At 42.2% G+C, this 227,350-nt stretch overlaps 3 protein-coding genes and 1 long non-coding RNA gene across 5 annotated transcripts; 2 read left to right on the top strand and 2 right to left on the bottom strand.

Moving 5' to 3' along the window:
• Nucleotides 1–6,239: 6,239 nt before the first annotated feature.
• On the bottom strand, nt 6,240–91,937 carry MSRB3 (methionine sulfoxide reductase B3). 2 transcript variants are annotated; one of them, XM_084302047.1, is made up of 7 exons: nt 91,795–91,937; nt 72,964–73,090; nt 60,110–60,218; nt 58,232–58,309; nt 45,609–45,637; nt 13,256–13,353; nt 6,240–8,851 (listed from the first exon to the last, which is right to left on the bottom strand). In XM_084302047.1, exons 2-7 carry the CDS (start codon nt 73,037–73,039, stop codon nt 8,687–8,689), a joined length of 555 nt encoding a protein of 184 aa, XP_084158173.1. In that variant the 5' UTR covers nt 73,040–73,090; nt 91,795–91,937; the 3' UTR covers nt 6,240–8,686. The 2 variants fall into 2 exon arrangements, with proteins under 2 accessions (XP_084158173.1, XP_084158172.1); XM_084302046.1 differs by lacking the exon at nt 91,795–91,937 and adding an exon at nt 80,735–80,784.
• Nucleotides 91,938–92,405: 468 nt separating this feature from the next.
• On the bottom strand, nt 92,406–140,463 carry LEMD3 (LEM domain containing 3). The gene is made up of 13 exons (XM_084301693.1): nt 138,974–140,463; nt 120,326–120,363; nt 118,227–118,293; nt 111,405–111,472; nt 109,407–109,486; nt 109,181–109,329; nt 107,352–107,453; nt 106,368–106,470; nt 105,972–106,150; nt 99,485–99,566; nt 94,998–95,103; nt 94,838–94,916; nt 92,406–94,535 (listed from the first exon to the last, which is right to left on the bottom strand). Exons 1-13 carry the CDS (start codon nt 140,430–140,432, stop codon nt 94,372–94,374), a joined length of 2,676 nt encoding a protein of 891 aa, XP_084157819.1. The 5' UTR covers nt 140,433–140,463; the 3' UTR covers nt 92,406–94,371.
• On the top strand, nt 140,072–154,148 carry LOC311218831. The gene is made up of 4 exons (XR_014619131.1): nt 140,072–140,204; nt 143,161–143,304; nt 150,576–150,739; nt 154,049–154,148. It is a non-coding gene; the product is annotated as an uncharacterized lncRNA (long non-coding RNA).
• A 3,915-nt stretch (nt 154,149–158,063) lies between these two features.
• WIF1 (WNT inhibitory factor 1) lies at nt 158,064–197,195 on the top strand (the record flags this gene model as incomplete). Its single annotated transcript, XM_084283315.1, has 10 exons — nt 158,064–158,196; nt 158,287–158,426; nt 179,533–179,641; nt 182,745–182,885; nt 186,990–187,085; nt 188,393–188,488; nt 189,884–189,979; nt 194,052–194,147; nt 194,707–194,802; nt 197,074–197,195. 10 exons carry the CDS (start codon nt 158,064–158,066, stop codon nt 197,193–197,195), a joined length of 1,125 nt encoding a protein of 374 aa, XP_084139441.1.
• Between the last annotated feature and the right edge of the window lie 30,155 nt (nt 197,196–227,350).

Below are 227,350 nucleotides of genomic sequence, written 5' to 3' on the forward strand. Positions count from 1 at the left end.
TTGCTGTGAATTTTCTGAACTGTAACACAATCTTGGGTATGAAAACGCTTTGTGAGCTGGAGGTGAGCATTTTGTCCCAAGTTATCCCGTTACTCTCAAAACATAAATATTCTTAGCTAACGTCTGGCTTTTAAAAGCAGCATTTCCCTCAGCTGATTTGAAGGCATCTCTAAGTATCATCTTGTAAACAACCCCAGCCTTACTCTTCTGCAGCCCTTACTCTGTTGTCTGCTTGGCCCACGAATCGCAGTGAGGACAAGCTCTTTGGTTCCTGAATCAAGTGGAACAGAGGCCAGATTCTTCCTTGCATAATGGCAAACACATTAAGATGATGTATCGCCCAGCATAGCACATACATTTGGAAAGCAAATGCCAACGGGACAATCTCTGGGACTCCCAACCTTTGGGATCTGCCTGTAGGCACCTCCCAGTCTGTCCTCATGGCTGCTGACCTGGTGTGGCTCAAGGACGGCCACCTGGACCAGTGGCTTAGTGCTGCCATTTTGTCCTTTCTTCCTCCCTTTCAGGAAGTGGCAGAGTTTGAATTCCATTTCCTCTAATATCTGTGGCTTAAAATGTAGTTAACTTGGAGATGTATCCACTAGGTAAGGCTCAAAGTCAGGGAGCATGTGTTTGGCAGTTTATATGTTCTCTGCCAGGGCCGGTGGACTTGCTCCTCTGTCCTCTCTTGCTGCCTTTAAGAGAACATGGGTTATCGGGCTGTGTTGATGCTGGTTTTTTGCCTCTCATTCACACTGGTGGTGTCGGAAGTAACCCTACAGAAAACACTTACATTGTGCCAGCACAAGGCACTGAAAGGCTTTCCCTCAACCATTAGCAAGTTTGATGGCTCTCATTAGTTCAGTCATTGGAGAAAAGAGATGTGTGTTTCCTACACTGGTGGTATAAATGCTCCCCTCACTTTTATACTACTGGAAGAAATGTGTATTTTCAGGGGTAAAACAGTAATCCATTCACGGCATGCTTCTGAAACCAACCCTATTTTATTCACCTCCCTGAAATGGTCAGAGCTGTGTAACTGGATGCCACAGCCCCTATACTCCTAACACCTAATAGAGATTCTTTGAAGGGATGTTTTGAAGACATTTGAAATAGGAAGCTATGTGCCCTATCCTCACTGCTGTTGTGAAACTCTAGGTGAGCCCACATAGATGTGGATTTTTATTACAGTTTAACATTGCTGAACACCAGCTTGCTGGTTAAGAATGGGCTGAATCATCTAAAACTGGCTTTTATTTTTGCCCTCTAACTTGACCCGCAGAATGCACCTACTAATTAAATATCAACAGGAAACAAATGTCTTCACCGAGTGAAAGCAGTTATCTATGGCAATTTTGGTTTGTGGTGAAAAAGCAAGGATAAAAACAGCCCACAGACAGAAAGTCGCATACACTTCTAACAAAATAATGTTATAAGCTTTTACGTGGCCACCCAGATAGGGATATAATGGCTGGAGATGCATGGTTTCTCCAGAGCAGATTTGATAACCTCTAGGAGACCATGCTGTTTCAGCTGAGCTGTCCTCAGGTAGGACAATTCCCATCCCCTTAAAACGACCAGGCTTGGTCTGTCAGCAAGCAGAAGCAAAGCTCTGCATCCCCCTCAGTCAGTCTCGGCCCTGCAATGCAATGCAAAAGGAAAGGAAAACTGTATAATAAAGTGCCTCCGTTTGCACTGATAGTAGGAACCTTTCTCACTTTTTGTCTTGCTACTCTGTATCAACTTCTCAAGGATCCATTTCTTCCATTTCTGTGGTTTTGTGGGTTTTTGTTTGCTTGTTTGTTTGCTTGATTTTCCCACTAATGACTTAGAAGGAAACCTGGCTTGGAGAAATCCCCACAGCCTGAACAGCTGAGCCAAATGAAAGATGAAATAACATACCTGAAGGGCAGAGGGAAACTGACCATCCCACGTGGCTCCTGGGTGTAGGAAAAGTGCTGCTCCTCTACGGCCAACATCCTTTCAGACGTAACCCACTACTGGGCACTGTCTCAACCTTTGAAGAAATCACTTTCCACTGTAAACATTGACTGCAGTCAATGCAAAATATTTATTCCTCTCATTTGAGGATCCCCCACATGCTTTGAGGTATTTGAGTTCGTAAGTGAGAATACCAAATATTATTCCTGCTGCATGTACGTCAGTCAGCTCTTGGATGCCCTCCCTCTATGTCATGGTGTCAGTAAGGATGAGTTAAGCTGCCCTTTGGCCAGGCTGCTGTTTGGTTTAAAACATTAGATTTGGGTGTTGCTAAAAGCACCTCCCACCACCGCTGTCCTTGTTTTCCAAAGTAAACAGCCTCTGGCGTCTTGTGACCTGAACAGCCCCAAGTGTCTGACGTTGGAAAACAAAAAATATTTGATTTGCAAAGAAAATCTGCAGCCTAAATGATTTGGGGCACTGCTTTCCTTCCTCAGCAGGATGCTGGAATGTCCAGGCTTGGGTAGGATCTGCTTACATGCCACAGAAGTACACAGGAACGTATTTGCCCTTTAATGATATATTAGGCAATGGTTTTGAGCTGGCAGGCTACTAAAAGCCCTAGCCAAACAAAGATAAAATTGCAATTTATCAACAGAGAATACTGAATTCATGGTCACTTGTGACTGCTGGACTGGTGCTAGCCCACAAAGCTGGAGTTGGCAGTATGGAGACAACAAATTCTGAGGTTGTTTGGATTATTTTTCAGTTTAGGAAAAAGCTTTTCACATCTTTTTCCTAGAAACTGTTCAAATTAGGAGCTAGGTAAAGAGATCGCCTTTCTCAAGATCCACATCCATTCCAGCACCACCGATGTTCTCAGGGATACTGCCACAGTGATCTCTGGGAAGTGGCACCAGCAACAACTAATTTCACAAAAAAACAGTGAGCAGCAAAGAAATGGGAAGGGATGCTGGCTGTTACAGACCCAGCCAAATGTGAAGTGGTGCTCTGGAGGTGAAAGGCTCTCGACGCCATTACAGACCTTCTAAGTTTCTCAGTCCCAGGAGTGTGCTTTCAAGGGAAGAAAAACCTGTTTCAGATCATGCCAGATATTTTCTGCACTGCCCAGCAGTTATACCTGAGGATGTTCTCCAGATGTTCGCATTTGTATGAAACATACAATAATAAAGCTGTAAACTGGAGGAGACAATAGCCAGACTGCAAGAAGAAGGAGCGGCCTGGAAAAACATGAAAACTAACTAGCCCACACACAAAATCAACTTGTTCATTTTAATGGGATGATAAAGACACATTTTATTTGCTTTTCTAAAGAACTACTTTTCCCTGCAAAGTGGGCAAACAAAAATTGCTAAGGTTCTTCTATTGCCTGTAAGGGATTGTTTGGTTTTTAGGGAAGAGCGAGTCCTTGCACCAGGGCAGACAAGAAGGGAGACGTATGGAGTCTGAAACCATATGAAATCCCAGTTCTGAGAGTTTTTAGACTACAGTGAGAAGAAAAAAAAACACAAACTACACCATTGTCTGTAGTGCCAGCTACTGAAAAATAAAAGAGAATAAAACCCCTGCAGCAAGTGAAAAGGAAGGTGATGGAAACAGATCTGCTATATGAAAACAGTAAAATTTTCTGGCTAGAAGAATTTAGACCTCTGATATCATCTGTACCAAAGCTATAAAGAGCACTAAATGAGATTGCCCTGGCTAAGACATCTGCAGAGTGAAATGTCTTCAGTGTTCAAAAGCTGTCTAACAAGAGGTGAATAAAACAGGAGTTTGAAACTGGGAGCTTTTTCTTTTTTTATTTCTGGAACCGGTTCTCCTTTTCTACTGGCCTACGTTGGCCAAGCGAAAGGTCTAAGGCTGGCTATAAGTCCTAGGAGGTCTCTGGGGAAGGTCTCTGAGTGTACTATTTCTGCTTAATTTGGGCTGCTCGAGCATGTCCTGATCCCAAAAACATGTGGACATAACTGAGACCTTTTTGCTTAGTGCATTTAATATTACACTGGTGGCCTGTATAAGGTTTTCAGGATGTCACATGCCTCCTCTGCATGGAGTTTGGCCATTCCAGTGATTTGGCTGATTGTAGTGCATTTAGAAGTACTATCTTGCTTTTTTAAAAAAAAAAGAAAAACATGGCTTTGATCTGAAGAGCAGTGTCAAGCCCTGTAGAGTATCAGTTCTTCTTATAAGAAGGAAGGAGCAAGCCAGGATGGAAGGCAACTATTCAAATACGCCGGCTTAAACATTTTTGCAGGTTTATTTTGGTACCTGTAGGTGGCCTCATTTTAATAGTCAATAAACCAAGAGCTATCAGTTCAATGAGTTAAGCAATGTTTTTTCTTGTTCTACAGAATTTGGAAGCTGATAAATTTGCTTCCAGTGCCACTTAATGCTCGCGCTTTCTTTCTGTGTACAAGTGGGTACTGGATGCACTGATTTTAATGCCAAAAGTGCAGGCATCTGTTTTGTTTTCATCCTTACAGTCCTTCAAGGATGAGAAGGATGAGATGTTGAAAGTCTGAGTTAGGCCCAGTAAAGTAGCCTGCATCATCTACTTCCATCCCCTCACAGACCATGTTGGAAGGAGCAGAGGACTCCTGGCTGTGCACTGACATTAACCACAGGCACTTTGTAACATACTTAGCAATAAGAAAAATGAATATAAATCACATATTCTATGAGAGAAGGTTTAACCTCATGTTTTACCCAATTTGGTTGGCTAAATGGATTTCAAAACAAGGCTAAGTGACCGAGATGTTTCTGTACCATCAGTAGACTACCAACAGCTGCACTGCGCATGGTGCTTGGGAGGATGTGTCCTTCAGCATCGCTCCAACAGAAGACTCGACTTAGCATGTGGTCTTATTGAACTGAGGGAAGAAGCCATTCTTTGGGGTGAGGAAGAGAGGAAACGAAATGGGGCATAACTAGTGGCTCAGAGAGCTCCACTTTGGGCACTGTAAAGGAGCACTAATGTCTTGTGCATCATGCTAGCATGTTGGGCAGGCCCAAGGGTCATTGCTACCTCTGGCGCTGGGCTGAAGTTGGGTGCTTCAGCTTTACCTTGCCTTTTAATGAGAGAGGACAAAGCGTTTGGACACCACTTACCTGCAAGTACAAATGAGAGGCTGACACAGTTCTTCACAAGCTCGCACTCCCTTCTTGGAGCAATGCCCTTGCTGTATAAACCCAGATGGCAGTCTATGACTGCCCACACAGGGTATGCATGCTGTAGCTGCTGTGGTAAGGCCCCACTTTTAACCACATACACATAGGGAATATTTTTAGCATAGCAAAGCGACCCAGGGTACCCAGATGTGTGTCCCATTTCAGCAGGTACCAGTTGGGCCATCAGTCCAGGAGCATTAAACCATCACCGGTCTGAAAAGGAAATGCAGGCCAGAGGCAGAGGCTAAAAGGGATTAATTTTTGGACAAATGAAGATTATATTAAACTGTTAAAATAAATCTGCAGTATGTCCTATGACACCTTGCAATGTTTAAGACCAATTAATATGTGAATCGATCTTGCATTAACACCCAGGTCCCCGCAAATATAACCATGAAGCAGGTTTGAAAAGAGCCTGCAAGCTCTCCCCTGCCCTTGCACCCATCTTTCAAAGCCTGCTGCTGACTCAATTTACTGAGCGGCATTACCCTGCTGCCCACAGGGCATTCCCAACCTGCATCCTTAGAGATGGAGCCTTGTCAAAACCCAGATTTCCAGACAAATTTCTCGGCTGCAGACCAAGACCGGGCACCGCAGGGCTCCTACAGCTTGTCTGCCACTCGCCAGCCCCCACACCGAGTCATTTGGAAGCGGCCAAATCTTTTGCTAAAGGTGAAAGCTGAGCCCTTCTCTAAACATTTCCCCTTCTCTGCTGGGCCTGGATGCTTGTGATATTTTCCCAGAGGCTGGTAAATGCGAGGCAACCTGGTACCCTGTGGTTCTGTGCCCCTACCAGAAAGCTGCCTGAGATAAAGGGCTGCTATCCAATATTTGCAGTTAAGGGAAAGCAAGAGAAAGCAGCTCCTATGCTGCAGCTATGGGCACATAAACCTGATGGAAAAAAAAAAAAAAAAAAAGCAGCCCACAAACAAGCAAACAAACAAAAACAAATAAATGAGAAAGGAGAATGGAATTATTTATAAAGAAATTTATTTTCTATTTGTGTACAACAAATATATGAAACAAATTTGATTTGAAAAATGTATATTTGATTTCTTAAAAGTATTGAACTCTTTTAAGGAAAGGTTTCAGTTATTAAAAAGGTACTGAAGGCTAAAATTATACTTGGATAGATATATATGCGTGTACGTATATATATATAAAAAACATGTGCAATTTTTTATATATATAGTATATATAAATAACATGTGACATGATGTTTTAAGGTATCCTATTTAAACATCTGAGTAACAATAGAGATATTATAAAATATAGTTTCCTATTTCTACAGAATTTGCATTCAGTTTTCATAAGCATCTAGACAGTGCAAAATGTAAAGATACAGAAAAAGCTCCCAAGTTTCCTCTGTCATGATCATAACCAGACTGAACGAAATTTGGAGGGTTCAATACCAGCCCTTACTAGCGTCTTCGAAAAGCAATAAAAGGAAATCTGTCTTACCTTGACCTGTGCTATGCTATAGTTTGCGCACAAGAGAGAACAATGCATTTCCTATGTTAAATGGTCTAACTCCCAGAGATCACATACACCTCACCATATTGACTCATTTCATTGCACTCCATATCCTGCAAAAATAAATCTCCTGTAGGACAGCACACATTACTGCATACTGAAGTTTAAGTAATATATTTCTTTAACATAAGGCAGAAATATACTGAAATTTGATAACACTTAAATCCAACAGCAATCTGGAATTAAACCACATTTATGTACCACATTTTTATAGATGCTGCCTTTTTTACGTTTATGTCAGAAAATGTGGTAGAGAAAATCTACTTTACTTTACTTTAAATAAAAGCGAGGGATAAGAGCAGTCCCTCTACAAGAAATTGCTAAAAAGCAATGGGACCAGGAGAAATGCAACTGCCTTGAAACAGCCAAGGTCAGTCGGCATCAGCCTCTCCTCCTGCTGATGAGCAATTCCTTGCGTGACACCCGGGGGAATACTCACGTGAGTAGGTGCTCACCACCACAGAGCCCAAGTGCTTCAGCCCTGAATATTTATCATCTTTAATTATTTGCATCTATTCTATGTTAAGGTACTGTATGCTTTTTTTTCATGCAGTTCTTATGTCATCAAAAAAAAAGGCGATTCTGGCCATTCTGCATGCTTTTACAGTTGCTATATTTTAATCGAAGGATGTTTGTACTTTAGGTAATGTGTTTATTATTACCGACATAAAAACCTCAATCCTGCTTCCATAAAACTCTGTGGTTGTTTTGCACCTCCTGGAAATAAAATTAGATTCGAACATGTTAGTTATGCAGTTTGCTAATAAAAGTAACTACTATATTCATTAAGTCTTGCAATACTTAAAGGCAAAGCGGTGTCAGCAAATACTGTGTCTTAACAGCTTAAAGAACAGCATTATGCACAATTCAAGGCAAACTTATCGAACAAAATCTAAAAGCAGCTGTGAAAAGCATCTTATGGGACAGCAAATTTCACTACATGATAATTGTTGCAGGCTTTTTTCAAATTTTTTTTCCTTAAACCAACCCCCTCACTCATGTCCTACGTCGCAGTTGCCCAAAATGAAGGCTGTGCCCTTGTAGACAGCACACATCCAGGCCAACTACACCTTAAAACTCTGTGTTTCCAGAGGGTCTCCCTCTTCCTGCTGCACTCTTAAACTCCCTTTTAGCAGAAACTATCCTGTTTCTGAAACCTTGACGGGATAAAGAGCCCAGTGTCATTCTGCATCTTCTTCAGTTCTCCAGTTTATCTCTGCACTTGCCAATATAATGGCCCCCTGCAGATTTCAGCTTTCATTCAGATTTCAGGCCTCAGAAGAAGACAAAGTCTCATTAGTAGCCTGCATAAGCGAGCCTTACTAGTTAAAACCTTGATTTAAATACCAAACAAAGGGGAAAAAATAGATGCTGAGACAATGTTTACACCCTTTCAACCACACCCTTGAAATGTTGGCAGGGAATTAGCCAAAGGATGGGCTTTACATCTGATCCATCTCTTCTAGTTGGGAAAGAACAGCCATAAATACACGTTTTTGCAGGGTGCGGCTGATACTGGGAGATGGTTGAATACATATGACCAAAGGCTGCATGCCTCACAAGTCAGAACAAAGCGTAGATGTGCTGGGAATTCAGGATTTCTTATGCCCAGAAGTTTCCTATAAGCTGGAGATAAACACAATTCCCGTCTCCCACACAAGGATTACTGTTCAAACCTAGAGCAATGCAGCACTAAGGAGAAACTAGTAACTCATAGTGCCAAAGCCTCTTGAGTTAAGGGTACCTTAAAGCAATCTATTAAAAAAAATAAAATAAAAAAGAAAGAAAAGAAAGAAAAAAGAAAACCTGTGGAGTCAGTCAACATGTTTTTCAACCCAATAAAATAGTAAAATGCACTGGCAGGCAAGGCCTCAGTTCCAGAAAGGAGGAAGAAAAAGGATGGTGCAAAATTCTTCCTTCATACGTTTACACATTCTTAGGATATAAGGTAGCAGGCAACTTAGCAAACATTCCTTGTAAGTTGTGTGGGATCAGAGCAGCTTTTCGTGGGGCTTGCGCTGTCCTACAGCTCAGCTTTGCCTGTTGGGGCAGGACTGGTGCTACTGCTGCCTTCCCCGGCGTTGCTCTTCTCTGCTGGTTTGAAGGATAAGGAAGCGGAGTTTGTGCAGTACCGTTTGCCAGTTGGACGAGGTCCATCATCAAAAATGTGCCCCAGGTGAGCCCCGCACTGGAACAAAACACAATAGAGGATCACTGGGTTTCTGCACAGCTCAGTGGCGTCACAGCAGCGTTAAGCAATGCCGAGCAGCTGCTTCCAGGAAAGCACATTTCGATGCCTACATCACCCTTTTGGGTGGGATGCACAACCCACATTTAGTGACGAGACTGATCTGGGAAGATGATCTTCTGAGATATCACCGGCGCCTAAGACTTAGAGCCCAAATTTCCTGCATGTTTCACATCGTGTCATTGCACGTGTTCAGCTGGGTGAGCCCAACGCTCACCCCACACTACTTTCTGCAGCGTGTAGGGGACAGGGACATGTAGCTGAGCAAACACTGCTGCTCCTGCCTGAGAGAAAGGCACAGTCCTCTGCTTTGCAGAAGAGTACAACACTTTGAAGAACCTGGTCCAGTTGGTCCTTATGCAGAAATGAGGATTACTCTCACTGCACATTATGGCTGACAACACATCAGGATAATAAGAGCTTCTTATAATTAGTCACTTGAATTCCTCAAGTTCATTTTTACAGCCTGCCGTGAGAAATAAAAAAATAAAACCTTGCGCTGGAGAAATATTTATCTTGAACAGGAAAGTCATGCTGCTTTCCTAAAGAGCCTCAGCCTTTCAAGTCAATAGCTGATCTCAGTGAGAGCTGGCATGGTGTAACCAAGATCACAGCACTGTTAGTGGGCTCACAGTCAGACAGCAAAAATTAAGGACTGCGAATTATTCTTAACGTTTAATTAATTCATAGCATCCCAAATACATAGAGGCAATACTGATTGCTCTGAACGGTGAATGAGTTAGTGACGGCAACTCTCTACCCTGCAGTTAATGTGCAGCTAATGTTCTCCTGCTGTTCCTGCTTTTAATTCATCAAGGCAGCAAGAGGGATGTCTGCAGATGCAGGTAAGGTCTTGGCTTCGGACTATGCTCTCTCAACAGATTCAAAGTCTATGGGAGGCTCTCATGCCAGCAGGGAGGGACAGGAGCTCTTTGGGCTTAATGGCAGCTAAAGCTGCCAGAGCCATGTCCCAGGGCAGGCTCCCAGCTCCCGGAGACGAGCTGCTGGCACAGCATGGGCAGCCAGCCAGGACCCCAGAAGCACACTGGGGAACACTTCTAGACCATGGCATCAGCAGGACGAGCTCCCCAGGGCAATGGGAAAGGGCACAGATGACTCTGGGTTAAGAAGCAGCTGCTCGGCTTTGCAAGGAAGGAAGACAAAACAAGGCAAATGGGAAAAGGCAAAGGAAAGTTGCATGGGAAGTGCAGAAGACAAAGCCTGTTGTTCTTGAAAGATCACTGTTTTACAACCCTTTCCTCCATACGCCACCTCTTATTTCATTTTCCTTTATACTGGAGGCCCTTTTTTGGGCAGTTTTGGCAGAAAACCTGAGGCATTTCCCAGAGTGGAGTTTCTCACAATGGGGCACTTCACCTGATTAAAGCTTTTCCATACCTTGAAAAAAAAATCTGAAGAAACTTAGTGTCCCAGAGAGAACATTTTTCTAAATGCTCAGCATCCTAATTAAATCATCTCAACTAAGAATGCTTCAAAACCTCCTGGCCAGAAGTGTTAAACAGATCTTTTCCAGATTAACATTTACCCAAAGATAAATCATTCCCTCTCCATTGGACAGAAACAGAACAAGAGAAACCGTAGAGAGAAACAGTCTGCAGGAGTAATATGCTCACAAACATATAGACTACGAAGACAATCTATCAAAAAGGCTTTCCTCACAAAACTTGAAAAGCTGTGCTAGAACTTGAGGTAGTCTCATTACACCTTCTTGTGATGGCAGGATCACACCAGGATTGGATTACTGCAAAATTTGTTACCTTTTGAGATTACCCCTCACCAAAAATTTATGTGGCGATTCTCCCTGTAGAGGACTCTATAACTCATCTGCCCTGAAAAGGAACGTAATTCAGCCCTCTGTATCACACCATAAGAACACTGGTTCTCGGCTGAGAGTACAAAGGATGAATTGATTTTTACCGTCCTTCCCACACAGAGTAGGTGCTGACCATTTTTCTAGGACGTACATACATGTCTGTAAAGCCTCCCCAAAAGAAACAATCATGCGTCACAGCCTTATATATGAATATCTTGGGCAGAATGCACTGGGATGGTTAAATGGTTAGAGTAAAGCATCTGAAATATGTGTTTAGGAGCAGGAAAAGGGGGGTCACTGCTAACTGTCAGTATGCTTGGATCTCAAGCCTCCTTGTTCTAATAGGCTGCAGGGAGCTGCAGAAATTAGCTTGCAGACAGTTGCTGCAACCTATTCAGAGCTATCGGTGTGCAAGCAATACTTCTCCAACTACAGAGTTTTATTGGCTTTTACAGGTATAAGTAATACTTAGGGAGACCTCAGGGGAAGAAATTCTTGAGCAGGAAAGAGAAAAAAAGGGAGAGAGATGCAACCATTTTTACATTATTCCTCAAATGCATTAGCAATTAACTTCCACCTGCCACTAACCATTTTACCTTTTAAATACATCCCGGGTAATGTGTTTCCAAAAACATGTAAAAGCAATTTCTAGGATAAGCCCATAGATGTCTTTTCTTTATATTATGGCAGTTTTCCCCCATTGTTTATTTTCTATAATGCAGAAGATTAAAAGAGAGTTTTTTTACTCTCCCAGACAGGTGGGAGAACTTTTAAAGAAAAGGCAGCTACTTTTTCATCTGCAAAAGATTAATAAGGCTTTGGGTGCGGGAGAGGGTACTTCCCTCCAGTTTTACTAAGGCCTGCCATATCAATCCCCATGCATCTCCAAGCTGCAGTAAAATTGCGAGTTTTGATTGTGCAATTCACATTCCTAGGGCTCCGAGGAAAGGAGGAAATGGTTTTGTTATGGATACACAATGTGGTGGTATTAACCATGCTGAGCGGTGGCTGCAAAGATGTTCACCACTCCTCGAGCTATTTTCCAGTGTGACTCGATCATCTGTGGGGTTATTGCACCAGGAAGCCAGCATAACTGCTCGGAAGTTGCCAATGGATTATATAGCAACTTTGGTTGTATTCTTTTCTTAATGCTGTAAATTCAGTTTTTGGTTTTGCTCCAAGTTTATGGTGTCTGTATGTGCCTGCTGCTAATACTACGGGTCTCAGGTCTGCTAGTGCTATTTTGTTTGGCAACAGGTAAATGGCACTCCCAAATTCCTTGTCCTGACCACAGGCTGCCTTGGGTTCGCTCTGGTGAGCCGAGGAGCTGTGACCGTCTCTTGGAGGGCATCAGCAGATACAGGCTCAGCAGGTTGGTAGCACACTTGTTTCAGCACTGTTCAGCCCTGCTAAGCAAGGGTGAAGGAAGTGGGTTACATGTTGTGTTATTCCAGTAATTACTGGTGAAGCAAGAGGTTCCCAGCCCGTGGGAATTTAGGGAAATTGATGTTCCAAAAAATTGTTAAATGGATCTTCAGTCTCTTCAAGAATATCATAAATGTAAAAACTACAGAATGATGTAGTACACAAGACATTAGCAGATATGCTGTACTGGCCAGACCCTCTACCTAGACAGCAGTTAGTGGATTCTCCATAAAGATGCTGCTGCTTCTTTTCAGGAAGCTTCTTGACTCACTCTAAGCATTTATATACGAGAACTGATTGGCAAGTAAGATGCGTAGCATCAGTGCCAAAATCAGTTATCCCACCACTGTCTGGGAAGAGAAGAGCAGATTCTCACGGCCCAGATGAAGCTACTGCTTCTCTCAGAGGAATGTGAGCATGTGGAGCTAGAGGGCTGCAAGCCGCTGGGTACATCTGCCGAATGCCAGAGCAGCAGCTTCTCCCTCTGCCAGGTAATGACCACGCCATACCCTTTGTGGAGAGGAAGGCAGCACAAAGTGTGGGAGCAAGTAGAATGAGACAGATAACGGAAAATTTGGGCGTGATTTGAATGACTACTGACTTCATTAGTACGGCAGACAGGATTGTTTGAGGCAGCTGTGAAGACTGAGCTGGGAATGAGCGCTGGGAATGAGTTAGCACCGCTGCGTGGTAATGCACAGTGATGGAATCGGCACACAGGCAGGCGCTCTGCTGCTTCCAGCTCCCATCTCAGCTGCTCACATGTGCAGCCGGTCAGCCAGGCGCAGGAGTTCCTTTGAAGGGACCCTCTTCAGGAAGACAATTTCTGTAGACTCAGCGCCGAGCCCGGCCATTTACATCTGCTCTGTTAAATCTCACCCGAGACAAGGACGCGCATTCCAACGAGCCCTTTGTGCCTTTGGCTCGTTCCACCCAGCTGTTATACCTAGGACCCATTGTGCTCTCTTACAATGATTGCTATTTAATGGAACTGAAAGGTTTGCAAATCTGAGGGAAGTACAGCGCTCTGTAATGATTTTTGCAGCCTTTGCCATCAGAACAGTCTTTGTGTGCTATAAACTAACCTGACTGCAGGATATTTCAATCCGATGCATCCCATAGGAGAAATCATCAGTGAGAGTAATTGCATCGGGGCTGATCACATCATAGAAGGAAGGCCAACCTGGAAAAGAGGAACAAGATAAGTAAGAAAAGAGGGTGTCTTTGTGGCAGATGGCACTGTAAAAAGCAGAGACAGAAACACACTTTGAAAAATGTTTATTTCGCTCCAGAGCTCCAGAGTCAGAAATAACTGAAATGGACATTTTGGATCATAAATCATGTAGGTATGTTGGAACATTTTCCCCCAAATACAAAGTCCTTTACTGAGCTGCCAGCAGCTGCCCATCTTCCATCTCAACAGAGACTCCTGCACACCTCTGCCACCTCTCAGCCAGCAATGGCCACCTATCACCTTCTGCTCTTCAACTCTTCCTTGCCACGTATCCCCCTCACCACAACACCAGCACAAAGCAGCTACCCCAGTAGATACCCATTACACAGCTGGAACTTTTCAGCCACCCCTCAAAAAAACTCTCATCATAGGCTCTGTTTCCTGAAGCTGGGTTCCCACATGAGAACCTGATAGGCCTTAAGGTCGTGTCAACATCTACCAGTGCCCATCCAAAATCCCACCAGATATCTGTCCCTCTCGGCCAGTCTCCTGCCAAATATTGCAACATGCATAGATAACTCTTGCTCTCTGTGTATTACACACATGCCCACGCAGAGAGAACTTCCTTGTTTGTTCCCCTAATATCCGCTAAGCATTTGCTACAGATGATTTCATAAAATGACTTGCAATAAGCTATAACAAACACAGCAGCAGCTGTGAATCACTGCATGCAGATGAGTAAAGGATGTACACAGCTTTCCATAAGTAACAGGAGTAAAAGTTCCTATTCAGTAAAAGGAGGTGTGGAAGCCATCAAGTTTTCTGAATGCGGGTAAGGAAAGTGTGTAAACTGGAATAAAAAATAGCATATGTCTTCATTTGTATCGTAAGCCATTAAATGGCAAAGAACACTTACTAGGATGCAAGCATAGCAGACATAAACGTTTAAGAGGTGCTCAGAAGTGCATTTTTCTCCATTTTGGAAACCTCTGCACACAAATAGCAGCATTCCTAAGCCTGCAACCTGAAGGCATGGCAGGTCCCAAGTCCTATGCTTCCAAGGAACCTGCTGGCATCACAAGTGTTTCCCCCTCCAAAACTCACTTCAGAAGCAGAGTCATTTCCTTCCCCCAGAATACTGCAAATGTAAGAGACAGCAGATGGATTGAAGTGGAAGAGGTCTGAATGGGGAAAATATCCCACAAGACAGGAACTCAAAACAGTGCAGAAATGACAACCAAAAAAAATAATAAGTTCTTCCCCTCGTGCAAAATATCGCTGCCAAACAAATACCTTCACAAACAGAAAAGGAATAAACATATGACAAGTTTTGCAGAAGAGGTTATCCCGTTGACAGAAAAATTGATGTCTCCTAATTGGTGGCACATCTCCAACATCATTCATCATCTCAGCTGGGCCTCGGTCTAATGAAAATCGAGGCCTTACAAAGAGCTGGTCGGACATTTTTGATGAAGCACTTTAGTTAGTGCAATTTAAATATCTTGCTAACCAGGCATATCTACTTCTCAGTTTGTGTGACGGCAGAGGATTTCCAAAGAGGGACCTGCTTGGAGCTACCAGCTATCTCACCGTGTGAAAGCGTTTGGAGGAGGAACACTGCAGTGCTGCAGCAATTCTTGGAAGCAACCCTCCTTCCTTCATAACAGCAATAAGGGGGAAGCTTCAAAGGCTGCTGCACAGAGATTGAAGCAATCTGTGTCTTGCTGAGAAAATTATCTTGTGAGAAGGGTTTGGAGGAGATGTGTTTATGTCAGCTTTGACATTAAAGAAAGACCATCTATCCTCCTTTCTCCAGACTTTTCCTTTTGGTCTTCCCATTCAACACAGAAAAAAAAAAAAATATTATTTGCTTTGGATGCATTCCATGCGCTTTTAAAAAGTGAAGTCATCTGAAACCTATATAAACAGTCAAGCTCCTCCTAAAGTAGCCTTTGTACCCAACCGGAGTGACTTCAGCTTCCTTCTACACATGCACATGTTTCAGAGGCTCCTCCATTGCCACATGTTCCCCAAGACAGCGGCTAGGAAACAGCCTGTGCCTCCACAGGGCAAACTTCTAGCTCTCAGCTATGCCATCTCCTCTGGAGTACCATCACGGACCAGGCCCCAGCATTGCTGTGCCCAAACAACAACTCCATGAGGGTTGAGTGAAACCCGATCAAACATGAAACAGAGAAGCTCCTGAAGGGCACTGTGAAGGACACCATCAGTCAGCCCTGAGGGGGTGACAAGTGAACTGCTCCTTGTGCTGATGAGCCAGAATCATCAGGAAAACCAATCCCCCTCTGCTGTCTCATTTCCCCTCTTCAGAGCTAAAGTGGAAAACCCATTTGATAGTTTGCTAAGCCTTCTCTGGCCCTTTTCTCTGCTTTAAGAGCTGCCAGGAACAAGCTGTAGAAGCAGCCTGCTTGTCTGCACATTAGGCAACTCCCAGTGATGTTGGAAAACCAACTAGACCCCTGTGGGTTCTTCATACAATCTTTCTTTCTTCCTAAGTGGTGGATGACCCAGCAGTGTCCCCACTTTACAAGCCCCTGGCTACTTTTCTCGCCTCTCACTGCTGCTGCTCAGCCACTCCTTTCCTTCTGAGCGCCTGTTCCTTCTTGCCCTAAGGCTGCAAAATGGCTGATCCATTCTGCATTTTAGATTGCTGTTGGCTGTGCTCTAATGCTTTGGCCTGCCTTTGAAGCTATCTGGCAGGGCATATTTCCACGGTGAACTAGGACCGGGAGGAAGAAGACCATTTAGGAGCTCTTCTGCTCCTACTGGAAGGAAGAGTGACCCCTGGTGCTGTACAGACTGAGCTCTGGAGAAGGCCCTTAAAAATGCTAGTGCTTAGACCCAATCCTCCACAGGTTGGAGCAATACAAAATAAGAGCCTGTTGTGTTTGTGCTCACTCTAGTGACCCTTTATATGGGAATCAGACCACTATGTCCTAAGGGCCAATATCTGCTTTGTTAATAAGACAGACATGCAGGTGAAGAGTTATTCAGATCAAAAGCAGGTATCCTGTCTTAGATCTAAAACAAAGGAATGACATTTTCTTCTGTCAAGCACCAAAGTGAAAGCCATGGTGGAAACTGAACATCACTGACAGATCTCTTCCACTCCATCCTGCAGGAATAACAGAAGGGATCTCGTGCTGCGGGGCATTATACATACCACGTGCATCTCCTTCTGCAACCGAAATGCTGAAAGTGGGGCAGTGCCTGAGTAAGAAAGATACAGCAAGCGGTATGCCTACCATCTAGCCTCTTTTGTGCACTCCTGGTAGAGAAATGAAGCCCCAGCAGGAGAAGGTCATCTCACCCATGTTAACACAGGAAATTCTAAAGCACCTTTATCCTATGGGCTACTCCAGGACTGTTTCCTGGGACAATGCTGACCTCATGCAAAGAAGAAAGATGTTTTGTTCCTGTAAACATTTGGAACAGTCCAGCTGTTGAATGATTGATCAATTTTAGAAGTATCTCAATCATCTTTCCAATTTCACACACATTTTGTTGTACTTAGACCTCCAACTTCCTAATAAATGGATGCAAGCAGTTAGACATCTAACTGTTAAAATATGAGCCTATAATTATTTGCAGAAGCAAAACGGCAGGCTGCTTTTGAAAATCAGCCCTGCTAGGCCATTTTTCCCCCTCTTGTGAACTAATATTCCTTTTGACATTTTTTTTTTTTGAACAGCACAATTGCAATCCCCAAACATCTAATGCTCTGACATTATTCCCATTTCATACACCTGCCGACTGGAGACCTCCAGAGTCTTTTAATAACTGTGATGTCCGTAGTTATGTTTTTCATTTTGGAACCCAAAGAGACTAAGTTCAACCTGCATTTTATCATTCTTTGCCGTAATTATTCCAAGCATTTACTTCAGTGAGTTATTTACAGATGGAGAAGTAGGGGGAGATGGAAGATGTTAGAACTACCAAATGACACCAGATGGAAAAGAGGACCTTGACCTGAAAAATACCTTGTTTCTCTGATGTGCTGTATTTTTAGAATTCTGATTCCCTTTTAACCTAATGTGGATTAATGAAAACCCAAAGGCTTTTTAAGGTAGAGGTTCATCATTTATCTTCACTGAGAAAGCTATGTCTGTGTAAAAACATGAAGCATATAGGATTAAAAAAGGTAATAAAGCTTCTGCTTTGAAACTGCTGTAAAGCTGAAGGGCCTTCACTTTCTTCTTTCTCACAGGTTTATTGAAACCGAATCTGAAAGACACAGGCATCCACAGCTGTAACTTCTCACATACAAGTTTAATGTGGAAGTCCAAAGTGACATATTCCTGTTATGTACAATGTCTGTGCAAATGCAGGGCAGTTTTTGCCTAACCTGTTGGGTTATTTTTCGTAATATCTCCACGATGATGAATGCATAACAAATATTCTTACTTACAAATATTTTACCATCAGGTAGCACTACTTTCAGTGGAGGTCCAACTGTAGCTAGAAACAGAGTCGGGCATGGAAACATTCATGTTCACCAGCAAATGGCTGGACATGAGATATGTAATTCACTGGAAAGAAAACAACTGGTCCTTTCCAGCACCATCTAGGCTTAAGACAGATGACATGGTACTGGTTTTCAGCAGAACATGTGGAGCACTGCAGTGGTAGCTAGGTAGGAAAGCAGCCAAAGACAAAAAGCAGCTTAATTTTGGAAACAAAAATAAGGATATGGGGCCTCTCTAACCCACCGTCTCTAATAGAAAAGTTGGGCTACCACAACAGGTAAACAGAACACTGTGCAAAGGGAATTTTATAAAACAGTTGAATTCCTAGCAACAGCTTTTATCAGATAATCATAATCTGTTTGTTTTGTGTGTCTGTGTTTCTTTATGTTTCTCACTTGGGAAAGAAAAAAGTGGAAACCATAAATAAAGGTGGTGTTTGTTTTCATCCACAACGGCACTCCGAGCATCAAAACAACATTCTGTGAAACAGCATATGCAATCCAGATTTATTTCTTCGTTAGTGGGAGAAGGTTATATTTGTTTAAAGTGATTGTTAAGAGAGATCTGACACTTACCATTGAGAATTTCCTTTGACATCTGATTTTTTCAGAACGAGAGTGACCCTGAAGTCTCTTGAGCAATGAAAGCATGGGGCCTGTTCACTTCAGCAATTAATAACTGTATCACGATACAGCTATTGCCATAACTGCTTCCTTAGTCCTTTCACTGTGCTTTACAATACTGCTAAATACAAACTGGCTGTTTTAGAGACTTCCTCTAAAACACTTTTGACATCTCCAGCATCTGGGCTGCTGTTAAAATCAACAGGTAGGCAGGAGCTGGGATCTTCCTCAAGTCTTCTTACAAAGATTGAGTTACTAATGGTTTCTTTCTTGGTTCAGGTTCAACAAAACTACTGAACCTAACTCACTTCCTCCCAAAGGATGGTTTTCTCCCCTCATCTGAACAGTGTCTCTTGTTACTTTAAATCACGGCTAATGTTTTTAAAAATATATCTTACACATAAGTCAGTTGTAGATCTTCAGCATCAAAGGAACCAAACAGAATCATGTGAAGCGGTGTAACCTTAAGCTATAATTTTAAAATGCCAGTAAGAAATGTCTCAAATACTTTTCAGAATTTACTGTTGACCTAGTAACCTCAGTCCAAAACATTCAACTTCCAATAAATGTTTTTATTTTCCTTGCAAAACCAGTATTGGTAAAACAAATGTATGTATTGAGGAGTATCTTGCAATCTGTATACTTATGAGTTATCTTCAGAATTCACTGAAATAACAGAAGTTTTCATGCAGGATGAGTAAACTATAATAATAGTGGAGATGGCAAAACTTCCAGTGGAAGTGATTTGACAAAAATCTGAATACTAATGCAGTATATTCACAAAGAAAGGGGAAAAAAAGCCCCAGTAAATGCAGCTCTGTAATAACCAGCATCCGGCACTGAAACAAGCAGCAGTTGCAGATGAAGTACATATTTGAAAAATTTGTCATGGGGTGTTTCTAGTGATGAACATCCACAATTTGTTTTAGACCTGTCGAAATATTTTCCTATCACATTATTATGCATGTCTGGGAAACAAAGTTTGTAAAGAACAGCCAGGACTCAGTTATATATTAAAACTACAACTACAGAGATGGAATTCTGACAGAAAATTGCTTTTAACTCAAACAAACAAACAAACAAACAAAAAAAAGCAGCTTGTGTTTTCTTTTTGGAGTTCTATTCCTTCTGCTGAGCAATATGCCCATGTCAGTGAGTGCTATAGCAGACAAACGCCCTTCTCATTACAGCTGGACAAACAGACTCTCACTGCAGTTGTAAAGTTCCGAAACAAGGGGAAGTGTTACTGCACTGATTAAAAACAAACAAACAAACAAAAAAGACAAAGGCTCCCTTTTTTCTGCTTACTTTAGATATTGAATGAGATGTCTTGGTAAGGGAACTTGGTCACAAATAACTAAGGAAGGACAGCATATTCTTGGCCATAAAGGAAATCTTTTGTCAGGATTTGGGCCGAGATGGGGGCAGCTAGCAGATGGCAAGGTCTGCTCAAGACGCACAAAGCTGAGTAACAACCGCGGGGTGGAAGTGCAGCCACAAACCGCTGCATCTCCTGCAAGGGAATTTAGTCATGGGACAAAAAAAGTGGGGTAGGGCTCCTTCTGATGCCACCATGATGCAGTGGAGAACAAAACCCTCCTCTTTGTCCAATATTACAACTTATCAACGTAGTCCTTAAAACAGATGTATTTCCAGGACAGGGGTTTTGTCCCAGTGCAGGAACATCTCCTCATGAGCTGCAGGCACACCAAACGCCGCGAGGAACCTGACCACAAAGCCTTCCTTCACCTCAGGAGCACAGGAGCTGCTCCCTGCAGAGACTCCTCAGCTACAAGTGCCACCTTGCACCCAGTACCCGGGGTACTTTTACCATGCCCTCTGCCTAGGGCTTGGTCTGTTCAACACACGCTTGAATGCTGCACGGTCTTGTGCAAAAGGATGCAACAGCAACAAGCAGCAGAGAAAATCCCAAAAGAAGGAAAAAGGAATGATTTGTGGGGTTAGATTGTTTGGAGTTAGTGTTGGTTTGGAGGGAGGTTTAAATCTTTTTAACAACCTCTTCTGCAAACAAAAGGAGGTAGGCAATAATGTTGACTAGAAAATAAAGACCTTTCTTCACAGAAAAGCCTGACAAAAACAATATACATGTGCATGCACACCCCCACACACCCTTTTTCTTTTAAGTTCTCTGTGGAAAACTTCAGCTGTACTTTGAAAACTTCTGAAAACCGAAACTATTGAAATGGAAAAGTTCATATTTCAGATTATAATGTTCACCTTCTGTTTTGCTTTCTGTTATGGTTTCTAAAGCAAAGCATGCCCTTTCTGGTAAACCCTGTATTTTCTTTCAAAAAAGATTTCAAAGGAAAACATTTCACAGCCATTCTATGTGGCCGGTGACACAGTCTGAGGAAAGAAACAGCCTGGCAAACTGCTTTAAAAAAGATGTCATGAGGAGCTGCTCTCTTTAACACTCTGCTGTGGGAAACCCAGTGTTCCTGCACTGAGGAACCACCTGAGGACTGACCAGCACTCTCACGCTGCTCCAGCTCCGCACAGGTCTCTCCATGCTATTCCTTACGTGACTGCATCCTTGATCTTCTTCTTTTTTCTTCCAGATTAACCTTCTACGATGTTTTTGGCTCAAATAAAGAAATGAAGTAAAACAAATGCGCTGCACACAAACCGCTCAAGATATGGAAGTCATTTCCAACCTAAGCTAAGAGCACTTGTAATTAGGTACAGCACAAACCATCACAGTGGAAGTCAATTATACTCACTACATGTTTTTACAAACAAATAATATCAGTTTATAAACATCCAGCTCACTTCAGGGTCTTGTTTTCTCTTACACTATTCTAAGTAAAGATATACCTAAAAAGGAACAATTGGCTTGGAAAAGAAATCTGGTGCAACAAGCAAAAGAAGAAATAGGAGAAGATTTAGAGAGAATCAGCAAAAAGGAAATGGGCCAGTGTGCAGGAGGAGATTGGGGAGAGGCAAGAAGCGAGGAGTGGGAAGGCAGTCTTTGAGTAGATGCATTCAAATATCTCAAGGAAAACACTCAGGAAAATTTCTCCTGGGCATCGCCATTTTGTAGCTAGCCTCCCACAGCAGTAGGCTAGCTGTCCTGTAACATACATCGTCAGCCATTGGACACTTTTGGGATGCTCTCTTCTGTAATAATGAGAGGCACTCCGAATTTCTGCCTCCTTGGGCTCATCTTTCTCTCTCCCACAACTCAGGTGGAGCAGAAGCACCAGCTCAGACCCACCCACGGCTCACACACAGACCAGCACAGGGTACCCGTGCTTGGGGTGCCCAGTACAGCTCCAGGTTATATGGGGCCAGATCTTATGGCATGTGTTAGGACCACTGGCCTGACACAGCACATCTGATAACACAGCTCAGCTGTCAGACATATCTGATGCTTGGACCCTTTAAACAGCACAAGTGGCTATCTCCCAGGTGAAAACACTGGAGCTAAGAGTTATCGTCTACAGGCTATTGAGCCTCTGCTGATCCAAATCTGTTCCACAGTCTCCCTGTTACCATTTGTCAGGCTTTAAAATGACACAGGCTTGCCCATAAGCATTTGTTCCTTTCAGGTCAAATGGTATGCTTGCAATTAAGTTTTGCCCAGAAAAACCTTGCATGAGAGAAATCTCAAAGTATCCGTGTTAAATCAGCATCAGCTGATTTGTGGTGTCAGTGGCTGCCTTATTTCACTACACACATTTGTGCCCCGTGTGCCGACTCAACAAGCTCTTGATATGAGGGAAATAAGGAGCTCCTGTTCCTAGAGGGCACGCGAAAAAATAACCTCAGCCACACCTGGATCAGCTCTAAGGAAGACCAGCCTCATGTGTCCAAAAGTAAAGAGGACAAAAGCTTTGTTTCAGCTGCAATGAGATATACGCTGTTATCCCGGAAAGGGAGAGGGGAAGGAGCGGAAAGGAAACGCGCACAGCCCATCATTTTATTTTTTTTTGAGGAAAAAGATGATGTGCAACAGCCGGCGAAGACGTCCCTGCCGCTCCCCCTATTTCCATCTGTCTCAGCAAGGCTTGTGCCAAAGGTCAGACAGGACCACGCAAAAATATCCCACCAACTCCGGACCCCGGGCGCGGAGCAGAGGAACTGCTCTTGGCATCTCCTACGCAGAGGGTCTCGGGCCGGGACAAGGGGCCTCGGGCCGGGAAGAGGCCTCGACCCGCTGGGAAGGCTCCGGGGAGGCTGGATGGAGGCTGGATGGAGGCTGGATGGAGCCCGTCGGGGCCCGTCGGGGTCCGCCTGGCGGTGAGACGGGGCCCGCGGCGGCTGGGGCCGGCTCATTGCCGTGTTCTTGTCTCCACCTGCTGATGCTCCCTGTAAGCGGAGCGCCGAAACTCGGCCCGCAGGCACGGCAGCCTGGTTGGAAACCTGCCCGGCAGCTCAGCTTACAGGCACTCGCCACAGCTTGGGAGAGGAGTGGGGAGGGAAAGACTGCAAAAATAGAACAATAGAACTTGACCTTTTCCTTTTTTTTTTTTTTTTTTTTTTTTTTTTTCTTTCTGCTTTTTAAACCAAACTTTCAGGAACAGTGTCATTTGCCGTCTGGCGCCCCTCCTTGTTACTCGTATTTGGGTACGCTCCTATACAGCGTATAGCTGATGACTGCACGACGCTGGGTTTGTCCCTTTCCTGTTCTTCAAATCTTTATAATCTTACACAGAGTCATTAACTGCTTATTTGGGATCTCAGACCGAAGAATACAATAACCTGTCATAACAGATTTTTCCCTCTGAAGCACAGACCCTGCATTTACTAAGAAATGCCAGAATAATTATTTGGAGGTACTGACTGTTCAAAATTTGGGGCCAGGCCCCTCACCGCCTTGTTGCACAATGACTGTCCTGTTACGAGTCTCTGCCAACCAGCAGATGAACAATGGGACTGCACTGCTCACCAGGCACCTGGACCTCTGTGGTCTGCATTATACGAAGAATTACCATGGCAGGAGAGGCTCCAACAGGAGCAAGAGCTCCTTTTTTTCCATTTCCAGTCCTGTGCTGCTATACCCACAGCCCAAGGTGGCGAGGATTCCTTGCATCTTTCACCTTGCCAAACAAATCTAAACTCACAGTCAAACCTCATGTGGGTTCCCACCTCAGCCCCTCTTGTTTGAAGTGCCACCGAGCTCTGATAACAAACGGCAGCTAAACACCATCATTTTACTCACAGAGGAAAACAAACACGGACGAAGCTCTTGTGTAAGCAAGCTAGTGTGCGCTCCAATCACTCTATAAATTTCTGGAACTCACTTGTCAAAAAGCATCATCTTCAACTCACTGAACCTTTCAAAAAAAGAACACACCAGGGCTCTGGAATTCCAGCCTAACCTGGCTTTCACCCTCTTTAGAAAGGACTAAAAAAAGACAGGGAAGGGATATACAAAGGCATTTCTCATCAACTGCTAAATGGTCCAATATACTCGTAACCTTAGCTCTCTGCTTTATAGCAAGTGAGTGATGAAAACCTGATGGGACAGGCTTGCAAGCTACACTCTAACACTGAGCCACTGGGGTGCATTTTCAGAATTGGGCAAAAATATCCTTAAGTGGACACCTGGAAAGGGCATGGGCAGCCAGGGGAAATACTGTCAGGAGAGGAAGAGTTTAAAAAGGCTAAGAAAATCTCTGATTAAAATTTTATGAGGTAAAGTGCTGGCATGGATCAGTTTTCTTGAAAAGCAGGAATCAGTCTCTGAGCTGGCTCCTCAGACACTATTTGGAGACCTCAAAAGCAGAGTCGTTTAGAAAGCAACTTCTTCAAGGAGTCCAACTAAAACTACAAAGACATAAAATTCCAGTCAGACACAGGAAATTCTTAGGGGAATACAAGAATTTTATGAGTCAGAAGATAAAAATCCCTCTGAATACCTAACAAAACTAATCTAATGAAGTAGTCACCGGGAAGGCAGTTTGATGAATCTGCATGTCGTGACGGACAAATTTAAACAAACAGGAAATTGAACAACCTGAATCTGTTTTCGTTTTCACTCCCTGTGTCCTGCTCCTTTTTTTCTTTAAAGGTGCAAAGCAAGCTGACAGCTGCAGAAGCTGCCGAGTGGGTCTGAGGGGACTATTTCGTTTTAGATGAAGTCTCAATTTAAAATAAACAAATTGCCTGTCTTCCTTTTGCAAAGCTGGGAAGTCATTTATTTCTGATTCATTATTTGCCCTATTGTAGACCCTACCGGCCCCAGTGCAATCAAGCCCACTAATCATTGCAAAGGAATATAGGGAAAAAAGAAGCCCTTGATGTTAAGGTTATAACCCAAAATGCAGCTTCTTCCATGGCAAGCAGAAATGAGGCTAAATGCTTCCAAGCAGGTATTTCACCCATGCTGGTGGCTAGAGGGTTCAGTCCTAAATGATACCGCTAGATCAAGTCTGGTTTTGTATCAGGGCATATACTTAGCTGTTTACATGGAAAAATTCTCACTAGTTTCCAGAAAGATCCTCACATCCATGAGAGCTTTGCCTTTAGGTGCAGATAATTTCAGGACCAGCTGTGTAAAGTAATATTAAACTGAACACTACCTCCTCTCCGTCAGGGAACCAGGCAGAGTCTAGACTCAAAACCAAAGTTTTACCTATGCATCTTCTGGCATCCTGGAAGCTGTTTTTAAGCAGAGAACAGCTTTTTCAATTTATAACCTTTCTGTTACAAATACACTCATTTTGGAAATAAATATTAGCAATTTGCAGTTTGCACTGAGCATATCAGAATCCTTAAAACCATGCTGATGGTTACTATTCTCACAATGGTGCTTCTAAATCAAAATTATTGTTGCATTAAAGCCCTTCTGTTACTTCAGATTTACATCAGCTTGAAGGAAATAAACCTGTAGAGAAGTCAGAAATTTTTGTTTATTTCAATGTTTTTTGTTTGTTTGTTTGTTTTTGAGTGTCTTAATTCCAGAATGGAAAAAAAAAAAAAAAAGTCTTTAAACAAGTTTTCCTCCAAAACTCATCTTGAGTTAATTAAAATGTTTCATTATACAAACTAATTCATTATACTGGAACTGAAATACTTTAATTTTGATTTTTTTCCTTCATTTTATATTTCATACTAACAATTTCAGACACAATATTGTGCAAAAAATAATTTTCAGGTGAAAAATGAAATCTTCTTTCCAACAAGACAAACCACTGGTCTGTCAGCTTTCATGGCCTAATGTGCTGCAGTAGACAGTATGTTAGACACAGGCTGAACTGCCTGCAAACTACTTTTACATAAATTTAGGACACTGCTTAGTTTCCTATCTGAACTGCCTGTCTAGATCCTCCTATTTGGGGTTGATTCTGGACTCCACTTAAAATACTAATTGTTTATATTAAACAGACAAGAGAATGTGTGATGTATTTTAACTGTCAAAAGTGTTGTGAACAGCAGCAGCTGGAAGAAGAATGTTTAATTCCCTCTGCTACCCTCAAGCCTTTTACAAGCCTGTATCAGCAGCTACATCTTCCTCTTGCAGGCAAGAAAAACAGGGTATAAAGGGGTAGCGCAGCAAATCTGCCTCTACAGAAAAAACAAGAGGGGTATACAAAAGCACTGCCATTATTAGGTGAAAATAGGGCATCACTAGAACTCCACCAGCATTGATGCTGATGTGAAAGCTGTGCACATTTGTGCAGAGCACAGCTCACACTTGATGGCTCCTCTCTTGTGCTGGTTTGCTCACGCTTAGCTTATGCCAGAGATGTAATACAGGCAGTGATGGGAGATATCAGTTGAACCACTCGCTGTATGGTACCCCTAAAAAAGGAATCTTGATACTATCGGTTATGGCAATACTCTTAAATCTTCTGGACACGGGGTCAGCAGCATGTGTGGGGCCATCAGTAAGGAGAGGTTTCCTCCCCTTGACACTTCATTCCCGCAGGGCATCTCAGACCCATGCTCAGGACGCCTTCCCCAGGATTATGATTGTTGCATAAGCTTGTGCTAGGGCCAGTGGGGCCCAAAACAAAGCAGAAGTGCTGTTACTGACAGGATATTAATAAAAGCTTTGCTAAGTAACAGGATCAAGTTATTTTCAATATTTATAAAGACGTCAATTTTTCAAAAGCAGAAAAAAATCCAACTACAATGATGCTATTTTGCATATTTCTAGAGGAAATCAGAGTATAGCAGCACATAGACACATGATAATATCCAGGAGCAGGAGGGCCTGACACATAAAATAAAGAGATGTACAGGCTTGTGCAAACTGCTGCAGTGCAGGTTTTCCTGCTATGTGGTTTGGTGTCTTTTTTTTTTTTTTTTAATGCCACATTTACAGAATGGATTTGGCATGCTCAGGGAAGGAACACCTCTTTTGTTCATCCCATCAGTCTTCTACTTGTCCAACTGTGTATAAGTAGAAAAAAATAGCCCTAACAAGGTGTAAAATAACACTCTGCATTCAGAGACAGCACGGTACGTCATTTCGCTTGAATATTCACTTCAAAAGTAAACTCGTCTGAAACGTGGCATAAATAGTGCTGAACAAGTTTGCAGGTTATTCTGAGCTTACTGAAGCAAAGTTGCTTCACAGCTCATAGATGCAATTGCTTATTTGGTTGCTTACCACCAAGACTTTTGCTGAGAGAGCCCTCGGATGGTGAGAGCGGGGAAGCAAAGGCCTGGCTGGAAGAGGGATGGGTAACACACAGAGCTTAGCCAGCAGAAACACAGCCCATGCCAGCTGATGGTGAGCAAGACTAGCTAAGCTGAAAAGTAGCAGCAGGTCAGGATTTTGATTCGATTTTAATTCAATTTAATGTTTTTCACACCCTGTGTGTCCAACTTTTCGTTTTCCACCTTTACACTTTCTCCTTTTTGTTAGTTTTTCCTTATACTACAGGAAATTTTTCTCTTCCTTTTCACTCAAAAAGGTAGCAAGGTGGGTTTCTGGGCTTTCTCTTGGAGCCATCTTTGCTTGGGAGCGTGAAGTCACAGGACTATAGCATTGATTAGATTAGATTTTGGATGGAGCTGTTTAGAGATTTAGTTCAGGTTTGAAAAGCATTTGTGATTCAATCTAAAAGCAAAGTCTTTCAGAGACTTTTGCCACAGAAAGCAAAACAAAAAACTTGACAAAGGGCTCAGTAGAAAATTTTCCATTAAAAGATTTTTAAAGAAAAGAAACGTGAAATGATTACTCTCTGAAAGCAAATGTTTTCATGGGAATGTCTCGATTTGACCGAGAGCACACTCAGCCCACAGCAGCCAGTGACCTGATGGCTGTGAGTCCCAGGAGATGCAGCTCAGGGACATGCAGGATTCTGCTCTGATCAGCTTCTGCTGTTATGTATGCAAAGTGGAGAAGCTTTAGCAAGAAAGACTTGGAGAAAGGTTTAAGACAGCCAAAACAATCCAAGGGCTTCCTGCCCTTCTCCTGCCCCCACCTGCAGATGCATCAGTCCCACTGCTGCCTGACCACTCACTGGCTCTTTGCTTATATATATATATATATATATATATATATATATATATATATATATTTTATTATTTATTTATTTTTTTTTTTCTGGGCTAGAGGGCTGAATCAGTTAACTGAGAGACCAAACAACCACTGGAGGCAATGCAAGGTAAAAGTGTACAGGGCAAGGAGAGGAAGGGAAACAGAAATGCAGTGCCTGTGTCAGCAAGGTGTTGAATTGACTCAGCAGCCTCATTAAACCTTGCCTTAGGGGTGATGCTAAAGCACTACAGTGCCAAGCTCAGTGCTCTGTTCTGCCCAAGTTTCAGGACTCACACATGAACCAAGATGTTTCTCCTACCAGTGAGAGCTCTAGCTATGACACCGCCTTGCCACTTTTGAAAGCTTTCTCTTCACCTGAGAAGTAAGCTCCCAGAGATTGTGAGAGGGGAATGGTCTAGAAATTACCCCAATGTAGCTATAAAATCACTTGGTGCCATTTTTGGCCCCTCAGGTTGCTCTTTGGTGACCTCGACTGTGAGGCAGGGACTTGGCCATATGCTCTGTGAATGATGTGACCCCCCCAGACTGGTTTGCTTCTCAGCCTGTGGCATATGACAAGGCACACTCCCACTGTCTAAGCTTTCTTTGCCTTTCAGGTTTACATGCAGGAAGGAGAACAGTCATAGGTCTGCGTGCTGACTGCGTGCTGACTTACTGTGATGTCCCTGACTGACAGAAACACTGCAATCTGAATAAGGCAAACCTCCGTGTTCAGCACCAAAGGTCTCCTCTACTGCAGCATTACAAAAAGCAAAGTATGCAAATCCAGAATTTATTTATTTATTATCTGGGATAATTCTTTCTTCAGAGAGCTGGGAGCAGAGAAAGCACTTTCCACAAAAGGGACTCAACTGCTTAAAAAAAAAAAAAGTATTGCTCAAGAAAAGCTACAGTATGCCAGTTCCCAACCTTGTCTTGATACAACAAAATCTGATCTTTGATGCCAAGCTACCCCAATATCGATCCCACTCCATTCAACCAACGTGGACCTTATTCAAATGCCACGTAACCCTACACAAGTACAATGTCTCTTTGCTTAAGTTCTGAGCAGGCAAAGCAGATTTAGCAGCATGGCAACCATGGAGGTTGCAGGGATGGGGAAAGAATGGAAAGCACGAGTTGCTGGGCTTTCCCTCCTCTATCCTTCACATGTTATATCTGTTTTCAACCCAAACAGCGCACATTCTCAGTGTGGAGCGCTCTTAGGCTCAACAGAAAAGTTCTGCCTTCAGCTGGCTAAAAGGGACTGTTCTAGGCTCAAACCTCCACTGGAATTTAAGCAGCACCTAGTACCCCAAAAGGTTTGCAATCACACAACATACTTGGTGCCCTCACCCCCTTCTCAGCTCCCCAGAAAGCTGAGGCATACCAAATGTTTTAAATGCTCGTGCTGTAATTGTATCACTCCAGGTGTTCTCAATAGGATTCCTCCCTATAAAACAACTAAAGAGGTGAAATACAGTCCAAGTCTCCGCAGGAAAAGAACGGAGCCAAGAGCACAATCAGTTTCTGAAAAATGACTTGGTTCCCATGCCACAAGCAACAGTCCATAAAGCATCTCACGGAAAGCCCAAACACGCCCTGCAGCTTCTGGCTTTGGAGCAAGAACCGGAGGACCTGGGGACCTCAGACCCGCATTCCAAAATGGACCTTACGATGTACTTCCCTCCCTTGCAACAGCTTAATGACCTGCAAATTTTCAGCCCTGGCCATATCTGACATCAGTTTCAGAGCCCCACCTTCAACCAGATTAAAACATTTGTATGTTTTGACATGAACCATGAGGGTGTTTCATTTGCACAGAACCCACCCTATTGATTTGGTCTGTTTTTGGTGGGGGGAGAACAGGATGGGGAAGGAAGGATTCCTACCCTGTTGTATTCAAAGCAGCTTCGGTAGCAAAATTTTCAATGTTCAACCTCTGTACTTGTGTCCAGTACTGCCATCATGAGCTGTAACATTTCATGCTGTTACTCTTAAGTAAAATAGTTTTGAGTCTGCACCCTAAGAAATGTTGTCTAAAAGCCTTGCAAAATTAGGAATAATTTTCTAGGAAGATCTGAACCACAGGGATCACCTTGTAGTGAGCTCGGTGTGCAGTGACTGATTGTCCCCATTGCTGGCGTTCCCAGGGGTCACAAATGGGTTCAGCCACATTGTACCAGGGCATCCCAAAAAAAGAAAGGCCATCACAGCCAGCTGATAGCATGATCTAGGAAACCAACCTGTGGATCACATTAATTAAGTATCCAATTAAATGGGCCTGATTTTTGAGTGGATGGCAGATTTGGGAATTTGTTTTTAGTTTCTTTCTAAAACATAACATTTCCTTGAACCATACCCTCTAGTGCTCTAGAAAACTTTCTATAAATTTTTTCTAATTTTGTAAAAAAAAAAAAAAAAAAAAAAAAAAAAAAAAAAAAATTGGCTGGAAAAACTGGAGTATTTGGAAAAAAATCAAATAGCTCAACTGTTTTCCACTTTTCATTTTTAAAGCATAGAATTCAAGCCTTTGTCTGAAATGTTCCCTTTCCAATATCAATTTATGTTTAAAAAAATCTGAGGGATATACTACCTGTCCCAGTTCAATACACGGAAAAAAAAAAAAAAAAAAAAAAGACAAAACCAAACTTTTTATTTCTCCTTGCCAACTAAAAGCAAACTATCCTGCACACACAAGTCCCTCACCTTGTTTCCAAGTACAGGTTTGATCCTCAAATAAAAAATTCAACTGTACAGCCTCTAACAGTGGCTACCACAGCCTCTGAGACTAATTTTATCCACCTGTATTTGAACATTTCACCTCTCAATACAGTAAAAATATAGAGCAAAAGCTATACATACATTCAAATACATGTCTTGGGTGAGCAGTGCAAACAATTATTTTATTTGCAGCTTTATACTAGCATATCCCTCTGCTATCTCTGTGCTTAACAATCTACTTTCCTATGCCCATCATACAACATAATTTTTCTTTTTTTTTTTTTTCTTCATTGATCTTTATTAGATAATTTAAATATTTGCACGGGCTTCAGCAAGTATCAGTTGACCTCCTGAGAGTGGAGCGTTTTACTGTCTTCACTCTTGCTTTGAATGTTTTTAAGATACCTGCTATCATTGCTGTTAACTCTAATTCCCCATCATTCATTAGTTTTAAAACAGACTTGCACAAATAAACCACAATGTTGAATTAATGAGATATGGATAGGAAGTTTCTGTAAATATAGTCAGAATTAAAGATAGAATGTCTGCATAACTTAGATAATTTTTCCTTTACATTGCACTGAAGATGACACTGAATGCCCTTAGTTTATTAACCTTTATGCATTTGGAGAACACTCTACCTCGTTCTTTCAGGTTCTTTAACAGACCACCTTTTTTTTTTAAAAAAAAAAAAAAAAAAAAAGTATGAAGAACAGACTCATATCCAAAAGGTAAAGCAGAACTGCAGGCTGTAATATGTTTGATTACTTAGGTATTTTAATGTTATTGACTACATCCATCTGTGCAAGGTTTAAGCCTGGCACTGGCCAATACGGTTTATGAAAATTTCTAAAAAGTATGCAAGAACCACTGGCAAAGGAAGGAAAGAAATATACTGTTACTGCTTGTACAAATTATGAGAAACTCATTAAAGCTCAATCACTTGCGGATGAGTAAAAACATTCTCAGAGGCAAAGTGCCAGTGGAAATCTCATGAGTTTCAGCTTCTGAAGTTTCCCAATATCCCTCTTTGCTGTGGGAAGGAGGACGGGGGGAGGGATGGACAAAGGCTCTGTACGGTTCACCCCTTTGGTGAGCAGATCAACTTGGGGCCGAGGGTGTTTAGATGAAGGTCCATGTCCTCGCTCCCACCCAGACACAGGCAAGCTGCCCTACCACTCCAAGTGCCATGCTAGCAGGTACCCTAATTGTGTGAAGACACGGGTCCCAGACATATATTGTGCATCGTCTTCACAGGAGGTGGGGAGGTGGTCACATACCCTCTCCATCCTCCCCAGAAAGAGGAACCCAGGAGGGGCACGTCCCACAGGGAGCCTCCCCAGTGCATCCCACTTCCCAGCCAGAAGTAGGTCCTTTGGGCACTGACCTTTCTTGTGTGAGAAAGCAAAAGGGAACATAAAAACTTATGTTAATGTATCATTAAAGAAATTACTTTTACAGAGACTAGAAGAAGGGAGTTAAGATTACACTTCTGCTATGTCCATTTCTCTGGGTTTTTAGGAGTAGAACTTAATTTTTATACTGTCTATGCTGTGATGTCTGGAACCAAGAAAGTAAAAGTAGCGGCTGGTATAGGTTTCAACAGCATGCTGCTCCTCTGCAGTAAAATGCAGCCCTGCTTAGCCAAAACACTACAACGACAACGGGTCCAGGTATGCCTGACGTATGCCATTGTAAGAGAAGAGCCTCGGATGTGCAGAAAGTAAAGAAACCAGAACAAATTACTAAGAGACCTCCTGTGATTCTCATCTCCAGCTACGGCAGTTCACTGGAGAGCAATGGCCAACACGACTTCAGTTTGCCTCAGCCTAACACTGACAGTAATGCATGACCTGCTCTGTCAGTACTCCTTCAGTCAGGGATTTCCTCCTATCCTTTAATGCAAGAAGGAGTGAGATTTCAGAGAAAAACTACTATCTTCCACTCTTGGCTTTTGAACTTTTTTTTCCAAAGCCCTCAACATAGTATTTTATGCATTTTAAAATTATTTTTTTTAATGTACTAGCATATTTTTTCCACCACTCTTCAGCTTAAATGTGTCTTTGTCAGTCTGGAGATAGTCTATCAGTGCTGAGAGTCGATATTCCAAATCCCACCCTACTGCAAATCCATATTGCTGGGACTCCATTTAAATCCCTTAAATATGGAGCGTATGGCACTCCATAGGGGGGAAGAAAAAAATCACTGAGTCAAGGCAAGATAATAGTATGGAAGTGAGTGTATGGGTACTTTCAAAAACCAGAAATCTTACGGATAAACATTTCTTCAAGGAGAGTATAAACAGGGGAATTCTGTTCCCCTGACCACTGCTTTGAAATGCAACAGGCAGAAACAGAATACTTCTGTTTCTAAATTTTAATGTTTTAAAAAGACACTTTTCAGTTTTCACATCTGCATTTATTGTGTCACATGCCCTCGGCTTGGTTAAAATGTTTAGCATCGACTACAAGACTTTGACTTACTAAATGTTCACAAGTAGCAGCATAAAATCAGCAAAATCTCTGCCAACTAAGCTCTTGGAAAATTTTACCTGCTTTCTACAGCATGCCAAAGACCAACTTAATATTTGGGTCCTGACTGAAAGTAAACATAATGTATTTACAACATTTTTGATTCATTCTCATTACCCTTAAGCAGTCTCTCTTTCAATTACATATTTATCATCCTGCCCAAGAATGCACGAGCAGTGGTGAATAATGTATTTACAAAATACATTTTGTCAGCTTTTACACATCTGACCATTCTTACTCCTACTTCAAGGGAAGCAGAAGAAAATCACCGCAGTTCTCTGGGGTAATGATAACTGCAGACACATAAACATATTTTTTTTTTTTGGAAGATGAAAAGTAAAGGGAAATGAAAAGGAACACAAAGAGAAACAGAACTAAAATAATCACAAGTAAACTCATTTTACCCATAAACACACTGTTCCCAAGCTGTGTGTACAGGTGGTTTGCTGACACACAGAAGAACTTAAAACTAATTGGATCGTTCTCCTCTTAAGCTTATGAATTTTTTCTGCTCCTCCTCCACAGCAGCAGCTGTGTGAAGTGACTTGGGGATCTCACCAGCTCAGCCCCAGCTCTCTGCACATTCCTTGGTGATAATCTCTCCTAACCTTAACCATCAAAGTTAATGAGCAAGGATGGGCACTCACTCAGTGATTCAGTGCACTGCCAGCCAGACTTCTCCAGCAGAAGGGCTGAACCCCTCTGAGGTTCCTTATCTCTTCCTGCTAACTCTGGAGGAAGCTCAGATGTCTATGTGAAGGTAGATGGTTACAGTTTGATAAGATGATCCCACTCTTCTTGATCTGATAATAGCCTGTATAAAATATGCTTCCAAATGAAATGCTGCTGTTTCTCCACAGACACACAAAGATTGTGTGAAAGCTAGACAGAAAGATACCCTGAAAAGGATATTGTGTAAATAATCTAAGCACTTCAGCTACTACAGCTAGTAAAGAAGATCAGATACCGGTGTTCAGGCAGATGCCCAGTGATTTATGCAGAACAACCAAACACCGAGAATATGGATTTTATGACACTGATATGCATGGTGTTTGGGGAAGGGCATACAGTTCTAGGATCATTCAGACACCTAGACCATGGCTGAGGAAATGTCTGGGACCCCTTGCTCTGTGAAGAGCAGCAGGAAGGGATGACAATGGTATATCAGAGAATGGCAACTCAGCCTCCTTCCCCAGATGGAAAACAAGGTTGCCAATACCCTTAATCAGATCATGCAATGATCTATTAATGCTTTCCTTGCAGAAATACTTTCAGTCCCTGTAACTCGATTCACTGTCATCTGGCTTAAGACCTGATGGTGCTGTCCTTTCTCGCATAAAACTCAGTGCAAACTGTGGCTGACTTAAACTGGCAGCTTTAGGCTCCATCGGTGTTTTGACTTAGCACTTAATCCTAAGCAGATGGGTGTTCACATGTACAGTGGCAGTTGCAGTGGTATGACACAAACTTGTCTACCATTACATCTTAAATGCTGTGGTTGCCATTAAATTAAGTCAACAAAAGACAAATTAATGTTCTTTGCTTCATACTCAGATCAACACTGTAAAGATTTTAATGGTGATCGCTGAACATTCCAGTTTGATTAAAAGCAGCTTGCATTTGTCTTCTTACTTTTAGTACTATAAAACTTGAAATCAGTTTTGATAAGAGACCAAAATGTGAAATAGTAAAAGCTGACAGATCTTTTGTATGGTTTCTTACTGGTCATAAATTTACAACACTCTATCACTGAAAGAAAAACAAAACATTTTGATCCTCATTGAATCTTTTGCCATTAATCATTATTATTTGGCTAGTCTGTACAATCTAATGACACGAAACAATTTTATTTTTTTCAAATAACATTTTCTTCCTCTTTCAACTAATACTGTATATCATTCTCATCATCTCGTATAGAAAAGATTTTAAGTTTTTGGTTTTTTTTTCCTCTCTGACAAACCCAGGGAGAAGAAACAAAACCAACTTTTGCCTCTTATTCAAATTCACGACCCCATAAACCATGCTAATCAAAACAGAAGATGTGCAATTTTGGACCACATGTCCTCAGGCACAAAAGATAAGGTGCTCAATGAGACACTGCCTAAAATCCAGAAAGGAAAAGGCAATTCGTGGTAGTGAGAAAAAAAAAAAAAAAAAAAAAAAAAAGAAAAATAGTGCACACGTTGACCATAGTCATCCTGCCCTGTTAAATTCATCAAAAGCACTTCAGTGGTCCTCTCTGCCTGGTGCTGGGTTGTGGGCTGGCCCATCCCATAAGGTAAGCTAGTGAAATCAAAGGAGACATCCAATATGCAGCATACAGGGCTTGAGGAGGGGCACGCAGGGCATACCTTGATCTTGCCCTCTCCTCTGTCCTCAAGGCTGATGAGGCTGGTAGTGCAGTGCTCATCCCAGTGGTTTTACACAGCCCCAGCTTTCCTCTGGGCTGAACACAGGCCAAGCACCCCTAGATGATCACAGCTCGAATGACCCCATTGCTTTCTGCTCTCCTTATCGAAGCTGTGGGTTCCTCCCAAAGAGGGCAGGGAGAGCCAGGGCAGCTGAGGGAGTTGGGCTAGGTTTGGTTTGGTTTCACTTGGAACTGGAAACCCAACAAGCAGCAGCTGATAGGCTCTGTAGATGAAAAAGTAGGAACACTCCTCAGCTGAAAAGCCATATTTTTCATCTTTTTCCTTTGATTTCAGCAAGGCATCAGATGAGCAGGACTTCCTTTCTCCACCAGAAACCAAGCAGGGTGGAATTTAGTATCTCACAGAGGCCATCTTGCCGCGTTGCACTCTGCTCTTTCCTCCTTTGGCCTTGTGCATTTTCAAAGAGACGTGACAGGAAGCACTATGAGGAACAAGGGATGCCTTTTCACAGGATGACGGATGCAGCAGTCCACCCAAAGGAGGGGTGAGGAACTACTGAGTCAGCATTTGATTCCCAGCTCAGCCTCAGTCACTCCTTAAATCAAGGAAGGGCCCCAACCCAACCTTCTCAGCTGCTTGGCCTCCAGCCAAACGAGAGATGAAATTTTCTGTTAGTCACCAGGAAAGAGAGCAGGAGGAATTCTCAGGTGAGCGGGAATGAATGAAACAGGAATGGAAGTACTTAAGATATCTTTTTTTTCTGCCTTTTCTGAAGGGTGGAGTGGGGACTGACGAATTTACTAATTCAGTGTAAATTCAAACGTACTGGGAGGGAGATACAGCTTAAAAAGTCACTTCTTAAGGAGGAAGAAACAATGTCTTGAGAATGCATCAGATTGTACCAAATACAATATTAACAAACACGTTATTAGGATCTCTTGGATATTCATGAAGCACCACTTCTATGATTTCCCCTCCTTTTCTCTTCAAAATTTGTATTATTTCCACAGTAATAGAAAACAGGCAGACTGATCCATAAGCAGTGTGGAACATCTTCAACTCTTGTGGCCTGTGGGAGAGCTGCTCAGCATCTTTCAAGATTCAAACTGATTTCATGAACTGGCCACTGACAAAGACATTTAACTTCCTCCAGGCCCCATTGTGTTAAGTATCATTCATGTTCACAAATGCCGAATTTGTTTGGTTATTGGTTTGTTGTTTTGTTTTGTTTTCAGAAATGAATGAATGATCCTAAGATAATCATGTAAAAACCTGCCTTCTTAGACCCATATCAATGACAGAAATATTTGTTTTCAAGAACTGTTGAAAACTTTGTATTCTGTCTGCATTGTTTCTTCTACATGCCTTAGCCCTCACCATATTTATTGTCATTCCGCTATTACTACATTTGGACTTTAATAAAGAAATTTGGGCCTTTATCTAAAGCCACAGTCATGCGTTCTTCTGCAGAGAGCATGCAGTTCAGTAAGGGGAAGGATTCTGGGTCTGGGAAGACCATTTGTAAAAATTGTATTTCTTCTGCACATAACAGGTCCCCTGGACACAAATTTTGTCGTACTGGTGACTGTGTAGGCAGAGTGAAAAACTGTAATGCAGTTGAATACATTTACCATGCTGCTTTTTATATTATCTTCTAAAGACTCTTTCTAACCTAACTTCATTTGCTCGTGCTAAAAGGAGATATTTCGTAAAGGCCACCCATGATTTATGGTGGACCTAGGAGGTTGATCTGAATGAATAAAGTGCACTAGGTCTTGAACATGCTTGATAGCAATAGACATCTCTCTCCCTTGAAAGTCTTGTAATGAAAACAAACTATGTTTTGTTTTGACAGACAATGGACAGGAGGAAAAAGTAATAGGGAAAAGGGACTTTGTCCAAGGTGGATGCCCATACAACATTAAAAACAGGGAGAAGCCATCCAAATTACATTCAAACCTGCACATCTCAGCCACCTATATATACCCAGATACCAGTAGCTTCTGCATCAGAAGGTAGTGGAGACATGAAGAAATCTTGTATCCTACAGAATTCTCGTTTCCTGAGACCATGCAGTGAGCTAAATAGTATCCCACGTTGCCATTCTTCAAAATCTCTGCATAAGTATATACATATATGATGCACAGTGCCGCAATACTCCACTTACAAATGAATTATAGTTCATCTTTCAAATTACAAAGCAGACAAGCAATTTCCTTCCGCACTTCATGGTTAAATGAATAGAGTACTAATAATGCAATGAAACAATACAACTGACTTGAACTGTACATGGTGTGAGTAAATTGCATTTGAGCTATATAATGATCTCAATGAGCCACAGCTGTGACCAGAAACCACCCTGCTTGTCCATTCTTGTGGCTTCTTTTGCACATATTCCATTTTTGGCTAATTAAATGGGACTATGGCAAAGTTAATTATCACAGTTAGTCTGTAACAGGGTTAATTTGACTGAATGAATTTTCTTTTAAAGAGAACTGAAAACGTCTTTATACTCTTTATGAAGTTTGAAAGCATAGGATAATTCAAGAGTATCACCAGAAATCTCCTTTGCCCACTGAACAAGACTGCAATGAGGGTAGCTCTTGAAAAGTCATTAGGTAGCCTTGTTTAGTAAGAAACTGCACAATGATTAACAGGTCTAAGCAAACATCACAACATTTCTGTGTTTAAGAAATCCAGCTCTCCAGGACAGTAAAGATGTTATGCCGCTGAATGTTGCTAACTTGAAAGAGAAATTTTGCTGACTACCAAAATGAATTCCCTTATAGACCAAATCTATGTGAAGCGACTACATTTATGACAAATAAAAAATCCTCATCCAATCTACTTTATAGCTTATATAATAATTTAACAGAGCACTGAAGTTTCCAATTCCATGTAATAAAACCATGATTTATACATCACTCATGTCTTATAAGACTTTTTCCAAATTGTTTCTTAAGGACAGACTTTTTTTTATATTTACAATGAAATAAAAAGTAGAAAAGATGATCTTTAGTACTTAGAAAAAAGTGTAAAAAAAATCCTCCAAAATAAATCTGATGAATTTGCTTACATGAATGATATTAAAATGGAAAACCTAAATGTAAATGTTTTCATTACAGAACCAGTTTAAACACATTGCAAGCTTTACAGAAAGATTCCCAGAGCAAGACAAGAAAGAAGCAGCAACGATTATTAAAGTATATGTAAGACAAAAATATAGAACTGTATTTGTCTTTGTTGATATTATATTCCTGGCTCAGTGAGTGAAGCCCTTTAACACACATTTCTTGCTACATGCCAAAAAAGTGCTTCGTGCAAGAGTGGCACAGTGAACAAGGCTTACAAGGGCAGAACATTCGTAAGTAGCTGCCTTATTAATGAGAACACAAACAGGATTTATTGGAGGGAGGAATATATCATTCAGAAAAATGCAAAATATACATCACACAGGAAGATTGAAGTCTGTTGTAAGACCGATTGAGGCTGTTGGCCTTCAGTTACTAGATTCACAGATGCAGCTTATGGAAATGGACAGGCTTTCTATTAAAAATAATTTGACAGTTGAGAAGAATCATGCTTGTCATAGCAAGGAATAGTCAAGCTTGGATACAAGTAAGATGAACAGAAACTGGGAGAAAAAATATCTGCAACTGGAAAACCATGAATAGAATTTGGAAATGTCCCGTTTTGGAGTCCTCTGGCAACCTTCTTCAAAAATCATAGATATGTATTTTTTTCTGCATGCTTACAACATTTTTCATCAGCCCTTCATGAATTAAAACATTGTTCTATATGTTGAAATAATTTGTCCGTCTTTTGCCATTCTTTAGAAGAGAAATATGAGGGTGGTGATCAGTTACCACAGGTCAGCGCTGTTACTAGCACATAACTCACTGGGATGTATCAGTTACATGTCCCAGCCATGTATATTCCAGATCACGTTGTAGCGTGGCCCTGAAAACATTCAACAGATGGTTTAGCTTGCATCTGGATCTAAGGACGTGTCCCAGTGCTGAACAAATATAACAGACCGTGCTCTCTAGCCATTGCATCCCTAACGATCTGCTTGTAGAGTTGTTAATGCCAAGAGCAAAATAGCACTAACAAGTAATGACAAGTAAGATAATCTGAGCTGCTGTTCTCTTTATGTAGTTGCTCTCTCCCACTGTCTCACTGTGCCAGCTCATGCACCCTTTCAGGAACCCACACAGTTGTGGTGGCAAGGAAGAAAGAAATAATTCATTGAGAAAGGGACTCCGGAGAGGTCATTTGCCTCATCCAGAAAGCTGTGGAGCACCCTTCAGAGATACCCTACAGTATCTCTGCTGATTTTGCCACTTTCCCTGTTACAGACTCTGAAATTTATGCTTTTAAATCTAATTCCCTGGTTGTAAGGTGACCAACGAGATTGTTGATACGATTTTGTTATGAACACCAAATGTCTCTTCTGCCTCAGTTCCTGGAAGTACTCGGCCTTGCAAAGATGAAATTAAGAACAGCTCTAACACAGCTTGGACGCAGTTCCTGGATGAAGAAGCTGACATCAATAAACCCTAGGAACTGATTTGGTAACCTGTAATCAGACCTACCAATCCATTGATAGACAGACGATATTACTAAGTTCCCTGCTGCTACAGAGACTTAAGGTTTCAGGCCAGTTAAGAGTCTTTTAGGCTTCCCTAGCAGCAAGGCTCAATAAGAGATGCTCACTTTCAAGGTATCTTTTGTTTTTCATTTCTTTCTTACTCAGCAGAAATGCTCCTTGTGCTCTTGCTAATTGTACCGATGGCTTTTGTACAATGGGACTGATGACAGGCTAGGGGAAATCAGAGCTGATAGTGAGAGTTTGGAAAGTCTACTGCTGAACATCTGGAAGCGTAGCTGAGAGGAATTTATGAGAGGAAAACATCTGACCACCCCAACCTTATAATTTTCTTCAACTGTTCTCTAACACCTGTGCTGAATCATGTAGCCCAGTGAGTTAGTACATTACAGAGGCCTTATTAAGGGAAATAAAGCAGTAAATACAAGAGGTGAGAGAGGTGAGGATGGCAACTTTTATGGGGACACAGGGGTGGCAGCGCTATGCAGCGCTGAAGACAGGGGGATACAGTCATTCTGGTGGAAAAAGCAACATGCAGAGAGGAGAGCAAACTGCAGAGTCACCAGTAGACACTGTGATTCCAGACACGGCAGGCGAAGGAAATTCCAGAAACTGTCGGGGTCTCATTGACCTGCTTTGTGCCTGACTGCTGGGGTGGCAGGGATCCAACAAAAGCTGGTGTGTAGCTGTCCCTCCGGACAGCCTCTCGCTGCACAGGCAGCTATTATACCTTAATTCCTGATGCTAATTGGAAAGTTTTTCCGAAGTATTTACACAAACGGTGGTACAAAATCACACAGATGATCTGTGCATTTCGCTAAATTTTGCAGATGTGTGTGGTTCAATTGAGTGAAGAAAGAGAAAAGCTGGATTTGGAGCTGCATCTCTTTTTTTGGGAGGAGGGGAAGGCTGGCACAGGGGTGATGCAGATAGAGCCAAAGGCATCGTGTGCCCTTGGACGTGCCTCTCTCTTCTGCCACTGCGCACTTTGACTTCCTCTGCTCAACCCTCTGAGTGACACGTACACAAAAGAGACTCCGCTGGAGTCCGAGTGTATTGTCCGGGGATTTGTGGCTCCCCTTTAACACAAAACAAACCTCGGATTTCTTCCCGTTCACAATTTCACTGCCAAAACTATCACTTGACTATCACATGGCTCACCTCCGCAGCGACAGACAGGATACACCAAATATCACAGGAGACTTCCCAAGAAAGCTCCAGCCCTCCCTGCAGGCAGGAGGAAACTCACCACTACCATTCACTGGTGAGCAGAGGACATGCTGAGATGGTTGTTTGAATTTTCCATGCTTATTTTTCTAAAGTGGGATTACACAGTTCAGTGGCAACTTCTGAGATCTATGAGTTCTCCCTGCTATTGAACAGCATAAACAAGTATAATTTTTTCTTTAAAGAAAAAAAAATCTTTCCTTAGCTTAACATTCCAATATAATTCTTACATTCTTAAATTCACTCTTATACGCCTGGTATTGCTCTGCACCAAAAGCAAATACGAGCCTTTAAAATTTGCTAACCAAGCACATAGCACACCACGTATTTTAGACACTCCCAAAATTCTAATAATTAGAACAAATTTGATTCAGCTGCCTTTTTTTGTGGTTTACTTTGTTCCTTAACAAATTTTGAGAAAAACTATTTTTTTTGAATCTTTTTCGCTTTCAAGTTTTTTTAGAAAAATCTATTTCCAGTTCCAGCAAAATTCATCATATTGTGACAGGAAAGCAAAATTGTTTCATTTCATGGGATCTTCTAACAGCGTGAAGCTAACCCCCTGGTCTCTGAGACAGAAATTCTGCCAGCTAGACTTATAAAGAGTCAGCAGAGTAAAAAAGTTCCTCAGATGGAACTGTTAGTCATGGGATGAGGAATGTGCGTCCCCTACAGATGTTATAGCTATTTATATGATAAATCCCGATCATCACTATAGGAATTTTACAGCCTTCTTTTAAGTTAATTCTCAAGTTCAAATTAATCTTCTTTTGACAATGTTTGCCTAATATTTCAGTGTTGAACACTATTTCCAGGGTTTCATTTATGGTGAGCCTACTGGGCACTTGTAAAGCTGTATTCCAGACTTCGTACTTGCTTCAGAAAGACTTCTTTTAATTCCTCAGTACTTCACACATATTTCTGGGCAAAAGAAATACAATAAGCATTGATAAATGCTTAACATGGACACATCAAGGCTCACAAGTTAACTCGAATTAACATTAGGGTTAATTTAGGGCACGCAGCAGGTTGTAGAACAGCTCCCTGTAGGAAAATATTCATTCTAGAATAAAATTATCTCATTCTCAGGTTCAACACTTGAGCTGTTTTGAGTAACATGAGATAAACTCAAACAAAGCATGTTTGTTCCAGTTTGCAGGATCATTGGTTTACTCAGGAATCACAGTCTAGGGAATTCAAAACGAAACGAGGGACATGAAAGTACCTTAAGGTGTCTCCGAGGAACTCAAGGTCACATAAATACAGAGTCATTGATTTCAAATGGGAGCAGCCCTTTTAAAAGCAATGCCACATTTACACATTTCAAAGGCACGTGGTATGTAGAACATGGTGCTACATTGAGCATCTTATTCCCTCATACTAGAAAAAGATTTTTTTTTACCAAGATGCCTCTCTGCCATCACCAATGCATCCCTCCCGTCCCTCCTGGTCACTCTGAGCCACCAGGAGGTCTGGGTGTATTGTTTGGTTTGGGGAGTGGGACAGCAAGTTGTTTGGTGGAGAAATAAAAACAACGATGTTTTATTTGGGTGAAACATGCTGACTTGATCTCAGTGCCTCTATTTCTCCTCTGCTCTCACATACTGGGAACAAAAGATAAACTCTAAGTGCTTACGCTATCTGATCACTAAGAAGAGTTTCTTGGTGAAAGATCTGAGCACCATCCCTGTAAAGGGAAGGCTGCTCTACTTTTCACAAAGATAAAGATTTTTGCAGCCTTGGTGTTTCTGGACATGAAATGCACTTTAAGGTTATGAACTTTCTGTAATTTCCTTTTTCTTAAAATGCCATCTTAATTGTGTGCTTAATCTTCTTTTTCTATTATCATTTAACAACTGTCCTGGGATGTGACACTGAAAGAGGCAGCACTGATAAGACCAAGCCATTAAATGTCTGTAATTCCCTGTTCCAAAGACAACATTTGGGGCAAAGAATAAACTGAGCCGGAGCCCAGCCTGGGCTGAGCAGCCACCCACACTGGTGATTCACCTTGGATCACCAGGTGAGAAGTCTTCAAACCTTGGGCAGATGGCCAGGGTCCCATGACAGGAGAGCCTGAAACATTTCAAACCGAAGGTTTCCTCAGGGATTTAGGGGAATGGTGTCAAGCAGAAGATGAAAGTGAGGCTCTGCAGAAAAAGGGGGAATAAATCTAAAAAGTTCCTAAACCCTGGACATTCCCAAATTGTATCCCCGATGGCATACAAAGCACTCTGAAGTGGAAAGCAGCATGGCACAAGGCATAAAATTCCCTATGACATCCACGGTACCTGTTGATGTTGATACTCAGTAAACAAAGCTGGCTGACCACCTGCTGCAGAGAATTCTGGTACAAGTCCAGAGAATATTTAGGAGCAGCAAAAAACGTGGAGACAGAGAAGATTTGGGGGCTTTTACTGCTCATTTACATTTATATATTTTTTGTGTGGTCTATGATAAAAGGTCTTTACTTACAAATCCTTTTCTAACATCTGGTCCTATTCTGTAGGAATAATGCCTAAGGAGTGCCTGCAGAAGAGCCTGCCAGCGCTCCTGTCTTTGGATAACCAGGCTTGTGTGAGATATGGCAGAAGTCTGCACCCAGAATAGGGGTCCACACTGAAGGACAGAAAGCCTGTGGAGCCCACACAGATGAAGAACAGACATTTAAGAGCTCATGTTCAACATACAGAGCCGATCATGAAGGCCTGATGGCATCTACTGAGCAGGCGTTTGCCATAGCTGTGATGGTGCCAAAGTTGTGCTCTGCTACCAAGGAGATCCCTCACCCCTGCCTTCGTGGCCAAGGAGCAGGGCACAGAGCAGGAATGCTGCTTCAAAATAAAAAGTCAGAAAAGTGTGTGTAGCTTAACCAAAAGTCCTGCAGGCAGCATTTCCCCCTCCACAGAAAAGTGAGATATTTAACACCATATTCCACAACATTATTTTTTGGGGGGTGGCACAAAATGTGTGAAGCTATCCCCCCATGTGAACCTGTTTGGTCAGGATCTAAGAAACAATCTTAGCATACAGTACATTCAAGCAACATTTAAAACAAGTAACCTCAAAATCATAGACTAAAATCATAATAGAAGCAAGATGACTCAAGCACAAAAGATGCTGGAATTAGCTATATAAATGCTTCCTGCTGTAGGTTTCACTCCCATACAGTTCCAAAGATAAAATCTAGTGTGGAAAGAAAAAGCAAAGTAATACCTCGCATTGCAAACCCAAATCAAGCTGTAGCTGGGATAAAAGAAACCAAGCTATTTTATAAATAATCTGATTAATGTGTATTGTAAAATGCATATCATTATAAACAATTACAATCACTGCATTAAGCAAATTGATTAGAAGACAACATAGGCCTAAACATAAGATGGCCATGATAATATCAGGCTTTCTCTTTTCCACCTTAACAAAAAAATTATTTTGAGTGACCTTGCCAGGCAATGGACATTTCAGCTCGTTTCAGGACTTCAGCCTATTCTTAACCTACTATTGTTTAACGTTTAGGAACAGCCAAGAATAGTTAACCAAATAAATAACAGTCTGGTATTAGGAGCTCTGCTTTTTTCCCAACTGTGCCCCTGTTTGCTGTCCTGTGTTTTTCGTCTTGTTAGATACACATTAACCTGTTAGAATGACCTTCACTTCCCTCCCAATCCCTACAACACATTAAAATTCTTTAAAAAGCCAACTGGAGAGAGACTGCCTTTTGGTAAACCTCCTAGAGAGAGCTCTACAGACTGGTCTGGCATGCATTGTGTACATGCATCTGTCACGAAAATTTGATGACAAATCATCTGTTTCCTGACAGATAGGCTGCACTGACTTCAAATTCCCATGAAATGTCTTTGTCCACCAGGAAGAAAAACATTCTCCTTTAAAGCTGTGATCATTCTCAAACTTCACTTCAACCCTCCATTTGCTTTAACCTGTATTATCATTTATTTGCACTCTAATTTCTCTGGATCAATTAAAGCCTGTTGCAAGATACATCTTCCTGATCATCTTCTGGGAAAAAGTAAAAAGACAGGAACTAATGAAAGGAATGAAAGCAAATGTTTCACTGTAATGATGCTGTTTTTAGAGGGTGAGAAATGAAGATCCTTTTTAAGGCTGACCTACCCCAGTTTGTTTAAAACTAAACTGAACTTGAACTGATAAACTACTCTTTTGAGATTAACCTGAGTAGTGTACATTCAGCAAAACACCGTAAATCTAAACATACCTGAATTGGAGTCAAACTTCGTCTCTGACCTGCAAAAGAAAATAAAAAGATCATAAGTTACAAGATCCGCTTCATGCCATAAAAGCCATTTGCCTCCCCCCCCAGAAAATATTGCATTTAACAAGGCTGCCCATCTGCGTGTGTTAATATTTTATGCATTCGATGGCATTTGAACACAAATGATAGCTGTGATTTTTAATATTTTGGGTTTTTATAATGAACAGTTACAAAGAAGATATTTTAAAAGACAAATCACAAAATGAACACAGAAAATAGAATATAAATTTAAAACAGGATTAAATTATATTCTGTGAATCACAACACACAGTTGTTCCTATGAAATAAATATTGTTTTAATTCATTTTCATTTTTAAAAAGTCATTAACAGGATTTAATTTATTCACGAATGTTTCCAATCTATTTTTGAAGCAGATACCGTTTCATTAATGTCATATGTATTGTATCCAATGATCTGCACTTAATTGAACAACATCCTAGGAGGGTTTTGTTTGTGTATGTCTTCAATTTACTCACTCTGCACATAGGAATAAGTGGTTTGATTTTCTTAAAAGTGGAAAGCGGGGGGTGGAAGAGAGGGAGAGAGGAAGGGAGCCAGACCTAAATTTTAACTTGTTTTAAAGTCTTTGCAAAAAGACAATGATGTGTGCATTATGCACCATTAGCTTTGGTCGTGCACTACAGATTTTTCTCTCTCTAACAAGTAGTGTTTTCTTCTAAGGGCTTAGCACTTAGCAAATGAACCCTATAACCTGTATATTTAATAAAAGAAAGAAAAAATTAGCCCTTGTGGGAACATCATGTTTCAGATATAGGTTAATAATACTTGTAAATGTAGAAGCCTTTGAAGATCTCAATTCAACTGTGGGAAAACTTAAGTTGGGTAATTACTCTCAAGATGCTGCTGATGTGCTGTCAAGCAGAATTAACCCTATGACTAGGCCTATCTACACAATCTGCTATAAAACAGCATTGTCTATATCTAGCTCTCAAACCAATTAGCGGGCATGTTCCAATCAGGTTTATATTGCCCACTAACAATCAGTGGCACACATGGTCATGGCTGTCACAGCAGGACACAAGGTCCTAGCAGCAGGAGTCCTGTTAAAGGACGATATGTCGGCAGGAAAGTGCATTTCCCCAGACGTTCTAGGGGGGAAGTACAATGTTGGATCTTTGTACGTTACATCAGGGAGAGGATGTATTTTCAGAAGTTACAGTCCTTTTTTTTTTTTTTTTTTTAAAAAAAAAAGAGTTGATAAGCTTGCCCATGCAGGTGCTTGGAGATGCATTTTACACATACTCTACATATGTTGCATAACTGGCATCATAACCAAGGATCTACACTACAGCAAAAAAAGCACCATCAAAATCAATCCTGGTCAAAAAATGCACAAGTTTGCACTATTAGTGTAAACAGTTATAGCCATCAGAAAGGAAGCAATTCACTTCTCCCTTCTTGCTCATTCTTCACCTTCCCCCAGTGTTCAGTCTTTCATGTTTTAAATATAGCTCAGGTGGTGAAAAGACGGAAGGGAAAAATCCTAGCTTATCTTTCTAATTGATAGTGTACCACCAAAACAGTGAAGAAAGCAAACATGTTGCTGACATGCTTTCGAAAATACCACCACCAATAACTGCCCAGGCCACCAGACCATGCTCTCATTTGGCACTGCATTTCTGCTTGTATTTATGCACAGGATAAAGTCCTACCCTGCAAAAGGTGCATGTCCATAACTGGGGGAATTCCACCAAGCTGAAGTCAAAGATACTGTTCCACATAAAGCCACTTACTCAGTATTTTCTTCACAATACTCCCCTCAAGCTGCAGTATATCTATCTGGACCGTATATTCTGGCTCCTCACCACACAAGCAACATCTCAGCTACCTACATGTCTTTCAGTACAGTTGGCGTCATGATGAAAATAACAAATAAAGCTGGAGGCAGTTGGCTGGGACAGGTATCTTCTTTGTCTTTACTAGTAAATTAAATGGCTCTAGGACACGGGCAGCTACAAGCAATTGATGGATAGCGAGAAGTCAGCTCTGACCCAGGCTGCAGGGAAGTCAGAGACAACATATGGGTTTTACCCTCAACATCTGCGTATCTGCACAATCACCTTCTCACTGTCTAAATTCCAGGTATTTGGTATTAAGTGGTCAAACAAGAACTCCAGTTCTCAGCTTGCAAGGGTGAAAAACTAGACAAGTAGAACCCTGCACCTGAATACCTTGTTCATTGATTTGTTAGAAACTCTTCACACCTCCTGCTCACCCCTCTGACAGGCCTCTGGCATTGCACAAAAACCTTCAAAGGATGTTGATGCAGAATAAAAGAAGTACTGACGTTCCAATCTTCTTCAGGCAGGGAGAGTTTCCATCCCAGCTCTGTTTCCGTGTCAACCACCACATTGTCAAACCATTTCCAGTTTTATACAGTAAGCTATTAAACAGGCCCTTATAAGCTATCCCTCTTTGTTTTTTAACTGACCCAAAATTTACTCCCATGGTAAACCAATTCAGGGTGGATTATTTATTTATTTCTGTTTATTCATTTATTTTTTTTTTAATTTGGCAACAGACATGAAATCAAAAGGTTGATTAGCCTTTACTAGCATGTGACTTTTGCTGTGGACTTTTGCTGAGATATCTCTTATGATATGGTACTGCACAGCCACCATGTTGCTCCACGATGCCATATGCTAAAAGCTGTGTGAGATGAGGCTGGTGACCTTTTATCCACCTTGGCATGAGCATACCGGGCCCTCCATCTTGCAGCATTAACAACTGGCCCAGGGGCCAAAAAGGCTGAGAATAGGTGGGGAGATGGGGTCGCAAGGGTCACTGGGCAGTGTAATGAGCACCTAAGATCCATGCAGTCATAAATTACTGGACGGCAAATCAGGAAACCAATATGGGGAGATAAATGAATCAAACTTTGTCTGGCAACAGCCAAATGGCCATGAAAGAAAACGCAACATGGGAGGCAGCACTAGGAGCCACTCACGGTCATAACCTATGTCATGGTCATCATGTCACCTTGGGAAAACAGGGCAAAATTCAGAGCACAGAATTACAGAAATAGAGATGTTAGAAAGGCACAGATAAAGGGGAGGAAGATAGTAAGTGTCCATTGGAATCAGCACTTTTCCCCTAGATCTTTCCAGCACTTACAACTTTATAGCACAACTTTATATACACTAAACAAAGGCATTAGAAACTAGTTCCACATAGGTGCTAAAAATTTGCAACTAAAAAAGACAATAAATTGAAAGAAATTAAGTGCTGAAAGTAAGCCCCGAAGGGAGCTTACAAACAAAAATAGTCATTCTGACTCTTTTGTACTTTCACATTAGCTAGAAGAAAAAACTTCCCTGTACATTGCTTGTTATCACTGTACACATTCTGATAACCTACAACCTACCAGAGAAGATGCACTCTACAGAGCCAGGCAATGACTTTGCAAACTCTCTTTTATCATTTATTACACTGAGAGGAGAAGAAAACAAAAAAAAAGAACAGCTTTATGCATCTTTTCTCTGTTTGTGCCCCATAGGAGTACTCTAAAAGTCAGGGCATCATTCAGAAATATCGCTCGGAAGGAGTCTATACGAATAAAGAGAGCAAGGGGACATTTATAAAGTGCTTTCCATTCCCAACTGTGATATGACTCAAATACACACAACATATGGAAATACAGATGCTAAGTAGCTCAACTACCAAAACACAATCCGCAAGGAAATAGGGAGCTACTGGAAAGGTTTAGCTAAGGACAAGGTGCCACAATATTTTTAAAGTTCCAGATATAATTAAATCAAACACAAATAATAAAATATAACAGTTATTTTTTTTCTGTACTGTAAAGAGGTAGAGGATTTGAACCCGCATGTTTTTTAAAACGCACCATAAACCTGATGTTCAGAATGACAAGTAGTGAGAGAAAACAATCCTTCTCTGTTTGTCTTCACAAACAGAGAAGGATTGGTGGAGGACGTGATCGTCGGGAGCTGTCTCGGGCAGAGTGACCACGCAATGGTGGAGTTCACTATTCTTGGCGAGGCCAGGAAGGGGACCAGTAAAACCGCTGTATTGGACTTTCGGAGGGCTGACTTTGAGCTGCTCAGGACACTAGTTGGTGGAGTCCCTTGGGAGGTGGTTCTGAAGGGCAGAGGGGTCCAGGAAGGCTGGGCGCTCTTCAAGAGGGAAGTCTTAATGGCGCAGGAACGGTCTGTCCCCACGTGCCCAAAGACGAGCTGGCGGGGAAGAAGACCGGCCTGGCTCAACAGAGAATTGTGGCTTGATCTTAGGAGGAAAAAGAGGGTTTATAAGCTTTGGAAAAGTGGGCAGGCCACTAAGGAGGACTTTAAAGAAGTAGCGAGGCTGTGCAGGGACAAAATTAGGAAGGCCAAAGCTCATCTGGAGCTCAATCTGGCTACTGCCGTTAAAGATAACAAAAAACGTTTCTATAAATACATCAACACAAAAAGGAGGACTAAGGAGAATCTCCATCCTTTACTGGATGCGGGGGGAAACTTAGTTACAAGAGATGAGGAAAAGGCGGAGGTGCTCAATGCCTTCTTTGCCTCAGTCTTTAGCGGCAATACCAGATGTTCTCTGGATACTCAGTACCCTGAGCTGGTGGAAGGGGATAGGGAGCAGGATGTGGCCCTCATTATCCATGAAGAACTGGTTGGTGACCTGCTACGGCACTTAGATGTGCACAAGTCGATGGGGCCGGATGGGATCCACCCAAGGGTACTGAGGGAACTGGCAGAGGAGCTGGCCAAGCCACTATCCATCATTTATCAACAGTCCTGGCTATCAGGGGAGGTCCCAATCGACTGGCGGCTAGCAAACGTGACGCCCATCTACAAGAAGGGCCGGAGGGCAGACCCGGGAAACTACAGGCCTGTCAGTTTGACCTCAGTGCCAGGAAAGCTCATGGAGCAGATCCTCCTGAGAGTCATCACGCAGCACTTGCAGGGGAAGCAGGCGATCAGGCCCAGTCAGCATGGCTTTATGAAAGGCAGGTCGTGCCTGACGAACCTGATCTCCTTCTATGACAGAGTGACACGCTGGGTGGATGAGGGAAAGGCTGTGGATGTGGTCTACCTTGACTTCAGCAAGGCTTTTGACACCGTTTCCCACAGCATTCTCCTCAAGAAACTGGCTGCTCTTGGCTTGGACTGGCGCACGCTTCGTTGGGTTAGAAACTGGCTGGATAGCCGGGCCCAAAGAGTCGTGGTGAATGGAGCCAAGTCCAGTTGGAGGCCAGTCACTAGTGGCGTCCCCCAGGGCTCGGTGCTGGGGCCGGTCCTCTTTAATATCTTCATCGATGATCTGGACGAGGGCATCGAGTGCACCCTCAGTAAGTTCGCAGATGACACCAAGTTAGGTGCGTGTGTCAATCTGCTTGAGGGTAGGAAAGCTCTGCAGGAGGATCTGGATAGGCTGCACTGATGGGCTGAGGTCAACTGCATGAAGTTCAACAAGGCCAAGTGCTGGGTCCTCCACCTGGGGTGCAATAACCCCAAGCAGAGCTACAGCTGTGGGAGAGGAATGGTTGGAAAGCTGCCAGGCGGAGAAGGACCTGGGAGTATTGGTTGACAGTCGGCTGAATATGAGCCAGCAGTGTGCTCAGGTGGCCAAGAAGGCCAACGGCATCCTGGCTTGTATCAGGAACAGCGTGACCAGCAGGGCTAGGGAAGTGATCGTCCCCCTGTACTCAGCTCTGGTGAGGCCGCACCTCGAGTACTGTGTTCAGTTTTGGGCCCCTCGCTACAAGAAGGACATGGAGGTGCTTGAGCGGGTGCAGAGAAGGGCGACAAAGCTGGTGAGGGGCCTGGAGAACAAGTCCTACGAGCAGCGGCTGAGGGAGCTGGGCTTGTTCAGCCTGGAGAAGAGGAGGCTCAGGGGTGACCTTATCGCTCTCTATAGGTACCTCAAGGGAGGCTGTAGCGAGGTGGGGGTTGGCCTGTTCTCCCACGTGCCTGGTGACAGGACGAGGGGGAATGGGCTTAAGCTGAGCCAGGGGAGTTTTAGGTTAGATGTTAGGAAGAACTTCTTCACTGAAAGGGTTGTGAGGCACTGGAACAGGCTGCCCAGGGAAGTGGTGGAGTCACCATCCCTGGAAGTCTTCAAAAGACGTTTAGATGTAGAGCTTAGGGATATGGTTTAGTGGAGGGCTGTTAGCGTTAGGTCGGAGGTTGGACTCGATGACCTTGAGGTCTCTTCCAACCTAGAAAATTCTGTGTGATTCTGTGTGAAAGAGAGCGAACTGGGCTTTTGGCAAAGAGAGGGGAAAGAGGACTTACTGCTGCATCAAAACTGGCACTTTCTTTCACCCTTCCAGATGAAGTTTTTATCAGGTTTATTCAGGTTTGGTTGAAGCCCAATGAGAACAGCCTTTGGAAGCATCACAGCTCACTCAGAGAGCACCTGATGAAACCTCTCTGATCCTTGTGACAATTCTTTTCTTTGTAATAGCCAGTCTTGTCACCTGCCTTTAGGACCAGGAAGGACGCTTTTGTCCCTTTTGTTCACAGGTATGGACATAGACCTTCCCCCTGAAAGCACAACCCATTTATTGGGAATGCTCATTGACCTTACTCAAGAGCCCAAGCTCCAAACAGCAAGGCAAGCTTCCAGAAAGAAAAAGGCAGAAGTATTCCAATATAAAAACGAATGCCTGATGTAACTATCTAGGAATTTACAAGACCCCCACCATCAGGGAACCTGAGAAGCCCCCAAGCGTTAAGAACCAAGGCTCTCCTTGGGCAGCAGAAGGAGCCGCGTTGTGGCCAGGGGACAGATCCTGACAGTGTGAAACTCCTCATCGGCACTTCCCAGAGCTGGAATGCCTCCCTCTCTTCCCCCCTCATGTGGATTCTCTGGTATAATACAATAATATATATATTATTTATAATAATATTATCTGGTATAATCTAATAATATAGTTGAACTCTTGCTCAGGTCTCTCCTCAGAGAGGGCATGAATGCGATCTCTCTCCTGATTTCATGAACGTTTTAAGAACTTAATATCTTTGAGGTTTAATATCTACTCCCTTGTCAAATTTGGCTGAAATTGGCAAGTAGATTAAATAATAAGGTTTTGTTATTAGGAAAGGATTGACACACAGACAGTATGATCCTGTGAGCCTTACTTCCTTAGAAAACCTGACTAATGATCTATTTTTAACCTTGCTTTCCTAGACTACAGAAAAAAAAAAAGTTTGATTCATGGTTGATGGAAGCTGTGGGGATTTCTGTTCTGTGTACTGATGAAAAGCCAGATTCAAAAGGAACATTTTAACATCACATTAGTCAGTGCATAGCCTGGGTGAGTTCTGTCGAGTGTTTGTTTTAACACAAGGGTTAAAAATGTGTAAATATAGAAAAAAGCGAGAATAATTTTCCTGTTTGTTTTTCAGACTTGCTTTCCTTCTCCTAATCCCAACCCAAAAAACTTTCCAGAGCTCATTGCTTATATGAGAGTAGCTAAATGAACGCTCAGCATCAGCCAAGAAGCTGCGAGTTAGAAGATACGAAAAGCTCCCTGTGAGCTGATTAGGGGTGTATTTGTTATAATGATGTCTATAGGACGTCTATTTGTTATAATGACGTCTAAAGGACGTCTATTTATTACAATGCCTGTGGCTCCCCTATGTCCCACACACCAAAGGAGTGCCCAGGGAGCACGGCTTTTTCCTGCCGCAGCCCCCACGGGGCAGCCTGGAAATGACGCCAACATGAGACGCGGTCAGAGCTTTTGGAGAGGGGAAGCAGTTTTCAGTAGGGACTCACTGCAGCATTTCTTGGTTGGCATGACCTGAGGACTGCCTAAACTAATTCAATTTACATCCCTGATCATGGCAGAGGCAGCACTCAGGTGTGTTTAGCTGTGTAAGACGCCATGGGCTTTGTTCAACAGCAACATCACTGCAGGAACAAAATACGTGCCTATTGATGGTCCAACCTTGAAGGCGGATTGAGCCTTCAGATTCCAGATGGCTCCAAGGAAGACAAGCAATGTGCTATCTCAATTTCTGCCTAGAGGATTAGGAGGACTTAGGACAATTTGTCATCCAGCAGTTACACAGCAGACTCAAAACAAAGGCTGGTTTCAATGCTAAACAGGTGAAGCAAGAGGAAACCAATGCTCAATGATAACAACTCTACATTTTTTTTAGCTCCATCAGCCTTTCTAGGGGAGAGTCACAAAAAGCTGCAGAAGCTTTTTCAAGTTTTAAGATTCTGAACTTCTGAGCTACACAAGACCCAAGATGTGGATTTGGGGTGAGAACAGTTTGATAACACTGCCTGCTGGCTGCTTCCTATACCAGCAAGATCTTACTTAACCCAAATGAATTTTACTAAACAGAAGTTCCTGGTTTTGACACACAAAACCACAAGGTCACCAAGAACCAATCATGGTGGATGAAGTTGCTCCAGTAGTTTCATTGTTAGAGATGCTGTAGCAATTATTTCATGTAGGTTCTCCCAGCTAGATGGCTAGAGATCTAGCCTGATGACTGAAATCCTCCCTTATGCTATGGGGAAAAGAGTGGCACCATTGTAATGGCATTGCAGTATCACCCAACCATGCTTTGCTTTTGGATGGCTGAGAGATGTTGAGAGGACCAGATACAGGTCACTGAGAACTGAACGAAAACACGACATGACTACGGGTGTTGCTGTTTCTCCCAGCGCATGTACAGAATAGCCAACACCATTACCGAGAATTCCTTCCAGGAAGCAATAAAGGCAGCAGTGGGTGATTTATTGAGACTTGGCAATTCTTCCCTTGGCCCTAAAAACTGGAAACTAACACAACAATAATATTTCTTTTTTAAAGGGAAGTCATTCTTCTTGGCTTCCCAGTTCAACCCATCTATACCACACCTTTCTCACACAGCCTTGGATACGGCAGAGAACATGACTGTCATTTATTAAATACGGAATAGTGCTCCCTTACGGCAATAGCACAAGCTGCAGGTTTCACTCGGGTCCTTTCTAACCTCTGCTTGTGGACGGAATTCCATTTCTGCAGAGAATACAAGACGGTCCCTTGAAAAAATAAGGTAGATGCAAACCTTCAAATATTCTTGGCCCTTGGAAAACACTGAGGATCCCAGTGCCATCGGTGCATCAGCTCTCTGCGATCTGATGTGGAAGCACACAACATTGCTGCAGAGGCTGCCCAGCCACCATAAACCTGGCACACAGAGAGTGAGCACCAGCAGGCACAGTTCTCAGGCACCGAGGTTCTTCCTTTGGTAGATGGGTTTTCTGTCAGATCAGTGTCCTGCATGGTGACCCACTCCGGACACACCAGGAGAGGTTTGGTGAAGGGGAAGCCATGAAAAAAAAAACCACAAGAGGCAGGAGGGGAAGCAGGGCTGCTGCTTTTAGCACAAGCCTGCAGCTAGAGCAGAGTGTAACGTGAAGTGCAGCACAAGGGCTGGCTTGCAGAAAGGGAGATACTTGAGATTAGTTTATTGTGTCTCTCATTTATTGCTTTCTTTAGGCAGCTGTATGGGGATGTAGGAGACTGTCTGGCGTGAAAGTTCAGAGATAGATTAATTAGATTCAATGGCAAGATTATGGATTTTATGCATGAGCCACCTTTGATTGTGGAAAAAGTTAAAGCATGTTCTCCATAAAGCTTGGGAGGTTTCTCATAACACTAGTACAAGTAGGTAGATGAAGAGATGTTAAATTCCTAATTGTTTCTTTTATCTTTCCTGTGATAGAGACAGAGTTCTGTTTTAAAGACGTACCAAAAACCAGGTCTTTCATCTGGAGTGTAAAATTCATGTGTTCCCTGACCTCGTGTGTCACATGGTAATGAAACAACGTAAATCAGAAATGTTAAAAGTTGAAGTTTGTTAATATTACTGCTGAAGCTCCAGTCTCTTTCCTGGTTAAGCTGACAGGTCCATAGTCCAAATATATATATTTACAGATTACAACGACATGAAGAAAAAAATTAATGGACACCCAATGAGAACCAAATGGAAATGCAAGTTTCAGATGACTATCTGGAAATTAAAAAGAAAAAGAAAGAAAGAAAAAAAAAGTTCAAAAAACACATGCATGTATTTTAATTGGGGTGATGGACTTTCTTTGTATTGTACTACCACCTTACTCCTAAGGAAATATTTTAGTGATTTATACTCTGTGGGGAAAATTTAGCAAACAACATACATTTTGCATTCTCTTATCTATATTTCCTTCTCTGTTCTTTAGCTGCCTGGCCTGAAGCAGTCACCAAGGTACAAAATGTACCTTCCCTAGTTGAAGAAGTCATTATGCACTGGTATTTTCGGGTGGGTGAACCAAAGGTTCTGGCCTGCCTCTTCCTGAGACTGCTGCAAAACATTTCTATTCTTCTGCATGATGACACTGAGATCTGTGGTTCTGCATGTTGTTAATTGCTATTAATTCCTATGTTGGAGTATTTTTGAAGTGTGTAACTATTGCACTGTGTATCTTACATTCAGACCTCTGCACCACAGATCATTGAGGGCAATGACCAACACCACCCAAGGTTTGGATGCAGAAGACAGAATTGTGGTTGCAGCCCCAGTGCTAATGCCAGTTTTGTTGGGGCAGAGCAAATTATGCCTTCCACAGATCTTGCAGGTGGAAGGGCAGACCTATCAGTGTTCCTGCTTACACTGCAGTGACTGCATATATACTGAAAGAGCCCCAACACCCAACCCCAAGGCTGTACCTGGCCTCACAGACAGAGTAGATGGGCCCCTACAGCCCTCTCCATTTGTTCCCAGCCCTTGACAGCTGCTTCAGCAGAATTGGCTGAATTTGATGTGGACCAGAGGTGGCGAGAGCTCAAGGTCATAAAGCAACACAAAGATATTGGGGAGACTGGGCTAGGGCCAGCCTTGGGACACAATGAGGAAGGCTTTTTCAGGTGCCCACTGGCCTGGGAGTTATTAAAAATAAAAAGCAGCTTCCATCTTTCCTCCTCTCTCCTCCCATAAAATCCATGGGGAGTCTCAAAGAGAATCTGAAAACAGGGACATTTCCATAAAGCTCATTTCACACAGGGAAATCCAACTCATTACCTTTAACTCAAAAAAGTCAAGGCTATGCCAAAGCATACTGTGCATTTGAGATAATCACAGGTAAGTCTCCTATTGCAGGTTTTTTCCCATATTAAATGGATTGTGAAAGCAACTGGAAAGTAGTTCACATTCAGTTATGTGAACTACTGCTGTCCAAATCTCACCTTACAAAAAAAAATTACTCCTTCTGCAGCAGACGATAGAAAGGAAGCCAGTCTTCAAGGTACAAGGTGAAATCCTGGCTCCATTGTATTCATTTGCCAAATTTGACTTGACTTCAACAGAGCCAGGATTTCCCCCCTAATGATTTAGCTATAGTAAGCTGGGGAACATCTAAATGGCAGAGTAGAAAAACAGGTTATGGAGCCCTTAGATCTCCATTTGTCCCCACAAGTCAAGCACCACAGTAACACATGACGTGAGAATATTGCCTTGGCTGAGTTCATAACGATCAGTTTTCCAACTCAAAAGATTCACATTATTACTGAAGTTTCTGCAGGTAATCCTAGCAGAGAAATCAAATGTAACAGAGACGAAGTGCTTCTTTCATCTTTACAGACAGTCTTTGGAGAACAACTATCGCTGCCACATCTGGTGATTCCGAAGCTACATCAATTTTATTTTCCTTTGTAAACTACTACTGACCCAATTTTCTCTACTGTTAGTGTTATCCTGACCATCCTGCTTCATGCTGCTGTCAAGGAGTCTCTTCAAGTGGAAGGGACTGAGACAAGGTGAACTGAGGGAAAAACAACCAAGAAATGAAATTCTTCATCAGAATGAAGACAAGTGACCACGAGTATGAAAAAATGCATAACAACTGAAACAGTGCAGAACACTGCAATGGCTGAGCAAATTCATTCAGCACTGCTACTAGCACCAAATCTAGGGCAGCAATTCCCACAGTCAAAATCTAAAGATTTTCACGGAAGACACAAATTTTATTATGTCTTTCTTAATCCTTGTTTCAGTTTCCAACTCAGCTTTCCATGTGCATTAATTGGGATGGGTGAAAATCTGTTAAGTAACGTAATTTACCTGGGTTTTGTTTTCTTAACATCCTGAATTCTGAAAAATCAGCTACTTACTTCTCCATTATTGGATCCAATGCTGTAGCATGGATGCAGCATTGCCACCCAGGATCCAAATCCTAAAGCTGTTTGCTAGTAATGCTGACGGCCAGCACTCAGTATCTACGACTGCAGCAAAAGGCTGTACAATAACTTGGCATGGATGAATACAAAAATAAAATAAAAAATAAAAAAATCATTTTTTCTCAGTCAAACTCATTCTAATAATGTTATCTCACTATGAAATTTGCTTATTTATTTACTATTTTTTATTTATTGAATAATTTTACTATAGCATTATTGACTATATTGCTTCTCTTGCATTCCTTATCAGTTTGAATTACTTAAATTATCTTATACTACTACATAAATACTGGAATATATGCAAGATTATACAGCATATAAACTAAGAGACAGTAATCTCAAAACTACAATTAGTATACTCACTTGAATAAAGGAGTTCCACAAACAACACATTTGTATATTCCTTGAGCTTTGTGATGTGTGTACTCCCCCTCAAAGGCACTGGGAAAACAATAACACTACATTTTAAAAATAAATAAAGGATTTGTGTTTTTTTAATTATTAAATGTTTTAATTATTTAGAAAAATATTAAAGAAAAAAATAATAGTTTGCAGTTGTTTTTTATTAAATGAAGCAAATAAAGCAGGCATGGGAAAAGGGGAATGTCCTCATTAGTTTGCCTCAGGTGTTACGCATCATGCAAGAGGAAGCAAATTGTCACACGGTTTAAAGGACAGAACAACAACAACAACAACAAGAGGAGAAAAACTGGAATCTTCCTCTATTTGGTAACTGAAACATAAGTTTTCATAAGCATGGATTGTTTGAAATTTAGCAATTTAGCTTCATCCTATGCACTTCTCTGGGTTTGCCTTTAGAAAATGTTTTAGCAATGCATTCAGATGCTGAGCTGGAGGTGTAAAGCTCTTGGGTGTCTGCCATTGAGCAGATAATGAAGAGTCGGTGTTTGGTGAGTCCAGGATGGGCTGGCAGGGTGACAGAAGTATTGTAGCTGAAAATGAAATAATTGGTCCATGATTTCAAGCTGTGTGCGCCTTATATTTTTAGTTGAAAAGCAATATTACAGCTTTAAGGGAATATTTTTCTAAGTTAACAATCTAAGAGGCTAGGAGGTCATTCATCTAATACGAATCAGCTGTGCTAGTCCAACAAAAAGCCTATGTGCTCGGCAGCTTGTTTTTATTATCCTTTCACCCTTTTTATGAGGTCCAATTTTTTTTTATAAACAGGATTTTTAAGAATGACCTAATCTCCGATTGTTTGTGCGCATTAAATCACGTCGCTGGTCCCGTACACAAATGGGAGGGATGCGGGGCAGGAAAGCCTCGCGGCGGAGGCTGCCATCCGTCCCCGTGCCCGGCCACGGTGGTGGGGGGATGGAGGGATGGGGAGGAGAGGGGATTATCCCGCTCCTTCCCATCCGGCACATCCCATAAACATGCTCTGTCAGGAGGAGCGCTGCCTGTTAAACAGGACCCCATGTGTGGTAAAGAGCCCTTTCAGGTCATGAATGAAAACAAGCAGTTACATCATTAGGGCGTTTGGATCAGAGGTAAAGCCGGGGCCTTATGCCAAGCTCAGTGGTATAAATTAGACAACAAAAATGGTTAGGCCTTGGCAAGTTACCTTCGTGTTGGAATCAGCTGAGAGAGACTTTATTCACTAAAAACAGTCCTGGAAGCAAGTCCTTTTTTTCCTCCAGGATTCAGGGCTGGCTTCCAACGACTAAAGCCATGTGAGGGCAGTTATTGAAAATTTTTGACATTCCAACCACAAATGAGCCAATAAATACCTTCTCCACATGTGCTTCAAAAAGAAATTGGAGTGGGGTGGAAAAGAACTAAATTATGCTACCTTCTTTCTGCAGCCAAAATGTCTATACTTACAATGACCACCTTCAAAACTTCAGCGTCCTGGCACGGGGCCATTTCCCTCGTGGTTCTGCTTACTGTGATGTCTTCCAAAAAGTGTACCTAAACCGCTATTACTTCCACACATTTTGTAGTAAACTAAAAACAGACTCTAAACATAAGCCCCGAGACTTTATAAGACATACAGTGTTCATTAAAAGTCACACAAGACCCCTGGCCGTGGCCTCCACGCTGCAGATGCTTGTCTTTTCGGTGGTGTTAATTTGTAGGGGTTAGTAAACAAGTGCAGAATTCCTGGAGAAAAAAAAAACACGTTGCTGGGGAGGATGAGGAAGCACCAGCGAGAGGAAAGGGAGAGAAGAAGGATGCCTGTGTTTCGAGGACCTCGCTCCCTTCGCCCTGCCTTACCTTTCGGTCCCCTTCTCCTGAGTGACATGGTACTGCAAGGGTGTCAGCCGCTTCCTCAGCTCCTCCTGGGAAAAGACCACCTTACAGTCTTTTTTATCCCTACATGACCCTGCAAAGGGAGAGGATATGGGAGAAGGAGCCTTTTTAGCTTAAATCCTGAATAATTGCTTTGGCAGACGGCCACAGCATAGCTTCTGCATTCACTTGTCAATGACCAGACCAGTCCCTAATGCACGAAGAATGGCTCAGCTGAACTGCAGCTGATTATTTCTTCAAATCCAAGTTTAAAAAGAATTTTGCTCGAGAGCCAGGTGATTCCACTGGAGCAGTGACAATGTGCTACAGCCAAAGCCCTTCCGTGTGTTGCGCACACAATCATTCACAAGAAAGTTACATTTCCCAACCATTAAAAAATAAAATAAAAAAAAAGCTGCAAAAAATAACTACAACCGAAATGTTCTTTACAAGACATCTATATTGGAGACTTATGGTAATGGGCATATGATGTTCAGCCACAACATCCAACGATTTTGTTACCCTTTAAAGTAGCTCAAAATGAATCTTTAGAATTCAAATACGGTTGATTTAACTTTTAGTAGCATCCTAGTCCTTTTACTTTATAACAGTAACAGTTGGATCTTTTCCCTGCTGAAGCACTGGAATAGGAGCCCCAAGGAGCAGGTCATTTCTTTGCAACAAGAGGCACCAGGTTCAATAGTAAAGTTGCCTTAATATTTAGAGTTGCTATTGAAATTACCTGTCTTTGAAAATCTCATCTTATATTTTGCTTAATTCACACACAAAAAAATCCAAGGAGCACATAGGGATTACTGTAAAAAACATTTGTATAGTGCAAAAAAATCACATTATGGAAAAAAATTAATAATAGGGTTGCTTTTGAGAATGAAAACTCCCAAAGTAATAACAGAAATTACCAAATATTAAAATAACTTTGATATTCTCTTGCAAAAAATGAGCTGCCACAGTACGGCAGGTAAAAAGCGCTCTAATTATGACAGTAATTAAAATATGTTACAATTAGAGAAAAACAGTCCCAACAAAAATATTTTTTGCTAGTAATGCATATACACTCATAAAAAGACCAATTGTGTTCCCAAAGTAGAGGGAACAGAGCTACCCATCTGTATGTCATTTAGTACAGGAGAGGCAATGGCAGGTTTAAATTACATGGTATTGGATTGCAATTTCCTAACATTGGATGCTTTTCTGCTTTTTTACCTTGAGTCATTACTAAGGAGTGTTCATAAAAAGTAGCTTAAAGCACAGATGCTTGCAAATCATTTAAGAAAAGATGTTTCTTTCTTCCTCCCCCTCTTCTTTTCCTCATTTTTTTTAATGTGTGGGGGTGGGTGAGTAGGGGAGAGAGAAAAAGAATAATGCTGTTGGTCACTACTGACTAACCCTAGGAAGTATTTTCAGGAAGAAAAAAAAAAAAGTAAAATTGAAAACATCTGATTGAAGTAAATAGTGCAAACATAAAAAGCTTTACTAGTGAAAGAAAGGTATTGAAAAGCGACTTTATTTCATAGATTAGAAATTACTTTTGATCTAAACATTCTTAAAAACAGATTGTTTTCCACTCCGAGCCATCTCATTAGCTGTGCTGCAGAGCCTGCGTTTTAATGGCAAGCTTTGAAAGAGCGCTGCTGTATGCCTTTGTTAGCTTCAATCTTATTTGGGAGAGGGATAAAGATTTCATTCCAGTTCTCTTTGTTTGTCTTTCAAGAACCACTAAGGCAGTATTCACACAAATTTTGCAGGAATGTGCCCTGTGCCATAGCTTACAAATTATTTGGTTTTGGTGCACTTAAAGGTCACCTTCCAAATTAGCAAAATTTTCCTACATCCTGGCTTTTCAACCTTAAATGTAAATATTGTTTCCTAACTGTAAGTGAGGTTTGTTCTTTATAACATTTGGTTGCTTATTTAAAGATGTCAAACTTTGGAGGTTTTTATTCTCACAACGTGCTGGGCTCTAGGACTAATAAGTCTTTCAAAGGATAGCTAGCAGGGAAAGGAAGCATATGCATTATATAAATAACTATTGTTATGTTGCACTATGCAGTTCAGAAAGAAACTGTTTGAGAGCTGGTCTTCCATCTAATATTTCAGTACCAAAAAATGAATCAGGAGAGCAGCAAGGAAGCCTACAAACCAACACCTCTTCACTTTTAAAAATATCTTAATATCTTCCTTTTTTTTTTTTTTTTTTTTTTTTTTCCCAGAAGATCATTTGCTCTTTAGCTATTCCAAAAAAGCAAACTAAGCATAACCCCGTATTGAAAAAAGTCATGCAAAACATTAAATGTTTTACGGAAGAGCCAGCATTCCCTCTTGGCTCTCCTTGAATTAATTCTCATCTCTTTCAGAAATGTTCTTCAACCAGTGGGCTCTTCTATGCACAAGGAAATTTCTATATGCCACTTGAATCCGTGACATAGATCAGAAGTAGGGAGCATGTTATAAAAGATTTTTCCCCGTCACTTTTAATAATTAACTGCATGTTTTACGATACAGACATGTATTTATGTCTGCAGGGGAATCTTGCTAATCTGCCTGGGAGTAAACTGCAACCTGCCCCAGCAAAGGTCTCTGCAGGTTTCTGATTTAATGCAGTATACAGCAGCAAAAAGCTATGGTTGCACTACAAATCAGAAAGGAAATCTCTTGGTCCAGCCCTCGGCATTAAGGAACAGCCCTCTTCAGTCAGTTGAGCGTACTCTTTAACTGCTAGCAACAAAAAAGAAAGGGTCAGCAAACTGAGTGCACTGTTTCCATACTGCCAAGGAGACAGGGAGGTAATGCAAGACTGAGCCACAACCGGAGGGTGGAAGGATCCATCATCTGCATCATGGCTACCCTACAAGCATCAAGAAAATGCAATATATCTTAAAAACATCAGGATGGGATTCTGGGAATGGAGTTGGGAAGAAACTACCATGCAAGGGGGGACAAAAACGCTCAACCTGCAGTACACGATCAGCCACCTCTGTCTGGGAACCTCCTTTACGGGGTATATGGGAGGTCTGCTCCAGTCAGATCTGCCTCTACCTGGTGCGGGGACAATGTAAAGCTACTGACATCTGTGTGCAGCTACGAGGGAAGCTTTGACGGATAGAGCTGCTAGCAAACCCAGTGGGTTGTTAAAGAAGGGAATAAAGGTGGCCCTGAGTGCCTTCCCCAAAGGAGGGACCCAATGTGGCCTTCTTGGAAGGGGTCCCATGGGCAACAAAACCCTCCTGGGCGACTTTGGCCTGAAGCAAGGCTCTCCACTCACTTGTAAATGCTACTGCTCGAGGCCAGAACCATCAGTTTTCCATCAGCGTGATTACATTACAAAGGTAAGGCTAAATTAAATAAGCCTAACTAATTTATTGAAGATCAGAGACTTTGGATTCATTTGGTCTACCTCTGGACTCCGAATGGGACCCAACTTGTTCTCCAGCGGTGAAGTACTCCTAGCAGTGCCTTTCGAGGAGCTGGGGACTTCCTCCGAGAGACATCTTTTCCTACAATGCACGCACAGGTTCTGCTCCAAGATCCGAGTCCAGATGAAATCTTTCCCATCAGTTCACTGTGGTGTGCCCATTCTCCTTGGTGCTCATGGGGGAAGCAGTGCACACAGCCCTTCCAAACCAGGCACTGACGTTTCCACTTCAGGCCACCTGCCTTCAGCCTTTTTCCATGTGTTCCAGCAGTGCTAAAAGCTTCTGGGATCTTGGAGCAGGATGGAAAGCCTCTCAAAGACAAGGCCAGGCTCACAGATCTTAATGCATAAATATTTTTTAAAAAGTTCAGGAGGGTGAGACAAACAAAACCAGAAACACTTCTGGAGCCTTTGTGGCGTTCCTGTACTTAGGAATGGCTTTTCTGAAAAGAAATGCGATGTGTGCTGCAATTTACTATTCACCCACAGACCGCGGGCATTTTAGAGTTCAGCTCTGGAGTCTGGAGGCCTTCCCGATAAAAATGAAGTGAAGAGAAAGTATTTGCTGGGTGTTGACCTGATAATGAAGACATTAAGCATCTCACCTCACATATAAATTCCAATTTCCATCGACCTTTTCAGACCTGTGGTTCGTAGCGCCGGTGAGCAAGTGCCATTTCCTTCAATACCACCGATCGCAAGGAAACGAGCAACAAGATACGTCCAGGCAGACTGACACGAGTTAGCAGACCATTACTCCTCACCACTCAGCCCTTCACCTGCTCCGGCGTGCCGCAGGGTGTCGAGCAGTGTCTGACGTGCCCTGAAATGCCCTGGTGCTTTGCCTGATGGCTTTCCTTCCTGACATCGTCTTTTGAACCCTCCTAATGATTTTCTCTTCTGTCTTGTTGCTTCCCATCACCACCAAATGAACTCAGCTTTTCAGCTTCGTGGAGGACATGGTATACATTTTCCTCTTCCTACGAATGCTTATGTTCCACCAGCATTAATGGACATTACAGTCATGCACCGAGCACACGCCATTAAGACTTCCTGAATTAAATACAGCAAGATCAAATGTTCCAGCAGAGCACAGCCATATAATAAATTGGGCTTCCAGTTTTCAGTACTACTCCTTTTAATATACCTGAGCGTTTTTTTAGGGGCCTTGCAGCACGTTTTATTATTCATACACCACCACAGCCTCAGTCTACAGAAGGGTCTGTGAATGCAAGTAAACCTGGCTCCAAGCACACATCTCCCTGCTTCCCAAAGCCCATCCCTCTGCAAGTGGGTTGGACCTTACTCATCCCTGGTAAATTATCTCACACTGATGCTAAGAGGAATCCTGCAAGGTTAAAAAATATTCGTGTACATTACTTTACACAAATACCCTTACAGACGATATCCCTAACACTCAGGTTTATTAAAATGGGAATCTCTCATTTTTACTCTTTTAAATTTTGTTTACACAGTTTATGCTGCTTGTTTAGAGTTTTGCCCCTCTCTCTCTGCTTGGGAAAAGGAGGATGGACGGCTCTGTTTCACTTCTGTTTAGTCTGTCCTCTGCAGCCTTTAGTCTGTAGCCTACTGCAAACAAACCGGGAACTGCTGGTCTAGTTAACAAAAATTAAAAAGGGAAACAACTCTTGAAAATGCAAATCAATGCAAACATTTTTGGTCGGCCTGTAAATTTGAATGCTATGTTTTACAAAACCCTGCATTTGATGTCATAGATCTTTATGTACTCCCATCACAAGCCATTTTAAACCACCTAAGCACGCGGCTACCTAGGAGAGATCCTACAAAAGAACTCAAAAAAGTGGGAGGTCAAGTTTAAGTAAAATCCAGACTTGGTAATTAAAGAAACCCTGTAAATGTTCTACACATTGAAAGACAGATCTGTGGTTCTTCTCTGAGGGATGGCTCCTTTGCTTTCTTGCTGTAGGTAGCTAACTCCCACCCGCTGCTGAAATACCATTTGCAGTTTCATGCAAGCATTAGGAGTAATGGGGCGAAGACCATTTCCACTACATTGTGCGTTGAAAATCCAAAAGCTGGGTACCAGGACAACAGCTAAAATTTTGGGTCAAATGCCAGGTTCTTGTCTTACAAGAACAACACCAAAAAAATTTATCCGTCTTTAAAAAAAATGGTTTGCTTAACACCCAGGAGGGTCACAGGGCCACGAGGGAAGGGCAAGCCAGCTCTGGGCGAACTCGCAACCTTCCCATGCAATCGAGCAGCAGTCACCACGTTTCTTTTTTTTTTTTTTTTTCACCTGGTCATCAGCATGGCTGCTGGCTTGTACAGATGTAAGTATTCCGAGTCACCATAGGAGATCTACCACGTAAGAAAACAACCTCGACTCTACCTCCTTATCTTGCATTAATGCAATCCACGACATTGCCAGTCCTGGCCCCACAACCTCTCAAGCTGCAAGCACCGAGCACTCCAGCGTCAGCTTGTGCTGGTGCAGGGGGGCAGAGCTGCCCTGGGGCTTTCCAAGCCCCCAGCTCGGTCAGGATGGCAGCAGTAGCAGTGATGGCAGCATGCAGCGGCTGCTCAGCAGTGGCTGGAGAATAGAAGCACCTTCAATATCGTGGAGAAAATCCTCGTGGCATTAGAAGCTGCCTGTTTGCTGTGATGGCCAAAGACGGGGCACAGGGCAGCAGAGCTCTTTGCCTTGCTCTCGGATGCAAACCAGGCGAGACAAGATCAAGATCTACGGGTACAGCAGCGGGGGCAGGAGCGTTTATAATGATGGATTTCTCTTCCTCTCTCCCCTATAGATAAAGAGACTTTTGTTTTGCTGATACGATCCTAGCACCTTTCACAGGCACTACATTTGTTTAAATTAAAAACAAGAAAGGCAGAGACACTGAGCACTCTGTATCTGGTCAGTAGATTTCTGTCAGAATCAATAAGAGGGGGCACGACATATGGAAAGGCATTTTATTAACGGCAGAATTAAGCTGAATTTAATAAGAGTGCTCTATGCTACCTTTTGCATTTAAAATATTTCAGTGAGCCATCAAAATAAGTTTATTCACACGGCTTTAATAAAGGTTTAACCCTGCAGCGGAAACAATTAAAAAGTCAGCATTTGCCAGCGGTTACCGCAGTGGTGTGTAGCTTATTGTAGCGTTCGGGCTGTTGCTAAATCCTCCTGCTGCTTCCTCTACAATAGTGATGTGTGGCCTGTGAAATGAGCACTGCGTTTCAAGACCCGAGGTGCCGCCGCCTGTGCTTGGGCTGGGGGTGGAGGAAAGGAGCGGGGTGGGGGAGGTCCCTGCCCTCCTCCAATTCCAAACAGCAGCCCCGACCTCACCCCGTGAAGGAGTCGGCTGACTCTGGACGTGCTCCTGGAAGGGCCCTGTTAGCAAAGAGGCAGCCAAGGGACAGCAACGGGCACAGAGAGCAGCGGGCGCTGCCGTGTCCTGGCCTCTGGTCCCCGTTCACCCCCTGAGCTGTAGCCACCCGTGTGCACCTAACAGCTGACTTCTGGCAGCTTCTGTGCCTCGCTGCCTGACTCCTGCTCCGTACCCTCGATGCCCTCTCCACGTGCCATCCAGTTCCCTGCAGGCACATCCCCTGGGTGACCCACTGGATCACCTCCTCCATCGCTTCCAGGCTTGGTCTGGCCAACTTGAGGGTTAACACCATAAGCATCTCCTGAAATTGCACCTTTTCTTGCTTGCCCTCCTCCAGCTTTTCACCAGATAAGATCTCCTTCCTCTTTGTGTGCTGTCATCTCTCCTTTACATCACATTCTTCTGTTCGTTATGCACTCCTCGGAGGAAGGACAAAGCTGGGAGTTGCTTTTAATCCAAGGGAAAAGAGTGGAGGCAGCCCTGAAAGGGCGTCTCAGACCTCCTGTTAGACACTCATAACTAAAAGAGCAGCTTTTCACTGGAGCCTTTAAAACACAGAAACCCAGTTAGTGCTGGAACGTCACCTTTCACATCCATCTTTTACATTACATTTCAGCAGAAAAAGCAGAGAGCCCGAGTTGCACAGGGCACAGCAGTGGAACAGAGGAAATTTATGAGCTCCCAGAATTAAAACATTCTTGCAAGAAAGGCAAAAATGGCTTGTGGTGGGTCCTTTACGGGAGCGGGGAGGGAAAGCAAATGACCTTAAGAGATCCTTCAGGGAATATGTCAAGGAACTGGCTCTGTGCACAGAGCTGGGAGCACATGAAACTTCTCCTCATCCCGTGGTACTCAGCACCACAGACCCCCTGCGAAGCCCCTGCCCAGGCGAGGCACAGGCAGAGCAGAGCCTCTGGGTAAGGGAGAGAATGAGGAGGAGAGCAAAAGTCAGCATGACTGAGGAGTTAAAAAGGAGACAAAAAAGGGTACCCAACCTGGTGTTAAAAAAAAAAAAAAAAAGTACATTAGCAACGGATTTCTGGTCTTCTGTATCATCCCAATTTTTGCAAGCATCAGGCATCATAAGAGTATCACTCCCAATGAGATATCCACAAATAAATTTTGTTTCAAACTGCAATAAATAAGATATTTTAGACTGAATATTATTATACAAAATAAACATTTGTAAATAAAACATACACATAAACATATATATTTAAGCAATACCAACATTGAATATAGTTCCATTCAAACAGCTAAACAAAGGTAATTTTTTAAACCATTCTCAAGCCATTCAAAAACAATAACTTTATGCTCTGTTACGATAAAGCAGCGTTCTATGGTCATCATTATCACTATGAAGCAAAAGAGGCATACGAACACGATTATGTATTAATGGCAGATGAACAGCTTTACATGCTATTTGCTATTGTGCTCACATAGTGCATGCTCAAGCATTTACCAAACTGATAATTCTCATAATCCCTGGGAGGGAGCGAACCAGGTAATTTGCAAGACTGTATTTTAAGTTTAAAAGAAATTTCAAATTGATATTTGCTATTCTTAAAATCATTATTATATAATTAGCTTCATTGAAATGAGTTTTGATTTTTGCCCCCCAACCAGTTCTGAGGAACAGGAACACCCATCCGAGACCTTGCATGACACATGTAAGCCCAGAGCAAATTTCTACATTCGAGTTATAAACCCCAGAAAATAGGGATTTATAACAAAAACATTGACAGGCATTTAACCATAGCCATACTAGAGGGTATTGTTATACAACATATCAGTCTCACTTTTATTTTCTTTCAGATCATGTGAAGAGCCATCTGTAATAGTACGTCTCTGGTGATACAAATTACGGAAAGCTATAGGAAAGTTAAAACATTCATTATGGAAATTACATCTCCGAACATACAAACATACAATATGAAACGTTTTCAGATATAACTTGAAACGCACAAAATTTAAAAGCAGCTAACGCTCTTTGAACATACTAGACTAAGATCTTTTCTTGGCTTTTCTTTGCTGAGGCCAGATCTGGCAAACACTACGTGCACAGATAATTTCACTGACATGAGCAGTTTGAGAGTTCAGAGGGACAAACGCATAGGAATAAGTCATGTACGTAGCTGTTTGCAAGATCTGCTCCTAAAAGTAATCCTTTATGTTAACAAGATTACTACTAAAAGTCCAGTTCTGAGAGTCAGGAATTTTCTGTTCACAAGCTCTTCATTTCAATTTTATGGAAAGACATTATACTGAAACTTGGAATTAACAACGGTTTAATAAAACAAATTATGAGAAACTATACCATAGATATTTATTTAATAAAGACTTACACCATATGCCCAGCACCATCTTCATACAGATGTGTTGTATCTTAATCTAATCCTAGAAAAGCATGTTTTCCTACTAGCAATTAAACACTTCACAACAATTTAATATTATCTAGGACTTTATTGTTTCATACAGGTCCTGGAAAAATATAGCAAGTCTACTCATGTAATGTTTTCATCATTACTTTTGCTTAATTTTACAAATACCATAAATCTCTTTGATCTACAGGAGAAGCAAAGCCAAATTATCTCATGCAAAAACGTGATTTAAGCAGCACAACATTCAAAGTGTTAAAGAAATAAAGGAGATTTTTTTAAGAAATGAGAACCAATAATAATTAAAAGACACAGCAAAGCAAAATAAGGTATCTCTTTATATTTTGGTGGTCTGCTACAGAAAACATATGTACATGGAATCTGCATAATCATTATTTGTATCAGTTACTTGATGGTATGCACTGAAGCAGCTGAAGTATTTTTTACATTAAAAATTTTGCATTTGTTTTTGTGTTTTCAAAAAGAAAAAAGAAAAAAAAATGAAAAAAAAAAAAAAAAAGGCAAGGGTTAATTTCTTTTAATTTCTGTGAACTAAATCCTGGCAGGTGCTGAATGCATCCTACATTTCCAAAGACATTATAACATTCAGCTCTAATACAGCATGCTCAAGAAGTGACACTTCTAAGTCACACAAAGAATAACAGAGCTGCAATCACTGCTGGAAATGAGATCTCAAAGCAACGTGAACAGAGTTTGTGTACAAGCACAGCTTTACATGATTTTTCCCCATGCTCATTCTTTTCCTAAAATACTCCTAAATGTTCATGAGGTCTCAGGGCGTACTTTAGGTATGAATGACTCCTAAATGGGAAGCTTTTCATATAGTTCAGGGTGTGCAAAACCACATATGCTTGGTGCCATCTGCTGGGCCTGCAGGGCTACGGCCAGGCTTTGCAATGCCTGCTACGAAAAAAGCGCTGCGCTTAGGGCAAAGCATGCGCTGGCTGTGCACATATTGAAACGTTTAGTCCTAACTTCGGAAAAGAAATATTTTTAAAATACAATTTGGAAGAATGCGTCCACACCGCAGGTGCTAATATACCAATGGAGAAAGAGCAAGTATAAACACTTCTCTGTCCCAGTTATTAATTCGGTTTATGAGTAGCCCAGCATAACTCACACGTGCTTGCAAAAGTGTCTCAAGGAAGAGAAAGGTCACCCTATTCTAAGATACTTCTTAACACAATTTCATTCATTTAACTCGCTTCTGATCTACCAATATGACTGTTTGTTAAATACAAACATCACGTGGCACCATTTTGCTCCCTGCAGGATGGTCAGAGGTACCATTACAAGCACAGAAACTGAAAGGACAGCTTCTCATTGAAGTCCTTGTCCTGCAAATATTTAACTGCATGCAATTTGAAAGTGCACTATGAAGCCCAATTCACAGCTAGGCAGTGTTTGTCTCGGCCAGAGCCTTTGGCTTGATATTTAAGCTTGAGGATGAAGCCCCTGCCAGCACCTTGCTCCTTTATACTAAAGGGACAGGGGTTCCAGAGGATGAGCAAGTCTCCTTTCATATCAGATTTTCCATACAGGCAGAAGCAGACAAAACTGCACCATTTCAGACTGAGAGGATACACGGCCTGAAATGATATGGTTGCAGAGCCGCAGTTCACACAGAAATGGGTGGTGGGAAAAAGCACTAATAGAGTGTAATGGTAGAAAAAAAGTCATGAGAACTTGGGCCGTTTTCTGTATATTCAAAAGTTGAAGTCACAGTGGATTGTGGCATTTAAACAGATGTTGTCTCTCGATCTCATTCCCATGTTTAATCTGATACATGCTATACCATTTACTTGCAACCCCCTCAGTACACCACACACAAAAAACAAACCAAAGGCAAAGCAAGCCTACACTCATTTATAAGCAGCTGGGGAATTTAGATTACTCTTAAAATATGTGAGATATGTGATTGTATATTATTCCACTGTTAGCAGATGAATTTTGGTTTGGAAAATACATATATACATATACATATATATATATATATATATATAAAAGTAGTTAGCCAGTGGAACTCAATCTATTAATGTTTGCACAGTTATGGATCAAATGGACAGGAATAAGCAGCAGCGCTACTAGCTTTTTATTCCAAAATGTGACTACTGGATTATGCCAGAAAAATGATTTGACAAAGTAAAACAGGTACACAATAGAAAAACCTCCTACAGGCTGCGTTCCTAGCTCACCAACTTTGAGATCCCCTTTCCGGAGCAGGGACAAAATGGCCAGCAGCCCGGCTGCCCCCTTTTTAAGGTAGACACCAGCAATGTGAGCACACATCAAACGGTGCATAACAAGGGCTAAGGAAATTTGCTTATCCTATATTTTTAGGATTTTAAATCTGGCTCAGCAGCAAATAGAACAGGAAACAAAGGTCAGGCTGACACAATGTGGGCTATTCTCTCTCTTCCTCAATATGTGTTTGCAGCTCCTATCTAGGTTAATGGGAGTTTTGTGCACATGTGGGGGAAAACAGAACACAAATGCTGCAAAAATTGGACTCAGATTTAGTTCAAATAAAGTGTAATCAGCTTTAGAAAATCCATCAGCTTGAAAACTGATGTCTTATCACTGAAAAAATCTTTAGAACATCACCTCCATATGCTTGTTAAGTAGAGCTCTGGAAAAAAGTGCTTAGAACATTTTGCACCCTTATGAAACTGTTGTGAGTGCAGTACACGCACCCAAGCTGGTTCTTATTTGATGTTTCAAATACTGATCAGACAGAATTGTATCTTTTTTTATTCGGTTGTCAAGAAAATTCCTAGTAACATTCAAAATTCACTCACCGTAGCTTTTATTTTCTCTCACATGCCCACATATACTGACATTACTAGGCAGATATTACAGATACTGTTTTTGTCCAAGGGAAACACAAAATACTTAGGTTTAAGGTATTAATCGTAACGGTAGTTCACAGAGATGGGGTCTTAAGGCAGCTTTCACAGACCTAACAGCAGACCTTGGACATTACAGGAGAAGTGCAGCTGCATCTGGGCATTAGGTTGCATGTTACCATTTAGTTAGTTATTTATTTGGAGAAGTGTCATGTAACTAAAGAATATGCTGTCAGAGGAAAGAAAGAATTACATTTTAAATTCTGTTCACTTGTACATAATTTTCAGTGCATACATATTTAATTCATACTAATAATTTAAAAAGGGACACATCAAGTGCAACTATAGCACACTTTCAAAGATTTTGGAAAACTTCTTAAATCACCTGGTTTAACAGTAATCCATATTCTAAATTCTGTTAAGTATTCTTTTTAAATATATAAAAATGGCATTGAACAGAATTGATCTTTAGTTAATTCCACTGTTTTTGCCAAGAATGAGGAAAATAATTAAAAAAATAAATAATAATAATAAAAAAAAAAGAGGTAATTAATTGGACAAGGAAGACAGACAGCATTGCCAAGCGTTCTATTATCTAGGATATGGAAGCCCTCATCCAAGCCAATGACTTTTACCAGAAACAAACAAACAAGTAAACAAACTTCTGATTCCAAGGCAGATTTAAAGACAGCAGAGCAACCCATAGCACACTGTTTCCTGCAGCAGAGACACCGGTTCCTAAAAGGGCCTTCATTACGCATGACACAACAAGCAGCACCCATTCAACCTGAGGGAAGCCCACAGGCTCGCAGGGCCACTGGCTGGCTCTTTGTCACCAAATGCAGCAGGTTGAATGCAGACATCACTGTGATATCCTCACCAACAAAACCAGAGGCAAAGAACAGGGGCAAGAGCTGAGTAGGGAAGAAAAAAAAAAGAAAAAAAAAAAAAAAAAGAAAAAAAAAGATGAGAACAAATTAAAACATCAAAAATGTTAAGATACATCCACAGAAAAAAAAATAAAACAAACAATGCTTACAGTTTTATCCAAGAGCATCACAAAGGAGTACCATTCTAAATGAACCTTTCTTAGCAGGTTTCTTCTGATCCCCCCTTTAAAGTTTGGATGTGTATTACATGGTATTCTGTGGAGCATATTGCTGGGCCACCAAGTGAGGGAGGGGACATTTTTGTGGGGGGCATTCACAACAGATGCCTAAGATACCTACCACAGAGCAACCTGTATGGTCAGAAGTGAGGAGGCACTGAGGGATGCCACTCAGGGCCTGAGGTAGGTGGCAGGAGTCCTGCTTCAACATCCAGTAATGCAGGACAGAGCAAAGGGGCAGGCTTTTCTATTTGTTTTTGAAAATACGATCAAGCTCCACATTTGTGAATGGTGAGTGCTAGGAACCAGTCCTTGCTAAAAATTGTTCTTTTGATGACTTGTCTGAGGAACGTGACATCACACTGTAATAAACTTCCCAGTTATCTTAAACCCCCGACTTCTTGTTTTAAAGGCAGGAAATAATTCGCATTGTAAACTGTCCATGAGATATATTTAAACAACCTTCCGGCCAGTTTAAATATAGAAAACGGAGAGATGGCAGTCGCAAGATTTTATTTGAGAAGGATTTAATGCACGAATACCAATTGTTCCATTTACCCCACGATGGGAAAGAGGAAACGCAGCTGCCTCACAGCGCTGGCTTCAGAGGGTTACGGGACATCGGGGCCGCGAGCCAGCCTCCACCAAAGGTGATCCCGAGGCTCTCGGTGACACGGCTGGAAGCAGGATTAGGCCCTAGGGGGCTAATGAGCAATGTGGCACCACCACCAGCCTCCTCCGAGCTGCCTCCCTCTGTTTCTGAATATCACAGCGAAGGAGCCGCGGGACGCGAGCACCCAGAAATGAACTGAGGAATGGTTTTGTCTTGGGCATTTCCTGGATAAGATTAAGAAGCCGATCGCGGCTTCTTCCGACCCCCTAACGAACAAACGCGTAATACACGGTCTTATATATTACCACATCACTCTGGAGTATATCTGATGGAAAACTGCTTGTATTAACATGCCTGAACTCTGACTTCTCCAAACTAAATTCGCTGCAAAACCAAAACATTTTTGTGTTACTAAATGGAGACAAAAAGGAGGGGGAAGGTAAGTACTGCACAATGAACAGCCTGAGAGGGCCATTAAACATAAATAAACATGTCATTTTCACGAGTGACTGCAGGACCGGTTTAAAAAAAAAAAAAAAAAAAGGAGGGGGGGAAAATTCCTCCAGAGCAGACTACCGACTAATAAAAGATCAAAGGTCTGTCCGTAACGAACACTACAAATAAAAACGTGATTTTTTTTTTATTATTATTTTTTTTTTCCCTCCCAGCGACCTTCACCGCCAGGAATAAAGGGCACAGTGAAGGCGTAATTACTGGGCCAGGCTGCAGCCTCGCCGCGCTCCCGCAGCTGATCATAAAACCCCTTCTTCCCACCCTGCCCCGGCGAGCGCGGGGCCGGCCGGCCGCGGCCATCTGGCTTGTGTCAGCGCCGGCGAGGCCGGGGGAAGCGCGGCGCTGATGTCACTGCGCGGGTCAGCCGGGGAACAAAGGCGTATTTTTGCCCTTAAAAAGCTGGGGTGCCCCAGCAGCGGGGGCCTCCGGCCCGCCGGCGGGGGTGATTTATGGCTCGTGCCGTTCCCGCTCCTACTGAGATAGCCCGGCCCCATCTAGCGGTCGGCGCCGCGAGAAGGCCTCGTGAAGGACGGGGCCGGCATGGCGGCCGTGAGGCCGGCCACAGAAGCACAGAATCACAGAATTATCTAGGTTGGAAGAGACCTCCAAGATCACTGAGTCCAACCTCTGACCTAACACTAAAAAGTCCTCCACTAAACCATATCCCTAAGCTCTACATCTAAACGTCTTTTAAAAACTTCCAGGGATGGTGACTCCACCACTTCCCTGGGCAGCCTGTTCCAATGTCTAAAACCCTTTCGGTAAAGAAGTTCTTCCTAACATCCAACCTAAATCTCCCCTGGCACAACTTTAGCCCATTCCTCCTCATCCTGTCACCAGGCACGTGGGAGAACAGACCAACCCCCACCTCGCTACAGCCTCCTTTAATATATAGCGAGGTGGGGGGTGGTCAAGGCCAGCCCCAGAGGGCTGCCACCATCCAGCCATCCCCAGGCTGCTAACACGGCCTCGTGGGGCTCCTTGTCCCCATGTGGCTACACCAAAGCCCAAGCCACCGGCCTGCAAACTTGGTGGCACTTCAGCCACCTGGCCTTGTCTCAAAATCCCCCTTGCTCTGGAAGCCAAGCTGGGTGGCAAGGGACGGCCCCAAGGTTTAGCAAACCCTGCTCTGCCTCTGTGTGGGGACTGAAGGCAGCACACCATGGGCACGACCAGAGTCATGGTCTGGTCTGCGATGCTGACGTCTGCCTCATGTCATGGCCCTGCACTCGTGCCCAGCTTGCAGGCTGCCAGCAGCTTCAACAGGAGCTTTGTTTTCTGCAGAGCTCACCAGACAGCTTTGTGATAGCTTGGCTTTGCCACAGCTGGCAGCGCAGAAAGTTTTTTGTGGATGTTGTTTCCAGTCAGGAGCATTCTCTGCTATTTTGGAGGCCAGATACCAAAGCACAGCCAGACCTTTCCCCGGATGGCTGGGCTCTCACAGAGCTGCCTATAGGAAGCCCTACACGTGCCTATGAAACATCTCCTCATGCCACTGGGCACAGGCATCTGATGAAGCACGGGGCAGACACGAAGGCATCATCCCTGCTCTGTGCTTCGTGCTCCATCGGGCCTGCCAAACCTGCTGCTTCGTCCCGCTGGATCTACCTCTCCAGACCAAACCCGCTCCACCCCTCCCGATTTGTGAGAAGTAAACAGGATCATAACTCCCTCGAGTGTAAACAGTTTAAAGGAAATGATTTGAATTTGCCAAGGATTATAAAATAGATCTTGACCTCTTGAAAATGTCAAATATTTCAGTGTTCACCAAAATGTTGTTATTTAGTCTCAAGTATTCGTAAAGACTTGGAGGATATATAAGTCCTGAAAGCCCAATAAAATATAACTAAGCATTCATGAAAGTATTTTATTGCAGTTAACATATTTTATTCTTTTATTGCTGACGTTTTGATCGCTATTTTTATTTACTCTGTACATTACAGCAGTGCCCAGTAGTTTCAAGTAGGACTGGGACCTCCCGGCGTTAGGTACTGCGTATACACAAACAAAATCCCTGCTGCAGGGTGCTTACAGGCCAAGATTAAAAACTGCTTGTAAAGAATCAGCAAAGGGAAGAACAAAGTCAAAATCATTACGATTGATGCATTTGGTTTGAAGGTTAGATGGCTTTGATGGAGAACAACAGTGACGTAGCTCTGCTAGGTAAGGAAGCCCTGCTTTTCCTGCAGTCAACGCAAGCTTGGCTGTGTACTTCAACAGCTTTAGGAACTGGGTTTGCACCACAGATCTCTTAGACAGGAACAGCCAGAGCATGACAAACATAAGAAGGAAACACCATCCTGTACGTATCTGTGCTGGTGGCTTAAACTTCTGTCCTGCGCCCACCTGGACCTCGGTGGGGCCAAGCAAAGGCCCCACACCACAGTTCAAAGCACTTGCCACAGCCCTGTATGATGGCACCGTAACGTGAGGCTTTCCCAGTGGGACAAATGCTCCGAGAAGAGCCCAGTGCCAAACTGACAAGCCTGGGTGTTAAGACCCCTGTCAGGTCTGTCCCAGCCCTGAACACAAGCCCCGAGCAGCCAGGACACCACTGGCTCTTCCACCGCTGTCCCCGCTACGTCATTAGGGGGGATTTGGGAGCCTTCTGTTAGAATTATAAACATCATAACTGCGGGAAAGCCTTCCTTGTAGGATGCTGACATCCCACAGTTGACAGATGGTGAAGTGCTGCCCGCTTTCAAGACCTAGATCGGCAACCACAAATGTTGGGAAATCACAAGTTAGGCCCCAAAATAAACAAGATTTGTTAAAAAATAACGTAGGGGGGGGTCTTTCAAATTTGTCCTTCGGAAATGAAACATTTTGTATGTACTCAGGTTGTGTTTTCTCAACCTCTGTCTGCAGCTAGACAAATTTCTCTGGGGGAAGGCCAACTTGAGAGATAAAATTCTGATATTATCACGTGTTGCTTTTAAGAGCTGTAAGAGAAACATCAAGGGTTCTCAGGAGCTGATAACACTATTGTTTTAAGGTTTTCTGCATTTAGTTTAGTTTAGTGTTTCTCCTGAAAACCCCGGTCCAGATTCCTAAAATTACAAGAGAATCCCAGCTCTCACAAGAAAAACGTGAAGTTTCAGCCCTTTCGCAGTAAATTAAATAATAACAGTAAAGCAACTGGACACCAATTCTTAAGGGAACAATCTTTTTTTCTTGCACCAATAATGAGACCTCAATAGTGTGAGACTTCTACTTTTTTTTTTTTCCCCATTTCCCTCCCCCCCAACCCTCAGTCTCTGGCCCCATTTTGAGGACAGGAAACAATTACAGATCCCTACATGCTCGCCAGAGAGCCAGGCTCCTATGTCAGGAATTTCAGTGTCACTGGACAAAGCAAAGGAGCAAAAATACTGCCATCCTGGAGAAATCCTAACAACTACAAGTCAGAAGACAGTAAAGGCCTGGGAAGTTTCTATGGTCAAGTGTTACAGTAACAAGTTAATTTTAATTAGTATTTGTTTTGTTAAGTTTCTCCTGTCGAGCAGAAAGTTCAAACAGTTGCTTTGCAAAAGTTTCGGTTTGTTTTGTTGTTGATTTAAGTCAAAACCAAACAAACTATAACCAAATGTTTCACTGATAAAACTTAGTGAAATATTTAATATATGCATTTATTCCAGTCTTAGCATTTGGATTTATTTTCTGTTTTCCAATTTGGCTTTTGCTTACTTAAATCTGCTGCCAGACAGAACAGCGCAACCACCGGGCTCTGCAGGAACAAGAAATGCTGCTGAGAAAGCACCATATGAGCAAAATTTTTGGTGTTTCATGGACTTCTGAGTCTAAACAACTGTTTAGTCCCTAGCTACTTTTCCTTAACACAGTCACTGCAAATGCCAAAGGCCCTTGGTCTCTCCTGCTCCCTCGATTGCATCTGAGAGTTTTTAGGGTCTTTACCATTTGGGCTAGACATCTCAGGTTGTCACGGTATGTGCCAAGGGTGAGGGCAGAAACAATGTTTAGCAGCTTACAGAGAGATATTTAATGGGGTCTGATCCAATGTCCAATACAGAACTGCCAGCCACGCAGGAGGATGGTACACAGCAAAGCGTCTGAGGAGGGCGATGAGGACAGACAGTCATTTACTGGAGGAAGAAGGGAAACATTCGCATTCCCCCCGCTGATCCCAGAGGGTCTCTGGTCTTTCACCAGCCATGCAGTTCCAAATCCTTCAACTTTGGAGGGATTATGCTAACCTTTCTCCATGCCAAAGGTACTTTCCCCACATACATATGCCTTCCTGCCTGGGTGAAGATCCCTTCTTGTCCTGTCCAAAATTGTAAAGTCAATTGACAAAAGAAATTCATCTTTAAAGAGGGTTCTTGGGCTCTGCATTTTCACATGCTTTTATATCAACTGATAATGCAAACTGAGGGCGTCTCCATAAGTTCCTGATTTGCCATTAACACATGTTGCAAAAGCTCTCTGATTAGAGCAACATACTTTAATAATTAGCAGCTAACAACATGCAGCAAAACATCATAAAGAGAATTATAAACATAACCTTCTCAAAGGCTTACTAAAGAGGCATAAAATATTTTTAGAAGAAACTAATTGTGTTAGCCTTACAAGTATGCGAAGGAACTGTGGCATTTAACTTGCACACTTGTCTGTATATAGCTTTATTTCCACCTCCCCTCATAAAATACCAGCTCCTCAATTAAAGCCACAGCAGTCAGAAGTGCTCAGCCTGAATTCCCACGTCACTTTTAACGCTCGCAATTAAAGCACGTTCTCCATAGCTGTTCGCTCTGGAATGTGCAAACCGAACGTCAATCCAGTCTACTTTTAGGAAGTTTACGTTGTGCCCTGATAAAAGAGGTCATTACTGCCATATCCCATAATATCTGAGTGGAAAACCAGGAAATGTCAAGCCTTAAACTTGACGTTACTCCCCGTGCTGCAGAGCAAGCAGAGGGACAGGCGGGATGGGGCACAGGGGGTCCTGCTGCCCCAGGGCTCCCAACACCCTCTCTTTCTGACCTAAAATGGGGAAAAATGGCCTGATCTGGTAATTTTTATATCCTAGCTGGGATGTTTCAGCAGCAATATTGCCAATATTCATTATTTTAACAGCGCCACCTAACAGAGATGAGATTTCCTGCAGTCACTTTTTGATCCTCCTGCAGGCTACAGTCATCTTTTCAACCCAGCAATCCATTAAAACCTTGGAAAACGAGCCAGATTCTGAAACCGATGCTCACAACTCAGGATGATTTCACCGACTTCAACAGCTGAGAAGAAAATGTGCTAAGTAAGGAGGCAGCACTTTGTGTGCCTGTGAGTTTACGTTCATATTAGAACGGGTATCCGGGAACAGAGAAGTGATGTGTAAGAGAAAAACCCTACCTCTGGGCAGAGAACAAAGAGCTATATTTAATTTTCATTTAATGCTTGGATTGAGCTAACATTCTGCCTGGTACGGGCTGCCAAAGACGGGAAGCTCGCAGTCCCTTACAGGAATATCCCTCGCTGTTGGCTCAGCTGGCTCTCACGCTGCTCCCATCTCCAGCTCACGAAAACCAGACCGGCAGCAAACAGGCTCGTGAAACAAAAGCCCTGGGAGGTGTGCCCAGGGACCGAGTCGAGAAGGTAGGAGACAAGAAAGAACAATCAAAGCAAAGGCTTTTTTCAACATCTGTACCCTTATGGGGAAAAAAATGAGAGGGGAAAAGCACATCTCCCTGTTCTATAACTGCTCCCACTGAAGAAAAGAGCTGTGACACTGAATTCTCCTTGTTTTAATAAGTGCCACTTGCACACATCATCACAGTGGTACTGGTCCCCCTGAACTGAGAGCGTGGGCCAGGGCCAGGAGCCATGGGGGGAAGAGGACTAAGTGGCCATTAGCTAATTTATCACAGCGAGAAAGCATCGGGAGAGAAAGAAAGGATTACCAAAAGTAAGGCATGGGACTCTAATAAGGATATTAAGACCCGTGTGATAATGAATCACAGCAGTTCAATACTTGGAGTGCACAGGGCAGGAAGGTTAATTAATTCTCCTGTAAGTAACACAAAAGCTAAGAGGGTCCTTGCTCGAGGGGCTGGTTTTGGTCTTGAAGGAGGGGTGTGAAATGAAAGGAGGGAGACAAGACATTGCAAGCCTTGTGGGAAATAGAACAAATGGGAAGAGAAAAGTGAGGTTGCAAGGAGACAGGAACAAACGGTGTCACCCCAAGGAGAGGAAGAGAGGGAGCAACTGAGCCACGCGCCCCAGAGCCTGGGACAACCGAGGAGCTGTTCTGTTAAGCTGGGAGCCTCCGAGCCTCGCAAGCGCTCCCACATCCCATTGCCAGACTCTTACCCGACGGTTAGGGCTGGCAACACTTCCCACAGGAGCGTAAATATAGGTCAGCTGGGATTTTCCCCCATCTCTTCCTGCTCCTCCCAGATCCGACGCACCAAAATAGCACGCGGCTGCCGCGCTGTCGGTTCCCCTGCCCTGGGAGCCTGCCAGCACGCAGCTCATTCCTTGTACGGAGCGAGTTTATAAGCACGGCACTCATAAACCACTCGTAAATGGGTCTGCTGCGAGACGCAGGATCCTTTCAACATCTTGAAAATTATCTAATCTCTTCCAGTCCATCAGTCCTCTCCGGTGCGGCGGTAAAGGATTAATTGCTTCTGGTGCTGGCGTGATGAGATACAAGTGTTCTGGAAACAACCTTTTAATTTAACAATTCCTACTGGCAAGCCTGAAAGCTTTTTGCTTTGCTCACCAATGAAGAATTTGTTTTCAGTACTGAAGGAAAAAAAAAAACACACCACGGTTTTAAACCCCCTAGACTTGTGGGTTACTGCCGCGCAGGAGCTTTAACCCAAAGGTAGGCCAGCGCTGAAGACATGGAAGCTATTTATACTCGCAGCTAGATTTGGGGAGGCGTGCTCTCCCTCTCCACCAATATTTGCTTTGTCAAGCTTGCCAGCACAGCAGAACTCGTAAGCTTTCTCTTCTAGTTTTAATTCAGGAAAAATCCCGTTCATCATTTACCACTCTCCTTTTTTTTGCAGTGAACAGAAGCCCTTCAAAGGGAATTTCTGTTCTGCTTTCCCGAAACAACTTCAAAAAGAAAAAAAAGGGATAAATTTTCAAGGTTAAAGCAAGAAATCACTTGGAATTGAGTCCTTTTAAGCTGTGTTATGCAGTGCACCTGAGCTCAGGGCTCCCTCCTCAGCTTACAGCGCTGGCCTGCCCAGGTAAGGGCGCACAATGGATATGTGATAGGAGCCACGCCACTGGGGAATAACAGCTCATGAAATGAGGCAAAGAGAAAGCTCCAGTGAGAACTGATACGACTTCAACAGGACCTCCTACCTGAAACATCAGCAGAGAGCACTCTTTCCAAAAGGTACTCTGGAGCATCATCTTACTTGTTCCTCAGCTGAGACAAGTGAAAAAGCCCCGTGACACCTCGGCAAACGCGCTCCTGTCCCTGCCAGCATCACAGGTGAGCTTAAATTGAGAAATGGCACTCATCTTCGGAAGAAAACAAGGCCCCTAGGCACATCAGAGCTACAAGCAGTTAGCATTTCAGCCATGTTTTGGCTTCTGCTTTAAAGAGCTCTCAGAGAAAAAAAACTTTATCCAGGATAAGAGACCCCACAGAACCAGTGCTCCCTGCCACTCGGTGCAGGATCAAATGCCATGGGGTTACAACATGTACAGGAAATTACCAACAAATACTCACTAAGTATACGGCCAGAGGAATTTTTAGGTATTTAAAATGCTTTCAGGCAAAAAAGTGGATGGTGCTAATATCTATCTACACGGATATGCATGTAATATGCCCATAAGCGCCAGGAACCCTGCTACAAAAATAAACTTTCCTGGTGTAACAGACACATGGAGCCACATCCTACCTACACACATCAGCATGTGCCATTGCACTCAGCATTCAGTTCCTCAGCACAGGTCAGCTGGAAGATGTTATCTCTCCGTATTTTTATGATTTACCACATCAGAAAATATGATTTTTAAAACAAAACGTGAAGCAGACCCGAGTATCATCTCATATTTTGTAAAAATAAATAAAATTAAATTTGAAAAATTGGGAAAAAAAAAAAGCTTAGAAGCAGAGCTTTGTAAAATTTCCTCCTGATCCCTTGGCTAGCTGGCATACGGGCACTCCAGGCCAGCTGAGGCTGGTTGTTTGGTTTTTAGCCTCGCAGGCAGCAGCAGAGCATTTCGAGCTAAGGCCATGCGAGCTGCCTCTCCCAGCAGCCTCCCTTACATGGACATTTTCTCCATGGCCGTGCCTAAACCCAGTACCACTCCTCCCCACAGAGAGGAGCCATCTCCCTGCCATAAAACCGCACAGCACCATGAGCTGTCCCGCAAATTACAGCCCCGGCGCACACACGTCAGAGGAATAAAAGCACTCTGCAAAAACGTACCTTTGATCACAGAAATTGTGTCACGCTCGTATTTAGAACATCCTTGGGAATATACGAGAAAACCTCAGCCTTTTATCCAAAAATAGTTTTAAAAACATGGCATGAAGAAATTCTAATCCTGCACAAAGAATAGAAAAGAATTGCACACAAACGGTAATAGTTACATTAACCATCCCCAAAACAAAGAACCTTTATGCAGTTAAAAAGAAAAATAAAATTAAAACCACATCTAATCCATACCCCAAAAAGTCTCCCCTCATCAGAGATGTACTGATGTTTTTAAAGATTGCTAATGCACCAAGAAGACCCTACAACAAATAAGGAAAGAGGAGAATTTATTTTATATTTTAAATGTTCCTTGAATACACAGTACTACAATCCAACTGAGTTAATACTGAATGCCAGTGACTGAAAAGGGAGAGAGCAAAGACTATTTCTGCCCTAAGAGCAATGAATTTGATCCAGGTATGAAGCCTGCTTGCTTTTAAATATCTGCTCAAGCTGAACTCAACAAATACTTTATTTAAATCTCTGTAACACCATTTTCTTAAAACAAATCTTCACTTCCTTAGGCTATCTTTAAGCATGTTGATCAACAAAAAAATTACACTAAATTTTCTGCTACTATTTAATAACCAGGATTCTACGTATATCTACATGTATTTAGGGAATTACAGGGATAAATGCATTTATTCAGGGCTTCGTTTTCTTCATACAAGAAAAAATGTCCAAGGACAAACTTCCTTTAATGCAAAATTTTTCTTGGAAACTGTGAGCTGAATTCCAGTTCTCATTCCAGTTTAAAAAAAGGCACAAGCGTAACATTTTATTTTTTTTTAATTAGCTAAATATATTTACCCTGGATGTGCTGCACAGAATTCTGCACCACTGGGCATCCTGACGCTGGTTTTCAATTCATGAGCAAAAGAAATGTTAATTCTAGCTGAATGTATCGAGACAAGCTGTAAAGCCATGATTTCAGCTGCAGCTGCCAGGCTTGCTCCCTGCTCCTCTCAGCCTTAGTTTCACGGCTCTGGAGCTCCCACATGGCTCAGCACCCCAAGGTAAACGCAGGAGGTTTCTTTGCCTGAGCTGTTCTTACAAAGCACCAAGTTTCACAAAGCCTTGCCCCAAAATGCAGCGTGCTGCCACCCTGCTTGGGGTCCCGCTCCAGAGGAGGAAACACCACAATTAATGCCCCGCAAGTCCTCATTTCTCCTCTCAGTCCTGATGTCTCACACCACTCCCACAGACACGTTAGGAAGCCCTTACCAGCTGGGTGTTCGCTTCGAGGCTTTAAAAAACACAACACAACAATTCTTGGTTACCAGCCTGATGTGCTCGTTAGGTATGCTATTTCCATAGCACTTGGATAAATACGCAGAAAGTTTCTCATCCTCTTGTATTTATGTGTGTTTAATTAGGTGCTCACGGGTATAACTTCTCTAGATGCTTGGATTTATTACGTAGTTTCATAGGCAGATGATAAGAAAATAAACTATAAGCTATGCCATGCCCAGAAGCTGTGGGTGCCCCATCCCTGGAGGTGCTCAAGGCCAGGCTGGATGGGGCTTTGGGCAACCTGGGCTGGTGGGAGGTGTCCCTGCCATGGCAGGGGGTTGGAGCTGGGTGGGCTTTAAGGTCCCTTTCCACCCAAACCATTCTGTGACTCTATGATCAGGTAAGTCCGCCTGCAAATTTCAGTATTTGTAACCAAACACAAAGAAAGCAACAGGCACAACACATGATCAGGTTGGAAATAGGTCTGAAATATCTAGATGGCCTTCCATGCCACTGTATTTGAGGGACTTTTTTAAGGAACAGAGGCAATCAGGTAAAGCAGCTGCTATGACTGATTAGGGACTGCCCTGGCTCTGTTGCACTGATCCGTCTCTGTGCACGGCTGCCTGTGGAGCACGGCTGTCCCCTATGTCACTGATGGACACCATCCACCTTCAGAAAGGTTTGTCAGCCGGTGGACACCAGCACACAAACACCGACCTTCTGTTTCTGGCCCACGAACCCAAATATTTGATGAAATAGGGGATATACCAGAATCACAACTGGATACTGTGCAGTACCAATTGCTACCAAATTACATGTATGCACAGCCAGTATTGGTCTTCTGCTAGAGTCTGCATGGCCTGATCCTGCTCTAGAGCCCCCGAGCTTCCTGCAAACATCCTGCATCACTTGTTCACTTAGGAAGTAAATACTGCAGGAGCAAGTCCCAGCCCCAGCCAATAAATCATATGAACAGAGAAGATGAAAGATGAACAGATCGAGATGGTAATTCCCATCCCACAGACTCCTGAAAACTGAAGGACTCAGTGCTCAGGGCTTTGTAGTACTTGTTTTGGGGGTGTTTCTCCTATGACCCCTGTAAAAGTTTCCAATACTGCACCCATGTTCCCTGGTCCAAGGCTGACTTCTGCTGAGGCAGCCTCAGGACATCGCAGCCCACGGCACAAACAAGCCCTTATTTGGGCTGAGCCAGACAGGGTGGGCAGAAGTTTGGATGACAAAAATCAAGGGTAGTAGTCATTACTCCAAACCCCAAGTAACTCTGCCATTGCAATGCCACAGATTAGAAAACTCGCTCAGCTCCGGATTGAACTCGTACTGATTTCGTGTCTTGACCAAAGCCTAAAGACTCGGCCTGATTAAATCTTGCATTCCCTACAGTCAAAATTTCAGAGGACATTAACAATGCTGGAAGCAACCCTTCTCCAAAAGCTGAGGAGTAACATCCAATTTCTCCTCAAAGACCACCCGAAATACTCTGCAGAACTCCCATTCCTGATCTCCTGCTCAGGAAGGGCCCATTACGCCAATCCCATGTAAAACTTGAGGTGAACATTTTTCTCCCATCATTATTTTTCTGTCAACATAAGGAGTGTTGATGACTGTCCATTAAACCCCTGGGCTTGCGTTTCTTCTCCTACTTTGTCACAGCTTTGGAGACCTTTATCGAAACTTAACCAACTTTCATTCTCACTCAGAAATCCATTTCAGGTGCTTTAGCAAGATAAATACGAGACTGTGTATCTGAAATTAGGCACACTGATGTCGGATCACTGTACTCCTGGATTATGAGGCTATTTTGTGTCTGCAACCTTTGTCTGAGGTTGCACTTCTTTTCAGGGTTACAAAACTTACCCTAAAGTGTTTGGGAAACTACCTGAGACAATCCTTCATGAAAGGTAAAGCATCTCTGAGGATGTCTGAAAGGCTTTTGCCTTTACAAAGCTCACAGGTAAGCTGACAATGTCAAATTTTAAAAAGGGAGAAAGAGTGAGCAGTGAGCTGCATGTCTATAAGCATACCCTCAACATCCAGAAAGCTTTTAAAACACATTACAAAAAAAAATCCGCAATGGGCACCTAAAAGGTAATAAAGCAGCCAAGACAGACTTGCAAAAGCTAACCCCGTGAAACCAGTAACATTTCCTTCTGTTCTACAGGCAGGAGGAACGCAGCAAATGCACCAGAGCTCAAGCATGACAGACTTTTTGACAGAGCCCCCAGTGGTATTTTCAGAAGCAAGCTAGAAAAGCATCTCCCCTCTGGATCGAGGTCCTGCCAGTCGGGAGCACAGCTGACTGCCGGGCTGGAAGAACACCCCAGGGAGTCGACAAGGGCCCAGCACTTCTCTGCAGGGAAGTGGGTCTGCAGAGACATCAACTGACAGCAGCAGGAAGCGCTCCGAAGAGCTGGGCAGAACTCAAGACGATCCCAATAAATTAGAGAAATGGTCAAAAATAGTAGGATGGAATTCCATGCAGCCATGTACAAAGAACCATATTTGGACTTTATCAAAAAAAAAAAAACAGAAACACTCAAAAAATCCAAAAAATGGAAAACAAAAACAAAATGAAGAGCGCAAGACCCGCAGCAGTACTGCAGAAAAGGATGACAGGGTTACAGTGCCTACAGACTGAGCTAACGGTGTGATAGTACTGCAAAAAAAGGCAAGTGACAGCCTGGAGACTATTACAAAGAGAAGCATCATAGATAATAGCAGGGGCTGGGAGGAAATCTGCTCTCCTCAACAGCGAGGTACCAGCTGGAATATGGGGCTGGTTTGGGGCGTAAGACAGAAGTAACGTGGGAGAGTCCAAAAGAGGGGGAAAAAAAAAAAAAAAAAAAAAAAAAAAAAGAAAACTTCAGAAAGTCTGACATCTGCAAAAATTTTTGAAAAACTTTGTTTATCTGCAGGAGTGACTGTGGAGATGCAACAACGCTCTGAAAACCTGCATCTTATCTTAAATAGTGTTGCACCAAGAAGCTGTTACAGTGTGTGTATCCCTGCCAGCGTTATTACTTGCCTGGCATATTTTAAATAAAAAGCCATTACTCTATAATTCATATGTAGCAAAGCAATAAAACCTCTCCCCAGCCTTTAGCAGCTACTGCATTTCATATTTTAAAGGACCTCAAGGGCAGAGTCTGAGGGTCTTGCAGAGCATTGGCAGTCATCTGACCTGGCGTGGCTTGACCCCTGCTAAAATAGCTCGGCACGGCTCAGCACCTCTCTGAAGTTCAGAGGCAGGCAGCAGAGCTGCCGTGTGTTTTTGGGCGCAGGGTGCCAAGCTCTGTGGAAGACCAGAAATGAGGAAGAGCACACAGAGCAAGGTGTGCTATCAGCACTTCCCTCTGTCAATATGGAGTTAACAAAACTGATTTTAATGCTGGAAAAAAACAGGAGAAACTGAGGGTACCGCCCAAAGTACATTTTACCTCCTCCTCTCCCACAGACCCACACTGCAGCTGCTGCTGGTGGCACGATGCTGAGCCTCTCTGACCTGCTCTGCAAGCCTGGGCTTCAGGATCACAACTGGGTCAGTGCACGGCCAGACCGGAGCAGGCACAGCAACCTCACACCAAACCAGAGCATGTCTTAGGCTGGCCCAGCACTCCCGGACCTGTCACAGGGGTCCAAAGGCCAGACCACTGAGAGCAACGCCCTTGTGAACCTGACCCCGGGCAACCAGCCACGCAGATACTTGAAAATACCAGTGGCTAAAAGCTCTGGCACCTTCCCTGCATGCTTTTTGAGCCCCAGAACCAGGTGCTGGGGAATAAAGTTCAACGAGATCAGGGCAATCTCTTAGCCGGGCTGCACATTTTCGGGACTGTTTTCTCTTGGCATGGACTGGCACAGATCGCTTCCTCAGGAAGCCGCTAAGATGCCTTGGGTTGATTTCTTTTTTCCACTCTCATTGTGCAGTGGGAGTGAAACCGATGGCATTTGGCAGTAACTTTCCACCAGCACTATTGTTATTTCCTGGCAGCAGGGAGTTGTTTTCCATCAGGTGCAATGCAAAGGCGTTGTCCCTCTCTGGAAGAACAGGGAGTTAAAAAGCTCCAGGGGGAAATACACCCAAACGCCACGCTTGGAGTTCTTGGACCTGGTATCCTTTCCCACCAAACTATGCACACTATGTATGTTTTGCTAAATTGCTACCTACATTTCAAAGAAATCCTTAATCCCAGCATTTGGATGCTACTGAAAGGAAAGCGTGAGCGGGGGAGCTCGGCAGCAGTCCTGTCTTCACGTTTTGTCCGTGCAACACTCAAATGCTGAATGATGTTTAAACACAAAACTTACTGGAAAGATCATTTCCACCGCTCCCTGTAAATAAAGAAGCACTTGTGCTATTAATCATGTTACAAAACAATGCTGAGCTCAAATTTAAGTGCGTGAAGACAGCAAAACTGTGTTAGCACCTTATAAGTTTAAGCGCTGCTCTTGCCTGTTTTGGGCTGGTATTGTTTCAACTCCTCAGGTCTTAAAGTCCTTACTGAGAAAAGCCTCTTTATTCCCCGGAACAGTTGCTGGATTGTGTGGCTTTCAGATAATGCTATTGGAACTGAGGCTGTTAAATGAGAACCAGAAGGCTGGAGCTAAGGAGATAAATTATAATTTCCAATCGCCTCCTGATGAATGGAGCTCCCAAAGAGCTCCCGTGGCCTGCTTTCAGACAAAACAGAAGGATCACCATCCTCACAGGTAAAGGACACAAAAATCCCCTTTAAAGCCCAAACGCCATTCTTCATCTTCTGGTAGAAGCTGATGATATAACACACGCTCCCATCCCTTTCTTAAGTGCCAAATTGGAAATTACTTCTAGAACACTGCTAGTTAGTTATATACCCACACATTTCCACAGAGGAGGACTTAAATGCTTAGTTTTGTGCTGCTGTAATAGCTTACAGAGAACCCAACATCCTTCTGAGGTGAATGAAGTATCTGGAAAGATAACAACGCAGCCTCACAGAAGCGACAGGAGCGAGGGAGGTTAACCAGTAGCCGCTTCATGCTCTATGAGACAAAAATGAAGGCCCCAAAGGCTGTAAGTTTTTCTGGTTTTGTCCTTAGGTTTTCAAGATCTCTGCTTACACGCGGAAAGTTGCCTCTGAATAAGTCCATGTATGGACACGAGTACTCCAGAGCAAGAAACCACCGATTTCCCCGTAGTCCTGGGGTCTGTTCCAAAACAAGCATACCAGCTCCAGAGTGACTCGGGGGCAGCTAAAATCCCTACCCTGCTTTATCCTACATTCATTCTATACACACTGCTCTCAATGCACCAGGAATGTGAGGTTCCATTTTCCTGGGGGTCTTTTGGCTGAAGGAACCCGCAACCAATTCAGGGCTAGACCGAGCTACAGTAAGGCGGACAGTTTACCCCAAGTTGCCATCAGCTAAACCCTGCACGGTGCAAGGAAGTTTGTGCCTTGGGGGCTGCCAAAACTAGAGCTGTTAATGAAACTAGAAAAAGAATACAAAGGGAAAAACAAAAACAAAAAAAAGGTCATATTCCCTATGTAGGGCTGACACAAATGTTGCACGTTGCCTGAGTGTTGATCTGTAATGAGGACGCACTTGAATTATGCAACTCACCGGAGCTATCTGAAAATTGGATGGCTTTACTGCATCGCTGCCTTGTAGCAGTGCCAGCCAGATGCAGACAGGCAGACTTCTTGACCTTCTGGCTGAGAAGATTAAATCCTTAACAGCAAGATCTCTTCTCTCCCTCCTATTCCCCCATCCTTTCAAATACACCCAAGAACATAACAAAGAAACCTTTAACCATTTATTTAAAGGGAATTTTAACTTTCTAGCATGTCTCAGGTTGGGCTTTAAATAAATAGGCTGGGCTTTAAATGATACAGAAGAAAGTATCATCTTTAAAGCTGACTAAATGCAAGCAGGCAAACAAAATCCTCTTCATACCTTCCTAAATATCAGGGCAACGTACCAAGTATCTTCCTCGTGCGCAAGTTTCCCTTATCACACAGCTGTGAGGAAATCTTATGGTACTTGCAAGAGCAAAATCCATATTAACCAAATCCCTGAGGGAGCATATAAACAGCACCCCTTGGAAAAATAAACAAGGTCATTGAGTCAAAAGATTTTATTTTCGTCAAGGATCAACTGCTTTATATGGCTTTGATACCAAATATAGAAACATTACAACGGCACTATTTTTAAAGATTGTGTTTTTTCGGGGGGAAAAATAGAATTCTTTTTTTTCTCCTAATAGGTCTTCTGTAATGTGTATTGTAAAGATCCAAGCAACGTCAGACAGGAAAATGACCAACCAACCGCAGTCTGGGACTGAGCTATAGATGGCTGAGCTCCACCAGCCCCGGTGGTTTTGAGAAATCACTGCAGAACTTCGTCCAAAAAGTAAAATCTCCTTACAGGAATTATAGGATTATCTAGCAACGCTGGTTAAACTATTCGCTTTACTTAATTCCCTACGTATATTTAAAAAGGTGGCTAAGGGATGCTGCTCTGAATTAAGCCGTGCCTACAGCAACGCGGGCGATTCTTTTCGCAACTATGAGCAAACGTCTGACGAGGATGACGAGCCACATGGAAACTGCTTCCAGACCCAGGCTTTAAAGGGCACCGTTACCAACCAAATTTGGCAGCCCAGGGGCCGTGACGAACGGCGGAGGCATGCAGTTGGGAATCGTCAGCAAGCAGAACCGCGAGCGCTCGTGGCAGCTCGGCGAGGGCACGGGCAGGACGAGAGGCGAAGCATCAGCCCCTGGGCTGGAAATACCCGGCGCTGTGCCCTGGTGGGAGCAGAGCCGGGTTTTCCTTGTAGGGTCTGCTCGCCCCAAGCAGGCCGTGCCAGGCGGGCGAGGTGTCTGCCCGCTGCACGTCGCGGCTTTGGGACCGAGCTGGTGGCCACAGCGGGAAGCTTGGGAGGGAAAGAGCTCCAAGCCTGACGCGTACACAAAGCTCTGCGCTCCCCTAGATATATATAAGCTCAAATCTCTTATGAATAGCCGGTATTTATCGCTGGGGAGCAGCAAACACCTGGCACTGCCCATGAACACCCCTCGTTAGGCTGTGTTTTCGGCAGCCCTTTGGGGTCAGGGTGCCTTGGGGCAGCCCTTACGGGGACCCCAGAGGAGCCGGCGTTTGCCGCAGGTCTGTCACAGCCACACGGAGCTGAACTCAGCCTGGCGGCTGCCCTGGGGCAGAAAGGAGACCCAAAACCCGCTGGATTAACCCGAAAAGGGGCCGGCGGGGAAAGAAAGGGGCCGGCGGGACCCCAGCCGCAGCTCGGACGCGCGCAGCGAGCCCTTTGGGGTGGAAATAATGCATCCAGAAACCGCTGAGCGGGCTCTGGAGGCGCACACGACGCCTCAACTCCCCTTCAGGCCGCCAAAACCCAACTCCCCGAGCCGGGCACCGCGGGGAAGGGACCCGCCGCCCGCCCCCCCCTCACCCCGGCACCGGAGGGGGGGGGGGGGACCCTGCGGGGACCCGGCCTGCTCGGGGCGGCCTCGGAGGCCCCGCGAGGCGGTGCCGGGGCCGTGCCGAGGTCCCCCCCCACCCCACCCCCCGCAGGTGCGGCCCCGGCTCCCCCCTTTTCCTCTCCTCTTTCTCCTCTCCTCTCCCCCCCGGCTCGCCCTCCCCTCGCCGCAGGGGCCGGCTCCTTCCTACCTGCGGCTCCTGCGGCGGCCGCCAGCGCCAGGAGGAGCGCGGGGAGCAGCGGCGGCGGCGCAGCGCGCATGAGGGGAGGCGAGGAGAGGAGAGGAGGAGAGGAGAGGAGAGGCCGGGCCCGAGGGAGCGACGGCCCCGGTTCCCCCCCGGTGTCGTCCCCCCCCTTCCCGGGATGGCGGGGACGGGCCCGGCGCCCAGGCAGGCCTGACGGGAAATTCCTGGGCACCGGCGGCCAACGCCAAATATGAGCAGAGCGCCCCGAGCCCCCCCCCCCAGCGGGCTCGGCAGAAAGCGAAGGGCTTCACCGATTCTGTGACATTTTCCCATTTCTACGCCAGCCCCACAACTCCCTCAGCCTCAGCTGCCAGCCTTCAGCAAAGCTCCCCCACCACCACCACCACCACCCCCCTCCCAGCCCCGACCCCCCTCAGAAGTTGAGGCAACTCCCTGCAGGCTGCAACCGAGTATCCACAGAGAAAAGGCACCCGAGGAGCTAGGAGGAGAGACACGTGTAAAAACCCCTAATAAACCTTTAATTTGAGTTTGGTTTGCTTTTCCGTTTTTTTTTTTTTTTTTTTTTTTTTTTTTACAGGACAGGGTGACAAATTACAACAAACATCTGATTTTTTTCCTCAAATGTTCGGGTATTATACACATTCCCATCTGTCTTGCAGGAAGGGATATTGGTCAACTTAACAGTTTACGGTAAAATAAGCTGCATAATAGTACATATTACAATAATAATGTACAGTGTTTACAAGAAATATATTTTAGAAGCAAGATGGATGCATTTGTATCAAGATGCGACCTTTTAAAATGCCACAACTATTTTTACATTCACTCTTGCAACAGGTCACAAGATGGGGTCACTAAGGTCAGGTTAACAAATCACTATGATGCACATCAAATACAACAAAATTAGTTTATATACATATATATAATACATATACATGTATATTATACATATACATATATGTATATAGTAAAACTCATCAAAATCTACCAGACCTGGCACAATCCACTTACCCATCAAAAATATGTACTTGTCCTCGGTAAGTAGAATTCTGCATGGCTGATTATATATTATATATACTCATTCATTAGCATCTGAGACATAAAACTGAGGATTTAAAATTTTTCGGTTAACAAACTCCAATAATAAACATGGTGCCCACAAAAGCACAAAGGTAAGGCACAATAGGATTTTCTGTTGCAGAATAGTGTGCATCATGTTTACTTAACCATAAGAAAAACGTGCATTATTTGTGCAAGTCCATGCTGCAAATCCATCATATCTACAAAGTAAAGTGAGTTAACGATAACATTTTCTGGACTGGTGTGCTTCCAGTCTCAACCCCTACGGGATATTCAGCTGGATACTTCGATAAAAATCACTGTGGAAGTTGGGATCAGTAAAGCCAATAATCTTAGATTTGCAACTAAACTTCTCAGCAACAATTTTGGAGTTCGGGGTAAACATTAGTAAATTTAGAGTTTGGTATCACAAAATTTACTGTCAGCTGTACTTCGAAGTTTGTATCAACCAAAATTGTTGCAAGGAAGTATGTACCTTTTAACAGTTTGTCAGGTAACTGGTTCAGTACAACAAGTTACAGCATATTGGGAAAGTCACTTAATCCCAAATGGTATTTTGTCACAGCCCTGGCAATTGTCATAATAAATACAGCTTTTCACAAAATATTTTTCCAGTATCTGCCAATTGCTTCTTTATTGCTCACAAATTTGAATTCAATACAATTGGTATCAGACCTCTCACACAAAATCATAAGATATTTTAATATAAAACCTATAAAAGATATTTAACTTGTATCTAACACTTTAAGGTATTTGGCCTCTTGTCATGGTATAGCCAAAACCATATAAAACATTAGGTTTTGAATAAAATAGGAAGCTTATTCACTGCTTCAATGCAGACATCCTCACAGAACACAACCAGTTTTGCCACCACCAGCATTTACATTTATATACAAAACCTAGTACATCCTCATTCAGTATGTTTTCCCTCACACTTACAATGCAACCACTAATGCCAAATTAACTTTCCCCATACCCTAGCTGCAGATAATTATTATTTTACGGCAAGAAAAAAAAAAAAAACTAATATTGACTGAGAAAAAAAAAAAATTAAACTTATTCACCATCAGGAACTGTAGGTTGTTTGTTACAAAATACCCACAAGATTATTTCACAGGAAACTATGGAAATACAGGAAGTCTTTTCTCCATGCTTTTGTATTATCAAAAACACGTCTTGGTGCAAAAATACAGTCACCACATCTGAAAATGTTTAATGAATTCGGTATTCCTCATGCAAAACTTAAATGCACTGGTTTACTATAGCCCCAGAAAACTTCCTGAAGCAATTTTTTTTTTTCCTGTCAGCTCAGTATTACTGCCTCATTGCTAAGTCCCTTTGGAAACAAGATTTCTGGAACGTTCAAACTTTTATTTAATTCATTAAAGTATTACATACAAAAAGCACTAAAAAAGGAAGACGGCAGCCAAACAGGAAAATTCCTGTTGCAAGTAACAGTCCTAGCAGTTGTAGAAAGTCTTCTCAGGAGCTTCCCTGAGAATTAGTTGTGCCTGTCCGAAGACGGAGATGTGACATAGAGTTCATGTGTTTGTTTGATGGCTTTAGTGGAGTGTTGCAGGTAAGAGCCTGGGGAAAACGATGATGATATCGATCTAGCCGCAGGTATTTTACTGTTACCAGCTTTCCTATAAGGCAAATAGAAAAAACATCTTCTAGTTTAGGATTATTAATTTTGCTTCAGGATATAGCAAATAAACCCAAACATTTTCATTACACGGAAATTAGCTTACCAGGTGATAATGACTACTAAAAAGACTTTTTTTTTTGTTACAGCTCAATACTTCAGATATAAAACACTTAAGTGTTTTCAGTGTGTTCTTACACTTTAAAAATACTTCACATATAAAACACATTTAAAAGGACATATAAAACACACACCCATCCTCTGCCATTTCTATAAGTTTTGTCATAAACCCCGATTTCTTACCATCAAACCAAGAGCCATGTAATGCCTTAAAAGCCTTTCCAGCATACTCTGGAGATAGACACTTGACATATACACAACCCTGCATTAAGAAAGAGAGTTTTTGTTAAAGTCCAGCTGACAAGGAGAAACAGTATTAAGGTGTCTCTGGAAAGACACTCACCTCACGTGAATTTTTGTCCACAGCAATATGAACAATTCCATCGTTATCACTGCATTTCTCCAAGATTGCTTCTTGAATTGCTAGATGCCAGTGATCACCTATTTCCCTAAGCAAACAATGAAAGGTTTAATCAAGCACAACATCTATTAAAAACTTGCAAAACATGACATAGAAATAGATGTGCTAGTAACTCTAGCAACATGAAAGAACGCTAGTCTGAAGTATACAGATTATGATCCAATAGTTTTCATAAAAAATATTTTCTCACATATACTTTATTTTGTGCTTCCCATGAAACCCGACAAAACCACACCTAAAAGCTGCAATACAACAGTTAATTTGAAGTACATTTCCATATGCTAACAAAACAAATGATCAATGTTGTAGTATTAAAATGGTTCAAAGAAGTGCCAAATTTGGGTGAGTTTATGTTAGAATTCCAAGCCTGACCAGGTGAGCTCCTGAAGCAAATCTCTTCCTCATCCTCATGCCCCATGCTTTGGTTTGCATTACTGAATCACCTCAGAGTAGGCCAACTAAAATTATTTTTGGTTTTAACTCTGTGATGTCATCAAAAGGGAATTTAATGTACCACAGCTGCTAACAAGCATTCAGTCCACAGGACTAGAGTAGAGTGGTCCAAAGTCTAACTCTTCAAAGTGCATACAGCATCATGCCAGGTCCTTAGCATCCATTATTGTGCTCTACAGATCTTTTCCTCTAACACTAGGCTACTCTGTACATGTTTGATCTATAACATAGAGCTGAGATCAAGAACTTGGATAAAGTGCAAAGCTACATTTTAAGAGGTACCTCCTTACAACAAATTTAGAATAAAAACTGAGGTTTTGAGCATTCTCCATTCAGTGCCTAAAATTACTCAATCACATGACATAGGAATTCAATCTGACATTGGAAAAACCAGAAAGTTTCCTTCGGGTGTGAAGCATATGATACTAAAGTTCAAAACCCTTAAGGATAAAATTGTGCATACAAGTACTTGCATGCAAGTACAACTCCTTACACACGAATATCAAATTTATGGGCAGCTACAGAGCATATACTCTGTCAACAGCCACACAAGTTTTAGTTACGTGACTTGTTTTCATTTTTCTCCTCTAAAAGAAAACATTTTATACTGCTCTTGATTAAAGAAACTACTTAGAGCTACACACAGCCAGTAAGTATGCTTGGATTTTTCAGGCTTCATTCCACTGCAGCTTGCTACAGAATCAAAGTTTTTTTCTTGAAAGGTAACTTCTGTCACTTTCAATGATTTTTTTTTTTCCCCCGTGGACCAAATTGTTTAGCTGAAGACCAACGTAAAGTCTACTCATGTTTAGTCCACAGAGAGTAAACATCCTCCTTCCCCACATTCCCAACAATCTCATCCTTGCCAGCTGAGTGGTTTCTTTAAAAGTTGACATCAGCTTCTTGCCTTTGGGGCCTACTTAGTACTTCAGCTATTGAATATTTGGTAAATTGGGTCTCATAGTGTGCTTTAAAAAATTCAGTCCTAAGAATCAAACAAGCAATCCATATTTTAGGGGTTTGTCCTCCCCTTCTACCTGCCTGCCATCACCTTCTTGTCTGAAACTACAAGCAGCCATAAACTTATTTATCTGCATCTACTTGTGTCAAGACAGTCTAAGAACACTTGATGGACTTTGGTAACACCGAATGTCAGATTTGCTTCTGGTATTTGATGTTGACTGGTTAGAGAATCAATGCCACTTACTCAGGAAGATTGCATATAAACAAAGTGGGACATGGACACAAGTGTGTAAAAGATGCAAATGAAGGTTCCAGTGGCAGGGAGACTTACCAGTGGAAAACACCTACAGCTTAAAACCCTGTAAAAATTAGAAGATATATTTGGTCTTTCAGTCTAAGTAGGATATTTTCTTTGTGCTAGACAGCTCAAAATGAATGGCTCATGTCAGGAATAGTGTGGCTAGCAGGACTAGGTAAGCGATTGTCCCCCTGTACTTAGTTCTGGTGAGGCTGCACCTCAAATGCTGTGTTCAGGTTTGGGCCCCTCACCTGAAACAAAGCACTGGAGTGTGTCCAAAGAAGGACCACAGAGCTGGCAAAGGGTCTAGAGAATAAATCCTATGAAAAGCAGTTGAGGGAACTGGGTTTATTCAGCCTAGAGAAAAGGAGGCTCAGGGGAGACCTTATTGCTCTCTACAATTACCCACAGGAGGGGGTAGTGAGATGGGGATCGGTCTCTTCTCCCAAACAACAAGCGACAGGACAAGAGGAGATGGCCTCAAGTTGTGCCAGGGGATGTTTCAGTTGGATATTAAGGAAGATTTCTTCACTGAAAGGGTTGTGATGTATTCAAGCAGGCTGTCTAGGGAAGTGGTTGACTCACTATCCCTGGAGGTATTTAAAAAACACGTAGATGCGGTGCTTAAGGACATGGTACAGCTGTAGATTTGGAAGTGCTAGGTTAACAGTTGGACTTGATCATCTCAGAGGCCTTTTCCAACCTAAACTGGGAACTTGTGGACTTGATGATCCTCGTGGGTCCCTTCCAACTTGGGATATTCTGTGATTCTGTATTCTGAATTGATTCTGTGAAGGGAATATACCAATTCCTTCCAGTTCCATAACAGTTTGAGCAGCGGTATTTTCTAAATTTTCATGCTGTGCTCAGGATGTTAGGGAACTAAAGTCAAAGTTGAAAAAGCCTAGAAATTTTGCCCTGGGTGCATTCCCTCCCTCCCAGCTCAGGACTCATGTCCAAGGGGTCAGATTTTCTTGAGAAGCATGTTGTTATCAGCAGAAAGCCAGCTAACACAAGAAGAGTAGGGTAGGCAATCAGCTCTTCTGCTGGTTTGGTATAAACCAGACATTTTTTTCCCCCAAATACTGCAAGTCACTGAATTACTCCCAAGTGCTCATTTCCTGTTTGGAAATTAAACAGAAGTGTATTCTTAGTCTAGTCTGTTTTTTGTGTGTGTGTTTTACAGAACTTGCAGACGAAACATTAACAGTTGAAACCAACTTGGAATTTCCCGTAATGAAACAAGCCCCCCAAAAGGCAGGACTTGCCCTTCCTTGGTCCTGCACACGTATGTTCCATCAGCTGGCAATGCGGTTCTCGCAGGAACGCTAACCACGTTTTGTGACCAACTCTTGTCACCGATTTGGTGGACAGATGCAGAAAAACAAAAATGGTTTATCCAAATGATGCCTAGACTGTTTTAGAACACAGGTTTGTGCCTGGCATAGTAAATGCCTAGAACATACACCAAAACTACTCAACATTTTAAGTCAGATGCTGCGGCCTGAGGGCCACAACTGGATTACAGAACTAGAACAACTAGTTTATAAAATTTAGCTTAGATGTACTTTCTAATACTGACCCAATCTATGTCAAGCAACACTGAAGTCTACAGCAAAGGCATAGCCTATAAGGAGGTGCTATTTTGAAGAAAGAAACATCCTAGTTACCAGTTCCATTAACGGGATACATTTTGAACAGCTAACATTTGGAAACAATAAAACCAATGCACTATTCCCATAAATATTACAGTGAAGCTTCAGGACTGGATTTCAGCACTACTCAGACCAATCAATATAGCTCACAGTCTCCTTTGTAGCAAGGACAATTGATGTCACCCAAAACTCTCATTAAATCTTTTTTTTTTTTCCTCCCTTTTTTCTACTGAAGGAGCTATCAATTTGCCTCAAAACACCTAAAAGTTCAGTCTTATTCACCCTACTGCAAGCTGGAAGCTATGAAAGAAGCAACAGTTGGGGTTTCTGCCCATAATAGTCATAAGGTCTTAAAGCCACTGAAAACAGTTTTTAGAGTAGGGATAACAAGGTCCTCAACTAAATTAACTAGCAGCTTTTCAATTAATATGGCAAGAAACTAAAATAATTAAGCATATCTAGAAACAGAAGAGAAACAGACCAGAAGATATATATCTGAAGTTAGCAATCACTTGTGTCTCTGCTGCTTTTTTTCCCTACTTCCTATTATTCCCTATTCTTATCAACAGCTTTTGCTTTGCATTCAGCTTCTCATATTCCTCAGTCTCAATTAGCACGTTATTTTTTACTCTGTAAGGCAGCATCCTCTTTTCTCCATTATGTAATCATATCAGGGAATAAATTACTTCAGAGGTTTCTGGAGTCCCTGCCCTGGACAAACCAGATTTCAAAGACCACAGAGGTGTAGCTGGCATAACCAATGTGTCAGTGCCCTAAATGTCAGACCTCAACTCCTAACATGATCTAGTCCACAGCCCATGAGAATATAACACGACAGAAGGTGAAGTTTTAAAAGGCTACAATTATTTATTCTACCTTAACTCTTGGCACCTGAAGCAGTTTGTTACTCATTCAAATACACTACATACTTACACTTCTTTCAAGGTATGCATGTTTACTCTTCTTCCAAACCCCTCTCAGAGAACAAAAGTAGACACTTGCAATTGAATACAAAAATAGAGAGTTTTTTTTAAACTTACACAATTGGGTCGAACATATTGCGAATCTTTAGGCATGGTGTCAAGCTGTTTGGCGGCGAATTTCTTCTATCTAGATGAAATGCTATAAGATAAACAAATTTAATAGGTATTATGGAAGTCAATAAATACATCTAGCTAACCATTTGATACATTAAAAACAGAAAGGTATTACTCTAAATAATACTTTCATCCACATATGAAAAACCTTCAAGCAAATAAGTCTCCCTAGTATTCTACCACACTGACAGAAGTGGATCATACCCACTATTTTATTTTTAATATTTATAACTTCTAGATTTAAAGAGAGAATGCATTCACTTATGTTTGGGCCATAGTAAATGGAAGGAATGGAAGGTATTTTAAATACTATGCAGTTGAAAAGAAAGTGTTGGCATTGTGTCTCTGTGAAAAGACAGATATCCTTAACATCCGGAGCAAATTTTTGGAGCTGCAGGTTACCCAGTTTTAAATACCTAATAAATTTTCATTTCTTCCACTTCTGGGGCAGTCTACTGTCCACTTGTCTAAGAGAAAGGGAGATGCTTAGATGGATGTGTCATTGCATTTGTTTCAGTAACAACTGTCAAGTAGCCCTCTACGAGGATAGAGCTTGCGTAACCCTAGATACTCTACACACATGTTGAGAAACTTGAGAAAAACACAAAATGCAGCAGAAGACATAAAAGATGCAAGAAAAATGGAAATTAAAAATAACAGCTGAGTAACTCCTTCAAAGCTAAACAGTCCCATCAAATATTCATTTTAGAAGCTCAGATAATATTATCTTCTTTCTAAAGTTCCCAAGTTCTCCCTTTGGGAGTCACAACAGAAGATTGCATCGTAAGAAAAGGAATACAGTACCCTTCAGATTCAAATAAGGTAGTTCCGTGCCATGAGAAGGCCCAACAAAGTGCATAACCTAGTGAAAAAACTTTCAAGGCTTGAAGGAAGTTTTACTTTGAAGATCTGGAGATGAGTCAATGGAAGAGTTTAAATGTAAGATTATAAATCTCAAGATGTAATGATGCACCAAGCTGAGGCTAATGCCTCTCCATTTTCAGTCCCTACTTTGCTGAAGTCTGACAGATTCAAGACATTACATTTCAAGTCTAAGTTTTAGGCAGCAGTGCTTCTTATTGCTGACCTTTAAAAACAGAATCTTGGAAGTATACCCAACATATATGAACACCACTGTTCTTCCATAATCCACCAAAAAACACCTATTGTCACCCAGAAGATACTGCATGTGAAAGGCAAGCACTAACCACGAGAAAGTTCACTGCCTGAAGATATAGCATAGACGACTTACGTAAGAACTAAGTTCAAAGCAAAAAAATAATAAAAAAAAACAAACATACGGTTATCAACTAGAAGTTAGAAAATGTGGGCTCTGAATCTAACCTTAACCTCCACAAGTAACTAGAAATGCTCTAATAAGAAGACATACACACATTATCCAAGTCACCAACACCTACAATTGTCCAGTTTTTCTTGGGAATGTTTTTCTAAATATGCTGGTGACACTGCATCTATCTCTGAGCTGCCTATAGCTTAAGGACAAGTCCTTTTTTCAATAGCACATGGTTTTGTAAAGTTTTTTGCCCTTGATTAAAAATTATATGTAGGGTATACAATAAAAACTTTACAGAACTAAGCAACATTGAAAAATAGATGGACTTACCTTACTCAGGTAGGTTGGCTCCAGCAGATCAAGGGAGGGTGAAATGTCACCAGCATATTGTACACTGGGGCACCACACCACACTGGAGAAGGTGATCTGGGGTGGCCTAGTCATGGACCTGGACCTGAAAAGGTGCGGGGTTGAGGAAATTATGTGCTGATTGTTAATAGCTAGGTTTATTCAGCACATCCTTTTAATCCAATGATCAAGAATGGTGAGATTATTTGCAGAAACCCTAGGTGCACAGGACCAACATTTCCGCAAGGTTGTTTTTGACCTCCAAAAAAGATACTGTAATTTAAGAAGTCAGCTAAGTGATGCAAGAGTAACCAAAAAAGAAATTTGTATTTTAGCGTAAACACTAATAAAACCAAGCTCTACCAGCTCCAATTTCTAGTAACCTTCAAAACAAAAGCCCACAAGGATTTCAGGTGCTTGCAAAGATTACTTCAGCCAGAGCAGAACACCAGCTTTTGTGCAAAACTAACCTGCTACCTATTAAGTGTAACCTCTTACTAGTACAAATGTGCCCAGAGCAGTGCAGTACATGAAAATAAAGAGGAATTGTGCTTTTTCTCAAAAACGTTTCTAAGTCATCATAAGCTAAAAAAGTTTTTACAGATAAAAAGCTCCATCTATGTTGAACGGAAAAAATAACTATAGAAATCCGTGAAGTACAAAATAATTGCTATCACAGTAACATACATTAAAATGTATACCGGAAATCAGACTGGAGGCTAAACGAAGAAACAGGCAAAGTACTGTACCTATGTAGCAAAATTCAACATAGTGTAGTAAACAGATATGCAGTGAAGTTCAAAGAGATGTCTATAACAATTCTGGAATATGTCTATGATGGAAGAAGGGGCAAATGCACCGACTTCAAAATGAACACCTAAGGAAACACCTAGGGTACAGCTTGCTCTATCTCTTGATTCACTAGTGTATTATTGCAAAAAAAAAGTTTCCCTGTCATCTCTACCATGATTTATAAAACAGCCCAACAGATCTTTAGACGTGGATTTGAGGCACATGGTAAGATTGAAGACTTTCACAAGGTGAAGATAAATACATTTCTGAGGAACAGATTTATTCACATTAAGTCCCAGATCACTTATGAAATACTAACGCTTCTTATTAAAGTCAAGAGAAAAAAGATAAAATGCTTAGCTGAATGTGCTGAACTTATGTACTTTCAAACACACAAGGTTCTTCAGTAGAAAGAAAAGATATTGAAGTATTACTACTAAATGTTGTTAAGAAAGGACAATGTGGTTGATGAGGTTTAATTCAGCTAAGTTTACCTACAGAAAACCAACATGGGATGGGTACAGCATTCTCCCTCAAGCATAAATATTTTCCACAATCTTCTTGCACTAAAGAGAGCCTTTTCAACAAGGAGGAAGGACTGTATTCTCACGAGTGGTGGAGGAGGGCTATCGTTCACTCAAGGTAACAGATTATCTTGCATTCTGCAGGATGAAATATCACCCTAGATGTGGTAACCCAGGGTGAATCCAAAGGTTCAGAAAACCTTTTTATCTCGTCTCCTGAACTGTAAAGCAACTTCAGCTATCACTGTTAGTTTAGCTTGCAGCTCACCCTACGTATTTTTTCCTTAGAGCTCCTGTTACTGAAGACGTGCTTCTTTCAAAAGTAAATTCAACACTAAAATATATTTCTTTCACTGCTCTAATTAAATTATACTTCAGCATGAACAAGATTTTTGAATTGACAATTACCCTGTATGTTGTTTTCAGAATACTGCTCATATTTGCCCATCTTACAGTGAGTTTACCTACCCATTCTTCTTTTGACAAACATGCCAACCATACCAGTAGATGGTATCTCACAGTAAGATCCCCATCACCAGACAGACTGGAAAAAGCAAAACACAAGCTACCACTTGTAAACGTGCAGGCTGCACCTGAAGGACTGAACAAAATGCCACAACATTGAACTCTGGATGCTAACACAGATACAGCAGAGGCTAGATCCTCACACATGCTACAGGTCCCATATTTAAAATGCATGGTATCATACATCAATAACCTAGTACACGTGGACAGGTCAAGAGGCTTTCTTCTTCAATTGCACATACTCGTCAGTATTGTGTTCTGCTACAGACCTACACCAGATCTCAAGTTTTGTTTTTTTAAACTGTGATGCTAACTGGGTACTAAGATGCACAGAAACCAAAAAACTTTGCTCCTTCAGCAACTCCCAGGCTCTTCTGTTATAGCCAAAGTATAAAATTTCAACTCTTCAAAGGCTGAACTACAAATGTAACGAGAACTAGGAAAATAGCTGTTGAAAGAATTGAAACAGGATAGCACTTAACATATCCTATGCAACAGTAAAAGCATAGAAGGAACCTATCAAATACACATTCAAGCTAAAAACTGCAGCTGACAGGTAAAACTATTTTGTCTACTACATGTACAGTATGTGGCAGTAGATATTCAATGCTCAAATTCATATGATACCTAACAGTAGCTACCATAGTAGCTTTCTAAGAAGTTTTGGAAGCTACAATTCTGTTGGAGTCTTGAATGAATATTTCACGCAGCACCTGGGCTATCACAACTGAGAAGTCTTCCATATGAAGGAAAATCCAGACTGATTTCTGATACAGGACAGAATTTTATGAAGTGATTTATATCGCAATCACACATGACAAGAAAAAGTTGAAAGCGCAAATGAGTAGTAAATGAGAAATTCCAGAACTGGAGCATCATGTTTCATAGCCTGTATTGACGAATACACAACATAAAAGATTCAGCACTGCGATATACATAGCTTGCAGACACTACTCATTTTAAATGTCTGAAAATTAATCGTGACAGTATTATAGAGATGAAACAGAGACAGCTGTAAACATCCACCACTTCTGCACTGTACCTAAAACACTCACATATCCCTGATAGACAATGCCCTGGAAAAAAAGCTCTGCAACTCTCATAAAAAGTTACTACTCACTTCTTACTAAAATTTTGAAGAACTGAAATCAGTGATATAGTTGTCACAGCACATTGCTATGCTATTATTTTTTCAAGACAGTGACTGCAAAACCTTGAGCCTGTAGTATTATTTACAAGGTTAAAAAAAAAATCTCGTTTCCAACGAATGATTAAAAATGAGAAGTATAAAGCTAAGAAACAATGGCATAACTTTGATATTTAATCATATCCCAACATAATGTTTTGCAGAGAAGCAAGAAACTCAGACCCTCATCAAATAACACTTCAAGTATTTGCAAATGTCTCGAAAATATTTGGTTTTGATGGGAAAGAATTGCTTGGTTTTGCTTTGAACATACAAAAAGCAAAAACTTAAGACCCAGGGGATGAAAGCATACACGTAACATATGGACATGTACAAATGCCCTGGGACAAAACTGAAATGTTAGCAGTCCTATTCAGGCAATCAGGTCTGCTTCAGTATAACTGTTCCAGGCCACAAAGAAGCTCTTTCTGTCTGGAAAGGCAATAATTACATTTGAAGAGGTCACTTTAGACTATACCCTCTTTTGTAGGGAACAATAAAAATATTGTTTCTTACAAATAAAGATGTGTACCAATAAAAGCAAAGAGACTTCAGCTGGTTACTATATGCATTAGTTAAACCAAGGTCAAAATTAGCATGCTCCAGAAGAGCATAAAACTATAGTGTAATTGCTTGTCAGGAATTTTGCTTAAGTGCCCAAAAAGGGCAAAAAGTCTGTTGTTTTTAAACAAAGCTTCTTTCAACATCTAGTTCAATGTCATAGAAGTAACACACGATTCAACCTTGGTAACATCCAATTAGCAAATAAGTCGAACTAAAAATTGTACAAGCAGCAGCTCCTTCTTCCCTTGCCATCAAAATAAGCCACCAAGTTTATAAACGAGGATTCTGTACAGAGCTTTCAACAGTCACACTGATGAAAGAAGGCAGAGTTCAAGAACATAATATGCAAGACAAATTCTTTTAGACTCTCAAGATTTAAACAATTGGTAAAGATTTAACTTTAAATGTTTACCTTCCCTACTCAGATTTGGATATAAATTATTCTTTTATGTTGCAACCCAGAACTCGAGACTTCTGGCTTATATTTTCCATCGACTAAAGCTTTACATGAAAAAGAGCACTATGAAAAGATGACCACAGCAGGCAAATGCAGCCCACTGGATTCTTGCCACTTGGCTCCATGATAAAGTTTAAGTGACAGACCATCGCAAAATTCACATGACAGCCTCCCCTAATAAAGCAAGTGCTTTTTTGTGCCAAAGAGCTTGAAATATGAATGCAGAATATGCAGAACCAGAACACTGCTAGGAAATGCTCAAAATGTACATTCTGCTGATTGAGAAGTCTTATATTTTGAAAGGGAATCTACTGGGATAAGTATACTGCTCTTCCTCCCAACTCTGCCTTAGGGTACTCAACTGATAACTAAATGGTAGGAAATTCTGATCTAAAAGCTCTGATCTACCTGCATTCAGATAAAAATGATTACATAATTTCCAATGAGTCTAAAGGATATTAGAATTCAACCAATTAAAGGAAAAGGCTTGGGTGGGTTTTCATTTGTTTTTTAATTTATGGAAAGGAACAAGGAACTCATTTTGGCTGTATACCCTTAGTTACACTAGAAAAGCTTATCTTGCTTGAAAACAAGGCAGACGCTGAATGCATGTGACAAATCTACTGAACAAGATGACAGAAAAATGGCACAGTTCATAATTATGACAGAAAATGTCTTCCATTCTCAAGTGACCTCTTAGAAGTTAGAAGCAGAAATTAAAACAATTATATTTGCAATACCTTGGCCTTGCCACACTTTCGATGGTATTACTAAAATTTTGTCACATGGTACAGAAGGTTGCATCCATTTCCATACCAGGAACTCAGCATCACCTATTCTTTGTGTCTCCGTGTGAATTCTAGATTCATTTGCTGCAAGGAAGTCAACTGCTCTATTCCAGACTTTCTTCATTTTCCTCCTTAAAAAATGAAGAAAGAATTACAACGTTAGCATTATAACAACCTGCACAATTGACATGCATAACTTTATAGAAAACCAGTGTACACACCTGGGGAAAAAACAAGGACATTACACTATGTAACCTACTAACATTAAATTAATTGACCAATTTGGTTTTACTAAGCTATATGCTTTATTCCATGCACCGAAATTCAGTATGTATAGCGGGTACGTACCTTTCCTGAGATGGTATTAGAGAATCACGCACGTGTAAAATAGGCATATAAGGCTGCAAGTCTTTATTTTCAGAACATGCCTCACTGTGACTTCTTAGGACATCTGAGAACACCGTAAGAAAAACATAATTACACAGTTTATACAGAGAAAAATATCAATTCTGACTATGAACAGCTACTCCAAGGCCCCCTTCCAATTTCAGTAATTTATAGTTTTGAAGCGTTTTTGCTCCTAACCACACTGAAAGCAAATCAAGAAAACTAACCATACATCCAATGCCTCCAAGTACCCCAAAGAACTTTGAAACACAGGAAAAGAGTTTTTACAGTTATTCAATTGCTACATTTAATTGCTAACAAAGACAGCCACCTTTGGAAATCAAGTGCTTTCCCCCTACCCCAACAAAACTTGACTGACAAAAGAAGTATGAAAACGTTAAAGTAAAAAACAGCTCTACTACCTCTGTATTTATGACTGTCATAGCTGAAAGCAGTATGACAATTTAAGTAAAACTGCATCCCCCAAAACAGCACTAAAAGCTATGAACACAAACTACTAAAACCACTGTTTGAAGTGGAAAGGCAGAATATCAGAATTCAACCACGCATTCTGTTTTAGCAACATTTTCGGTGTTGGTGTTTTGCATACAGATTGCTTCCTGTATCTGTTTAGTCTTGCATCATTGTTGCCACATGTCTAGTCAACAAACATCACATTCGTAGTTTTTTCAATACAGATAAAATACTGCCATGCCAATGTGGATTTATTACAGCTATTACTTAGATTTAAATCTCCATAAGAAAAACTTTGATTAGGTTTAATGTACAATGTATAAAAAAACCACAAAGCAGGCATTTTTCCAAGAGCTGTCACAGCATGATGACAACTGAACAGGCAGAAAACCCAATTGATTGAATGAAGTCAAGTACTTTGAAAGCTTATACAGTGCTGATACATCACATATAAGAATAAAGAAGCCATACCTATGATTTTTACCACCATATCATACATCTGCCTTGTTTCCTCTTCTTCTTTTGCCCAGCGATATTTCATGTAGTGCAAGACTCCCCAAACCATTGCTACTCCTGCATTAAGATGTAAAACACTCTTTAAACAGAATTAGAACATCAGTTGTTTAACAAATTTTACACCACATACTTCAGAACTTGGTTGAACTAGCTAGCATTTTAAAATCAAAATTCAAAGCTAGCGATGCATACTGTACTTGCTGTCAGTATTTTTATATTTTACTAGCATAGCAACACCAACTCAACCTTCGAAGAGTAGCTACCTTTATGAAAATGTTTAATTATTTTAACAATAGCATTGTTAATTGGCATTATTGGGGTTTGAAATTTTACTCATTTGTGATGAAAAGCATTAAAACTATTACCTTGGAAAAATTCAAAATCATATTAAAAGTTGTATAAATTCATAATTTAGAATATGTTAAGATTTAAAAATGCATAATATTCACTAATTTAAGGACAAGTCACGTGCTTTATTTATACAGGTCAAAACTAATTAGTTTGGACTGCTTTAGTTCAGCTACAAATTTGTATTTCTTACCATGATAAATGTTTCTTTTCTATTAGCTTAAAGATGATTGTCCTTTTTGGGGGAATATAGTTAAGAAGGCCAACAGCATAAGCTGAGAATAAAAATCTTATTTCTTTCATCTCAAACTGAGGGCACCATTCACCCACGGTTTCAAACAAAAAAAAAATACACAGTGTGAATGATCACACAGCAATGTTAACTGATAGATAGAGTCTGAGGGACATCACTTTAGGCCAAAATGGCTATTAATTAATGAAAATAGATCCAGTTTCTACACAATGCTTCATTTCTGGAAAGGTACTGCATATGAATCTGAAATACAGATGAGAAAGTTGGAACACTAAGCAATTTGCTCAGCATGACTGATGAGACTGGTGACTGACTCAGATACTAAGTTCTGTCTCCATATTCCAGTACAGCTCATACCCACTATTATCAAGAAGACAGCCATCTGGGTCAACTTGCCTTCAATTATTTTGGTTTGTCAGAAGGCTAATGAAGGCGGTCTTCTATTTTTAACTATGAGGTTGTTAAAATACTGGAATAAATGATCATGTATAATGATCATTTATAATATATATTAATATATAATAAATGAATATTCATCATGTGCATGAGATCGATTCTGCATCTTCAATATTTCTAACTGGCCACACAAAAATGACTGTGCTTGCACTCAGCTGGACCACATCATTATTCTGCATCACTTTCAAATTTACTTAATTCTTGGCCATAATGAAATTATTTGAAACTTAGAGAACTATCACAGATTAAATGAGTAAGTCTTACTGAAGGATAAATACCTGTACATCTGTTTCAGAAAAGGTTAAGAATTTTTGGAGACAAACAAGTAATTCAACTTCTCCTGGAACTTTAACTACAGAGAAGATGATTTTTCCTAAAGTTCCCAGAACAACAGTGAAACATCCTCAAAAAATGAAGGCCACCACATCTTTTTCCCCCAAAAAAGAACCACTGGATTTGGAATTTTTTAAAACTCAAAAGGTAGTGCTTTGGCAGGAAAAGGCCAGAGTTCCTAGAGAAGGAATTGGTTCAGCTGACTACAACAGATGATAGCAAGTAATATAAAAATACAGTGGCAAAAAAGTGCAAAACAGACCATGTTAGAGCTTCTGTCACTATCCTGGCTACAAGTTGTATGGCTGAATAAGAACTTCCAGTGAACACACTGCTCTTTCCACCATGAATTTACACAAGTTATAACAAAAAAGTGATTGTTTAAATAACTTACCCAAAAGCAATATTGATAATCTGTGAGTTACATTAATAAACGCACGGCGAAAACGACACCTGAAAGACATCTTTGGACTAGTGGATTCCAGGTACTTTACATCTGTCACATTGACGACATCCATCTCATTAGGGTCACTGCCAATACACCTGTTAAAAATATATGGCATTTACAAAAAAGGATATGGTCTATCAGAACACACTGTTATACAATAAAGACCACTTACTTTATGCCAACATCTTCCCCACTATTCAAGATCCATTGTAGTGCTGTGTTAAGTACACTTTCGTATTCTGGATCTAAATTCTGTCAAAAGACAAACATTAGTGAGCAATTCTCTAAATAAGCAGAAAGTTACCATGCCACAATAAAATACAGATACTGCACATGTTAGTAGTCAAACCTGTGTGACTTTGATCTTGAAGCTTCACTTTTTGCATAACTGTTCAATAGGCAAAGCAAATCCACCCATGCTAGGAGCAGCTATGGGACTTACTAATATTCTTCAAATTAAGGACTATATGAAAACTCTAGTCATGATCACACTTCAAGAATTCTAACCTACAGAGAAAACTAACCTACAAAGGAAAAAAAATCAGCCACTAGGCGGTGCTCATTGAAAGTCTCTTTCAGGAATAAAACTCAAACTAGATATAAACTTAGCTGAAAATAGCTCCTAAAAAATCAGCTGAGGTAAATTTTTAAATGATTTTCCTCAAGCTTCTTAAGATTATTTGAAAATACCAGTTATGTTTGTAGTTCAAGAACTTTTATCACTACATAGGAATTTACAAATTTAAGTTATCTGCTATCAGTAATCACAGGAGAGCATTCACTGCAGCCTGAGCAGCGCCTCCAGAGTTCACCTTATATCCTTTTGTAGAAACAGAAAAAAAAAAAAAAAAATACTGTATTTGAACTGAAACTGTCCAAAAAGGTTTTCTCTCCTTGATTTTTAATGAGGCTCTACGGCAAGTACTTCAGAAAAAAAATAGGAGCAGCTAACTTATTTTCACTTTAAGGAAAAAGTTCTATCATCAAACACTGAAATTCCACCAAAAAAAGAAAAAAAAAAAAACACGCATTTATACTCCAAAAATTAGGAACTGCAGGGTTAAACATGGTTTTACATGAAGTGACAAATTTGCATATGAAACTTGGATTTATAATTTTTTTTTCAGCTTTGATAACTGGCATTCTTTTAACCAACGGTCTTGTCTATTATGTTACCTGGCATCAACCTATTTTTTTCCATGTATTCTCACAATGCACTGTTTTTAACAGATACAGAACATCATTGCCAATCCAGAATTATAATCTGAGATAAAACAGTTTTTAACAGCTTCTTCAGCAAGCTCTTAACATCGCCTCCTTTTTGTTTACTATGTAAACGTTTGCCAAAATGCAGTATTTTTGTACATTTGTATATTAAAAGTCACATGGGCTTAATTTCCTCCACCCAAAAAAAGCCATACAAGATCTTATACCATTTTAAAATGTGAAAGTAGCTTCCTACTGAAGGGAAGACCGATGTGGGCTAAAATAAACACTACAGCTGCTAAGAAAAGACAAGAAATCATTTTTTATTTAGGGAGGGAGGCAGGGCAAATGACAGGGCAGAGAGAGATCCTAATATTGCAAGCCTACCAAGTTACCATAAAGGTAACACAGCTGCTGCCTGTCAGGCTCACTGCAGAGCCATGCTTCAGCCTCTTAGCCTCTTCTCCCAAAGAAGGGAAGACAGTATCTTTTCCAAGATAAGAGCTAAAACTAAGAGACTAAGAGCTGAAAAATGTCTCAAACATTGCATACTGATTTCTGGAAAAGCTTCTAGAGATTTGAGTTTCATACTTTTTTTTTTTTTTTTTATGTTGGTCAACAGCTCCATCAAATGACATTATACCCTGGTGTTTTAACTAAAGGGGAAAAAAACCTTTATGACACTGAAGCACTGCTATCTACACTTGCATTGCAATTAACCCCACTTTTTCTTTTCCCTTCCTTTTTCCACAAAATCTCCATATCTCATGAAATAAAATGGTAAGTAGCATGTATTGAAGAAGTCAATTATAAACATCTCTGAATAATACTTGACTTAGTTTTATTAGTATAGAATGTCAGTTACTACATTAAATTGAAATGACACTAATACCAAACCAGACAGTAAAATTTTAAGTTATACAACTTTTAGATATAACCAATGAAAAATACTGCAATTGCTTACTTTTAAATATGCAGCTGCCTCCTGGACGGTAAGGTTCCTTTGAATAGAGCTTCCACATTCATGTTCCCCTGGTAAAAATAAAATTGTTTATTTTGATCACCTTATTTCTGCACTATATAGAATAAAATCACCTAACAGAAGCTAAAGGTTAACGTAATCTACACAAGCAGCAATAGCCAAATAATTCTTTAAAAATATATGGAAAAAAATCAGAAGTGCACTCCGCCAATGAAAAAAAGATTGTCACAGCTAACAATAAATACAAATAACATCAATACAAATTCATGTGATCAGAAAATATACTTCAATATTTACACTGAAATTAGAACAAAAGATCATATGAAGAGCAATCAAAAGTATTAAAAAGTTGCTGCCATACCCTGCCTCAACTTCTTCCAAATAATTTCTATTTACTTTGAAACATGTATTAGCTATTAAACAGACCAACTTATAGTTCTAGCATATCCACAGCAGTATTTCCAGCACTATGAATTTCCCACATTTCAGTTTGCTCCAAGTCACCACAGTAATTCATCACCTTCCTGAACATACACAACATACCAATATGCCCTCAAACTGCTGGTTTTACCATCTCCCTAAGTATTTCAGAAAGTTTGCAGAGGCAGTCAAGAAATAAGGTACAGTCAATCTTCATAGCCACATGCCATCTTCTTCCTGATTTACTTCTACTTAACTGAAGGCATCCAACTTACGCAAAAAAAAAAATAATCTGGTATCAGTCATACAGAAAAGGCGAAGTCTAACTCCAGTTTTATCTAACACTTGGCTGGTAGCTCTGAAGAACTGTTAGAGAATAGCAAATCCTTTTTTTCCTTGATCTCTGAAAAATAATCTTAGTACCCATCCCTGCAATTTTACTGTGCCAAAACATTAAAAATGAAAACTAGCCTGTCACTGAGTCAGGGTTAGGCCTACCTTACCTTCCTCAATCCATGCCAAATGATCATTCCCAGTGCTATAGCAATGCTAAGAAAGTTTGTATTTTGTATATGCATGAGTACCTTGAACTTTTGCTTACACTCTCAAAAAAGTATTTAAAGTTGAAACTATTCCAGACAGGATTACCCTTTAAATGGAGCAACTGCAGATATTTACTACCAACACATCCAAGGCAACCTGACAAAATCAGCAAACACTAGCAAGTTATGGGAAAGCATCTTCACATCTCATTCACAGTAGAGTTCCATAAAAATACATGTTTTTATGAAGCAAAAGTCTTTCACAGACTGCTAAAGTGATGTTCTGTTTAATACACTTCAACAGACAACTGAATTTTGCTTTGCAAGCGCATCACCATAGTAGGGATGGGCTTCTACTGCTGCGTTACAGTTTTTAGGAGCACTCATATTTCTCTGGCCTAGAACTAAGCCTCCCTGCTTGCATGCATGTGTGCATTTTCAATCAAATACTGAGCAGAAGAGACACTATTTTGAAAGTTGTTTCACTCGATAATTAGCACACAACATCTGAGACTTAGTCAAAGCTCCTCAGGTCTACTGTGACAGGAAAACTGCAGAGGTCACTGGTGAATACTGACAGCACCTTTGAAAAAACACTAAATTTAGAAGTCAGCACAGGAATTGGAGTTACAGGTTATTCTCTTAAGGAATTTAGGTAGACATTCACAGAATGACTTGGTTTTGTGCTGCATTAACACTACAACCTGTACATTTACATGTGCTGTCATTTCACGTTTCAAGATCAGCACATTTGGGAGAACCATATCATATTCCTACAATCCTACATAGTTTTAGATCTAGAACAGATGGAATGAATGCAGCAAAACCAAAACAGATCTCTGTAGAAGCCTTACATGTGATCACACCCAGGTACTAGGTTGTATGACATTGACATGTCTGATAAGTACTTGTTCTTTTACACTTTTTTGTGTTTGGTAAGGCCTGAAGTCTTGAAGCACATCAGTCGTATTTTGACTTAACATAACAGCTTGGGGGAGCAGGAGGAAGAAACTCTGCTGCTAAGGAGTTTGGGGTTTTCAGGGGTTGCTTAGTAAGAATCTAGATAACTAGGAAAGCTCAAGTATGAATCAAAACAAAAAACAGCAAGAAGGATGACATTAATACACAAAGAAAAAAAAGCAATCAGAAGGCAAGACTGTGAAAAAGGCATTTTTAAAACAAGCTGCAGGGTTCATCTTAGATTTTCACTCCTCTGAGAACACAGCACTACACCTTACAAGTGGACAAAAGCTCCCTTAGATGCAGACTAGACTACTTTAATAGTTTTAAATTCTAATCTTCTTTGCCTCCTTCCAGGAATTACATTTATGCAGCATGCAGCCAACACACTGACTTCACAGCTTCTCGTCTCATTTTTAAGAAGCCAGCAGACAGTTTCTTCACAGTACTGCTTTTGAATATTTTTTTTCCTGACTACACTCCCTCTGAGCAAATTTACCCCTTAGAAAATGGTTTTGCTGCTCGAGATCTGACAAAGCTTAAGGCCCATCAGTTCCAATTACTCACATACAATCACAGGGGAAAAAAATTAAAACGTCACTTTCATCTCACTCCTGATACCAGAAAGCAACTCAGAGTCATGTAGATTGAGTCCTGTACAAAAAGCTGCTGGAGATGCAGTTCTCATTCTAACTTACCTATTGCTGGGAACCATTTAAAGCTTTCTTCTGAGAAACTCATGAATTTGAAAGCCTGCAGAAAGTTAGGCAGGTCACAAGTCAGACAACCTTTACTGCAAACAGCTGGATATTCCTCTATGCCATTTCTGTCGCTCCTTTAGCTAGTAGTTCTGTAAGTGAAGGCTTATTTTGAATTACTTTGGTGCAATCATTAACCACTTGGCTTGGAAACCCACTTTCCATGGCCTGAGCCAAAAATGTCAAAAATGAGCCATTTGAGGCCCTATATCCAGGAATAAAATTGAAGCAGGGCAAAAATCTTCACACAGGTCTCCTGCAAGACATATTTGAGCACTTTTCTAAAAGAGCTCCTCTGTTGCCATTCTGCTAAAATGCTTACTGCAAGCTTAGGGAGCACGGACCTTCCTGCTCAGCCTTTTCTTGGACATGCCACTTCAGTTTCAAGTGCCATCAGAGAACGGTTCCAGCTGCATTTGTACGGAGGTGATGCAGGTAGCACACACCCCAGCAGTGATCACAGAATTACCTTTTAGCTTATGTTAATGCACTTGTGCAAGCCGCTTAAGAAGCTAGGTTCTTCTCCCAGAAATATTAACAAGAAGCAAGTAAGACTTTAAGGAACCCATGGATTTAACACAGATCTCTAGCAGATATCTTGCTGCAACGCAGTCAACCAGTACAAAAGCAAACAGCTTCGAAAACAGTCGTGTAGCAGATCTCCTGCTTAGAGGTTAAGCAGCAGGCCGCTAAAGTGGGTAGCCAAAAAAAATAAGAAGAATAAACGTTGTGAGAGCAAATACGAACACCTGATCTCCCAAAGGCAAGTTCAACAGTCTAACACTGAGGAGAATCAGAACTCACTAAATGGTCTTGAAATCACTCAATAAGCAGCAAAATACCAATAACCTGAAGAACTAAAGATTAAGGAGAGTGACAGAACAAAGCCTGAGACAGCAATCAGGTACAGTAGCTAACACTTGAAATTAGTGTTAAGAAACAGTTGGTGTTTTTTCAAGATTTCCCTCCAGCCACAGGTTTATCAGTAAGCCTTATTACCTACTGAAGTCTAGTTCAGCCCACATCTCAAGGACCTGTGCTGTCCTTTAGCACAGAAGAAAGCCATCTGAATCTGCCAAAGCACTCTGTGCAGAATGCCAAACAGAAGCAGCATCTTACTAGGTAAAAATTCTTTATGTACAAAAAAATAGGGTCATATCTGTAGGTAGCTGCTGCTTGTGGGCATGGGGATTAGCATTGTTCATTTTGTGAGCCTGTCTGAAAGTGGATGTGATTTATTGAAGTCTCTCCATAAAAGACAAAAACATCCAGTAATTAATACATGCCTAAAGGAAGTCTGATTTAAATAAAGCATGGATTTTGTTTTAGGACAAAGTGTTAGGTACAGAACTATACAGTACCAACAAAAAGTTGCTTTTAAGAGAACCGTTGGACGAGAACATAAACCTCAACCCAAAACTGAGTGAGTAGATTCTGCTTCTCCCTGCAGTTTCTTTTGAGGTAGGCATTACTCACCATAGGCTTGGCAGACTAATAATTCTGAAAACAGCGATGCATTAAGGGCAATCTATTTTTACACAGGATAATTAAATCGTTTTACATAATATCAGAGCACCACAGTACAAAAATGGCAGCTACAGTTGGAACATAGTATATGAAGTTACATAAAAAATAATTGTTACCCTGACTTTTTCTTCCTTCAAACAACTTTTGTGTTTCATCTTCTATATGAAAAGCCCCATCATTTGATCTTCAACTGAAGTTGACAAAGCAAGAAACTAGCTCAATAAAAATGTAAGAAGCCTAATTAAACAAACAGGGCTACAAACCAAATTCTGAACTGGCCTTCCTCAAGGTAATCCAGGACATTGAATAAAGCCTAACAGAAGACACTAGTGCAAGTTTCCATCCCTCTTTTTTAATACTAATAGTTAAAACATGAACAAGTGACTCATAGCCAAGTACAAAATGAGGGAAACTTTTCCAAATATGTGACAGGGAGACTGAAGAGAAGCACTTTAGTAAAACTGCATTCCCCTACTCCTCTATTCTGAAGTGCTGCACTATGTACAAGATCAACACTCTTAAACCCTGCATCTTTCTGGCAGCCTTCTGTGTTTTATGACTTTTAAGCAGCTTCCACCCATTGTGCCAGGTCTACATCAATGCAGGACTGAAAGATGGATGGCAGGCTCCTTTCTCTGATACCTTAATGAGACCTGGCACAGAGGATAATTTACTGATACTCAGACAGAAGTTAAGTCATTTTTCAGACTGTGTGAAAGCTACTCTGCTGAGCAACCAGGTAATCTTACAATGTGGTTTCAATCTGGGGGATCATCCTGTCACAAGGCATGATTATACTTTTTGAAGCTAAGTGTTAAAGATTCTTCTGGCCAGGAATAGACTAGACTAACAGGGACTAACACATCTTTTGTGTTAGAGGAAGAAAGTAGTCTGTCATCCTGAAGCATATAAACTTTTTTTGTAAGACAGACAGGTGTGTTTATGTATATATTTAAATATATACTTATTTAAATAGATGTACAGCCCCATAGATATATTCCAGCTAATGAAGAAAATTCACTGTCCTTCACAGACGCAAGAAATGAGTGCCAAACCTTTTTATCCAGGCAAATACATCATTTACTGTACAGCCACTGGAGGGCCAGATAACACTGAGGAAACTGAAAGCTGTTATATTCTCTCTCCAAGAGGGAAAAGAAGCAGCATAACTCAGTACTTCCGCTTCACGCAACTAGGTGCTTTACAGCACACAGCTGTGGGTCTCAGGTGATGTTCCTGGACACCACAGATTAGCTATGATAAAGGATTAGCAGCACAGATTAGCTAAGAAAAAATCTTTTGGCCCCAATGACTTATAGCACAGAATTAACTACCACCATCCATTAAGTATGAAATGGTTTGAAACAAAAAGATACCAAGACATAAGTGAACAGGGAAAGAACAGCATTGCAAGGCACACACAGTCAGAAAGCAACAAATTTAAAACTAAAGAAAAACGTTTTGCACACATCCAGGAATAACATTCTAACACTACTTTGGGTTAAAGCAAAATGTAAACAAGGAGAAATCCGTGGAGTTTGTCTAAATATCTATTTTATTCACCACAGATATTGTAAATACTCTAGAAACAAATACTTCTGCAGGAAGATTACTCATGCAATTTAAAAGTATTACAGAGCTGCTCAAAGTTACAGATTTACTATAAAGTCCTGGGCATATAAAATCATCAGCCTTGTATCTGGGACCGCTGATTCCACACTTTCACCCTTTGAGAAGTGTCTGTAGCACCTGACAATAGTGGATACGTGGAAAAGGCTTCTCAATGACACTTGCTGTTGCAAAACAAATAGGTGGCACAAAGAACAGTAAGACTTAAAACCACACTGAACCACTGCCTCTTAAACACTATACGGATTAAATAAGCAGGGATGAGAAATAAATGGCCTAATAAGCATGAAACAGACCCTGCTGTAACCCCATATTCACCAGATGTCAAAGCTATAAATCCAGTCTTAACTTCACCATTTCTCTACTGTGCTGTGTAAATTTCTGTGCAATTTAAAGCCATGTTAATTATGACACTAGGCAAAAGCACAATAGCTTGGAATAGTCAGTAATTAATATTAAGTCTAAACACGATCTCTAACACATTACTATACAGAGAACTTTGCATTAGTATATAATTAGTTTGGTTAAGTTGCACTAATCTGTCTAACAAGGCAACCTTGTTTAACCACTACTGTTCATTGTATTCACCTTTTTTATTGTTGTAAAATATTATTTCAAGCATTTTTCCACTAGAGTGAAATAGCTACCTTTAAAAGACATACATATTCCTCGTGACATACAGCAAATTTAAATCTTTACTAACATCAGTTTAATAAAGCATTAAGGTAAATCAAAAACCTCGAGATCAAAACACGCAGCCTATACCATTAACCCAAAAATGCTGCAGTGAAAGATGCTACAGTGATGAAAAAGGGCACTGTAAGTGAAATAAGATTTCTGGTTTCCTCAAATGGAACTCTTAAAAGTTATCAGGGCCTCAGAATATATCAATTGTTACAAATCACTATCTGAGCATGGACTTCTTTGTACCTGTTACAATAACACTTAGTCACAATAATTTTTGTTACCTGCTACTTGTGCCAACTTATCATGAAGTGCATATAAGCTGTTCATCATGAGACTTATTTCATCTGCCTAGAATTAGAAAAACACATTAACATTAAAATAAGCATTACTAAAGATGCATTTTCTTCTAGTTCAGACTTTATAAACCATCAGATTTTTTTTGTAAAAATATATATACACACACAAGTGGAAGGCTATAATGTTTTACACATCAACAATGATGTAAAAAATAGACTCTGAATCAAAACATTTATTTACAATACAAGTATTTCAGATCCTGACAAGCTGAACTAGACTGCAGCCTGGACTCCATTGGATCTCCAAGTTGAAACTGACAGCTCAGAAGGTTATTTACTATTTTTGTTTTTTTGAAAGCTACTATGTAAAAATAAAAATAAGTAGCTTTTCTGAAAGCTACTATGTACATTTTTAAGTTTTACTCTTAAAAACATGAAGTGACACTTCATGCAAGCCACACTGGTGTGTGTTATGGCCATATTCCCCACGTGAGATTCATAGAAACGTTAGATTTTTTGCCATCTACAAAAAAGTGGTCTACACACTCTTGTTAATGCTTCCTGCATATACTGCTAGTATAAAAAGGCCTGTTTCCCAGAACAAGGATGAAAATGAGATGTCCCAACTGTTACTTACAAGAGTTAAACTCCTTTACCAAGACATTGAGCAGTTTCATTGAAATACAGGCAGAAACCTTTTGCATTAGAATGAATTATTCAAAACACGAAGGTAAGAAGCACTTCTATGCACTAAGTAATAAATTTCTAAAAGGCTGCGGATTTTTATTTGTTTTTAAGTTCTTCCTGGGGCAGACTCAAATGGATGAGATATGAATAAAGACTTTACTTTGTTCAAAGATATGCTGAAATTTTTACATCTGATTTTCCAGTTTTGACAGTTTTTATATCTGATTTTACTCACATTGAAAAAAATACATATTTTTAGTGTAACTCCCTGTTGCACTAGTGCTACATGACAACATTTTAAAATGTGAATGGTCCCATTATTTTCCGCAAGAAAACTGCTACCAAAAGGAAGAAAGCTTCATTTCTTTGATCAGACATTTGACACATTATTTCCCATAGCCAATACCAAAAATTGCCAGCATTGCCTCCCATATTCTGGTCCTACAAATTCATCACTAAGATTAAATTGGTATTACAGTGGTACTCCCCAGGAAGTTAACCAACCTTGTTAACCCATCCCCTGCCTGGTCAAGCATGGCAGAAGAGGGAAGTCAGTCCTCTACCACATGCGTACCCAAAGAGCAGCGCTCTAAGGTCAGTTTGTTTGCCTGGGGGTACCACATAATTTACCCCTCAAAATTTCATTTGTTCAGAAAGATTCTTTCTTCTAAGAAAGATTTCAGTGAAATCTGAAAATATGCAACAATTTACTTTCGGAGAGCTCAACCTTAGACAAAAAAAAAAACATACACAATTATCTCGTGATGTTTGCATGGACATGCTTAGGAGAAGACCGCTGTTTACAGCCCAGGCAGAAAGGCCAGAAGAGAGAAGCACCAAAATCCATGCTTCAGAACTCAATAACCCAGATACCTTCAGTGGTGACATCTCAAAACAGGCTATTCTCATATTCCAGTTCAAAGAGTGAATATAGGAACAAATAATAGAATTGACTCCAAGTGAAAAAGAAATTTTCTAATCCATTTTCTGTAGATGACCTAGCTCTTGCTCTTCCATGGCACTAAATAAGATCCTGGAGTTTCAAGACAATTATCTCTTACCAGCTTGTGTTTCCGTGGCTGAAAAGCCAAATAGAAAAATTAAGGGAAAATTGATTAAATTTAGCCTCAAAAATCTTACTACAACACATTTTTTCCTCATAGCTCTACAAGAAAAGTTGTGTGACATTTTGTCAGTATATAAAGCAATCAACCAAATATTGTAATACTGGTTATGTTGCCCAAAATGAAAAAGCAAAAAATTAAAACATTAAAGTAGCAAGAAACACCTTATACAAAACATTCTGGAACCCGCACCCTTCTGAACAGATCTAGTATGTTTTTATACAATCATTCAAGACTAATATCTCAATTTTTTATTTTTTATTTTTTACTTACTTCTATATCTCGTAGTTCATCACTGAAGGGATTCTTGACTATCAAAACAAAGAGAAAAAATTAATTCATTCTATAGTCTGAAAACAGTAAAAAAAAAATATACAATCATTGTAAGTTTATAACAATTCTTTAGATAAAAACAAACAAGTCCATAACATGAAAAATGACAATTAGACAGCTATTAACATTTGACTTAAACTCTGCATTTTATATCACATTGTGGTAGCATTTAAGTTAAACCAGAACCTCATTTATCTACGTATTTCACAGCTATTGGCATGCAAACATAAAAAATGTGTTTGCTGTTTGCTAAATTCTTGCTTTAATGTCTCAACTGTATTGAAATAATAATCTGAGGAGTTTACATTCTTAAGGTGTCTAGTTCAAAAAGAGTATAACTGCTTTTTTTTTTTTAACAATAATAACCTACATAACACAAAGCTGTACAACTCAGCAGCATTTTCTGTTTTGATGGGAGTAGGAGATGATGCACAGAGCATCAGTGAAGAGTGCAATGTGCCTAAATGACCATTCCATCCTAAATACGAGTTTCCACAGCTCCTGAAAACAGAAGCTGGTTTATTACATTCCTCTTAGCTACAAGAATAAAATTTTCAAGCAAGAGAAGCTGAAGCTAGTCAAGTTATTTGTCCTACACTTATACTTGAGAATGATCTCCTAATGGCTGAAAAATTACCAGGGTAGGAAGCAATCCCCATTAAAACACATCACCTCGCCTTGCTGAGCTGCAAAATCTGCCACCCCCAGTCTGAGTTGACACAGAAGTGAGCAGCTCTGCGTCCTGTTCAAACAGGAAACAAAGTTCCTACTGACCTCGGTTCACCAAGCTCAAACACAAAAGAGAAAAAGGAAACGTCCTGGGAAACCTGACACAGACTTGAGGGTCTAGGCTGCAAGTGCCGTCAGGCTGATGGTGAAAGCACACCAAAACCAGGTAGCTTTTGAAGGGACGCACTGCTCCGTGCTGATTTGCAGCCATGAATATTTGATTTGGATAGCAGATCAATAAACATGATCCAAGCAGAGGATGCTCAAGCACTTGTGTAAAGCCAAGCCCTACACAACTTCATTCTATACGTGCAAATTCTCAGCCATTGCCTACCAGGCTATCGAGCTACCGACTTCACAAAGCTCCTATGAACTTCATTCATTAACTCAGCAGAACATTTCCAGCACACTGAACTTTTAATCTGAATAGCCTAAAACGGGATTAGAGAAATCCAGCCAAGGCTGTAGCTGACTGCCAGCCTCCCAGTCTGATCATTACTTACCCAGACAGGAGAGCTGTGGACTTTTCCCAAAGTCAGCCTCACTGAGCAGACCTGAAATCTTGACTGTATGGTTTTACGTGGGGAGAGGCCACAGAAGCCCAAACAATGTGCAGATTTCCATGTATCTGACAAAGGTATTTCAGCAGTGTTTGTTTCAGGAACAAACAGAGCATATGCCCAGCTCTAAATACTCAAATTGAAAACTACCTGCTGCAGTTCCACGTACCCCAGTACAGGACAGCACGTAAGTGAAGCAATGGTGATGTAAGATCACAACTTCCCCACTCTCATTGTAAAGTCTGTCCTGTGAGCAGCTTCATATTTAAATAAATTAAAACATTGACTTTATGAAGCAATCCAGATGAGGTATGTCAATGTTTGATCGCCATTTGTGTTTGTTAAAGAGAGGCAAAAAAAAATCACTTTCCGCCAAAATGATCTGACAAAATTGAGTTAGTCCCTGTAATTGATTATTATAACTCATATAGTAGGATTTCCGAAGTTTGTGATTTTATAGGCAATTAACCAGTGAGATAGATACATGTCACGTAAGATGTTAACATTAGGTTGGATGCCCAATGCCTTAAGAGGTAAGTATGCAAAATGCAACCATAGCAATTTATCACCTGCACATGCAATTAACAACTGATAATGAACCCAGAACCTTGATTAACTTCAGTCAATAAGGTAATTCCTCAACTACTTCAATAACTCCTCTGGTTCTGAATTCCCCACCACCACCACGTCTTTTTCTATTATTTAAAATTTCATACAATGGCTTAGGTTGGAAGGGACCTTAAAAACCACCCAGTACCCCCCTGCCATGGCAGGGACACCTCCCACCAGACCAGGTTGCCCAAAGCCCCATCCAGCCTGGCCTTGAGCACCTCCAGGGATGGGGCAGCCACAGCTGCTCTGGGCACCCTCACAGTAAAGAATTTCCTCCTAACATCTAATTAAAATCCACCCTCTTTAAATTTAAAACCATTCCTCCTTGTCCTATCAATATCTGCCCGAGTAAAAAGTTGTTCTCCATCTTTTTTATAAGCTCCCTTTCAGTACTGAAAGGCTGCAATGAGGTCTCTCTCCCTGGAGCCTTCTCTTCTCTGGGCTGAACATCCATCCCCAGCCCTCTCCTCACAAGAGGTGCTCCAACCCTCTGAGTATTTTGTCCAGGATTTAAAATTTTCATCACCTCCTCCAACACGTCTCAGTTATTTCATATGACATCTATCTACGTATTATTGGTTCTATTGGTTCAGAAAGTTTTTTCAGAATTCTTAAAATACACAAGTTTACTTCCAACACTAACAAGTTCTTATTCTACCAAAGTAAGTATTTAATAGATAATTACTAATGGAAAAGTTTATGTGGCAATACACTTTTGAGGCTTCTCCTCAAAAAGGGTTCAAGACCTCGACTATACAGCAACAACTTCACAGTGGCTTATCTATCAAGTGCAAATGTTTACGAGCTTCAAAGAACAAATTGTCACCTATTTATATGACAAAACTAAAAGCTATTGAGATCATTCTCCAAATGATCTCCAGGCTGTTGTTCTGGGGATCTTCTCCCAGGTTAGCCAACCAAGATCTGCTGCCCTCAGGAAGAAAGGATGCGACAAACAGTTCCTGAACACAGCATCTCAGACACCCAGAGAGAAGCCAAACTGAGAAGCATGTTAATTTTTCTTCGCTACACAGGAATACAAGTTGCAGGATGAAAAAGCTTGAGTATCTTCCTGGAAGGAAAAATGACAAAAACCTGACAAAGGGAACAGTATCTACTCCCCAATAATACTGTAACAGCTGAACATCCTGCAGGGAAGTTGGATTCCTTGGAAGAAGAGCATTATTCCTAGCAAGGCAACAGCCTGCCTGATAACAGGATCATTGTGCCTGACTCAGGACGAAACAAAAAGTAAAAACATTAAGGGATTATCATCTTCAAATGAACTTGCTATCTGAACAGGAAGAGAGATGCTATTTAAACTCCATTTTTTAGAAGTGGCCTGATTTAAATGCTAGTTAATCAAGAACAAGACAACAACATCACCGAAAAGCCTGTGAAAGAAATAAAAACAGCACACAAATACTATTCTGGTTAACTAAAAAGACTACCAATGACCCTAAAAATATCTAATTTACAGGTACCACTCTGGGGACAACCTGTAAATGATGACTTACAGGCTAAACTCTCTGGGAGTGGCGAAACTGCTCAGCCTCCAGTAACAAGAAGTCACCAGCACAACACGAAGGGTCACAGCAAAGCCCCACAGCACTCCAGCCAAAGCTGTCAACACAAATGCTCAGACTGAGCCATCTCACAGAGATACTGGATTTTAGGAAAACAAAGAGTCAGCATCAACATACAAGGTTAGTTTCTGCATACCCATGAAAATTATCTTAAAAGCAACAATAAAACCACTCACCACCCCCGTTTTCCTGCCTAATACATCAGTAACAATTGCAGACAGACGCGGTGTTTACAGGGGTTCCTTTAGTTTTTCCAGTAGGACAAACAGCTCAAAGCAGCACTCCTCCTCTTTTCTAAAGCAAGATTTATTTTCCAAACACTAAACTTAGATGCCAAGAAGCAGCCAGTCCTTCTACTACAGGCAGCTCTTGGAGGCTGTGGTACCTCACCCTGAGCAGTGTTACCATCTTGCAGCCACAGCACTCACCACGCTTCAGTGGGTAACATCAAAACTGACATAGGAAGGAAAGCAACATGGGCACAAACCAAAGATTCACGAGCAGTGTCAGGGTGTTGTGCTCATTTGAGAGCCACCTGCTCCTCAATGGACAGGGAAATCAAAAGAACACTGGCAAATATGAACGTCCAAGCATAAAACCATAGCATCTATGTTGATATGGCAAGAGAGCATTCTCCCAGCCACAAGAAGATCCACACTGCAAGTTTCCTGAGGCAGACAGAAGCGTGGCTTTCCTTCCCTAGATGGATCAATACCGGTGTTCCCAGCCCCTCGTTAGCCCAGTCCCACACTAACCCCAAACTTTTAGCTTCAGCAACACACAGTGACAGAGGTCCACAAGTTAAATGGGCACACATGGAGAGGAAAAAAATGCAAAAAAAAATAATAAAATAATACATTTTCTTTGCTTCTTCTGAACTTACCACTTGCTAACATGAGAAATTCCTCCTCATGTTACGGGAAGCAGTGAGTAATCAGGCTGTGTTCACCTTCTCCATGCTACTCATCCCTTTACTTCATCGCCCAGCCCATCCCTCAGTTCTCACCCTTCCACACTGAAGGGTCCCAGTCCTCCTTGCTAAGGAAGCCATATGGTGCTTTTCATCATGTTACTGTTCCCTGAACCTTTTTTGAGCTCTACTACATTTTTTCTGAGGTTGGGCACCCTTCAAAACACAGGAACACCACGGATTGATTACTAATGTTACACTGATGTTCTCCAATGTGTATTATTTAAATATACTTTATTCTTAATTCCCTTCCTAAAAGCTAGAAATTTGTATTAAACTTGTTTCTTGCTCACTACTGCTCAAGCTAGCATTTTTAACAGACCCATTGTAGTCCCACCATCTACTTCTAAAAGAACAGATGATTCGATATAAGCCAAAAATTGGCTTTCCAAAGCAGCTTTAGCAAGCTATAAAGCTACAGAAGCAGAAACAAGAACGATCCCAATTAACCTGTAGGCAGTTATCTCAGTGTGATGGCAGAGAGGTGCCAGACAGCACCTCCAAAAGAAGTCAGGGAGCACACACACCGCAACACGCTTCCAAGCCAGCAGGCTCTGCAGAAGCAAGCACGTTCCTCCCTGCAAGCAGAAAGCTCCTTTTCTCCCCTCAGTCTACCAAGACACAAGCAGACTAATCTCAAAACACAAGCTGTATTTTTTCCAGATTTTGCCTTGGAGAAGGCTTGTGCTCAGTAAGTGGGTAACTCAAGGCTTTCCATTAGCATTTTCCTCAGGATGAAAACAAAAAACGCAATTATCTGGATAATGCATTGTTAACAGAGGAAGTCACACCACTGGAAGCACAGCTACCCACAACAGACCCTTAGTGCTGCCTTTTCCTACATGACCTCAGGAACAAGTCTTCAGTAATTTTATACTCTGAGTACTCTCAACATCAACCAAGAGTCCTACCATTTTATTTGGGTAACTCCGGCCAAGTACTGATTCCACCTGGTGACACGTTGTGTAGGTGTCAGAGGCAGCCCTAAGATGTTGTCTCAAAGCTTCTAACCCCTAACATTCATGGTGCAGGGAGCAAGAGTTAGTACAGCTCCTAAGATAGGCACACAGGATCTCTCTGCACTTTTTCTGTAATACGCTTAGGCTTTAGGAGGAGTTTCTCCTAAGAGGATGCTTTTCCATGAATACCTCCCATTGAAAGTAAACAGTCCCTTTGTGATTCTGGAGCTCCAGCTTTCAGACAGCTCAAAGAATATAATCCTGCCTGTATTTTCCTCTTTGCAATACTCAAAACAAATGGGTAGCTTTGGATGACCTCCATCTCCAGGTTGTTCAATTTCAGGTGGAAACCACAAGGAGACAAAATCTCTGTGCTTTTATATGTAGACACAAAGCCATGTGTCAGGCCGAGCAATTCCTTCATTACCGATCACCTTTGTGTGCCTTAGATTAAAAAAAAAAAAAAAAAAAAAAAAAAAAAAAAAAAAAAGAAATGTACTCCTAAATTGGCAGAGCCCTCAGGAGGGGCCAACCTGTAAGACGAGTACAGTTTGACCACTCCTTGGCCATGCCATTTGGAGCAGCAGCACAACCTGCCCAAAGGGCTGGGGAACTTATAAGCAGCTGAATCTCTCCTTGACATCAAGTCAGTTTTTCAACTGTCTCAGCCAGGTTAGAAAGCTTTCATTAATATTTTTCCCCCAATATAATTGGAATTAATTCTGTTTGTGAACAGGTGAGATGGGTGAGAAGGGTTGATGATGTAACCAAATTATGATTTTTTTTTTTTTTGACAAAACCCTTATGTCAAAGAATGAAAGTTTTTCCTTTTTTTTTTTTAAATAAACTTCCAGACATTTCCTATCAGCCCCAATAATAGTAAAGCTTTCAGTATTTTAGGTAAAAGAGATGGAAATACCAGAATTTTTCTTCCAAGTTCTTCACTGCTTCTTCACAACACCTCTATCTTGTGGCTGTATCACCCTGCCTAGAAGCAGTTGGATCTACTCTTGCCTATTTCAATACTGGTTTGCACAGACCTGAACACTGACAGATGCTCTTAAGAGAGCCACATTAATTCAGTCCATACTTATGGTGACTAGTGTTTTGGAAGAGCTTCTCATTAGGTTGAGTTTCACTGAAATAAAAATACTAGTTTCAGTCCTCTACTTGTATTAATCACCAAAAACACTAGAAATAGTAAGTTTGTGTTTTAAAGATAAAACTAAATTATTTTGATCTGTGTAATGGCTGTAAAAAATAGAAACAGAAGAGTTGGCTGTCAGTTCTTAAAAAGTTCACTTTAAAAAAAAAAAAGCAAAAAGCCTTATGAATTAAATCCAAAACTGAAACAGTTGCCAAGACATCAGAGCTGACTTCAGAGAAAAGTTTTGTCTACCTTATTGCCACTTTCACTCCAGGAACAGCGCTAGCAGCTAGAACCTACTGTGCTGAAGTACCTATTTCAAGTAGAGCTGACATCTCACACCGACTCCTGCAAATATTAAGAAAGAGTCTGTCTTTCCTTCTTTCTGGTCTCCTGTTTCTTAAATATCACCATCAACCAAAGCAAGACTCGGGAAAAAAACCTGCAGAGCTGTAGTATACACACTGCTCATTTCAAAAAGGAGGAAAAATGTGTAAGCTGAGTGCACGAAGAAAGCCTGGGAGTTGACTTTTTCTACTAGAAGACCCTGTAAAAATAACTGTAGACAAATGGTGAAGGTACAGGTAAACGAGCTTAAACAAGAACCTGTGCAGCCACACCATGAAACAGACCAAACTTGAGAACATCACTATGAGCAAGAAAATAATACTGCACTTTACATCTCCAGTTGTATAGAAAGGTGAGAAATCCAGGCAGAAGAGCCTGGTTGTGCTTCACACCTCACACACAGCTGCAGGGGGATATGCATTAGAAGAACCAAGGGCCAGGCCCCAAACACTCACCCTACTGTTTCCAGTTCCCACACACCCCCAGAAGGAGGTCTTCACACCCAACACCATCTCCTCTGTGCCTACATTAATTCCAGGGGAGCACATGCAGTAAAACAGCACATTTGAGCAAGAGCACATTAAGCTGCTAGGTTATTTACAAAATTATTTTCCACCATCCCTGTTTGTGGAAGGTTAAAGCAACTGTCACGAAAGCATTCTCTTCCCCAGTTTTATTTCTACCAGTGTAAGAAATTGTTTTATGGCACCCAAACTTGCACTTACATTCTTTTACACCATGCTACAACGCAGACTGTATTTCAATGAGGAAACAGCTGTCTGTGTTCTGTTAGAAAAAAGGCTCAGAAGTGCATTTGCCATGCATTATAAAAAAAATCGTTAATATTACATTCCTTGCACACACATACACAAATGGTCTCCATTATAGGCTGCTGCTTTATGTAGGAGGAAAAGCAGAAAAAACACCAAAGCTGCTTTTATTAGCAGTTGCCAAATATTGTAAGGAAAAACATCGCACTTCAGACACCCACAAGAACTTTACAATGGTAAGAATACCTTTGTTTGCAAGAGAATCACAACAGGCTCCTGTATTAGCTCTTCTCTCCTCTCTCCCTAATATTTTAGCTCTGTATACATCATAAGGCAAAGAAAAAGACTTAAAAGACTTTGATAAATGAACACTGAAATGTAAAAAACAAGATATTCAGAAGGGAAACACCACCTTGAAAACACTGCAGCCCAAGCAGCTAAAACATTCGAGTAGGAAGCCGTCTGCTTTCCTCAAACTCCAAAGTTCAAGATGGAGAGCAAACTCGAAATGCAAGTGTTATTAAAACACAGAAGGTCTAAGAACTATCAGGAAGCTGCAATTAAATATACTGCCATTCCCCCGAGGGGCTTGGTCTGTATAGAAACACTCCTTGCAATCGTGCACAAGCAGGAAAGATTCCTGTCTTAAAGGGATTCCAATGTAAAAATACTGTCACTCTCCTTCCAGACAGACTTCAGGTGCAAAATATTAGTACTACACTATAGTACTATGGCCAGCCTGCAGCAAAGGCAACATTCAAATGGAGAGCACCGAGGCAAGAACTCTTAAAAGGCCCTCAGTTACCAGAGCAAAGCCATTAACCAATTCAAGATAAAGCTCACTTAAGGATTTTTTTGTATTCAAAACCTGCTTTCGACTGTACCTGTCCTTTTAACTGTTCAGACATTGGTCTGACCATCACTGCTTGCTGCACCAACAGTAGCAGAACTGCTGAACAATGGTCTGTCCGTACAAAGCCTGGAAGTGTCCATAAACCTCTGAAAATAGGTGCCCGAGAGGATCCTAGGGAGGAAGACAGCTTGCTTGCTTTTGCGCAAGACACAGGTTTAGCTGCGAGCAGGTGCCGTGCCATGATGAAGGTGAGCTTTCAGAGCAAGCAACAGCCTGGTCTCCTAGAAGTAACCAGACTGCCTAAAAAGGCTACACACTGTTCCAAAGCTAGGTGTTTAAACTATACAACAAAGCTCACAAAAGCAAAAATTAACTCTCCTTCCTCAAAACAAGCCATTTCTCTCATGCTTTAAGGCAGCATAGCAGGCCATACAGCTGCTAGTATAATGCCACAGTTTGTGTAAGAAGCTCAGCGCGTTGCCCTCTCTTGAATGGCCAAGAACACAACACATTTATTCATTCCCTTACAAAAGGGACAGACAGACCCTATTTGGCCTTTACACCTCAAATCACCAGGACACCTTGTTTCCAGAGCTGCTATTTTTGTGCAATTATTTTTTTCCAGTTTGGTCTTCCCACAAAGCAATGACTTTAGCACCACGCAACATAAAGAGCACAATAAAACAAGCCTGGATTTAACATCCCATTGTCCTTCCCTACTTCATATGCCACGTACTAAATCTGCGCATTTTTGTTGTTACTTCATAAACAGCACTTTTATCTGAAGGTCAAGAGAAAAACAGCTTTCCAAGTTATACATAAAAAAACACATTGGGAGCTGCTTTGTGGGCAATTCCCTAGCACGCAACCACATTTGCGCTCAAGGTGAAGCTAAAAAAATGCCCACGGTGTTGATCAGACAGAGGTCACAATACAGCCGGGATCACTGAGTCAGGCTGTGCATACACTGAGCCCATCCTGAAGGGCTGAGCTCTGAGCAGTACTCAGCAGGCTGGTATTTCTGGTTTTCTGAGGAAAAAAAAACTAAGAGCAAAAAGGGCACTGTACAGACAATACAGCACTAGGGCTCTTTCCCATGTTCTTAATGCTCCATTTCCTTTTTTTTTCCTAGGGTTTTATCAGGATTAACAAGTGGTTGATGTATTATACAAAATATGAAGCAGGCAAACACGAAATACCCTTTAGATACAACTTAGCTTCCCATTTCCCACAAGAGTTCAGGCACAGCTTTACCCAGAGCTGCTCCCAGATAAGCAGCAGCCCACAGCCTTTTAGAAATCAACAGAAAACCCCTAAATAAGATGCACCATTAGTTTCTTGTCCAGAAGGATGTCTGCATCTCTAACCTTTTTTTCTTAGCTAGGCAAACTTTCCCCGGAGTGGCATTGTCTTAAAAGCAAGCTTCCCCCTTCCAGCTTTGTCATTGAGACGCGCCGTGCCTCTCACCTCCAGAAGCTGCCTTTGATCACCCAGCAGGTCCAAGCTGATACAGAAACAGACCCGATAAACCTGACCTCACGCTCTCCTCTTCAATAGCACGCCGAGGAATTTCATTAATCATTCCCCCTTCTTTACGAAGTAACAGCAAACTCCTTCCAAGGCATCTGCAGGGGAAGCAGCACAAGCAGGACTGCCAGGGCCCAGAGGAGGCCTCTCAAGGCTTTGTCACCCATGCACCGCCCCGTTTGTCACTCAAAAATTAACAATTCCCCTCCGTGGGCGTCTGGAGCGTGCTGTCTGAAGAAGAACATACTTTTAGATGTAGGTCAAACGCCAGAGATGATCCCAAAGTTTCACTATCAGTGTTCCACCACTTCCCAGCAGACGCGCGAGGGATTCACAACCGGCAGCGACAGCCCACCTCGCATCGCCACCAACATCCACACAGCCACCTTCTGGGATCTGCAACCAACCCCCTGCTGGCAGTAAATGTTCCGTGATACAATTTCTGCCAGAGGGTTTTGGGGTTAGGCCTAGCTAGGTTTCTGTCCTCTACAACCAGCAGCAGAAACAGAGGCCTAGACACTCAGATAAAGCTTTGTTTGCTGGGGATGTGATGTGCTTTTGGGAATCCTGGCCATGAGAGGTTCCTCTTGTACAGCCTGATGACACCGAGCAGACAGCAGGGTAAGTAATGCTGAACGAGTGCGCTGAGGCATGTTTTGTGGTGTAACAACAGAGGGAGATGATGGCTATTGAGGAGGCGGATGGTTAAGGTGAGTGGTTTTCCTCCGCTGCCTATTCAAATATCCAAAGGTCAATATATGCATTAACAAGTCAATGTAAAGTCTGAGGCTTCTCAGATAAACGATTCAGAGATTTTACTGACCTTCTGTGGAAAAAAGGAAAATTAAGACCGAGGTGTGGCCTTAGAAACCAGCCTGTTTTATGCAATCCATCTCTACAGTCCTCTTGTGATGTCTTATTACTCACCTGCCTAAAGAGGACAGACTGATGCTGCATTCACCCAAGGTGCTACAAAGTCCAAGTATAAAAGTTTTTTGTACCTTTCAATAAGGAAAACGTTATGGAGATGTGCCCTGCATATAAACCCTGTATTAAGTGAATAAAGGCAGCATGAAGGAAGCCTCAGAATGCACATCAAGCAACTGCTTTGTAAGAAGCAGTCTTCCAACCTTTACTTAAATAAACACCCTTCTCTATTTCTAAAACGGAAGAATTGCTAAGGCAGTTCTTCTCTACAACCATTCATTTATAAAGTTATGCTTCTTATCTAGCACATCACTGAAATACAACTGATCTACTCAGTAGGTTTTAATGCCACTTAATTCAACATTAAACCTCTTTACCCCATCTCTTCCTCTTCCCACATCAGATGACCCTTCTACATCAATTCAGAGTGCTACTCAGAGTTCACTTAAAGGAATTTAAGACTCCAAAAAGACACTTTATTTCAAGATACTTGCAATACGAGAAGCTCCCAAGTAAGCAGAAAATTTGATTCTTTCCTCTGCAAAGTATTCGTTTCCTGAAAACGCCACACAGTACAGCACTTCTCCTCCAACTACACCCAGTCACGTTCAGTTTGCCCCTTACACATCTAGCATGCACTCACACTCTTGCTCCTCTCACCCTCCGCAGTAGACTAAACACAGCAGAACTGAGAAATGGCACTGAAAAGCACTGCAGCAAGTACAGCACAGTAGTACGGAAAAGGGGACACTGACGAGGATCTTGGAGAAAAGGAGCCATCGTATCAAAGTGCAGGAGGTCAGAGCCATAGTCTCCTCACCCCTATTTTTCCTTATTACAACTGGTATCTCTTGATGAGGACACATTTCTTACTCATGACATGGTATGCTCAAGTTATCCAAAAATACTTGATTCAGCCTTCCACCTCCATTACCAACATGTCTTTAACTCCTCCAGCTGGGCTGAGAAACTGACTGAATGGACAAACTTCTAAAAAAATCTCCAAAGTTTCTAGGAAAGAATACTAGCAGCACCTCAGACTAGTGAAGCGTAAGCCCAAAGCCTGTATTCACCTGGACAGAAACTAGAAGTATGGAGACAACATCAAGGCAGCGTCTTATCAGCTGCACAGAGACTATACCTGCATGGAGTCAAAGCATCTGGATTGTTTTGCAATTCTTCATTTTCCAGAAAGAGACTGCTCTCTGACATTGACTGCACACCTTTCATGTCATCAGTTTCACCCAAAAACTTGATCTTTTTGTTTACAACACGGCTCAGCATCAGACATCAGCACTAGAACAAACCCTCCTTACAGAAAGGACCCGTCTGAAGTCATCTTCAAGTTGTGCAGTCCTTCTCCCATCTACTCTTGCATCCAGCAGCACGCTTCCTTCCATCCTTCAACCCTTTTCTTTTCCAAGTTTTTCTTAATCCAAATTCTTCAGTGGACAGAAGACATCACGGTTACTTTGATCAGAGGCAGAGTTACATCCTGTCCTCATTTATTATAATCACAGTAAAGGCTTTGTCACCTGCTTCCACAACACTAGACCTACCAGCAGCAACAACAGAAGCCAAGAAGAGAAGAGTCAGGGCAAAGATACTGCTACAGAAGTTCTTAGAGAACATGAATCCTGTGAAAATCACTTTTTCTTCTTAATGTACCTTGATTTCAGAATCAACTTACCCCTCTCAATCTAACACAAATCACAAAAACACAAGTAATTTTACCAGAGAATGCAAGCACTCGCAGGAGTTTTAAATTCATAAGGAATAAATGCCTCATGATTACAGTGGACTTTGTGCTTCTCCACAGCACCGGACCAGCATTTTCATTAGCAAGAATCGAGGTACTCGTTTAATTTACTTGCCTAAGCTCTTTTGTGAAGTGATCAAACAACTTTTCCAAACAGCAGCTCTAGCCTGCCGTTCACATGTCCACGCCATTTCTGAAGCACAAGGCTCGAAGCGTGACAGGGATCAGTCTGGTACAACTCCAGCACTCCTGCCAGCTTCGCTGGGTAAGCATTAAGCCAAAGTTTTGCAACCTAGTACTCCCACATGAAATACACGTCAACATGTGTTAAATGCACACGAGTTTTTAGAAATACAATTGGACCCCAGGAATAGAATGACTGCAGGCATGATTCTCCCCTCCTACCAGGATACTTCAGGAAACAGTGCGAAGGGGGGTTCCTACAACGCTATGCTAAATTTAAGTCCTTGATTATCACGGGCTCCTCCTTAAAAGGCCTCCACCACAACGATTATTGCGCTATCTGTCCTCAGCAGAAAGAAATTTGCACCACACTTGAAGAATGCTATCAGAGTTGGCAGAGGCTCTTAACAGAAGAAACACAAGTTTGCTTTTTGCTTTCCCACTCCTGTCTGGTCTGCAATTCTCCATAAACCATGGAAAAGTTACAGACCTGTCGGATCCTAGATCACCCTTAATTCTCTCATCAGAAACTGATTTTTCTGTTGTGAAAACTACCACGCGCTGGGGGATGGAATGCAAACTTTCAATTCATTTTGATAGCTTTTGAAATCAGATCCTGCCAGACCTCTTCTGCACGCCTGCTCCCCGAGCAAGCAGTCTTACTTGTAATTTCTCATGACGTTACTCCGCAAAAAGCATGGCCTACAATAGTAATGTTGAAGAAGTATTTTAAGAAAATCTGAAGGCTTGGCATAAGGGAAGTTCTGTGCATGTCTACAAACAGCAGCACTTTTAAGGTATGTCTACCAAGTTAGTTCTAAATACTCTGACAGAAGCAAACAGCTATCTCCTTAAAATACACTAACTATAAAGTTGCAACATTTTTGTTTCAAATACACTTTTCATAACGATTTTTTGTTGTTGTTGTTGTTTTTTTACTAAAAATCCACTGCAAAGGTGAATAGGCTGTTTTCTTTCCTTTAGAACTAAAAAGTTCTGAATTTCTCAGCTAAGGCGAACTATTTTGCACTACGTAACATTTGTTTGGACTTTTCTGGTATACTCTGCTACGAGTCTTGACAAATTTGTTCCTCATTTTTAAGAGCTGTTTCTGACACACCACAAAGAATGCCAGAGTTTAAAATTGTCAGGAATCCTACAGAAAGTTAACTATTCTGTTTGGCTTTTCCTCATCAAGGCAGTCCAGAGTTTTTCCTATCTACTGATCTTGATCCAAAAGTCACCAAATGCAGAAGAAAGCGAGGTCAGAAATTAGTCTTGAGGATACTCATCCAGATTTCCTTCTGTATCACCTAAAGCAGATGTTTTTATTTGCTAACTAAAGTTCAAAGCAATATATAAAAGGTGAAACAGAGCCATGTGCTCACATGTCAATAGAATAAGCTATTATATTGCCAAAGGTAAGTCAGAGTTGCCAAGCACAGGCAACATAAATATCCACACAACACAGGAACTCTCCAAACACCACCACGACAACTCTTCTGAGAGGGTGATCTTAGAAGGCAAGCAGGGTTTTAACAGGTATTTGTGAAATACCACACAACTTTAATAGCAATCTGCAGGCCTGGGAGCAGAATAATCCGCTTCTTGTCTTTCATACAGCAAGTCTAGCTTGTTATCAATGAAATTCCCTGCACGAAATTCCATGCAAGTTTTAACACCTGAGAGATTTAGAAACCTAAAGAAAGGAATGTCAGTGGAAGAGAATTACTCTTAAAGTTGTGCTTTGTGTAAGCTTCCACTTACAACATAGGTAACTATTAAAAGTTTCTCTGAATTAGCACGTCAAAAGTTACAGCAAATATAGTAAGGATTACCCTAACAGTTGTTTCTGTAACAAGTAACGTGGAAAGATCAAAAACACTAGGAAGAGATGCCTCTCCTCTAAGGACTTAAGAGGACACACAAGAACTTCCTGAAATTTCCAAAGATTTTTTTTTTCACTGCATCAACCACTCCCCAGACAAATTATTGTAGCAGAAACAGCGAGAGCAACTTAACTGCCACCTATTTCAGATCACAACCTTAAGCAGCACCTGTACTGGGTGACCTCGTCTTTCAGACAGTATGCCAGACCTCAGAGTAACACCTACTGATCTTAGCAGCAACTTTCCATGAGAAATAACTTCAGACCCAACTCCCAGAAGTGCCCATAGACACTTGAGGTTCTGAGTAACATCACAAAACAAAAACAAAGCAGGAAGAGATATCCAACTCTAGGATAAAGAGAACCCTAGGATGCAGACAGAAGTCAAATTTGCCCTTCTCCTGACAAAATACTATGCTGACTCGACAAGAAGTTGACACAATCCCATTGCATTGTGAAGGCAGGTGAAGGACAACACACAGTGAGAGCCACATGAATGAACTTACCAGTACAAAGCCTGAACGGACCTTTCTTTTCATATATAATGCTGTCAGGGACAGCAAGCACGTGTGCTTACACAGCAGCTGGTCTCTTATATGATCTGAGTCATTTATTTCAAGAGCTTAAAATGCTTTGGGAAAAGCCCCACAGATATTCATCTGCATTTTAGATAACTAAATGTCTAGAAAAGTCTTACCTCAAGTGACCATATACGGGTTAGATTTAGAAGAATGAGCCCAATTCAAGTTTGTCTTTGAACACTGTTTATCCCCTATGCAGAAAAAGTACTTTATAGCTATTTTATAGTTCTGAGTAAGAAAACACTTGAACTTTGTCATTTACGTCATGCATAATCCCCTTCTAAAGTTTTCTGCTTATCGCTGCTCATCTATACTACTTTACCTAGCCTAAATCCAACTCCAATGCCTTGTTCTAAGCCTCCCCCATCACAAGCATCTCCTCTGCTCTCACACTACAGCCTGACGAATCTAAGTGCCAATATTAGCTGCAGTTGGTGATGAATGTTTTTCCGTATGCCACACTAAGGATAGTACCTTATTTTGACTGAATTTCATTTTAGATGAGCAACAATTAAAACATCCAACACTAAGCTCACTGCGTACCACTTCCTGCAAGAGAAAAAAAAAGCAATTGTTTGTATCTTTGAGCTGCTTTTTTTTACTTTCTCACTGTAACCATGAGTAACTGGTGATTCTGGAGGTACGTATAGTCCAACGCAACTGAATCCCAGACCCGTTTACAATAGCAGTCTGAAGTTGAAAATAACTGAGTTTTTCATAGTCAAACCACTCACAGCCAGTGGAATCTTACAGCCACCTAACAGACAGTAATGAAAACTGTATCCAACTACCTAACTGAAAGTTTGTTCCTTGAGCTATACTATTATTAAAGCATACCAATCAGTTCTGCTTCTATGAAGAAAACACACCATACACCCACCTAAGGGCAAGAAACAAAGGATTCATTCTGATGATATTTAACAAAGCTTTGGGAAGCATCTAACAGAAGACAGGCTTCCTTCCCTTTCCAGTAGGTACCAGTTCATTTTAGCCTATCTTGTCTGTTTCTTGTCAGTTCTAGGGGCCCACCATGTTTTTGTCACATACACCCAATTCCAGAACTCCAATTCAATTCAATGAGTGTGTGCTAAGAGTATGAGCAAGGTAATTCCCTGCTCATTACCACATTTTTCGGAAGTGTCCCATTCTTCTTCCTGTCAAAGGAGCTAGCTACAAGAACCGCTGTTTGCTTCTTCCAACGCATCCTACTGCCCCTGTTCATGTCACTAGCCCAGAGCTGCAAGGAAAGAGGATAGATGTTCTGGCAGTGGCGCTCATGTTTCAAATCCTCAGGAAATCCACCTTCAGGAGTTCTGCTGAAAAGAGAACGAATAAAAAGAAGCAGGCCAAGGACTGCCTTAATTGAACTAAGGAGCAACACTGGACCACCAAGCCTTTGGCTGGGCAGCCAGAACAAAGCAAGGAGAACAACTTTCCCTGCCTAGCAGTTCCAGCCCTGTTAACTTTGTAAGAACAATATGCTCAAGACAGCGATCCCGTATGTTCGGTAGGGAAGTTCACACATTCAAAACAGAAGCTTTTTTTTTCCCCAGACTACATTTTCACAGCAGACTTCTTTTCACAGCATTATTGCTATCTGCATAGCTGAGACATTCAGCTTTACCAATCAGCATGACAGACGAGTTTTAACCACTGAATGTGAGTTAGGAAGTTTACCCTAGTATGCTGGAATCCCCTATTAAAATCATCAGATTTTAAGACTAGAAAAAAACCTGATACGTATTTGTGGAATTACACAACTTATCAGTACATAAAAACATTTATGTACGTCTCTAGCAATTATGGTCAGAAGATAGTAACAGAATATCAGGATGAATGGTCCCAGTCACTGGATCTAATCTGAGCCCACGTTACGTTCAGCACCTTCCTCAAGCCAGGACTGACCAGCAGGTACTAAGAGCCACATGAACAAGCAAAGAAACTATGACAAATGCTCTCGTCTTTACTGCTATCATCTCCTAAACACCAAACCAGGGGGAGGGGGAATATGGAGAGGCAAAGAGTGCAAAACAGAATTAAAACCTATTCTGCTATTATAATGCAACGAATAAGGCTTGAAAAGGGGGAAAAAAAAAAAAAAAAAAAGAAAAAAAAAAAAAGAACCCGCACTGCTAATTCTACCCTATAACATCTAGCAGATCCCAAACTACCAGTAGGATCACTCCATACAAGGCACAATATTCGTGTCCACATGTGGGTATATACAGACCCTACACTGTCCATACAAAGAAATATTTATATGCACCCCACATACCTTACTCAATCATTTCAAGAACAATACAAGTTCCCCAGGAACCTTCTAATGCTCTCACATCCCAAAACCAGTTTTTCACATGTTTTTTCATTGCTCCTGATGAGACAGCAACAGCCTGATTTTCTTTCTGGTGTTAAGAGTCTCCACTGACCATTTCAGAGCAGCCACAAATTGAATTAGCATGAATCACCACCCTTAGGTGGTACAATTCCATTTTCGTATGCTTTGTAAATAGAAAAAAGGTAGTTTCTATATCCATTCCAGTCAGTTGCTTCCTTGAGAAGCCCCCAGAAAGTTTGGGATTAAAAAATGCTCTGAAATTCAAACTAAAGCACAACATTATTTTGTGTATGGTCATATTCTAAATATAGAAAAAAAGTACATTAGAAAACAACACGTAGTATGTCTAGCATTCACCACACAGAGTTTCTTGGAGTGTTTAACAAAAATCTGAGCTTAGCATCCTTCTCAAACCCCAGTACACAACCTGCCTCACTGCCAAACTATATCTAAATCTTAGCCTTGCCGAAATCCCAGGTATCCCAATGTGCATGCTTACTTCTTTCAGATCACGGAACTGATAAGTAAGGCTTTATGCTATTAACCATGTATCTTATACACTGAAGAAAATGTGAAATCACTTTGTGAAGAAAACATGCTAGAAAACAGGGTATCAACAGATCACAGCAGGGAATAGCCAGGGTTTGAATTTATCCCCAGACATCTGGCAATCTTTTCTATATTGCTTTAGGAAAGCCAGTCAACTTCTCTGTGCTCCATCCTACAGGGGAAGTTTACGGCGAAGTGGAACCCAGAACTGCTCAGCAGGGTATGCCTGGAAATGCAGAGTTGAATTAACAGCAGTACATCCAGTTGCAGACAGAAACTGCCCTTACCCTTGACCTAATACTTACTGTTGACTCCCACATCCTCAGCTACGCCAGAACCTCTCATTCTCAGGTATGTGAATCCCAGTATCAGAAAGAACAAGCATGCAGCAGTTAAGAGGAACATGGACAGGTAATGTGCACTGAAGCCTCCAGTGGTGGATACCTCCTCTCTTTTGAACTGTTGGAGAAGCTCCTCCTCGGGCTCTGAGAGATTCTTCTTGTAGGTGTTTTTCAGGTAGGTATGATTCGAACCCGTATGATTGGAGTGGTTGAGTCTAAGGGAGGAGATGATGCCACCCGGGGGGAGGCTGTTGGTTGCTGAATAGATCCTGGACTCCACGTTATAGCTACCAGCCGTGCTGCCGAGGACGTGATTGTTGCTCGTTTTCCTAACGGTGCCCGGAGGGTCGGCGATTTTACCGCTGCTGTCCACGTCTGCGATCGGCGGCGGCAGCAACAACGCCGTAGGGGATTTCTTCGAGAGGCCGAGGCGGTACCGAGGGCCGGGAGGGCTCGAGTCCAGATTCTCGCATCCTCCTCCTCCTCCTCCCCCCACGGCCGCCGCCTCCTCATGGTTCCTGCCCCTGTCTAGACTCCCGGCAGCCGCCTCCGCCGCCGCCCTGTCATTCGTTGCGGCTACCCCGGCCCCGCAGCCTCCGCCAGCCCTCTCTTGGCCCGTCTCCATCACGCCAGCGCCGGCCGCGGCGCATTTGCTCGCTATGAATGGAGCCGGAGACCTGCCGAGGCTCCGTCTGGGCCGCCGAGCCGCGGCCGGCTCCTCCTTGGGTACCTGCTGCCTGGCCCGAGCCCCCTCCTCCTCCTCCTCCTCCTCCTCCTCCGAGTCGGAGTACTTGTCCCTGCCGCCGTAGGCCAGCAGCCGGCTGCCGTTCACCGCCCGGTTCTTCCAGCGCTGCTGCTGCTGCTGCTCGCCCTCCTCCTCCTCCTCTTCCTCCTCCTCCTCCTCCTGCTGCTGCCGGCCGCCTGCCGCGGGCTCCCCGCCTCCCTGAGGCGCCGCCGCCGCCGCTCTGCGGGCCGCCGCCGCCCCCCACCAGGCGCTGCCCTTCCTCCGCGCCGCCTCCTCGGCCGCCGGGGGGGCGCCGGGCCTGGGACCGCGGCCGAGGGGCGCAGCCCGCTCCCTCCTGCCGCCCGCCGGGCCCCGCGGGCCGGCCTCGGCGTCCGACTCGTCCGAGCTGAAGCCCAGCAGCACCTTCCCGGACCCGGCCCCGGCCCCGGCCCCGGCCGCGGTCCCCCTGAGGTAGGGGCGCTCGCCCAGCCGCGCCGCCGCTCCGCCCGCCGCCGCCGCCGCCTTGCTGCTGCTGCTGCTGCCGTTGCGCGGCTTGCCCGCCCGCTCCTCCTCGCGCAGCTTCTTCAGCTTCTTGAGGTAGACGGGCCGCGTGCTCTCCGTCACCAGCCCCGGCGACAGCCCGAAGCGCCGCAGCTCGGCGAAGAGCTCCTCGTCCGTCAGCTGCGCGGCCGCCGCCATTTTGCGCTCCCCCGGCCCCCGCCGCCGCCGCCGTTTCCTACCCACGCGCCGCGCTCCCCGCCGGAACTGACGCGTGCGCACTCGGCCGCGGCCTGGGCCCGCCCGGCGGCACCAGGCGCCGCCCGGCCCCGCCGGGGCAGGGAGGGAGGAGGGGGCGCGGCGGGGCGGTCCCCGCCCGGGGTGGCGGCGGGAGGCACACAGACAGCGGGTCCCCAGGGAGTCTGGGAGGGCACCGCAGGGAGCCCACGGGGTGCTCTCAGCCCCGACAGCTCACCCGTGTGCTGGTTGCAGCCTCGCCGCGCTGAATGAGCGCCGAAAGCCCCCTGTGCGCCTCTCCCCAGGAGGCTGCCTCGTCCCCGCCATCCCGCTCCTCACCCACCGCTCGGTGAACTTTCCTCTTGCGGGAGGGCAGGACAGCAAACAAGGAAGGACCTGTCCCCTCCTGTGAGGAAACAGATGATGTGCAGAGAAATAAATGCTCTGGGAAGCTGCTTCTTGACAATTGTCAAGCATCACCCTCATTAGGTTTACAGTTTAGGTTTACAATTCAGGATTACAGTTTAGGTTTACAATTCAGGTCTTACAACTATCCGGATGCTTGTGGCTCTTTGGGAAAACATACTCCTTCAAATACAGCGAAAATTAACAATATGAATGCTTCTTTGTCAAGATGATTGTACCCATATGAGGATACGTCATCCCGGCATTTCTCAGAGCATGAGGTGTGTGATGATTACCCTAGGTTGTCCCTTTGGCTGCAGGCCTCGTGTGGAGACCTCAAAATCTCCTTCTGACCTGCATGCCTCTGTCTCTCCATCCCCAAACAGGAAAAGTTTGGACTTCCCTACTGATAATCACATCATAAATACAGCAACCTGAGTTTACATTTCAGCCTGACCACAACTGGCCTTTTAACAATATGGGCAGAAGTGGTCCAGAAACAGTATCCACCTGTAAGCACAGTTACACTTTTCTCCCTCACAGTCTGCCACAGTGAAGGTAATGTGCATGTGCCCTGCTAACATCAAAGCTGAAGTTGCTAACCTCAGTTATGGAGGAACGTTTACAGAGCTGGAGTTGAGGTAGCTGCGTGCTAAACACCAGGCCAGTCTACAGAGCTACAGGAGTAGCTTGAAACTATCTTTCATAATGGTGATGATGAATGGTGATGATTAACCACTGCACCCCACCTGCCATCCGACCTGCCACGCCTGGAAACAGAGAACCGATCATCATATTGCTCACCGAAACCTCCTTCAACATTCTGAAGCTGAAGAATATAGCAGGGTCTCTGTTACAGGGGTGCTCTTCATGGTACCACTGTGCACAACTTCCTGCTTGTAACACCTGCAGAGGAATAATTTCAAATGTTACAGTGCTGTGCCATTACAGCAACACGCAGAGCTCCACATGTAAGGAGGAATGACATTTGAAAGAGCTCCATCACACATTAAACCACTAACATAAATGCACCCGCCCTGCCCCACCTTCCCATTGGTAAATAGCTAATTGATATTCCAAACGCCTCTGACATTCCACTCCTCTTCAGGGAGGAGCAACCTAAAGCTTCCAGCAGCCACCTGAAATACACATTTGAATACGCACCCCAGGATCACTGCTTACTTCTAACTACATCTGACACTGGCTAAACCACCAGCAGTCAGTCCCAGGTCTGATACCATTAAGACAAGTGTGTATCTGGCTAGTGCCCACTCAGGCACCCTTCTTTCTTTAGAAGAGTATATGCTGCCCTAAAAGAGGTGAAGATCCCTTGATCTTACCAATACAACTCATACATTCCATCTTTTTATTACAGCAAGGGCATTAATTAATTTATAAACCTGTTTACTTAGCAATAGGAGCGCAGTAAATACTACAAATTGCTAACAAATTAGTCACCTCCTGCAAAACTATAGCGTGTAGATAAACAAATCAGCTGACTGAAAAGTGTGTATATTCCAAGTCATGTTTTAAAATGTCTGCCAAAATATTTTGAAATGTTTCAAAAAATATGTCTTCTGGTTGATATTGAAGTAAGGATGCTACCAATCCAAAATCTCTGCATTTATTTAATAACATAGATTAGTATCGGTATCTCCAGGTAGTAGATTTTTCAGTAGATAGTTTTTTAAAGGTAACTTGACTGCAGGGACTGTAGAGACTGTTCTTCATCAGGAAAAACTGGCTGTTGGTTTCCAAACAAGATATTTTGTATTTGTATTTTTGTGTCATCCTCAAGGACTGGGGCTCTAAGGAAACTTCCAGTTCTTCCATCAGGTGAAATCGCTTTCTTCTGCAAGTCAAAAACAATGCTTCTATCATCCTCATTGGGCCTGGGGTTTGAAGTAGTGTCTCAGTACCTCTTATATCTTTCTTTCCCGATTTCACATTTGTGTGATGTTTGTGATTTTTCGTAAGTATTGAGAATCTCTCACTGACAGTTTGCCTTTCTACAATTAGCATGTCTCATTGCAACTTAGTGTTTTGCTGATATATCTTTTGCAGATACGCTTTTCTTTCCTGAGGGCATCCTATTCATGTTCAAAAGCCTTATGCCATCTCTTGCCTTTGGATTGCTGCTTGTTTGTTGCTAAGATGTGGGCACCCACAAGATGTCTAATGCTCATACTTCCCACTTGTTCCGGGCTGTGTGCGTATCACAACAGTGTGAGCACAGCATGCTAGATAACCTTCATCCCCACAAAGCAGCCACGTCTCCATTTTGCAGGTCTTGCCCCAGTGTCCCACAGTAGTTCCACTCCCACAAACTGTGTGATAACCTGCTGTGACTGTGCGCGTCCTGTCTCTAAAAGTAAACAACCTTAGTTCATAAGTCTGAGACTTCGTAAGACAACAGAATCCCCTCCCACAGGTAATACTTTGCCTTTTATATAACCTACATTCATATATAGGTTATTTATATCTCAATTGGGTATTTATCTGTGACCAGGATCTGTAATTCCTGGCACACTTTATTATGGCTCTATTCCTGTCCTTTAATGGGCCTGCTGGAGGCATTACTGGTGACTGTGTTTTGAACAAAATACCACCCTTAAGAATGGCTTTTAAACGTTGTATTTATTTTTAAAAGGGGGCTTTATTTACATTTGTGGCTTTCATTAAAATTTGCTTTGTGTGTTCAATACTTTCCTCAGGAACCAGAATGGCTAGGTATATTTATTTTAAAACTTGAACCCAAACTGTCCAGCTCCCCAGCAACCGAGTTTAAAGAAGAATGCCAGATATTATATGACAGGAGATTTCACAAAAGAGTGACAAAGAAGTTATAAGAAAATAAATAAGAATATAGGGAAACCAAGCCAAATCAAACCAAACCCAAAAGATACATGGGCTTTAGGAATAAAATAAAGAAAAAATGGTGGCTTACATCTGATGTATATTATAGTAGTCAATTTTTACCTTCTAGCCTCTTCTTTTGGGAAGCTACCAGAAACATTGTAGTTGTCACAGAGGCAGTTAAATGGTTGAGGGGTCCACCCTGAGTTATTCACAATGAAAGGATAAATTTCGTATGGTATCAAAATGGCAGTCAGCTGCTGGTCCCTAAAGCCTTCTTGCCCTGTTCACAAAGTAGTTGTTGCAAGAAGACTTCTGTAAGCGACAGTTAAGGTGGGTGACAAATCAGTTGTGTCACCCATTCTCTAAATTATTGCTGCAGGTTGCCTCCAGAGTATTTCATTTAAATTTGAAAAGGAAAAAGTGAAGCTTAGTTTGGTGGTCAGACAGAGTGTTTTTCAGATTGGTTGCCTACTCCCAGCACACAGAAACTCTGGCTAGGTATAATACTCATTTGTGATCCAGAATTGGCAGAGTTATTTTTACACATATATGATGCCTTACTAGCATAGTTGTGGCCAAACTTCCCGACAATACACTCTTCAGGGTTTTGAACATTTACTTTCCTTTTATTAGCTACCCCTCACAAAAGCTTGCTTTCAAGGACAGAGGACTGATAAAAGCTAGAGATGCACCCTTAACCTCAGGAGGATATTGGGAAGGGATCCCATCAGTCTGACATCAACAGAACAATGAAAAGCAGAGAAGTTTCATTTCCTACACTCCTGTACCTTTCTTTCTAAAGGACAATAGCTGTCTGCACCGTGTAGGATGCAGACGTGTTGAACAGACGTGAGGAGATTTTTGATGATGTCCTAAACAACCTTTGATATAGGTGTAGACATGGCACTTTAGTCTGGGACCTCGATAGTGTTTGGCAGCAACACAAAGAACAGTGTAGTCATAGCCATAAAGAGCTCGCTGTTTACGATTCTATCCTTGACTTTGATCCAGTGCTAATGTCTTGAAAACTTACGTTTATTTCATTCATGTAATAACATTTAGAAGAAGCGCCATCATTCATGGAACAGAAGAAATGAAGTTTTCTTTTTACATTTTCATTTTAAGGCTAATTGTGTAATACATTTTTCTTGCCACAAGGCTCTGCTTTCAATTTGTTCAATGAATAAGCAGAGGACCAAATTCAGTGTGTTCCGAAGAATTATTAGCCCTACTATCTATGCAATTTTAGCTCATGGAGACTTCACCCAGTTCCACTGCTTTCTTGTACTATACAAAGATGAGAGCAAGTGTTCCCTGTCTCATGAATGCACACTTACCTCCATGACCTCCCGTCAGAACTGCATGCAAGATCCATAGGCAGGAAGCCAGCAGCCCTTAGAAAATCCCATGTGTCCATGGAAGCACTTTACATCTCTGCAGCACAGGCTGACACAAATGTATCGGTATCTCCTGCTCTCTGCTTCTTACTGAGTACTGAATCAATCGTTTTGTTGCTAGTGCTCAGTGGTATGGGCCTTGCATATTTAAAAGATTTCCTTAAGCTGTGCAATTTTCTCTGTCAATAACTTCACCCACTTAGAACATTTCTCCCATAGCGGGAGAAAGAAATTCCATAAGAACAGCTCACAGGCAATGGGAATAAAGTCCCTCTGGCTCTAAGGTCTGCTGTTTCCTACTCCAAGTACGTGTATATGCTGCATTTCTATGACTTTGCTTTTGTTTGCTCTCATAAAAATCAAGAACATTTAGGGAGTGTTCATGACAAATGAATGTTTGCCTCCAGGTAGGTAGGTTATACACATCTGCACTCTAAAGGCAACCCGGTCCTACCTGAACCAAAGCTGCCGTGTCACACACCATGGGAGTTTTTAGCATGCACTACGTGCTCTGTTTGCCTGCCACGTGTAGATGACACTGTTGCATTCGTTTACCCTCTGTGAGAATGATGCACTGAAGTTTTTCCTTCGTCACTGCTCACCCACAAACTTCATGTCCCCCACAAACGATGCCGCTAATCAATTCTGCCCCACTGCTTCAGCTGCTACTCTGTGGAGCATGCCATGGTGACAAGCCCATCAGGGGGCCACATCCATCCTTCAGAGGTGCTGAACTCGATATGCCAGCAGGGAGCTGCTGTTCCCAGTGCCTGGGCACTGAATGGCAGAGGGGGACAGGTTTCACCATGCTGGAAGTCATGTAATGTGTCTGTCCTCTGCAAGGCAAAATGTGACTATAACCTGAATACACATTCCCCCTCTACTAGTAGTCTCAGTTTGGCATAAATGTAACCAAAATAAAGCACTCTTCAGAGTTGGGCTCCTTTGTCAACATGACTGAGCATCCTGACTGGAAACTGGAGCTAAGGATGCCCAGAAACTGATGACTTGGCCCCACAGTAACATCCTCCGCTTATGTGGCCTATTGTTCTTAATTCTGCATGGTCATTGCAGGCCAGAGATCTCCCTTTTCCCCTCACATGTCAGATTTCATATGAAGGCCAGATCCTTCAAGTCCATTGTGTACCGTGTAGCATCCTGGCCAAAGATTTTATGCAATTTCTCAGACCAGAGACACATCTGATGAGCCACTTTGGTTATTGTATGTGACCTGAAAAAAAAGATGGCCTTCACCTTGTTGAACTTGCATTAGAACTGCAGTCCTTTTACTGTAAATTGTTGGACCAGCTCCAATATTACTTCTGGGAAATCCACACAGCCGCAAAACCCTAGTCCTCTCCCTGCGTAGCCAGACAGGAGCAATGCTTCCTGCCTGATCTCCAGCTCACCTTTGTGTGACTGGAATTGGGCTGGTGTGGAATATCTCCCTTTTCTCATGGAAAAGAAGCATAAAAAGAAGAAAAAAAAATACTACATAAAAGTCAATCAGGGATAAGACAGTAGAAATAGGGGAAAGAGTATCAAAAAGAAGGGAGGTAAAAGGAGTAGAAAAAAGCAGAGGGAAGAGCAGAAAATAGCAATAGCAAAACACACAACAAATTAAGAGCCAAATACTGAAATGGTTGCTTTGAGCCACAGTGCAGAGCTGTTCTTATAAGAAAATCTAGAGGAAACGTTTGGAGGAGCTCTACGTGCTAATGGCGTGAGGTAGGGCAGGGGGAAGAGGGCTTGTTTCTGCTACCCATCCCCACTGCTTAGGGAGCAGTAGGTGGAGGAGTGAACGCTCCTGTCATCTGCACCATGACTTCATCTGGAGGGCAAACAGTTGTGCTCCAGATGTCTACGGAGAAGGAAAATAGCTCTTGCAGAGCTGAAGAACTGGGGACCCAGACCACACCAGGTAATGCACCCTCTGAAAAACAGGGTAGAGGCTCCTCTAGCTTACCACTGTTTATCAAGCCAGGTTTCCCCTGGCTAAAACTAGCATGTGTGAATGCTTTCCAGGAAAAAAATAAATAAATACAGTAGGAAAAATAAAATGCTACCCAATGTAAGAGTGATCTGAACAATTCTTCCCTGCAAAGAACCTGTGAGAAATGGCGAACCACCCCGTATGCAGCCAGTGTACAAGTGGAGGGTGCTCAGACAGCTGTGATCTGAGCAGAGTGAGAAAGGAGAACAGGATAGCTTTCTGCACTCTCAACCCAGAATAGTCAAAAGAGTCTGCCAATGGCATAAAATAAATATTGATACTGTATTTTACAGATAGGGAACACAGGGTAAGATACAAACTTCTACATTTAAGTTTCTACTTTACCTTAAGCACTATGAATAATCCTTTAAAACTGCTTAAATTAAGCATGCATTTCAGTGTTAGCAGAATAAAGGATCCAAATGACTCACCAGAGGTTGTAAAGACAACTGTGGCAGGTCTGTGAACTAAGTTCATGGCACGAGGGCACCAGACGGGAAGTGAAGAGACTTGTACTTCGCTCTTGGCTGTGCCACTGACTTGCTGTGTGGCAAATCACTTCCTCTTCAGGTGACTCAGTTTCTCCCACAGGCAAATGGAAATAATGATTCACCTTTGTAAAAGTTCTGTAAGAATGATAATGGAAAATGTTCTAGAAAAGTTGGAATTCCATCCCAGTGCTTCCCCACCCCATCCTTTGTCCTCCACTTGCTGGATTTTTTGGAGAATGGTACCTTTGTTACTGTGAATGGTATCCTTGTTAGAGATAACAAAACAGCAAATTATACAGAATTAAATGCAGGGTGACTACTATTTTTTGCTATAAACAAACAGAAGATGTTCTGAAAGAAAATTCTCCATGTTGCAGTCAGTCAGCCAAAAAATAAAATGCCAGTTGGCTACTCAATCCAGAGGGAAAAACAGTATGTAACTATGTAATTTTAAAAGTTGTCATAACATAATCAGAAACAAGGTAGATGGATGTTATTATGCCTTTATGAGTTGTGTTGAAACAGGTAGAGATAAGAAGAGCTGAGTGAGACAGTGTTAGATCATGAAAGGAAGATTTTTAAAGCCAACAAGTTTGTTAACAGCAGAAACAAGAAAACACATTGCAGTAGAGGTAAGGTGCTAGACGAGGACAAAAATGGGTACAGGCCTTGCATTGTGGGTTTGTGGCCAGGGAAACTGAACTAACCCTGCTACAAACTCACTAAGCAACATGGGGAAGATGAGCAAACCAAACTTCTCAGTGAGCCTTTTGCAATGTCTTCATTATTTTCTAAATGTCCAGGTTCAGATGGATACAAGACCAATTTTTAGAAATGTTCTTGCCAGATCTAAAAGAAATTAAATGGAAAATCATCTAGTAAAATATAGGAGGGAAACTCTTCCAGCTAAAAACTATAATTGCCATTATTAATTACTTGTATGCAAATTTTCAAAATCATACAAGCACATTTTCAACTTAGTGTACATCTGCTATTTGTTATAACCATATGACAATCCACAATCAGATAATTAGCCAAATGTATCTGAGCTAGCTATGTTGATCAAGATGGTACCTTCAAATTCATGATTAAATCTTCATTTTACATATGCAACTGAACATGTGCAATTTAGAAATTATGCTTCAATTATTATTATTTTTTTAATAAAGCATTTTAAACTCTTTGGCATTGAGAATGTTATGCAATCTCAGTAAAACCAACCCGAATAGGTCTTAAACATAATTTTACATTTTATCTTACCTGGGCAAGTTTTCCAAGCTCCTTTATGGTTCTTAAGCTCAGAAGCAACTGCATGCCCATTCTCAGATACATCTGGATCTATTTTGATCTTGTGAAAGAATATAAAAATAATTTTAAAACCAAATTGTTCCATGAAATCTGTAAGCACTTCAATTGCTTCCATAAATTTCGCATGACACTGTGACATTTATTTTGTGCTATTGTCTTGTAACTCAGTTTTAGCTTTCTTCTATAACATATCTTTGTTTTCCATTGCTTTTTTTACTGACTCTCTGGAGCATTTCCTATTTCGGTTTTCATTTACTGAAGCCATGCTTAAGGACATATTACTCCTTATTGCTTCCCTTATGAAATGATTTACCATGCACAGTACAGTACTTTTTACATCATTTTACATCATTCATATTGATGTTGTGTTGGCTGTACAAGATCCCTCATCCATTTTGTTAACTGTAGAAGTCTGGGCCCTTCTAAAGGGGTTATTTGCAGTTGTCGTTATGGTTTTCTGAAGAACTCATCCCAGACAAAAGTGGCTACATGCACATCACAGATATACGTATACATTTCAACAGTTTCCTTATCCACCTGTTGCTCTCAGAATTTGCATCTAACTTCCAGCTACTTCACAATCTCACATTATTTCTTCCCCTTTTGATATCTGGTAGTGCTGTAGTACCGTACCTGATATAATGAATGGGTTGCTTACTTCAGGTGCTGCCTGTGTCATTTGGAACCAGAAAGGCTCTTGCTTGCTCTCTGCAGTCTGCCACTTGTGTGAAAATATTTCTAAGTCCTGTCTATTGAGCAAACCTACTTCTTTGGGAATTATAATGATTAAAAATCCTGGTGTACAAGCAGTATAGGCCTCTTGTACATCACTCAGGCACCTGTTCTCACTACCTGCCCTCATCACAACCCAAAAGTCCTCTGCAATGCCTACTGACTTCAGCAAAAAAACATCACCAGCCTTCTGCAGAGGTTCAGTAGTCTATTATTTTCTCAGAATACCCTGTTTTAATTAGATAATTTTCAGATGTGTCATTGAGTAAATATGAAAGACCATTAATGTGATTAAAAAGTTTTGCAGTTATGCATAATGCCAAGGATGTCATATTCTCTTGCTGATTTTTGCCTTTTGCACTTTTTGAATTTGCTGACACCCTGTCCTTCTACGTCTGTTAGTGCATTTCTTCCCTTGGCTTTTTTCCCTGGATGTCAAGATCACAACCCTTGGCATTCAGTTCTCCAGATCCCTTACCTTCATTACTAAGGGGACTGCAAAGCCTTTGCCCTCAGCCTAGATGTCTGAGTTCTCTGTACTCCTCCTACACAAAACCCCCCTCATAGTCTCTCCCCCACCAAACGATGCTGCAGTTCAAAGTTGCTGAAGGTTTTATTCCTTCAGGTGGGAGAAATTAAGCTTAGCAAGTGCTAGAAACTCTACAAGATGTAAAACAGAAAGTAACACTTGAATTCCCCGGGGAACAGAGAAATCAAAACTTCTGTGGCAGAAAATAATTTGCTGGGGAAAGAATATTCCACAGATAGAAAATGTTAGAGACCCTAATGATAAGCTCATTATTTTCATGGTGTAGTTCTCTGCTGGTTCCAACCACCTCACTGTCTCAATTTTTTCCTACAACTATCTTTGTCTATAGCTCAAGATACCTCACTTATTTTTGAGCAATGTTATGTTTTACAGCTTTCCTCCTACTGGGACACGTCATTCTACCTTTGCCTGCATGCCATGTAAGCAGAACTGCCATATGTCCCATCTTCTGCTAACACATGGATCTTGAATGGAGCTCCTAGAAAACACTCCTTCCAGGTTTCTCATTTCTGTGCTCCCACCTCTCTCGCTGCATGGTAAGAAAGAAGGAGAACTAAGGAAACTATGGGTTTTTATTTCAAGGAGAAAAGCAACTCTATTTTCTATTCTGCAAAAACATGGCCAAAAAGAAGAAGAAAAAAAAATGACAGGAAAGAGCTGAGAGATCAGCAGCTCTCTACCCTGTCATACTTAAATACATCCTTAAATGTACATGAAATCCAGGGTATAGGCAGTCCCACTCCAAGCATTTGATGTTGTCCACATCAGTCAACAAGGGAAGACTGACCGATGCCATCTACCCGTACTTCTGTAAGGCCTTTGACGTGGTCCCACATAACATTATGATCTCTAAGTTGAAGAGACGTGGATTTTAAGCATGGACCATTCAGAGGATAAAGAAGGAATTGGTTGTATGGCTGCTCCCAGAGAGTGGTGGTCAGTGATTATATGTCCAGGTGGAGGCCGGTGATGAGTGGTGTCCTTCAGGGGTCTGTCCTGGGACCAGTATTGCTTAATACCTTCATCAACAACATAGACAGTGGGATTGAGTGCACCCTCAGCAAGTTTGCAGATGACACTACACTGAGTGGTGCAGTCAATACATCAGAAGGAAGGGATGCCATCCAAAGGGACCTGGACAAGCTTGACAATTGGGCCCAGGTGAACCTAATGAGGTTCAACAAATCCACATGCAAGGTGCTGCACCTGGGCTGGGGCAATCCCAGACATGAGTAGAGACTGGGAGAAGAAGTCATTGAGAGCAGCCCTGAAGAGAAATACTTGAGAGTTCTGGTGGACAAAAAGCTTGACATGAGCCAGCAGTGTGTGCTTGCAGTCCAGAAGGCTGACTGAAGAGCAGGGGCCAGCAGGTCAAGGGAGGTGATTATGCCCCTCTGCTCTGCCCTTGTGAGGCCCCACCTGGAGTACTGCATCCAGGTCTGGGGCCTTCAGCACAAGAGGGATGAGGATCTGCTAGAGTGGGTCCAGAGGAGGGCCACGAAGTTGATCGGAGGCCTGGAGCACCTCTGCTGTGAAGACAGGCTGAGAGAGCTGGGGATGTTCAGCCTGGAGAAGAGAAGGCTCCGGAGAGACCTCATGGAAGCTTTTCAGTACTTGAAGGGGTCTTATGAAAAAGATGGAGTACAACTTTTTGCTCTGGCAGATATTGATAGGACAGGAAGTAATGGCTTTAAACTAAAATAGAGTAGATCTAGATTAGATATAAGGAAGAAATTCTTTACTATGAGGTATGGCAACTGAAACAGGTTGCCCAAAGCAGCTGTGGATGCCCCATCCCTGGAGGTGCTCAAGGCCAGGCTGGATGGGGCTTTGGGCAACCTGGTCTGGTGGGAGGTGTCCCTGCCCATGTCAGGGGGATGGAGCTGGGTGGGCTCTAAGGTCCCCTCCATCCCAAACCACTCCATGTTCTGTCATACTCTGATTCAGTTGGAAGAGCTGTGCAGCCTGGAGGTGAGAGGCAGCCAGGACATCATCACAGCAGCACCTGCACCCACAGTCTGTCAACACAACGTACAGTGAGACCAGCATTCTGGCCCCCTTAGGTCCACACCAGTTTTACTGCTGCCTTTACTGAGGCCAGGATGGCACCCCCCCCAGGTTTGAACAGGGAGGTTAGCAGGGCCACGCAGCCCCTTCCTTAGCACTGCTCAAAGCATTGAATGTGCCCAACACGCCATGCAGTGTATGAAGGCAGCTGGAGAATGCAGTTGAATGGCTGCGCTTTGAAAACCACATGATTTTTTGATTATTTCCTTTACCCACGCAGTCTGATGCCAGAGGGGAACATATGGCCCAAAGTGATATTTTCCCAATTTATAATACACATATTCTTTACCACATGCAAGGCATGATTTCACACTATGGCACTTGCAATCGTTTCCATATCTAGTCTTCCCTACCACAGGGTGGACAACATACATTTTATTTTCCTGCTCCTAAGGCAGTGTCACTCTGATGGTCTTTTCAGACATTGGTTAATTTGCCAAGAATGCTCCTAAAAGATTTCAATATGCTTTTTGATTATTTTCCTGAGAAATTTTAACCTTATGATTAGTTTTAATTTGGATTTTGCAAGCACTTGGAGCTTTCTTGCTAGGCACGTCAAAGACCTCTTATGAAAGATGCTAGCATGATCCCATAGTTGCAGAAGCTGAGCTTTTAATCTCGAGTGCATGACACGTGCATCAAAGGCCTTGTAAGCAGCCACATTCAGCAACAAATTGTATGGCCTCATACATTTCATTCCTTTCCAGTGAGCAATATTTATTAAATCTGCCCATTATCTCCTCCACTATATGTAGCTGTTACACTCTCTGAAGGTGATGTTGTAAATAAAGTAAGGTTCAAAATGGATGTTTTTTCTTTTGGTACAATACAATAAACATTTTGTAAAGGATGAATCGATGTTAGTAGTTAATGCTCTGCCATTTCTAAGGTAGAAACTTAATTGCAGCCACTCTTTTCTTCTTCCCTTTTATTTTTTTTACTTTGCTAAGATCCTTTAATTTTCTCTCTAAAACTGTATTAAATTCATCATTGCTTAGCACAAAACACTGCTCTCTAGTGCGGAAAAAATAAATCCCAGTACCTCTTTGTAAGACTGAAGGAGGCTATTTATCCCAGATTTAAGCAACTGGGACTGTCAAAAAAGAGCTAAAGGAGAGTTAGTTTATGCAGAAATAGGTTAACAAACAATATTAGCAACCTCAGAGAGCCCTGAATCTAACATAGACTGGATTACTACTGCTTGCATCTCATAACAGATTGATTTTCTACCTGAGAAGGTGCAATCTTTGACTGAAATTCCCCTGCATTTGGGACATCTGTAAGGTCTCATAATTTTTTCTGATATGTAGTAATGTGTGAGAACAGACTGCGTCTTCTGTCACAAGCAGGGCATTTAGAGGGTATATCAAGGGTATACATAAAGAGGGTATATATCAGAGGCTATATATTTAGAGGGTATATTCCCACTGTGGGAGAGGGAGAAACAGCTGGAGTTTGGTAACACACAGAACACCAAGAAGTGGAGAAGAGCAGGGCGAGAGGACTTTGGTTTCCTTAGCCTTCAGAAACGTCTGGTTTCCTTAGCCACTACAAAACGGGGGGAGGATTTCCCCTTCATCCTGGAAAAGCCAGATGAAATCTGGAAGTGATCCTGCTCAAAGCCAGGCCACAAAGCCGGCCTGCAGCACCCCCAGCGCTTCCCAGGCCCGGCCGGATCCTGGCTCCCCCTAGTGCCCTACTTCAGGGGAGCCTTCAGTGAATTTTATTTATTTATTTATTATTATTATTAATTATATTTCTGCTTTGTACTACTTCAGAAATCCACCCTGGTAAGCAGAACAACACGGTAAAGGACATGGGATTTCTCCTTCTTCCCCAGGAGAAGGGGTGACGATCATCAAACGAATTTGCTCATCGAGATTTGAGAAATCTGAAACAGTTGAAACCACAACTGCATAGAAATGATTTGTAAACATGCAATAAAACTGAAAACAAAAGGTCTACATCTCTTTGATTATGATGACTTTGGTCCGATAGTTTCAAAACAAGGGTTCACATCTCTCAGTCAAACACGAAATCGACTCCAGAAATGGAACCTGCAACCCAACGCAAAGTTAGAAATCATGTCACCAGGAGAAGGAGCTGGGAACCAAAGCCTCCAGGTTGATAGCAATGGCCAATTTTGGAATTAATTGATAAAATGGTGTACACTAAAAAGCCACTAAAATCTAAACTTGCAACAATCTGTTAAGATAATGAGAGAACAGTAAAAATTCACTAATCTAAACCAGTGTGTTTTGAAGTTTAAAAGAAGGTTTTATCTCCCTTTTAAAAGTCAAGAAATGGTACATGAGTTATAAGAAGCATGCAAAACATCACAAATCCAACAATGTGAAAACTTTTAAAACTCCCCAAACTGACACTGTGCACATAACACATCCATGCATCGTAAGGTGGTAGTTAATAATACAGTAGCATAAAACAAAAAATGCCTACTTGATACTTTATTTTATCCCAACCCTTCTTAAGCTTGCCCTAATCTCTGCTATACTATCAATTTTAATGACATAATTGTATGTTTTCACACCACCTCCAGGATTATCTGCCTGGATTCTGGGATGCTGCAGACAAGACTGAAGGTCTGAAGCCAGGCACCAAGAAATGAAGAACAAGAATTGGTCACTGTCTGGGAAAAATAATTCAGTAACTTGCTTATTGCCTCCTAGGAACGTAACAGAAACAAGGACAAGGCTGCCTGTCTCTTCAACAATTAAATGATCACTTTTATTTCTGTCTCATTTGCTACACACTTTTAAAATTCAGCAGCAGATGAGGCAATAGCTCTAAAAATAATTGTCATCTTCAGTAGCCAGACTGATTCAAAGCTGGGCCAATTCCATGCTCTCCAAATGGTGAGCAAGGACTATTGTAGGAAAATAAACAGAACAGACAATGGAAAGCTGTATCATATGTAATATAAAATAGGAGACGTCACCTACATCTAGACTGTGTGAAATTACAATCTTTGAAGTGCTGCTTTCACATATTTTTAACACTACATTACATAATATATTTTAAAATCACGTTATATTCAGACTAATTGAATGCAGAGTCTTTAATTTTCCATACAAAATTTCAGAAATTTCAACATATTCCAATTTCAGCAAAACTGATTTAAAATACAAATAGTTCTACTTTTTTTTTTTTTTTTCTCTCTTTTCTCTCTCTCTCTCTCTCTTTTTTTTTTTTTTTTTTCTCCTGCCAGCTCTTAATGCTTGCTGCTTTGGCCTGGCCAGCAGGACTGTAAAGAGATCTAATTTGCACTGACAAACCTTTGTTTCTGCTGAAAGTGGTGGGAATTTTGTGATTCACTGAAGTGAACCCAGTGAAGGCTGAGCACTTCTGAAAATCCTGCTGCAGTCTGGTATCTTTCTCCCTATTGAAATGATGCAGATGTTAGTTATTACCTACTGATGTTCACCGCAAAGAAACAAACAAGTACAGATGTATTTACCATTTCTACACATCTGAGGGGAAGCAGAATGTATAATTTGGGGGATGAAAATTATCACCTCAGGCTGTATTTATGCCCATTAATATTATTATTTATGCCCTTTTCTCTTTTTATGAATCATCAGTGATGATCAAAGGGCATCAGGCTCTGACTTGCATATCCCTCCCTCGACGTATCATCATTCAAACCATCCCTTCATTCATTCCAGGGCTGTCATCAGGGGGATGCTGTCAGCTGCAATGAAGATCAGAGCGGGCCACAAATACACCATAGATGCATTCCTATGCAAGTGAGTGGGACTTGCAGCCACATTCACAAAATAGTTCTCTTTTCATGTATGTTTCCCACGTCACTAAACAAAGAACCACAGAAGTTTAGCTTTTCCAAGTATATTCCCGTCTGCTATCCATAGGGAGCAGACGGGAATGGGAGTTGGGATAAAGGGGCATTTAAATAAGGAATCAAGAAGAAAATCAAGATCTATCTCTTTGCACTTCAATACAAGCTTTGCAGGCTGTATCCTCAATGTATGTCCTCATGGTGCTAAAAGGAAAGCAGCCCAGGGCAGCAGGCAGTGCCATGCAGCAGCCCAGCCCCTGCACTGAGCCTTGCAGGTGCAGCTGGAGGAGGGGTGCACGAGGTGCAAGCACCTCACACACTCTGCAGGCACAAGTACCTACCCACCGAGCAATGTTTCAGTCAGCATCACTTATTTCTGCAGAATCTAAGCAGATCACCGTGGCATTTTCTACACAGGAGAGTTTGTGCTGTGCCATTGCATTTGCAGAGATGATGCGTTCCAGAGCTGTTACTTGGCAATCCAATTCCACTCCGCTGCCAGATCTCAAGGAAGCCCCTTTAAGTAATAAATAAGAACACAATGCACCGTATTAGAATATACAAAATTCTTTCGATATTGAGGTCCTCTTTTAACCTCTTCCTAAAAGTGTTATCATTCAGATATAATTTCTCCTCACTGCTTTCCTCTGTAGCTGCAAACTTAATATTGCTTGTGTAAGTTGGAGTTATGAAAAAAAATATATATATATTTAATTAAAAAAAAAATCTACATGGGAGCACAAGATCAAATCCATTAGCAGTAACATTTCTGAAATAATTAATAGCCATTCACCTGTAGATATCGTGGGCCTCTTCATGATATAAATTTATGTGGTGTGGGCTTCCCTTCCCTTCCCTTCCATTTCCTTTATTTTATTTTATTTTATTTTATTTTATTTTATTTTATTTTATTTTATTTATTACTTCGAAGCCTCCCCTGACCGCCCGTCCCGGAGGCCGCTGCCGGCAGAGGGCGGCCTCGGCGCGGAGGCCGCCGTGGGAGCAGAGGCTGAAGCCGAGGCGGGACAGCTCCACGGCGCTGCCCGGAGCTGTGCCCAGGTGGCTGATCAGGATAAGCAATAATTAATTAACCGAGAGTCTGCAGCCCCGCCACCGGGATGGGATGGAGCGCAGGAGCATCCAGGGAAACACTCAGAGGCAGAAAATAATCTCCAGCGCCCTGCTGGAGTGTTACAGGGGGAAAGTTAGGGGGGTTATTTTAACTTTATTCTGGTTAGATTTGGTTAATATATATATATTAACCAATATATATATTTTACCCCCCCCAAAATAATATATATATATATATTCCTTCTGAAAGGATGCAGAAAATTTAGAAACAATTTACTATATATGTTTTCGATTTAAAACCCACGGTTCTGTTTAAATAACTTTTTGAACAGAAAAATTATTTCAGCTTCCCTAGGACGAGTCCCACTTTCTGCCTAAATGGCAACGTTTTGATCCCCCCCCCCCAAAAAAAACCCTTTCCTCCTTTCACCATACGCGCCCCGACCCCCAGCTGGAGCACGGCGTGTGCCGGCCGGCCCCACGCGGGGATTTATTCCCCCAAAACCCACCTTTGTCACTTGTGGGGATGCTGCAGCTCCAGGAGAGGGACAGGGCCACGCACCGTGAGCCGCAAAACCCACGGGCATCCCCGCGGGACACCCACGGGGGGTTCCCCACGGGGGGGATGCTCCCATAGGGGGGTTCCCACGGGGATGTGCTCCCAAGGGGGTGCTCCCACGGGGGGGATGCCCCTTTTGGGGGGATTCCCACGGGGGATACGTGTTCCCACGGGTTGGGGGGGTGACCCCAAGCCCCCCCTCGCCCCGCCCCGCCCCGCCCGGTCCCTCCCGTCCCTCCCGCCCCGCAGCGGCAGAGGGCGGGCGGAGCCGGAGCGGAGCCGGAGCGGGAGCGAAGCGGAGCAAAGCAAAGCAAAGCAAAGCGGAGCAAAGCAAAGCGGAGCGGGGAGCATGGCCCCGGCGGGGCGGCTGTGCGCGGCGCTGCTCTGCGGTGCCCTCAGCCTGTGCAGCCTGCAGGCGGCGGGGCGGCAGCCCGACACGCTGTACCTGTGGATCGAGGCGCAGCAAGCCCGGGTCCTCATCGGTAAGCCGGGGTCCCCTGCCCGCCCGGGGTGCCGCGGAGGGCTTCCCGCAGCCGCCCTGCATCGCTCCCTTCCTCCTCTGCCCTTCGCAGGCTTCGAGGAGGACATCCTGATCGTGTCCGAGGGGAAGATGGCCCCGTTCACTCACGACTTCAGGAAAGCCCAGCAGAGGATGCCCGCCATCCCCGTCAACATCCACGCCATGAACTTCACCTGGCAGGCGACGGGACGGGTAGGTGCGCAGCCGGGATGCGGAGCCAGGCAGGTGCTGCTCTTCCCCCTGGGGAAGCCCCTCCGGGGCACCCCATTGCTCCCCATTGCTCTCCATTGCTCCCCATTGCGCCCCACTGCACCTCACTGCTCCCCAAGCCGAGCTGTGGCCAGGCAGCCCCAGCTCGGGGGTGACCCTAGAGGCAGCCGGTCCCCCTGAGCTGGGGTCGCCCTCCGACCCCTGCTCCTCCAACCCCTGCACCTGAGGTTCTGAGAGGTGAAGATGGTTCTCTCGTGCACACCTCATTTTAAGACCTTTAACCCCCAAAATCCACAGCGAGCCCACATCTCTCGGATTCCTCTGCTGAAAAGATAAGCTTTGGTGATGCACCTTCGTGAGCAAACACGGTTTGACACACTGACAACATGTGTTACTTGGGCACAAAGCTGAACCACGTTAGCCCAAGTTATCATGGGTACTGAACAAATCCATCCTAGCAAACATTATGGAGAAAATGAATTCATTTTTACAGTGCTGAACGTTGATTTTATGTTTTGTCATACATTCTAAATTTTATTTTATCATAAAGAGCTTGGTAAAGATAAAACAATATATACCTTCACTAAGAAATGTGAAAATTGGGAGTATAATTCAGCTGATTGCAGCATAACAAATTTGGTTGTGGTTTTGGTTGTTTTAAATCATTCTTTCTAGCTACAGGACTTGTTTGGCTTTGGCTTGTCTGAGGCTCTTGTAATTTCTGCTGTCCTCACAATGTCTTTGAGTTCCCAAAACACTTTACCTCCTCTGTTAGAGAGGGAGGGGATATGGAGAGAGACCGGCTCAAGGTTGTTGGACTTCCCATCCAGCTTTACAAAGAAAAAGAGTTTGTATGCCTAGGGGTGGGATTTAAATAACCAGGAATAATTGGTGTGTTTCAGGACTGTATTCCCTGCTGTTTCTCTATCAACATCTGTTACTGTACATGATGAAAATACCTCTTTTTGGAAAGGAGGTTCAAGGTGTCAGATTGAGCCCTGTCCCTCTTCTCTTGTCCTTCTTTCTCGTGCTCTGTTCTCCCTCTTTGGCTGCCTTCAGACAGCTCGTTAGGGAAAGGCAATTGTAACAGATTGGAAAAGAGTCGCAGGTTAAAGACATTGTAGAGAAGTGTTCTACGTGAAAAACCCCTTCTGAGCTGCAGCATAGCTGTTTAACCAATTTTTCCTCCTCCTCTTTGCTGAATTACTGAATTCCTGTTAGACAGAAGAAAATTTGCAAATGAAATACATAAATGGTTAAAGCAACATATTCAATATCCCTGTTCCTACAACAGTGTTACCTTTTAGATCTTTATGGGTCAAAAAAGTACTAAAATGGAGAGACTCTACCTTCACAGGTCTCATAATCCCACCTAGCTCCTCCTCACCAGCGCATCTGCGTGTGCAGTCAGTACAAACTTTGGCACTCTGCTCTCATGGCTGTGGATATTTCAATACTGATGCAGGTCTGCAGATGAAGGGCAAGGTTTCAAACAGCAGCCTAAGCCAGGGAAGGGATTTTAGCCCTCTGGTGTTTTAGGAGCTGGGTTAAGAAATGGACTTATATCCTAGAGAAACCATCTACTTTTTGGTAGCACTACAAGCCCTGTTGGTTTCTGCAGCCCCTTAGAGGTGCTCAAGTACAGCTGCTTGTTCCCCACAGCTCTTGTGACCCTGTGGGGATAGCAAAGTCACTGACTGTCCCCGTGCCACCCAAGCCTTTACCTGGTGAGAAGGAACAGGAACAAACACAAGGATTTCTGCTGCCCATGAGGCAACAACGCTCACTGAGGAACCATTTTATACATCTTAACTGGACAGTGCCCACAGCAGTGGCGCAGCTGGAGTAGGATAAAAGTTGCTTGTGACAAAAGAAAAGAGTTTCTCCAGAATTTCCCATATTTTGTAAAGGGGAGAGATGAGACTGTAGGTGTTACCAGTGGTTTATCATGGTAGTGTTTAGTTTTTAGATACAAAGGTTCTTAGAAGACATCCCTGACATCCCTGAATGTCTTAGAAGATATTCCCTGACATCCAGGAAAAAGTTAAACACCTGCTAGTTTTATTCTGTCAGAACACTTTTTTGTCTGGGAACTTCCTACGTCAAGGAAAGGGAGAGGAGAGGAGAGGAGAGGAGAGGAGAGGAGAGGAGAGGAAAATGCAAAAACACTATTACTTTTCAAAAGAAGAAGGGCACGTAAGACATTGAAGTACTAGACTGCTTCCTGTAAAACAGCCATTAACTAGCATCCAGTTGTCTCCTATTTGGCAAAAAATGAAAACTGAAACTTTTTCTTCTGTGAGTCTCGTGTCTTGTGCCTTACAGACCTCTTACTCTTGTATCCCACTTGAGATTTGAAGACATTTCTCCAGGGCTCCAAGGTTTTGGGGGCTGGCAATGGTATCTGCCACAGCCCCTAGCAGTATCTAGACCCCTTTTGGGTCTGTGGATACCAGACTTCTCCTGAGTGTGTATAGGAGATCACGTCAGTGCCCTGACACATTTCCTAGCCCTGGGATCACCAAGGCAGGCAGGGAGGGAGGGAGTACTGTGGGGCCAAGTCTCCCCTGCCACACACCTTGTGTCCCTGCTTGCACCTGTGGGGATAAATATCCCGTGGGCAGGTCACAACTACCCAGTCCTGGGATAAACAGCCACATAAAGTGTGGGTTAGTAAGCAATCCAACCCAGAGAGTGGCGATGCTTCTCTTCTCTGTCCTGTGCTGCTGTCTCTGTCCAGGTTCTAGGTCAAAAATGCATGTTGAATGCCACACTTTGAGGACTGCATTATGGCTGCATGCTGTGTAAAGTGGTAAAATCCCATTGCATTTGGATGTTACGTTTCTAATGCTGTGACTGGTGTATGATAACAGACAGTTAAAGCTGTTTTCACTGGAAAATATTAATCAAAGAAAAACACTTGTTGCTTTTAATCCCTGTTCCATTAGTCCTAATTAAGTATTAGGAAATATTAGGGAAATCCCAAAATGTAAGTATCTCCAGATGCTGAATCCCTGTTTTTTTCTGGCTAAGTCAAGATGAGGCAAGCAGGGAATATGAGAGGCTAGAGAGCTGCAGAACGGGATCACTATGTCTTTATGCACTTTATGTTTCTACCTGAGAATTTTAACATATAATTACAGATGTTGTGTTTTGTTTAAAAAAAAAAAAAAAAAAAAGTTATCAGTGAATTGGCAACTAGAAAGATTGGCCCTTGATAGGGAAGATTACAAAAACAAAAATTAGTGGTACTATATAGCATACAGTAACCATCCATGTAACCACTAAAACTCACTGGTGTTGCTTCATGCTCTTACATGTATTCTGTATGTTTGTTTGTTTGTTTGTTTGTTTGTTTTGTTTGTTTGTTTGTTTTACAAAAGAGAGAATAATGGCTTTTGGGGTCTTGTCCTCTGGGAAAGATTGCCCTTATAGACTTCCCAGAGAGAAGAACAGACCCTATTATGCTAACTGGTACTCCATGTTTCACCCCAGGGAAACCACTGGAAGGTACCAAAGGTTGTGATGATAACATCATCTCAACAGCGCTTAGAAGCTTATTTAAGCTCCAAATCCATGAACACCAGTACATTGATTAACTTTCTGTGGCATTTCTGATAGCAAGAAAATGAACTTGACGTGAGTGAGGGTAGGTGGGGGAAAACCATATCCTAAATAAATAAATAAATAAATAAATAAATGAAAAGGTAAATCTGCATAGGAAGATGTTGGGGACATGCCTTTGGTCTGGGAGTCTGGGAGTGCTTCTGGTCAGGGAAGCCCTAGAGACAGGAGGAAAGGGGACATCCCAGCACGTAGTCCTCAGGGCTGATACATGATGCAATGAGATCTGTACCTGCTGGAAAAACTGGGATACCTCTGTGCAAAACGTTATTGATAACCATGAGTAAAGGGAAATGATACCCACCTCTTAGGGAGAGAGGATATACACCACTAGTGTATATTTTCTATACATATTCTATACATTCATATACATTTCTATACATGCATACATATTTTTTTTTGTATACTAGTGTATATACCAAGTATATTTTCCACTATCATTTCCATATTTTGAACTGGAGCTTAGGAAAGAGATATAATTACAGCTCTTGGAGGCTAATTCTGATGTCAGCAATGTGACCATCAACCCCAAACAGCTCAGTGATGCCTCTGGGATTACCTTATATTGCCAAGACCTAGCTTGACTGTGAAGATAAAAAGGAATACCAGCTATGCCAGGAGAATTTTTGTTTCTCTGACCTGAGGAAAGCTAATAAACTACAGATTTAAAGGCAGTATTGTGACAATAGGGTGCTCCTTTCAAACATTACTGTTTGCTTGATGAACTAAAAGAAAGCAAAGAACAGTGAATTTCAAAACAAATAATTCTTCAAAGGAAACGTTTTTCAAAGAGACTGCCAAACTTTTTGTAAATATCTTATTCATACCCAGTGATTACAGTGATGCTTTCCAGCTTAAGAAGTGCCTAATACTCACAGCTCGTTATTTTTCCTATGGCTGGTCTGGAATTTTGGTCAAGGCAATCACGTAAACTTGTACTCCTGGGATTTACAGTAGTATCTTCCCTGGATTTCCAGTAGTACCTTTACTGCATTTTCATGTCACCAAACAGAGGAAATACTTTGTTTTCTGACCTCTGTACCAAAATTTCAATGTGGAATGTGAAGATGTTTACATACTGTGAGCATGATTTTTAGACAGGGGGCTCGCCTATCGAGAACACAGCTCCAAACCTTTAATATTTAGATTCTGTTCAGCTGTGGTATTTTGCATCTCAGTGTTGTAGACATGCCACCAGGGATCAAAGTAATGCTGTAGAGATCCCACTTCACTTAGTAAAGCAGGCATGTGCCAGCCATCTGTTGTATCTGCTGATAGAAAACAGCAGTAAAGTTTCTCAAAGTTTGGCCAAGAAGTAAAGGGGGGATTTATTGCTCAGCAGAGATGAGTTACAAGGCACCTTGTAGTGTAAGCTACATCTGGTTTCCATAGTAATTTACATGGTATATGTGTAAACTACACAATTATTCTTTTTACACAGCAGTGTAAAGCTGTGTTAAATAAACTGTTCTTCAAGATTCCCATTGTTTATCCTTGCTATAAATATTCTAATACATTTTTAACAAAAAAGCTTAAGTAATAAAATATTTTCACTACTTTTACAGTAGTAGTTGCGCTGTACAACACAACTGTTGAAAAGCACTGGAACTAACAGGGCACCCCAAAGTTTCAAGACTGTATTTTGTGAATGTGTACAGATTTTTCTCCCCATATTGCTAACAGTTTTTCTGAAATATAAAATCCATGATGTTTGGCTTTCGTCTCCTTTATGCAAATGACAATGTTTTCTGTCAACATCACCTCTTTTTCAGAGGCAATTTCTTAAATATGTTTTTAGTGGCCTGAAGTTAATGCCATTACAAGTAATGCCATGGAATTAAAAGAACAAACTAACCATAATGAAAACTAAATGGAAGAATTTCTTAATGTATTTACTTCTATTGGTACCAGGCTTCCCACGGAGTTTTTTGGTGTAGCTTGACTTTGGAACAAGCGTGAATGACATGCTTCTAGCAAAGTGACCTATGTACATATAAATATATGAAACCACCTTCTTCTTAGTCCATGCACAGACATGAGGGATATGGTGTGATCCAGAACTTTCAAAGCAGCATACTAAGTACTTGCATCAAGTTGAACTTAGCTTTAACTATTGTGTACCTTTGCTCACAGCAGCAATGAGTTGCCAAAGTACCCCAGAGTTTTCATTTTAATGTAGCTGCAATCTGCTTTCCCTGTTACAAAAGTAATGGAAACTAGTTGTCTAAGGGAGCCTTTGGTGTGGAAACTGGATGCAGGTTTGGGTGTAGGGAGACTGCGTTTTTTGACTGTTGTGTTATGGCCTGGCTGGGAAGAGATGGGTGCAGAGGCAAGCACCTTGTACAACTTTGTATGTGCTGTGTGAAACATTGCTTTTCCTTTTGCTTTGAATGTGATAATTTCTGTGAGTGTCATTGTGAAAATCCCTTTAGAAACCCAGCTAGGCAGTACTGACCAGGCCGTTCCTATATACTTGTTGAGATCTTACTGGATCCTGAAGATGCATTGCTCTGCCTTCCCTAGATGTCATTCTGAGTTGTGTGTCTACTCTTTGTGCCCTTTTCCTTAGCAGAGATGTCACTTAGCTCTCCAAGTCCCTATCAGAGCCTTATGCAAAAATTGGCGTTATTCTTGACATGTTCCTCTAACAATAAGTTTTGTCCCAACACGTGGGATCTCTGCAGTATAATATTGACTACCTCCAAACTCTTAGGTTACACCACCTGGTTCATACAATTTGTCACTATTCTCCACCCTGTCCTGCACCCTCAAAAAGCTCTGTTAATGACTTTTCAGTTTGAAACAACCCCTTAAGCTTCATGAAGTAAAGCTCTAGTGTAGGAATTTACTAAAGTTTTCCTCCACGAGCACAAGTGCAAAACATTCATTTAGCTTTTTCACACTTGTCTTTTTCAGTGAGGTTTTATTTGCTCTGTCTTCAGCTGTTAGCCCCATTGACTTGACAGTGGTCTGCTCTCAAAACAATTTTATTAGCATTTTGAAAGCTTTCAAGAAAACGCATCCCAAAATATTTTTTATTTACCTTATTGTGGTTTTACATTTAGTTTGCCAAGGTTTGTTTTTTATTTATCTCCCTTTTTCATTCAAATTCCACTTTCTGAAAGATGCTATTTGATTTCTATCAGTCTCTTTTATTCAACCTCTCTGTTCAACCATATTGGAATTTGTTGTTTAGTTGTTTTTGTTTGTTTGTTTCTTTTTTAAGGTTCAGGGAACTGAAACTGTTTATTTGTGGCCAAACTCTTCACTACAACAGAATGCATCCCAGACATAGTGGAAAACGCAGTCACCCAAAGCGCACAGAAAAGAACAACAGCAAAGACAGTTGCAGTGCAATCCTTAGTTTTTTGTAACAAAACCAACAGCGTCCTTTGCAATGAATTATGTGCATAAAGTTCAGTAGATATCTGGGGGTATGGGTATACATTTCAGTAAAAGCAGAAGATAGTTTTATTGGTATTTTCTGTTACGTAAGTGCCTTTTTTGAAAATTGTAAGGTAAATTGAAGAAACACAAAATCAATCACATTTTGGGTAAGTTTCTAAATGTGTGGTTAACTTCACATTTTTTCCCTTCTCTTTGGTTTGTGGAAACTGACATTTTGAAATCTCAGCTGTAATTAACTGTGATTGTAATAAAATGTATGTAACAATGTAATGAAAGACTGCCTCTTCCCATGTAAAATATCGTTCAGACCCATGCACAAAACGTGTCTGGGCTATCTGTGACAATTTGGGCTGAGCCCATTGTGTCAAGTAACAGAAGCCCAGTTCAGTGGGTGCACAGGCACTGAGGTCTGACACATTTTCCCCTTGGGTAGCACCTTGGCAGCTGATGTGTGTGAGCTGACAGTCCTCCAGGGCCTGACTGTGGTGCTGGCCCTCCCAGCCTTTAACGAGACCTGGCAGACTGGAGGAGAACCTGATGAAGAGCCACTTCTTTCCTTACACTTATTTAATTGAAGAAAGAGCTAAAATAGGTCAAAACAGTCATGTTTTCAAACTTCTGCGGGGCATGTTCCCATCCCTTCAAGCCCTTCTGATGGTCTCTCTGTGGTATGTCCATGCCTTTCTTGTACTGGAGAGTCCAGGCCTGGACCCAGCACTACAGATATGCCTCACCAGGACTGAGTAGATGAGAACAATTATGAGAAGAAGAATTTGTGAGGAGAAGAATTTGTGAATCTGCTTGCTGGTAACAGTCTTCCTAATGCAGCGCAGGAGGCTGTTGGCCTTCTTTGCCACTCACACAATGCTGCTGGCTCATGGTCATTTTGATGTTCATCAGGATCCCCAGGACCTTTTCTAGCAAACTCTTTCACAGCTGATTAGCCCCTAGTGTGTACTGCTACATGGGGTTGTTCCTCCCCAGGCACAGGACTTTGCTGTTCCCCTTGTTGAGCTTCTTGCCAGCCTATTTCTCCAGCTTGTCAAGGTCCCCCTGAATGAAGCACAACCTTCTGGCGTACCAGCCACACCTCTCAGTTTTGTGTCATATGCAGACTTGCTGAGGGTGCTCTCTGTCATAGCATACTGGTCATTAATGAAGATGTTAAGCAGTCTGGGATCCAGTATGAACCCTTGAGGTGCACCACTACTGACTGGTCTCCAGCTGGACTTCATGCTGCTGATCACAACCCCCTGAGCCGAGCAATGCAGCAGTCCACCTCAGAGTCCACCTACAGAAATTCCACTTTTTTCGCTTCTTCTGTGAGGATGTTGTGGGAGGCTGTGTTGAAAGCCTTCCTAAAGTCAAGACAAACAAAATGCACTGCTCTCCTCTCATGCACCAAGCCAGTCATAAACACAGAATGGGCTAACACAAAACTGAGACTGCCTTGTACAATCACAGCAAAGCAGCAAACAAAAATCTGCCTCAGAAAATATTACAAATGAAGCAAAGACAGTGATACTGTTGTATGAAGGCACTGAGAAGACTTTATACATCTATGATATCCAAAATCCACCACAGTATGTGCTTATTTAAAGCCTGTTCATAGGAGACCACTTAGCTACAAAGAAATGCTGAGGAGTTAGCCTGACAAGTCTGCCTGACTTGGAGAAGAGACACTTGGGGGATAGACATGCCTTAGTAAAGGCTTACAAAGATTTGAGGTGGATTTGTTTCAGCCGAACAAGAAAAACCCTGATTTTTTTTCCATCTATGTATGAAAGTGTGCTTTGTTTTGTAACCGACTGGTGGAACCCAGCCTGTTTGGCCATACAAGGAGAAGTGGGCAATTACCTTCCAGCTGCTCCAGCACTTGCTGCCATCACTGCCAAATACTGCAATCAATAACTTAGAGACCAAACATTGCATTCAGAACTGCTCCCACAAATCCTCTGAAGTTACCCCTTAGCCTGGATAAAGAGCTAGCTCAACCTAGCCTATGCTAAAGGAAATAAATATGCCTGACATCAAACCTGGCAATCTCCCAGCCTCAGGGTTTGGCCCAGCACCAGGGAAAATAAATTCCCCAAACAGCAGCCCACTAATGAGAAGACCTGTCACCAGGTCTGAGCACTCAGACAGAGAGACCGGTAGCAAGAGCAACAGAGCCAGCCCTTGCAGTGATGGTTGGCTGGAGGAGGAGATGGCAGGCTCTTGGACCATCCTGGCCATCAGAACAGAGAACCACTTCACAGCTTTCAGTCCTGTGATTATGAACCTGTTTTCATGAGGAAGGCATGGGGAGATCACCATCTTTTGATGAGCAGGAGAAGATAGGCTCTACCCGCAGTGAGCCTACTTGCTCATTGCAATCCACCTACTTGCTCTCAGCTTGCGAATGTGTGAATATTGATATACTCAATGGGAATCTGAGACTAAAAACCACATAAGCAAATAATCAAGTCCACTGAACAGCTTCAGTAAGGAGTACAAGTACCACCTTCAGTCTGTTCCTTTTAAACTTCAGTAAACACTGCTCTCATTTTTCCAAGTTTGAGCCTTAGCCAGTTCTCTTTCTTGCAGAGGTTCTGGGAAATAAATCAAACTGTTGAAACAAAGTCCACTTGAGTGACCAGGCTGAACCAAATTTATTTTTTCCTTGTGAAGCCACACGTACATTGAGTAGCTGCAAGCAGCTACGTGCCTGCAGGATTCAAGGCAGGGACCTTCAGGGAGAACAGACAGGTTGCACACAGAGCACATCAGGATGTGTCAGAGAGAAAAGAGAGGAGAAATTCAGTTATCTGGATCTGTAATCACAAGCAACAGATGATATGCATAGTCACATCAAGAGATGGGAAATAATTTACTAGCAGGGCATGTTGCTCGTTATCTTGGTTGAGATATATATATATATTATATATATATATATATATGGTGCTGTTTTAATTTTTTCCCCCTTCCTTTTAGTTTTGCACAGGAACATCTATTCAGATTGAGTAGACCTGATCAGATTTCTGCATTGGCAAGGGAGCACAGCTGAAAGCTTAGGACCTAAGACATTGCTCCCTTCCAGTCAGAGCTGTGATGTGATGGTGGTAGGTACAGGGTGCAGAAGCTTGCACAGTCCCTCCCAGACAGAAGCATCACATCAGGGACCACTGGGGTTTCACTATTTCATTTGATGTAACAACAGCATTCTTCTGATGGGATGAAGCCTGTGTGTTATCCTGCCCACTGACAGAGTTCACATTTGAATCATGTCAGTGTGAATATGCTGCTTACTTAATGGTTCCTTCAAAATTGTGCAGCCAAACATCTGCAGTCAGGTAAACTTCATCATTTATGTAGTTGGTGCCATGCTGCCACTGTTACTGTGGTTTGTTCAGACAGCAATTAACTGAAACCTCACAGTGTAATTGCAATGTTTAAAACATTTCTAAGCATTTAACTTGTTTATATAAGAGCTTTATTCATCCAAAAGTGAGTTTTTCTCATCCTGTAAAACATAATTCATTAGTACAAGTTCAATCGCTTAGGTTAATGGGGAAATATTTAAAAGGATAAGAAATCCTGAAGTTTGCTGGCAGGGTGCATGGTTACCTGGAGGCATAGAGCTTGAAGCATCTGCAAGTTCTCATGAAATCTGTTTCTCTACCTCTTTCCACCCCTAACATTTCTCAAACAGAAATTTCTGTCTCTGGTTTTATACGTCTCCCTTGTACCCGTGCACAAAGACTGGGATAAGTGTAGTAAGGTCTTTGCCCGCTTCTTGGTTTAGAGTAGGGGATGGGGCATAGCCAGGTTCTTCCACAGGCCAGAGGACTCGTGAAGAGTGGGAAGCAGAGACCAAATTTTGTGAGTGAGAGACAAAGGGACAGCCGTTGTCCTTCTCTGAAAATGACATTGCAAATTTCTTCCTTCTCTGATTCTTTTATAACCTCTCTAATCAAAACAAAATAAGATCCCCAAACTAATCCTCTCTGGTCTGAAGAGACAGTTGTGTGAGTCTCCTGCATGGGTTGTGTCTGGTTATTGCTTCACAGGAGAGGGGACAATGGAAGAAGCAGCCAGTCCAGAGGTTTCCCTAAACATGCTGAGACAGGGGAAGGAGGGCTGCAGCTTTTCTTACAGTCTGAGCGGAATTTATTGAACTGATACTGGATTATGAGAGTTTGCACCACTGTTTCACACATTAATATCACAGGTAATGCAGAAGGTCTAGTAATGGTGTGGTTAAATTAGTTCCTATTGTAAAATCTAAGTTATATTTCTGGCAAGTGCAAGATGAGCTGTTGAGCACTCCCAATGCATAGGAAGTAAAGCCTTGGACTGAAATTTGTACAGCCCACCCATTGAACGCTCACTCATTAACTAAACACATCTTTCAGTATAACATGGAAAATCCACCTTCTCACTGAGGTGTGTTGTTCACCTGTTGTCCTTTGGAGTATGTTAATAGCCTGCAGTTAAACCGTCATATTTCTGAAAACAGATTTCTACTACTTTAAAAAATCTGTATTTGAAAATGCAGGTGTCTATGTGCATGTGACCAACATGATTTGGGTTTGAGAATTTTCTACCATACGCATTTCCCAAAAAAACATTTCCAACAAATCTTGTGTTCAACAAGTTGCAGCATCCCAGTTTCTGCCACCTCCAGTTCATATGCATCTCAGTTTGTTAGATATAGCCAAAAGGTTACAGCAGAAGCTATGAAATTAAGGTAGTCAGCCTCTGTGTGCAAGCATATTTTCCCTAGACCTCTTCAAGCTATTAAATTAAGGTAGTTGGCCTCTATGTGCAAGCATATTTTCCCTAGACCTCTTCAAGTCTTGTACTGCACAGCGTGCAACCGTGTGGTTTGCTGTGTATTTGCATATTAATGCATCCGGTTGACTTAATGGGCCAGACTTTCAAAGGCTACTCAGCGTTTATAACAGCCCCTTGCTCTGAGGAAACCTGCAGGACTTCAGCACCACTTCTCCAGGTTTGTAAGATGCTCAGTTTTTGAAGAAGCTGAACAAAGTTGTGTGTCTTAATTGAGAGGTAGTATGGGATCATATACTTAACGAGGTTTTAATGTCCTGTAAAAACAAGGAGACAGCATTAAGTCTTGCATACAGCATCATTCACTGGTATTTCCTGAATTTTGACTGTTTGACTGGATACTATAAGAATTCTCCAAACTTTCTTTTATTACCATAAGTGGTTTAGGGAAGGAAAAAAGAAATAGCTTTGTTTCTCAGAGCCTTAAAAGTTTGCAAATAGTTTGCATGTTCCATAACTTAATCCCGTTGTCTAGACAGCCGCGCATCCTTCCCTCCTCAGTGGGAGAGGGGTGCAGAGAGGAGCTCCATCCTTCCCTGGCCCCCCAAGCAGGGCTGGGGAGCTGCTCCTGGGGCCTCTCGCTCCAAGCTGTGCTTGCCTGGTCCTCCTCTGGTACGTCTGAGGAGATCCACATGAGGGAGCCCATATGCTGTGTGCACCACCGAAACTGAGAAGGCTGCAGGAGGAGTGTCAGGCTCTCTTGATCCAGTCTGCTTTGCTTGAGCAGCTTGGCGGCAAAAGTAGCAGAGCACAGGCCTCACCTTTGCACCAAAACAGCCAAGACAGGCCATGCATACCCTGTATGATCACAAAAGCCTCCTGGTGCAGCAGACCTGTCCACTCTCTTCTGTAACTCTTTGGGCAACGTTTTCCAAAGCTGTGACAAGACAGCCACTTGAAAGCAGATGTGCAGCCTGCCCTCAATTCATCTGCACAGTACACCTTAGTGGCATGCCACAGGCAGAAAGGCTTGTGAAGTACCTGGCATGTTTCTCACATTGCTGAGAGGTATGCCATTTTCCATGTGAAGAGTACAGCTCCCCAACTGCACTCAGGAATGTCTTCATAATCTGGTGCTGCTCCAAAGAAACCTGGAGCTTTAACCTCAAGCTTAAAAGCACGACAAACATGAGTCAACTTGCATTATTCCCAGTGCTTAACTTCATAAGCAATAGCAAGATCACATTTCTGGGGGTGGAATCACGTGTGTGGATTGTTCGTTTTCATTTTGTCTGCTTGGTGGCACTGACAGTACCATCAGGAATGTGCATGTCCTATTTGGGGGCCACGGTCTGGTGAAACCACCTTCTATCCAATTTTTCACAGCTTAGTTTCTTCCCCATTCCAGCATAATGAAATCTGAGGGTGTGATGAAAATATCTGACATCTGCTAATGACAAGGGAACTCCATGCCACACTCCCAGTGTGGTTCCAAAGCAGCTTCAACCAGGCCAGTGAGCTGGGCTGAATCATCACCTGCAAATGCCGCTCTCTATCCACCGAGCGTGTAGGAAGTTGAGGATGACTTGGCTTTAAAGAAGATGCTTCATTTCACTGCTGGAAAATTCCAGGGACTGCTGTACCTTAACTCCAAAGAGTCTATCAGACTAGTACTATAACTCAGGAATGAAACTGTACAGACACTGCCTGTGCAAACAGTCTGAAAGACAGAAAAGTTGTGTGCAGAAACTGCTCAGGTCCTCATTTCCTACATGGAAATATTACAGTAATACATGCCCGCAGACGGAGGTCTTATCTCAACAGAAAAATCAATGCGATTTCAGGTACACAGCAAACACACAAGGCTTTCTTTAACCTTACAAAATATCTCTGGATTTTCAAAAAAGAGGCATTTATAATCCACGTGGCAGATATTAAAAGAGAGCAGTGTTAGGGAAGTCTAAGAAGTGCTAACAACTAGTCAGAAAAGAGCTGATTTTTTTTTCAAAACCTTTTAATCACTTGTTTGCTTAAGGTACAATGCAAAAGACCATTATCTGTGGAGCAGTAAATAAACAGCCTCACCTTCAAGGTGCCGCAAGCTTTCTTTCACTTAGATACCCACAAGTGGAAGCATCACCCTTTGAGACCACAGAAGGACTCAAGTCCGACAGAAGCTGCTGTGAGATTTCATAATTTTTGAGAGAGCTCATTGCTTACATTTCGGGGGAGATATTTATGATAGAGGAGTGCCAGTTAAAGCCAAGAGCAAAACACATGGACTCAATAAAGGTCCAATTACGTGACCTTTGCTGTTTGCCACGCTTTTAACTTGTGTAAGTTATTGATTACACTTTCATGAGATCATAATCAGAAGGTTGTTCTTTGGTAATGGTGTGCTAGAGGAGCTTTATCCTCCACTTCAAAGCTGTCCTGGGAGGCTTAAGAACAAACGGGTGGAAGTTTGAAGCACAGCCAAAATGAATCTGTGTGCATTATCCGTGTTTACCACCATGCAGGAGGAGGCTTAGCCTATTCTTCGGCTGTGAACTTTCTCTCAGCACATCAGACGAGCCACCATCTCTAAGGTTTACATTTGTGCTTTTAAAAAAAATTCCATTTAATTAAATTTACTGCTTGCTCAGATCTCCATCGTAACTTGTCTAAATACTTGTGTGCAATACTTGTGTGCCATGCTTGAGTGCAATAATTTCCCTAACTGTAGAGGTTTTATTGAAATTATTTTACATTCTCTGAGAAGACTGTGACTAATTTATTAAATACAAATGAATCTATCCATAGCTTCAAACTGCAAACAGTTTGTAATTACGTAAAAACGCATGCCCAGGACCATCCAGCCCAGGTTTACATTTATTTTTCAAGCAGCAAGGGGAAGAAAGTTACCTCCCAGTTTAATCTCAGTGTATTTAGAGCTGCATAGATGCATTACAGGTGAAGGTAGCAGAACTGTACAGCATTGTTTTGTTAGGAACTGATGTGATAAGACTTTATTTATTTATATTCTTCCTCTGAGGAGCGGTGATAATTTCTGCCTTTTTTATTAGCCTTAGGAAATTGGCATTTTGAACATCCCTGATCATGAAATCTCCATTGGAGACAGCACTGATCTTTTGTTGAATGACAAAAGAATGAATTAGCTCTTGTTGTGCCAGAACAAGAAATAACTTTTCAGCAGAAAGACTTTTACCAATTCACTGGATACCAGAAAAGTGTGTTTCATCAGATATTTTGAGATAATGTAGACTTGTATATCTTTAATTTTTTAATCTGAACTCTAAATACTAGTTCTTTTGGTGTACCACTTGCTTCTCTCCCCTTCCTCAAAGCAGAGAGATCTAATTTTCATGTGAAGGATATAGGAGGAAACAATCTGAAGGGCACTTGTGTACCATGTACACATTCCAGCCTGGTTCATGCTGAAAAATATCATTCCATGATAGAGACTTTCATGATGAAATTAGCTGTGCATATTTATCGAAGCCTTAATGATTTTGTTTTCTTGTATCTTAATTTTTTAGAAAGTAACTCTGGTGAAGCTGGAATAAAATTGGGGGGAACTTTTGTTGTTGAATAAAGCAAGATAGAGAAGGAGTAAGAAACTCCAAATCTTTCCTCAACGAGCGCTGTCAATTTGTTGTGACTTCGTTCTTTAAGAAATCCTGCATGCTGCATGCCTTTATAGCAGTGCTCTTGTAGTTACCTGGAGATTGCTGTGGATCTGTTCTTTCATGTGCTGCTTTCCAAGGTGCCAGCCTTGGTAAACATCCCCTCTGTATTTTGAGCCTCTGCCCCCGTTGCTGTTCCTGCACCAAGGGATTGGCTCTGATCTACCCCAAAGGTGTATTTTCGTTAGCAGACTGGCAATGGGAAGGAGCATGCAATAGGTGTTTTTTTGGCATTGTGTTTCAGGCAGCCTGATTTTTTTGTCACGTGAGGACAAGTTTCAAAGTTAACTCTCTGCTCAGGTATTTGTGTTATTTCTTTTCAATGGTGTCCCACTAGATCCTTGCTCTTTCTGCCAAGTCATTTTCCAGTCTCGGGTGGATTTCAAATGAGCTCTTCAAATGCTAGAGTTCTTCCAGAGCTCGAAGTCTAACAAGAGAAAATATCCGTTCAAAATGACAAAGTGTTTGCCCAGTTTCTCCCATCATCCAAAGAACAGACATCTACCAGAAACATAATTGCTAAAGGTAATCTAAATCCATGAATTTGGTTCTCACCATGTTTCCTGACAGCAGTTTCTTCATAGTACTTAACTTTAAAGAAATTCTTGTCTCATTTCTTGGAGGAAAGGCCAATACATTCTGAAAACAATTATGTCCTTCTTCCCTGCACAAAGCATTCTTGGTACCTTGTGGCATCATCTGCCAAAATTTGGATCTCCTTTTGATAGTAATCAGGAAATATTTCTTTGATTGCTTTCTAAATCATTCCCTTGAAGGATCTGCACTGCCATCCACAATGACATGCCACAGGAGACATTAAGGACCAGTTAATTATCTTCCATTGACACAGTCAGAGAGTTTTTGTACCATTCTTCTTATAAAATACAAAACCATTATAACCAGAAGTTGTCATTGTTTAAAGTTGCATGTAGGGATTGTTAAAAAGTTGTCCTTGTCATCATGCATAGGTTTTCCTCAGTCCTCCACAGTTTTATAACGTGAAGAAGAAAGGCTTAAGATAGACTCTGCAGAGCCGTGAGCATCTCAGCACATCAATGTGTAATTAACACTGTAACACACTGCATTTTTCCTTGAGATATTTTGCTCAATTCTAATTTGGGTCCTTTTTTTTTTTTTTAGAAACACACAAAAAAACTCTCTGTTTTGCCTTTCGTGTGCATCTCTTTTTGTTAATCCTACTGCTTCACTTCATTCCCATACCCTAACAGCTTTCCAGTCCTTTACACCTAATGGAAATCTGGCAGTTGGCTGGGATTAAGGTTATCCTGTCCTCTGTGTATATTGGTTTTAATGGAGAACATTCCTATGAGGGCTGCACATCACTTTCTCAGCAATGTTAAGCGTGCCTCCCACTTTGGGGCTACCTCGTGAGGCTGCTGGCAGGTATCATTGAGTCCACTCTGAGGTGCAAAAAATGGTTTCCACATTCTGGGAGGGGACCAATTAGCAGGTAAGGCCAAGCTGCCTTTGCTGGCAGAAAACAAAACCTTCTAGGCAGACGGTTTATTATTTACTGTCTAAGGAGGGATCATTATGTTGTTCATTACAGCAGTGTCTAGACTGCACTGCAATAACAAAATGTGCTGCAGACATACTCATACTCTGGCCAAACTCCTTCAATAGCCTGGTACATGCGGTACAGCGAGAGCCTTCCCCCTTTGTTGAAATTCTACTCATTTTGCTTCATGTTTCATCTTGGAACATAGAAGACCCACTCCTCTGACCTAATGCAGTTAATATCTTGGAGAAGCAATGGTCCATGCTGTAAACACCTAACAAGCACATACATTGCCTCACTTTGTGATTTTATTTATGGCATATGCAGCTGTGAGCATCTGCTGTGTATGATCCATGCTAGAATCTTCTGGTGTGTGCATAGCCAGAAATATCCACGGATCTGGGATAAAAAGGAACTTCTTAAGTGAGTTTCTTTCTTTAAATGAAGAAAATCGGTGTTAGGGTATATAGAACAGAATACTCAGAGATGATCTCTTCAAAAAAATGAGAAGGAAACATGGTTAATTTCTTACATCTCCTTGCAAAGGTAACACATCTCTTTTTTGTTGTTGTTATGTTTTGTTTTTGTTAGAAAGGCTGTAGATTTCATTAGGCTATTGAGCTGTGACATACAGCTGTTTAAGCTTCTCTGGTTTGCTTTAAGGTGCTGCCATTACTTCTAATCTTACATCTTTCATGTAAAATGAAGAAAACATAAAGCACTTTTCTGTGAATGCTTTGATTAAATATGAAACAAAACCAAACTGGGCACGGCATGGCATTTAAGTGATGAGAAAACTATAATGCAGTAGATCTTGCCCTGAAGAAGGGAGTTCTGCAGGAATTTTAAGTGTAAAGCCAAACTGCCGACAGATGTTCGCTACCATACTTGTTAGAGGGCTTCGTTATATTTATAACCTTTTAAATTCCTCTGATTTATAGAAAGCGTCCACTTAAAGTCCATAAAAGTTAATCCTGACCACGGAATTATTTGCCTAGAATGAAATTTCCTGCCTTTGCCGAGGGCTTTGCCCCCATGGGGAAGAGTTGCAGGGTGGCTGTGTGCAGCTACCTGCTGCCTCGAGGCACAAAGTCCCCAGACTGCTCACACAGGGGCTTCAGGGGACTTTCCCTCAGTTTTTTAGGGTCCCAGACAAAGTGTTCACATGCAGGGAAAGTGTTCACACTCTTCCTCAGGTGCATACTGAAGTCAAGCCAAAACTGAAAATTCTCTTTCTCATATAGTGTGCAATTGTCAAGGATCAACACTTTCTTGCAAACCCCAGTTCCTCCATCACCTCTGATAACACTGCTTCTTTAAGATTTAGCTTCAGTGCCGAATTTTGCCCACCAAACACCAGACACTGCACAGGCTGGCTTCAAAAACAAAGTCACAAGAATGTTTCTGTACAGGAAAATGGATTATAGATTGTGTTTTTTCCCCATTATCCCTCAAACAACATCTGAAGAAATTTTGTTTGCACTAGCAGGTCATTCACAATGACCACTTACAGTATGAATTGTGGCAGTCACTATACAGTACCCAAATGTCCGGATTTTAATTGCACAGGCCTATCTCCTCAATTAACCATCATGACCGAATTTCATGCTAGACTGACGCATGGTAAATATTTGCTGAGAATGTGTTGTTTGCTTTTCAGTCATGATGATTAATGCAAGTTAATTGGCAATCAACTCAAATTACACCAGGACAATGCTGGAGACTGGATGTGGAGATTGTGTCAAGACAGATTGCTTCCAAACTGATAAGATTTATGGCAGCCAAACCTCAGACTGGCAGGTTTGAGGAGCTCAGCTACCCTCCTTGCAGCCTCTCTAGGCTGATTTTGTATGGTATTTTTAAGCCAAAATTTAACAAATTCAGTCCAGCACAAGTGAATGGCAAATATGCTCTGTAGCACGTGGCTTCATAACCTCGAAATTGTACTAGCTGAGTCTACCTGAGGACTTCTTAGATAATGTCATTTCAAGAAGTTGTATGGACCTTTCTTCAGAAATGGTGAGAGCAGGTATCTATCCCCAGTGCAGAGAGTGGTTTTCCTCCTGAGAAGCCTTTGCTTGTGCAGCATCTCTTCCCATCATTTTAATCCTGCCTCGGGCATTAATTGCTGCTGTGCCTCTATTCTGGTTAAAAGAATTCCTTCCTTGAAAGGCAGTAAAGATTGTAACTCATGGTGCAATCGATCCCCTTTCCCACAGAGAACTTGCTTTTTGTCTTTGTCTTTAAGCATCGTTTTAACTCCAGAAAATGGAATTCCAGTTCCTTTGCTACACATCAGAGCTTTGGCTCACAGGCTGACCTGCTACAGCAGCCTGGGTAGAGTGGAAACATGGGAGTGGAGCTATTTGGTTTAGTTACCAGTTGTTGTTTACTAGAATAGTAAGAACATAATGTTTTAATATCCCAGCCTATTATGACCTGTTTTAGATATAACCAAACATCAAAGCTAACCAATGAGAAACAGACAGTACAGCATTGACTCAGTCGCTGTAGTATTCTATAGATGTGTGGAGACATATAATTATTTTTCTGAACCAAAGTTTTATTTGAAAACAAAAATGTTCACAATCTAAGACTTTATGGCTTGTTTTCATATTTTGGCATTGTATAATGTATTGGAAAAAAAAAATCTATAATTAAAAGCAGCCTTTTGAATAGCACCCCAGACTTCAATTTTCATCTCCTGTTTTACTACTTCTCTCCATGTCCCCTCTCTCTCCCACATATGCTCCATGTGTTTAACCCACCCTTAACAACTTTCATGACTTCCTTCCCTACTGTTGCTTTGTGAGTCCTCCTCTGAGGTCTCCATGCCTACAAAGCACCCTACATAACAACCTTTTTAAGCAGCTTTGGAGAGCTTTGCTGGTGCCACCAAAGGAGTATGGTGCCTCTGACAGGGCTTCTGCTCAAGTTAACACAGAATCACAGAAGGTCTGAGGATGACCTGAGATGAGATGATCTCGAGATAGAATAGCCTGTCTCTATATGTCAGGTGCTCCAATCCCTCTAGTCATTGTTGTGGCTGTTCACTGGTCTCTCTCCAGTAAGTCCATGCTATGGAAACTGGTTATTACGAGAGAAAAAGAACAGCCTTCTGGCTAAGGACATTGACTGCCATCTCATAGAAGAACTAACTGCCATTTATTGGCCCAAAGTTCTCATAACATTTTGGCTTTAATCTCTCTTTACTTCACAGTCCTAGATAAAAGACAGGTTTAGCAACACTGTATATTATTAATAAGTTGCTGTATGAAAATACTTTTTTGACAGTTCCCATGCTAAGGATTCAAGTATTTTTCTGAGAGCAGCAGCTAAAGCTACCTATAATTGTACATGTTTCAGGTAAATGAAAAGCCTGACTTTAGGGAAAAGGTTTGTTTCCACTTGATCTGTGCACCTGCAGCTGTGCTGTGGGAATGCCCAACTCCATTAACAGCCGTGGAAGCCTCAAGTGCCCTGCTAAGATGCAAACACCTCAGGTGTACACAGTGTGCACATCTACACTGCAGATGCATGACACAAGGCAGGAGGAATCCCACTTTGTAGCAAAAATGAAGAAAGACTGAGCAGGTGACTTAACAGAGAGGCCAGGATTTGGTGGAACGAAGCACAAGGCAGGCTGTCCAGGCTCACCGGCAGTTCCAGGGGGATTCTGCACAAAAAAAAAAAAAAAAAAAAAAAAAAAAAAAAAAAAAAAACAGCTTTAAGAAGTAGCCCAGTGTTCATACTTTTTTTAATTTTTATTTTCAGTGTTTAGATGAAAGGTGTGGGTTGTAAAAAAAATGGATTCTCTGATTACCATTAATTTGCCATATGCATGCTATTTTCCTTGCTGTTATCCAGGTATTGGATTTTACTGTATGGTCATTTGCAATTTCTGAGATGAGAGAAAACTATGCTTAGGTAAAGAAGCAATTGTGGAAAAAATTAAAACAAATCCAGTGAATGACATAATGAAAGTGTAGTATTTTTCTGCTGTAGCTTATGTGCTAAATGGTTTGCTTCTGTGAATGCAATTAAAACACATAATGATTTCTCATGTCTTTTGTCATAGGCTGAGTACTTCTACGAGTTCCTGTCTCTGCGCTCTTTGGATAAAGGCATAATGGCTGATCCAACTATAAATATCCCTCTGCTCGGAACAGTTCCTCATAAAGCATCAGGTTTGTGCTGTTGGTATTATAAATTTTGTTCCTGTAAAAAATATCCCACAGCCAGTAAAGTCTACACACCTTCTTTTTAACAGAAGTTTTGAATTTTATTGCTAAAGAAATGCTTGTCATGGTGCTTGACAATGAACAGCGTGAGTGCCTTGCCTGACTACAGCAGCATATTTTGCTTGAGCCAAGTCACACGAAGCTTTTGTATGTAGATAAACCAGCAGAAAATAGTGCAAAATTTTTACATAAAATTAATGTATGTGAAACTTTAGTGGTGTTGAAAATGGATTTCATTGAAGAGTGTTATAATATTCATATCATAATTGCTGCAATTTAATTGATTGCAAGCCCAATAAGTTTGCAAATACAGACATTGACTCAAAGTAACCAAGAAGTCAGTCAGGAAGGTGAAATTCATATTAAGCATTAAGATTATTTCCATCTCCATATAAAGCAGGTGAGAAATGTGGAAGGCTGTGCACTCAGCATCCTCTAATATAAATTAGTTTCTCCTTTAATTTTTAACTATCTAGAGAGGCTAGATCAAAATGACCCCTGACTGACTGTGTTTAGGAAAACATCTAATCTACAAATGCAGGGAGGCCAGGGATGAGATCTCCTAGTTCCAGCAGAAGGTCTGGTAACCATCACGATGGGAGGTCTGATTGAAACCGAGATGGACTTACCCTGTCTGTGGTGCTGGTAGCTCAGTTCCAGGACTAATACGGGTATGTCCACGGTGTTCCCTTATGCAGACAGTGAGCAGTGCACTGCTGTACTTAGGATATATCAGCTGTGTTGAAGTCCTGTGTGGCATTATACTGCATCTGGTCTTTAACAGCAATTGATAATTGGTACATGCACAGTATTCCAAGCATGTTCAGTATTTAGCAATGAGCCACTGGTGTGAAGGCTTTTTTTTATGCTGCTTGTAAGTTGACTTAAATAAATAAATGCTATAAAAATAGTGAAGCAATTTAAACTGGATTTAAATCACTCAGGTTCCTTAGACTCCTTTGAAAATCCTATCCCCGCATCCCAGTATTGCTACGTGGGTTAGGGTTGTTAAACCTAGCCACACGGTACAATATTGATATATGGTAAGAGGGCTGAAGAAGATGCCTTTCAGTGAGAGTTTAAAGAACTAAGACTACTCAGCTTAGCCAAAAAGAGGTGTTTGAGAGAAGCCTTGAGCAAGTAGATATCTGTTCAATGACAAAAGACTGCTCATTTCACAAGGGAACACCTACAAAGATCCAGTGGTTCAAACAAGAGTCAGCAAGTTCAAAACCAAGTCAGGCATTTTTGATGATGGCAGTGATTAACTTCGAGCACCACACAAGTACCATGCTGGTGCCAATGTGGCTCCACATGAGCTGGCATGCCTGGTACCTTCCCCAGCAGCATCTCTGCTCACTCCACAGTTAGGAATCAGTTAAATTTTCCTCACTTCTGTGAGCACTCCATGGGAGGCAGGAGTGTAAATGTGCAAAAGGGGCAATTCTGTGGTGGGACAAATGCAATGTGAGCCACCACGGAGCTCAGTCAGGAGGGCCTTTAATGCATTTTTGTGTGCTGAGGAGTTCGGGCACGTGGAAAGTTCAGAAATATGGACAATTCCAGTTTGGGGAGTGCTGGAGGGTTTTTGACCTGTCCCCTTCAACTTCAGATGCATGACTGGTCCTTGCCCTGGGCACTTAAACCTACAGGCTGATGTCATTTGCTGTCAAATCTCCAGGCAGATTGGGGTTTTGCTACTGATGCAATGAAGTCTAGGAATTTCTCCTGTGCCTTCATCCCCACAGCAATTTGTTCAGCTAAGTCACACACGTCCTCATACAAGCACTGAATTATGTCCTGCACTTGAGCTATGAGGAGGTTACTACAGTTTGAGAAGTTCGCTGCATTTAAACTGCTTTTTATCCCTTGTAAGAGGTTTTTTTTTTCTTACCACATGGTTACATGCTTTTCGTAATGGTCTTTTAAAAGACCAGTGTAAAGGCACTTCAGCAATGAAATTGCTTTATAATGAAAACTGCAACAGACTGTTCAGTCCATAGGACTTACCAGAAACAGAATGTGTTTCAGCAATAATTATTGCAAGGTATTATACCAAGGCAGAAAATAACAAAAATTTTCTGATTATTACATGCGACATTTTCATAACAAGCAATTTAAAACAAACCAAATGTAAGGCTGTTAGCTCTACATTTTGTTCTGAAACCTCAGGCCAGCTTCAGAAGAAATGAATAAACAATGTCTATTAGCTGGATCTAATTTTTAAATGAGCTAGAAAGAGCCAATTTTGAAGAAATGACACAATCATTTCATCTGAAGATTATTTGAGATCACTTGTGACCATCACAGCGAAGCATTCCAGAGCTCTGAGGTATCAGGCTTGCTTCCTCATTAAAATACTCCAGATTTACTGGCCTTAATTATTTCCTTGGACTCTTTGTAGTTTAAAAGTGCTTGAATACTTTTCCTGGAAAGGCAATCTCCGAATATTGCTACACTTAACAAGTTCTGTCATAGTGATGTTCCTCTATTCATTTTAAATACTTGCACCCACAATCTTATTTATTAAGTGCACTGTCTTGCCAGCATATTATGGAGAAAGTTTTGATTAAATAAGTATTTTATTTAAGTATTTTTAATTGCAAGATCCGTAACAGCAAAACATACCTAAAGCAGCTTTAAAAAAAATAAAAATGCATGAGATCTTTTTGGAGAAGTTATGTGACAGCCCATACAAGTGAGGCTCAGAAGAGATCAAGGCAGCTTAGAAAATTAAATATAGGCTTCTGGCTCATTTTAGTGGCTTTGAAAATAGTATCCTTAGATACCTCCATGAGTAACTGCCCTGTCTGCAGGCAGAAGTATGTTTGCCTTAAGATCAGTGTCTGTGCTGCAGACTGTTGGGGTTGTGTCAGCAAAGCAACCCAGGCTTGCCTCCCGTGCTGCAGTTGTTCCAGCCCTGCAGGTGTCTGTGCACAAGGTGACTCTAAAGCTTATCTGTAAATACTTATTATCTCTAGTATTTCAATGTATGCTTTTGTAGATATGCATGTAAATATGAATACTGTTGTTATTGTTCTCCTGTAAGTTGTCCAGGTTGGATTTCCTTGCCTCGGCAAGCAAGATGGGGTGGCTGCATTTGAAGTCAATGTGATCATAATGAACTCAGAAGGCAATATCATTCTCCAGACCCCTCAGAACGCCATCTTCTTTAAGACCTGTCAGCAAGGTAACACTAATGAGGACATGACAAAAACTGTTAGACCAGGTCACCTAACTTTCTTCTCTTTCATTCAGGATAATAATCATTCAGGATAATAATGTGGTCACACAATGTGTAGCAAAAGCTATGAATTCCAGGCTGTTCTGGCTCTATGTGTAGGTTTGCAGCTCATTTGCATTTGCTGTTCATTTACTATGTGTTTACTAAGCTTTTTCTTACTGTGAACTACATCTCCCTTAGCAGACTGGGTTGGAGGCATTCCTCCTCCTGTTCACAGCTCATCATTTCAAGGATGTTGATAGAAATGGATCATATGAGAAGCAAATGTCAGTAAATGATTTGAAGCAATTGGAGGAGAGTCAGTATTATGGGAAAAAAAAGCTGATGCTCACATTTTCAGAAATGACATAATTTTGAGGACTTAACTTCTGGGATCTGTAGTGGGGACACTGTTTTCAGGTAACACTGTTTGGTGTCATAGTTCAACATTCCTTTAAATCTCAACTTGCACATCCCAATTGAATCAAAAAAGCAAAAATCAGAGAATTTTTGCAAAAGTTGGCTTACCTCCTCTGGAGCTCAAGATGGCAACGTCTTGGTTTGGGATACTACATTGTTCACCAGCCTCATCAGCAGGTTGCGTTGCTGGTCTGATAATTACAAAGTTTATGAGACACTTGAGGCAATAAGAAAATTCCCTCTTCTTTTATTAACACTTTACTATGTGTGTTGTTGATTTAATTTTGGTAGAATTGTTTGCATAGTAAAGCATCACTCAGGGAAGGTGATGGAAGCTGGTCCTCAGTATTTGCAAGCACCAAGCAAGAAGCACACACAAGATGCATCGATAGAGGAAGGGCACCATGAAGCTATTGCGGTGTTTACTTGGAAAGCAGGAAACATGTTTAATCAGCCAATCTATGAACTATAGACAGTATGTAATAAGACTTTCTGGATTCATTTGATACATCATGAACAGCTGTAATTATCACTTTGAACTGAGGCTGTGGAGATTGAAAAAATCCATATCCAAGATCAGGCAGTTATCCCTTGCCGTGTGCAATTGTATCAAATTAACCCATGGCACGGCTGACGTACAAAGAGTGATATTTTTATTCTTCTCCTATTAAACCTCTGTTCCCAGTCCTGCACTTTCTTCCCTGCGCTCTTTTCTCTGAGATAATTGGCTGGAGTGTGGCTTCAAAGAGCAAGCAGCAGGAGCAGGAGCTGTTTATTCTTTGAAAGCTCGCTGCACCTGAATAGCCAGGCTGCATCTCCTTTGAAGCCTTGCTGCTGCCAATTAGCCCAGGGAAAGCAGGGGAGGGGGGAGAAGTAGGGAGAGGAAGAGGAAGGAAAATGGGGGCCGAATGGAAGTAAAAACAATCAAACCTTGAGCACAAAGTTGTTCCTGATGTAAACACAGCACAGAACATTTAATGCCTTTTCATTGCCAGCTCAGTCCAAAGATACTGAACTTAATAAACTTTGGAAATAGTGTTGGGGTAATCTAATAGAGACAGCAGTTACAGGTCTGCATCGTGGCTTGTCCTGGAAAGGCTCCAAACTCAGTGTCTTAGCAGCATTCATCTGAGCTATGGTTTCCGTGCTTTAATTATTTTTATTATTACAATTCTGGTACAATAAATAAATAAAATTCAAAATTTAGGCGTATTGCATCATAAAACTCAGGAAAGCTGAGGGCAGTCACTGACCCTGAGCCAGCTGAGAGGCACAAGGATGGTTTTACAAACTGTAGAGGTGGGCAGAGGAGGAGACATCTCACCCCAGCTCATACTGGGGTAGCTCCCATTGCTGCTCTATGTCCAATGAGGTGGACGCCGCAGCATTTTGGGACAGATACTGCGAAGGACGAGGATGTTCCTACCAGTTTGTATTAGTGTAAGGGTGAGTTTCCTCCCTCTGAAAGCTGCCGTTTGTGGTGAGGAGCTCAGATTCCTCCTGCCTGGGCCCCGAGTCACTGTTTCCAGTCTTTCGTGGCCAGCCAGAGGGGCCCCCACCAGAGGAAGTGAGCAGAGTGAGGCAGCAATTTTGTGGGAGAGGAGAGGCTTTGTTGTGGCTCAGAGGTGACCGCACAAAAAATTGTGTTTTCCTATTTTTCTGTTTGAAATGGCATGTATTTAAGCATGCATTTTCTGTAATGAATAGCAGCTCTGCATTTGGTACAAAGGGAGAAACATTTCCAGAAAGAGTCCTAGAGTATACTGTTAGAACAAATAAGATTACGAAGCCCTTACTATTATTAATGCCGCTGCAAACAGATTTACTTCTAAAGTAACACTTTTTTTTCCCTGTGTATCTATGGCCTTAGATGGAAGAGTATTTTAAAATTACCCCTTCTATCCTCTCTCCTTCCTGTCTGTTTCGCAGTTGCACATAGCACCCAGCCACCTGACTGATACATCAGATGTTCTTACCTTCTGTGTAGTCTTGGGGTTACACTTCATATTCCAGTGAAGAGAGCAATATTACCTGAGTGTGGCAGAAAGTAATACTGCTCATAGCCATAGCTGATGGATATGTCACCTGACAACTATTAGGAAGAGGCAGAATAATTCAAATGTATTTAAGTCCAGGGTTATGTTTTCCTTTGTGTTAAGTTACGGTTTGAAGAATCTTTCTGGGCTGCAAGCACACATTGCTGGCTCATGTCAAGCTTCTCGTTAACCAACACCCCCAGGTCCTTCTCCTCAGGGCTGTTCTCAACCCATTCCCCACCCAGCCTGTGTTTGTGCTTGGGATTGCCTTGGCCCAGCTGCAGGACCTTGCACTTGGCCTTGTTGAACCTCATGAGGTTTGCACAGGCCCAGCTCTCAGGCCTGCCCAGGTCCCTCTGGATGGCATCCCTGCCCTCCAGTACGTCGACCACACAACACAGGTGGGTGGCATGGGCAGACTTGCTGAGGGTGCACTCGTTCCCACTGTCCATGGCACCAACAAAGATGTTAAGCAGTTAATGATGATGTTGGCAGGTGTCACCAGCTACTTTTGTTTACAGCACTGCTAGACCAAAGGACAAAAAAGCACAGTGCCAAAATTACATCCAACTGCAGTCTAATGGGTGATCTTTGAGTTTGGGTTGAATAGGTTGCAGTATCTGAGTGAAGATCTACCTTACCTCAGAATTTTTTGAACCTGGTCATTCGGAGTGTCGTGCAGTATAGCATCCACAGGAGAAGGTCGTGCCTACTCTGCTAGAGCTGCCTCGTGGCCCTGGTCCCACTGATCACAAGTGACATACATTTTCTAATGGGAGTAGGCAGCCCCTCCTGCCTTCCTTCTTTTCTGTGGGATATCTGGGAAGGCATTTTTGAGGAATTGCTTTTCTGCCTGGCAGTTGTGTTTTTGTGGAGTTCCACTGGGTTCATTTTGCCTCTTGTTTGATGGACTCCAGTGTTTTGAGGATGGTGATGATACCCAGATGTATTTCTCTTCCTTGTGTAATCCAGCCAGTGTTGCTAAACGCTTTAACAAGTGTTTGATCAATAGTTGAGATGTGAATAAGAGTTGGATGATGATACAGGATCACTGTGCAGGAATGCTTTCATCTTCCTTTCTGGCCTTCTTTCATCTAGCCTTGAAGCTGACTCTTTCATTTGAAGACAGATTTCATCACTTTGCCACCTTAGGAGCAACAGATGTAGCAATTAATGCAATGCAAGTTGCAGTGCAGCCAACTTCAGGCTGCAGAACTTGAGACCAGCCCCGCATGCTGGGGGAGGTCTGAGCAGTAATGCAGGTCCCGCAGCAGCTGCCTGCTTCTTTCCACGTGGAGAAAATGGGGCTAGGGTGTGCAGAGCACCCACGTTGCTCATTCACTTGCAGAACAGCAGAGCGATAGATGTGCGTGATCCGCCAACGAGCACATCGTGCATGTGTCTGCACACATGATCAAACCCGTATTTGTAGATGAACACAAAGGGAAACAATTTCTTTTGAGGAAAGGTGAATCTCCACTTTGGCCAGCATTTGTCTGTCTGTCAGCAAATATTTTTGTCATTATTATCAAAGGTGTATATTGGTACTAGGGAAAGTTGAGCAACAGCTGAAGTATGAAATATCCAACTAAGATTGTTGTTATATTTTATGAAGCGGAGTGTCCAGGAGGATGCAGAAATGGAGGGTTTTGCAACGAGAGACATGTCTGTGAATGTCCGGATGGATTTTATGGGCCTCACTGCGAGAAAGGTAACTTAAAAAAATCTTCTCAACTCTCTTCTTTACAATAATCTCAACAAAACTGTAGCTAGTGCATTGTAGCCACTCCTAAAAATATGAACGGCCTATTTTTAAGTTTTCATACATTTTGAGTCCACATATCTAAGTGAATTACTGTTATGATCCATGTTCTAATGGAAACACAAACTGTTCAGGAAAAAAAAAAAAAAAAGATGCTTTCTTGCTAAGGGATTGTTTTAACAAAAGCTGACACAATTGTTAAGGGGTCCTTAATCACAGAGAATCCATCTGGCAAAAAGATTAAATAAAATTCTTCTGCTAATAAGGACTAGCTGGAAAACAAAGCATGGGACTTTTGTTCTGCATTGGTTTATTTGGAGATAAGATCTAATTTGGAGACAGACCGACAATGAAGATAGGGAGATGAAGGAAAGAGTCTCCTTTTTCCTTCTATTAGTGACTAATAGCTCCAAATAACATTTCCAAGAGTGAGGGGCCAGGACACAGGACATTGGTGTGACTTGGTGAGGAAAGTAGCTCTTCTTTCTGTTTCTTCTTTCCTCCTCCGCCAGTGGGAGACCCTCGCCAGGGTGGCCTGAGATGGAGCAACCCCCCCCTGTGGGCATCCTACTTCAATGTCATTCTCCTCTCAGTTCCCAGATGCTCTGGCTGCATCCGAAATATTAAATACAAAGGGTCAGGGACTGTTCTTCGGCCTGGAGGCCAACTGGCATGACACAGTTTGCATTTGCATGTTTAATAAACTCTCCTAGCTTCCAAAGCAAAAACCTCCAAACTCCTGGCTGGGAGGAAGCCGTGGCTGCTGCTCGCCCCAGGGCTGTGCCCGGGCAGCCAAGGACAAAGCCATGCCAGGAACAGCACCAACAATTTCACAAGATGGATGATCCTGTGCCCCCACTTGGCCCCATGTCCAGGCACTTTTGAACTCTCTCGTATGGACGCAGCCTCGCAGCATGTACCAATTGTGGGCAACCACGAAATGAAACATTGCTGCCTGACATGCCTCCCTGGAAGGGCCTCGTGGGGTGGCCACGACTGCAGAGGAATCTTGGGAGAGAGCAGGGGCTCTGGAAAGAATTGAGAGGAAGCATGCAGGACAGTCTGGTCATCAAACCAGGCCACACTAGAGCCTCCCCTCCCCTAAATTATGTAGCAGTGCTTATGCACAGGTATGGAGTGGTAGGAGGGAAGAGTTCATTGTAGAGCCTGCCTGGGAACCCCACTAAATTGCTGACACCTCTGAGCACATTCCCAGTCACACCAGTGATGATTCTCCTTTTCTTCCTGCTCGTCAGCGCTGTGTGCTCCTCGCTGCATGAATGGTGGGCTCTGTATCACCCCTGGCTTGTGCATCTGCCCCCCTGGCTTCTATGGCATCAACTGCGACAAAGGTAACTGCAGCCAAACCCCTGGGTGCCACCTCCTGTGGATGCTCATTCCTCTCCGTGCTAATTTCCTTCTAGGAGTGCCTTTTGGAAAGGCAACCAAGCGGTGAAGTAAGTTTTACAGGACATAATTTCACGATTCTTCCTGAGGCTAAGAGCTGCAGGAAGCACACAGGGGCACACAATGCTTTTGCAGCTACATGTGCAGGCATCCGTACCTGCCAGCTGAGTGAGGGGTAATTTAGGTAATCTCTTTAGCTGACCCACTGAAAGCCATGGGACCTACCACAAAATTCACTTAGGAAAATAAGTGATCTGTATTTGAACTTTGGTTTCCTGGAGTAGAATTAGTTTTACTAATTAGTTAGTACACTAATTTGCTGCATCTAGACACACACACATACAAAAAATGGTCTATTCATCTTCTGTTGTTGTTGCTGCACTGTGGCTCAGGGATAAAAAGGAGCAATCAGTTGTTCAGAACAGTAATTTGGAACACTGCAAGCGACCACATAGAGAAAACCAAGTGGTTTGCTGCAGAAATACCACTGACCTGCTCATGGCGGAGAAGATTGCAGAACACCACATTGCTTTTGTTGTTGCGCAACTACATGAAGTAGAGAGCAAATGCAAAAGGTCCGTATAGTCTTTCCAGCAAAATAGTGGGAACATTCCTAGGCCTTAAGAAACGTTTGTACAAACTGCTGGAGTCAAAATCCTTCTGATTTGTATGTAGCTCTTTTTGAGACCTTTACTGCATTTTGAAAATATTTCCAAAGTGAAAATATTTCAATATTTCAATGAAATTTTTCCAATGTCTTGAAGGAAGTTTAACCCGAGATTAATGTGAATCTCAGATGTTTGGTGAAAAGTCACATCCAACACAATGTAAGTAATTTAGCAAGTGAGAGGGACAGCATTTGTATCTATGTCACCACACAGCAAAAATTTATAAAGGTTTCCTGTTAAACGTCAAATCTCCCATGGCATTAATTAAGAGCTGTGATGAAGTATCTTCTTGTGGAAGTGACTTCCAGTCCTAGATTGTGCTCTTTATACCACACATGACCAGTTTCAATAGCAATAATGACTTGATCCTTCAGTGAGCTCCACACATGAGGATTGATGAAGATGTAACACAACCTGTCCTTGGGAATCTCATTGCTGTATTGTTCACTTGTTTGTCTCTTTCTATGGACGTGTGTGCACGTGTGTCCCTGTAAAACATTATGTAGGAAATCTGCACTTCAGTCTTTCTTTGTAAACCAGGTGAAAATGTTTTAATGCAACTTTTTGAAACCTACTCAATGTTTATTTAGGGTGAGCAGCAGAAAACATTAAAGGCAAGTCAGACTGAGTTCATATTAGCAATTTAGTTCATTCCTGTTTTATTTGTTTCAGCAAATTGTACAACAACCTGTTTCAATGGAGGAACATGCTTCTATCTGGGAAAATGCATTTGTCCTTCAGGATTTGAAGGAGACCAATGCGAAATCAGTGAGTAGCATCTCCATGTGCTTGCTTTTCCTTACATCAACTTATTCTGTTGTCGGTGTCTAAATTATCGAGCATTGCCTGCCTCTACTGGTTGGGATCCCCAGAGAGCCAGGTGCCTCCAAGTGAGACCCTTACTGATAAGTTTGACTCACTGCTAGACTGCCTCACCCCCTACCTTGTTCTGGTTTCACTAGTAACTGGGCTTGGTGACTACCTTCGAAACGTAGGTATGCAAGCACTCCGCTGTGGCAGACTGATGCACTGTTGCCCCAAGTCCATGCGGGGCAGCTGTTTTCAAAAGTTGCAGCAATTCACACTTGTGCACAGCAGATTAGGTTTAAGCCCATGCCTCTAAAAGGGCTGTGATAAACGTGGAGTGGATGGATTTGTGGAAAAGGGAGGACTGAACCGTAAGAGCTGAGAACTTTCACTTAATGTATTAAGTTGCATTCACATGGCAACTTGAAAATCTGAGTCGCAAACATCAAAAGACTTGCTATTTTCAGAAGTTTAGCATCAAAGCAATTGAAAATATTTTAGCTCATGGCTGATCTAAGTGTGCTCTGTAAAGCTGGGGGTGGAGATGTGGCCAGGCTGGAACAGACCTGGGAGGTCAGCTGTCAGGCATTTGATCTTGCTAAAAGAAGAGTTTTCTCACCACTCTGTTAAATTGGATTAATCCTATAGATCCCCACACTTGAATGGAGTATGAGCATTTGGGTTTTGGGGACATACACCCACATTGTTCATTCTGGGCTTAAAGCTTCTGCCAGGACACAGTGTGTGGAGCTTCCTTACCTTTCTGTTGTATATAATCCCACTGACTTTCAAAGAGCCATCACAGGAGCACAGAGAGCAGCATTTGGCCTGGGATGTGTATGAGGTAATTCCTTTGTATGCATCAGTAGAGACAGGCTCTCTCGCAGTGACGAAGTGCCTAGCAGCAAAGACTTGGAAACATATGGGAATAAACTCTAACACGTTGTCAGCCAATACGGGACAATACATTAATTACTATGCAAAGAAAGGACACAGATACCTTAGGACCTACATTTTGCACAGTATTTAAGTGTAGATAAAAGGTATGCGAATGTTTCACCATATTTCTATGCATTGCAAGGTATTTTGCAACTCGTTTTTACCTGATCAAAATCTGAGCCAAATAGAAGCAGTAAAGCTGTATTTTTATGAAATTATTAACAAAGATGGCCCTTTGCTATTAATTCAGATCAGGTGTCACCAAGAACAACAGAGTGAGTTTCTACTGAATTTACCTTTGTTTATATCGAGTTCATATGTGACACTGATAGAATGTCATTTCTTCCTTCCTTCCCCAGAAAGTCAACTATGTTGATACTTCTCAGAAAAGGAGTAAGGCTTGGTTCAAAGTTCAAGGAGTAGGTCATTTTATGCCAGTGTTGTTGGTTATTGGGGTTGGGGAGAATCCTTAGAACTGATATTGCAGAATGTATAATGAAGGGCACTCCATTTAATTGGTCAGTCCCTGGGTCTTTAAAGCTCATCATTGTCTACTGCTGCTTGGAACAGGTGCAATTGACTTTGGCTTCCTGCAAAGGCTTACCTGTGCAAATTCAATTAAATTAATTAAAATACAAGCAGTAAACCAGTTTCTGTACAAAAGAATGTTGTTCAGGTTGAGAGGATGCTCAGAGCTAAACTGGGGATCTTTTGATGAGAGCAAGGAAAGCTTTGCACTTGCTTTGTCTTTTGTAAAGCTGGACAGCAATTGTTTGTATGTGATGGATGGCTGCTACCACCTCTGGGCACTGCCCCAGCACCGGCACAACAGTGGAGGACTGCAAGAAATGCTAGATGAGGCTTAAAAACTTCAGAGGGGAAACACAACTCCTTCTCTTTTCTTAGATCCAGAGCCAGCTACATTCAGTCATGGGGGTCTTGAAATAACAAGCGGAGAAAACTTTTCAACAGGCAGAAAGCCACCTTCAGAAAACTGAGAAGTTTTTTTTTTTTTTTTTTTTTTTTTTTTTTTTTCTTCTTCCCAGTGTTGTTTAAAGATTTTGAGTGCTTGTCTGACAGTTGAATCAGTCTCCAGGACTCTTGGGAAATTTACTGGGCCCAGCCTACCATACTAGCAAGCATTCACAGTCTTCCAGACTTTTTCTCTAGCTATAGTTGTGCATTGCCTCTAATTAGTGTTGCAGTTTGAGAACGGAGAGTTTTACTTTGTTTTGGATTCCTCCTCCATTTGTCACCCACTGTTTTGTTGCTTTTCATTTCTCAGTTAATAGCAGAGAGTTTCCTCCATTCTGTGGAAATATTTTACTCTGAATTTAACTGAGCCGTGCTGAGTCAAATGCTTGCCTAATGCTTCCCTGTGGAAGTCTGTATTGCATGTCTTGACCTATGTTCTCCAGATTTATTTCAAGAACTAGGAAAATTCCTGGATTTCCTTAGCATTGCTCCTTTCAGTCATTACTCCAGATCCAATTGCCTACAAAGTAGAAGGCCAACAGGTTCCCTCTCCAGAAGTTTCTGCAGGGAAATTGTGTTTTTGCAGAAACTCTCCTTAGCACAGTTTGTTCCTCTGACTGGTTATAAACTTGTTTTGGGGCTATTAAAATAATTATGCACATCAGGAACAAATGTTTCTTTTATATTGACAATGCACACATGCATCACAGAAGTCTGGTGGGGTTGAGAGCCCAGCAGGCAGTCCTTGGGGTGTTTAGTTCCCAAGGGGGCAGTCTGTGATCGTGAGATGAGTGCATTTCCTGAAGTTTTCACCACAGCACACCAGCAGTGGAAAGAAGGAGTGCTGGTGCTCAGATTATTGTGTGCAAGTCTCTGTTGCTATCCTAAGGGGAAGGGAAGGGAAGGGAAGGGAAGGGAAGGGAAGGGAAGGGAAGGGAAGGGAAGGGAAGGGAAGGGAAGGGAAGGGAAGGGAAGGGAAGGGAAGGGAAGGGAAGGGAAGGGAAGGGAAGGGAAGGGAAGGGAAGGGAAGGGAAGGGAAGGGAAGGGAAGGGAAGGGAAGGGAAGGGAAGGGAAGGGAAGGGAAGGGAAGGGAAGGGAAGGGAAGGGAAGGGAAGGGAAGGGAAGTTTGCTGCCCCAGATTCCAGCTTTTGTTTGCTCACAAACTTAGGTCAGTATTAGTGCTAAATGTTAGAGATTTAATTAGGTAAATGATACAGACAAATTCTAACAAGGGACTGAAAACCTGGTGATTGGGGACTTCATGTTAAGTGTGAGGAAGGCCCTTGGAGGCTTCTTGGCATGAATCAGGCCCAGCAGAACTTGCATGTGGCTCTGCTCTATCAGCATGGATCTCTTCCATCCTGGGTGAGTCAGGGCCAAGCAAACCATCATACATAGTCAGACCCAGCTTCTTCCTTTGGCAATGTATGAATGTGAGGGAAAGTAATTTCCGGACCAAAAGCCTTGAAAAATATCTGCCAATCCTAATTACTGTCACCAGTGATGATCTGTTCTTGGCAAACAGGAAAGAAGGGCACATTTTTGTAATGTGCCTTTAGTTTCTGAGCCATGGCATGCAACATTCCTCATGGCACCACCCGCAGCATCCTGGTCCTCCACAGCCTCTTGTCACAAGCTGCCAGGCCCAGACAATCTACTTATTTTCTGCAAGTGGCTGCCATACCTGAGAGTTCCTGAGCTTCCCATTGCTTAAAATCTTTCTACTGCACCACCAGATTTTCTTCTGGATTCCACACTTTGCAACCACCAAGGGGAACCTCCTCGCCCATGGAGGGTGAGGAGAGCAGAGGTGACATTGACTGGTGGCATGGGGACACAGCAGAGTCCCAGTGGTTCAAGTCTAGGTGAATGCTGCTTGTATACATGAGCTTTGGGCATGCTCCCTTCTTGTGCTATTTTCAAAGCAAAAGAAAGTATGTAAATGGGGAGCAAAAACTTCTGCTGGAGTCCTCCTGACAGATCTACAGTGTAATATCACATTTACACTAGAGCCCGATGAGTTTTTTGGGTACAAGGCAGGCCTCTCAGACAGCCATCACGAGTACAGGGGGACTCTTCTGGGGAGTAAGCCCCTTGTTTTCATGTTTTCAATTTCTAGGTAAATGCCATCAGCCCTGTCGAAACGGAGGTAAATGTACCGGTAAGAATAAATGCAAGTGCTCCAAAGGCTACCAAGGAGACCTGTGTTCAAAGCGTAAGTACCAAAGTGCTCAGTTGGTCCTTGCTGGAGCATCGAGCTCACACAGGACCTCTTCCATGACAGCAGCACTAGCTGCTTGTTGTCAAAGTATTTCAGGTTAATTGACTTCCTGGACATACAGTATACACCAGGCTTTGGGGAATTATGAAACCAGACACGTCTTTACAAAAGCCTCCCCGCAGTCTGGTCTGCATTCTGGGCTCCTATAAACCAGCAATGTGTCAGTGTAGCAATAACAGATGTTCCTAGAGAAACGCTGAATGAAACACCGGGACGTTGCGACATTAAAACCTGACAGGAGCACTCAGCTGGCCGCCTATGAGCATGGTGCTGGGCCAGTGTCCTGTACCACCCGTGATGGCAAGGGTCTGCTCGGCCTCTGGGCTTGCTTCCCCCTGCCAGTGGCCAGGCCGGAGCTGCCGCTGCCATGGTGGGGTGAGCTGCCCCTGTGCCTTCTCTGTGGGGACCCCCGCCAACACCAAGACCTGCAGCGTGTTGTCAGGAGCACGGGGAACCATGTCACCAAGTCCAACATGTGCCCTCTCTGTTACAGCTGTCTGCGAGCCCAGCTGTGGGCTGTACGGGACCTGCACTGAACCCAACAAGTGCCAGTGCAAGGAAGGCTGGCACGGGAGGCACTGCAATAAACGTAAGTGAGAACCAGTCCCCCGAGTCTGTGCCGGGGCTGTTTATACATGCCATGCAAAAATGGTGGCTTCCAGAGCCTTTCCACCATCATCAGTAGTACCTCACTCATCTTTTTTTCTTCATCCTTAATCCCAACAATAAAAGAGACTTTCAATTCTCCATAATGCTAACTACTTAAAAAAAAAAAAAAAAAAAAAAAAAAAAAAAAAAAAAACAGAACTGTTTAAAATTGTTTTACAAAACTGGCCCTTCCTTTCTTTATGTATCAGAACGTCTAGAGCCTTGTGTCAACCAGGCCTCTGGGTGACCTCCTGTGTCTTCTACCTGTGGTGCAGGGCAGGTTGGAAGTCCTTCAGTACTCCCCAGTAAAGCCAGCTGGCTTTAAAGCATCAAATAGGCATTTTTATGCATAAAGCTCTGTCAGATCTTAGAGCCCATTAAAAGGTACAAAAAAATAAGTGTTCTTTAGAAACCTGAGGGAAAATTTGCAGGCTTATGCAAAATCTAAGCTTACCATCTTTCATGTTTTCTTCTACTCTTCCCCATTTGTGCTCCACAGACTCTGAAATATATTGTCTCAAAGCAAGGTTGAAGTCCTGAAAATTAGTTTCTGTTGTGCTTATTTGATATCTAATGAGGCAACCGATCATCAGTTGCAACATTTCACTGGATTTGAAACAGCACTATAAAATTATTTGAAATACAGTTGTATATATCCAGTAATAAATTCAGACTTAACTTTATAGTTGATGTGCAATAGGGCTTTATAAGCAAATCTTCAAGAGACATTCTGTACATTCTCCCATGAGGGATTAACATTTATCTTAAGCACTGTTGGCAGACTATTCACATTTAATATATTCAGTAGTAATGATAAAAAACTTTGCAATATTTTGCAGCTATAAAATGCATTATCTAGCCATAAGAAATGTAAATCTTACATGGCAGCATCAACAGAATGATCTTTTTTATTAAAAGCTGTTGATGCCTGTGATGTGTATCATATTAAAATGTATCAGAATATATGTAGTTGTTTCAGTAAAATTGAGTATTAGATAACTGAAATGAATTATGCCATGAAAATTACATTTGGGGAGTCTGTTTTTCTGCTGTTAGCTAGTAGATCTGTATTTAACTATTTATGTCGTTCTCTGAAGGATAAATTCCATCAGTATAAGCTATGGTTAGAAAAAAGGTTACATGGAAATCAAGATAGACTTCAATTCATAAGTTCAATACACACTTTTTCTTCCTGTAACACTCTTGTTATAAAGAACTGAGATAGCAAGTGAAAAAATTATGTACTAGGAATGAACAGCACTGAAGAAGTAAATGTCTGCAAAACAAAAACAAAATACAGAGCACCAATGAATGAAGATTAAGTAGTTTCACATTATTGCTAGCTCTAAGGTTTTGGAACCTTCATTATGTGGAGTTTGGGCACAAACCTGCTGCATTTGGCACTGCAAAACTCTCTGTATTCAGCAAAGACACTGAAAATAGACCATCAGAGTAAAATTTACCTCCATTTTAAGTGCCTACACGGGGCTTGAATGGCACATTCAAGTCTGTGTGGGATGGCAGTTCACATGGGGAACATCACAGTTTGAAAGGACCATCTTGAAAAAGTTCATGTTTATATCAAATGAATGGCTTCTCAGTCATGACATTTTCTTAAAAATAAGTGGTTAAGAAAACTGAACCTCGGACTCAGGTTTTCATAGTCATTTATATGAGCTTTATGGAGTGCAATGGATAAATGACACTACAAACAATGACAACACAATACTTCGAATTCCATATTTATTGTTTGTTTTTACTTTCATCAAAAAACAGCTCTGCTAAGCCTGTTTCAGACTACTTTCTACATGCTTGTTGTTGCTGCTGTTCTTTCTTTTTTTGTCCTGCTATAAGACAAAGCAAAGTTTGCATGCCTAATGCAGGTTGAACCCAAAAGATGCTCAAGGCAAACCATAGTGCTCGCTGGGGCTCATGGCTGATGTACACACTGCTGTGGGCTATGCAGGTGTGAATCTGTAGCCGGGTGACAGCCTGAGAGGGCTGATGGTCTCCGTCTTTTTGGGTTAAGCCTGCCCAACAGCATCCTGCGCTTTCCAGAGCCAGGGGGAGAATGGGGAAGGGACCACATGTGTGTGAGGTGCAGCTTGGAGTCTTTCTTCAAGCAGGGGGACCATTCCCACTTCAAATATTAGCAGCACATCGCGAGGCTGCCTCTGTGGTTTCTTCTCTTTTGAGCTGGGTAATTTTCCAGGGTATGGAGCCAGTGGTCTGAGCGCCCTGAGGCCGGCCGGCACCAAGCACAGGCAGCACACGCCTTCACCCAAAAAGGCGGAGGAGAGGCACGCTCCACCCGAATCCAATTATATCTGGTGAACTCCAACATCTGAAATGGTTCGTGTTACACAAAGTTCATAGCCTTCATTAACCTTTCATGGATGGGATGTTAAAATGCTGTTCACTACAGTTAAGATTACTGGCTGGAATTTTATTAGCTTCATTATAAACCACTGAGCTGATATTTACTGCTCCTTTTAAGTTTTATAAATACTTCTATAGCATGATTATATAGGCTTCTTCTTTCAGTGCTTTGGATGGTGTTTTGTACTATACTTTGGTTATGTTTAAACTGCATTTGTTTTTATTATATACCTGCAATATAACATTTTCCAAAAATTAAGTAACAATATTCAAGCAGAAAACCTCCTAGATGCTAACCTGAATCATTTCAGTGACTGCAGATTTAGCTTGTCTAAGTCAAAGGAAAGTTGCCTTTTACATTTTTGCTATTATGTATTTAGACTTTTCCCTAAGAAAAATAAATAAATGTTACCTAATTTAAAAACTGAACTACTCAATTCAGCATTATTTTTGGCCTTACAGTTTTGCAAAGTGTTGTGTATTAAAAATACACTGCGGCAGTGCCATGTAAGCAATATAATATATTTAAAACAAAGTAGAACTATAATGTATGGACTTTTTGCATTGGCTTGAAGCAATATAATATATTGTAAACAAAACAGCTCTTATGTAATAAACTTTTTTATACTGACGGTTATGTGTAAAATAAAGATGCTGCTGTAGTTTTTCGAGTACTGCTCTGCGGGGCCTGCTCCAGTCTCATCAGTGCTGGTTTGGGATGATGGCTTCTCCAGAGGACTCTCATAAACCAGGCATGGACTGGTTTCCCCATCCCCACTTCCCTGCTGCTGGTTTTACTGCACCAGTCTCAATGGCAGTGCTGTTGGACGCTGGCATTGGGCATTGCACATCCAGAAGAGCCAAGTTTTGGCCTGGTTGTGTCCCTCTTTGCGTCTCTCAAGCAGAGTTCCAGATGTGGAGACTCAGGTTTCACTTGCTCTATAGGCTTCCTTTCAGGTGCTGCCTTGGAAAGGCAGGAAAGGAGGAAATTGTCCATCCCCGGGGATGTTTGCTATCCCAGGGTGATGCTCTCATGTCCTGGTGTGCTAGGTATTTGTAAGGTCTGGGTGCTCCATCCTGTGACAGACACAGACCATTTGTAGTGTGATGTGGACAGAGGGAAATGCAGATGGTACTTTCCATGCTGAAGAACAACATTAATTCAACAAATAAATATTGACCCTTGCTATACTGCAGTTCTGGGAGCCTTATTGTCTGGGAGAAACATGAATAAAGAAATACACAGAATTTTGGGCACAAAATCAGTCTTGATGAGTGAAAGGTTTTGAGATACAAAGGGAAAAGACCAATTTATTAGCCTGATCTTGCTGGTCTTATTTAAGCAAGGGACCCACAGGCCAATGGAAAGGACATGCTTTGGCCAGAGAGGGAGGTCAGCTCTCTGAGGGGCCGTTCTTACACAGCCTTCCTGTGGTGTGACTGCAGATGTGACCCCGCAAGCCTGGTCCCACAGGAGACCACCTCTCAGTGCTCTCTGGGTCCAGTTGTCGTGGTTTAACCCGGCTGGCAGCTAAACACCACGCAGCCGTTCGCTCACCCTCCCCCCTCCCTCTCTGGGACGGGGGAGAGAAATGGAAAGTGAAGCCCGTGAGTTGAGATAAAGACAGTTTAATAAGACAGGAAAATAATAATAATAATAATAATAATACAATGATGATAATACTACTACTAATAATAATATGTACAAACAAGTGATGCACAATGCAATTGCTCACCACCCGCTGACCGATGCCCAGCTTAACCCCGAGCAGTCCGGCGCCCTCCCCCGGCTAGCCACCCCTATATATTGTTTAGCATGACGTCAGATGGTATGGAATACCCCTTTGGCTAGTTTGGGTCACCTGTCCTGGGTCTGTCCCCTCCCAGCTCTTACTGCACCCCCAGCCTGCCTGTTGGCAGGACAGAGCGAAAGGCTGAGATGTCCTTGGCTTGGTATAAGCACTGCTCTGCAACAATTAAAACATCGGGGTGTTATCAGCACTCTTCTCATCCTAAGCCAAAACACAGCATTCCACCAGCTACTAGGAAGAAAATTAATTCTGTGCTAACTGAAACCAGGACACCAGTGCAGGGAGAAATGTGGGTGGGGAAGCTCAGGTTTGCTTCCTTGGTGTAGATGTGTGACTGCTGTGGCTGATGGACTCCAAAGCCGTGACCTCTACCCAGCCCTGGGCCTGTGCCTCCCACAGGACCCTCGGCACCTCTCCAGCCTGCCAGGGGCTGGCTGGGGCATGGGGTGCTTGTTGTGCTGTGGGGGGGGGGGGGGTTGAGGAGCAACCCACAGTCCCCAGAGCACCCCCTCTGCTCTTACCTCTGCCCTTGCAGCCTGTGGAGCGCTCCTCACCACATCCGCTCTCCTGTGGAAAGGATCTTCAGCTGGATCTGCAGGCAAGAGGGCAAAACACCAGGCAGTGGTGTAACCGGGGCTTCTGTGGGACAGGAGAGGAACCCAGCTGCTGTCCCAACTCAGTGCTCTCCCAAAAGCTCCCTCTTAAAATCCTAAGAAGGTAAAAAATGGAGAGCATGAGGCACAGGGGGAGACACTTGAGTGATGGAAACCAAGGAAGAAGGAAATGAAGAAGGAAGTATTTTTTGAGATTTTACTGAAAAGCAATGAAAGAAATAGAATGATACTAGGATGAGGTTAAATGTGTAACCCCAACCACTGCCCACTACATGGGACAACTGACTCCTCTGGGTCCCGGGATGTTTCCATCAAGAGAAGTTATCTTGAAATACAAGTCTGGTTCAGCTGTGTGTCCAACACACTGGTAAACAAACACACTCTTGCAAGGCATATCTGTTTTTAATCCATTTGCTTCTTTCTCACGCTGGTGTATTTATCTTCACATTTACAAATTCAACCATTTATTAAAGGACTGAACTATTTGCCCTGAACATAAAACACATCCACTGCTCTGTGCTTCCAGGGATGCTCCAGGAGCTGTTCACAAACTCAGATGTCACATTTTCCAGCTTTTTGCTCTTTGTGAGGCAAAGATTGGCTGATGAGATCAGTCACACATGGCAGGAAAAAATGCAGAAATTTCTGACTTAAGATTCCTCAGAAATTTTGGCTGAACTTCTCCTGATCCTGTCAATTTCTTAGAAAGTGCTTCCTTAAAAATAACAAGTGTATTCTTTGAAACTGAATAATTTATTTTGTTATTTGTTCCAGAGACACTAAGTGCTGCTGCTTTGTTTTTCGATTTTCACTGCTGATTTTGGGAAAGATCATTACTCAAATGTAGAATATGGTCAGAAATAGTACAAAAAGAAAAAAGAGAAATGGTCCTCAAAGATTCCCAGTGCATGTGCACTGTAACAACTATTTTTTCTTAAATTACATCAACTCCCCACAGAGAAATTTTCTACCATAATCATTGATCATGATTTGACCAGCAGTACCCTCTCCAGCTCTAAACTGCACCAACTTGATTTCCTTAGAGGATATTTTCAAGTGCAGTAATGCAACAGCAGCTAGTTAAACAAACAAACAAAAAACCTCTCAAGTAAAATGAGTCCCAGTTGCTGTTGATCTTTTTTTGCAGCTCTGACAGGGTGGTTGCATGAAATCCCTGCATGGCTTCCAGGGCCAAGTTGCTGGAGCATTGCTCCTTGCTTGCCCCACAGGGCCCAGTGCTGCTGTGCAAACTCTCGTATGCTCTTAAGCAGGTGCTTATCACAGCAGAAAGTGGAGAGGAAAGAGACATGTCTTTGTTAAGAGAGTTTAGAAAGGTTCGTAGCCAAACCAGAAGCCAGGGGCTCTCCTCAGGTTGCTTTCTGAGGCACAGAGAGCAGCAGGGCAGGGGAACAGCGGGGTTTGGAAAAGGCTTGCTGGCAGAGCTGAGCAGATTTACTGCTTACCTGTGACTTTCCGTAGTTCACAACATCCACATTATATTAATTCAAATGAGGCATCACAATTTAAAGTTTTTACAGGTTTTTTAAAGCACTCTGTCTTTTTGAATTAAAGCAACGTATTCTGTTATTTATACTAATTGCAGAAAGTGTATCTTAATCCGTTTCCAGATAACCCATCAGAAGACAGGAACAGCCTTGTTGCACAAATCTTTCCATGGAAATGTGAATGTTTCACAGGGTTTAACACGCATACCATGTCTGGCCAAGCCACAGCTCATGGGCAGTTTAGATGCTTATGAAAAACATTCTTATAAATCCCTTCTAACACTTGCTTTCCTGGTGTATCCTTGGAGGATCTTATCCCTGAACAGAGAGGCCAGCTTGTACTGTGTTGGAAATACAGTGGAAATGCTGACCTAGTTTGACACTTTCTCCCCTTCAAAATTATCGATGTTTCAGATACCATCGGCTAAACTGATTTAATGATTCATCTGGCAATATGGTGTGAGGGTTTTCCAGGTGGTTGTTGTTTTTTGTTGTTGTTGTTGTTTTTCCTTTCCTGGGTTTCTTTAAGATCAGTGGGAGCAAGAACTTCCAAGCACCCTGTGGAGTCCCACAGCGCTCCCAGGTGAGGCGGGTGCACTGATGCTCTGGAAGCAAACGCAGCTCTGTTGCCACCAAAGAGCTGAAACTGGGGTCACCATAAACCCTGTGGGCCTCTGTAGCTCTGCCTGAACATCTTCACAATGCATGATTTATTAATAGCAAGCATTTGATTTAGGTTTTCTCCCTCTACTACTACATTTTTTGTTGTTGTTGTTGAGTTAAATCTCAGTAACTTCAAGTAAATAACAGGAACAAAAGTCAGATGGACCCCAAGTAACAGGAAATCCACCAGAACTGCATATGCTCAGAAGTCCCCCCTCCTGCCTGTTAGGAGAAGCCTCTCAGTATGGCAGTAACACTGCGTTTGACTGCACTTTTCCCCAGCAGTACCATGGTACTGCAGCGGCTTTGAGCACCTCGTGGACCACCCACAAGCAAAGAGAGCAGCAACCATGTGGCCAGCGGAGTGCCTTGAATGTGGCGTTTCCTTGGGGATTTAGGGAACAATAAGAAAACAGTTTGTTGGTTCGTATTTTGACTGCAATAGGTTTTGATCGCTCAGACGAGTCTGTTCTGCTTGAGGGAGAGCAGCCTTCTCTGAAGCAAATGAGTAGCACAAACACCTAAATCAAATGGCTGAGCTGCTGAGTGCAGAAAGTACCTGAAAAGAGACAGGAGGGTAGTTAAATATTTAGATCCCTCTTCACTTTTTAAGTGGATTTGATGTGTCCTCATGTAACAGCTCCGGCTATGCTGCAGTACTCTCAGATCCATTGCACAGGTTGTTCTGGAAGAGTTTAAGATAAAAGGAAAGGACCTGCTGCATGCCACATCTTGATGGAAAGAGGAATGCAAAACCCCACATTTCTGTTTAACTCTGCTTCCTCTCCTAGGGAAAAATAAATAAATTAAATAAATAAATAAATAAATAAATAAATAAATAAATTTTTGTATGTGTCCCCTCCAGCATCCCAGAAAATAGAGAATAATTACAAGGAAAAAGTGGCTAACTGGGAGGTACGTATTGTCCGTCTGTCTTAGTTCAACAAGCAAGGTCCCTAAAAGACAACTTTCAATGTCCCCTTGAAAGAAGGAGGGGGACCTTTCAAAACCTTGCAATCTAATTATATATATTAATTATAACCTTATCTGTTATTAATGGCGCCTTCCTATCCGCTGTGTAACACTCCACTGAGGCTTTCTCCTCTTATAAAAAGATGATACAACAGTGTTACTTCAATTTTACTGGGAAGCCAGAGTGCAGCTATACAGCTGCTGCCTCGTTGCTTTGAATCTGGCAGCAGAGCTGCACGGCACAAACCTGATTTGGCTCTTTTATGGGATGTGTTTGGAGCCTAGAGGTGACTTCTGCTGCATGCATGAGTGTTTGTTTGACTTGCAAGCCGTTCTGGGACTGCTGTGTTGGCCACTGCCCTTGAGCTCATCCCAGATCCTTGAGCTATGCGATCCTTCCCGCTTTCCCCAGCTTAATAGAGCTCTCCCAGCTGAGCTACCCATCAAAGCAGGAGCAGTGAAGATCTGACAGTGGCTCTCTTCTTTTTCATACCGTACTGAATCATCGCTCACATGAAAGGGCAAGAGAGGACCTTGCAGCTATGCTGATGTAATTTTCTGTGACAGACAGGATTAAAGATCCTAACCAGATGTTGTTATTAAGGAGGTGTTGCGCTAGTCCCAGGGAAAAAAAAAAAAAAAAAAAAAAAAAAAATCTGCTTCCAGTACCCATATTTCAAAAGAAATCCTGGAAAATTTATGAGAATTGAGAAGAAAGCAGCAAGAGCTATTCAGAATCATGGGGAAGCGTGTCAGACTGACAGACTCTGAACACAATTCAACAAGACCAGCAGAGCCGGCCATATAACTCCCTGCTGCTAGAAGAGGGGTCTCTCCTCCACCCCACAGCCCATCCTCACAAGAAAAAGCAGTTTTCTGCCAGGTAAGCGCCCTCAACCAGCCTTACAGCAGATCAGCAAAAAGGGGGAGATCCTTAACAGGTATTTCAGCCAAACTCCTTGGCTACTCACAAGATCAACTCCCTTTTACAAAAGCATCCTGTGGGCTGAAAGATTGAACCTAAAGAAATTTCACACTGGATCCAGGGTACACGTTTCACTGTGAATTCAGTAACCATTAGGTTTTACCTGGGGCAGATTCTGCATCACCCATGCAGAACATACTAAATGGTTAATGACCCCAGAACTAGGGCCAAATCCCAATCCAGGTGTACTCTTTGGTTTCAGATGGCTTCCTCGTTCTCCTCCCTCTGTCCTGCAGAGCACGTCAGGGCAGTGCTGCCCCACGTCCCAGAGGTGGATGGAGCAGGTTGGGGACTGGGGTCACCGCTGGGTGCTGCTCATGCCCCCACGCCCTGTGCATGAGAGGCACAGCAGCACCCCAGCTAGTGGCAAAGCCACGAACCCAAAGCTGTGCCAAACAACAGAATGTGTAATTTCCGACGAGCTGTGGCTTTTTTATTTCCTCCCTTGCTCCCAAGCTCCTGAGGTATGTTTTTCACAGTCCCATGGTAACTGTTTCTCCTCCATATGCTGGTATGTGAGAATTGGGATTTTAAAAAGCCTTTGTGAAGAAGTTTTGAGGAAAACTTCAAAAAATCACACCATCTGAAGCTCAGGAACAGAGAAAAGTTCAAAAGAAGGACAAAGAATAGCAGCATGCCTACAGTATGAACCACTGCAAAGACCGAGTGAAAAGCTCAGTGTATTTTAAATGAAGTGTTTTTGCAGATCTGATCACAGCCGCGTGGCTGCGTACCACCGTGTATGTTTTCTGGGTTCCACGTATGGGTCACAGTGGCTGATGTGATTGCTCCTGCATATCTTGGCAAGTTGGGTTTTCCAGGCCTGGCTAACCTCCACCCTGGACAAGTGTTGCCTTCATTTGCTGGCAGATCATTCAAGGGATCTCTTTTATGCGAGTGACAGCTGAAAGACATTAAATTGTACAGTAAATCATTTAACTGGAGCCTAGAATGTGTGAACATCGAACCACAAACTTTGACAGAAAAAAAAAATCAGAATTTATTTTGTGCTTTGAACAGTTTTTAACATTAATGGCACAGTTTAACCACATATAAGAAGCATAATCTGTTCGGTTTTCAACAAGGTCTTCAGCTGGATATTGTATACCTCTGTGGTGGTTTCCTACAATTATTTGAGGTTTCTTACTTGGGATCTCTGTTTTTAAAATGAATTTTTCCCTCTTGAAAGGTGACAGAATACTAGCTGAGGAAGACAAAGACTATCCGCACCACAGTTCAGCAGGGGCAGTAGCAAACCTCATGCACTTCCCATTATGCAGGCATGAGAAATGAAGAAAGAGTCTGGGACGAACAGCAAGAAACAATGACTCTCTTCACTCATCCTCAAATACTCTGGTCCTTGGCGAGGGTCTGCTTTTAGTCTTCTGGGAATGAAGAAATGCTTCCTATAAACACTTTTATCAAATCAAATAAAAAAATGCCCACGTTCTTATGGGAAATAAAAAGTTGTCTTTGACAAATCAGCATTTTTAACAAGAGCTGCTTTATTCAAAACCCCTAAATCGCTCCACTCAGAAGCATCCTCACCCAGTATGCGGGCAGTTTGGCCCATTATAAGCACAGAAGGGAACTAAAAAGGAAAGCCACGCTCTGAAGTTAGAAGACCAAGCAAAGGAGAAAGCTGGGCTCCCCAGGCTCCTGCGACACTCAGAAGTGGCCAAAGCTTATCAGAGGTATCGCTTTCTGTCCAAGGAAGGTGCTCACAGCCACCAGCCACATATTGCCTCCACCAGCCTCAACAAGCACTGCAGTAGCAGTAGTACCATCCCTAGCACCCTGATATGACCATGCTGGACTCTCTGGCAATCCCAACCTCTTTGTAGTCCCATATGTTTCTGCTGTGCAGTGCTTTTAACCTCATTATTTTCCTCTTGGCGCAGTGGTCGAATGCTGGTGGGGAGCTTGGCTTGTTGGTTTGGAGTGGCTTAATAAAGTCCGCACTAAGAAAGGCACTCCCAGCACTGCCACGTCACAAAAGAGCAGAGGGATTCAGCTGCCTCCTTGCCTGCTGGGTGAGCATCTTCGGTCCTGCAAGGCGCTGCCAGCCTGCCCCACTGCTGTTCAAGGCTCCTGCCACGGTGGAGTTTCGGCCGTTTTGGCTCTTTACAGTTTGGATGCCTCCTGTGTTTGAAGCTGCTGGAAGCACATCAAACAGCCACACGCAAAGAATGCCGTCGAAGGATTTATTCAGCCTGGATATGAGTGTTGCTGATGGGAGAAAAGGGAGCAACAAAGATTTCTCAGCCACCATTGTGATCTACCCATTAAAAAAAAAAAAAAAAAAAAAAAAAAAAAGAGGTTCCTTTTACTATCAAAACCATTTGGCTGAGCATTTTACTGCAGACCCCAAGTAAGTTCCAAATTGCCTGGGTTACATAAATACCTCTACCACCAGTGAGCCTTTGCGAAAGGAAAACATTTAGAATTGAGTAATAAACCTTACTGAGTGACAATCATGTGAGACAGCGCATTGAAAACAAAACAAGCCAAGTGCCGGGCTTTTGAATTGAAAGCTTACAATTGTAAATACAAATTCCAAAACAATAAGTAGATTAAAATGTTATTGCAATTAAATTAAAATAATTTGTTTCACATTGGTAAAGTAATATGTTTACATAAAAAAGTAATAAACTGTATCTCTTTTTTTTTTTGCTTAGAAAACCTGATTTTTAATAACAATCGTTTTTCTTAGTTCCTTCCCCCCACCCCCCCCACCTATATTTTATTGCATATTCAGGGAAGAACATCTTGAAACTTGAATTGAATGAAAAAATTCCTGTGTGGCATGAATTACCACAAGGGTGGTCAAACACTGGTCCAGGCATTCACGGAAGGACTGGATTCTCCGAGGATGGAAAGGGTCCGTACTCTCAGTCCATACTTGCACCCAGACACAGCCCTGCACCCTCTGATGTCTGAGACCTGTAATAGAATCACAGGCAGCTCCGAACTGTCCTTCAGTGTGTGCTGTTCGTGTTCTGCTCACTGCGTGGAGATAGGTCTGAGACAATAAAAAGCTATCCACGTCAGACAAGCCCATCCGGAGTGATTCCTTCAGACTTGGTTTGGTTTTTAAAGATACAGCACAGATCAGTTCAATTCTTGGGATGCAAAAGCATCACATGTAGTGCTCAGATCCAAACTCCTGCTACGTAACTGTACCTGAAGTCACCTAGAATTTGAGATAATTTAGCCCCTTGGATACACATGTCCAAAAGCCATGCTTCATTAGATACCTTTTCATTTGCAAGACCCACTGCAAATTAAGGCATGATTTCACCATGACTTGCCATGCTGTGCAACAGTCATAATCCCACCTATCATTAATTAGTGATGTGCTTTGCACACAGCCATGGTTTGCAGTGACCATAACCCCTTAGGACTGCGGTTTCCTCAGGGTCTTTGGCCACCCTCCCTGCTGGACACTTGTGTCAAAGTAGGGAATTGGATGGGGAGAAGAGCAAGATGAGCTAGTAGGGCAAAAAAAAAAAATGCCTGCCACAATATTTATAACACTTAATCTTTTATTATTATTATTATATTTTATTATTAAATACGGGGACAGGTGAAATCTAGGCTTGTTGTCTTGACATTTTCTGAGCAGAGAAAGAAATGTCCAAGCAGGACTGTCCTTAGAAGGGGAAGAGCAGCAACAAGCTGAAGAGAGGACAGAGAGGAACCTGAAATACCTCCCCCAAATCCTACTACAGGTGGCCACTTACCTCCCATTTCCCTGCTCAGCACAAAGCAAATACCCACTCCTTGCAGCACTTTCTTTCCACCGGTAAGAGCCACAAACCTAAAGTACCTGCATTTCAGTTAGTATTTCATGCTAGTTTGGAAATATGTCAGATTTTATTATTTTTGTGTGCGTGTGTATGAGATGAATGCCTCCCACTGCAATTAGTTTCTGCTACTGGGAGAGGAACAGGCAGCACCACCACTGCTTTTCTGCTGAAGTGCTGCTGTAGTTTCAGTTCACCTTATAAATGTGGCATTGTCTCCTAAAATTACATTACTAATTACAGCTAATACACCCAAGCCCAGATGAATGCAACTTTGATCTGGGTAGCACCCCTACGCAATCCCTCTGGCATGCAAATGGCAATTACACAACAGGGCTCAAATGCAGCTTGAAAGCAAAGATGTAAGGCCAATTTCTGCAGTGCCCCTAGACTAAACAAGGTGCCTATTCCAGTGCCAGAGTATGATTGACTGAGATTTACTCACAAAACATTTCCCACTGAGAATGTGCGACAAACTGCAATTATTACTAGTCCAGTTGATTAAAAAAAAAAAAATGTCCATCTTTAGCTGCAATTTTGGCTGGGCTGCCTGACAGAAATCAACTGCCAACTACAGCAGCAGGGCAGGACGGAGGGAGAAAGTGTGGGGGTACAAAAGCCAGAAGCAGACAGGTTGGGAGGATGGCAAGAACAACAGGAAGGAAAGAGAAAGAGGAGAGAAAGGGAGAGAGACTGCTGTTGAAAGGGAAAAGAGGAAAGAAAAAAAAAAAAAAAAGAGAGAGAGAGAAAATCGGAGAGATTAAAGGAATATAACGACATGGGAAGCGAGCACAGAAAGGAGAAAAACAGATGTGAGAAAATGAAGGAAACTGAGAAACAAAACAGAGTAGATGGGTCAAAAAATAAAATTGAAAGACTAGCCAAAGATAGCTCTCTTGAACATTTGCCACAGACTAGCTCACTAGGGCATGAGCCGGACTGCGTGCTTCCAGTGTTTAAAAGTGGCCGGTTTGGGTTTCTTCTGCTGCAGTCAAACACACGAAGTCCCCATTTCTCATATTAAACAGTTACAGGCCTGAGTGCAAGAGCAGAGAACCCTTCAGCACAGCTAAGAAAGAAAGCTCTTGCCACGTGGCACCTAGTCCTAGATGTTCTGTGTGCAAGCTCTGCCCCAAAAACCTGACTGCAAAAAGAGGCTTCATTTAGGAAAAGGAAATGCAGGGTCACTAATTTAGCAGTACACCACGACAGCACTGAGGAGCTGCAGAACAGGCACATACAATTCATTTGCAGGTATGTAGCAGTTATACTCTGGGGAAAAAAAAAAGAATAATAATAAAATAAAAGTCAAAGGAACAGAAGTTTTTCACTACACAAAAACATAGATAAGCTTTTCTGCATGCTTCCGAGTTACGAAAGAGTGTCACAAGCTGACATAAAATGTCCCTTTTTATTGTCAACAATTGAAAGAAAGTCATCCCAGACCTTTGGCTGATGATTCAGAGTAGAACTAAGGTAAGGAAAACTTGCAATGAATTGGGGGGAAAAAAAAAAAAAAAAAGAAAAGAAAAAAAAAAAAAAAGGAAGCAATCTGAAACCATTTTCAAATTCTTATTCATTTGAAGAGACATAAAAACTGGACTTAGAAGATGAAATTTTGGTCTTGCACTTTTTAAAGAAAAAAACAAAAACAAAAATAAATGAAGTGCAATTACATCAGGAAGACTGAGGCAAACAAATTAGATATATACATTCTTTTTGCCTTAATATGGAGAGCTATACAAAGCCAGAGTCTAACTTTTAAGTTCTGATTTACTTTTCTTTCTAATTCAAATCTTATTTCTGTGATTTAACATCCACATTAAACACACCAAGATAAAGTCTGTGGCTCTCAATCAAAATCCAGTCTGAACTGATGCAAATAAAAGAGTTATTCAAACACTGAATGGCTCATAAAATTGTCATTTGCAATAAGAACAATAACGCAGACAGCATAAAAATCCTGTTGAAATTCAAGCCAAGCAGAAGGCATTTCAGTAGAAACTAAGTGATGTTTTTAAGGAGTTAGGGACTAAACTGTGCAAGAGAATAAAATCCCTCTGATGACTCACCCTGAGCTTATCTACTGAAATCCTGCATAAATATTCAAGGTAATTACTACATAATCACTAAGTCATGCTGGCATGTGGGCCTAATTTGTTTTGAGAGAGATGAAAAATGTGAATTGTCTCTTCAAGCAAAAGATCAGGGCAGGAAACCCTAGGGGAAGGAGTTCAGGTTCTTATTTGTGTGCATTATTATTTTCAAGTTAAATCAGCCAAGCCAAATTCACAGAGTAAGTCTGACTCCACAGTAAGCTGGCCTCTTTCAGTTCTTTGGAGTATTAAGAAGGGTTTCTATCCATTTTATACCTTTAAGCCCAAATCTCATAAGGCACCCATGGGTCCAGGCTCAGTAGGGCCGTGCTTGTGTTAACTAGTTGTAAGGTGTCCATCACAGACAGGAGGTAAGAGTGCACGTCAGTCTTTGCCCAGATGGGTCTCATCTATAAGATTTCTTTAAAAATAAAATAAATAAATCCCTCCACCTTCCCTTTCTGTTCTGAAAAAAAACTTGTATAAAAATAGATAATAATTAATAAATAAATAAAAAGAAGCACAGGCTTTTAGCTCACCTTTCATCCTAAATGAAGGAAAAGACACCATAGCACCATAGAAGTTAACCTACTAAACTGAGCCCATTATAGCACAATCAAGCAATGTTGTGCTACATACATTTTTCCATGGAAATTTTAATGAGAGCAAACTAGACTGTGGTCATGCTCTTCTCTGATCTGAAGAGCATTGGGTTCAGTCCTCTGCTCTTGTGGAAACATAGCTAAGTGACCTCAGTCAAAAAACTTTGTAAATCTCCATCTGTGAAATACAGATAACAATTGTCTTTCACAGACTTAGTTTTGTCCTTTTGTCCTTGAGCAAGCAACTGCTTAAAGCCCACGACAACCTGTGTGAGGGTAGTCATGAGCAGACCTACATACCACGTAGCTGGAAGATCAGAGTTCAACAGAAAAGGGTCAAAGAGTCCTGAGAAGCACCTCTCTTCTGGAGAAAGTCACCCAGGACACCAAGGCTACAACTGCAGTAACAAACAATGCATCTTGTGGCCTCTTTCTGAGCCAAAAGTAACGTTCCTGCAAAATATGCAATTAACAAGATGCTAAAATTGTCTGCGGCTATGAAAGTGCTCCGAAACAATCATTTTTAGCTCTCAAATTATTTGGATAGACTCTTCAAGGAACCGGGTAAACATACTGGTCCTGCAAGAATCATTCTCAGCTTCAAATTTGTGTGCCACCTTATTCCTACAGCTACAAATCTCCTAAACATTTATGTTCCCTCTCCTTAGCATTGGCAAAGCAGTCACGGTATTGTAGTCAGATACAGCTTCACAGCTGCTCAGAGCTCTCAGATCCAGCTGGAGCCCAGAAAATCTAAAAGAAAGACTTGTAAATGGGAGAGGGAAGGTGGTCAGTGCTCAGGCTGTGCCTGGGATGCCACAGCACATGGAGGGGGTGCTGGTGGCCCCTCAGTGCTACACAAACAGCTGTGGGAGCAGGGACTGCAGGACAAGACATTTTATTTCAGCTGCTGGAAAAGCAGCACCAAAATTTGAGGTTGATGCTTAGATGCATAACAGATTTGGGGTGTGATCTGTGAAGTGAGTATGCAATTTGGCAGCTCCATGGAGCTGTACGTATCCTTCCTGTGCCTGAGACTCAGAGCATAAGGAATATCACAGAATCACAGAATTTTCTAGGTTGGAAGAGACCTCAAGGTCATCGAGTCCAACCTCCAACCTAACGCTAACAGTCCCCACTAAACCATATCCCTAAGCTCTACATCTAAACGTCTTTTGAAGACTTCCAGGGATGGTGACTCCACCACTTCCCTGGGCAGCCTGTTCCAGTGCCTCACAACCCTTTCAGTGAAGAAGTTCTTCCTAACATCTAACCTAAACCTCCCCTGGCTCAACTTAAGCCCATTCCCCCTCGTCCTGTCACCAGGCACGTGGGAGAACAGGCCAACCCCCACCTCGCTACAGCCTCCCTTGAGGTACCTATAGAGAGCAATAAGGTCACCCCTGAGCCTCCTCTTCTCCAGGCTGAACAAGCCCAGCTCCCTCAGCCGCTCCTCGTAGGACTTGTTCTCCAGGCCCCTCACCAGCTTCGTCGCCCTATGAGGCAGTAAAGCATCTCCCCTCGCTAATATGAGGGGAGATGCTTTACTGCTCCCCAGGTAAGCTTGAAAAAGCACTTGGATTGTTTTTATGGGTTTCACCTGTTAGTATCTGGCTCTGAGGTTTGCAGCCACCCAAGCTGTGGAGCCCAGCACGCTGCACCAGGTGCTCGTGCCTCTGTGGGGGAGCTGGTCTCCAGCTCGGTGGCTAACACAGACACCTGTGGATGCCTTCTCCAAGGGCTCCTGTCCAAGGAACGTTTCACATAAAATACAGGACTCCTATTAGACAGGAAAGCATACCATGGGACTGTCTCCTTCCTTGTCACCACCCCCAACACCCTTTTAGATTATTTTCCTACATCATGTCTTGAATTCCTTGTTGTGTCATGATCCAGCTTCACATATACATCTCTAACCTCTCATGTGAATGCTCCAACCACCACATTTTATAGTATTGAGTAAGGACAGCTGAAGTTTTTTTTTTGGAAACCATGGGTGTAAATGCAGGAGGGGAGAGCATTTGTTACTGATCTTCAGAAGCAAAAGGAGATGTACATCTCTGGCCTGCCTGCCATCACCCTGCTGGCATAGATGGTTTCCTGTTGAATACTCAGATACCTGAAAATGACCCTCTTTCCTGATGTTTAGATCAAAGATTAACTTTATCCATGAACTTAGTCATACACCCAGAACTGCCTGGTGCCAGGCTGGAAGTCCCAGCAGGTTCTCAGGGAGCGATCCAGCACAAAGCCCTGCTGAGCCACACATAAACCCCTTTTAAAACCCAGCTATTGTTCCAGCACATAATTCATCTTTTGCCACCCCTTTTTTTGTCTGTCTAGGGATTCCTGAGAATAGAGCTTCTAGAAAAGAAAGAGCAGAAGCTCCGAATTTTCTCCAAGTCCCTGGGAATTTCTCCCGTGCCTTAGCTCCTTCTCCAGGGTGAGAAGTCCCTGTCTGCTCCCATGCGCATATGATAAACATATGGATGGTTAGGAAAAAGGGTTTAGCTTTCCTTCCTCCTAAATCACTCTTTCAGTGATCTACTCACAGAACATAAAGAAGTTTATTTTTATCTCCCATTTAAGACTCAAACCCAACGGGACATGATATAACATGCAAACTTTGCTGGAATTCACTGGAAAAAGAAAGCCTTGCACGTAGCATTTTTCTTCCATCTCTTCCCCCACACCTCCCAGTCCATACCAATTATTCAGCCCCAGAATGAGAAAGTGCTGAGGCTGTTACTTGGTCGTGCTTGATCCAGGTCCCGTCAGCTATTTCCTGCCTTCCAAAGCGCCACCTGGCCCAGCTGTGGCCAATTTAACAACTAATAACCAACCAAAAGAGTTGCAGCGGATTTATCGAGACATCGTTCACGACTACTGTGCTCTACAACAGACCCAGCAGTGCCCATAGTTTGCCCACCATCTACTCTTGCCCACAAGACTTTTAGATTAAGGTCATTCAAAAATAAATGAGTAATTCCCTAAGCACAGAAGCTGTAGGGCAGACTCTGCCCTTCTCTGCCTGCAAGGGACTGGGATGAGAAAGAGGCTTGGTGCTGGCTCCCCGTGACCTCAGCTGAGGAGGATGTCTCTGCACTAGACAAGGGCAGGAAAAAGTCAGAAGTCTCCAGGTAGCCTTGCCTGGGAAGACAGACAGACAGACAAAGGAGGTGTCTGTCTCGCATGGTGTCCTATGGCATTGTAAACATACCCTAGGCAAGGCTTATTCTTTTTTTCTTCTCTGTTAAATGAGCTGTATCCAAAGTACTCCCATTCTCGGTGGTAAACATTGCAATAGTCACTACCCCTTATCCACTTCTTTAATTTTTTTTCTCCATGAGAGGAAATAATTCTATAAAAATCTTTCGAACTTCAGAGCCAATGGAGCAAAGTCCTGGTCTTGCCTTCTGATTAAGCAATGGGAGAAACAGGGACTCGTATAATAGGGAAAGTGTCCGAAAGGGTAGCAAAGCAATGCCATGCAAACAGCCATACAACAGGAACTGGGGAAGTTGCTGTTTGCAAAAGTTTCAAACCTGCTTCATAAATGGGTAGGAGACATTTCAAGATAATTGCAGATCCTTGCTTCATATTCAAATCAACACTAATTTATTTTTTTTTTTTTAATATTTTTTTTCCCTCTCCCTCCTGTGAAAACAAAAGGAGAAGAAAGGAAGTTGTTATCTATAGAAGTTGCTCTTGCTGCTAGCATGTAGTGTACAAGACATTTTCTTTGTCTAATGTTATAATGAGGTTGGCAAATCCAACAATGCTGGCAGTGTTTCCTTTGTAACAATAAAATTTTAAAGGTGTGGCAACTCTACCTTTTTATCAGTGACTCTGAGGGATTTTTTTTTCCCCACCTTTTCTAACCTTACATTATTTTTATAGCTGCAGTTGCTGGCTCTACACAGTAGCTAAGCATTACTGTCTGGTGTGGAGGCACTGGGAAGATGGAGATGCACCCACTTGGTTTGTTTATTTTTCAAGCTTCCTCATTATTGTTGTTTTTGTGGGTTCAAGTACTGTGGGCCTGTCAGGAGATTAAGAGGCCTTTCCTGGCTGCCGAAGCCATTCTCCAACGTCTGCCCTGTCCAGAGGGAAGCAAAGCTATGTTAAAGGAAAGGAAAAAAAAGACACCACAATTGTTAGCTGTTTGCTGGTGTGTTTAGGCAACGAGACCAGAGTGGTCAAGCTGCAGAAAAGTTTGCTCGGTTCTGATCAAGAAAAACAAAAAAGCTCCTGGCACATAGGTTTTCATCTTACCGTAAATCAAAGTGGTCTCTCATGAACAAAGCCCTTTTCATATTTTACAAACTATAAAACACTCCAGTGGGTGTTTACTTGTAAATGACAAAAAGAATGACATGCAGATTTTGCAGTACGTTGGAAAACACTGGTCAGAAGTTAGTTTATATTTAAAAGCAGTTATTGTAAACTTGATTGTATAACATGCTGATCTTTAACAGCAAACAGCTGCTTATTCCTCTCAGACATTTATTTTCCCACTTTTCTTCTAAGAAAATGTTTTGAATACTGGGTAACAAAAGGATTTCCACACCATGTAGAACGTTCATGCACATAAAGTCAACATGTGAACATTTTCCTGGGACATCGCCTGAAAGCTCACGTGGTTTTACTACCAGCATTGTACCCAGAGCTGAGAGATACATCTGCCACACAGCGCAGCTAAACAGAGCTTCGTTTTCATGTCTGTGTTTCAAAAGGCTGTTCTTTAAACCGTTCCATCTTGTCTGTAGCCTCTGGAATATTGTCTACCATGAAGAAATGGTGAGAAACATTTGCCGCCAGACCTGGCTCTCCAAGGCTGAAAATTGACAGCACATCCCGACTGCAGGCCGCAGTCACCAGCCAGGGCATAACAAGGAGGATGTTGTCACCGTGCTGTCTATCTGAAAACCAAAGGTGTAGATGTACACATCATCAAATGCTCTCTTTGCCTTCTATAGGTTGTGGGTTTGAAGCCTTAATTAAACAGACAAGTTCCACGGGAACTTGGAAATAGAGCAAAGCCCAAGCAGGGCTTTTCCTTCCCATGTTTAGGCCAGGAGAACCTGGAGCTGGCTGGCTGGTGTGATTGCAGACCAGCAGACTGGGCTCTTCAGAAGAGAAATCCACGGCAGCTCTTCAGCAGCTGCAGCAGCGAGAGCTGGGAACGTTTGAAAAGCAACATGTTCAGTCCTCGAGGGATGAGGAGCGGGAGGTGCCTCGCATTGCTCAGCGACGATGTGAATGGATGAGAAGATGCCACGGCCAGGGGAGGCCCGTCCAGCTGCCAGCCACAGGAATGGCTGCAGGCAGGGCTCTCAGTCTGCCTCGTGCCAAGCTGGTTTGGGCACCACACCGAGTGAAAATAAGAAAATAGAGGCATCCCTACTGACTTACCCCGAGGGGAGGACAAGGAACAAGTGTGACTCTGCCATCAATAAGTGGTAGATCTCCTCTCACTTGATGTTAGGCAGGGAGTTAAATTTATGCTGGCTGCCACATGTTCCCTCTCTAGTCAGAGGAACTGTTTGCTGGAGCGACTGCTCTGTTTGTTTGTTTAGGATGGGAAGAATCATGCTGTGGAAGTGCCTGTTTCTCTCCTTTAATTAGAGATGGCGTCTGGAAGGCTCTCTGAGTTACAAACATCTACGCTGGTCAGATGAGACTCTTCTGAAGCAAGCAGTCAGAAAGGGCAAGCTCAGGGTGTTTGGGTGACTTGGCTGAGGACCTAACCATATCTTTCCAGCAGGTATGAATCATGTGGCAGGGGAAGGCTCATGTATTTCTGGAAAACAACATGATTGGGGTTTTACTTAAAAACAAGTAACAAAACAGTCATTAAGCGATGCATGTTCTCTGGCTGGTATGCATCATCAATGGTGTCCACCATGTCATTGACTCTGACAGTCCCATCCTCTAAAGGAGATGCAATATTAGGGCCAAGGAGGGGTGGAAGGACAGGCATGGGAGCTGCTGCTGTGCATGATAGCTGAGGAAGCAGATGAGTCTCTATTCACCTAGAGTCGCTAGGTGAATTCAGTTTCTCTTAGCTCTAATGTTGGATCACAGAAAAATCTGGTATAGCATAGGGACACAGTAGGTGCAAACCTCATCTGCACAGGGTTTTTAGACCTATTTTTGATGAGTAATGTCATCTCTTGTACTCCTTTCCAGTGATTTTGATGACAGTAAAACTTCAGGTCTTCCTGTTTCCAGTAGGAAAACTCCAAATCTCATCTTCTCTGTTGTCTGTTGCAAGTACTATTATTATTAAGTTTTTTTGGACCACGTGATAGGCAAATGTTATCACATCTATGCACAATTCCCACTGAAGTCAATGAAAGTCTGAAGTAGGGACACAACATAAGGGCTGCGTACATCTGCTATGATAGACACCACTAAGCAGATGAGGGGGTTATCCTGAAATGTACCTCTTTCGGTTTCAGATGAGGTAGAGTTAATTTTATCTGGCCGTGCCATTCACATTTGCATCACTGTACTTGTGCCAGTAGCTTGTGCAGTCTTGACATATAGTTATCTGATTCCACCATCAGCTTAAGATTAAAATACCTATTTTATCTGCAGTGCCTGAGACTGAGACTGCACGAAGTGACGTACAAACACATACTTAAATACCTGATGTCTGAAGTCCGTGGCAGTGCACCATAAACATGGAAAAAGTGTGAAACAGCTTTCTCCTAGCTTATATACTCCACAGAAACCACACTATGGGGAAAATTTTACACCTGGGTCTCATCTTGACACAGCTGAGATACAGATGGGGTGCCTACCTACACCAAAGTTAAGAAGTGCTCTACAGTCATGAGTTTAAATGGAGCAAGAAAATCCCTTCTCAGATGAAAGTACACACTAACCCAACCAAAGAAAGTCTTTGTCTCTGCAGACTGACCTGCTTCATGACCTCCTTAACAAGGACCCAGTGCATCTGTCTTGTTTATCTGTTTGATTCTGAGGTCTTCTTGCATCCAGGGCATGATCCTGACTGTTCTGCCTCCTTCTGCAATGTGTATGGTTCATTCAGCTAAAACGTTGATGTTACAAGATCACTGTCATTAGTACAAGTGCTGTTATTTGTTGCTACTTGTTATGGAAAAAAAAGTCTGACAGCTAAGCATAGTTTGAAAGTTTGAAGGATGACTTTGTCTAAGTTTGTGAATAGAGAGAGCTGTAAATATGTTAACAAGGAACAGGATAAAATTTGTGATCCCAAAAGTTAATTCTAAAAAAGTTTCTTGGTCTTACTTGATTTTCTAGGTGACCACCAGATTGAAGAGTAAACAATGTACCATTCAGAAAACACACGCTGGGGATGGAGAAAGTTTTTCATTTGTTTGTTCTGTCTGTTAAAATTATACTGTGGTTTCTGAATCATAAATCATGGAGCAGAGCTGGAGCTCTATTAGCTGTACTACACAAACTCCATCCTGCGCATAACTTCCCTTTAATCCCTTTGTACCCTATGGTGGAGTTAATACATCCACCTGCGTATTCTCCAGTTGGTAAACACAGAGCAGGTGAAATCAGGAGGAAATTTAAATGAGATCAAAAGATATGTTCAAAAGAAGGGCTTAAGCCATCTGGAATCCCTCAGAGCTGCCAGTCACACGTAGGAGACCCGCTGGCATCTCAAGAGGAATTTCTTGCTTCCCTTTCTTCTCAAGCTGGAGGAAGTTCAAATGAACACTCAGCTCGCAGTTGGCACTCACTTTGTGAGGGGGTTCATTGTTCTGGGAGGTGAGGTCAGACGCAGATTGCAAGGACGCCCAGATTCAAACCCTAAAAGGTTGAGCACAGAAAAAGTGGATTACTCTTTGTTGGTGTTTTGTTTTTTTTTTTTTTTCCATTGTTTCTTAACATACTTTAACTTGTCCTACATCTTTCTTTAACTGAAGCAGAACAAATCTAGGAAGGCCACAGGAAAATTTGTTTGGCTTTTTGTTTGGAAAGTCTCTTTATTTAAAAGAAGCAAAAGAAACAAAATAAGCCCCAAGCCTTTGATTTCAAAGAGGCTGGGCTGGCTACATGGTAAGTCAAGAAGCTATGGACTGCCCTGCTATGATTGGAATAATGTGTGCAGTTCCATGACAGAATGAACAGGATTAGAAATCTAAAGTAAACAAATACACATTTTAGTCCTAAAGTCAAAACTGCAATTACAGGGAACCAAGTGCTTCAGACAAACATCCAGCAGCATTTACATATCGAAAAGGAACACTGTGATCCTCTTCTCCTTTCCCCAGGCTTTTACAGCAGGCTTGGCAAAGGGGTGCTCAATGCAGCAGTGAATTTATCACATTCAGAAATGGATTCAGCTCCCACCTTTAGGCGAACTCTTTATCTCAAACTTTATCTTGGACACTGCATTTGAAAAGACATAACCCAAGGGAACAGAGACATTTCTTTACAGAAGCTTCCAGACAATTTTGTCACAGGGAAGGAGCTGGATAGTTTCAGAAGTCTTGGGTGGAAGGGGGAGTTGGCTTTTCTGGTGGTCTGCCAAAGGAGGGCAAGTGGGTTGCCAGGAGAGTTTGCCATTTTACCTCCCTGCTGAGAAACCCCAAATCTAAGATACATCTCTTTAGGTACTTCTGCGGTGAGTTTCAACCATATCTGAATGGGCCTGTGTTTGCCCTAAAATTTATCATCCTTTTATGCTGCCTGGCAGCAAGATACACACTGCTCCACCTTAGGGGAGAAACACGTACCTCTTGGAGGAAACCAACCCTGCATACCTTGCAGGAGAGGCATAGCTGGCTCTCTATCTGTTCATCCAGTGCCTACAAGACCTACCACAGCGCTTGGTAATGGTACCTGGCTAACACTGACTCCAACACTGTGCTCTGAAAGGCAATGCAGAGGCATCATGGCAGCATGGACATGTAGAACAGGCTCCTAAAATACAGGTCTCTAGCATGTTCCTAAGGACAGCATAGATGTAGTCTTTAGTCTATATTTATTTTGGCCTCAGCATATAAAGGCTGATATTTGCATGGGATATTAGAAAATATTTCATTACAGCAGTGTCTCTGAAGTGGAGACCACATTTTAGAAGAGCTCATAAAGCAAAGCAAAGTAAAAATATCCTTTCATGTCTCCAGGAGAGACTTAAGTACACACATATCTATCATAACTGAAGCCCACAATAACCTGTGTGTGCTGAGCAGTGCTTCATAGCCTAGGAAGTAATAACTTCAGTTGTAGAAACCCAGGAAGACTCTATCAACCACACACGTTCCTAGAAAACAGACACCTTCCTCTTTAAAATACTTTATAAACTCAGATAGACTTTCACTAGAACACACAAACATATCCTTCAGCAGCAGATTGAATTTAAAAAAAAAGAAAGAAAGAAAGAAAGAAAGAAAAACAAACACACACACACCTCACTGCATTAATGCAACTCTTATTCTGCGTATTTTTTATGGCTTTTAAATAGAAAAACTATATGCACTGGTGGTGTTCAGCTGGCAGTTCAGAAATTGTTGTGCTAAAGATAAAGAACTAGGTAGAAAAGCAAGTCCTTCAGCAAGTTCTCTAGTTCCCACTTCTAAAACCACAGATACGTACAAGTAATTGTAAAAAGAATTGACTATATCCTCTGATATTTTGCAAAGGGTATAACAGTAAAATAGTCAGAATTAAAGGGAGAATGAATGATATTGGGGTCTGTAAACAAGGAGGCAGTGAAGCTGTGGAGTGCCTGCAAGCAGAGCACTCTGTTGTACCTGGGTGGAAACAGTAATAGATAAAATGAGTTTGAACTAACCCCAGGCATATGGCTGTAGGTGGAACCCAAACACTGGTATCAGTCTTGCTTCAATTCTTCTGTGCTTTCTTGCTTCCCGAGACATAATAGTCCTTTCTTTTCTAGAACTTCAGTATTTTAAATGTGGATGTTCAATGGTAAGGTTGTAACTTTTTGTTCTCTACATTTTTCCATGAAAAGAGGTCCATTTTAGCTCACATTTCACTACCACATGAAAGACTTACTCTTCATCCAGTCTGAAGTGGGCAGGAATGGAAGAACAGAATGAGGTAAGCAAAGTGAAGGAGCTACAAGCCTGAAAAGCAATAGGTATTCTTAAGATCCCATCTGAGTGAAAGGTGCTTTAAGGATCTTTAGAGGGCTTGTATTCTAGGGAAAACGCCCTACAGAAAAGCCAGAAGAGTGGGATGGCAGCTCAAGGGGAACAGGGCATTATTTTGTGTTTGTTTGGACACTGATATCTTGGTAAGGGCAGGTTTCACCCCAAATATGCAACTACTCCTCACCTTTTTCTAAAATACAGAAAACTTGGTTTCTGAAAACCCACAAGAGAAAATTAACTCAGCCACTCTGTCAGAGATCACTCAGACTGGCTCTCCCCACCCTGGGCCCATAAAGAGCTCAGAAAAGGTTGCAGCTCTGCCATTTTCTCTCTGCTATTCAGATGTTGCACTTCCCAGTTCTCCCTAGGTTTAACACTTGTTGCACAGAGCTGTGATCTTAGTTTATTTACTAATCTAGGGGGGAAAAAAAAAGAAAAGAAAAAAAAAAAAGTTTGCTGGGCTAGTAAATTGTTTCAGCTCACATACATTTATGTGTCTCAGGCTCCAGAGTGAGTGTTAAAGAGGGCCAAACAGACAGACAAGAAAACAAAGAGAAAGAAAGATTAAAAAAAAAAAAAAAAAAAAAAAAAACAGAATCACAGAATGGTTGAGGCTAGAAGGCACCTCCAGAGGTCATCTGGTCCAACTCCTGCTCCAGCAGGGCCACCCAGTGCAGGCTGCCTAGGACCATGTTCATGTGGCTTTTGAAGATCTCTAAGGAGGGAGACTCCACAGCCTCCTTGGGCAGTCCGTGGCAGAGCTCCATCAAAGCACAGAAGTGCTGCCTGGTGTTCAGGTGTAACCTTCTGTGCTCCAGGTCATGCCCTTTGCCTCTTGCCCTGCCCCTGGTCACCACTGAAAAGAGCCTGTCTCTGTTCTCCGTGTGTCTGGATATTCATACAGATTGATGAGATATCCCCTGAGCCTTCTCTTCCCTAGGCAATTGTGGTGGGTTGACCCCAGCCAGCAGCCAAACACCCACACAGCCGCTTACTCATTCCCCCCTCCCAAGGTATGGGGAGAAAACAGAAGGAAGGTGGGAATATTCATGAATCAAGATAAAGACAGAAGAATAAGTGAAGCAAAAGCTGTGCACACAAGCAAAGCTAAATAAGGAACTTGTCCACTACTTCCCATCAGCAGATCAGTATTTAGTCTCCTTCTGTTAAGCACATGACAGTTACTTGGGAAGACAAATGCCATAACCACGAGCATCCTCACTTCCTCCTTTCCTTGAGCTCTTACTGCTAAGCATGACATTGCATGACAGGGAGTATCCCTTTGGACCTTTGGTCAGCTGTCCTGGCTATGTTCCCTCCAACTTCATGCCCATCTACAGCTCATTTCCTTTGGGGCAGAGCTGGAAAAAGAGAAAGCCTCAACATTGTGCAGACACTGCTCTACGAAAGTCAAAACACTGCTGTGTTATCAGCACTGATTTAGTCAGAAATCCAAAACACCTCACCACATGGGCTGCTCTGAAGGCAATTACCTCCATTCCAGCCTGACCCAGTAGAGCGAAACAGTCCCAACTCTCTCAGCCTTTTCTGATAGGACATATCTTTTAATTGTCTCAGTGGCCCTCCACTGGGCTCTCTCCTGCATGTCCATGCCTCCCTTGTACTGTGTAGCCAAGTACTGGACCCAGCCCTCCAGGTGCATCTCACCAGTGCTGAGTAGAGATGAAGGATCACATCCCTCAACCTGCCGGCAACGCTCCTCCAATGAGTGGACACCATTAGCCTTCTTTGTGGCAAGGGCACATTGCTGGTTCATGTTCAGCTAGGTGTCCACCGCGACACACAGGTCATTTTCTACAACGACTTCTCTGCCAGTCAGCCTTCAGCATCACCGGTGCCTGGGATTTGCAGAACTGGCACCCAGGCCGGCCTAATGAGAGACACAGAGCTGCAGTTACTTACCTAATGGAAGTGAAGGAGTTCATATTTTCAAATAAAATAAACAAACAAAACAAACAAATATCCCAGATACCTTGCTGGATACTTTTTGCTTATGGGGAAATGGTGACTGTGTGTACCAATGAAAGCTTATTCACAGTTTATGTAAAGGATTTAGAAAGCAGACATGCAGCTCTTGGCTAGACACTACATGCAGAGAGGTTCCTACCTACCAGAATCACTAAAGTTCCTCTTTCAATAACTTCAGAGGAATTCTGCCAATTAGAGATCTTGAGAGTTGATCTCTTTGTGTCTAGCGTGCTGTGCTTTGTTCAAGCAAATCCAGAGACCTACAAAAGTATATCTTGCTTTGCTGGCTATTGAAAAACATCATATCTGATTTTCACATTTTGTGGATGGTTAGAAAATGTTTTATATTGTTTTCACAGCAAAATAACTCAAGCTGTGGTGAAGTTAGAGGTTTGAATGACAATTGACTCCTACAGGTCCCATCTGCAATATTCAGGAAGGAAGAAATACGTGTTTCATGGATTTCATGCTGCAAATGAGATTTTCCTTCATTTATGAGAATTAGAGACAACATCTGAACTCAAATACTATATCCAACATGGGAAGGATTTATATTTAGTCCTTCTGTTGACACAGAGGCCATTCACAGAAGTAGGAGGTACTGGAAATTTAGGAGCCAGCGATCATGATTTGATTACCTTTGTTCTGTATAACTAGAATAGAGTCCAAACCAGTAAACTATATACATCCTTGAGGCCTGAAAAGGGCCAACTTTCTACCAAGCTGAAAACAATTGACTGAAGTCAGTTGGGAGATGACTCTAAAAAGAAAAATGTTAATTAGGAGATATTTAAGAGTATTTCACTAGAAGCTAAGAAAGCCACAATACCACAACTGGGAAAGAAGGCTGTACTAGTTACAAAATAACCTGACTTAGAAAGAAAGCAGAAGCTAAAAACATTTTTAAGAGAATAAATGAATGAAAGGATGAATTGATAACAATGAATACAGTTTAGGAAATAGGAACTGTAAAAGGATAATCAGAGAAAGAAAACAACCACCCAAGTAGGATTTTAAGGTTGGCGTATCTGAGAACAAAAAAGTATTTTCCTTAGTAGACCAAACCAGAGAAGAAGCCTAACAATGGTGTATCTTTATTACTGGAGAGAAATGATGGCATTACTGCTTTAGAGGACAATGTTTTATCTCTATTTGGGAAGAGAACCTGTGGAGAGGAACTGTTTGCAAACCCCTTTAAAAATACGTTTAACTTTGAAGACTTAAATACTTCCATATCTAAATTTTAATCCTCTCACATCTTTTCTTGTCTTGTTTTTCTCTTTTCTACATTTAACCAGTCATGTTCAGTTCTTTTCCACTTTCCATCTCAGTCTCATAGGCTGCTAACTGGAAAGATCTCCTTCACTCTCTAAAGATGGTGTGGATGCCCTGTGAGAGCAGTGCCCAGGCCTGGCACAGCACCCAGCTGGCTCCCAGCTGGGCTACACAGGGAACATGATGGTTTTAGGGTACAAAACCAGACTCTCAGCAACAGCTGTTGGTGATACAGATCACCCACCTCTCTCCGTTGTTTGTGCCTGTGCTGTGATGGTGGCTGTACCTCCACCTCTGTCAAAGACAGCTCAAATCCCCTCACCTGTAGAACAAGACAAGTTCATATGACAGAAAAGCAAAACACAAAGCATCTCCTTGCCTTACTCACACAGCTTTCATATAGCTTACTTGCCTTCAGAATATTCATCGGAGTCAGCACCCTTTCAAAGGAAAGCTAAGCCCTTGGCAAATGTCCACTGGCAGGATTTCTTGCCCAGAGATGCCCAGAGAAATGCTATGGCTCCCCAGATCCATTTTTCCTTTCCCTGACCATGTGGGATGTAGACCACCCCTTTGAAGAAGGTAATATAATTACTACTGATCTGCATAAGCTAGCAGAAAAAAAGAATCACAGAATCATAGAATCATCCTGAGTTGGAAGGAACCCACAAAGATCATTGAGTCAAATTCCTAGGTCCCTAAAGGACCACCCAAAAAAATCAGACCATGTATCTGAGAGCATTGTCCAAATGCTTCTTGAACTCTAGCAGGCTCAGTACCATGCCCTGGGCAGCCTGTCCCAGTGCCCGAGCACCTTCTGGGTGCAGAACCTTTCCCTAACCCCCTGCCTGACCCTCCCTTGTCCCAGCTCCATGCCGTCCCCTCGGGTCCTGTCGCTGTCCCCAGAGAGCAGAGCTCAGTCCCTGCCCCTCCGCTCCCCTCGTGAGGGAGCTGCAGGCCGCCATGAGGCCTCCTCATGCTCTGCTCGGGGCTGAGCAAACCAAAGGACCTCTGCCTCATACATCTTCCCCTCCAGACCCTGCACCATCTTTGTTGCACTCCTTTGGACACACTCTAATATTTTTATGCTCTTATACTGTGGCACCCAAAACTGCACACAGTGCTTGAGGTGAGGCCGCACCAGCAGAGTAGAGTGAGAAAACAGATCCCAAGGCTGCAAAGTCACATTGCTTTGCTTTACTGGCAAATGGTTAAGATATTGTAACAGTGCCAAGGGACTGTGACACACCATAAATGAATTAGAACTGGATTAAATATATAGATGTTAATGAAGATGGGAGAATCACATTCCAGTACTGCAAGGTTCTGTAGTCAGCCCTGCTCCAGTTATCATTTTTTCAGCAATGACTAAAAGAAAGAAAACATGAGGCTTGAGAGCCTTAGAAACCACAAAGACAGCAGGAGGCATTATCTGAGTCTTGAGGGCAATTGCTAGATCTTTTCTCATATGCCAGTTAGTGTTACTGATATTGTTTCTTCCAGTAAATCCTGTTGGAATCCAGGTTTCCAAATCACCTAACCCCCAAATTTCTCATTTACATGGCACAGCACAATTCACAGGGCAGATTAAGAAACAAATGACTGTTTGGCTGAGGGGACAAGATCTCCTCAGGACATGTCTACAGGGCTGGGCCTCCTACAGGGCCCAGCCACAGGGCTTCTCATAATCACTTGAACGTTTTTTTTAACCAGTTTCTTCACATTATAAGATTATGCTCTACAGCCGGTGTACAGGTTCCTCTGAACTGGGCTTCTCTCAGCCTTATTGTTGAAAGAGTTTCTATTTGCCTAAATTAATTACATACTTGCTGGGCCAAGACTAAAAGCTTGGAACTTCAGAGATGAGTTGTGAAAACTAAAGCCTATCTATAGATAGTTTAAGGCAAGGAAAGCTAAGATTTTATGTACATACTTGCAAAACTACATCTATTATTGGAAGGCATGTCTTCTCTGAGCCACTGTTACAGATTTCATTCTAGATAAACACAGAAAATAAGGCCTACCATACTATTAGCAAAGATATTTAGCCATTTCCCCCTGTACTCAGCTCTGGTGAGGCCGCACCTCGAGTACTGTGTTCAGTTTTGGGCCCCTCGCTACAAGAAGGACATCGAGGTGCTTGAGCGGGTGCAGAGAAGGGCGACGAAGCTGGTGAGGGGCCTGGAGAACAAGTCCTACGAGGAGCGGCTGAGGGAGCTAGGCTTGTTCAGCCTGGAGAAGAGGAGGCTCAGGGGTGACCTTATCGCTCTTTTTAGGTACCTCAAGGGAGGCTGTAGCGAGGTGGGGGTTGGCCTGTTCTCCCACGTGCCTGGTGACAGGACGAGGGGGAATGGGCTTAAGTTGAGCCAGGGGAGTTTTAGGTTAGATGTTAGGAAGAACTTCTTCACTGAAAGGGTTGTTAGACATTGGAACAGGCTGCCCAGGGAAGTGGTGGAGTCACCATCCCTGGAAGTCTTCAAAAGACGTTTAGATGTAGAGCTTAGGGATATGGTTTAGTGGAGGGCTGTTAGCGTTAGGTTGGAGGTTGGACTCGATGACCTTGAGGTCTCTTCCAACCTAGAAATTCTGTGATTCTGTGATTCATTGAAACTGCTGTTGTCTGAAGAGATTTTCCATGCCTGGAAATCAGGCTTCATAAGAAAACAATGCTGGGTGGATTTCAATGATATGGATTTCAACCATATCATTAACAGAATGGCAAAATCTGAGAAACTGTTAGCACCAACTGTTGCTCCAATAGAAGTTCTCTCTACTCAAAGAATGCAAAATTTAGCTTTTTTTGAAAACCTTAGAGATGAAGCATAACAAAAGTTGGTCACTAAGGCACATAACTAAGCCTAACTTCTCCCTTTTCAGTTACAGATGGACTTACTAAAATGGAAATGCAATGACTAATTAATAACCACAATGCTCATTAACATTTAACAAAAAGAATGCTTCATTGATTTATGCCATTGGCAGCACTTACATAGTTTCAAGGAGTTTGAAAGCATGAAGAAAAATTCTTTTAATAAGTTCAGATGGTGATTCCTACTCAGATAATCTCCTTTTCCATCATGCCTTGAAATCAGCAGAGAATATCTGCCTCACTGGAGACATAGTCAGAATCTCAAGTCAAAATCTGCATCTTCTACTCAATTTTACTCTTGAGTTCTGAAATATCTTGGTCTTCTTATGACCACAATGGTGTCATGACAAAGAATGACCTTTCTTTGTTTTTCCAACAAAGGATTTTCAATTGAATTTTATAGAAAAAGTGGAAACATTACAATAAAGGACTAAGGGGCTGAGAAACAGTCTAAGCTGAAGGAAATTAGTTAAAGCTAGAAAAGTAATAAACTCGAAACATTCTGTTTTTAGAAATTGCACACAACAGAACAGTTTGTGTATAGCTTACATTTCAAAGGCCAGGGATTAGAACAACAGATTTGTGTTAAGACACACTCAGGGGAAATAGGTTTATTCATACAAGATAGAGGACTATCCAGATACTGTGAAAAAGCAAATTATAACTGACATGCCAGAAGCGTGACTGAATGCAGAACTCTTGGGGCTAGGGCACATCTTACTGAAAACTAAATTATGTGCTTTTTAAAAGTAAATAAACATATATAAAATTGATAGTTCCAGCTTTAGAATCCAAG

Source organism: Netta rufina, assembly GCF_964035555.1.
Source record: "Netta rufina genome assembly, chromosome: 1".
NCBI classification, from domain to species: domain Eukaryota; kingdom Metazoa; phylum Chordata; class Aves; order Anseriformes; family Anatidae; genus Netta; species Netta rufina.

Bases quoted from the DNA above. Each gene is read 5' to 3' on its own strand.
- MSRB3 (XM_084302047.1), bottom strand. From the start codon at position 73,039: ATGTCTGCATTCAACCTGCTGCATTTGGTGACAAAGAGCCAGCCAGTG. The intron at 60,219-72,963 runs GTTGAATGGGTG...CTCCCTTTGCAG, and splicing joins AGCCTGTGGGCTTCCCTCAG to GGTCATGTAGGGATAAAAAA. The intron at 13,354-45,608 runs GTATGTTTAGAT...CCTCTTTTCCAG, and splicing joins GAAGTTTGACTCCAATTCAG to GTTGGCCTTCCTTCTATGAT.
- LEMD3 (XM_084301693.1), bottom strand. From the start codon at position 140,432: ATGGCGGCGGCCGCGCAGCTGACGGACGAGGAGCTCTTCGCCGAGCTG. The intron at 118,294-120,325 runs GTAAGTAAAAAA...TTCTAATTCTAG, and splicing joins ATGAACTACGAGATATAGAA to GCAGATGAAATAAGTCTCAT. The intron at 106,151-106,367 runs GTACGTACCCGC...TCATTTTTTAAG, and splicing joins CTAATACCATCTCAGGAAAG to GAGGAAAATGAAGAAAGTCT.